This window comes from Symphalangus syndactylus, chromosome 24 (genome assembly GCF_028878055.3).
Source record: "Symphalangus syndactylus isolate Jambi chromosome 24, NHGRI_mSymSyn1-v2.1_pri, whole genome shotgun sequence".
Taxonomy (NCBI): Eukaryota; Metazoa; Chordata; class Mammalia; order Primates; family Hylobatidae; genus Symphalangus; species Symphalangus syndactylus.
This window is the reverse complement of record NC_072446.2, coordinates 21830746-22066276: the sequence shown is the minus strand read 5'-3', so window position 1 is coordinate 22066276 and position 235531 is coordinate 21830746. Positions and strand designations below refer to the sequence as shown.

General features: G+C 47.9%; 2 protein-coding genes, 1 long non-coding RNA gene, 1 other non-coding gene and 1 pseudogene across 6 annotated transcripts; 3 read left to right on the top strand and 2 right to left on the bottom strand.

The window, feature by feature from the left end:
• Positions 1 to 28917: 28917 nt before the first annotated feature.
• Positions 28918 to 102161, top strand: PTPN1 (protein tyrosine phosphatase non-receptor type 1). Of its 3 annotated transcripts, XM_063633403.1 has the most exons (11): positions 28918 to 29017; positions 29310 to 29566; positions 78829 to 78919; positions 82400 to 82500; positions 85800 to 85898; positions 91700 to 91837; positions 95798 to 96007; positions 96547 to 96708; positions 97082 to 97305; positions 98650 to 98845; positions 100078 to 102161. In XM_063633403.1, the coding sequence occupies exons 2-11, from the start codon at positions 29504 to 29506 to the stop codon at positions 100099 to 100101; spliced, it is 1308 nt and encodes a 435-aa protein (XP_063489473.1). In that variant the 5' UTR covers positions 28918 to 29017; positions 29310 to 29503; the 3' UTR covers positions 100102 to 102161. The 3 variants fall into 3 exon arrangements, with proteins under 3 accessions (XP_063489473.1, XP_055122761.2, XP_055122762.2); XM_055266786.2 differs by lacking the exon at positions 28918 to 29017 and having other exon boundaries at positions 29168 to 29566; XM_055266787.2 differs by lacking the exons at positions 28918 to 29017; positions 29310 to 29566 and adding an exon at positions 59628 to 59646.
• A 1342-nt stretch (positions 102162 to 103503) lies between these two features.
• On the bottom strand, positions 103504 to 208354 carry RIPOR3 (RIPOR family member 3). Its single transcript, XM_055266785.2, has 22 exons — positions 207939 to 208354; positions 147993 to 148111; positions 137086 to 137232; positions 133080 to 133158; positions 127952 to 127975; positions 127608 to 127661; positions 126634 to 126783; positions 126354 to 126417; positions 125974 to 126017; positions 125675 to 125800; positions 125451 to 125596; positions 121715 to 121844; positions 119165 to 119737; positions 114697 to 114827; positions 113261 to 113384; positions 112493 to 112628; positions 111676 to 111837; positions 110161 to 110322; positions 109468 to 109670; positions 107056 to 107139; positions 105181 to 105271; positions 103504 to 104712 (listed from the first exon to the last, which is right to left on the bottom strand). The coding sequence occupies exons 1-22, from the start codon at positions 207939 to 207941 to the stop codon at positions 104612 to 104614; spliced, it is 2853 nt and encodes a 950-aa protein (XP_055122760.2). The 5' UTR covers positions 207942 to 208354; the 3' UTR covers positions 103504 to 104611.
• LOC129474914 (large ribosomal subunit protein eL36-like) lies at positions 137792 to 138136 on the top strand (annotated as a pseudogene).
• LOC129474915 (uncharacterized) lies at positions 162669 to 176801 on the top strand. The gene is made up of 3 exons (XR_008654667.2): positions 162669 to 162691; positions 162896 to 163087; positions 176377 to 176801. It is a non-coding gene; the product is annotated as an uncharacterized lncRNA (long non-coding RNA).
• A 27039-nt stretch (positions 208355 to 235393) lies between the features above and the next one.
• LOC129474981 (U6 spliceosomal RNA) lies at positions 235394 to 235500 on the bottom strand. The gene has a single exon (XR_008654720.1). It is a non-coding gene; the product is annotated as a U6 spliceosomal RNA (small nuclear RNA).
• Between the last annotated feature and the right edge of the window lie 31 nt (positions 235501 to 235531).

Sequence of the window (235531 nt, the reverse complement as noted above, 5' to 3'; positions counted from 1 at the left end):
ATCATAGTTATTGTACCTCCGCTGCTCTGGTTGGTTGGTGCTAAGTCCCATGCTCCTTGTTGGGTTACAGGCTCAAGGGAACTTCCTGATGGAGAGAACTTCCAGAAGGGGTGGTTCCCAAATGGAAACTCAGGTTACTTGGCATGGAAGAGAGTGCCGTAGATTCAGCGTGGCCCCAAATCAGCAAACATCCATTATATTCACATAAAATGAAAGAACATTCAGAAAACAGCATAAAGTAGCATGATACCATTGGTAGGCACTGTGGGATTTCCCATCAGCCATCCGCAAAACTTATTTTTGGCAAATGAAAGTGTTGGACTAGGGTAACTCTTCCCTGCCAACATTCAACATGTGTGACTATCCCCAGAAAGTAACTACATAGGAACAAGAACAAAAGATGCTCCCAGCTGGAGCCCCAAGAGACATTTCCAAAGCTACCAACAGAGCGTCCTCTGTGTTTCAGTAAGGGTAACATTCTGCAAAATACAACAAAGATGTTCATGTGAAATAGAGGGGGTGATTTATGTACGAAAAGGTGGGGTATGAGGCTTGTGAATGCCATGGGAAGATGAGGTCCTTCCACTCAGGGAATAGGAGCCCCGTGGTTTGGCCCCAGATGGTAAACAGGAGTGCTGTTTAGTTGAAGAACAGCATGTCCCATTCTGTTCCTTTGGTGAGATTTAAAGCAAGACCGTTTGCAGTTGGATCTAATTGATAAGTGTCTTAGTCTGGAATCCCCTGTTAGCATACTTCATATCTTAGTTTAGATTCTCTAGATACAGACCCTGAGACAAAGGCTCAAGGACACATCACTTCTTTGGAAGGCAAAAGAAATACGAGTGGAGAAGAAAAGAGACCCAGGGAAAGGAGGACAACCAATATTAAGCAAGTTATCAAGACAGTTACTGCCCTAGGCAAGTGAAGCTTAATTCCACCTGTATAGAACACATGTCTCAGAGTTATCTTACCTGAAGGATCAGCGGGGAGGCTAAAGCAACTCCATCTTGGAAGCTAATCCACCATGTTGGCTTCTGATTAACCACTGTTCCAAGAAGGCCTCTAAGATTTCTAGTTTATCTATTATTCCTTGTGTAAGAGCAGGTTCTGACTCTATATCCTGTCCTTAGGTCAAACAATCTTTTTTTTTTTTTTTTTTTTTTTTTTTTTTTTTTTTTTTTTGAGACGGAGTCTCGCTGTGTCCCCTAGGCTGGAGTGCAGTGGCACGATCTCGGCTCACTGCAACCTCCGCCTCCCGGGTTCATGCCATTCTCCTGCCTCAGCCTCTCCGAGTAGCTGGGACTACAGGCGCCCGCCACCACGCCCGGCTAATTTTTTGTATTTTTAGTAGAGATGGGGTTTCACCATGGTCTCGATCTCCTGACCTCGTGATCCGCCCGCCTCGGCCTCCCAAAGTGCTGGGATTACAAGCGTGAGCCACCGCGCCCGGCCAGGTCAAACAATCTTGATGTTATCTTACTTCAACTGTTCTACACATCCCTTCCGAACCACCCCTCTCCTACAGTATAGAAGCCCTGGGTCTGGGAGATAATGGAGTGGGGATCCACCATCTTGTCTGGCCACTGCAAGAGACACAGATGTGGCATCTGTCTCTAAGTTTCTATTAAAAGTTTCTTTCTAAGGAACTGAGTATGTCAGCATCATCTTCAGGCTCTCAGCTTCCTTGGACTTTGGGGTAAGTTTGCATAGACCTGCCCACTGCAAAACAATCAGGAAGCTGGGGTAACCTCTATCCATTCCTTGGTTGAAGGTAGCTGGAAAGAAGAGAAGGAATATTCATTCTCCAACCTCCTTTAGACTGCTTGACTCTGACAACCAGAAGAAAAAACCCAAAAAACTCATAGAAAAAGATGCACATGCTACCAGTTAGAAGTTGGGCAGATGGCCAGGTGCAGTGGCCCACGCCTGTAATCCCAGCACTTTGGGAGGCTGAGGAGGGCGGATCACCTGAAGTCAGGAGTTCCAGACCAGCTTAGTCAACATGGTGAAACAAAATACAAAAATTAGCCGGGCATGATGGTGGGTGCCTGTAATCCCAGGTATTTGGGAGGCTGAGGCAGGAGAATCGCTTGAACCCGGGAGGCAGAGGTTGTAGTGAGCCAAGATTGTGCCACTGCACTGCAGTCTGGGCAACAGGGCAAGACTCTGTCTCAAAAAAAAAAAAAAAATCTAGTGACCTTTATGGGCAACTGGGGTGCAGTCCCAGAGGGGCCCTCAGGGGATGATGTGGAGTATACCACAGGATTGTCTCAGGAAGGGTTGGGGAAGTTGTGCTATTTATCCAAAATGACCACTCTCAGCGGTTGAAGGTGGTGCCTGGGGCCATCGACTCCAGCACACTTCCCTTCCCATACATGTGACCTGCCATGCGCACAGGAAGCACACAGGCTCTGGGCAGAGAGATGCGGGTGCTGGAGGTTGGGTATACGTCACCGGCATTTATAGAACTGTCCATCTAGCTTCAGGCAGCTCTCTTGAGTGGGCTGAGGAGGATGAGTGAGCACCGATGCTGGCCAGGAAACTTAGGAGAAGGAGGGGAAAGGAAGAAAGGAACAAAACTAACATTTATAAGTGCAGGGTAGTTGCCAGCCATTAGCACAGTTACTTTCGTTTTCTGATTCCCATTGTACGGGTGAGAAAAACGAGCTCAGAGAGGGAAAGTGACTTGCTCTTGACTATGTGACAGTTAAGTGCTGGAATTCCAGCTCAGATTGAGTCTACAAAGACAGTGTTCTCTATCTCCCTCTTCCTTTTCTGCTTGTCCTCCTCTTCTCTCCTTTTCTCTCCCTCCTCCCCACCACCTCGTTTATTTTTTTTCCGAATAATATTTAGAGTTACCAAGACAGAAGTCAAGAGGAAAGCTTTCTGGTGTCCTTAAAGATATGCTTTATGAAAGATAGTTTTCATTTGCTCTTTTATTCATTCGACACATTTATTAAGCACCTATGATATGCAATATATAGAAAAAAAGACAGACACAATCCTTGCCCCTTAGGCTTTATACTCTAGCAGGAAAAAGAGTCATTAAACAACTAAATACACATGGTGAGGAGGGGGTAAGGGAAGCCTAGATGGGGAAGTGGGGGAGTGAGATGGGAACAGGAAGGCAGTCATAAAAAGCAATTAGTTGATTACGTTGTGATACAGGTTTCTCAACCTCCGCATTAGTGAAGTTTTGACTGGATCATTCCTGTAGGCTGTTCTGGGCATTGTAGGATATTTAGCAGCATCTCTGGCCTCTACCCACTAGATGCCAGTAGCATTCTTACCCTGGTTGTGACAACCAAACATGTTTCCAGACATTGTCAAATGTCCCCTGGGGGGCAAAATCACTCCCAGTTGAGAACCACTGTGGTAAATAAGAAAGGCAGATATGAAAACATGTAACAAGGAAACAGAATCTAGGCATACCCACAAGGAAGTGCCTTTTGGACGAGATCCATGTGACAATAGGCATTAGCCAGGCAGAAAGCAGGAATGGCATCCTGAGTAGAGTAGACAGCATGTGCAAAGGCCCTGTAGCCAGACCTGAAAGGATACTGGAGAACAGAGAGTGGCCTGGTGAAATGGGCAGGGCTCAGTTCACACAGGGCCTTAGAGTCTGAGTTATAAATTTTAACGTTTATCCATGGTCACTTTTCCTTTTTTTTTTTTTTTTATTTGACAGAGTTTCAGTCTTGTTGCCCAGGCTGGAGTGCAATGGTGCAATCTCAGCTCACTGCAACCTCTGCCTCCCAGGTTCAAGCAATTCTCCTGCCTCAGCCTCCCGAGTAGGCCTGTGCCACCATGCCTGGCTAATTTTGTATTTTTAGTAGAGACAGGTGTTTCTCCGTGTTGGCCAGGCTAGTCTCGAACTCCTGACCTCAGGTGATCTGCCCACCTCGGCCTCCCAAAGTGCTGGGATTACAGGCATGAGCCACCATGCCCAGCCACTTTTACTTTTAAAATTCATTTTAGCGTGGTTAAAATAATAAAAATAAACTAAATGACAACAGACAACATCAAGTGCTGACTAAGATGCAGAGCAACTGGAACTCTCATACACTGGTGGAAATGCACAATGGTACAGCTTCTTTTGTTGTTCTTTCTTTTCTCTTTCTTTTTCTTTCTTTCTTCCTCTTTCTTTCTTTCTTTCTTTCTTTCTTTCTTTCTTTCTTCTTTTCTTTTCTTTTCTTTTCTTTCTTTTTTTAGACAGATTCTTGCTCTGTTGCCCAGGCGGAGGTGCAGTGACACAATCTTAGCTCACTGGAACCTCCACCTCCTGGGTACAAGGGATTCTCATGCCTCAGCCTCCTACAGTAGAGCTTCTTTGGAAACAATTTGGCAGGTATGTTTGTTTGTTTGTTAGTAAAGCTAAACCTACGGTTATCATACAACTCAACAATCCTGGCCAGGCATAGTGGCTTATGCCTATAATCCCAGCACTTTGGGAGGCCAAGATGGGAGGATTGCTTGAGGTCAAGAGTTTGAGACCAGCCTGGTCAACACAGTAAGACCCCGTTTCTATAAAAATAAATAAATAAAGTAAAAATCTCACTTTTAGAAATATACCCAAATGAAATAAAAACTTTTTATTTAATAAAAACACAAAAACCTGTACAAGAACGTTTATAGTGGCTTTATTCATAAAGGCCAAAATATGGGAAACCATCTAAATGCCCCTCTACTGAGGAAAGATTGAACAAACGGCAGTATATCCGTACAATGGAATACTACTCACCAGTAACAAGATGAGAACTCTTTTTTTTTTTTGAAATGGAGTTTCATTCTTATCACCCAGGCTGGAGTGCAACGGCATGATCTTGGCTCACTGCAACCTCTACCTCCCGTTTGCAAGCAATTCTCCTGCCTCAGCCTCCCGAATAGCTGGGATTACAGGTGCCCACCACCATGCCCAGCTGATTTTTCTATTTTTAGTAGAGACAGGGTTTCACCATGTTGACCAGGGTGGTTTTGAGCTCCTGACCTCGGGTGATCCACCTGCCTTGGCCTCCAAAGTGCAGGGATGACAGGTGTGAGCCATGGGGCCCAGCTGAGAACTCTTAATACACACGATGATGTAGATGAACCTCAAAAGCATCATGCTGAATTATAGAAGCCAGATTCAGAGGGCACATGTTACACGATTCCATTTATATGGTCTTTTGAAAAAGGGAAAACTATAGGAACAGAAAATAGTTAAGTGGTTGCCAAAGGCTGGGGGTGGGCACAAGGGTAGACTACAAAGGGTCCCCAGGAAATTGAGAAGACAATTAATAGAATGGTTCTAAACCTTGATTGTGGTGGTGGTTAGGTGACTGTGCATTTGTCAAAAAATACAGAACCCAGCCAGCCAGGTGTGGTGGCTTATACCTGTAATCCTAGCACTTTGGGAGGCTGAACTGGGCAAATCACTTGAGCCGAGACCAGCCTAGGCAACATAATGAGGCCCCATCTCTACAAAAAATAGAAAAAATTAGTTAAGCTTGGTGGCGCCTGCCTGTAGTGTAGTCCCAGTTACTTGGGAGGCTGAGGTGGGAGGATCGCTTGAGCCTAGGTGGTTGAGGCTGCAGTGAGCCAAGACTGCACCACTGCACTCCAGCCTGGGCAACAAAGTGAGACCCTGTCTCAAAAAAAGAAAGAAAAAAAATCACAGAACTGTATACTAGATAGGATAAATTTTACTGCAGGTAAATAATGCCTTTATTTTTTGAAAGTAAAAAGTTATTATAAAGAAGACTCTACAGTAGGTCTATCAATTGCACATTTGAGGGGAAATCAAGCTGGGTTCTTGTTCAAGGAAAAAAATAAGAAAGGAAAGAAGAAAAAGAAAATAAATTTTAAAATCTAAAAAGAAAAAGAAAATAGTCCGCATGTGGTGACTCAGGCCTGTAATCCCAGCACTTTGGGAGGCTGAAGCAGGCAGATCACCTGAGGTCAGGAGTTCGAGACCAGCCTGGCCAACATAGTGAAACCCTGTCTCTACCAAAAATACAAAAATTAGCCGGGTGTGGTGGCCGGCGCCTGTAATCCCAGCTACTCGAGAGGCTTAGGCAGGAGAATTGCTTGAATTCGGAGGCAGAGGTTGCGGTGAGCCGAGATTACGTCACTGCACTCCGGCCTGGGTGACAGAGCAAGACTCTGTCTCAAAAAAAAAAAAAAAAAGATAAAGAAAAAGAAAATAAATCAAGCTTGGTGAGAACTATGAAGTAAATCTTGACTCCCGGGGGGACTCGGGTAACAGGAAGCTAGAAAGTCCAGGACTTGGTCATGCTTACCATTTGAACCACACGTACCTATGAGCAAACGAAAGAAAGATAAGGCAATGCAGACATTTGGTGCTGGTTGAAAGGAATGACTGTTTTCCAGCACATACAAAAAAGATTGTTCCAAACAGGTAAATGCAAAAGCACTCTGGGGAAACAGTGCTGGGTTCCACACTTATCTTTGTGAGCTCAGCTCATGGATAGACCAAACTACAGGAGGAGGAGAAACCTCAACTGAGCAGAAAATAATCCGCAGACTCTTGGCCATCTTCAGAGTAGATATGTATTTAATCTTGACTCCATTTCAGGAGCTTTGCAGATTTTCTATAAATGTATCATGAAAATTCAATCTCAAAAACAGGAGGTTGACATAACAGAGAAAATTCAGCAGATCTTCAAAGCTACATCTGGCCCATCCAAACCCCAGATCAAACTTGGATTTCATCTTTTTAAATGAAACTGTTTGGTGTCAATATCAATAAAGACTGTCTAAGCCTGGCACGGTAGCTCATGCCTGTAATTCCAGCACTTTGGGAGGCCAAGGCAGGTGGATCACTCGCTCAAGGTCAAGAGTTTGAGCCCAGCCTGGCTAACATGGTGAAACCCCATCTCTACTAAAAACACAAAAATTATCATGGTGTGGTGTCGGGTGCCTGTAATCCCAGCTACTGGGGAGGCTGAGGCATGAGAATCTCTTGAACCGGGGAGGCGGAGGTTGCAGTGAGCCGAGATCGTGCCATCGCACTCCAGCCTGGGCAACAGAGCAAGGCTCTGGCTCAAAAAAAAAAAAAAAAACTGTCTGGTGAGTCAATGACCCTTGCAATTTCAAAACTGCGGTTTTCATCTGATGGCTGGTGGGACTTCCACAGAACTCACAATGTTAATTCCAGAAAAAAACAATGAAAAAAATAGCAAATGACAGAGGCATAGACCAATGTCTGTATGTTCACATGAGTCCAGATCAATCCTATATAAGTGGTGTTTTTAAGTACAACCATAAATAGTAAGGCTAGCATGTGTCCCTGGCTCTGCAAGTAGCAGCTGTGAGGCCAGAGGAAGTCCCTTCATCTCTCTGAGTACCAGCTCTCTCATTTCTGAAATGCAGTTGGTAATAGGACCTGTCCCTCAGGGCAGCCATGAAAATTAAATAAGATGGTGTGTGTAAAATGCTCAATAAGGTGATATCTTAGTTTTCTATTGCTGCTGTAAGAAATTACCATAAATTTAGTGGCCGAAAACAACACAAATTTATTATCTTACAGTTCTGGAGTCCAGAAGTCCAAAAATGGGTCTTGTGGAGCTAAACTCAAGGTGTTGGCAGAGCTGCCTTGCTTCTGGGGAGAATCTGTTTCCCTGCCATTTCCAGCTTCTAAAGGCTGCTCGCATTCCTTGACTCGTGGTTGGTCCATCCTTCATCTTTAAAGCCAGTGGCATAGCATCTTCCAGTCTCTCTCTGACCCTGCTACCTTCCTCACATGGCCTTCTCTGACTTTGACCCTCTTGCTCCCCTTTTATAAGGACCCCTGTGATTACACTGGGCCCACTGTGCTAATCCAGAGTAACCCCCCACCACCCATCTCAAGATCCATATTTTAATCACACTTCTAAAGCCCCTTTTGCCATATAAAGTAACATTCACAGGTTCAAGGGATTACGGCACAGACATCTTTGAGGGAGACCATTATTCAGTCTCGGTAGCTCTTATATCTTGCTGGTTATAAAGACTCTATGGCCATGTAGAAGAATAATGATGACATAGAAGTAAAGAAAAAAGAGATGCTCTCAAACTGCTGGATTGAAAGCTTGCATAAGAAAACAATGCTGGGAGAATACACAACTAAATGCTGATTGTGATTAGAGTTAAATCTGTGTAACCAGGGGTGTTTGTTTTTTCCCAATTTTTCATGATGCTTTTTTATTACTTTTATAATAAAAATATTTTTAACTAAAATATTAGTGATATAGTGGATGTTCATCCCCCCCAAATCTCATGTTGAAATGTGATCCCCAGTGTTGGAAGTGGGGCCTGGTGGGAGGTGTTTGGGTTATGGGTGCAGATCCCTCATGGATGGCTTGGGGCCCTCTCCATGGTAATGGCTGAGTTCTCACTCAGTTCGTTCACTCAAGAGCTGGTTGTTTAAAAGAGCCTGGCATCTCTCTTGCTTCTTCTCTCACCATGCGACATGCCTTCTCCAGCTTCACCTCCTGCTGTGAGTAAATGCTGGCACCGTGCTTCCTGTGCAGCCTGCAGAACCATGAGGCAGCCAAGTAAACATTTCCTTTATAAACTACCCAGCCTCAGGTATTCCTTTTTTTTTTTTTTTTTTTTTTTTTTTTTTTTTGAGGCAGGGTTTCACTCTGTCGCCTAGGCTGGAGCAGTTGTGCAATTGTGGCTTATGCAACCTCCACCTCCCAGGCTCAAACAATCCTCCCACCTCAGCCTCCTGAGTAGCTGGGACTTACAGGTGCATGCCAATACACCCAGCTACTTTTTGTATTTTTAGCAGAGAAAGGGTTTCACCATGTTGGCCAGGCTGTTCTCGAACTCCTAACCTCAAGTGATCTGCCCCCTTCAGCCTCCCAAAGTGCTGGGATTGCAGGAGTGAGCTACTGCGCCCAGCTAATTTTTGTATTTTTTGAAGAGATGCGGTTTCACCATGTTGCCCAGGCTAGGTTTTCCTTTATAGCAATGCAAAATGAACTCATACAATTGGTAAATGTGAAAATAGAAATATCTTTATTTTATATGTATATTATATTGATGTATTTTTCTGGTTATCAATTGCTGCATGACAAACTACCTCAAAACCTAGTGGCTTAAGCCAGGCGCAGTGGCTCACGCCTGTAATGCCAGCACTTTGGGAGGCGAGGTGGGCGGATCATGAGGTCAGGAGATCGAGACCATCCTGGTTAACACGGTGAAACCCCGTCTCTACTAAAAATACAAAAAATTAGCTGGGCATGGTGGTGGGCACCTGTAGTCCCAGCTACTCGGGAGGCTGAGGCAGGAGAATGGCGTGAACCCGGGAGGCGGAGCCTGCAGTGAGCCGAGATCATGCCATTACACTCCAGCCTGGGCAACAGAGCAAGACACCGTCTCAAAAAAAAAAAAAAAAAAAAACCTAGTGGCTAGTGGCTTAAAAACAACAATTATTTAGTACCACTCACAGTTCTGTGGGTTGACAGCTTAGCTGAGTGGCTCTCACTTGGGGGTCTCTCACGCAGTTGGCTACTGGGGCAGCAAGTCCAGAACTGACCCAGCATCATTTCCACTATTTTCTATTGGTCAAAACAGTCAGAAGGTCAAGCCCAGGCCAAATTCAAGGGGGTTGAGGGGCAGACCCCCTATCTCAAAGAGGAGTGGCACACACATATGGGGAGGGAAGGAATTGATGACAGTCATCTCCAAAGTCAAGCTACCAGGCTGGCCAACATGGTGAAACCCTGTCTCTACTAAAAATACAAGAATTAGCTGGGTATGGTGGCACATGCCTGTAATCCCACCTACTCGGGAGGCTGAGGCAGGAGAATCACCTGAACCCAGGAGGTGGAGGTTGCAGTGAGCCAAGATCGTGCCACTGCACTCCAGCCTTGGCAACAGAGCAAGACTCCATCTCCAAAAATACACATAAAAATAATAAAGTCAAGCTAATATATATCGTACTCTCCCTCTCCCCACCCCTCCCCCATATCATTCCAGGATGTCTTCCGCTTCTTTGTAAGGAATGTCACTGAGGAAGTTCATCCCAGTTGAGGTGGGCTTTTTTGTTGTTGTTGCTTGTTTAACATCCGTCCCACTTCCCATGCCAGTATCTCAAGCTTCCTGTGGGGGAGCTTCAGGTCAACCACAGTGCCTTGTCCTCTACTATTCTGTAAATGGGCATGTGACCCAGGCCAAGCCAAACAAACCGTCTCTGAAATTTCAATCTCAAACAGAATGACAAAGAAAAGTTCTGAAAGAAAGTTTTCAGTGGAAACTGTGGACGACTCTCACCAGGCTATTATATCCCAGGAGCAAGGATGTGCCTGATTTGTCTAAGCCAAGGTTTCTCAATATCAGGACTGTTGATATTTGGGGAGAGTTCATTCTCTTCTGTGTGTAAGGGATAGGAAGAAGCTGTCCTGTCCATTATAGGATACATAGATGCAGCCCCAGATTCTACCCACAAGATGCCACTAGCACCTCTCCTAGTTATGATAACCAAAAATGTCTTCACACGTTGTCATATGTCCCCTGGGGGCCAAAATCATCTCTTGTGCCTCTTGCTGATGATTGGTTCAGGAGTGAACAGGCCCAAGCCAGTTTTGCCCAATAGGACACCAGGAGAGCTGGCTGCAGTGGTTTACACTTGTATTTCCAGCACTTTGGGAGGCTGAGGTGGGAGGATCACTTGAGGCCAGGAGTTCAAGTCCAGCCTGAACAACATAGTAAGACTCTGTCTCTACAAAAAAAAGAAAAAAAAATTGTTTTAATTACCTGGGTGTGGCGGTGCCCTCCAGTCCCAGCTACTCAGGAGGCTGAGGTGGGAGGATTGCTTGAGCCCAGGAGGTTGATGCTGCAGTGAGCCATGATCACGCCACTACACTCCAGCCTGGGCAACACAGTGAGACCCTGCCTCAAAAAAAAAAAAAAAAAAAAAGACACCAGGATAGATTTCTTGGGGACTTATGGCAGCAACATTTCCTTACTCTCAAGAGAGAGCTATGGGGAGACACTCCCTCTCTTTCGCACTGGATGATTTAGCAAATGATCTTACCGTCATAATCACTACTGGCAGCCTGCCCCGTTTTGCAGCCACAGGGAACCGGCTTTCAGATAAAGCCAACACATGGATAGTAATGGGAAGAAAGAGAGAGAACCCTGGATCTCAATTACATTCTTGAACCTCTGAATCAACCGACCTTGGTGTTGCCCTTCCTACGAATAAACTCCCTTACTGCTTAAGCCAGGTTGAGTTGAGTTTTCTGTCACTTACAGCCAAAGTGTCCTGGGTGCCACACCCTCAGAGCTGAAGAGCACACTCGTGAGTTGATGCCAGCAAGATCCCCCAGCGCATCATGTGGCTGATTCTTTCTAAACTTGGTTTCAGAGCTTTCTTGCTCCATTTCTAAAAAGCACCTTATATCCTTCTAACAAATTCCTTTTCTGTTTCTGTTGGTAAGAACCAGTTTCTTTTTCTTTCTTTCTTTTTTTAGATAGAGTTTCATACTTGTTGCCCAGGCTGGAGTGCAATGGCGCCATCTCGGTTCACTGCAACCTCCACCTCCCAGGTCCAACTGATTCTCCTGTGTCAGCCTCCTGAGTAGCTGGGATTACAGGTGCCTGCCACCAGGCCCAACTAATGTTTTGTGTTTTTAGTAGAGATGGGGTTTCACCATGTTGGCCAGGCTGGTCTTGAACTCCTAACCTCAGGAGATCCGCCTGCCTCGGCCTCCCAAAGTGCTGGGATTATAGGCATGAGCCACCACACCCAGCCTCACCAGAACCAATTTCTGTGATATGCAATGGAAGAATTCTGTTACCTCAGTTGGCTAATTTCAGCAAAAAGCCCCAACATTCTTAGTCATCATAAAACTCGTTTGCTGAGTATGACTGACTCATCTGGTATTTCATAAAGTGCTACTTATGAGACCCACAAGAAAGATTAAGCCTCATGTGAACAGGCTGATGGGAAATCCACACAGAAAATATTTTGATAAGTTCTAAAGCAGCACTGCATGCTTTAGAAGGTTATGCCAAAGGCAGTCCAATGGGGTCATCCCAGTGCATCCTAAGGACCACCAGCTCCAGCAGGAAAATTAGGTAAAAGGGCAAGGAGAACAGCACACAGGGTCGCAGAGACCCTGGCTCCACCACCAGCTCGCTCTGTAACCCTGTGGGAGTGAGTTGAGGGAGTGTGTTGCTTCTCCCTCTGAGCCTCAGTTGCCTCATTTGTCAAACGAGCATTCACTTCTTAGGGTTGATGTGAACTTTAACTGAGATGACACATGTCTAACTGGTTCAGGGATACGTCTCAACTTGCTGAGGTGTAACTACGAAACCACTTTATTTTTACAATAATTGCTACCAAATGGTCTCTGCTGAAATTTCCTTTTTCCCTCTGGGGAATGATCAGAATAACAGAGCAGTGGTAGTAGAGGCAGGAGCAGAGGTGGTGGCAAGCTCCCAGGTGGCCCTGCCTCTGTGCCAGGCACTTGCCTAAGCTCTTGGCATATATTACTCATCGAATCTTCACAATGAGCTTCTGAGGTAGGGACCAATAGTTATCTCCATTTTACAGAAATAGAGAAAAAAGAACCTAAGTGAGTTGCCCAAAGTCATGGAGCTATTGAAGAGTGGGTTTCCTCAACCGACCTCTCAACAATTCCATAGCATGCCCAACTGACTGGTTACCAAAGCTGTCTGTTTCAGGTCTTAAAACCCAAACCTCCTCCAATTAGAATGTCAATCTCAACCAGTGAAGCACAACAAGACCCAGTCTCATGGTAATGATGTCGAACAAACGAAGACAGACACCAAAAAGCATGCACGGCATGATTTCATTTATGTGAAGTTCAAAAACAGGCAAAAGCAATCCAGGGTGTTAGCAGGATAGTGGTCACCCTTGGCAAAGGGTAGTGACTAGGAGGGTTACAAGGTAGCTTTCTGAGGGGCTGAGAGAGTTCTGTATCTTGATCTGAGTGCAGGTTACGTGAGCATGTTTAGTCTGGGGAAATTCATTGAGCTGTGCACTTATGATGTATCTGTGTGTATGTACATACATATACTTTTCTGTGTATGTTTTATAGTTCAATATAAATTTCCTTGGAAAAAACTTCATTCTCAGATTTGATTCAAAGTTCTTCTAGATCCCCTGGCCCCATGTCACCCAGTTCAAGCCAGACTCATGATTCTAGTGGCTTGGAGCTGGGACAGTGGGTAGGGGGAGCAGAAGAAGCAAAACGTGCTCTCTTTCCCCTTCTCCTTGATGCCTGCGGTAGAATGGGCATAAGGATGGGCTGCCGTTCTGCTGAAATGACTCCACAGCGAGCCATGAAGGAAGGTGGCTGACCCCAACTACTGAATGACCTTTGGACTTAGGCCAAGAGACTCAGAGCACCCCTAACATCATCCTGCTGCACATGTAAAATGCCTAGCACGAAGTAGGTGTGTAATGGGGGGGTGCCAGATGGAGATGCAATAGTTTTGATATCTTGAGGACTAAAAGTCGGGATGATCTGCTCTTTTAAATATGCCAGAAATTTTTGGATTCATAATCAGTTGAAGAATTGATTTCTATTTGAAGCCTTTTAGTTAGACAAAAGGAAAAGTGAAAAGTCTGCCATCTTCATCTGAGTTCCTCCAGAAGCCAACTCTGAGATAAGGATTTAAATGCAAGTAATTTATTCCTGGCGAGATCCTTGGAGGCAACAGGTAAGGAGTGGGGAAGTGGGGAGTGACCACGAAGTTTCTTATTTAGGACAGTGGTGAAAAGTTGATGCAGGTAGCTTCTAAAAGATCTTGACTTCCCAGGCAACTAAGGCTCTGGGGAAGGAATATGGCTGAACTTCAGACCCGCAGGGCTAGAGGAAGATAGAGACAGAAGACAAAGACCATGTACCAGTTAGCATGCTCTCAACTGCAAGTAGCAAGCCAATCCAAAGTGGCTTAAACAGTAAAACTGCTCCTGATGTCTTCAAATAATGTCTTCAAATAATGTCTGGGAAGGGACATGAATGAGCAGGTTCCCACTGGGCAAGTGGGGCTCAAACCCACCCATGTGAGGGCCATGCCTCCACATTGCCGTACCTGAGAAGCAAGGAGCTGGGGTATTTATCTCTTTTGCACTTTGGGAGGCTGAGCGGGTGAATCACCTGAGGTCAGGAGTTCAAGACCAGCCTGGCCAACATGGTGAAACCCCGTCTCTACTAAAAATACAAAAAATTGGCCAGGCGTAGTGGCACATGCCTGTAATCCCAGCTACTTGGGAGGCTGAGGCAGGAGAATCACTTGATCCCAGGAAACAGAGGTTGCAATGAGCCAAGATTGTGCCACTCCAGCCTGGGCAACAGAGTGAGACTCTGTCACCAAAAAAAAAAAAAAAAAAATTGATAAAAAGAGAAAGAGAGAGACAGAGACCTGAGAAAGACAGAGTGAAAGCGAGGGGTTAGAATAAAGGGAGGATGAAGATCGAGATGAAATGACAGACAGACCTAAGAACTTGTGAAAATGCGCTTACCAAAATGTGAGCAGTGGCCGGGCGCGGTGGCTCACGCCTGTCATCCCAGCACTTTGGGAGGCCGAGGTGGGCAGATCACAAGGTCAGGAGATCGAGACCGTCCTGGCTAACACGGCGAAACCCTGTCTCTACTAAAAATACAAAAAAAAAATTAGCCTGGCGTGGTGGCAGGAGCCTGTAGTCCCAGCTACTCTGGAGGCTGAGGCAGGAGAATGGCATGAACCCCTGAGGCAGAGCTTGCAGTAAGCTGAGATCGCGCCACTGCACTCCAGCCTGAGGGACAGAGTGAGACTCCGTCTCAAACAAAAACAAAACAAAACAAAAAACACACACACAACACGTGAGCAGTGACCAGCACAGGTAGTAAGAGTTAAAAGTAAGTTGTGGGCCGGGCGTGGTGGTTCACTCCTGTAATCCCAGCACTTTGCGAGGCTGAGACAGGCAGATCATCTGAGGTCGGGATTTCAAGACCAACCTGACCAACATGGAGAAACCCTGTCTCTACTAAAAATACAAAATTAACCGGGCATGGTGGTGCATGCCTGTAATCCCAGCTGCTAGGGAGGCTGAGGCAGGATAATCACTTGAACCTGGGAGGCAGAGGTTGTGGTGAGCCAAGATCGCCCCATTGCACTCCAGCCTGGGTAACAAGAGTGAAACTCCATCTCAAAAAAAAAAAAAGTAAGTAGTGTCTCTTTTATATGCACTTTTCAAGTTTTCTTCATTAAATGAGTATTCCTTTTGTGATAAGAAAAAGAAATAAGAACAACAAAAGTGTCCTACCTCCAATGCTAGAACTTCCGGCTCTGCGTGTGAAAACACCCACTTTAAATCGCTTCTCTCTTTAGTTCATCCATGTTTCTTGAAATGGTTTAAATATAGGCAGAGTTTCCTTCTCTCCTTCCTTCCTTCCTTTTTCCTTTTTTTTAAAGGAAACCAAAGTCAGAGTTGCCTCAGTGCTGACCCAACATTGAGGCTGAAAGCGGGTACATTAAGGATAATTTAAGAAGGCAGGGATTAAAAGCTGCTTTGGAAACGACAATTGGGTTAACCTCTTCTTCATCCTCACTCTCTCTCTCTCTCTCTCTCTACAAGAACCATCTTGCCCTAGAGGAATGCAGGAAGGCAGTGGGGATGGAAACTGACTCTGTTTAGGGAGGTGATAAAATGGGATGTGATGATTAATTCTTCATATATTTAGTTGACAAGCATTCAGGGAGCACCTCTTCTCACCCAGGTCCTGGGCTAGGCCTTGGGGACATAGCAAGATGAATACTACAGGATCCACAACTGTGAGGGCTGAGAGTCTGCTGAGAGAGACACACGTGCAGATTGCTAAGACCAATATGAGAGGATCATTCCATACCCAAACACAGAGTTGCACGAAGGCCGAGGTTCTGCTTTCACCTCACCAGATACCAATTTCGCTCCTGAAATGAAGAAGTAAGGAGTGACCAGAGAGAATCTTATTTAGCAGGCAGTGATGATAAGTTAATACAGGTAGTTTCCAAAAGATCTTGACTTCCAAACAACTGGTGCTCTGGGGAAGGAACGTGTCTAAACATGAGACTCATAGGGCTAAAAGAAGGTAGAGACAGAAGACAAAGACCCTGTATCAGTTAGCATGCTCTCAGCTGCAGGTAACAAAAAAACCAACCCAAAGTGGCTTAAATAGTAAAAATGTTTATGATGTCTTCAAATAAGTCCAGAGCTAGGCAGTCCCAGGGACAATTCGATAACTCAATGATGTCAAGGACCTAAGTGCTTTTTATATTTTTGCTCCTGTATCTTAGCCTGGTTTAAAAAAAAAAAAATTCCTCCCATATGTCTGTCTTTTTTTTTTTTTTTTTTTTTGAGATGGAGCATCGCTGTGTCCCCTAGGCTGGAGTGCAGTGGCACAATCTCGGCTCACTGCAAGCTCCGCCTCCCAGGTTCACGCCATTCTCTTGCCTCAGCCTCCCAAGTAGCTGGGACTACAGGTGCCCGCCACCACACCCGGCTAATTTTTTGTATTTTTAGTAGAGACAGGGTTTCGCCGTGTTAGCCAGGATTGTCTTGATCTCCTGACCTCATGATCCACCCACTTTGGCCTCCCAAAGTGCTGGGATTACAGGTGTGAGCTACCGTTCCTGGCCTTTCTTTCTTTCTTTCTTTCTTTCTTTCTTTCTTTCTTTCTTTCTTTCTCTCTTTCTTTCTTTCTTTATTTTTTTTGAGACAGAGTCTCACTCTGTCACCCAGGCTGGGGTGTAGTAGCACAATCTTGACTCACTGCAACTCTCACCTCCTGGGTTCAAGCAGTTTTCCTGCCTCGGCCTCCTGGGTAGCTGGGATTACAGGTGCCCACCACCACGCCTGGCTAATTTTTTGTATTTTTAGTAGAGACAGGGTTTCACCATGTTGGCCAGGCTAGTCTTGAACTCCTGACCTCAAGTGATCCGCCTGCCTCGGCCTCCCAAAATGCTAGGATTACAGGCGTGAGCCACCATGCCTGACCCCATATGTCTCTTTTACAAGAAGGGAAGATCTTTCCCGGAAGCTCTTGGGCAGATTTTGCAATACTGCCATTGGCCAGGACTGAGTTCCATACCCATGCCCTAATGCAAAAGAGGCTTGGAAGGGGCCTCCCAGTTTTTTCTTCTTGGCACTGTCAGCCAAGAAGAAGGGAGAAGAGAAAGATGAATAGATAGGCAACCAACAGTGTCTGCCTCAGAAGGGAATTAACATTCACTGGGCCCTGTTTATAACCCCAGTCATCCCCCAGATTTCCAGCTTCCTCTTTAATATCTAACAACAGAACCCCATGACCCTAACAAGACCAAACTTTCATCAGGTTCTTTCTGCAGGATATTACTCAGAATCTCTGGGGGATGTTCTCATGTCCCCTGGACCATGCTTATGGTTGCTTGGCAACCACAGTGAGCTGTTTCTCCCAGGGCATCTACTGCCCTTGTCTGCCATCTCCTAACTGTCTGCACCAGAATGCTGCTCCTGTCACTAACACCATCTCAACTTGAAAGTAGTACCCAGCCCTCTTCCTTAACAGCCCCCAAAACATGGCTGGATTGATTAGAATATAGGTTCAATTACTATAACTGAGACCCTCATTAACAGCGGTTTAAACAAAGCAGAAGTTTATTACTTTTTTTTTTTTTTTTTTTTTTTGAGACTGGGTTTCGCGTATCACCCAGGCTGGAGTGCAGTGGGGCGATCTCGGCTCACTGCAACCTCCTGAGCTCAAGCGATTCTCCTGCCTCAGCCCCCCAAGTAATTGGGACTACAGGGATTTGCCACGATACCTGGCTAATTTTTGTAGTTTTAGTAGAGATGGGGTTTCACCATGTTGGTCAGGCTGGTCTCGAACTCCTGATCTCATGATCTGCCCACCTCGCCCTCCCAAAAGTGCTGGGATTACAGGCATGAGCCACCATGCCCAGCCCAGAAATTTATTTCTAACCAGTCAGAATGATACCTACAAGCAATCAGGATGACTGTAGCTGTGCATATCAGCTGAATATCAGCCCTTTTATGTCTTGCTCATGTAACAGTGTGTGATCAGTCTGGGGCTAATGGGGCTGGCCCATGGGGTCAGAGTCTCAGGCTTTTTCTATCTTGTTTTCTTCCATCCCTTCCATGCTGCTCTTGTCCACACAGTTCAAATTGGTGCCACCATGTCACATTCCAGGCAGTAGTATGGAAGAAAAGGTGAAAGAAAGACCCCAAGCCAGCCGGGTGCAGTGGTTCACACCTGTAATCCCAGCACTTTAGGAGGCCAAGGTGGGCAGATCACGAGGTCAAGAGATCAAGACCATCCTGGCCAACATGGTGAAACCCCATCTCTACTAAAAATACAAAAATCAGCTGGGTGTGGTAGTACACGCCTGTAGTCCCAGCTACTCAGGAGGCTGAGGCAGGAGAATTGCTTGAACCCGGGAGGCAGAGGTTGCAGTGGGCCAAGATCGTGCCACTGCACCTCCAGCCTGGCAACAGAGCGAGACTCCGTCTCAAAAAAAAAAAAAAAAGACCCCGACCCCACCTCACATTGTTCCTGAACCAAGCCTTTAAAGCCATGATTTAGAAATAGTGCACATCACTTCCACTCAGATCCTATTGGTCAGCATGTAGTCATATGGCACATCTAGTTGCAAGGGAAGTTGGGAAATGTAGTCTTTAGCCAGGCAGTGCCCAGTTACAATCCTGTTTCTATGAAAGCAGAGAACTGACACTGGGGACAATTAGTATCTGACCCAGCAGCTAAGAGGAGCCCATAGCAGTTAACAAAATTTTACTGAAGCCTTGGGGATAACAAGTGAGAATTACAATGCAGAAGAGGGAAATGCAAAATGAAATTGTAAATAAATCGTGCTTGGAGGCCGTATAGCTGCTTCATGCTTTCCTTCCTTCTGGTCTTCACCCTCCTTTCTCTCTAGCATGCTGCCATGCTGTGAGAACCAGCCTACCTCCCGTGGATGATGGCTGCCTAACTCCTTCTCCCTAGAATTTAGGACCCCCTCTTTCTCCTCTTTGCCCCAGGTAAAGCTAAAGGCCCTCCCCTTCACACAATGAGTCTGGCTTCCTTGCCTACCCCAGGATAAGGGCAGTGGGAATATCCATGTCCTCCTGAAGAAAGTACAATTCCCCAGGTGGTTCCCCTTGCAGCTCACTTGCCTGTGGCCTGGATGAGGCCACCACAAGAGTTGTAAGTGCGATCCCCTGAGCCCGAGTCCCTCCACTTTCAGTTATTCCAAATGAGAGTCCACTCCATGGGCTTCCCACCAGCACAAGGGGAAGGAAAGTTCAGGTCAGCGCCTCTTCTCTGCACAGTCAAGTCTGAAACAGAAGACCAGTTCTATCTTCAAATACAGAAACTACTGGAGCAAATACTTGGTCAAAAAGATACATATCTTCCCCAAGGACTTCAGGAACCCTTCTAACTAAATCAAAGCTTAGAAATTCATTCCTCTTTTCTAAAAGGCTATGGTCCTAGTACAGATCCACCCAACTTACATGCATTATCACAACGCTGGTGTGCAACAGTGGGCAAGTCATGTGTCACTCCAAGCCTCAGTTTCCTCATCTGTGAAATGAGGTTAATGACAGTTTCTCTTACAGGGTTGTTGGGAAGATCTAGAAAGATGATAAAGGTAAAGTGCTAGCTTAGTGCACAGCCTAGTCTTTAGTCAAAGTCCAACACATGTAGCTAACATAACTAGTATTATTAAACAATAAGAAAAACTCTACATGGGGAATCTGCATCTGGATAATATCACTGTCTTAGGATTCTCCCCAAGAGCAGCGATTTCTCCCAGAATAATGGAAGAACATTCTCATCTTCAAAGACAAAAACGGCTCCAAATCCCCTTCAAAAACTTGAAAATCTAGACTTCACCCTCAGAACTGGTTACATAAGCTCAATGCAGAATGAATATGCAGGGCTCCTTGTTCAAACATTATTACAAATTTCGGCCGGGCACAGTCGCTCACGCCTGTAATCCCTGCACTTTCGGAGGCCGAAGCGGGCGGATCTCCTGAGGTCAGGAGTTTGAGATAGGCCTGGCCAACATGGTGAAACCTCATCTCTACTAAAAATACACAAATTAGCCGGGCGTGGTGGTGGGTGCCTGTAATCCCAGCCACTCAGGAGCCTGAGGCAGGAGAATCTCTTGAAACTAGGAGGCAGAGGTTGCAGTGAGCCGAGATCGCACCACTGCATTCCAGCCTGGGCAACAGAGCAAGACTCCATCTCAAAAAAAAAAAAAAATTATGAAGAATTTCAAGGCTGGGTGCGGTGGCTCACACCTGTAATCCTAGCATTTTGGGAGGCCGAGGCGGGCAGATCACTTGAGGTCAGGAGTTCAAAACCAGCCTGGCAAACATGGTGAAACCCCGTCTCTACTAAAAATACAAGAAAAAAAAATTAGCCAGGCATGGTGGCAGGTGCCTGTAATCCCAGCTACTCGAGAGGCTGAGGCAGGAGAATCGCTTTAACCCAGGAGGCAGAAGTTGCAGTGAGCCAAGGTCACGCCACTGCACTCCAGCCTGGACAACAGAGCGAGACTCAGTCTCAAAAACAAACAAACAAACAAAAGAATTTCAAGACAAAGACAGCAGAGCAAAGCAAGTGCAGGCCCCTTCTGAGCACGGGACTCTGCAATCACACAGGTTGCACACACACCCATGAAACCAGCCAAGTTCACCTACAGCAGCAGAGCAAAAAATAGGGATGTAAAATTGCAGGTTGCAATATCTATTATGAAAACTTCTGAAGACAGATGGTAGCCTGCTTTTTTCCACTCAGCAACTTACACAACTGTAGAACAACAGCAAAATGTTTGAGTCCTTGCTGTGAACTAGAGACCAGGCTGAGTGCTTTACACACATACTCTCATTTAATCATCACATCCCTGCCTTCTGTAAAAGATGGAAAACCAAGGACTGGAGAGGGTAAGGAACTTGCCCAAGGGCACAAGAGCCCAAATCAGCCTAATTCCAGAACCCACACCCAGAACCATCATGTGTACAATGAAAGTGCCCCCGCAAGCCTCAGCCCTGCAAACTAGAGTGTGGAGGATGTTGCAGGGGCCTCTGGAAACCCTCCCCAGACTCCTCCTTTGCTGAAAGCATGGGGCTGGGACCGGTTTCCATCTTTGGATCCAACTTCCCTCCTTGAACTTTCCCGCACATCTCTGACCCTCCTTTCTCAGAACACATGTGATTCCCCTAGTTCCCCCTGAATGCCTCCTCCTCCCCCACCGGGGAAGTTGCTCTTACCAGCCAGGCAGCGTGGGATTATTTTTATGCATTTATTTTTGTTTCTTTTTAATGACTTGCTGTAAAGCTTAAAATGTCTTCCGGGTGGTAGAGAGGCAGGGGAGTCTACAGTAAAAATGAAGCCCAGTAGAGACGTGAGTGGGAGATTCTGGGCTGCTAACCTTCCCGTGAGTTCTGAAATAGTGCAGAACTCATATATTTAATGCAGTTTCAGAACTGGAAGCAGCAAATAGAGCTGAACTGGGTTCAAATCCTGACTCCACCATTTCTCATCTGTGTGACCGTGGGCAAGTTGCTTAACCTCTCTGTGCCACGGTTCAAATGGAGATCATAATAGTACAGGCTCCACAGTGGTGGTGTTAATGAATGATTATCATTATTATTATCCTCATTGTTATTACTATTGTTTTTAGGCTCATGGGAGTCCTTGGAGAGACTGTATAGCTTCATGGCTGAGAATACAGATGCTGAAATCAGGCTGCCTGTATTTAAATCCCATTTGACTACCTACTGGCTGTATGACCTTGGTTAAATAACTGGCCTCTCTGAGCCTCAGTTTCCTCATTTGACAAATTCTCCCCTGGGCGGAGGGATTGGATTAGAGATGGCCCGTGAGCTTCAGTTGGATCAATAAGACTCAAGGCCAGGACTCAGGGCCCACCAGGGAAAAGCAGCTCTTCCCACTGGAGCTGCTGAGCTGATCGGCTGTGAGCCTGGGGCTGCTGGGACCATCCTGGTTCCCTCTAGAGGACAGCCTGCTCGAGAGCGAAGCTAGCACAGGGGGAGAAAGACAAAAGAGCTGCGGAGAGACAGAGTCACAGTGACGTTTGAGGCCCTGGATCTGGCAGTGCCTGAAGCAAGGAAGCCTCCTTTGGACTTCCCAATTTCATGAGCCAGTAAATCCCCTGTTTTGCGAAAGCCACTTTTCAGTTGGGTTTTTCTCACTGGAAAGTATCCAGGCTGACACCAGGACTTCCATTTAGCAACTTGACCTAGGCCTGCAAGTTAGTGAGTAGCAGCCTCAGGGGTTAGAAGCTCCTAGCTCTGTACCACGGTGCTCTGTCATCCAGCATGCAAGCCAGCATTCTGTACTGGGTGTTCATTGCTTTCACCTCTTTAGCCTCTCCGAGCAGCTATTTTCCCATCTCTTAAATGCGGATAAACAGCAGGCTTGCAGGGCTGTTGGGAAATACAAAATTCAAAGTAATGCTTTTAGGCCGGGCATGGTGGCTCACGCCTATAATCCCAGCACTTTGGGAGGCTGAGGCGGGCAGATCACTTGAGGTCAGGAGTTTGAGACCAGCCTGGCCAACATGGTGAAACTCCATCTCTACTAAAAATACAAAAAAAAATTAACCAAGCGAGGTGGCAAGCACCTGTAATCCCAGCTCCTTGGGAGGCTGAGGCAGGAGAATCACTTGAATCTGGGAGGCAGAGGTTGCAGTGAGCCGAGATCGTACCAGTGCACTCCAGCCTGGGGCAACAAAGTGAGACTCTGTCTCCAAAAAAAAAAAAAAAAAGCTATTAGCATGGTTTATGGCTGAAGGTTGGAGTTCTGTGCACCCAGTTTCTAGTGCTTTGGGACTTGGCTTTGCCCCATTACTTATTCCATCGCAGGGATGTCTCTGGCTGTCCCTAAGTCAGCCAACCAGTCAAAGTGCCCAAACTTTCTTAGGCGAGCATGGGTGAATCTTGTGGAGGGAAGCCATCTTCCTTCCTGGCTATGTGTACCCAGTGGTGAGTGGAGGAAGCTAGATGACCTTGAGGATTCTTGAGCTCTGAGTCTATGATGTACAAAGAAGTTTTGTTATGTTCATTTCTAGAACCTTCTAAAACTGATAGGCTCTTCTGGGAATGATCTGTAGTACAGGGAAGACAGCAGTGAACCAAATCGACTTAGTCTCTTTCTTTAAGAAGTTTACATTTACTGGCAGATACAGATGATAAACACATAAAACAAATATACAACATCATATCACATGGTAACACTAGGGAAAAAATAAGTCATTAAATGCCTGCTAAGTGCCAAGAAGAAAAAGGAATAGAGTGATAGAGCACTGTTTATTAGAAGTGGTCAGAAGGGGGCTCTCTGAGGAAGTGACATGTCATTAGAGACCCAGTAGGACTCATTCGGGATCACAAGCTCTTAAAACTGTGCCATCTCCCAGGAAGAAGATCAGGACCAATTTTTCCAGGAAACTTGCTGACCTCACTAAGTCGGGAGTCAGTGATCTGTTGGAGGCTTGGTAAACAGCCATCCTTCTCCACTGACGACTCTTAGGACATTTAAAAAAGTTTAATGGGTCATTGATTTGTAGTGCTGATTTCCTCCATTAGCTAAATCCATGAAGGAAAGGCTGGAGAGGCCGCGTGAGACCATTCCTCAGACGTGCCTGCCAGGAAAAGGTTTTAGCCATCATGTCACATGATCATTTGTCTATTTCTAACTAGTCATCACTAAAGATTCCCAGTCACCACCATCACATCACTGGAGCATCCCAGGGCATGGCTGCTTCTAGGCCAGGCCTTGGCAGGGAAGTGCCAGAGCTTTGCAGATCAACACCAAGCCTCAGAGAGTCGAGGTAAACCTTGAGTTCCTCCTCTCAACCAAATATCAAGGAAACAGACAAGAAGTCGAGGTCCCTGCCCTCCTAGTACATGACAATGAGGGGCAAGAGAAGGAAACAAGCCAGCAAATAAATAAGACACAGATGTGTGCTAGGAGCCACCAGAAGCTAGAAAAGGAAAGGGAGGATCCTCCCCTAGAGAGTGACTGGGGACGATTTTAGGGAAGGTGGTCAGGGGAGACCTGTTCGGGGAGGTAACATTTGACCTGAGACCTGAAAGCTGAGAAGACCTGCAAGAAGCATGATCCAGGCAGAAGGAACAGCTGGTGCAAAGGTCCTGGGGTGGGAGCCAGCCCCGTATATTTGGAGATAGACCTGAGACTGCAGAGAAGTATGCGAGGGGACACAGTGACGGGCCAGGTCACGTGGGCCTTGTGGGCCAGGGTTAGACATGATTTGGGTTTTCTTCTAAGTAGGATGGGAAACTGTTGGAGGATTTTGCATAGGAGGGTTTCATGATCCAAATATTAAAAGCTATGTACACAATGAATGGAAGGGCAAATTAGCTGGTACCTGAAATTAGGGGTTTCATTCAGGATCAATATTTGTGGCAAGGTTTCACTCTCTGCACTGTAGTAGATTGAGGGGAGGCCTCCAAAAAGATATGTCCAAGTCCCCATACCTGTAAATGTGACCTATTTGGAAAAAGGGTCTTTGCACATGTAATAAATTTAAGGATCTTGAGATGGGATTGCCAAATCGTTCTGGATAGGATGAGCCCTGAATCCAAAGAGAGGCATCCTTGTAGGAACAAGGCAGAGGGAAATGGGGCAGGCAGAACAGGAGATACAGAGAAGAAAGTCTGCCAAGACAGAGGGCAGGGATCAGAGTGAGGCAGCCACAAGCCAAGGAATGACTGGAGCTACCAGAAGCTGGAGGAGGCAAAGGAGGACCCTCCCCTGGAGACTTTAGAGGGAGCACGGCACTGTCAACACCTTGATTTTGGACTTTGGGCCTCAAGAACTGTGAGAGAATAAATTTCTGTTATTTGAAGCCACCAAATTTGTAATTTGTTACAGCAGCCACTGGAAACAAGTACAGCCTCTAAACAGCCCAAATTTGGACCCTGCTTGAGGCTGCCTCCAACTCTCCTCTCCCCCACCAAGACCCTGTGTATAGCTTTGGCCCCATTCAAAGGCTACTCCAGGCTGGGTGCGGTGGCTCATACCTGTAATCCCAGCACTTTGGGATGCCGAGGCGGGCGGATCACCTGAGGTCAGGAGTTTGAGACCAGCCTGGCCAACATGGCAAAACCCCATCTCTACTAAAAGTACAAAAATCAGCCAGGCATGGTGGCACACACCTGTAACCTCAGCTACTAGGGAGGCTGAGGCAGGAGAATCGCTCGAACCCAGGAGGTGGAGGTTGCAGTGAGCCGAGATCACGCCACTGCACTCCAGCCTGGGTGACAGAACAAGACTCTATCTCAAACAAAACAAAACAAAACAAAACACAAAAAAGGCTACTCCAGTCACTGGGCGGCACCCCCTGCAGGCGTGAGGGCCACTTGGGCTTGGGATGGGCATTTATTTACTTACTTAGCTTGACATACAGGGATAGGAATGGACCAGCCCTATTTTTGTTCCAGGATGCTCTCAGGGTTGTGAGTTCCAGACAAACTAGAACTCAAAAAGTATAAGGGTATAAGGGCGGGAGGAGCACAGGAGTCTGGACAGTCACTTAAAGGAACTAAGACTTCAATTAGGTAGCTTCCAAGTGTGGCAGCTCCCACAGTTTTCACTAGAATGGGCATTTTTGTTAATTTTTCCCCTATGGAATGCTCACTTTCTAAAGACATTTCTGATCAAGCTAATTGCATGTATTCAATAACATTTCATTTATCTCCTTTATTTGCTATTATTTAAAGATATGTAGTAATGACAGTTAATATTTATTGAGCCACTCAGTATACTAACAGCGTGATATGTACTCATCCAATCTTCACATCAGCCCTGTGAGGTGGGCACTTTTGTTATGTCTGTTTTACAAAGGACAGCAGAGATTAATGAAAATTTGCCCAAGCTTGCACCACTAGTATTTACTAAGCTGGAACCTGGACACACGAAGCCTGGCTCTGAAGCAGGCTCTGGAAACCAGGCTAGAATGCAGGTTTCCATACCAATGTGCAGTGCTACTCTGGACAAGTAATTTTGTCTCTCTGTGCCTCAGTTTCCTCATCCATTTTTTTTTTTTAAGACAGAGTCTTGCTCTGTCACCCAGGCCCGAGTGCAGTGGTGCGATCTTGGCTCACTGCAACCTCCGCCTCCCGGGTTCAAGCAATTCTCCTGTCTCAGCCTCCAGAGTAGCTGGGTCTACAATCACACGCCACCATGGCTGGCTAATTTGTTTTGTATTTTTTAGTAGAGATGGGGTTTCACCATATTGATCAGGCTGGTGTCAAACTCCTGACCTCAGGTGATCACCTGCCTTAGCCTCCCAAAGTGCTGGGATTACAGGCATGAGCCACTGCACCCGGTCCCCCCTCATCTAATTTTTTATTTTTATTTTTATTTAATTTATTTAATTAATTTATTTATTTTTTGAGATAGCGTCTTGCTCCCATCGCACAGGCTGGAGTGCAGTGGTTCGATCTCGGCTCACTGCAACCTCCACTTCCCAGGTTCAAGCCATTCTCCTTCCTCAGCCTCCCAATTAGCTGGGATTACAGGTGTGCACCACCACACCCATCTATTTTCTGTATTTTTAGTAGAGATGGGCTTTCACCATGTTGGCCAGGCTGGTCTTGAACTGCTGACCTTAGGTGATCCATCTGCCTCAGCCTCCCAAAGTGCGAGGATTACAGGTGTGAGCCACCAGGCCTGGCCTATTTTTATTTATTTATTTTTGAGACAGGGTCTCACTCTATCGTCCAGGCTGGAGTGCAGTGGCATGATCATGGCTCACTGCAGCCTCAATCTCCCAGGCTCAAGTGATTCTCCCACCTCAGCCTCCTGAGTACCTGGGACTACAGGTGCACGCCACCACATCCGGCTATTTTTTTTTTTTTTTGAGACAGGATCTTGCTCTGTTGCCCAGGCTGGAGTGCAGTGGCACAGTCTCAGCTCACTGCAGCCCCTGCCTCCCAGGTTGAAGTGATTCTTGTGCCTCAGCCTCCTGAGTAGCTGGGATTACAGGCATGCACCACCACACCCTGCTAATTTTTGTATTTTTAGTAAAGATGAGGTTTCACCATGCTTGTCAGGCTGGTCTCGAATTCCCAACCTCAAGTGATGCGCCCACCTCGGCCTCCCAAAGTGGTGGGATTACAGGCGTGAGCCACCACAGCCAGTCAGTTTTCTCATCTATAAAATGGGAATAATAGCAACTGCATTGGAGGGTTGTTGTGGAGATTGAATGGGAATGTGTACTTAGAATTCCCGGCATAGTGCCTGCCACAAGCACTCAAGGGATGAGCTGGAATTCAGCTGATAATACCAGGCAGTGGCTCTGGGCAACAAAGAATGAAGACAATTCTCTCTTCTAGGTTTTCAGACCTCCTGGAATTCACAACGTCCACATGACATGCCAGGCCCAGAGGGGGATGGTTTAAACTAGAGCCTGCAGGAAGGCAACCTGACCAACCTGCTCATGGGTGCTTTAAGGATCACAGAATCAGCTGCAGTTGTTGGTGAAAATGCAGATTCCTGGTCTCATCCCTAGACCAAAGATATCTGAATCATTTGGAGATGGGTCCAGGAACCTGCATTATTCAACACACTTCCCAGGTGACTGTAAATGTCAAAAGACAAAATTACAACAAATTTAGTTTAAACATCTTAATTGGCTTCACTCGTGATTCTAGAATCGGGCAAGACTTCATTCCACAAAATAGCACAAGTGTCCCAATGAGCTGAGCAGAGGAGGTTGGTTTTATAGACAGAAAAGGGCTGAAAAAAGCAGAAACAAAGAACAAAAAGCAGATTGGTCATTTCATAGTTACTTTCCTTGTAAGGCAGGAACAGGGAAACAGAACAAGAGAGAAATAACTGGTTCGCATCGGGTTACTTCAGGTTACTTTTTGTTGTAAGGATTAAAGCAAAGGGAACTTCATTATGTTGATTAAAACGGTCTGTTTGGGAAATCAGGGTGTGTATCTCTCTTCTGATTTCGTGAAAGGTTATCAGTCTGATGATGTAGAACTTTAGCATGAGTGACTCCATTCTGATTTTTAGTCTAGTCTGTTGAGACCCTAATGCCAGAACTTTTTTTGTTTGTTTGTTTTGCTCTTGTTGCCCAGGCTGGAGTGCAGTGGAGCTATCTCGGCTCACTGCAACCTCTGCCTCCAGGGTTCAAGCGATTCTCCTGCCTCAGCCTCCCAAGTAGCTGGGATTACAGGCATGCGCCACCATGCCTGGCTAAATTTTTTTTTTTTTAGTAGAAACCGGGTTTCACCATGTTGGTCAGGCTGGTCTCGGACTCTTGACCTCAGGTGATCCACCTGCCTCGGCCTCCCAAAGTGCTGGGATTACAGGTGTGAGCCACCACACCCAGCCCTTTTTTCTTCTTCTTTTTTTTTTTTTTTCAAGACAGGGTCTCGCTCTGTCACCCAAGGTGGAGTGCAGTGGCGCCAAAACAGCTCACTGCAGCTTCCACCTCCTGGGCTCAGGTGATCTTCCTGCCTCAGCCTCCCCAGCAGCTGGGCCCCACCACACCGGCTAATTTTTTAACTTTTAGTAATGACGAGGTCTGATTATGTTACCCAGGCTGGTCTGGAACTCCTGGCCTCAAGGCATCCGCCTGCCTCTGCCTCCCAAAGTGCTGGGATTACAGACATAAGCCACCGCGCCTGGGCTCCTATGATTTTTATTTAACATAATGCAACGTGGAATTTGTGCTCTGCTTAGTTCAGTCTGAGCGGGAGTTCCTTGATACTCTGGGAAACACTGAAAATCATTCCATCCCCATCCATTCATTCCTGCAGCACTCAAGCGGAAATTCTGCGTTTCAGACAGGGACACTACCCTTAGAAAGTAGTGGGCTTCCCCAGCAGCGTAGTGAAACATGATACTCCTGAGTTTCACGAAAAAAAGGCAGACATCTGGCCAGAGCTGGGAGGTAGGAAATACAGCACGGTGCCCTCCTCCCATACTCCAGCTAGGATTACTGAGGCCAGGCCCCAGGCCCTGCAGGAAAAGAGGTGCGTGACTACTTTAAGGCCTTTCACTCTATGACTCAAAGGGCCGGGTGGGAGCTGGAACTCAAGGCCCTCCCGGGCCTGGAGAGCCCACGCGCCGTGGGCGGGGCTCCCGGGGTCGCCTAGGCAACGTGCTTGCGCCCCGCGCGAGCCAAGTGCCCCGGAGCTGAGGAGGGAACGCGCGCTATTAGATATCTCGCGGTGCTGGGGCCCCTTCCCCTAGCACCTCCCCCGGCTCCTCCCCGCGGAAGTGCTTGTCGAAATTCTCGATCGCTGATTGGTCATTATGCTTCAGGGGCGGAGCCCCTGGCAGGCGCGGTGCGTAGTTCCGGCTGCCGGTTGACATGAAGAAGCAGCGGCGGCTAGGGCGGCGGTAGCTGCAGGGGTCGGGGCTTGCAGCGGGCCTCGGGGCTGAGAGCGCGACGCGGCCTAGAGCGGCAGACGGCGCAGTGGGCCGAGAAGGAGGCGCAGCAGCCGCCCTGGCCCGTCATGGAGATGGAAAAGGAGTTCGAGCAGATCGACAAGTCCGGGAGCTGGGCGGCCATTTACCAGGTGCGGGAGCGCCCCGGAGCGTGGCGGGCCCTTCGCTTAGGCCGCTTGAACATCCCCTCAGACCTCCAGGCCCCAGACTCCCTCTGGGTCTTGCCCTCTGCCTCGCTCCTACTGCTTGAGGATTCGATGGGACAGCGACGCACTGCGTCGCCCCCCCCTTTGTCCCCGGGGTGGGCCTGTTTCTCACCGCAGCCTCGGAGCCCCCTTCGATCCCCCACCTCCCTCCTGTTCTCCAGCCCGGATGATGTCTCAAGCCGGGGGACCGCCGGTCTGTGCTCTCAGCGCGAATCCCTCGCACCCCGACCCCGCCCCCTGCCTGTCCACTCTTTGTCCCCTGGGGTGATTTAGCACCCCCACTATTTCCTTTTCTGGAGTGAACCACCTCAGACTCTCTTCCTTTGTCTCCCTGGGGGAAAAGGTTACTCCCCCCGTCCCTCCTTCACCTTTCCTTTCCCCTAGTCTCAGTGTGCGTCGAGTCCCAGGGATGACAGTCCCCTTCCCCGTTTCTGTTCATTCATTTATTGGATAGGAGTTGGCGAGCTTATTCTGTGCTAGGCACCGCTTAGGCATTGGAGGTGGCGTTTGCTAATCAGGACAGACAAGATCCTAGCCTTAGTGGAGCCTAGAGTCGAATAGGGCAATCAAACACAAAAGCAAATAATTTCAGATAGTGACAGGTGCTGTGAAGAGAACGACTTCCTAACGGAGTACAGGGTGACTGTATAGAAGGCCGGCTATCTTAGAGAAGGGGATCAGGGAAGGCCTGTCAAAGGAAGAGACATTTGCTTTGTGAGCTGAACCAAGAGGAGCAGAAAGCCGTGAGAATATAGGGCTAAAGAACCTTCTAGCCAGGAGGCCTGCGGTACCCACTCCATTGGGGCCATGATATTATCCTTTCAGGCAGGTCTCAGGAAGGTTAACGTTTTAACCCTCTCTAAAATAGCATCTTTCCTCAATGAGCAGCTTAGTCTTTGCTCGTGGCAGAGATGACCTTGTCTTAGGAGTCATCTTGTGTGTTAAAAAGTTAGGAAAGTAGGGTTTCTCATATATCTATAAAACAAATAGCTAAAAACACAAAAGAGCTCTTCCTTTCACAAGCATCTGAATAAAATACATACTCCCAATTAAATGTCATTGCGGGGGTTGTGAAGATTAACTAAAACCACACTTGCACAGTATCTTAAGCGATATACAGAATAGAGAGATTTTGTTACTTGCGTAAAGGGAGACGGCAGGTGATTCTGTTTTCAGCTTATAGGCTCAAAAGGCAAATTGTGAGATCCATCAGCTGTAGTATTAAAGTCTATTTTGAGCTCCGCTTAGAAAGGAAAAAAGATTTAAGCAGTTCTTTGGTATGCTTGACTAACAAAAGCCTTTTTTTTTGGCAGCCTTGATTTTCATGTGGATTTACATCAAGCTTATTTGACAGGATTCTTTTTATTTGGACTGTGGTGTGTATATTAGTTTCTGCTAGACTAATATTTCTAACCACTGTAATCTATATACTAATAAGTATGATTGATCAGTATATAAAATTTGTATGTCATATCTGGTCTCTGAATTAGTTGAATGAATTCCACAAGGGACTTTGAGAATGTGTGGACAAATTTTCTGCATCAGTTTAATGCAGTAGAGTCTAAAGTGGCTTTAAATGAAAATTGTTGGTCTGAAGTGTTGGAGTTGATTATGATACACCCCATCACAGTGGAAGCATTGTGGAGAAGTCTTTTCCACTGAAACTGACTGAGTTGACAACAAGAAATACGTATGGTAACTTAGTTCTTAGTTGAATTTTATTTCTTACAATTTTAAGCCAGAGTGGGCTGACCTGTCACCCAAGCATTGTTAAAACTGTATTCAGCATGCAACTAGCATGGAGTGTGTCAGTCTTCAATTCATTTCCTTCATTGTTCTTAAGTTTTTCTGCCACAATTAAGCCCCACAAGTTAGTCAAGGTGTTGAGATTTTCCCTGCTTCTTAATGGATTGCCACATTCCCGGAGGTAGTTTCTTTTGGTCTTAGAGAATTGTCAGGGCCGGCTTTTCTCACCTCCACTGTATGGATATTTTTCTTTTCGAAAATCTTGAAATCAGAAGCTTTTCTCCTAAGTGTAAAAGTAGCTCTTTGTCATACAACTGTAGCGTTTTCTGAAACAGAGTTCAGATGACCTTGAGTCTAAAGTGGCTAACTTTCCGAGGTGTGTATCGCTTTACCAAAACCATTATTTTTCAAGGATTCAAAGAAATGTGTTTATAATTGATAGAAAATGGAAGTTTAAAAAAATTAGTATTTTATAGCATGTCGAAATGAGGGCAGCCTTATACAAAGTCATACTTTGAGCTTGCCTAGCCTATTGTGATTAGAGAATAATGTAATTTTTGCTTACAACTTGGTAAGCAGGTCAGTTATTCTAACTTATTTTCTGATTAGAACAAAAAGATGTAAAAACTTGAAAAGAACAAAGAGTGAAGAGGACTTTTGAGTGCTGAGGAATGTGGCAGCTTGGAAAACAAATTTTTTAGGCAGAGATTCTTTGCTAGGTCAGTTTGATAAAGTGAGCATAACCGTATTTTTAATCTTTAATGCTAATGAATAGCATAGATGCTAATAAGCATCTAGGTCTATAAAAAGTCAGCTTTGATAGTGTATATAGATGACTTTAAACATTATTTTCTAGCATTTAAACACTTTCAAATCATCTGGTTGCTTGATTGGGCCTAGCTGTCTAAGAGGAGAGAACGAGCTCAGATGAGGAAAAGAGATTGGTTTTACTGATCTAGAATGAGAGGAGAGAGGGTTGAGTGAATGAAAAGAATAGCTCATGTGCTGCCCTCCATCTGTAGTTTCAGAGGGGTTGGGTCCGGTGTTTTGCTTGTTTTCTCGTCTGTAAATTCTTTGATTCTCTGATACCATTCACTATATTTCAGTGTGAATGATTTGATTGTTTCAGATAAAGGGGACTGCAATAGTAGCTAGTGACATGAAGGCAAGATTTATTCATGTTAGAGGCAGGCTTTGTAAAATGGGCCACTCTTCCAATTGACATTTGTTTTTATAGCTGTTTTCATTATGAAATACAATCTAATGCCTGACTAGGTTAAAACCATGTTGTAACAATAGTTCACTAAAATTCCTTACTGATATACAGCTTATGTTGTTATATTCCAAAAAGATGAGTATTAAAATTTGCCAATAACGTTTATTTAAATACCATTTTCTTCAGAGGAAAAAAAAACTATTTTATGCAAAGGAGAAAGATCTATACACTATGACTCACTTCACTTAAAAAAAAGATAAAGACTAACGGAAATGACTGGGAAGTTCTAGTCATCTTGAGTGACCCATTAGATCTAAATGTTCTTGTTTAGCCCTGGTTTGAGTGAACTAAATTTAGGTGTCTGATCAGTACTTTGGAAATGGTGTAAATGCCTTTGTAATTGTCTGGACTGATATTAGATTAACTGGGAGCACAAGTAGAAATAGTGAAGGCAAGAACTTTTTGCTATTGTTATTTGACATCACTGGCATATTTACAGGAATACTTTGGTGTTTTTGGAAGTAAGTAAACCATACCAGTAGTTCCAAAAAGTCAGCTGGGGGATAATGGTAATGCCACTTTTTCTTAGCTGCAAGTTATCTGCTGTTGCTCCTCCTCCATTTTGCATTTTATCATGAATAGCTCCTCAAAACCTATTAAAATACCTGGTATTGAATAATGTAATTGAATGTGTACTGAATTTCACGGTGAAAATGAATAAGAAATTTCCTGTGGAGGTTTTTTGACTTAGCTACTGAAATAATGGCCTTTTGTTTTGTGATTCTTTTCCTTTTCTCTTTGTTAAAGAAAACCGTCTTGTGATCTTGTAGATTACAGAATCCTTTTGGCAATTTTTGTTCCTAGCAGTGCTTTTTCTTTCTTTCTTTCTTTCTTTTAAATAGAGATGGGGTTTTGCTATATTGCCCAGGTTGGTCTTGAACTCCTGGCTTCAAGCAATCCTCCCACCTTGGCCTCCCGAAGTTGGGATTGCAGGCGTGAGCCACCATGCCTGGCTTGCAGGTACTTTTTCTGAGGCCTGCCTGAGCCTATATATATTTTGCACAATTTGGCATTCCTCCCTACAGTGTTTATGCTGATTTGTTTCTGGTAACAACTAATACTGGCAAATCGGCTGGGTGTGTTCCTTTATGCAGCCCATGTTCAGGAAAATTGGAATTCTAGCTGGGTCATTGTTCTCAGATGATGTAGTTTGGCACCAGCCATTCCATGTTCACATTCGGAGTATCCAGGAGGGCTGGGGACTTTGAAGTAGTTGGTGATTCCCTCTGCCACATTTCATTGGTTGGTCACTATGGCATCCCTTCCACCACACTAGTAGTCTAGGTTCTCAGATGTTGCTTATGAGCCTGCAATGGTTTCTAGTTTCACACTGCAGAAATGAGTGAAACCGGTTACCTGTTAATATGGTCCCATTGTCACTAGAGTAATTAATTGTTCTAAAACCAGATCTGAGTCTGTCACTCCTCTGTGTAACTACTTCTGATTCTTTCATAACACTTGTAAAGTCCAAACTCCTCTTTAGCATGGCAGCCAACTTCCAGTCCTTCCCTCCCATGTGGCTTCCATTCTAGCCAGACAAGAAAGGGCAGCATTCTCCAAACTCATCCTCACCCTTCATTCCTCTATACCATTGCTAAGCACTTTGTTGAGGATGCCTCTCCCGTTCAGTCTAGCTTGCATCTTCCAGCTCGAATGTGTGCTTCCTTGCACCAGAGTTTTGTTCCGTCACCTGTGTGTTTTCATACAAGCTGGCACATATCTCTTCTAAAGCCCTGCTGTCATTGTAGCTGCGTCTTTACAAAATTTTTTTTTTAATTTTTATAAAGTCAAGGTCTCACTATATTGCCCAGGCTGGTCTCAAATTCCTGGGCTCAAGTGATCCTCCTGCCTTGGCCTCCCAAAGTGCTGAGATTATAGGTATGAGACACTGTGCCCGGCTGTAGCTGCTACTTTATATCCCAGGTCTATCTCCAGCAGAGCCCAAGCTTCCTGAGGCCACCTGTTGTATCTTTCTCATTCATCTTGAAGTCCTCTGCTCCTGGCACAGAGTAGGTACCTAACAAGAGTTGGGATTGAATTGATGGTCAGTACTTTGCTAGCCTGATGGTATAAAGATGTACAAAACATGGTTCCTGGCTCCCACTCTAGGGGGGCAATGATGGAAACGATAGATTAGCCCACATTAGTACCAATAGCAGAGGGTCACTCTGGGAGAAGGCCCCACCACATTTTGAGTCATGGCCTAATGAGGTAATTTAGTATTGCCTGCTGCAGTGGCTTTGGAAGAAAGGCTGGCATTCTTATCCAGTAGAAGCTGATACCACTGATTTGTTTCACAGAAGCTTTAAATATAACAATAAATTTGTGCTTGGCCTAGGGTGAACTTTACAGGCAACTTGGAGGTAATATGTTTGTCTCTCTAAGAATTGTTGAATTCCTCTGCCCTCATCCCTCCTGACTGGTTCTCACAAGCCTTCTAGCGGGCCTTTGCATGTGGTTGGTTCATAAAATACTTTTTGGTTTTGGGATATAAAATATAGTTCTCCATAAAATAACGACCATTACCAAGTCTTTGATTTTTTTTTTTTTTTAACTATAAATGGTAATGACATTCTTTGGCCTTTGATCAGACCACCCTTAGGGGCAAGAGAGTAGTTTCATGTTTTGCTTTTTCTAGCGTCCCCTGTGTCCGGGTATAGTTGTAGTCTCAGCTGTCATACTAACAGTGCTGAGTGAGTCCCTTACTTTCTTTGGGTTTTGGTTTCTCCCTTGTAAAAATGATCCTGGACTAACTGATCATTAAGTTCAGGTCAAGTAATAAAAATCCTTAATGTACTCACAAATAGAATTTAATGTTCCTGAATAATCCTTGTAAAAACTGCAGCGGTTACTCAGTTTTGTAAGGTGTGGGTGGGTACGATTAGGCTCAAAAGTTTATAGGAGCTTTGTGAGTATAGTTAACAACTCAAAAGAATGGGATGTTTTTTTCCCAAGGGGCATGAAATGTTTTTGATAAATAGAGTTCATTTGACTTAGTAATGTGGAAAATGAGTAGCCCTGACACATATGCTATGCTTTTGCAGTTTTTCTCTCAAGTAGCAATTGGGTGGCTTTTCCTGTAAAAGATAGAGGAACTGATTCTTGAGAATTTACGAAAGCTTCAACCCTAACTAGGTACGCAAAGAATAGCTGCCCTTTATGTTGTAATTTTAGGAAGAAACCTACATCTGGTCTAAGTTTCATTTGAATAATATGATAGTTTACACATCTGCCATATTTGAGAAGAAAGTACCTAAGTCTCCAGTATTTTAGAAATAATGCTTTACTTTGTGTAGAAATGGTCTTCAGAGTTTACTAGCTGCCGCCCTCTCCTTTTTCAAAGCAGCTTGACATAATCATGAGTATCTTGCTGACAGCTTGTAAATTTTGATTGTATGAAAACTGAAAATAAGACCATTTCACACGGAAGATTTCCTCCTGCCCTGAAACAGCCAAAGAAAACTGTAGTCATCAAATCTATTGATCTCTGGGCTTTGGTACAAGTCACACTACAAATAAAATAATACCAAGTACTTATAAATGATTTTCAGTCCTTTTACAGTTTTTTTTTTAATAATTTTTTTTTTTTTGAGATGGGGTCTTGCTCTGTCATCCAGGCTGGAGTGCAGTGGCACAATCTTGGCTCACTGCAACCTCCACCTCCTGGGCTCGAGTGATCTTCCCACCTCAGGCTCCCAAGTAGCTGAGACTACAGGCATGTGCCATCACGCCCAGCTAATTTTTTTTTTTTTTTTTTTTGAGACGGAGTCTCGCTCTGTCACCCAGGCTGGAGTGCAGTGGCGCAGTCTCGGCTCACTGCAAGCTCCGCCTCCCGGGTTCACGCCATTCTCCTGACTCAGCCTCTCCGAGTAGCTGGGACTACAGGCGCCCGCCACCACGCCCGGCTAATTTTTTTTTGTATTTTTAGTAGAGACGGGGTTTCACCGTGGTCTCGATCTCCTGACCTCGTGATCCGCCCGCCTCGGCCTCCCAAAGTGCTGGGATTACAAGCGTGAGCCACCGCGCCCGGCCGTCGCCCAGCTAATTTTTGTATTTTTCTGGAGTAGAGATGGGATTTTGCTGTGTTGCCCAGGCTGGTCTTGAACTCCTGGGCTTAAGCCATCTGTCTGCCTCAGGCTCCCAAAGTGTTGGGATTACAGGTGTGAGCCACTGTGCCCAGCCCAGTCCTTTTTTTAAGAGAAAAACGTGTGACATGGTTCGATTTACTGAGTGCTTATGGTTTTACCAAGGCAGTAAGGTTTTATGGATACCCTATGGTAATTAGATAGAATTACTGCTCTGAAGTCAGCTCTGTAATATGGACTCAGAGTAAACATGGCAAAGGGACACTTAAGGTCTGCATTTTCTCTGGGAAATAAACATATTCTTTACTACTCTGAATCTAGTGCTGGGAAATTCTAAATCCTTCTTGAGGATTAACCACTTGTTGAAGTAAAGTTTTGGGTCCCAAGTAGGCTTGTGTCCCTGTCTCCTTCTCTTTACTTTTCAGATGTTTCTTCCTAGAGACTGAGGTATGTTTTACTTTTACAGATGAAGAAGGAAGCCTCGGCTGTGTTTGTGGCTTTTGTGGGTGAGCAACATCACTTGCAAAGATAAGATGAGCATAGCAAAACTAGGTTTTCAAAATAATTTTTAAAAATTTCTTGGTGATTAGAAAAGGAAAACTCTTCCCTTATCTCTGTTAAGAAACGTTTTTCGACTTTTTTCCTTTCTTAATGGATCTTTTATTGGCACATCTCTTCCTTTTGCAGAATCTTACTTAAAAGTCACCACGTTAAATTACAGCAAACAGCTTAGCTAATTTTTATCCAGATGGGCCCTGGTTACGGGATTGTACACTATTGCGAATTTCTTACAGGAAAGTGAACATCAAGTAGTTATTCCAAATAGAGTTCTCTTAAGAACGTGGGTTACTTAAAAATGTCTAAGGATGAAGTCATTTCTGAACATAACTTCACTCAAGAGAACAAATAAGCAAACTGCATTTAGCATAACATGGTAAATTAGCTTTAACTCTCCTTGATGTTTGAACATTTGTCACTGTTAACTGCTGTTTCACTTTTCAAATAATCAGGGCTTAGTTTGCTTCTGTAAGGATAAAGGAAAATACGCCTTCACTGAGTCATAAATATTTTTGTGGCTAACTTTTGCACAGAGAAAAGAGGCCTCTAAGAAGGTGCCCAGTGAATTTTTTTTTCTGGGGCAGGGAGAGAATATATCATTTTTTGGTTTGTTGTTGTTGTTGTCATTGTTTTGCTTTGTTGTTTCTACTCTGATCTGAACTGTATCTTGACAGCACTTTTGAATTAAGAACATTACTATTATTGTTCTCTACTACCTGGACCCCACCTCCCTGTTGCCAGAGTGTTAAGGATCATCCTCCGAGGTGGGGTGAGGCAGAATGGGGCCAAGATCAGAAAGTTACATTAAGCTACATCAGGTTTATACAAGTACAAAACCAAATTTTTGGAGCAGTCCCCAGCATACAAGCTGGTTTAGCCACACCTGAGGGTTGCTCTTGAATATTCCTTGGGAATCCACATCCCTAGAATGCTGGGTTTCAATGGGCCCTTCAGGCACCTATCATGGTGTCATTTCTGAGCATTTCTAAATATTCCTTCATATCTTACTGACAGTTTTTCTTGAATAAATCTTAGGAATATTAGTGCCATTATCAGTATTTCATTTGGTCTGTTCACACCACAAATAACTACCCAGGTCTGCTACTTGCCCCTATTTCTCTACCTGCTAATGAAAATGCTTTTGAAAGTTTGAGTAACAATATTGGAGTGTGCACAGTGGTATTGGTAGGTTCTGTACTCATCCTTAACCACTTGTTTTCATCTTTTGTGAGCTTGAAGTTTCTCCAAAAAATTTATCACAAAACTTACCAACATAGTTAATACACTCAGAGAATCACTGAAAAAGTAGATGTAGTTTAACAAACCCAGTGCCTTTTTTTCCTCATGAATACATATTTGTCAACTAAGCCTCATTTTGCAACTTGTTCCACTACTCGAATGGTGACAAACTTTGGGTTTCCCAATAGACTTGGAAGATGTTGCTTTTGAAAGTAGGAAATAGATGGCTTTAGAAGATAGAAGAATATTTTGGTTTGAAGTGGGAGCGTGGTATGTCCTTAGCTGTCTGTGAAATGCAGCTGAAGATGGGTGTGGGCCTTCATCTGCATTTCCCATCTTCAGTTTGAGGAGGTAGTTACCCTTCTAACCACTTAAGAACTGCATGGTACATGCTGTTTTATTTCCAGGGCAAAACTGTGCTCCCGTAGTTTCCCTGGTGCTTGCCTTCACGTTAATACAGTTTCATCGTTTGGCAGTGTTTATGTGCCAGGGTCCATGTTAGAAGGAGGAAAGGTATAGTGAAGTTAAAGGGTGCAGTTGGCCTCCCACCTTTAGTTTTGTAAGTGCCTTTAAAGTTTGATTTTTGTAGGTTGATCATAAGGAAGTGATAAGTATGTTAGGTTATTTGTGGTTTGAGCTAATTTTAGTCTCTTTTTACAGCTTGCTTTGTATCCTCTGCCATTAAAACATGCTTTCTAGAAAGACAACTTTTGAATGTAGGACACAGTCTATATTCTATACTTGGCTACATTTCAAAAAATATTTTCTCAGTACTTTGGAAGTTGGACAGTTTGAAGCATAGTGACAGTATTTAAAAATCTTTTATTCCGGCCGGGCATGGTGGCTCACGCCTGTAATCCCAGCACTTTGGGATGCCGAGGTGGGTGGATCCCTTGAGGTCCAGAGTTCAAGACCAGCCTGACCAACATGGTGAAACCCTGTCTGTACTAAAAATACAAAATTAGCCGAGCGTGGTGGTACATGCCTGTTATCCCGGCTACTCAGGAGGCTGAGGCAGGACAATCGCTTGAACCTGGGAGGCGGAGGTTGCAGTGAGCCGAGATCATACCATTGCACTACAGCCTGGGTGACAAGAGTGAAACTCTGTCTCAAAAAAAAAAAAAAATTCAATGATTTCTTTGCTTTGTGACACTTCTACTTTTCCAGCAAGTAAATTATATTCTTTCATACAGGTATGAAATTCTCGTTCCAAGCTAGTGGTTAAAAAGGCACAGTTGATATTAGAGGATTTTTAAAAGATTATGACCACGCCTGCAATGTACTGAAGCAAGGCTTTGCTAGGCTGTGTATAGAAAACCTTCCCCAGCCTGTGCCCTTGGTTGATAGAACATTTTGCTCCTAAGGGTAGGTGCCTGTATCTGTCTCCAGTACTGGTTAGTTTCACACAGAACAGTTGTGTTTCAGAGCTTTAGTCTCAAGCTGCCCTGCTCCCCTGAGTCAGCCACCCTGAACATGTGCACTCACAGGAGGGGACATGTGAGGTCATGGAAGAAGAAGACTCAGGAAACCAGGTTTGGGTTCTGACTCTGCCTTTGACTGTTGTGGGATTTTGAGGAGTTACATACAGGATCTGTAAAATGTAGTCATTAGACTAGACTAGACAGCCATGTAGCATTACCTAGATCTAACTTTCTACAAAGACATGGTCACAGGAGGAAACCAGAGGGTGGGGTGATCTTTCTGGAAAAATTGGGGCTTCGTGCCCTACTCATGCTAGATTTGGTAGCATTATATGGCTGTTCCTGATCCCCCTAATCTAAAAGTGGGACAGAACTTTAAAATTTCATATTAACTCAAAACTTAAAAAAACCCATTATTTCCTTAAAAGTAATAAAGTGCCGTGTGGGGGCATAAGTCACATTATATTTTAAAATTCCTGAATGCCACATGGATGAATGTAGTTCCTTTTGAAATTCTTCTTTTGTCTAAAGAGGAATGTTGGATTTTGTAATTGGACTAAAAAATCTTCCATTTGAGAGAGAAACACAGTCTGCTGCGTGTTCTACCCTTGTTCAGGATAAAACCCACTAATAGCTAACATTTATTGAATTCTGTGTTGTGCCTCAGGCACTGTGCAAAGTCCTTTACATGCAGTGCTATTTATTATATACTGTCAGTTGGTCTATAACAGCAGGAAATGTTTCAAGAGGACAATGAGGTCTCAGGCCCTCAGTCTTCTCCTGTGTCCTGGATTCAGCTTCACAATAGCACTATGGCAATGTGGCCACTGCTTCAGCTTCCACATACATGGCTATGAAGAGAGACAGGGGATTGTGCTAAGCCTTCCCGATTTATTAGGACACAGGAGGAGAGAGTTTGTAATTTTTGACCTTTGCCTAGTTTTCTAACCTCTTTCCTAGATGTCACAAATTGGCCACCCACAGTCATATTTTGCTTGCTTCACACAATGTTTTTTAAAAAAGAGAAGAGTTTAATTTGTGCCATTGTTTATAAATGAATCAGGAGAAATGACATGCAACTCTGGATTCTGGCCTCTCTTGAGAAATCTGAAAATCACACCGTCTGAGCTTACACTGGCAGTGGTCTGCTGGACTGAGGGACACAACTCCTTTTGGATGTACATGTGTGCGTTCCAGAGTTTACCACAGTCCCACAGTGGGTCACGCTGTCCTTGTCGGTGTACATTACCTAGCACTTGAGTTTGCAACCCCCTACCCCAAGCTGAGTTTTCTCAAGCTTGATGTTAACGTTATGTGATGCTTGGCCTTGTAGGTATTTGGTATATTATCATTAGATAAAATTGAAGCAAAGGGCTAAAGGTTTGGTGGCCTGAGGGAGTGCCCTTGACAGTAAAGTCTAGGATAAAATCATTGGCCAGGTACTCCTTCCCTTCCCGCCCTTCCTCTTTACTCTTTATCCTCAGCCGCCTTCTGCTATTTTGAGGAAGTTAGAAGCCACCACCATTTTTTCCCACCTCAGGCAACTGAGTGTGGCTGTATTTCTGTCCCATGTTCAGTTATTTCCAGGAACTATTTTTGATGACCAACTTGAAGTTACATTGGGTGGGCCTAATGGGAGCTGATAAAAGAATGACTTGACCAAATATGCTTGCACTGAGACGGCTACAAAGTAAGGTTTTTAATGACTTGCTTTGTGACTTGGTCAGGAGTGATACCATTTGTCATGTGTCTAACTTCATGACTAAATGGTTGCTCTACCTTAACCTCATAGCTATAATAAAAGAAAATAAATACATAGGTTGCAGGGAGGAATGTATCTTGTTAAAGGTCTCTCCCTTTTAGCAACAAAAGTACATATTATGTTGTAGAACATGCTTTTTCTTTTTTTTTTTTTTTTTTTTTTTGAGACGGAGTCTCGCTCTGTCACCCAGGCTGGAGTGCAGTGGCGCGATCTCGGCTCACTGCAATCTCCGCCTCCCGGGTTCACGCCATTCTCCTGCCTCAGCCTCTCCGAGTAGCTGGGACTACAGGCGCCCGCCACCACGCCCGGCTAATTTTTTTTTGTATTTTTAGTAGAGACGGGGTTTCACCGTGGTCTCGATCTCCTGACCTCGTGATCCGCCTGCCTCGGCCTCCCAAAGTGCTGGGATTACAGGCATGAGCCACCGCACCCGGCCGAACATGCTTTTTCTTTGATCCTTCTTGAACACCTGTTACTCTATAGAGGTATGTTGTGTATGGCAAATTAGAACAAGCAGTAGATAAGGATGATTCTTTACCATTATAACCCAGTCAAGGTCTTTGTCCTAAGTTTTGTACCTTTCTCCAAAGGGAAAGGTATTTGTATTTATTTATTTTTGAGGCAGAGTTTGGCTCTTGTTGCCCAGGCTGGGGTACAATGGCACAATCTCGGCTCACTGTAACATCCGCATCCCAAGTTCAAGTGATTCTCCTGCCTCAGCCTCCCGAGTAGCTGGGATTACAGGCGCCTGCCACCATGCCCAGCTAATTTTTTTTTTTTTTTTTTTTTTTTTTTTTTTGGTATTTTTAGTAGAGATGGGGTTTCATCATGTTGGCCAGGCTGGTCTTGAACTCCTGACCTCAGGTGATCCACCCGCCTCAGCCTCCCAAAGTGTTGGGATTACAGGCATCAGCCACCGCCTCCGGCCAGGTATTTGTATTTTTAATCTCTATGCCTTACTGTCTCAAATCAGGAGGATTTGGTGATTTATTGAATGTGGGGGAAGGGGAAGAAGAGGAAATGGGAGGAATGTTCCAGATTAGGGAAATAGCTAGATGGAAGATGCAGCTCCAGGTGCTGTGGGGATGCTCAGGAAAAGGTATCTAATTGGGATTGGGAGCAGGCAAAACAAATAAAGGATAGTGTATAAAGGTAGTATCTAGTTGAAGTTCTGAAGGGCAAGGAAGAGTGAGCCTGTATGTTCTCTGAGCCTCTCCCTAATCTAGGATTCACTTCTTGTCCGTCTCTGTTCATATTGGGTCACCTAGGCTTGAAAGGGTAAGATCATATTTCACTTCCTTCCTCTTTGGTCTTAACCTTTCTCCACTACCCCCTCACACAATGCATATGCATAATTCTCTTATTGTATATATTTTTTCTCTCTTCCTTTTTATGTTTCCTCTGCCATTACTTTTAACCTTGACTGCCATATGGCCTCTAAACGCTTCCAGAAGGGTAGCCTAGTGGAGGTTATTCCATCATGTTCTTGAGCTCATGTGACCAGATAGTGAAGGCGTCTGGGTAGGTGTCTTCTCCAGGAGGGTGATATTTGTTTCATTGTAAATTTTGTAGCCCTAGAACACCAACAACAGTGCACAGTAATTAGTAGGCAGACAGTACAGGATTCATTGAAGTGAAGTGATAACTTTTATCCAAGTATGTATGCAGATAATCTTTGATTTGTACAAAAAAAAAATTATATTTTAATATGTAAAGATTTTTTAAAAGAATCTTCAAGTTTTAGCCTTCCCACTAGGAATGTATCGAAAACATGTGCCTAGCTCACTGACTTGCAGCCGCCACTATGAGAATAAAGGTCTCATTTAGTTGTTGTGAATTTTTAAGGGATATTTTCAATGTTGGTTGGTTTATCCCATTATGTGTTTTTTTTTTTTTTTTTTTTTTTTTTTTTTTTTGAGACGGAGTCTCACTCTGTCGCCCAGGCTGGAGTGCAGTGGCGCAATCTCGACTCACTGCAACCTCCACCTCCCGGGTTCAAGCGATTCTGCTGTCTCAGCCTCCTAAGTAGCTGGGATTACAGGCGCCTGCCACTACAGCCAGCTAATTTTTGGGATTTTTAGTAGAGACAGGGTTTCACCATGTTAGTCAGGCTGGTCTCGAACTCCTGACCTCATGATCCACCCGCCTTGGCCTCCCAAAGTGCTGGGATTACAGGCGTGAGCAACTGTGCCCAACCTGTGTGGTCTTGTTAGCAATTCTCAGTACACAGATAGCTTTGAGTGATTCTTTCAAGTAAAGTACCTTATTAAAAAACTCAAGTGTACTGATAATTATCTTACTTTTAACTGGCTGAGTGATAAGACTGAATTTTTAGGCACTGTAACACTTATGATTACACATTCTGATATTTTTATGGTTATTTATATTTATTTATTTTTGAGATGGAGTTTCGTTCTTGCTGCCCAGGCTGGAGTGCAATGGCACGATCTCGGCTCACTGCAACCTCCGCCTCCCAGGTTCAAGCGATTCTCCTGCCTCAGCCTCCTGAGTAGCTGGGATTACAGGCACCTGCCACTACACCCGGCTAATTTTTGGTATTTTTAATAGAGACAAGGTTTCACCATGTTGGCCAGGGTGGTCTCGCACTCCTGACCTCTGGCGATCCGCCCGCCTTGGCCTCCCAAAGTGCTGGGATTACAGGCATGAGCCACCGCACCTGGCCTGGTTACTTAAATTTAAATACAAACATTATATTGATTAATTCTGAATGATTTCCTGATTGCTCCCCGTTTACCATTCACACATTTATTAAATTCTTCCCTTGCCATATAGAAGCAGTCTCTCTGCCATATATGCCACATAGATAGCAGAACTAGCTGTCTGCAAACCATTGAAATTGTGAAAACATCTCCCCTTTTTTCCTGTTTCTAATTCTAGCTATGAGGATTATATATAGAAGTAGTCCTGGATTTGATTTTTTTTTAATAGTTGTTGACTACAAATCATTTAAACGTCTGAAAGGGGAAAGGTTTTCCTTAAAAATGAATGACAAAGGAGAATAAAAAGGTATTTTGACTATTTTTTTGAATGGTGAGGAGATTTTTTTTTCTCCTACTAGTTTTCTTTTGGAGTCATTTTTGTGTCACTGAGTGGATACCATGGAACATGTGGCAGAAGTAGATGTATGGGGTAAAAGAACCATAGTTCATAAGCTCCTTGACAGAATCACTGAAGTGTAGCCATTATATGGCCACACTGTTGCAGAGGGAGGCAGCGGTTTTGGAGAAGGGGATGAGGAATAATGAGTGATAAAAAGGCATCCTGGATAGAAGACCAAACTCTGGAGAAGACCCCAGTTTGTTGATTATGCTTTTGTTTTCTGATTTGCTGAGGAGAGTGAAAATGCCTGAGGGGTGCGGGGGAGCACATAGGGTGTGTGTGTGTGTGTGTGTGTGTGTGTGTGCACGTGCAGATTCTCTCTTTCACTGTATGTATTTGTATGCATGTATGTATCTTAGGACTTAAGCTTTCTAGTCAGTAAATTGCCATAGTGGGGAATTGCTTAATTGCTTGCCTTCTGTTATTGTATTTCATTTAATTTTATTTTTAATGATTTTTTTGGTGGGGTACAGGGTCTTACCATGTTGTCCAGGCTGGTCTTGAACTCCTAAACCCAAGTGATCCTCCCACCTCGGGCTCCCAAAATCCTGGGATTACAGGTGTGAGCCACCATGCCCAGCTTAGTTGTATTTTAAATGGGCCCATTTGCAGCACTCCCTACTCCCCTTAGTTTACCTGGCTCACAACCTGTCTTTCCATTTCAAGGCTTCTGTCACCCCTGGCCCATGTCAGTGCATTTGGGCAGCCCACCCAGCATCATCACTTCATGTCCCAGGGAACTTCCTGTTCCTCTCTTCCAGCTATTTCCCTCCCTGGCTGTTGAGATAGTCTCTACCTTTGACCTATTGTTAAGCTCAGACCTTTTGCTCTCTAGTTACAGCCTGTGTGCTGCCAGATTCCCTCGCTCAGTTACTTTCTCTAGTTTGGGTTTTCTCCTTCATTCAGATTTCCAGCTGTTTCTCTCTTCCCACCATGGCAGCCTCCTCACTTCCCTCCTTATGCAGCTGAGACTGTGGTCAGTCACTTCAGATGCTGCCTCTCCACTGTACTTGTGTCCATCTTCTTACCTACCACCTCTAGCCCTGGAGCAGGCTTGTCCCCTGTCTTTGTCTTCCTGGGCCCAGGCTCCTAAGTGCTGCTGGAAAAAAAATCTACCAGTATTGAGCCCCTAGAAATCCAGTCTTTAATCCCAAATCTGTCTCCCCCAGCATCTGGCCATCAGATCTAAAGCTTACTTGCCATCCTTTCCACCTCATTTCTCTCACAGGGGAAAAGGAGCCTTTGCTCCTAGAGTCTGCACTCCTGACCCCTTCCCATCTCGCCTGTTCAAGGCATCTTGCAATAAGGGGTTGGTGACTCTGAGGAATGGATCCCAGGCCCTCCCTGTTATCAGCTTATGTATGCCAGTTCAACATTCTCAGCTTCCTCCAGCCAAGACTGCCCCTCCAGCCACTGCTTTATACTCTCCTTCTCCGGCTGAAATTTTTGAAGTAAATAGGTCACTGTGCCCATCGTTCGTCTTCCAGTCACTCTGTGTGTTTATCTTCCAGGGAAGTGAGGCTCTATGCTACCAAGCCACTGAAATAATTTTTTTTTTTTTTTTCCCAGACAGAGTCTTGCTGTGTCACCCAGGCTGGAGTGCACGTGCCGCAGTCTTGGCTCACTGCAACTTCTGCCTCCCAGCTTCAAGCGATTCTTCTGCCTCAGCCTCCCGAGTAGCTGGGATTACAGGTGCCTGTCATCACGCCAGGCTAATTTTTTGTATTTTTGGTAGAGATGGGGCTTCACCTTGTTGGCCATGTTGGCATGTTGACCATGTTAGCCAGGCTAGCCTCAAGTGATCCGCCCACATCAGCCTCTCAAAGTGCTGGGATTACAGGTGTGAGCCACCGCACCTGGCCTGAAATAATTCTTGACAAGATCTGCTTCCTTGTTACTAATATAGTGGATATTTTGCATCCTAATTTTAATGCAGTTCAGTGTGGTAGACTTGTATTTGCTTATTGAATATTCTCTTCCCTGTTTTAATAACTATTTTTTCCTTTTCTTTTATATCTCCTGCTTCTCTAGCTAGTCCTAAACCTCACTCGTCGGTGTCTTCTCTCTTTATTCCTGAACTTGAGGAGTTCCTACAGGGTTTACCCCATCTGCTGCTTTCATTTAGCCCTTTTGTTCTTTTTGAGCCATCTGATTCACTCACCCAAGAAGTAGCATTGGCCCTTGTATTCAGAGTGTGCACACATACACCGTGCACTATGGGACAGCCTTCAGAGGCACTTTGTTCCTGAAATTGTGGTGGTCTTTGCCTCTCATGGAGCCTTGCATATGCTGTTTCCTCTGCCTGGAATATCCTACCTTCTACTTAACTGATTCTTGTTCTACTTTCCAGTCACATTTTGTACATTTCTTTTGGGATGCTTTCTCTGATTTCCCCTTTCCACAGGTCCAAGTCAGGTGCCTCGTCTAGGTACTCCCATGGCCGTCTGAAGGCCGCCTTTCATAGCACCATGTCTGAGTATACTGTAACAACATGCATTGCTCTGTAATAGACTGTTTACTTACCTATTGCCAAGTAATCTATCAAATCTTATAAAGGGCGAGGCTGCTTTTGTTCTAGTCATTTGTATCTCTTAGTACCCAGTATAGTGTTTGGCATATAGAAAATACCCAACAAGGCCAGTCACGGTGGCTCACACCTGTAATCCCAGCACTTTGGGAGGCTGAGGCGGGCGGATCACTTGAGGTCAGAAGTTTGAGACCAGCCTGGCCAACATGGTGAAACCCTGTCTCTACTAAAAATACAAAAATTAGCCAGGCGTGATGGCGGGTGCCTGTAGTCTCAGCTACTTGGGAGGCTGAGGCAGGAGAATCACTTGAACTGGGGAGGTGGAGGTTGCAGTGAGCTGAGATCACTCCACTGCACTCCAGCCTGGGTGACAGAGCGAGACTCCATCTAAAAAAAAAAAAAAAAGAAAATACCCAATAAGTAGTTCCTGAATGAATAGATGAGAACGCTGTTTAGAAGGTTCATGAATTGGAAACTGTGATTGCTAGGGAGGCTTTGAGTTTATGGTATTGTGTTGAACCATGTGTTACCCAGGATCAATTTAGATTTTACACTTTGTTTTCTCTGTTCCTTTTTATATTAATTTTCTATGTGTGGTGTTTTCCCCCCGTGAGATTGTATACCATTTCTCAGTGAGAACTGTGTGTAATGCTTGGTGGCTCCCTCACGGTGCCTTGCATGGAATTGGACTTCATTTCAGTGGATCTAATCCCAGTTATGTTAATGCTCGATGGAGCTAAGTCTCATCTCAAAGCAGTCCATGTCTTCATCAGCTGGCCCTGCCTCCATGCCCTGCACAGACCATGCCACTCTGGAGAGGTAGTTTCTCTGTGGTTTATTAGTCTTGTGTTCCAGTGTGCTGGCCAAGTATGAGAGACATCAGTGGTATGAGAGAGTCTCTCTCACTCAAACTTCGTAGGTTTTGTAGCTGGGACTGACCAGTGCTGACAGGAAATAGAGGCATTTATTAAAAGCCAGAGATGAAATTTTCAACTTGCAGGAAGCAAAGCTCTTGTTAGCATATGATTTTGTGGTGGGTTTGGTAGTCCAGTATAAAAGTAAAAACTGGATGACCATGGGAGGAGCATGCTTGGGTCTCCAAAGTTAGATCATTTTTCCTAAGTAATTTGTCTTTAGACTTTCACTGGTTTGGAATTTCCTGAGATTTTGATCTTGCCAGAAAGTTTATAGCAAAAGTTCTAAGCAGATGACACTTTTGCATCTGAAACCAAATCATTGTTTTTGTTTTTAACTTTTTTCTTAATGTATTATCCTTAGTTCAGCCCTGAAGATTATTCTATTAGTTGTGGATCTCAACTTTCCCCCCATCTCCTGGATCTTTGTGAAATGAATGGTATTAATTGAATAGAGAAGGAAGATATAAACATAAACTTAGTCAAAAACTTGTTCTTGACTAGGCAAGTTGGGCTTTATAGCTTTGAGTTGATGACATGTCTATTCTTGTGAAAAAGGGATTTTTAGGGTTGGTTTGGCTTCTCGTTATATTTGATTTATTATTATTATCATTATCATTATTTTTGAGACAGAGTCTCGCTCTGTCGCCCAGGCCGGAGTGCAGTGGCTCAATCTCGGCTCAGTGCAACCTCCGCCTCCCAGGTTCGAGCGATTCTCATGCCTCAGCCTCCGGAGTAGCTGGGATTACAGGTGGGTGCCACTACACCTGGCTAATATTTGTATTTTTAGTAGGGACAGGGTTTCACCATGTTGGCTAGGCTGGCCTTGAACTCCTGATCTCAGGTGATCCGCCTGCCTTGGCCTCCCAAAGTGCCGGGATTACAGGCGTGAGCCACTGTGCCTGGCAGGGAGTCTTATAGAAGCTGTTGTGGACAGTGTGGGAAGTAGTGAGCCTTTGTATTCCAGTATGCTGGGCTCCACCGTGCTTGCTCCGGCCCCCCCAGTCACTCTCTGTGTGTTACTGAGTCCCCACCCACAGCCATACTTTTGTCCTGCTTCTCTCCTTACCATCCTTTCCCTGCATGGCCACCACAGCTACCACTAGCAATTACTGACACGTGGGATCTTAGGGCTACTTCCCTATAAGGCTGCAGGGCATGTGGTGTTGGCTACGCACATGGTAACCATGGTAGCCCTGTGGTTCTCCACATGTGCGCCTTGTGACCTGGGATTGGCTGCAGACTAGTAATAAACTGCGTCTCCTGGTATCAAATCTGTCTGTAGTTGTACTTTCTACCTCTGTATTTAAGGGGAGATCTGTAACCTACCAATGCCAGTTGAAGAGGATGGATGATAGAGATGTTAATAAACAGCTGAAAAACTACCTACAATAGCCTGCAAAATAGAACAGCATGTTTTTGTGGCAAAACTTTGTGTCCATGAGTTTGTTTTTTAAATATCCTCATATAATCTGTTTTAAATCGAGAGGCTTTGGGTAAAAGCCATGGCTAGTCTTATGTGTCATGGAGTACCTAGCTTGTGAGGTTCAGGTTTATTATTTACAGAGTGTCCCCTTAAATCTTCTTTGGGTCGGTTCAGAGAATGATGCTCAGATGGACTTTTTTGGCTGACACGGAGTCAAAATGGTAATCAAGCATGAAAGTACAGACAGTCCTTAACGCACAAATGTGTCATGCTTGAAAAGTTGGAAAGTTGGTTTTCTGGAGCTCTGATTGTATTTTCCTGTAGAATCCGTGTTGTGAATGGTGGTTAAATCCCAAATAAGTCCGTAGAACCTATATAATCTGGCACATAACCTGCAGTATTCCAATTAATATGTAATTCCCCCATAGAACTATGATAATGATTTCTATGTATGGTATTTAATATTATACATAATAATGATTGTATGAATAAAAAACATTCTGGGCTCCATGTGGACGATGGGGGGTGTGTGTGTGTGTGTCTGTCTGTGTGTGGGTGGGTATGTATTCATAGATCCCTTTTCCTGCAATCCTGGCACTGGAATTGGTTTTATCATTTCCAATTAAGTTTCATTCCCATGAATTTTGGAGTACAGACTGGGTTCAGGGATGCAGGGCATAGATTAGAGCCCTGAGAAATAGGATTAGGCTGGAATTGCTGGGGTGGAGATCAGTAGCTTCCAGGAACACTTTTTGGGCCTGGCTGTCTTCATTATCCCCTTTTGTTTTCTCCTGGGGTCTGCAGGTGTTGCCATTTTGTTCCTCTAATACCACTTTTTTTTTTTTTTTTTGCTTTTGACCAGGGTTTTTGCCTCTGGTCTACAACCGAATATCCTGTCAGATTCTCCTGATTTTGAAATAAATATATAGTTTTTTTTGAGGTGTTCTAGCGAATTTCTAAATCTAAATGTTGTGGCAGAGTTATTACATACTAATTTTGCTATGAGAGGTTGTAGAATCCCAGATGACTGATCTTGTAAACTGTACACGCATTTCCATCTAATTCTCCGTTGTATATCATGTTGCAGAAAATAACAGCCTCTAGAGTTTACATTGCCTCCCTTGACTATATTTCTTATTTAAGATTAGTTTTCAGATAAGACCTTTTCATGGCAGTACATAACTGTACAGAGGGCTTCCAACTTGTCTTGGGAGCTCTCATCTCTGGGAGACATCACATTACACACTGCCCCCCGCCCCCTGCCCCCAGCCTGGATGCACTCAGCCTGTACCCCATTTCTGTCCTCAGCCAAACGCTGCTGAAATGCAAGAGCATTCGATTGCTAGCCGATGAAGATGGAGACTAAGGGATTTCCATGTAGAAGCCCGTTCTTTTCAACTGGCTCTTTTCAGCTGGCTCGTCGAGAGCTGGAGGCCCCTTGCTTGTTCACATGAGGCTTTTTGTCCCTAACTTGGTGGCTGCTGTTTCACTTCTCAGCAGAAAGGGGCACCCTTGCCCCCCCCCAGAAAGGAAGATTTGATATACCACTTCTGAAAGGTTCAGTCTGGCATCACTCTAACCAAGAAGATAGGTCAGGTGAGGCTGGAGGTGGAACAGGGCTGCTCCCTAGAACTCCAGATTGTTCCACAAGTGCCTTCTGGCAGAGAATGATGGAAGCTTCCGTGATTTTTTTTTCTCCTTAATAGTTATGAGCACAGAAGAGGAGCAGGTTGGCTGTAGAAGCTGTCGTATTTTTTATTTTTGTTTTTGAGATGGAGTCTTGCTCTCTTGCCCAGGCTGAAGTGCAATGGTGTGATCTCAGCTCACTGCAACCTCTGCCTCCCAAGTTCAAGCGATTCTCCTGCCTCAGCCTCCTGAGTAGCTGGGAATTACAGGCATGCACCACCATGCCCAGCTAATTTTTGTATTAGAGACAGGATTTCACCATGTTGGTCAGTCTGGTTTCGAACTCTTGACCTCATGATCTGCCCACCTCAGCCTCCCAAAGTGTTGGGATTACAGATGTTAGCCACTGCACCCGGCCGAAGCTGTCATATTAAATAGCACTTTCTGCTTTTAGCAAATTTAATCCAAATGAGACTTTAGATTTTCTTGCTCTGACTTACCAGCAGTTCCTTGAAACACGTTTAATTATTTTTGCCAGAAAATCACTCAAGCACTTATGCTATTTTTTTACCCTGTGAAAATATGCTACATTATTTTAAAATATATCAGAATTCAGTTACCCATAGGATTTTATGTGTTTTCTAATGTATTCTGTAAGCTTTCTGCTGCTTTTGTTTGGAGGGTGTATTTTGTAATGTAGAGGACTGCTTTATCTGCTTGTAAGCTTGATTTTTGTTTTTACTGTAATGCTTTTTTTCTTTTGCTGTATTGAGAAATACATTGAGTAATTATAAAGTCAATGGCATGTTTATAAGTTAATATTTGTATCTATTCCTTAGTTACTCTAACTCAAAACCTAAAGTAATGTTCAACTCTAGTTTACTCTGACATCCAGTTGACTGCCAAGTCCTCCAACTTAATTCTTATCCTTTTTTTTTAAAGAGACGTGGTCTTGCTTTGTCACCCGGGCTGGAGTGCAGTGGTGCAATCATAGCATACTGTAACCTCAAATTCCTGGGCTCAAATGATCCTCCCACGTCAGCCTCTGGAGTAGCTGGGGCTACAAGCTCATGCTACCATGCCCAGCTAACTTTTTATTTTTATTTTTTGTAGAGACAGAGTCTCACTATGTTGCTCAGGCTGGTCTTGAACTCCTGGCTTCAGGCGGTCCTCATATATTGGCCTCCCAAAGTGCTGGGATTACAGCCCAATTTTATTCTTGGGATGTATGTCTGAAACACTTTCCTTCACTTCCTTCCCATGCCTTAGTTCAGGCCCTTCTCATCTGTGGTCTTCAAAGTCACCTTCAGCTGGTTCAGGTCCTTCCTTTCTGCTGTATCTTTCATGGGAGAACATGTGATGTATCACCGTCCTTCTTGAAAACTTCTATTCCCCATTGATGAGGGTGTTACCTCCAGATTCCTAACACAGGTGCTGAAGGCAAGTCTGGATAAAGGCACTCCCTTGATCTCCTGGCCAGGCCCCCGTACACCTGCAGCACATGCTCCACATTCTGTCTTTACTGATGCTATGTCTTTTGCCTGTGGAGCCACCCACCATTCTGTTCATAGCCCCTGCCTCAGTGGAGCGCGTGCTTCCCTCTTCCTACACTGAGCTGTCCTTTCTATTGAATCCCCCCTTTTTTGTGGTATGGGAAATATTTTATTATGAATACTCTTTCTCTGTTGCCTCTGTGATCACATTAACTTTGCTCTAATTCGCCTTAGGACTCCATCTGCCTAGGGGAAAGTTAGGATTTGGTTACAGAAAGCAAGCTGCTAGAAAGAACACTGTTTAGCTTCTGACAGGCAAAATAGGATTTTGCAGCATGCTCTTCCTTTTTAATGCTTAGACATTTTATATGAATTAATATTTTTATTTGGTTGCTTATACATTACTTTCTTTTTAGCTAGAATGTGAACCCTATAGGAACATGGGATTGCCTTTCACATCTTTGTATCCTCAGTACCTAATGTTCAGTCACCCTATGGGCTTGTGTCATACATACATTTAGCCTTCCTTAATTAAACCATATGTACTGCTCCCCATCCCCCACCCCCAAAAAGAGAGAAAGAAATTCCTTGAATACCACATTGCCAATATCAAACCACACCTTGATATCCTCTGGGGAAAGGGAGGTGTCAGTTGAAAAGAGAAAAGAGGTTAAAATCTAGGCATTAAAGTGTCTAAGGCTTAGATGCTGGCAATTTAAGGTATGTTTTCCTGAGGTTAATTTTGATTGTGTGCAAATTTTACCTCATATCTAACTATAGGATTTAATCACCTCATAAGATGGGATACCTTCATAAATCCTTCAGAAATGTTTGTGAAATTAAATAAAGCCTTACTGAAGACTCAGCTCTTGAGAGTCATCTACCTACCTAACAGTTATTCTTGAACAGAAGAGTCTTACTTTTCCCTATAAAGCAGTGTGATAGCCATCTGTATATTCATATAATTTATGTTGGCGCTTACTTGATTAAAAATGTATTCCGTGACTGCAGTTGCCAGGCGGTGTGCTGATCAGAAACGCGTACCCATGGCCTCTTTTATAGTTATAAGAGGAAGACCAACCTGAAACAGTCACACAAATGATTAATTTTAATTGTGGAGGAGTGCTGGGAAAGAAAAATAAAAGATGCAATGCAAGTGTTTACAAAGGAGCTTTGAGCTTGTTTGAAGTGGTCCTTGGGCACTTAAGCAAGGCCTAAAGAATGATGTGATTAGAAATGGCTTAGCAATTTTAAAGAACACAGGGAAGGCATGTGGCCAGAACATTGGTCCCTAGAGCACATCGCCTCCTGACATACCATTCCCTTAAGTTAATGTTTTACCACTATACATAGGCCCTCCACTTTGTTTACCCAGATTTTTTTAATTTTAAGGATGTTTTTAATAATTTAAAATCCTGTAATTTGTTGAACAGTCCTGTATTCCCTTTACTTATATTTCCTTGAGATTTTATAAAATATTTTTTACATGTCCCAAGTCTTGATTGTATCTTTTTACCTCTTGTTAAGAAATACTTATTTTTCTATTTTTATACTATATTTCATGTTTACTGTAGAAAACAAAAAAAGTAAAATTTTTCTTTATTCCTATCACTGCAACTTATAAGCACTCTAAACATTTTGATCTGTATTTTGCCAATCATATATTTTAGTTAAAATTGTTGTTGGCATAATTGTAGATTCCTGTGCAGTTGTAAGAAATAATACAGAGCCGAGCACAGTGGCTCACGCTTGTAATCCTGACACTTTGGGAGGCCGAGGCAAGCGGATCATGAGGTCAGGAATTTGAGACCAGCCTGGCCAACATGGCGAAACCCCGTCTCTACTAAAAATACAAAAATTAGCTGGGTGTGGTGGCGGGTGCCTGTAATCCCAGCTACTTGGGAGGCTGAGACAGGAGAATGGCGTGAACCCCGGGGGGCCGAGCCTGCAGTGAGCCGAGATGGTGCCATTCCACTCTAGCCTGGGCAACAAGAGCAAGACTCCATCTCAAAAATAATAATAATAATAAATAAATTTAAAAAATAAAACAGATCCCATGTGCACTTTGCCTAGTTCCCCCATCCACTGCCCATAACATTTTGCAGAACTACAGTACAGTATCACAAGCATGATACTGACATTGATACAGTCTGCTCGTCTTATTCATATTTCCCCAGTTTTACTCGTATTCACGTGTGTATGCATTGTGTTTTCAATACTCTTTTACTAGTAAAGCTGTTTTTAATGTGATTCAATTCTAGGTTGTTTTGTTCTGCCCTCAAAAAGCATTCCCTCTCCTAATCACATCTCCCTCATACCCTTGTATGTTTTCTCTAAACTTATTTTAAGAAAGCAGCTACCTATAAGAGAAATAATGAGATTGAAAACAGAATTGCCGATCTGCTTGTACTTTATCAGCCTATTGATTGTTTAGATACGGTTTAGCCAGTTTATAGTTACCCTGGGTGCTGAAAGGTATGCTGGATGATACCTAACCAACAGAGAACCATTGAATGCTGTTCAAAATGGACCGAAGCATCAGCAATGTCTGAAAAAGGCCTGACAGTAATGTACATGTCAAGTGGCCTGTAATTTAAGCAGAGTAGAGTAAGTAGAAGAATAAACCTGGGGAAAGTACCAGCAACAAAGGAGGCTTTGAGCTCTTGCTCTCCATCTTGAGTGGATGTTGTTCTCAGGTGGTAATAGGCCGTCGAACTTTCTCCACTGGCTGCCTCTCTGGGGAACAAATAACCGAAAAGATATTCACCACCCTGGTTGGTACAGAGGTGGTCAGTTGATTTATACTTCCTGGTTTTCAGTGTTGCTTGAATTTTCTAAATGGAAACACGGTACCTTTATAATCAGAAAACAATCCCGAGTTTTGATTTGAGGATGTTGTAAAAAGTAAAAAAAAAATAGACATGTGAAAAGGAAGTTGTGTTAGAATATTTGGAGTTGAGAAAGCATGAAAAGGACAGAAGAGAAGCTGGTTGTCAGGTTGCATGGGGTAGCTACAAGCACACTGACCAGAAAGTCAGCTGGAAAAAAATGTAGAAACAGGAGATAAAACGGCCAAGGGGCTATACAAGCAAACAGCAAGGACCTGAGAAGAAAAACTAGTTAGGTGTGACTGTCAGAGTCATGTGTACAGTGTGATCCTATCTGTGTAAAAACAAGCAGTAAGAATTCGCTATTTACGTTTGCGTGTGTTTGGAGAAGAGTAGGGAAGAGTAGGCACTGCCAGACTGTGAACACTGGTTAGGTTATTGTTATATCTTTGTATTATATACACTGGACATGTTATTTGTATAATATGAGAAGAAATTTTATAAATCATTAAATCTTTTGGTATTTAGGAACATTTGTGTTTTCTAATAGTTGCTTCTATACTATTATCTTTATTATATGCCCTTCATCTTCTCAGTGTTTGGCTGTTGTTGTGATTCCCTTTTGTGAGCAGTGTTGAAGTTAGCTAATATTCATTTCTTCTCCCTTCTTTCACCCTCCTCCAGAGTCTGATTTGAAGTATTCCTAGCTGCTACCTATAAAACCAATAAGCAAGATTGTTTTACTTTTCACAAACTCGTCCTGTTCTGTGCCCCTGCCTCGGACATAGCTGTAGTATAGAGTGTTGTCTCCCTTACATCCTTCTATCTTAGACCTACTAGTAAATATTAATGCTCACTCTAAGTTCTTCTCAATTCTTTTTTTTTTTTTTTTTTGAGGCAGAGTTTCGCTCTCATTGCCCAGACTGGAGTGCAACAGCACGATTTTGGCTCACTGCAACCTCCACCTCCCAGGTTTAAGCCACTCTCCTGCCTCAGCCTCCCGAGTAGCTGGGATTACAGGCACGTGCCACCACGCCTGGCAAATTTTGTATTTTTAGTAGAGACAGGGTTTCTCCATGTTGGCCAGGGTGGTCTCAAACTCCCGACCTCAGGTGATCCACCTGCCTCAGCCTTCCAAAGTGCTGGAATTCCAGGCGTGAGCCACTGCGCCCAGCCTCTTCTCTCAATTCTTCCTGAAGCTCTTTCTGCACTAGATTCCTCAGGAAGGGCTTGTGGAAACAATATTCTGTGAATCAACAGTACACATTCATAATAGTTTGTCAGCAGCCTATTATTTTAAGGCCATTTGGTCTGTATATAAAAATGTTTGGATCACATTTTCTTTCTTTAAGGTAAATATGTTATTCTATTGTCTTCCGGTATAGAGCATTGCTATAAATATTTGACAGTCTAATTATCTTTTGCTTATAAGTGACTTAGGGTTTTTTGCCTATGTGCCCAAAGGATTTTTTCCCTCTTTCTTTTTCTTTTTTTTTTAAACAGACAGGATCTCACCCTGTTGCCCAGGCTTTAGTGCAGTGATGCAGTCATAGCTTACTGCAGTTTTGAACTCCTGGGCTTGAGGAACAAAGGATTTCTTTTAACCTTTTAATTCAAAGTCTAATCGTTTATTCAACCATGTCTTGGTGTTGGCTGTTTTGGGTTGTTCTCCCTGAAAAATCCATGTGCTCTTTCAATATGTAGTTTTAAATCTTTTTTTTTTAATTTCAGGAAAATCGTGAATTAGAGTTTTCCGTTTTTCGTCTGATACATTGCTTGGGTTTCCTTCTTCAGGAATTCAGCCTGTTATGTGTATGTTTGATCTTCTTTGCCTATCGTCTGTTTCTTTCACTTCCTCTCACTTTTTTTAACTTCATTTATTAAAATTTTTTTTTTTTTTTTTTTGAGACGGAGTTTCGCTCTCGTTCCCCAGGCTGGAGTGCAATGGCATGATCTCGGCTCACTGCAACCTCCGCCTCCCAGGTTCAAGTGATTCTCCTGCCTCAGTCTCCCAAGTAGCTGGGATTACAGGCATGCGCCACCACGCCCAGCTAATTTTTTGTATTTTCAGTAGACACAGGGTTTCTCCACGTTGGTCAGGCTGGTCTTGAACTCCTGACCTCGTGATCCACCTGCCTCAGCCTCCCAAAGTGCTGGGATTACAGGCGTGAGCCACCGTTCCCGGCCTTATTAAAAATTTTAAAAACATAAATTTAAACTTAACAGAAAAATTATGAGAGAGAAGGGGGTGGTGCCAGGCTCTTTTAAACAACCAGCTCTTACATGAACTCATAGAGTGAGAACTCATCACCATGAGGACAGCATCAAGTCGTTCATGAAGGATCTGCCCCCATGACCCAGACATCTCCTACTAGGTCCATTTCTAACATTGGGGATCACATTTCAACGTAAGATTTGGAGGGGGCAAAATTACAAACCATGTCACTCAGGGATTGGAGGAGCGAGTACCACCTACACTTTGGACTCAGGTAGAAAGGCAAAATATCCAGGAAATAAGCTGCTACCATCCAGGGTTCAGCAGAGGTGCCCATCAGCCTGCAAGTACTCAAGAGTCCAGCCTCTAGGGAGCTAATCATCATGGTGAGCTCTTCAAGGCACAGGGAGCTGGGAAGACAGTGCTTGCCACCCCTGCCTGAATAGTGTTTGCAGCAGAGAGTTCTGTTGTGTCTTGACTGGGTCCTCCTGCCACTGGGAATGCTGTGGATTATACTAGGTCTCTATCTGGCTTGTTTCAGGGCTCCATGTGAAAACCTTCTTGATATCCTAGCCATCCACCTGCTCAGTCCCTAGTTTGCAAGGAGGCTGTGGGGAGCCTAGATTCTGTGTCAGATAGAATGTACTACATTCCATCTCAGGAATGTACCACATCAGAAAACAGTGCGACCTGCAGGAGAAGTAGAGGTGAAGAGGCACATTCTTCCGAGAAATGTTTCTCTCAACACCCAGCATTCCCTGGATATCAGCAGGAAATTACTCACTGCTGGAAAATGCCCCATGAGCCTTCTGTTAAGGAGGTCAAGGAGAGAACAGAGAAAGTTCTCAAAGTTGACTTGGTCACTGGTACTTTCTTATGCGGTTCTTGTTTTGTTTGCCATCATCATCATCATCATGCTATGTCTATTTTCTCAATCCAAATCCACTGCTTTCACCTTGCTTCTTTCTGACCGGTTTGGCACACTCATTCAGTAAATCCTTACGGAGGGCCCAATGTCTGCATAATTGTGCTGTGCTGATGACCAAGCTAGACCTACGAGTGTCGGCTCCTTTGAGATGTACGGGACGGCTCATCTGTCATCTCTTCTGGGAAGCCTCTCCAGGCTTGATGAAGAGTGGCAAGATGTTTAACAGTTGTACATGTGTTCCATGTTCCTTTCTAAGAGCCTAGGCAAACCAGACCTGGTCGCAGGTCATCATAGTATGGCATGATCTTCCTCTCTCCTTTCTGACCTTTTGTGTGATGGCAAGAACCTACAGAGTGACACAAGCAGCAGGCTTCTGAGGTTGCTCTAGCCTCAGAAAGGCCATCCTTTCTCCACCCTGGCCCTCATTGCTGAGGTTTCCTTTGAAGCAGCAGTGCCGGAACAGACTAGGGGAAGCAGCTTGGACATAGCTATATGATTTATTACCACCCATTGAGGCCAACCAAAGTCAGCAAGGAGAGGTAGCAGGTCAGTGGTGCCTGGAAGCTTCCTCTTTCCTCTGCACCAGATGTGGCTGCTCTGCAGTTACTCCTAAATTTGCTACTCTCGTTTTTACTAGCCAACCTTGATGTTTTTCCCTTCTTCCTGTAGAATAGACTTCCCCTTTGATCAGTACTTTCTACTCAACACTATTTGTGGCCACAGTGGGAACTCATTGAGGACCGGGACCATGACATAACTACCTGACCCATCAACACTTGGCATAACTTGAAATGCAAGGACAAAAATTGGCTGCAAGTACAACGTGGTCTTCACTCTGAAGGTGATCCTTAAAACTTGGCTTTGGCATCATATTGCCTTAATATACGTAGGGGATTGGGTAAAACCAGTTACTTTAAAAGAGTTTTACAGTTCTGGCTTTCTAGCTATCTTGTCCTCTTAAGAGCACAAGATGAACGTATCTTAGTGAAATTGTATGTGGTTTGCTTTGAGTAACCTTGCGAAGATTGATTTTTAGCACAGTAGGAAAGACACGTTCTAATAGTGATTTTTTTTCCCCTGAGTTTATGTACTGCTGTTGCATGAAAATCTGACTAGATTTAACGTTGCTAAAGTTCTTTATTCATCCTGATTTTTGCAGGTCCTAGGGAAAGCTTTGTTTTCCTCTTAACCTAACTTAGATGTCATTTCATGAGCTTTGGAGGAAGAGTGTATAGCCAATTGTGTAATGTCTTTAAAGGATATTATCTCTGCAGTAGCTGTTTATAAGGCCTAAGTTATTCATGTAATAATAGTGACCCCAGATCTGTTTCTAGCAATATGTATATGGATTTTGGTTCCTATATAGTTTTAGTTGTGGCTTTGAGATATTGAGCAAGCCCTCTTAAGAAAGGATTTGGCATCCCTCAGCCTTCAAAAGCTTCTAAAAATTGATCATATATTATTAGCAAAGGTTTACTGCCTGCTTCCATTGTATGGACAATTTATTTTTTATGTGTTCCGTTCTAAGAAGGCAGATGACCAAAAGATCTTGCATCTGTTGCCCAAGGCTTGTGACTAGAGAGGAAAGAGATAAGAACACTTTTTAAAAATCCCATTTTACTAAATATGTTGAGGAAGTGGTAAGATATATTAATTTGTTGAGATTTTGCTATGTTTTGGCTATTATATGAAATAGATACTCTGAACATTGCTTCTTAATTAAATATATTTGATAAAATACAACTTGCTTCTCCTGGAGTTTAGAAGTCAGATAACTGCCATGGAGAGCTATGCTTTCTTTGTTTTAAAGATCTTCTTATGAACATGGTAAACAGAAACAATGTAACGTTTTCAATATTTTCTTGTATTTTACTACAAGTTCATACACAACATAAATATGGGGGAAGGGGGAAATGTTTATACCAGAGCCATCCTGCCCATTCTTTCCTTACAGAAGGACAAAGGAGCAGTATTTATTTTAACTACAAAAATACTGTTGTAGGTTTTTAAAATTCCTTATATTTTGATATCTTGTGTGCCTCTTGACCTTTAATTTGCTAAATAGTTGCAAAGAATGAAGGTAACCTGCATCATCTTCTTAAAAACCAACTCTATCTAATTACAATAGTTTGTCTATCTCTGAAAAAATAGTGATGTGTTCATTCTGAAATCAGAACTACCGGATGCAGCTGCATTTTGTTACTATTTGAATTTCGGGAGAGGGAGGAGGATGCAGCCTTTTGAGCTGCTGAAATACACAGACACAAAGAAGACACCAAGCATAGCAGAACTGTGTTAAGCTGACCAAACCAGAAGAAACACCTATTCTCAGCATAGTATGAGACGTAAAGGCAATATAATGGGCATAGTTGAAAATAGTAGAAGGAAAATAAACTCTGATGGTTTAACATTAAATGCTTTTTTAAAAAAGTGGTATTCCCATATTGAAGAAGAAGACTTTCCACTTCAGAAGCAATAAAGGAAATTGCAGAGGAAAGGGTCAATAGGTTGGAATACATAAAAATTAAAAACTACTTTTAAACTTTTTTTTTTTTTTTTTTTTTGAGACAGAGTCTCACTCTGTCACCCAGGCTGGAGTGCAATGGCGCAATCTCAGCTCACTACAACCTCCTGAATTCAAGCAATTCTCCTGCCTCAGCCTCCCGAGTAGCTGGGATTACAGGCATGGGCCACCACTCCTGGCTAATTTTTGTATTTTTAATAGAGACAGGGTTTCACCATGTTGTCCAGGCTGGTCTCAAACTCCTGACCTCGTGATCCGCCTGCTTCGGCCTCCCAAAGTGCTGGGATTACAGGCATGAGCCACCATGCCTGGACTAAATTGTTTCAGTATTAATTTTTTTTAAAACAAGATCTCACTGTTGCCCAGGCTGAAGTACAGTGGCCTGATCATGGCTAACTGCAGCCTTGACCTCTGGGCCTCAAGGGATCCTCCCACCTCAGCGTCCCGTGTAGCTGGGACCACAGACATGTACCACCACACCCAGCTACTTGTTTTATTTTTATTTTTGTAGAGATGAGGTTTCACCATGTTGCCCAGGCTGGTCTCGAACTCCTGGGCCCAAGCAATCCTCCTCCCTTGGCCTCCCAAAGTGCTGGTATTACAGGCGTAAGCCATTATACCCTGCCTGATTTTTTAAATGTGCAAACAGATAAGTTGGAAAAGTGATTTCCAACAAAGATAAAGAGTTGACGGTTTTAAAATATGTAAAGAGCTTATATGAACAAGAAAAACACTAACATTCCAAAAGATTAGAAGGCAAAGGACAGAAAGAAACAAATCACTATGTCTGGGAAGGGACATGAAGGAGCAGGTTCCCACTGGGCCAGTCGGGCTCAAACCCACTGGGGACGTCTGAGAGACTGCGAGGGCCATGCCTCCACATTGCCATACCTGAGAAGCAAGGAGCTGGGGTATTTATCTCTTTCACACTTTGGGAGGCTGAGGTGGGCGGATCACCTGAGGTCAGGAGTTGGAGACTAACCTGGCCAACACAGTGAAACCCCATCTCTACTAAAACTAGAAATAATTAGCTGGCTGTGGTGGCACACACCTGTAATCCCAGCTACTTGGAAGGCTAAGGCATGAGAATTGCTTGAGCCCAGGAGATAGAGGCTGCAGTGAGCATAAATTGCACCACTGCACTCCAGCCTGGGTGAGACTCTGTCTCAAAAAGTAATTATTTAATAAATAAAATAACATTAGATTGTTAGCAGAAGTAGCCACAGGTTTCTCCCACCTCTCTGCAAGTTGCTGAGTGTGATTCCCATCAAGAGGTACAAAGTCTTCCTTTACTTTTTATTTTATTTATATTGCCTATGTTGTCTAGGCTGGTCCCAAACTCCTGAACTCAAGTGATCCTTCTACCTCAGCCCCCTGAAGTATTGGGATTACAGGCGTCAGCCACTGCACCTGGCCCAGATACATTTTCTTGAGTAGGAATTTCGAGTCACCCTGAATATTGCATGACTTCATAGTGGGGAAGACAATAGGAAACCACAGGCCGTGGACTAAAATGGGTTTTGTTTCTTGTAACGTCATGACAAGGCATAAGCCATCTCGGCATAGTAAATAGTAAGCACTCACTGAACTGATGATTTTAAATCTTTGCTGTTTATTCAGCAACATCCTAAATTAGCGCTATGTTAGTGGAGTTGCATCTTCCTCATGGATTAGTCTGAAAAAGATGAGAAATCTGTGTGTAGACAGAGTTATCCTTAAACTGCTCATAATGTATGAGGCATGTGATTTTATGTGTACAGCCTGGTACCATTGTTCTTGGCACATTTCAGTGCCAGAACTCCTAATCTCCAGGAAGAAGCAAAAAGAAAGATGCAGGTGCAGCTAGAGGTTGTGGCCTTTGAACGATTCATTCTGCCTTAATAAGAGTGGTCTGGCTGAGCTCAGTGGCTCACACCTGTAATCCCAGCACTTTGGGAGGCCAAGGCAGGCAGATCACTTGAGCCTAGGAGTTCAAGACCAGCCCAGGCAACATAGCGAGACCCCCCCGCCCCACCGCCCCCATCTCTACAAAAAAAATAGAAACAATGAGCCAGGCATGATGGAACGTAGTGCGTGGTGCCTATAGTCTCAGCTACTCAGGAGGCTGAGGTGGGAGGATCACCTGAGCTCTGGAAGTCGAGGCTTCAGTGAGCCCTTATAGTGCCACTGCACTCCAGTCTAGGTGACAGAGTGAGACAGGTCCTGTATCGAAAAGAAAGAAGAAGAAGAAAAAAAAGTGATTAGCTCCCTTGTGTTTGGGACACTTGTTGGCAGCGGGGATGGTAGCATTTGTGAGGGTTGCATGTAACAGCGCCTAGCTCAGACATCTGTTTGACTGTCTTCCCCCCTGAAGCGCAGTTTCTGTGAGGGCAGGACTTTTGTCTTTCTTGTTAATCTTCATATGCTTAGTGCCTGCCACATAGTTGATGCTCAGTCGATATTTGGATGAATTGAAGGGATTGATGCATTGAATCTGAACCTTGCTTTCTTAATGCTATGGGGAGTTCTTCGGAAAGCCACACAGAGGAGCTTGGTTGCCTGCTTCCTCTCTTCCCCAGATTGTCTTTTTATTGTTGTGGCTTCACTGAAGCACTCTCACTTCAAAAAATTTTAGGCATTGGTCATATTTTGTTCTTTGTTCCTTCTTCATCCTTACCCCTCAGATGGTATGTAGAAAAGTACACTACATCTAGAAAGTACTTTATAAACTCATTTGGTTGATAATAATACATATGCCTTTTCCTTGGTTCTGGTAGCAGAATCTTGTGCCACTCTTGGAATACAAAAGAAATTCTTAACCAAAGCCAGTTTCATTTTGATGTTCTATTTTCCTCCCATTCACACGCCAAATTGTACACCAAAGTGTCATCCCAGTTTTGTGAGGATGGTTCTCCATACTTCAGGGTAGGAGTATCATGTGGGTTCCTGTGATACCTTTCTCCCTGGGACCATGGAGGGCAGAAGCTGGTGATTGATAGTCTGATTCCCAGTGAGGAAAGCTGTGAGCCTTCCACTTTCAGATGTCTGCCAACTACATATGTCCTTAGTCAACTGTACCACTGTCCTCCGGCAAACAGCCAGAAGCCCAGGGCCTGAAGTTCTTAAGCTGTCATTATGGAAAGCAGAAGGTAAACAAAACAGAAGTGAAAGTAGATTTAATTTTTTAGACTGTTCTCTTACAGGAATGGTTTTGTGGTTCTCAGCATTTAAAAAAAAAAAGTGGTTCCAATATGTTTTATTGACATCAATTACTGTAAGTCTGATTCATTTTCTGCCTATTGATTTCTACCCAAGGTGAAATTCATGACATTTAACAGAAAACATAAGTGATTTTTTAAAAGCAGACACTATTAAGGACTGTAAAAATAAGGTTTAAAGTCAGGGACACTTGAAAAAGCAATTTTTATACCTTTGGTAACCATTCTATTCTAATTCTTTGTATAAATAATACAAACAAAGGCTCCAGAAGCTTACTATAATGAAGTTGGTGTGCTGTTTCTAAATTTTGGTTTAAGGCCCAAATTCATTTTATCTGCATTAACTTTTTTTTTCTTGAGAAAGAGTCTCGCTCTGTCACCCAGGCTAGAGTGCAATGGTGTGATCTCGGCTCACTGCAACCTCCGCTTCCCAGGTTCAAGTGATTCTCCTGCCTCAGCCTCCTGAGTAGCTGGGATTATAGGTGTGCGCCACCACGCCTGGCTAATTTTTGTATTTTTAGTAGAGACAGGGTTTCACTATGTTGGTCAGGCTGGTCTCAAACACCTGACCTTGTGATCCGCCTGCCTTGGCCTCCCAAAGTGCCGGGATTACAGGCATGAGCCACCGCACCCGGCCACATTAAAATTTTTCAGTGGTAGACCACCATGTCAATATGTTGCTTTCACTGACAACAGTATTTTCTTAAAGATAGGATGCCCCGTTTCTAGATGAATCTCATTCTAGCTGGAAAATAATTTTTCAGTTCTGAAACTACATCAGGCCTCAGGGAATCAAAAATAGCTATTAGCCACACATATATAAAGTGGCTTTGCTTTATAAATGATTTAGGGTCACCATCAATGACAATGGTCCCTTTTTATTGTATTTTTAAGAGTTTCTTAAATGGCTGCATAACCATAGAGTTTTAAAAAATTAAGTAAATGACCATGTTAATGCTCTATTAAGCTTCCAAACAGTATTGTAATTTACTTTGAAGATTTTTTTTATTCTGAACATCCTGCGGCTTGACCCTTTGCCTCCGTGTCTCAGTGCTGCTTATTTTGAGGTGTGGACTGGAGTCCGTCTATCCCCCTTGTCTCTAAACTGCTCCGTTTTGTGTTTTGTAATTCTTCATGCTGCATCCTGGGCACATTTCTCTGTAGTAGCTTTCAATTTGCTCATGCTTTGACTGGGCTTAATCTAGCGTTTATCCTATCTCTTAAGGTTTTTAAAAAAATTTTCATGATTATTCATTTTATTTCCAGGATTTCTCATTTCTTCAGTCACATCTCCTTGTTCTGGTTTTACTTTTTCCTGTTTTTATTCATAACATCTTTTTTATACATGATTCCTTCATGTATTTCTAATCTTAAGTATATTTAATTGCTTATTTGATTCTTTTTTTTTTTTTTTTTTTTATTGAGACAGGGTCTTACTCTGCCACCAGGCTGGAGTGCAGTGACATAGTCATAGCTCACTGCAGCCTCAACTACTTGGACTCAAGAGACCTTCCCACCTCAGCCTCCCAGGTAGCTAGGAATATAGGTGTGAGAGCCGCCACACCCAGCTAATTTGTCTTACTGTGTTGCCCAGGCTGGTCTTGAATTCCTGGGCTCATGTGATCTGCCCTTCTTGGCCTCCTGAAGTGCTGAGATTATAGGTGTGAACCACTGCACCTGGCCAAATATGTTTGTTTATTTATTTATTTATTTTAATTTGAGAGGGAGTCTCGCTCTGTCGTGTCCAGGCTGTAGTGCAGTGGCACAATCTCAGCTCACTGCAACCTCTGCCTCCTGGGTTCATGCGATTCTCTTGCCTCAGCCTCCTGAGTACCTGGGGTTACAGGCGCGTGCCACCACGCCTAGCTAATTTTTGTGTTTTTAGTACAGGTGGGGTTTTACCCTGTTGGCCAGGCGGGTCTTGAACTCGTGACCTCAAGTGATCCGCCTGCCTTGGCCTCCCAAAGTGCTGGGATTACAGGCATGAGCCACCACCCCTGGCCCAAGTATGTTTATTTTTAAAGTCCCCAACAAGCTATACAGTAAATTGCATATGGAATGGATTTTTGTTCTAGTTGATTTGTTGGTTATCATTTGTAGAACTAACTAGTTATCTTCTGTGTTTGATACCTTGCTTCTAGGTCATTTTGAGTTGGGAGCCTTTTGTTGTGTTTTTATTCTCATGCTGTTTTTGAGCCTAGCTGTGCCTTTATGGTTTTCTCTAAATTTAATTGACCATTGTTTTATGTTTAGAGCAGTGGGTGTACATTAGAGTGTGAAAGCAGCCCCACCATCTCCACCAGAGGGTCTCCATGCCAGTTTCACCAAGCATTTTTCATACCCCTGTTCCTGCCCTTATCCCTTGATTTGTGGGGAGTTTGTAAAGCAGTTGATTGTTTTTTTCCATGTAGTTTTCCAAGTGCACATAATTGTTCTGTTAGTGACTTGTAGCTCCATTATCTATTAACCTTGCCCCAGACCACTGTACAAGCAGACCCAATGCTTCTCCAGCTGTGGCAGGGACAGTTACTTGGTATCCTGCTGCCTTTTCAATGCTGACCAGTTTTGCCCCTTCCTCCCCTCAACCCCTGTCTCTCATTCAACTATCACATAGGATTCTGGTTTGCTTTTTAGTATGTGTTCTTATTCAGTACATAGTCATTTTAAAATTTAAACCAAAACAGACTTGGCTCTGATTAGCTTAATTTTAAGCTTTTTCTTTATTATTAAACAGTGTAGTTTATCTTAGCATTTAATATTAAGGATATGATTTATTTCACATTGCTTATATGAATATACACATAAATATAAAAATATTTTCCTACGGTTTTTGTAGTAAATTATATTGTTTCATTAACTTTCATATATGAAGGATATAGCATTGCTTTTGACTTGGAAGACATTGAACCTCTGATGATTTGTATATTCCTCAGAGTATACTTTGTTACATAGAAATTTTCTCATTTATAATTAGATTTGTGATTAACAAAATTTGTTCAACATGCATTACTTTGAAGATCTGGTTTCTAAAATTTTATGCTAGCCACCCCACCCCCCTTCTATATATATCTCCCTATTCAGCGACTACTGCAAGAGTTCCAGGAAATGTACACTGTGTTCACTTACTGCATTTTAAATCATTGCCTTTACTATACTTCTGCATTTCCCTTCAATCTAGCTCTGTCTGTACATTTCTGAGAGCCAGTAGCTTCCCTGAAGAACCAGGTAACAACTCGAACAATCAAATTAGACAACCATTTGTAGAATGGAGGTTCCGGGAGAGCTTAGAAGATGTGATGGGTGCTAAGGGACTTTGCAGTTCCCTGAAGTTCCAGTGAGTAAAAGGTACCCTTGGAATTTTTTCTTCCTTCAGACTTTTAAAACAGAGATCACTTTCAAAAATTACTCTTTTGCTTTGAATCCATGTTTTAGTAACTATTTTGGCACTGTTTGGTCAGAAGGCTGTGTGGGTCAACTGCAAATAAATCAATAAATGTGATTTCAGTAACTTCCATTTTGTAACAAGTAATTGAGAAAATAGGATTGGATCAGATATTTGCTTATACACATTCCCTTTCAGGAGCACTTCTATTCTATAAAGAATGTTGCTGTAGTGTTAAGGACACTTCAAGCTTTGGGAACCTTTAGAAGTATCCATTGATTCAGTTAACAAAATTATGTTGAGTGCCTACTCTGGGCCTGGGCCTGTGTTAGGAGGGGACACTAAGATGAGAGTCCAAAGCACTTCTTCTCAGACTCCTGGCTGCTAATGGGTTGCTGCCTCTACTTCTTCACTTAGCAGATAGCTTTAAAATGAGTAATGCATTTTACCATGGAGCCCCGTAAGAGACATTCACCCAGTTGTGGACCGAGGAGAAGAGTGTTAAAGCAGATTGTGATGTTTCACTTGATGAAGTGCTTAATATAAACATGGAAATATTTCCGCAAGGATAAACTGGCTTTTATGCCTGTGTGTTTTCAGGAGAAATAGAAATCTCTAATCAAACATTGTCAGCTTTTCACCCAAGTTTGACTTTTTGCCCAGTTGAATTTGGGAAGTGTCTGAATAATGGATAATGAGCTTTCCTGAATAAATATAAAAATTAACTCCAGGCTCTAATTCATTCTGTTACCAGAGTTTTATAAGTATGTTACCCCTTTGTATTCATTGGGAGATCATCTGTTACCTTCTTAAATGAGTGGGGGAGGATGGGAAATGAGGAAGAGCTATAAAAACTATTCAGGTGTTTCTGCCCCTCCTTGCCCCTTTTAAAATCTCCAGCTCATCAGATGCTTTGTTTAAACTTGATCAAGTGTTTGTGAATCTTCCTAGCCTAGCTAAATCATAACTTTGGAAGGACTTGCTTTTTTCTCTCATGACAATGGTTTACCACAGAAATGATTCAGATCACTTTGGGTGCCTGATGCCTATGTAAAATGATACAGTGAAATGGAAACCGTTTACCTGTAAGCTTTGGGCACACCCAAGCCTGCTTCAGGAGCACGTGATCAGGCGTGCACTCTGGAGAGCCATACACATTTGACATCTATGATGTGTGGCGTTTTATTCTATCACATTTCTGAAATCTACGCTAAGAGCAAGGAGGCTCTTAAAAAACCACTGAGGTGTGGACTAGGGGAAGGAGGGATCTGTAAAGAATCTGTTTATTACCTGTTGATACTATTTCCCATTGGTAAAATTTCTAATTTAGTGTGATCCAGCCCTGAAATGCTGAGGCACACACTGAATGACTCCTGACATCTTTAGTGTTTTTGTTTAGGGGACTCTTCTGGGAATCTGTTTCATGGCAAGTTTATTATTCCCTTTTGGTTTGGCTCATCAGTTTACCCAGCAGTCATCTTGATCGGTTTTAGAGGCTTTTATTTTATTTTGTTTTCTCTGTGGAAATTTTACACATTCAGTAGATTAGAAGTAGTTATTTAATCTTTGGTTAGCATAATAAAAGATCTTCTAGGGACATTTTATGCTTGCAGTGGAAGGCTAGTTAAATGTGTTCATTAGTCATGAATCTGCTTTTTCTATAGCTGTTGGAAAGTTATCTCACCCATGATACAGTTGTAGAATACAGAAATCTTGTTTTGCTGTTATGGTACGGTAGTCTACTTGCTTTCTTCCAAACCACTAATGTTATAGTTACTTTTAATTGTGTAGGTCCTATCACAACTCAATTTTAAGACTCAAAGCCTGACATTTTATCTTACAAAATGAAATATAAAGACTTGTACTCAGAGTATGTGTGTGTTTTCCATATACCATTCTAAAGTAGAGAAAGATGAGGGATTCGCCAGAAACTGTGATTTCTAATAAATTATCCAGAAACTGACCTCTTCTGTTACTGTCACTGTGGTTTCAGCCACAGCATCCTTTGCTGCATTGTTACCTTAGCTTCCTGACTGTATCCTTCCTTACACCGCTGATCCCTGCAATCCCATCTGCTCGTAGCAGCCAGAAGGAATCCACTTACTGCTGTGATCAGAAATCCTCAGCCAGGTACAGTGGCTCATGCCTGTAATCTCAGCACTATGGGAGGCTGAGACTGGGAGAATTATTTGAGCCCAGGAGTTTGAGACCAGCCTCAAACTGGGTAATATAATGAGACCTCATCTCTAAAAAAAAAAAAAAAAATTTTTTTTTTTTAAACTAGCCAGGTATAGTGCTAATATACCTGTTCTGGGATCCAGCATGCTCTCCCTGACCTGCAGCTTCATCTCCACCACTTTGCCCCTCACTCCCACCACAATGGCTTTCTTCTCTTCCTCAGACGTGCCACACATCCTCCTACCTGGAATATTCCCCTCCAAACATTCTCATGGCTCACTCCCTCACCTTCATCAGATCTCTGTTCCAGTGTCACTTTTACTGGAAGGTCTTTTGTGACCATCCTACTTATTATAAAAAAAAATCTGCCCAACCTTCTCCTTTTATTTCCTCTACTTGATTTTTCAATTTAGTACTTATCAACTGACATATATTTTGTCTCTCTGTCTCTCATAGAAGGTAAATTCTATAAAGGAAGGAATTTTTATGTTTGGTTCTTTGCTGTAGCTCCATTATTCAAAACAGTGCCTGACACACAGTAGGCCCTTTATGTTTATTGAATGTTGACACTCTGATATCTAATTTTTGTCTAGTGACTAATACGAAAACTATAGAGTGATAATAAAAGCGTTACCTTAGTAGACTGGAAAGGGATGGGAGCCCTAGGATGAACTTTCTGCCTGGCGATCTTGCTGAGTTTAGGAGGCAGACTGGGGTTCAAAGGAGGCTGAAATGGCTAGGATTTGCAGAGCCAGGGTACTAAGGATGAGCAGGCTGTGACACAGAACTCCAGAAATCTGCAAAGGGATCACCTTGAGTCTGGCTGGATACAGTATACACTTTGTAGGGTGTCTCTTCATGAGTTTGGATAAAGAACAACTATTGGGGAATGGATAATTCCCAGCACTCATTCAAGCTTGCATCGGCCAGAGTGGAGAAAGACAGACCTCTGTAATACGTAGGATATTTGGTAGAAACATTCAACCGAAAACTGTCAGATATGCAAAAAGTAATAATAAGCAAACAATGTGATGCATAGCTAGAAGAAAAATCAGACATTAGAAACAAGCCCAGAAATGACAGATGATAAATTAGCAGATAAGGACATTAAAACAGCTATTATAAATAACTTAGTAGATTTAAAGAAAAACAACATAATGAGGATAATGGAAGAAAAAGAACCAAATACCATTTCTAAAGAAGAAAAATACAATATCTGAAATGAGAATTTAGCTGGATAGGATTAATATTTTAAGCACTACAGAAGAAAAAAACAGTGAGCATCTATATGAGAATATACCCAAGTGAAGTACAGAGAGGAAAAAAATGTGGATTGGGGGGTGCCTCAGTGACATATGGAACAATATTAAACAAGTCTGCCCCCAAAATACTTGAAGGAATAATGTTCAAGTTTTTTTCCAGGTTTAATGAAAACTATAAGCCTACAGATTTAAGCATTTCAACAAACCTTCAGCAAAATAAACAAAACCACAGTAGGCCTGGCACACTGTCTCATGCCTGCAATCCCAGCACTTTGGGAGCCTGAGTCAGGAGGATCGCTTGAGATCTGCTTGGGCAACATAGCCAGACCCTGTCTCTACAAAAAATAAAATGAAGTAAATTAGCTGGATGTGGATGTCCAAACCTGTAATTCTAGCTAGCCTAGAGGCTAAGAAGGGAGGATTGCCTGAGCCCAGTAGTTCAAGGCTGGAGTGAACTGGGACCGCATCACTGCACTCCAGCCTAGGCAACAGCAAGACCACATCTCTCTCTCTCTCAAAAGGCAGTGAAATAAAGACTTACTTGGGGAAAAAATAAAGGCAGAGAATTTGTTGCCAGCAGACTAGCATAAAACAAAAGGAAGTCCTTGAAACAGAAGAGAAATGATAAAAGATGGAAATTTGGATACATACAAAAGAATGAGGACTGCTAAAAGTGACATATATAGATAAATATGAAATATATTTTTATTTTAAAATTTAAAGCAAAAATAAAAATACATTATATTTATAACATATAGAAGTAAAAATGTATGATAATCGCATAAAGGATAAGTGGACAAATGCTGTTGTCATATTTTTGGTAAAATGCACTATTATTTGAAAGTAGACCGTCATGAATTCAATGCATATTGTAAACCAAATAGAACACTAAAAAATGAAAATAAAGAGATATGGCTAATGTGCCAATGGTGGAGATAAGATAGATGCAAAAAAAGAAAAGAAAAACATTCAGAAGAAGGCAGAGATAGAGGAAAAAAGGAACAAAGATCAAATGAGTCAAATAGAAAGCAACTAAACTAGCAATATGGCAGATTTAAATCTAGCTATGTCACTAGTTATATTAAATGTAAATGTTCTAAATACCTGAATTAAAGGATGAAGATTGTCAGATTAGATTGAAAAAGCATGACCCAACTACATGCTGTCTGTAAGAAATTAGAAAAAGAACAAATTAAATCCAAAGTAAGAAGAAGAAAGGAAATAGAGTAGAAGTTAGTGAAGTATAAAATAAAAAGCAAAGAAAATCAATTAAATGAAAAGCTGGTTCTTTGTAAAGATCAATAAAATTGATAAATTTCTAGCTAAACTGGCCAAGAAAAAAGAAAAGACATACAAATTAACAGTATCAGGAAGAAAAACAGAGACTTCAAAGGAGTATTATGCAAACTTTATGCTAGTAAATGCAGTAAGTTAGATGGTATGGAAAAAAATGTGAACAATACAAAGCAGACCGTGGTTGCCCTTGGTGGCAGTAGGGGGATGGGAGTGGAAGGTTGAATTGACTGGAACCAGAAGCACAAGTCAACTTTTTGGGGTGATGGAAATGTTTTGTATCTTGGTTGCATTGATAGTTAAATGGTTGTAGACATTGCTTAAAACTCACTGAACACTTAAGTGGGTATGTTTTATTATTTGTAAAATATACCTCAAAAGCAGTTTTAAAAATGTATTCAAGTACATACTTAAGATCTTTGCATTTTACTCTGAGTATACCTTAATTTTAAAATCTATTTTTTAAAAAGTATTACACAGATACCTTTTATTTTCCCAATGTCTTTATTAAATGATATCTCCACGTTTTCCTTCTTCCCTCTCTTTTTTTTTTTATTTCTCTGTCTCTCAGGCATGCACACACACACCAAAAAAAGTACATATGCATAATCCTTTTGGCTGAATAAAATCAGTTGCAACTGTTATTGACATTTTGGCCCTTATTTGCTCCGGGTAAATATTCGTTAGCTGAGTGGTTTATCTGTAAAAGATATTTCTTACATCTTCATCCAGTCACACCAGCTGGACTGATCAGATTGTTTTTCACTTCAAGGGCAGAATTTGTACTCACTGCTGAATGCTTTCAAATGATAAGTAGAACAACAAATTTAAGACTTAGATTTTTACTCTTTCAGGTTTTTTTTTTTTTTTTCTGTGCTGTATAGCGTTTCCCTGAAAGCTTAATCTCATCCGTAAGTGATGCAGTGGACGTGTTACTATCGGATTAATTTATTTACTCTTAGGTAGGTTTGTAATCTGTCATCATGCTGGTGTTTTTTTGTGTGGGTTTGTTTTTGGTTTTGAGACAGGGTCTCGTTCTGTTGCCCAGGCTGGAGAGGCTAGAGTGCAGTGATGTGTTTATGGGTCACTGTAGCTTCAATCTCCTGGGCTCAAGTGATCTTCCTGCCTAAATCCCTTGTGTAGATGGAAGCACAGGTGCATGCCACCACACCTGGCTAATTTTTTAAATTTATTGTAGAGATGAGGTATCATTTTTTTGCCCAAGGCTGATCTTGAACTCCTGGGCTCAAACAATCCTCCCACCTCGGCTCCCAAAGTGCTGGGATTACGGACGTGAGCCACCACTCGAGCTCCATCATTCTGTTATTAGTTGCTCTCTAGTATGAGTCAAAAACTCTTACCTGCCCTTTTATAGTTTTATAAATAAGCAGAATAGCAGAATGTGGACATTTTTAAAATCCAAATTGAATATGCACATGACTCAAGGAGTCAAATAGTACCATAATCGGTTTATGATAAAATCCAGTGGTTTGGCTGGGTGTGGTGGCTCACACTTGTAATCCCAGCACCTTGGGAGGCTGAGGCAGGTAGATCACCTGAAGTCAGGAGTTTGAGACCAGTCTGACCTACATGTTGAAACTCTGTCTCTACTAAAATACAAAATTAGCCGGGCATGGTTGTACATGCCTATAATCCCAGCTACTTGGGAGGCTGAGGCAGGAGAATCGCTTGAACCCAGGAGGCAGAGGTTGCAGTGAGCTGAGATCGCACTATTTCAGAACAATTATCCCAAGATCAGTGAGTGCTGTCCAGTAGACATATAATACAACCCACATACATGACTTTACATTTTCTTGTAGCCATAGTAAAAAAGGTCAAATGAAGCAGATGAAATTAATAGCCTGGGCAACAAGAGCAAAACCCCATCATTTAAAAAATAAAATAAAATGTGGTGGTTTGCTGTCCCCACCTCAGACCATTTCTCTGGTTTTTCTCATCGACCACCACTCCTAATCTTTGTTCTGCTGATTGATTACAGCTTGTATATATCTCCATATTTCTAAGTAAAATGTTTATCTTTTTTAAATTTATAAATTCTTTTTATTATTTTTCAGAGACAGGGTCTTAACTCTGTCGCCCAGGCTGGAGTACAGTGGCACCATCGTAGCTCATTGTAGCCTCGAACTCCTGGGCTCAAGCAGTCTTCTCGCCTCAGCCTCTCAGGTAGCTGAGACTACTACAGGCACATACCACCATGCCCAGCTCAAAATATTTATCTTTTGATACATTAATCGAAACCATTATTAAGGTGGAGGATTTAGTTTTCTTAAACAGCCATCCCCTTTCTTTTCCTCCCCTCTGCTTCACCGCCCCCATTTTCCCAATGTTTTACCTTTTGGTTAAATCAGTACTCATTGTTTACATTATTTGCCTCTGCACATAGTCACAGATAGTATTGTACTGTACTGTGTTTCTTTTTTAAACATTATTTTTGTTGTTAATAATTGACTTTTTAATTTTTTTCCTATTTTGTTTTTTAAAGAGGTGGGGTCTTACTATATTGCCCAGGCTAGAGTTCAGTGGCTCTTCGCGGGCACGATCCCACTGCTGATCAGTATAGGAATTTCCACCTGCTTCATTTCCAACCTGGACCAGTTCACCCCTTCTTAGGCAACCTGGTGGTCCCCCATTCCCGGGAGGTCAGCATATTGATACCAAACTTAGTGTGGACACCCGATCAGCATAACGCACGCAGCCCAGGACTCCTGGGCTCAAGCAGTCCTCCCACCTAAGCCTCCCGAGTAGCTGAGACTACAGACACTTGCCACCACACCAGGTTAATTTTTGTGTTTTTTGTAGAGGTGGGGTTTTGCCATGTTGTCCAGACTCATCTCAAACTTCTCAGCTCAAGTGAGCCTCCTGCCTCAGCTTCCCAAGTAGCTGGGATTATAGACGCATGCCACCACACCCCATGATAATTGCCTTTTTAAAAAAATTTGCATAGTTTTTCTTTGTAGCTTTTGCTAATCTTCCCACATCTTCTTATAGCCTTACAGAATGATTTTCCACAAGATCAGTGAGTGCTGTCCAGTAGACATATAATACAACCCACGTACATGATTTTACCTTTTTTTGTAGCCATAGTAAAAAAGGTCAAAAGAAGCAGATGAAATTAATAGTATCTTTTACTTAACCCAGTTTGTTCAAAATGTTATTTCAATAAATGATCAATATTTAAAATACTTGAGATATTTTGCTTTTATTTATTTCTTTTGTTACTAAGTCTTCAAAATCCAATGTGTATTTTACACGTACAGAACATCTCTTTTTAGACTGGCCACATGTGGCTCCGGGTTACTGTACTGGACAGAGCGGTTTCAGTTTCAAGTTTTTCCTTGGAGACATCCTACTTGAAATTTCCATTCTCCATCTGGGTGGTTGGTCTATAGACTTGCCACTCACAACTGCATCTTGAGACTTTCTTTGCTTTTCTTCTCTATTGGATATTCAGTTTCCTGGATATTCAGTTTCCTGGATTTCAGGTCTTCTCATTTTCCTCTAGTAGTTTTGTTAGGTCATGGTTGGTATGGCATGTTTGGGATAGCGTGTTCACACAGCTATCTCGTGAGTCATACTCCTCCAATCCAGCCTGCTCACTTCCTGTGTCTGTCATGTAGTTATCACCCTGCTATCTCTCCCTCCAGTTTTTGCAGAAATTTCCTTTGTCTTCACTCTTGGTCTTCCTCTCCCACCCCCCATGTATCCTATATCTTTCTCTTTCTTGGTTTATTTTATCACTCAGGTGGAAAAGATGCTCCAGTGGATCACTGGGAAAAGGGGAGCATGGATGATAAAGGTATTGAGACCTTACATGTCAGGGAATTTTTTTTTTTTTCTTTGAGATGGAATTTTGCACTTGCCCAGGTTGGAGTGCAGTGGCACTGTCTCGGCTCACTGCAACCTCCACCTCCTGGGTTCAAGTGATTCTCCTGCCCCAGCCTCCTGAGTAGCTGGGATTACAGGTACCCGCCACCACGCCCAGCTAATTTTTTCTATTTTTAATACAGACGGGGTTTCACTGTGTTGGCCAGGCTGGTCTTGAACTCCTACTTCAGGCGATCCACCCACCTAGGAATGTTTTTATTGTCCCTTCTCATTTCATGACTGTTGGGCTAGGTATAGAATTCCAGAATCATTGTTCTTAGAATCTCGAAGGCATTGCTTCATTGCTGGCCAGCTTTCAGTGTTCTTGCAAAGTCTGAAGCTGTGCTAATCACCTCATCCTTTGAAAGTGAACTGTTTTTTCTTCCCAGAAACTTACAGAACATTCTCTTTGTCCACAGAATTCTGGGATTGCAATTACTGTGCCTTAGAATGGGTCTGTTTTTATCATGAGGAAGAGTACTGGATGGGTCGGAGAGGTTTTCTTGAATTACTTTTTGATGTTTTCTTTCCTTGTATTTTTTTGTTTGCTAATTTTCTATTTTTTTTTTCTTGGTTTACTTTCTTGGGCAGGGGGATTTCTTCTACTTATATTTGATTCTTCAGTAGAGCTTGTCATTTTTGCTATCTTGTTTTTAAGTTTCATGAGACATCTTTTGTTTTATATAACATTCTGTTCTTAATACATAGATGCAAGATCTTTTCTTTCTGAGTATATTAATATATATTTTAAATCTTTCTATTCTCTGCAGTTTGTTTCCTCCAAGGGTTGTTTTTGTTTTTTTTTTTTTTCCTGTTATTGTTGTTATTGTTGTTTTTATGTTAGAGACTTTCCTGTTACATCTGGTCATCAGTGGTATCTGCACATGGTGGAGAGTAGGGGCTTATTGGAGTATGAGAGCCTTGAGCAGGTGTAAGGAGCCTGTCAACACTGTGCTGGCCTCAGGGCCTCTAGGGAGGCTGCCAGTTGTGCACTCTAAGGATATCTTTTGGTTGTGCCTTTTGTCTGGTCAGATTATCTAGAGATGCTCTGCCTCCTACCTGGAGAAGGATCTAGCTGCCAGCGGTGTGAATGTCTCTTGGGGAAAAGGACTCGAGTTCCTGGTGTTTGGCTTGTGCATGGCCGCTTACCCCATTTTTGGTGGAGCGCTCACACCTTCCACTGTGCCAACAGTCTTGCTGCAGTTCATAGACCTTCTGGTTTACATTTTTCCAGAAAGTATGTCTTTAGATTTCTGCAGAAGTCTGAGGAGCATGGAAGGAGCTTGGGGAATGAGATGGCAATCCAGGTCTTCCCAGATGGCTCTACCTTTATCCCCTGCAGGGAATCCCACTCCTCCTTCCTGACTGGGAGCACAGCCACAGCCTTGGGAGGAATCTGGAGTGGAAATCTCGGGCGGTCTGGCTTTCTTACTGTTCACTTGTAATTTTGCTTTCTCACAACTGCCAACCACTAATCAGCCTGATTTCCAGCTTCCAGAATTCTATTGCTGTTGTCTGCTCTCCTATTCCCACCGTAGGGGACAGGGCTGTCTTTTTTTTTTTTTTTAATTATGGTAAAATATACAAAACATAAAGTGTTCCATTTTAGCCATTTTTAGGTACACAGTTTAGTGGCAGTAAGTACATTCATGTTGTGTGTATTTGTTTTTTTAGTAATAAACAATATAAAATTTTTTTAGTAATAAAACAAATACAAATAAAAGATTGTTTAATGATTATCGTGGAATTTTAGGTGTGATCAGGAGCCATGGTGTAGTCTTCTGTTGAAACGGGGTGATAGGATTTGTTTACCACCTCCTAGGAAAGCAGTTGGATAGTTTGTTGGCATAAAAGTACATTTTATCTATTTTTAATAATCGTAGCTTTATAGAAATTGCAGTTGGAACTCCCAGGCCTGGCATTCAAGGCTCTCTGAGATCTGGGCTACCCACCCATGTCCTCCAGCCGTCTGTCGCACCTCCTACTGCCCACTCACTGTTCCTGGCATGAGATGTGATCTCCAGCCCCCATGCCTTTGCTGTGCGGGGTGTTCCAGAGTGAATTGTCCCTCCTGTCTGTCTCTCTGCCCTCTTCCTTGTCTTTCCGTCTTCCTGCCCCACACACTGCCTCCCACCCAAGGCCTGTGCTCATTCCTCCTTGGTTTTCCCCCATGGCCTGGTACATACCTCTGAATTATCACCTTGCGTTTCCCATATCGCCCAGCTCTCTTTGATGTCTGTTTCTTTGCTGAGTCTTCCTCAGTGCCTGACAGTCAGTTAAATGTCTTTATTCTTTTTTGTAGGATATCCGACACGAAGCCAGTGACTTCCCATGTAGAGTGGCCAAGCTTCCTAAGAACAAAAACCGAAATAGGTACAGAGACGTCAGTCCCTGTAAGTATCCACATGGCCGGTACCAGTCTTGCTCTTCCTTTGTTGCAGGCCCTTTTAGTCAAGACTCCTTTCGCCTTGGGGTTTAGTATAATAATAAATCAATGTAGCAGAGGTTTATGACTCGATTGTTTCCTATAGTAAAGGCATTAGAGACTTATAGTAATGGCTCATTTTTCCACCATTATAGAAGGGCTCAGGTTTCAGTTTCTGGAAAATTCATTGAAGTTCAAAGCACTTTTCTTAAGCTTTGACTGTTTTTGTGATGAATCATTTTCCTACCAGCTGAAGCAGAGTAGAGCAGGCATAATAAAACCTTTTCTGGATGACTCAGCAGCAGCATCATTAAGGCATGAGCACTGTGTTCCGCTGTAATGAAGCCCCGCACAGGCATTCAGGGGTGGGCACTGTTGTCCCCTCTGCTGAATATGAAAGGCAGCTCTGCCTGGAGTCCCCACCGCCTCCACTCCCGCCAACCTCGTCATTTTTCTCCCTCTTTCCTGCTGTTAGTTCTTCCTAGGACTGTCGGTGTGCCTGCTGGCCTGTGGCAGCCCTGTCCGCCTTCTGAGTGATTGGCTGTCAGTCTGCCGGTAGCTGAAAAGTAAATAACATGTTAGAATTTGCATGAAGTAAGGAAAACTGGAGTTGAATGCAGGACTTGAACTGCGCCATCTCCTCTAGGCCACAGAGGCCTTTTTGACCCCCTTCCAGGTCTTTAGACATTGTCAGGCAGTGAGGGGTCCTACCTGCCAATGTCTCCATGGTAGTATGCTCTGCCAGGGATGCAGAAGATTCTCCAGTCATTCCTCCAGTGGGCACTTCCTGCAGGTCCTGTGCCCATGGCTGGGAGTGGTGGCTGTCATTGTTCTCTGCCAGACGGGTTAGCAGTGCATCCTGACCTGACTTATGTGGCGCCCAGATTCCTGGAAGGGGTCTAAAAATGGACCTAGACTTGGTGTGGAACGTGTGCCTCTTGGCCTGCCACCATGGTTCCCTGCCTGGTCTTGTGTGTCAGCTCTGCCACTTAAGAGCTGAGTGGCTTTGGGCAAGTCCTTCTCTCTCATAGGAGTGTGTGAAGATGAAGCAACATAAGCCGCTTAGCCCAGCGCCCAGTACCTCATGCAGACATAAGTGCTCAATAAATGTTGTCTGTGGTGGGGACGGTTGTCACCAACATCTGAAGTGCGCTTATAGGTCATCAGGTGACATGATTGGCGCCAACACATGGTACTCTTGATTTAGCACGTCTCAGCTGAGGCACCTCATTGATATTTATTTAAAAACAAAAACGAAAAACCTTGGTGATTCTGCTGTGAAGTCCTGGCGAGAAACCTCCAGACTGCTGATCAGAACGCAACAGAACCATCACCGTTCACCTCTTTCACATGGTGCCAGGATACCCTGGGTCTCTAGCTTTTGCTGTAGTTGCTCTAATTAGGGAATAGTGTTGTCTTTAATATTCCTTTGCTACATTTTTTAACATTTCTTATCTAAATGGTTTTATGAATCAATTTTACAGAGAAAAAAACCAGTATTTAAAATATTCTTCCAGGGGCTGGTCCAAGTACAGTAGTGTTTACAACCATGTGATCACAACCAGTTACAGATTTCTTTGTTCCTTCTCCATCCCCACTGCTTTACTTTACTAGCCAAAAAAAAAAAAAAAAAATTATTTCTGGGAAACAATTCTGTAACTTTTTCACTCCCAATCTCACTCCTCTTATCCTCCTCCCCTCCTCCCCTACTCCTATCCTCCAGTAGAAACAGTCATTTGCTGTGAAGGTTATGGGGGAGAATGAATCAAGGTAGAAGGTCACCTGCTGCCCAGCTCACAGTGCTGCTGGTGATGACAGCAGTCCACAGTTACAGGCACTTGCTGAACGAGGGGCTCTGTATACACCTCAGCTCATTGACTCTTCCCACAACCCTCTTGTCACCTACCATTTAGCGAGTGAAAAAACCAAGGCTCTGAGGTGAGTTGTTTGCCCAGAGTCACCCAGTGCTGTTTGAACCCACTCACATAACCAACCAATACCATTACATAATTTTTGAGGTCTTTTATCTCTATGATCCACTTAAAAATTACCCAAGTATCTTTATTTGTACTAAGCCTCCATAATGAGAAACAGTGTTCCAGATGGTGGCTAGTTTTCAAAGACATCTCTCTTTGGAATCGTTCTTTAGAACAAAAAGCCCCAGACCACTTATCCCCATTCACTTCTCCTTTCCCCTTTGGACCTAGGGAGGAGGTACTATTTATGGGTGGTCACCTGAGTTTATTGTCCATTGTGCTGTGCCAGAAATAAAGGTCCCCACCTGCTCTTATTAGCTCTGCTAACAGGATAAGGAAAGTGGCCCTCAGCTACTGCTTTTGTGACAGACAAATGATATAAGAAAAAAAAAAGTGGCTTTTTAATTTTAGTGACCTGGGGCAGAACTTCCAAATGAAAGTTTATTTCTAAAAACTAAAGGTACATTTAATATACTTTCAGTGTTAGGGTTTAAATTCTCTTTCAAATGTGTTTGTGATATGCTCTGAATTTTAAAAATTTAGAATCATTGAAGTTCATTATACTTGAACTTAAAAAAAAAGAAAACCTTGTATAAAGGTCAAGGTATGACTTCATGCTGCTGTGTACTTAGGTCATTTAATCTTCAAACCACTGGATAGAGGTCAGGTTGAAGTTCGATCTTAAATCCTACCTACTGTAGCTTATTGTACCAGCAACAGCTGTAGGGACTAGGTGGAATTCATGGTGGGTTTTGTTCCCTTTTAAAGGTTGAAGCCACCATGTTTTCTGCCCTCTAAAAGTTTATGTCAGCCAGGCATGGGTGGCTCACACTTGTAATCCCAGCACTTTGGGAGGCTGAGGTGGGTGGATCACTTGAGGCCAGGAGTTCGAGACCAGCCTGGCCAACATGGTGAAACCCCATCTCTACTAAAAATACAAAAATTAGGCGAGCATGGTGGCCTGCGCCTGTAATCCCAGCTACTCGAGAGGCTGAGGCAGGAGAAACGTTTGAATCCAGGAGATGGAGGCTGCAGTGGGCTGAGAACGTGCCGCTGCACTCCAGCCTGGGTGACAGAGTGAGACTCTTGACTCAAAAAAAAAAAAACGTTATGCATCGGAGAACAGATCCTTTGATGCTCTCCTCTGCCCTGGAAGGTTTTGGGGGAGAGTGATAAGTATCACAACAAGATATGACCTGAGAACAGATTTTCCAGATAGGACATGATCCATGTTTTAATATGGCTTACCGCTGTTGCTTCGTAGTGTGAAGCTTCAGACACTTCTGAAAACCCTTTCAGAAAATCTCAGTCGCCCCATACTGATGACTAATCTCTGCCAAAACAGAGCTTCAGCCAGTGTGAATGCCCCTAATGCCACCAACTCACCTTTGCTTTTCTGTAGGATGTGCACCTATATGTGTACACATTCAGCTTTTCCGGGATTAACCTCTGAGTTCTGGTTTGCCTTTCAGTTGACCATAGTCGGATTAAACTACATCAAGAAGATAACGACTATATCAATGCTAGTTTGATAAAAATGGAAGAAGCCCAAAGGAGTTACATTCTTACCCAGGTAAGCAGATTGTCTGAATTTTTTTTTTAATGTCAATTGAAGAGTTTGAGAGTGCTTGTTATCCACACCCCAAATAAAATCTGCCACATCCTTTAGAAGGTCAGAATTTCAGCATACCAAAAAGCAACAAGGAAGGGGGAAAAATCATCCTTCAAAGATTCAGTTTGGTTGTAACAAACACTAATCTTTTCTGGGAAGTGTAAGATGACGTTGCTGGAAATGAGAGCTTATAGAAAACAACATTAAAATGCCAGAGTTGCCTGTGTGGTCTGTTGGCTGAGACAGCAGAGCCATGGCTGGAGGGAGGGTCTGTACCTGTGTTGCTTCCAGAAGTATTTGTCGTAGAGCACTTGTGATGGCAAATCTAAGAACGTTAGCAGTAGACCAGGAATCTCTGTCCAGAGCCATTCAGAGTAGCTCAGCATGGTTCTCATTCTTTGGCCAGAAGAAAGGCATCATTAGATCATGTGAACAAGCATGAAAAATGACTTAAAATTTCTGTTGGCTTTTGGCATCTTTATGGAAACAAAATCTTGAAAGTGGTTTAATAATTGAGCCTCTTGTAAAACACTCAGTGGCATGTGACCAAAAGGGTATCTGGGAAAGAGGATAAAAAGAGTTTCTTTTTAATTAATCTTCTCAAGTCTTAACTTGTTACCTGTAAGTTGGTCTAAAAAGACTGGGTTTCTCATTTTGTTTTTCATCATAATTTTTGTTTTCTCATTCCATATCAGCTTTCAGTCTTGTATGGCTTTAGGCCATAGGGCGATTTTGAACATTGTAATTTTGCTTAATAATTTGGAAATTAAAATTCTGGGGAAGACAGAATGCTCTATGAAGAAAGGCTGCTTTGAGCAAGGAGCTAGGTCAGGGCATGTTCAACTGAGGCCTTTCTTCACTGCCTTTTTGTCTTGTCCCAGTTCCTCCCCATTTATGACTAAAATCAGCCTAGATGCTTCTCGTCATCTGGGATGTAGAGCACCAGCCCAGCTGTGTTCAGTCCTATGGGGCCATTGAGTAAGTTCTTGGTGCGTGGATACAGGGCAGGCCTTTACCAGGCCTTGAGCCCCTGGTCCTCCCAGCACCTCTGGGGTATTTAGGGGAGGCGGATAGGGGAGGGGGTTGATAAGGCAGGAGATGTCTTGGGATGAGGTTGAGGCAAAAGTGACTTCTTGAGGACTTTGCTTTTTGGAGAAGTCAAATTTCCTACTTCCTGATTTCAGCTATGGAGTCAGGAAACCCTTTAAATACCTGTTGTCGGATGTATCATGTCAAGTGTTGCATTAGCAAATGACCATGTACACTTGTGTTACTGTCCTGCCTACCCCGCATGCTAACGCTTCCTTGGGACATGAGAAGCTCTGTCTGGTTTGTGAGGTGGCACTGGGGATGTCGAGAAACTGTTTACACAGTTTCCCTTTGCCCTGGGAATTTACTAAAGGAGTCTTGGCAGCCTGACCCCAAAGCATCACCCCTGGACACTATGACTGAAACATTTCCCCAGTGCCCAAACCAAGAACACCCTTCCCATTTTTTTCAGTGTTGTTCATTATGTAATAATACAAGTCTCTCTTCTCATTTTTTAAAAGTCAGAAGTACAGAAGAGCAGAGAATAATGTCCAAGGGGCCCTCCTTCACCTCCCCCATACAGTGTCAGCTAAGTGTGGTGTGTGTCCTTGCAGATCTTAGGGGATTGTGATCCTTCAGACCATTCTAAACTGGGGTGGTGCTGGGAGTTAGGGAAGGCATGAAGGGAATAGTGGAGAGCTGCAGTGACTGGGGTCTTCATGCCAGGGTGGAGAATGCAAGGCCCAGGTGGCCAGCCATGTGCCACGGGATTTCTGGCTGCCAAGAGCTGTTTTTCTGTTCACTGGGGAGGGAAGAGTTAAATGTGGTCTGCTTTTCTCCGAGTCCCTTCAGCACAGGGAGTGCTGACTTGTCTTGTTCAGGTAGTAAGTTCAAGATGAGCTCAGGAAAGAAAGTGAGAGGACACTGAGGGCTAGCATGGTTGAGCCAAGTGTGATGGGACTTAAAGGGAGAAGATTTAAAGAATAAGGAGTTTATGGGCTGGGGACAGTGGCTTACGCCTGTAATCCCAGCACTTTGGGAGGCTGAGGCAGGTGGATCACTTGGGTCAGGAGTTCCAGGCCAGCCTGGCCAACATGGTGAAACCCCATCTCTACTAAAAATACAGAAATTAGCCGGGTGTGGTGGTGTACGCCTGTAACCCCAGCTACTTGGGAGGCTGAGACAGGAGAATCGCTTGAACCCGGGAGGTAGAGGTTGCAGTGAGCCAGGATTGCGCCACTGCACTCCAGCCTGGGTAATGGAGCGAGACTCTGTCTCAAAAAAAATAAAAAAAAAATAAAGAGCTTAGGTGAAAATAGATGAGAATGGAAACCATGAGAAGAAGTGATGCTGGCCAAGAACATGACAGGTTCTGATGTGGAGGTGATAGGCAATGTCTCTTCCAGCCACTGCTAATAATTGAGACAAACTCAAGGCATTCGTACCCTGTGTCCAGTAAATATCTGTGCCCATTGCCAAGTGAGCTGGAGTGAAATGGGCCAGCTGCTCAGCAGACATCCTCATGCCCCAGTGACTCTGTTCCCCTTGCACCACCTCAATGACCATTTGTGTTTCTACATCTCCTAAGTTTGTTGGGCCAAGGATGGAGGCTGTCTGCCATCAGGGTCCTCATTGCTGATGGGAGGAATAGTTGCTGACGTTTCATTGGGTGTTTGCTGTATTCTAGGGACTGTGCTAAGTACTTTATGTAAATGAATGTACTTCATTTTCACAGCTCTATGAATAAAGACTATTATTAGTCAAGTAAGCAATGGGGAAACTGGGGCAGGGAGCGATGAAGTGACTTGCCCAAGGTCACAAGATGATGTGATTGGAACCAAGAGAAGTGTTGTGATTGGTCACGCCCCCACACTGCCTCCACCTGCACCAAGGAATTTTGTCCCATAGCCCAAGGGCCTTGGGGACGAATCTCAGTGGAGGCCCTTAGCGGGTCTGCCTGAGCCAGAAAGCAGAATCGGCATTTTTCTGTCCTTGGTTGGCCCAGACCTGAACTGAGATGCGGAAATGGCCTTTCGCTGCCTGGTAGAAAATGGAGCTGCAGTTACTGACCACCAGGCAGAGAGAGGTGGGTCCCTGTCCCAGCCTCAGCCACCACTCTGCCTAAGCTGTGGGGACTGAGGGCGCTGTCGTTAGCTGACTGCAGAAGGTGAGCACACGCTGTAGCATGTTATGTTTCAGATGTCACGTGTTGTGTTATTGTGCCTTTGCAGGGCCCTTTGCCTAACACATGTGGTCACTTTTGGGAGATGGTGTGGGAGCAGAAAAGCAGGGGTGTCGTCATGCTCAACAGAGTGATGGAGAAAGGTTCGGTAAGTCTCGGATTCATTTGCTGTGTATGTGATCATGCATACTACTCCATATAGTTACCATTTTCGTCCAGATTTTTAAATTATTTTTCTTGCTTTTGTATTTCCTTTACATAGTATTTTTATTTAAAAAAATTAAAACAGCAGCATATAAATGCATGTTGGCTGTCAACCAGTTAATGAAGTGAATAAAAGGGAGGAGGTGGAAGAACTGCACGGACCTCTTCACCCACGCCTTCTCCAGTGTGGTGCATGTGGCGCTCCACCCACCTGTGCTGCCTGTACGGCTCTCGTCACAGTGTGGAGTTGTGTGTGGAGTTACGGAGACCTGCTTTTATCTTGAAAAGCAAGTTCTTAGTGCATCTTCCTGGTGTCAGATTTTTTGGCTGGTGAGAGTGTGGCTACCTCTGCGGAGCTGTGGGAGCGGCTGACTAGATGAGATTTGCCTCCATTCAATACCCAGACGCTTGCCCTGCCACACCTCTTCGGAGTGAGCATTGACTTCAGGATGTGTGTCATTGTAAGTTCTTGCAACTTCTCAAACGCCCCTTGGGCTAGTGTGTGGCTGCACAGTGTCCATTTGTGCAGGCCACCACTCCTCTTGCATCTGGGTCTAGCCACCTCTCCTTCTTGACTCGCCACAGTTCATTTTGTACCATGCTTCCATAATGAGCTTTCTCAAATCCAAGTCTCACCACAGTTCTTCCCAGCTGAAAACCCTTGTGCGGTTCCCTTTGCCTCACAGGATAATACGTGGTGTGGCTTACGGAACCCTGCAGGTCTGGCCCTAGGCCCCTGGACACAGACCTCTCACCACTCTTGGAACTTTAGCCAGGACAAACTTTTCTGTTTTTAGTTTCTTACCATGTTCTCTGGGCCGAGGAGTCCCAGTGCCCACGCCCATCCCACTTGCAGGCACCCCTGGATGGCTGCCTCCAGCTCCCCAACTGCCTGTACTCTCCCCTGTCCTCTTCACTCTGTTGGAATAGCTGAGAATAGCCGATTTCTGGGCAGCTGGTCTCCTCTGTAGACTGTCTGTGTAGACTGTCCTGTGTATACTGTCCGTGTAGACTGTCTCTGTAGACCGTATTGTGTATACTGTCCGTGTAGACTGTCTCTGTAGACCGTATTATATAGACTGTCCTGTGTAGACTGTCTCTGTAGACCGTCCTGTGTAGACCATCTGCCTATGCAGGCACAGGCCAGCGTTCAGCAGGGCCACAGGCTCCTCGGCCTCCCTGCCCTCGCTGCTCCTCAACACTGCCAGCCCTGCTGCAGTGTCCAGGAGGAGACGGGCTGAGGATCGTAGAGACCAGTAGGAGCGTGTGGCCCAGGAGCAGGGAACTGGGTGTCCCTGGGCCTTGCCAGGTCCAGGCCCAGCTAGGACACGGCTCTCACGGCTGTCCTGGTTGCCTCCGGCCACAGAAGAACGTGAGGGCTCCAGAGAGGCCACCTTTCCAAAAAAAGCACGGTCACGGCCCTAGAGTGTAAAAAATCCAAGTGTTAAGAAGGAACACATCAAAGGAAACTTCAGCAGTGAAAACTTGAAGCATTAACCACAAAGCCTCTGCCTCCACCACACACAAAGAAACGGCTTTAGTTACTCGCAGAAAGTCTTCCTCTTAGGACAGCACATGTTTAAAATCATAGGGGTTTGTTTTGTTTTGTTTTGGGGTTGGGGTTTTTGAGGGGTTTTTTTTGCCCTTGCCTACTTTTTTAAAAAATGAAAGTATTTATTTGCCCAACAGTAACAGATAGAGAGCTCGCCTAATATATCTTGTCTTAGAAAATAACTTTTTCAGTGAAAGGTGGTTTTTAAATTTTTTCTTCCCTCCTTAGTAGCTTGATTAGTAAAATGTGAAGTTACAAATGTGAAGAAAACCCCCACCCTTCACCACTCGTCAGCAATTTTGAGTAAAGAAAGCATCAGGTTCTCACAGCACACACTGTCTTCGAGGGAAGGGGAAGCCTGGCAGCCTGTGGAAGCCTTCAGCATAGCTCCATCTGCAGGCCTCTGACCCTCAGCACTATTGACATTTGGGCTGGATCGTTCTCTGCTAGGGATCCAGGCGGGGAGTGGCTGTGCTGGGCATTGTAGGATGTTTAGCAGCATCTCTGGCCTCTACCCACCAGATGCCAGTAGCACCCCCTCCCCAGATGTGGCAGTCAGATGTGTTTCTGTCTAGACTCCAGACTTCGTCCAATGTGCCCTGGTAGGCCAAATTGCCCCCGGTTGAGAACCACTGCTCTAGATGGTATTGAAGGTTGGGAATTTTAAATCAAGACATTTATTCAGAAATTACCAGATATAGTAGCATTTGCTTTTTATTTCTTTGTTGCTAAGTGTTTGGTAAAACCTCTTTGTTGTGAGCGCAAGGTTTGCTTTAGCAGTTGTAGTCATATTACAGCAAGGAGAGGTGTCCAGCGCTGTAGTTATGTGTTTGAGCAGTGTCCAGTGCAGTAGTTATGTGTTCCAGCCTCACCAGGCCCTGTGCTTCATTGTTTCCCACTCAAGACTGACCACAAATGGTCCACAGATCCACTGTGACAACCTTTCCCTTTGGGTTACTGTGGTGGCATCGAAAACATGGCTGGTTGGCTTTGCTGTAGTTTACTGTGATAACTGTGCCAGCAGTCCCTGCTTTCCTTTGTTAAGTATCCCATTCCACTTGAGGATTACTTGGACATGCAGATTGGCATGAAAAGCAATGTATGGTTTGAGATTGTTAAAGTTTCTTTGGGATAAACATTTTCAATTCTGTATCAGCATTATCCCTCCCAGAGGGCTGGCTGGGAAAAATCATGAGAAGTTACAGTATCTTATTTGCTCAGCTAATCTAATTATAAATGATCCACACAGCTTGTGGTAAAACCAGCTTTTGGGGAGTTTTCATTTAATGCATACTTGTCTTCTGATTTCCTTCCTTCACCAAATAGTGTAGGATGCTCCCTCTTATTTTTGGCAAACATGCCTGTTATCTTTGGGGACCCTGGGCTTCCTGGAAACCAGTTATGCAGAAGATGATTGTGTGTGTTAGACTGGGGTCATCCAGATGGCTAGAGTTCTCACTGGTTCTGTTTAAGGATTGACTTTAGACACGTCAGTGTAGGCTGCACCATGGCGTAAGGGTTGGGATTGTTGTTTAGAAGGGGGAAGTAAGCAAGGTGAGTTTAATTGGCCGTTGCAGAATCTCACCTGTATCTCCCTCCTGAAATCCTCACTAAAGCTGCCGTTTGCTTTCAGGTGCTTTCATGCACAAGACACTGCATTTTGTATCACAGGGTCCGTATAATTTCATTTTTCTCTCATACTTAGTTCTCTGTGTTAAGAATTACTTAGTTCTCTGTTTTAATAATTTTTGGCGAAACCAAATAACCTGTCACAGGGTTACTGTAGATGTCTTTCATAGGTTTTCTAAACACCACCTGCCCACTTGTTTGGGAAGGCCCCAAGGATTCTTTAATATCTGCCTTCATGGTGGAAACAGCAACTACGAGAGATGCCAGCATGTTGGCACCGCCATGTTCCTCTGGTGCCAACCCAAGATAGGACTCAATTTGAGGCCTGGTGAAGGACTATGTTCTAATAAAAATCCATCTACTTTTCATGGCCGTATATATCGATGTAATAGGGTAACTGGAAATGTGATCTTGTGCCTTTTAAAAATTTTGTGTGTTTAAAACAAAAATTTCTATTGGCAATGACAGAGCATAGCTTGTTGCTGTAGACACCTGAGAGTCCTTAAAAATAAATATTGGGTGATTGACAGTTATATGACAGAATTCCTCACTGGTACAGTTCCAAAGTCTGTCTTTACCCAGATTACAGAGGGTTATTAGGCATTAGGTTTGGTTTTGAAAGTGAGTGCTTGCTGTCTGGAGGTGAGATTTAAGACTCTCTGCCCTGCTTATGAGATGAGGAACAGTGGCCTCTTCCTCCTGCATTTCTGTTCTTTGCTTCCTTCTCTGTCTGCTCACTCTGTCAGATCAGTCTCTTGTTTCTGGGGTCTTGAGGCATTATAAGATCTAGTTGTTAGAAGTGTGGGATTTAATTCATCTTTTCAGAATTCTTCTAAGTTCTTGCTTTTAGCTGCCACACCCACTTTGGCTAAGTGGGGGTCTTGCCATGTAATTAGCGCCTCCATGCTGAGTGGCAGAATTGCTTCAATGGTGACAGATTTTCCCCATTCAAGAGTTCACTTTTGGCAACTCATCATTGATCCAGGAAGGTGACATGGATGAAACTGGCTAAGACTTCAGACAGGCCTGTGTCCAGACTCTTGAGAAAGCTCTGTTGGCTTCTGGTCTGGCACTGTGAAGTTTGTGTGATGCTGGCATCACAACCTGGTGTTTCTTAATTTGTTTCTCCCACATTTTGCTTTGGTTTTGTCTTTTGGGCAGCTTCCAGCTTCAGTAGAGCAGGACCAATAGGCATTTGTGGTTCTATATTCACCCTCCTCACGTGCTTCCTGGCTCCTCACTGCCCCCAGATGATGCCACAGGTCCCTGGGCCTGCTGCCAGTCGGCTGTGATCTGGGCCTCTGCTGGCCCCTTCTCCCGCTGCTCTTTTCAGCCTCTTATTTGCAGTCACTGCCTAGGAAATCCTAGTCATCCTTCAAAACCTGCCTCTTGCTCAGAGCTTTCTCTGATCTCTCTTTCCTGTAACCTTGGCTGACCTGAAACATTTCCCTCTTCTGAATTCCTGCTGCATGTCCGTAGCATTTCCCCCTCAGCCCTCCCTCATAGTCCACCTTGTCACTGCTGGGCACAGCAATGTCTCCTGACAGACAGCTGGCCCTGAAGTGGTTCCCTTCACCCACACCATCCTTTCCCCAGAGGAGGTATTGAGTGGGTCAGTGCACGTGAACTGCAAGTGTCATTTGCCAAAGAGCTGTTGACACACGCTGACATTTCTTTTGCTGAAAATCGTAAGGGCTTTGAGCTTCCCTCTGTCCAGGCACATGGTCAGGCTGACCCGGTAGCTCTGCCCCTGCTGACCTGCCATTTTTGTCCACAACAGTTATCCATGAGCAGAAACATTTGCGTAACTGAGGCAGAAACTTAGTTCAAGTAAAATGTCACTAAATTCGAGTCAGTTTTTGTCTTAGACCCTAAATGAAACCAAATTTTCATAAATTTGCTTGTTTTAAAGAAAAATTTAATGAGCTACATTTAAATCGAGAACATCCGATAGTGTCTGAGATTATCAAAATAGAACATCAAAAGTATTTTTCTGAATGAACTGAACCAAACCAGAATGAAAGGGCAAGCCCTGGGGAGCCCGTCTCCAAGCCTTCTCCGAAAGGGAGTCTGCATTTGGTGACAACTGTTCAGCCTCTCCAAAGGGCCTCACCTGCTGTCTCTCCCAGTTTTATTTTTAATTGCCTGTGAGTTTTCTGTGCAGGGTAAGGCACCTACATTCTATGCCAGCAGCCTGATCAGGTTCTGGGTAATGTTTGAAATGGCTACATAGAGGAGTTTCAAAGCCTTTTGTTCAATCTGGCTTCACTTTGTAGACGGTGAGAAAGCGTCAGAGCCCTGCAGGACCCTGTTGCCGTGTTTGACCGGGGAGCTGATGGGTTTGGAAGTCTGAGCCCTGTCTGCACAACCTGCCCCGGTCAGCAGCTTCGTGCCCCCACCCGCATCTCCCCATGAGGCAGGCATCTGTGCTGACCATGGCTTCCATGTTCAGAAACCCCCAGGCCTTTGGGTTATCATGAAGCTTGTGGGATGTGCTCCAAGCCTCCTGCCATAGAAAAACTGTCATATTGCTCACAATAATTCACTGTTATTTTTTCCCCCAGTTAAAATGCGCACAGTACTGGCCACAAAAAGAAGAAAAAGAGATGATCTTTGAAGACACAAATTTGAAATTAACATTGATCTCTGAAGATATCAAGTCATATTATACAGTGCGACAGCTAGAATTGGAAAACCTTACAGTGAGTATGGCACACACTTCAGCACTTCAGGCGGCTACTGGTTCAGATGCCTCTTCCTTTATCCCTTGGGTGATATTACCAAATGCCAGTGTTTCTGGCTTTTGTGTACCCCCAGCAAGATGTGGTTTTGGCACTGTGGTGAGCGGAGCTTACTTGTGTACCTACCAAGTGCCCAGGGGGAGGGTGGAGGCCACAGTGCTCTCTCTGACCTTTAACAACAGTTAACACTGGTTCTTAGGGAAAGGAGAGTTTCTTACCCAAAAGACTAGTTCCTGCTTGTGCAGCTGCAGAGGGACTGGAGCGGCAGCCTGCAAGTCCCAGTGAAGCATGCTGCCTTCTTTGTGGTCCTCAGTCTTTTGAGTCTGAAGAGAGGGAAGAAGGGGTCTAGGGGCTCACTCCAGTTTCATAGCTAGTGAAAGTTTTCTGGGCCAGGTCTTGGGTTTATTTGTTGTGGGAAGAGTTTATAACACCAGCTACTTGCTTGGTAAAAGTTGATCTTGGAACATGGCAAGGCATTGTGGCAAGCAGCACTGCTGCTGAACGCTCTGCTCCTGGGGCTTCGGAATAATTCTCCTGGATCCGTAACTTGGGGGTGTTCATGTCATTCTGGGGAACAGTGGAGGGAGTGCGCGGCAGCACCTGGGGGCACCAATGAAGAGTGGCCAGCCACCAACCTCTAGAACCTAACTGGGGTCGAATCCTGGCTCCACCTTACCAGCTCGTCACAGTGTCTGTTTCCTCTTCTGTCAAACTCGGGTTTTGCGAGAGTTCTGGGAGGTCCTATATGGGAAGGGTTAGCAGGTACCGTGGGTGTGTAGCACGGGCTTTATCTGAAGGGAAGGTGGAGCCGTAGGGAGACCATGTGGAGTGGGGCTCCAGGGCTGTGGGAGGGGAGGGATCTGCTTCTGGGTGACCCCATGCCTCCCCTTCTCAAGTACTACTTTTTAATCATCATGGCTCCTGCCATTCATTTCATAGTTGATGTAAGCCAGGTGCGGTGGCTCACGTCTTGAATCCCAGCACTTGGGGAGGCTGAGGCCAGGAGGATCACTCGAGGCCAGGAGTTCAAGACCAGCTTGGGCAACATAGCGAGACCCCCGTCTCTACAAAAAAGCAAAAACAATTAGCCAGACATCGTGGTGCTCCCCTATAGTCCAGCTACTTAGGAGGCTGAGGCAGGAGGATTGCTGGTACCCAGGAGTTCAAGGCTGCAGTGAGCTATGCTTGCACCACTGCACTCCAGCCTGGGTGACAGAGCAAGACCCTGTCTCAAAAACAAATAAATAAAAAAAATAGTAGAAGTAAGATCTAGAATGTAGCACAGGTTACCAGGACGTAGGGAAGGGGTTCGGGCTGCCTGGCTCCTGAGGATGGTAGCAGTGCAGCTGCTGCGAGTGCTTTCTGCCCTCTGGTGGTGACCGCACCGGAGTCACCAGCCCTGCTATAGCCCTGATGGGGCAGAGGGGCTCCGAGTACGGTGGATGGAGGTGCTTTCTGGAAGATTCTCAGGAGTAACATGGGCAATGTGTTGGAATGTGCTAGAGGATTTATGCAGTAGCCTTTTAAAAGAATGCTTTTTAGCATTTGCAAGCCTGACATTAAGAGTGACTTCTGGGAAACTCTTTGCATGTTGAGGGAAACTGAATTTCAACAGAGCAGAAGAGCTGTGCGCTTTTTGTTTGGCAGAGTGAATACAGCCAGCTCAGAGGTTTTGATGTTAGGATCTGTTTGCTCCAACAGACTTTGTTTTTAAAAGGCTTTCTCAGCCATGGCTGTCTGTTCTAGCACAAGGCTGGAATGAATTCCTTGTGAAAGAGGTGAGCAGGTGTGAGGGAGGGTGTCAGTGGGCAGTAACCCAAACCTTCAAGGATTAAAAGAAAACTTGCGTTTGGCATGCTTGCTTCTTACTCAGTTTTAAAATACATTTTAACGGCCGGGCACAGTGGCTAACACCTGTAATTCCAGCACTTTGGGAGGCCGAGGCGGGCGGATCACGAGGTCAGGAGATCGAGACCACGGTGAAACCCCGTCTCTACTAAAAATACAAAAAAATTAGCCGGGCGTAGTGGCGGGCGCCTGTAGTCCCAGCTACTCGGAGAGGCTAAGGCAGGAGAATGGCGTGAACTCAGGAGGAGGAGCTTGCAGTGAGCCGAGATTGCGCCACTGCACTCCAGCCTGGGCGACAGAGCAAGACTCCATCTCAAAAAAAAAAAAAAAAAAAAATTAGCCGGGCGTGATGGTGGGCACCTGTAATCCCAGCTACTCCCAGCTATTACAGGTGGCAGGCACCTGTAATCCCAGGCGTGGTGGAGGCTGAGGCAGAGAATTGCTTGAACCCAGGAGGCGGAGTTTGCATTGAGCTAAGATCATGCCACTGCATTCCAGCCTGGGCAACAGAGTGAGACTGTGTCTCAAAATAATAATAATAATTTTTAAAAAATACATTTTAAGTCCTTTTCTTCTCCACCTGCCCCCACCCCCCAAATAGAAGAGGTATTTCTTCTTCTTTAATGTCATTAAGGTTATATGGATACCATTTTCTAGAGAGGAAAGAATGATGGAATTGCCTAGTGTATTCTTGGAATTATCCTAACATACACAAATTTCTCCTTGTTCTGTGCAAGATACTGTATTTAATATTTAATAAACACTGAATATTATTTACTAGTGTATTTAATGGCTGAGGCAGGGTTAAATATGTATTATTTTCATCCCAGCAGAGTCGGGGGAGGTCCTAGTAACTATGCCATGAGCTCTGTGAGGGTGAGGTGGTGTCTTTGCCCCCGCCTCCCTGGCACAGTAACTGGCACATGGTTGGCATAGTGTGGACATTCGTCAAGTGAAGGAAGGCATCGTGAGCAGATCTCTGGCCTGAATCTTTCTGCCATCAGCTGCTCTCTAGGTGGCCCTGGCACTGGGCCACAGGGAAACCCTCCAGGCTGGTATGGTTCCTGTCTGTGGCTGTCTTCCTGGGCCCATGTTAGGAGACTTTCACTTCCAGAGCCCTTTCCTTCTCAGGGCCTTGCTTACCAAGTGGCTGGTTCCCATTTACTAGGAGCTCTTAGGTCATTGAAGATGTTGCGTACTCCCCCCAGCGAGGGCTGCCTTTTGATCACAGCCGCCAGAAGCCTCAAGGAAGGAGCAGAGCTGGAAACAGACCCCCAGGCTATTGCTTCTGTTCTGGGGCAGACCCAGCCAGGGGAAGAGACATTCTGGGACACAAGGGCTGGGGTCCACCTTTCAAAAGTGTCTGCAGCAGGCTCTGAGCATGGACTCTCTGCCTCCAAACGTCCACCTCCTCGTCGGAAAATGGATGGGAGTGCCTGCCTGGAGCACTGGTGGGAGAGCACAGCACCAGCACGCAGGACACACTCGGTTCATGGGCTGGTGCCATTCGCATTGACCACCTCTTCAGCTGGGTGTTAAGCCACACCTTGGAGTCACCAGCCTTTGGAGACCAAGTCTGTTACTTTTTTCTCTAAAGTGACAGTCCTCTGAAACCTCCAGATCATCTTGAAGCCCCGTCTGAAAGTTGCCCAGAGCCAGTGCCTCCCTCACCTGCTGTTCCTTGTTCACTTTTTCACGGGAGGCCTTGCCGGGCTTTATGACAAGATTTTGTGGGTGGCTGCCCAGCATCATTGTGATTCGTGAGACAAAGAGAAACCAGTTGTAACCATGTAGACAGTGGAAGTGATAGGGAGAAAAGAGGTGAGGGGACTCCTCAATCCGAAGCGACATGAAGTCTAAGCAGACACACCCTGCAGGTTCAGTGTCAAGCCCAGGGCCTGGCCCCAGGGCGTGGTATTTGTTGACTGGGTGTGTGGACCCTGGGAGAAAGTCTGAGAATTAATGTTCCTCTTAGAGGTAGATGAGTGGAAGGTGACTCTGTGTGTACTTGCAATTAGTGATTTCTGTACAGATGATTCTTTTAGAATCATCATGAGTATTTTTCTCTTTCAGACCCAAGAAACTCGAGAGATCTTACATTTCCACTATACCACATGGCCCGACTTTGGAGTCCCTGAATCGCCAGCCTCATTCTTGAACTTTCTTTTCAAAGTCCGAGAGTCGGGGTCACTCAGCCCGGAGCACGGGCCCATTGTGGTGCACTGCAGTGCAGGCATCGGCAGGTCTGGAACCTTCTGTCTGGCTGATACCTGCCTCTTGCTGGTAAGGAGGCCCTTGCGGGCACCCCGGGGAGCTCCTCCACCTGCTCTGCTGTGATGTTTTTTCCTAAGTAGAAACTGAAGCACTTCTCTTCCAAAATACAGAGACTCACAGTGTTAGTCTGTGTTTGCGTTACTAATAAAGGCATACCTGAGACTCAGTAATTTATAAAGAAAAGAGGTTTAAGTGGCTCCCGGTTCTGCAGGCTGTACAAGCATGGCACCAGCATCTGCTCGGCTCCTGGGGAGGCCTCAGGGAGCTTCCAGTCATGGTGGAAGGTGAAGGGGAGCAGGAGCAAGAGATGGGGGAGGTCCCAGACTCTTAACAACCAGATCTCTTGTGAATGCATTGCCTCAGGGAGGGCACCAAGCCTTTCATGAGGGACCTGTCCCCCTGACCCAGACACCTCCTACCCAGCCCTACCTCCAACACGGGATCACATTTCAGCATGAGATTGGGAGGGGACAGACATCTAACCGTGTTATTAACGTTGCCCTTGAGAATTGGACCTGGCTGACTTACATCTCCTCTCTGGCTTTCAGATGGACAAGAGGAAAGACCCTTCTTCCGTTGATATCAAGAAAGTGCTGTTAGAAATGAGGAAGTTTCGGATGGGGCTGATCCAGACAGCAGACCAGCTGCGCTTCTCCTACCTGGCTGTGATCGAAGGTGCCAAATTCATCATGGGGGACTCTTCCGTGCAGGTCAGCATTGCCTTTGTTTGAATCCAGGTGTGACCATTTTAACTTTTTTGTCTTTGAAGGAGGCTGTCAGTTGTAAAAGTTCAAACACCATCTGGTGTCAGGGGAAATAGCTACCCTTCATGTTTAAAATAGCCAGAAAGTTGTCAAAATGTTCACCATGTTGCACTTTGTGCCTTTGAAGTGCTCACATAGAGAGCATTGATAGGAAGATGAGACTTTATTTTCAAAAGATTTCATCTTCCAAGTACATGGCTGCAGCCCTGAGAGGCCAAGAGCCCCTCACCAAGCTGTCACCTCTGCTCACGCAAAGGGATTTCCTGACAAACCAGCCAAAGTGAACACTAATAGGACTTCCTCTTGCTGCTCTTTCAAGGATCAGTGGAAGGAGCTTTCCCACGAGGACCTGGAGCCCCCACCCGAGCACATCCCCCCACCTCCCCGGCCACCCAAACGAATCCTGGAGCCACACAATGGGAAATGCAGGGAGTTCTTCCCAAATCACCAGTGGGTGAAGGATGAGACCCAGGAGGATAAAGACTGCCCCATCAAGGAAGAAAAAGGAAGCCCCTTAAATGCCGCACCCTACAGCATGGAAAGGTAATATGATTGGGTCCCAGCTTGTTGGGGTGAGGGGAAATGACCTGTTCTAGAAACACACGCTGGTACTGAAACCCTGTGGACGCAGCTTCCTCTTGGCAAGCAGTGCTTCCGCATCCTTGGGGAACAGGGCGCGTGGACCACAGCCACTCCACTCCTGGCTGTGGGAGGTCCGGTATTGGGCACAGGGTGGCCGCAGGACATGAGCCACTTCTGTGGGCTTCTAGTGCCACCTTGTGGTGCTTGTTGGAATGACGGGCTCGGAGCCACCAAGTAGGGTTTTTCTGCCCCCCCCCTCGACAACAGCGCCCTCCCCCCAGGTTTCCAGACAGTCCTGAAATGTGATGTCCAGGCTTGACCATATGCCCTCAGTCCCCACAGTGGTCCTTTGGGGAATGTAACCTTTTTTATGTGGTCTTGATTAAATCCCGTTTTACTTCCTTGCAGGTTAACAACCATTATTGAGTACCTATTGATATGTGTGGTGTACTGAGTTAACTAGAACATGTCCCTTGGTCTGTGTTCTAGATCATCTTGCTGGGAAAAAGGCAGACCCAAAGCATATTTTGGTGGGAGCCCATGGACAGTGATGTGATAGAGGTGTCCGCTGAGGTGGTCAGGGAAGGCTGCTTGCAGTAGGTGGCCATGCATGGAAAGTTTGCAGAATGAGCAGGTGTTAGTTCCAGCTGGAGATGACTGCCGGCTGTGCCCTTGCTACCTGCTTTCTGGAGGGAAGTTTTAAGACGTGTGCATACTTGACCCAGCAGTTGTATACATGGAGAAATTTACCCTGCAGCGACTCTCAAAACAAGCGTGTAAAGATGTGTATAGGTAGTTGTGTTTGTTGTAGCATTGTTTGTAGTAGTGAAAAATTAGAGATAGGCCAATGATATAACCAGGGACCTGATCAATTATGTTCTCTCCCAGTGTTGGGATATTTTGTAGCTCTTAAAGAATGAGATCTGGGTGTACTGATGTGGCCAGACATTACAATTGCAGTACATGAGAAGGCAAATCATACAATAGTGTGTACACCAGTGGGTCCTCCAGCCAGATAAATCCTCACAGTGACCAGTCGCCTAGGCACCTTGTGAACCCTACCCTGGGTGTGGGTGCTATCTGAAGTACCTGGGGGAGGGGGTAACAAGTGGACTTCAGGCTGATGTGGGCCCTGGCCTGGCCCTCCCTCCAAGCAAAGGGGGCTGGCTTGCTGGAAGGTTAACATCATCCAACTCTGTCTACACGTGGCTTGTTTTTTCCTAGAATTCCTGCCACAATAGCAGCATCCTTGCCATTCATTTTCTCCAAAGTGAGTAACCCATCTCTGCCCCTCTGATTCCTCAGCATGAGTCAAGACACTGAAGTTAGAAGTCGGGTCGTGGGGGGAAGTCTTCGAGGTGCCCAGGCTGCCTCCCCAGCCAAAGGGGAGCCGTCGCTGCCTGAGAAGGACGAGGACCATGCACTGAGTCACTGGAAGCCCTTCCTGGTCAACATGTGCGTGGCTACGGTCCTCACGGCTGGCGCGTACCTCTGCTACAGGGTATGTTTCCACTGACAGACGCGCTGGCGAGATGCTCGTGTGCAGAGAGCACTGGCCGCTAGCCTGATGGTAGGATTCAGTTCTGTGGCGCATCTGAGCCAGTCTCAGAAGAAACAGATCAAAGGTTTTTAAAGTCTGGAACTGTGGAAGGGCTAACAAGAGAGTTAAGGATCGATGCACTGGGGTTTTAAGGAGCCCTCTGGTCCCAAGAATATAAGAGTCTAATCTCAGGGCCTTAACCTATTCAGGAGTAAGTAGAGAAAATGCCAAATACATCTGTTTCTCTCTCTTTTTTTTTTTTATTCCTCTGTTTTTGGAAAAAAAATAGAATTACAACACATTGTTGTTTTTAACCTTTATAAAAAGCAGCTTTTTGTTATTTCTGGAAAAAAAAAAAAACAAAGTAGGCACTTACGAAACTTTCTCATACCCTTAGGTGATGTAATCAGCTATATAATTTATATTTGATTTCCCAGGGAAGGAATCCCAAACTTTTACGAATGTAAACTCCCTTGGAGAAGAGGGTTAGGACGCTATTGCGCTCAAGCCCCCCTCAGCTGTGTGCACACTGAGCCAGGACAGGGTCTTTGAGCTTTCCCATTGTAAGAAGAACAGCAACAAAAGGCCGTCTAGAAAAACAGAACTTGCCTCTGCTTCTGCTCAGGGTGTCCCCACTGGGTTTCCATTGTCCTTTCTCCATTGCTCCCTCCTGTGACAGCCATCTTGCTCATGTACCAGCCCTCATCACCCCATCCCCATAAATGGGTGTCCTCGAGGCCTCTGCCTGGGGGTCAGAAGTCACCACAGGGTGGCCATCGGCATGTCAACCCGCTGTTGATTCAGAGGAGTGGGCTCCACCTCATTGGGAGAAGTGCCATTTCAGCAGAAATCCACACGTTAGACGTGTGTTGCTGTTAAGTAAGGAGAAGAGAGAGGACTAGCCTCAGAGCTCTGGCCATGGAAATGACCTCTAAGACTTTTTCATCGTTTTAAATATTTTACCTCTTTCCAGGTGGCCATCTGAGTACATCAGATGGTTTTGCAAAATGCAGACAATTTTTTCCTTGGGGGTGATTTTTGGGGAGAGGGGGCTACTGTAAAAAATAAAACCAAAACCCCCTTTGCTCCCTTGGAGGTTGAAGTTGCCGGGGGGTGTGGCCGGGGTCATGCATGAGGCGACAGCTCTGCGGGTGCGGGTCTGGGCTCATCTGAACTGTTTGGTTTCATTCCAGTTCCTGTTCAACAGCAACACATAGCCTGACCCTCCTCCACTCCACCTCCACCCACTGTCCGCCTCTGCCCGCAGAGCCCACGCCCGACTAGCAGGCATGCCGTGGTAGGTAAGGGCCGCCGGACCGCGTAGAGAGCCGGGCCCCGGACGGACGTTGGTTCTGCACTAAAACCCATCTTCCCCGGATGTGTGTCTCACCCCTCATCCTTTTACTTTTTGCCCCTTCCACTTTGAGTACCAAATCCACAAGCCATTTTTTGAGGAGAGTGAAAGAGAGTACCATGCTGGTGGCGCAGAGGGAAGGGGCCTGCACCTGTCTTGGGGCTCGCCCCACCCAGGGCTCCCTCCTGGAGCATCCCAGGCAGGTGGCACACCAACAGCCCCCCTTGAATCTGCAGGGAGCAACTCTCCACTCCATATTTATTTAAACAAATTTTTCCCCAAAGGCATCCATAGTGCACTAGCATTTTCTTGAACCAATAATGTATTAAATTTTTTGATGTCAGCCTTGCATCAAGGGCTTTATCAAAAAGTACAATAATAAATCCTCAGGTAGTACTGGGAATGGAAGACTTTGCCATGGGCCTGCTGCGTCAGACCAGTACTGGGAAGGAGGACGGTTGTAAGCAGTCGTTATTTAGTGATATTGTGGGTAACGTGAGAAGATAGAACAATGCTATAATATATAATGAACACGTGGGTATTTAATAAGAAACATGATGTGAGATTACTTTGTCCCGCTTATTCTCCGCCCTGTTATCTGCTAGATCTAGTTCTCAATCACTGCTCCCCCGTGTGTATTAGAATGCATGTAAGGTCTTCTTGTGTCCTGATGAAAAATATGTGCTTGAAATGAGAAACTTTGATCTCTGCTTACTAATGTGCCCCATGTCCAAGTCCAACCTGCCTGTGCATGACCTGATCATTACATGGCTGTGGTTCCTAAGCCTGTTGCTGAAGTCATTGTCGCTCAGCAATAGGGTACAGTTTTCCAGGAATAGGCATTTGCCTAATTCCTGGCATGACACTCTAGTGACTTCCTGGTGAGGCCCGGCCTGTCCTGGTACAGCAGGGTTTCACTGTAACTCAGACATTCCAAGGGTATGGGAAGCCATATTCACACCTCACGCTCTGGACATGATTTAGGCAAGCAGGGACACCCCCCACCCCCCACCTTTGGGATCAGCCTCCGTCATTCCAAGTCAGTACTCTTCTTAAGCAGAGTACTGATTTGGAAGAGAGGCAACTGCTGGAAACCACACTTCTTGAAACAGCCTGGGTGACGGTCCTTTAGGCAGCCTGCCGCCGTCTCCGTCCCGGTTCACCTTGCCGAGAGAGGCGCGTCTGCCCCACCCTCGAATCCTGTGGGGCCTGATGGTGCTCACGACTCTTCCTGCAAAGGGAACTGAAGACCTCCACATTAAGTGGCTTTTTAACAAGAAAAACACGGCAGCTGTAGCTCCCGAGCTACTCTCTTGCCAGCATTTTCACATTTTGCCTTTCTCGTGGTAGAAGCCAGTACAGAGAAATTCTGTGGTGGGAACATTCGAGGTGTCACCCCGCAGAGCTGTGGTGAGGTGTGGATAAGGCTTAGGTGCCAGGCTGTAAGCATTCTGAGCTGGGCTTGTTGTTTTTAAGTCCTGTATATGTATGTAGTAGTTTGGGTGTGTATATATAGTAGCATTTCAAAATGGACGTACTGGTTTAACCTCCTATCCTTGGAGAGCAGCTGGCTCTCCACCTTGTTACATGTATGTTAGAGAGGTAGCGAGCTGCTCTGCTATATGCCTTAAGCCAATATTTACTCATCAGGTCATTATTTTTTACAATGGCCGTGGAATAAACCATTTTTACAAAAATAAAAACAAACAAAAAAAGCAAGGTGTTTTGGTATAATACCTTTTCAGGTGTGTGTGGATACGTGGCTGCATGACCAGGTGGGCGGGGAGGGGGGGGGGGCGGCGTGTCTCAGGGTCTTCTGTGACCTCACAGAACTGTCAGACTGTACAGTTTTCCAACTTGCCATATTCATGATGGGTTTGCATTTTAGCTGCAACAATAAAATTTTTTTCTAAAGAACATGAATTTGGGGTGCTTCCCATTTTTTTTTCTTTGCTTAATAGAGCTAAAGCAGGGTGAGTAACTCCTGTTTCTTTCCATCCCTGCTGATGTGAAACAGATGTTGTCAATCAGCTGGGGTTAGAGTTTTCCACTTCTAAGAATTAACCTCAGCATCCCTGTATTGCCAGCATCCTCAGGCTGGAGCGCTTTCCTTGACTGTGAGCTTATTGAACACCTTAGGCCTCAGCCCATTTCCTTCCCAAATCGATGCTCTGCCTGTGCAGGGCCCTCGGATAACTTATCAGTGTTGTTTGAAGAACAGTGTTTTGAGTGAGTTGTAATCTCAAAACCGTATCCCTTACCCAGTTACCTGTAAGAAACGATGGTTACCGCATCTCAGTACGTAAAGTCCATTTGATATAGAATTGACTTAGAAATAAGATAAACAATTAGTATAGTTTTTCATTTGTGTACAAAATTAAACAATGTAAATTCCCCCCAAAGTAATTTTTTTGACTTTTTGTTTTGAAGTAATTTTGGACTTGCAAAATGTTGCCAAAATAGTACAAAGAGTTTCCTGGTACCCTCGAAGGTTCCTCGACTGTTTCAAAGCTGGCTGCACACCCAGGCTCATGAGACTGGGAAGAGGACAGGCTGTGGTCATGTGGAACCACAGGGGCCTGGGGCTGCAGATGTCAGTGTGGCTTCCACCGTTTCAGGTATAAAAAAGGGCATCTAAGCTTTCAAGAAGAGGGAGGAGGCTCTAGGGCAGCGGTCCCCAACCTTGTTGGCACCAGGAACCGGTTCCATGGAAGACAGTTTTTCCACAGGCCTGGGGGTGGTGAGGGATAGTTTTGGGATAGAAACTTCCACCTCAGATCATCAGGCATCAGATTCTCATAAGGAGCTTGCAACCTGATCTCTCGCACACATGCAGTTCACAATAGGGTTCACGCTCCTATGAGAACCTGATGCTGCAGCTGATCTAACAGGAGGTGGAGCTCAGGCGGTAATGCTCGCTCGCCACTCACCTCCTGCCATGCAGTCCAGTTCCTAACAGGCCTCAGACCAGTACCGGTCTGTGGCCTGAGGGTTGAGGACCCCTGCTCTAGGCTGGTACTGCTGATGCTTAAAAAGAGAGGGTTTGCCAGAAATCAGATGGGACAAAAGGGCAAAGGCTGTGCCACAGAGTGCCCATATAGGGGAAAGCATGCCTGGAGCCTTCGAGAGCATGTAGAGAAGCCCAGAGACTGCATTTACCGGAGCTGCTGCCTGAGGCCACCCTCCAAGTGTCCCCACAGTGCACCACAAGACCACAGGAGTGACCTCACTGGCAGGTATTTGGGGAGACAACCGCTGTCTACTCTTTTGGGTAAAAGGTGAAACACCAATTAAAATAGTTTAATTGAAATTTCAGAAAATTGAACATATGAACAAGGCAAATAAATACTAAGTTAAAAACAATATGTACAGGAAGTATTGATGAGAATGTTCAAGTTAAAGTTCTCCAATGCCATTGCTACAGCAACCTCAAACCCTAGGTTCTCTCTGCACTATTAACACAGACATCTCAGGACATGGTTTGCTTTTTTTTTTTTTTAAGACTTAAATAGGAAACTAATTTTCTTTCTTTAAAGCAATTGCGATCTTCAGTGAACTTTTAGGCCAGTTGATGGCTTCTTAGCGGCTTATTGACGAGACCCTAGGGTAGCTTCCGAAGCTGGATTGATTGCATTTGGGTGTAGATGGTCAAAGTGAGTGGCCCTACTGCCCGTGCTGCTTAGGGCTCCTGGGCTGATGTGGTGGCTTCTTCCCTTTGTGCTGCTGAACATAGGGAAAGTGAGGTTCACAGTCCACCAGCCGCTGTCTGTGAGCTCCACCAGCACACTGGCTGCAGGTCAGGCTGAGAGTGTGGTTGTAGAAACCCTGGCTTTGTGCCTTCCCACCTTCCCCAGCTCACTAAGGTGACACCTGGCTGCTGCTGAAATAGCCTGAGCAGTCTTGCATTAGCAGGGCCAGCCACCTGCCAGCCTGCTGCACCCCAGTGCCTGTGGACGCAGAAGTGCCGAGCAGCTGACCGGCAGCGAGGCCTGGAGTTCTACACACTTGTCTTGGAGCCTTTTATTTAGGGCCTCAACTTGCCTGGCCTTGGCCCTTTTGTAGGTGGCCACCTAGTGCGGCTCGGCTCTGCATCTCGGGGAAGGTCACACAGACCCTCAGCCAGAAGTCGAGTGCTCCGTTGAGGCCGTGCAGCCCCTGGAATGCTGTACCTTTGCCTTGCTTTTTTCTGCTTCTGTACAAAAGATCAACCCATGCCCTGGGGCTGGGTCAGTGGCCGGAGCCTCAGGTAGAGGTCTGGGCAGCTCACACTCCTGGAGGAGTGCACGGCACCATTACCCAGAGTGCAGGCTATGTCCAGGCCAGGCAGCAGCAAAAAAACTGACGTGAGATTTGTGCTCATCAGCCAGGATTTTTTAAAATATTGTGATTTCAACGTCTGCCTCCTGGCAAAAGACTTCTCTTTGTTCTGAGCAGAGCTTGCCCATCTTCTCAAAAGCTAACCGTCCTTTTTCACCTGAAATAGCAAAGGGACCTGTCAGCAGGTTGGATCCTGCCTTGGCACTTCCAACTCTCCTGGGCCAAGGCGGCCCTAGTGCTTAGTGACTGTGGGTCTCGGTGGTCTCTGCAAAGCGGCAGGGGAGGGAGTATGTGCGGGAGCCCCCACCTGATGACTCACATGGCCTCGGGGCCTTGCTTTTACCTCTAGGATATTCTGCTGAATCGGAACCCTGCCTTGCCTCTGGCTTCTATCCCAAAAAATCTAAGAAGATAGCGAACACTCCCTGCCACCCCAGCCATGAAGGAGGCCTGCCTTGGCAGGATGCTACAAAGGGTGGAGGTCGGCTGTGTGCCAGGGCTGCTAACGGTGCCCATCCCGGGTGCCCCAGAGCTGTTCTACCTGCTGGGAGAGCTGGGTGTGGCCTCTCGAAGATTCTAAGGGCCCCAGGAACCCTGCTGCGCTGCACAGATTGTGCCACTTTACCAAACGACAGTGTGGTTTCCCGGGCTGCTGCCCGCACGGCCTCCAGGTCAGACTGGCACAGGCTGGCAATCTGGTCGATGCTTTCAATGCCCTGTTCGAGATTAGGAGAAAAAGAATCCTTTAGGGGGCCTTCTCAACAGCAGGCAGAGTCCACTTAGTGGCCCTGCAGGGCCAGTCCTAGCGTGGTCTCTGGGGCCTCAGCCCCTTCCTCTTCTCCAGGCTTCCAGGTTTTTTAGGTGGCCTCAGGTTCATGAGAGGCACCTCTAGACTCTGGAAGTGTCTCGCCTCTTCAGCCCTGACACCTACTAGGGAGCCAGGCTGTTAGCAGAACTCGTCTTCCTGGACGCCTGCTGAAAGGTTAGAATTGAAAAGGAGACCTGCTGCTTTTTGGACCTTCCTGCCTCCCTCACGCTCTCCTTACCCTACTCTCCAGGGCAGCCTGTGCCAGTACTTCGCCCGACTCAGGCACATGCCCCCGGGGCTGCTCCTTCAGGCCAAGGACCGGCATGCACTGCAGCGCCCGCTACTGGGCACCTGGCCCTCACTGGTTTTCTGATCTTCTCCTCTTAGAATTTCCTATTGATCCATCCCAGAATGAATGGGAGTTCAATCTGTTTGAACTATCTTTCATCTAGCATCTGTGCAATTCCAAATGCAGGTGAGGCTGAGGGAAAGCGGGCATCCCCTCACATCCATGGGATCTATGTGTGGGTTGTATCAAGAGTCTCAAAAATGCTCATATTCTCTAGTCCTAGAATTGGGTCTAGCCTAAGGAGATAATTCAGAACTCCATGTTTTTTTAAAGCTTTATGCACAAACATGATCATAACGACATGATTTATGATAAAAATTGGATGCTATTTCCTATGAAAGCGGCTGAGTAGGTTAAATTAAGGTATACCCTTGATAGCCCCTTCATAAAGAATTCTAAAGTGAAAAAAAAAAAAAAGACAAAAAAACACCACAAATAAGGAATTCTAGGCCGGGCACGGTGGCTCACGCCTGTAATCCCAGCACTTTGGGAGGCCGAGGCGGGCAGATCACAAGGTCAGGAGATCGAGACCATCCTGGCTAACACAGGTAAAACCCCGTCTCTACTAAAAATACAAAAAAATTAGCCGGGCGTGGTGGCGGGTGCCTGTAGTCCCAGCTGCTGGGGAGGCTGAGGCAGGAGAATGGTGTGAACCCAGAAGGCAGAGCTTGCAGTGAGCCGAGATCGCGCCACTGCACTCCAGCCTGGGTGACAGAACGAGACTTCATCTCCAAAGAAAAAAGAACTCTAAAGTGCTGCCAGTCTAACACAAAATGTTCTTATTTTGTTGACTGTTTTTAAACTATGTTTGGATCAACAATTTTAAATGCTCACGCACACCCACAAACTTTTAAAAGAAGCATACCAAAATGTCAGCCATTGTTTCTGCTACATTCTAGGATGATGGATAACTTTCTTTTCTATCTCTATATTTTATAGCTTTTTTTTTGAGATGGAGTCTTCCTCCGTCGCCCAGGCTGAAGTGCAGTGGCATGATCTCGGCTCACTGCAACCTCCGCCTCCCGAGTTCAAGTCCCGAGTAGCTGGGACTACAGGCATGTGCCACCACGCCCAGCTAATTGTGTGTGTGTGTGTGTGTGTGTGTGTGTGTGTGTGTATGTGTGTGTATTATTAGTAGAGATGGGGTTTTGCCGCGTTAGCCAGGCTGGTTTTGAACTCCTGACCTCAGGTGATCTGCCTGCCTTGGCCTCCCGAAGTGCTGGGATTACAGGCATGAGCCACCACGCCCGGCCCCAGTGGAATCATTTTGAAGTTAACTAACCTTAACCCTAACCACAAGCAGGCTTTTCTGTCAGCCACTAATGGGGAAACGTCAGGCTCACCTTGAGGTGTTTGAGTGCTAGGCATGCGGCCTGCTGGAGCCTTGCATCGTTTTCTGCCAGGGCGTTGGTGTAGAAGAGCAAAGCCTGGGGAGAGTAAGGAGGCTGTGAATGGAGGGGTAAGCAGAAGTGGAGTCCATGGTTCTGGGTCCATCAGTCGCCAGGTGCCGACAGTAAGGCACACTGTACCCATCTTTCTCTAAACAATGTTCAGGACATGATCGGTCCGTCTTTGGGCCAGGTGTACACAGTCACAAGATCTATACTGTGGTGTTTAATTTATCCCTAGAAACAGATCCCAGGGCTAATACAATGAAGAAAGCTCTTTTTGTCTAATAATATTCCGGAAGTGCATTCTGAAACTGCTGTCTATAAAATGCTCAATCAGAGAAATCGGATGCCCAGCTCAGAACAACAGAAGAACTGATCATCCCATGTGCGTTGCCCTCTTCAGCTGAAAACAGGCAAGGCTGCCGCCTCGGGCCAGAGGGAAACCTGCCTATTCCCCTCAGCCCTCCTGTCCAGTCACAGCGGTGACCCTGCCCTCTTCGGTCTCATGACCATGGCCACATCAGTTCATGTCTTTGGGCCTAACTTGACTCAGCTGAAAACAAAGCTGGCACTTGCTTCATTGTTATAGAAAGCACACAGGGTTGTGCCCGGCCCGCAGGGGAGTCCAGCGTCTGCGGCTGCAAAGGGAAACCCAGGAGTGGGTTTGCGCTCACTCAGTCGAGTGGCTGCAGCTTCAACTGCACGGGTGGGGTGATAGAGGGGCCCAGGTGTAGAGTTGGCTCCAGGGACCTGGGCCCAGAGCCAAAAGAGAATGGCCACCTTTCCATCTGCAGGTGGCTCTCCAAAGTGTCTGCTGCTTTGGGAAGACAGGGAGACTGGGAGTAGGATCAGGTCCTGCTGCTCCTCCTACACAGGGCGCTGGTGAAGGCTGTCAGGCCACATCAGCGTGGAAATGTCACACTGCCCACTGCCTCTAACCCCAGGGTCCCAGGTCATGGCAGCCCACTCCTTCCTCAGCACCCTCATCTGAGGCCAAGCGATCTGTCACTGGGTTGGCCCCCACCTCAGTGTTTCCTACTCTCTAAAGTCTGTCACATGAAGATGAAGGCCCTTTCTTTTTTTGAGACAGAGTCTCACTTCGTTGCCCAGGCTGGGGTGCAGTAGCACAATCTCGGCTCACTGCAGCCTCTGCTTCCCATGGAGGCCTTATTTATATACCCCCATACCCAAAAAAACAAAATACACCTAACTTCAGTGGATCCTTGAAGCCAACTACTAGTTTTCAGGAACTACAGAAGACAGAGAAATATATTAAACTACCATTAAACTTCCTGCAAGCAGCAAAGTCTAAGTCTAGGACAACCTGGGATCAATGAAATTAATTGCAAGCAGAGAAAGAAATGGAGAAAAAAACCTTTAGATTAAGTGGAAATTGAAAGCCATCAGCCAATCACAATGTGTGTCCTTATGTAGATCCTAGTTTAACAAAAAATAAAGCAGGATGCTTGAGGCTTAGAAATGTGAACGTAACATATATGATATAAAGGAATTGATGGTTAATTTTTTAGATAAGATAATGGTGTAGAGTTGTGATTTTTGAAAGAATTCTTAACATTTTGACACACATAGTTAACTATTTAAGGTCAAATAGGATGTCTCAGGTTGCTTCAGAGTGATACAGGGGAGTGGGGGGGAAGGGGCAGGACTGGCCATGGGTTGATTGATGGTGGTTGGGCTTGGGTTATGGGTGCAGGTAGCTTCATTATATTGCTCTGTCTACTTTTGCAAGTTCAAAAGTCTCCAAATAAAGAGTTAAAAACAACCACAAGGTAGGCGGATGGGCTCCAAGAAGGGCTATTGGCAACGGAACTGGAGATTTCCTCTCCAGTCTGGAGGTGAGACCATCAGTGTAGACTATGCCCTTGATGTCACCCTTCCTGAACCCCTCAGGGTGTGGCGCCTTAAACATACAGTAGTCACAGGCTAAGAGTGAAAAGGCAAGAGAGGTCCATTCTCTTGGTTTTCAAATGGACTGAACACAATGACCCATTACCAGGTAGCCATGAATATTAATTGAAAGTAAATAAGGATGACTATCAAAACACTAAGAAGGGCTGGGCACGGTGGCTCACGCCTGTAATCCCAGCACTTTGGGAAGCCGAGGCGGGCGGATCACAGGGTCAGGAGTTTGAGACCAGCCTGGCCAACATGGTGAAACCCTGTATCTACTAAAAATACAAAAATTAGCCGGGTATGGTGGTGGGCGCCTGTAATCCCAGCTAAATAGCTCACAGCCACTGCAGCCCCTGGCACTCACTTCTTTGTGCTTTTCCACGAGAACACCTGCTTACCTATGCCCACACATCTGTGGCCAGGGGCTGCCACCTCCCCTGGACAACGTACCTTTTCCCGGAAGCTTCTGTTCCTGACTGCACCCGCCAGGCGAGCGCTGGCCGCCCTGCACACCCTCGGAGTGCCATCCAGCTGGAGCAGCGCCCAGGCTCTTAAGGTCTGGGGCAGAGGCTGGAGCTGGCCCAGCCGCTTCCCCTGCAGCTTCCGGACCGCCTTGGCCTGCCCCGCACAGTGAAGCTCCTCGATGAGTGTCACTAGAAGACAGGAAAGAGGTGGGCCCGGGTCCCCTGAATGGGAGTTTGGCAGGACAGCTGCAAGTTTGCTTGGCTGCTGCCAGTAGCCACAGAGGAACAAATCCCAGACCCACTGGGATGATCACGAAGGCCCAGCCTGGACTGGTTTCACAGGGAGCTCCTGGAATCTCCAGGAAGGCCTTTTAAAACAAGGGATCAAATACGCTCCAAAAATTAATAAAACCACAGCCCACACTTCCAGGGACTCTGGCTAGCCAAGATCACCCTCCTACCCAGCTCTGACCTCTGTTCTGTGCTTTTTAAAGCTGACTTCCCCTGGAGCTAATATCAGCCCCCATCGGCTGAATGCAGAGTCTCATTAAATCGGGGTTCCCAAAAGAACAGTTGGCGGGGACAGATATAGTGGTTCTGAATTATAACCTGAGAAACTGCGTGTGACAGGGCTCCGTGGATATTCCTCTGCTATGACAGCCATCCACCACAGTCTTACCTTCCTTGGTGAGCTGTGTGAAGTGCTTCTCCAGGTCAGAGACGCTCTGCCTCTGCAGGTAGCCGTGAAACTGGAACCAGGTAATGATCTGTTCTTCTGGGAGCCCAGCTCCGGGGAGCAGCCCACCACAGCTGACCACCTGCTCCAGAAGCCTGTGGCACACTGGCCAAAGGGGAGAGCACGTCAGGAGAAACTGAGACCTCAACCCTCCACGCTTCTCAGCTGGGAGTAGCCTGGTCAGCTAAAGGGCTTTCTGGGCCGGGCGCAGTGGCTCGCGCCTGTAACCCCAGCACTTTGGGAGGCAGAGGTGGGCGGATCACCTGAGGTCAGGAGTTCGAGACCAGCCTGACCAACATGGTGAAACCTCATCTCTACTAAAAATACAAAATTAGCTGGGTGTGGTGGTGCCTGCCTGTTTCCCAGCTACTCTGGAGACTGAGGCAGGAGAATCGCTTGAACCCGGGAGGTGGAGGTTGTAGTGAGCCAAGATTGCGCTACTGCACTCCAGCCTGGGCAACGTGAGTGAAACCCCATCTCAAAAAAATAAAAGGGTTTCTGATGGCATGAGGGCAGGTGTCCCTCACTGCATTCCCTGTGCCGTGGGGGAGGAGTGGGCCCCGCTGGAGTCAGGACTATGACTCCAACTCACCTTGAGTCAGACCGTGTTGGGTTCATCCCCATGCCCTGGGCCCCACACCACACCTGGATCTAAATCCCGGAGGCAGGGCCTGGGAATATGCATGTCAACAAGCAGTCCAGGTGGTGCTTGGAACATGACTGTCACGTTTCACTTGCTCCACAGAGAAAGGCAAATTCTGGGGAAGGAGCAGTCCAGCCAGCATTTCTAGATGCCCTCGTGGGCCCCTGCCTGCCTCCCTTCCCATAAGGTTCATTCTTTACCCCTGTCAGGCTCTGGTGGGAGGCATGGAATCTGTCCCCAGAAAAATGCACTGGTGGCTGGGCGCAGTGGCTCATGCCTATAATCCCAGCACTTTGGGAGGCCAAGGCGGGTGATTCACAAGGTCAGGAGTTCAAGACCAGCCTGGCCAATATGGTGAAACCGTCTCTACTAAAAATACAAAAAAAAAAAGAAAATTAGCCAAGCGTGGTGGTGCGCACCTGTCATCCCAGCTACTTGGAGGCTGAGGCAGAAGAATTGCTTGAACCCGGGAGGTAGAGTTTGCAGTGAGCCATGATTGTGCCACTGCGCTCCAGCCTGGATGACAGGGTGAGACTCCATCTCAAAAAAAGAAAAGAAAAATACACCAGCCCACCAAGGTTTGCATGCAGCTTCAGGGCTCCACACACTGCTCAGACAGCCCCAGGTGGAGGCCTCTTCTCGCCCAGTGAAAGGGCGGTGACTCGCATTGAAGCCAAGAAACCTCTGTCCAATGGCATGAAGACACAGAAGTGAAGACAGGGCTGAAATTAGGCCAGCTGTGGCCACCCTGAAGGCCCTGGAGACTCAATACAGCCTTTCTGTGGGAGGGGACGACAGGACAGAAGGGAACCCACCTGTTTCCAGCTGTCCTGGGTATTTCCCTCTGACTCTGTGCAGGAAGGTTTTCTTGAGCTGGTTCAGCAGCGTCGTGGCAGGGCAGGACAGGATGCTGCCAGGCCCTGTGCACCCTCTCCACAGCTTCAGGCACCCCTTCCTCCGCGAGGCCTGTGGGATGACTGAAAGCCCCAGTTCAGAAACCTGAATGGTGACTCGGGGAGAGCACGTGACAAGGACCACAAAGGTTTCCCTCCACTAGGACCTGAGGGGGTAGGGAGGAGGGGACGGTGTGGCTTGATGTGAGGTCCCTTCCCTGCATTCCCATGTGACACATGAGCAGCTTTGGCTCTAAGCATCTTACCAGGGCGACCACCTGCAGTCCCCACAACAACCTGGGAGGGGCTGCTGTCACCAGCCTCTCCTTACGGACAAGGAACCTGGCCTTCTGAGAGGGGAGGTCACACGGGGCAGAGGCACAGCTGGGATCACAGCTACTTTTTGAGGGCACATTCTGCACCTTGAATGTGGCCTGGGGTTACCTCACTGAACCCTATGCAGTGCCCTCCTCCTATACAGATAGGAAAGCAGAGGCTCAGAGAGGTGAATCATTTGCCTGGAGTCACACAGCTGACTGAAGAGTATGCTGCAACTCCAAGACTTGCCTCCCTTACCTCCCCGCAAACAGTGTGTATCTCTGAGCCCAGCCCAGCCACAGCCTCCACTCTGGGCCCTGGTTAACTTTGGCTATTAGGAAGGGAGAAGAGGCTCCCCAAGCTTTGATCCCGTCCCCGTGCCGTTCACACAGGCAGCCCCTGGGTGGTAGCAGCTACTTACTCTCTTCAATGGATGTTGCCTTGCCGACTTTCTCAAAGTCAAGGACAGAAAGTGTCTCCAGAACGTGCTTTTGCTGTGCCACTTCTTCCAGGAGGCAATCCTGGACCAGCCTTGATAAATTAGGGGAGGCCAGTTTCTGGGAAGCAGCCCAGATGCTCCAGGTTAGCATGGAACATGCCCGCTGAGGTCAGCCGTTACGGCTGTGGCTCCCACCTGCTTGTGCCCATCTCTTCTGTCCCGGGGGCCTCCCTGACTGTCATCTGGGGATTCCCCTTTCACCAAGGTGGCTGAGCTAATGGGATGCAGGCTGGGCTGCCAGGGACCACCTTTGCCCCCAGAAGGAGGACCAACCTGCCTGAAAGTGAAGCCAACCCACATTGCAAAGCAGAACTGAGAGAGAGCTAGTCCTGATAGCACTTGAACCCGTGCATCCAGCCGGGCCTGAAGCCTACCTCTGAGGCTTTCAATACCATGAGCCGATAAATTTTCCTGTTGGCTGAGCCAGTTTGCATTAGGGTTCTGGCAACTATAGATGAGAGTCACCACCACAGCCTTTAGTTTAGGGCTTGGCCTGCGTAAGAGCCACACGAGTATTCACCCAGACCCTGGTCTGCCTCTTCCACTGGGGAACAGCCTCAGTCTCACAGGCTTCCAGGATGCAGGTCTGTCACCCCTTCATGCTTCCCACCACCTTCAAGATGAGCCCTTTGCAAAGAGGACTCCAAACCCCTGTCTGCCCCTCCCTGACAAGTCCCCTAGCCCAGCCACCTGCAGCAGAGCTTTGCAGACTTGGAGGTGTACCGTCAGCAGCATGTCCAGCTCCGGGGCACCGGCTGTGAGTTCCCTGGATGAAGCTTTCAGTGATGACGGTGGGGGCAAGGGCCGGTCCTTTCTGAGTTGAATTGAAAACTGGGTGACCATTCCGGTTAGCAGTTCAGCTCCCTCTGAGGGTGGGGGAACCCTCCCTTCCCAGCAAGCCCCAGGTCAGGGAGGCCCACTCCAGGTCCCAGGGAGTTCAACTGAAGAGGAAGGGGAAAGGGGGAAAGGGCCGCAGCAACTCGAAACAGAGCTGGGCGGTGTAGCCAAGGGCTTGGGGAAGGCAGGGCGGGCAGTCATCTTCCAGGAGATCTCGTGGAGGTAGAAGACAATTCCAACTCATCCCAGCTCTGTGACGCTGGACAAGTCTGCCTCCCCAAGGCTCAGGTGACTCATCTGTCAAGGGAGGCAGGAACCCCACACTCAAGGCCATGAGGGGTGCATGAAATACGTTGGGCAAGAGTGCCTCACACCAAGTCCGCTCCGTGGTAGAGGCTGGACCTGTTGCCCGACCCACTCACAGCCACTCAGGAAGGGCGGAAGCAAGTGTGGCACGAAATACCGCACTCGTCCATGGGATTGTGAGAGGCGAGGAGAAGGAATTGAGCCTCTGCTCTTCCATGTGGTGAGATGTGGATACAGAAGCCCTCGGGAGCTGGGGCAGGTGAGGCTGCATAGCCTCGAGGGAAGCTGTCATGGGAGGTGTGGGCCCTGCGGTGGGACAGAGGGAACGGCACTGGGTACTGCTGCCCCTTGGTTAGAGGGCAAAGAGCTTTTTATTCATTTTCTTTTTTTTTTGAGACAGAGTCTTACTTTCGCCCAGGCTGGAGTGCAGTGGTGCCATCTTGGCTCACCGCAACCTGCGCCTCCCGGGTCCAAGCAATTCTCCTGCCTCAGCCTCCCGAGTAGCTGAGATTACAGGCTCTCACCACCGTGCCAATTTTTGTATTTTTAGTAGAGACAGGGTTTCACCATGTTGGCCAGGCTGGTCTCGAACTCCTGACCTCAGGCAATCCGCCCGCCTCCACCGCCCAAAATGTTGGGATTACAGGCATGAGCCACTGTGCCTGGCCTCAAAGAACTTCTACTATATACTCGGTGGTTATTTTTTAAGGTTTAAAAAATAATACTAAAATCTGGTTTCTTGGAGCAGAAGGTTCAGGGCCAGGCTGGGGTGATCTCATCTACTTCGTGGTCTCTGAGGACCGGCTCTGAGCCAGGTGGGGGATGTGCGGGGATGGCGTGGGGAAGGGTGCACGATAGAGTGACAAGAGCTGAGCCAAGGACAGTGGGAGAAACAGACTGGGCGGCTGGCGGGAAACGTGGAGCTTGGGTCACCCGGTAGGAGTGCTGGCCACTGGGTCACTGCTGGAAGTAGGTGCACTCACCGGAGACCCTGGGAGCCCCCAAACAGGGACAGCTCATCCGGGGCGAAGTCGGCATTGAGGAAGGCGAAGCTCTCCAGGATGCACTCCATCAGGCTCTCGGCCGAGGCGTGCTCCTGCCGTGCTCTGCAGGGCTGTGGACGAAGTGGCCAGACCTGAGGGCAGCACTGGGCCCTACCCACCCAACCAGGACACTGGCCAGGGGCCTCACGGCAGACCTGGGCAATGTCCCAGTCCCAAGCCCCAATCCCACACACTGTCCCCCAGCACAAGCCCAGCTGCTGGCCCAAGGCGTGGCACTGGGCGTGGCACCCCCCAAAGTCCCTCCTGAATGGCCTGTGACAAGGTAGGGGCAGAATCTTGAGGGGGGCAGATCTGAAAACCCTCCCCTGTATCTCAAACACTCATAGGGACAAGGCCAATGGCAGGAGTGAGTGAGCGGCCCCAGCAGGGACCGGGGAGGCAGGAGCGCAGGTGCCTCCCCTAAGAGGGGGCCGCACTCGTAGATTGCCCAGTTCTAAGAAAACTCTAAAACATAGATTTTTATGGGGAACTGCCCAGTTTTGAAATACCAACAACAAATTTCAAAGTATTTTAAATACATGGTGTAGGTCAGGCGAATGCCTCTTCATGAGGCTCAGAGGCCTGTGGGCTCCGGGTTCCTCCTCCCTGTTGGGTTTCTCTCCCCAACAGATTAAGGGAGAGTGTTGGGGCCACCAACTCGCCACTGGTCAAGTCACCAGAGCCTCCAGTGGCAGCTCCCTCCCTGGAGATTTCTGTCTTGTCCCCAACTCGTGGCTGGCTCCAGGGCTGGTTCCTGCCCCCGTTCCCAGCACACCCCACCCAGGCCTTGTGTCCAACACAAACTGCAGCCAAGGCACAGCCCAAGCAGAAGCCATAAAACCAAACCAGGATCCTAACCGTGGAGCCAAAGAGAAAATCTCGAGGACGAAGGGAATAACAAGGCTGGTTGCAGAGATCACATTTTCCAGTACAAAAATATAGGCATACGTGTGTATGTACGTGTGTATCAATACATGCATATAGACTGCTGATTCTCAATAGTCAAGGTAGTTATGTTCTAGAGGCCCAGGCGGGCAGATCACTTGAGGTCAGGGGTTCAAGACCAGCCTGGCCAACATGATGAAACCCCATCTCTACTAAAAATACAAAAATTAACCGGGTGTGGTGGCACAGACCTGTAGTCTCAGCTACTCAGGAGGCTGAGGCAGGAGAATTGCTTGAACCAGCGAGGCAGAGGTTGCAGTGAGCCAAGATTGTGCCACTGCACTGCAGCCTGAGCAACAGAGCAAGACTCCATCTCAGAAAAAAAAAGGGGGGCAGTTTATGTTCTATAAAATCATAGCAAAAAAACTGAATCAGCAAAAGCTGAACCATTGCTCCTAAGGGAGATACTGGGTTAGGTTCCTGTGAACCTCTGGTCACAGCAGTTTTATCAACTCAGCAATACAGAACCTTGTATGTGTCTTTCAGTTTAAAGACACCTTATTTAATAGCTATTGTTGGCCGGGTGTGGTGGCTCACGCCTGTAATCCCAGCACTCTGGGAGGCTGAGGCAGGTGGATGACCTGATGTCAGGAGTTCAAGACCAGCCTAGCCAACATAGTGAAACTTCGTCTCTACTAAAAATACAAAAATTAGCCAGGCGTGATGGTAGGTGCCTGTAACCCCAGGTACTAGGGAGGCTGAGGCAAGAGAATCACTTGAACCCAGGAAGTGGAGGTTGCAGTGAGCCGTGATCATGCCACTGCACTCCAACCTGGACAACAGAGTGAGACTCTGTCTCCAAAAAAAAGAAAAAAAAAGTTATTTTTGATTCATTAACGTTGAACTCAATAGCGAGCATCGCTACAACTCATGCCTGAAGGAAGCTCATCTAACACGCATTTTCTCCGTAGGGCATTTCACAGGCTTCCTGGACTGAGGAACACCAGCTGGCACTGAAGCTCTGGGCTTGGGAACCATTTAAACAGTGAAACTGTCAACAAGAAGCACAAAAACTTGAAAAACATGGCATTAAATAGACCATGAGGACACTTGTTTACCATTTGGGCGTTGAAATAGGAAGGCAAAGCATTGCCTCGCTTGACCTCAGCTGGGAACGTGCGCTTCAAGCAGCTCAGATTTTCTATCACTCTGCCTGGCCCCAAAACCCATTTTGGAATCACCTCGAGTATTGATTTGGGGGTTAGAAATAAATTTTAGCAAGTAGATGAATTCCAAAATACAGTATCCATAAATAATGAGGATAAATCGTGTATATGTATGTGTGTATGTATGCGCTCACACACACAATTTTTTCTTTTGAGAGAGAGAGTCTCACTCTGTTGCCCAGGCTGGAGTGCATTGATGCGATCTTGGCTCACTGTAACCTCCGCCTCCCGGGTTCAAGTGATTCTCCTGCCTCAGCCTCCCACGTAGCTGGGACTACAGGCGCACGCTACCACGCTCGGCTAATTTTTTTGTCTTTTTAGTAGAAATGGGGTTTTGCCATGTTGGCCAGGCTGCTCTTGAACTCCTAGCCTCAAGCAATCCACCTGCCTTGGCCTCCCAAAGTGCTGGGATTACAGACGTGAGCCACCGCACCCACCATCATATATGTATTCATATACACACAGATTTGCATAAATGTGTGTGTGTGTCATTTCTTTCCAGAAAAACTAAAAACCACGGTCTGTAATCAATTTGCATTGTTCTGACTTCATTTGCCAAAAAAAGAAAAGTTCCTCAAAGGTGTTTAAAATGATTATTGCAGCATTAACATTTTTATGTAAAATGGGTGTAATTTTTCAAAACACAAGTATATGACAAATGCGCATGCTGACTCAAATTGGTCTACAAAAAGAGGCTGTTAAAAAGTACAAAAAAGGTACAGGTGTGGTGGCTCACGCCTGTAATCCCAACACTTCGGGAGGCTGAGGCAGGAGGATTGCGTGAGTCCAGGAGTTTGAGACCAGCCTGGGCAACAAAGTGAGACCCTGTCTCTACAAAAAATAAACAAAATTAGCCAGGCATGGTGATGTGTGCCTGTAGCCTCAGCTACTCAGAAGGCTGAGGGAGGAGGATCGTGTGATCCCAGGAGGCGGAGGTTGCAGTGAGCCAAGATCGCACCACTGTACTCCAACCTGGGCAACAGAGTGAGACCCTGTCTCAAGAAAAATGAAAAACATGAAGTACCAAAAAGTTGACATTATTTCTTAAATTTTTTTCTGGAAATTTTCAGTCCTTTTTAACAACCATAGCAGTGATAAACTGAACATATTTTTAAAGTTATGGATGTAAAATGAGAAATTAAACATTTTTTCCCCTGTGCTGATTTGTCCTGTTGGAGGTGTGGTTGGCGATAAAATGTGTTTGAAGAGAGCTGTTAACTATTTCAGTGCCAAAGTGTATCTTACACAAAAGAGGAAAACAGAAAACAGCAAAATCAGAGAAGTGCACAGCCAGTTTGAGGGCATAAGGACCTCGGGAACACAGAGCAGGAAGGGATGGGCCTGCCGGGGCCAGGTGGAAGTTGCCATTTAAAAGAGGGTGTCCAGGCCGGGTACAGTGGCTCATGCCTGTAATCCTGGCACTTTGGGAGGCTGAGGCAGGCGGATTACCTGAGGTCAGGAGTTTGAGACCAGCCTGGCCAACATGGCAAAACCCCATCTCTACTAAAAATACAAAAATTAGCCAGGCGTGGTGGTGTGCACCTGTAGTCCCAGCTACTCGAGAGGCTGAGGCAGGAGAATTGCTTGAACTTGGGAGGAGGAGGTTGCAGTGAGCCGAGATTGCACCACTACACTCCAGCCTGGGCAACAGAGTGAGACTCCATCTCAAAAAATAAATACATAAAAAATAAAAGAGGGTGTTCAGGGAAGGACACCCTTAAGTTAACTGATGTATTAGTAGGTACTAGTGGTATACATTTTTTTGATGTACATTCAAATTTGTGTAAACACAAAAGGAGAATGTAAATAATTTGCCTAGGTCAGTGCCCCTGAAAGCCACTTGCCACCTAAGCCCTCCTGTGAACTGAGAACGGCCCGGGGTATGAGCCCTGTGGAGGAGAAGGTTCAGTGCAGGGTGCGTGGATGAGGCAAACAGGAAACTGCGTGGGGCCTTCCACGGAGCCAGCTCCGACCCTGGCAACACTCTAAGTTTGGGTTTGTAGCCACGAGCCACAGCCCCACCCACCCAGGTCAGAAGGTGCGAGATGGGGCCAGGTTCTGGCTGGACGTGCATGAGCTATCGACTGTGAACTCTTAGAATCTTCCTGAGCCCCATGAGGGCTGCTGTTATCTCCATTTGCCAGATGAGGAAACCAAGGCCCAGAGAGACACGGCCCACCCAGGTCACACAGAGGTGAGGCCAGGATGCCGGCCCAGGCTGCGTGGCCCCAGAGCCCACTCCTGGTCATCATGCCATCAGCAAAGCAGGGCTGCCGCCCAGGGCGGGGTGCACATACCTTCAGCCTGTCCCGGAAGCCGAGGACCTGGTACTCCAGCTCCCGGAGCTGGGGCTGGGTGGAGTCTGTGGGCCTCAGCAACTCCAGGACCTCCTGCAGAGGCCCCTCGAGGGCCACGCCAGGCCCATCCTCTCTGTCCCCGGTTGCCCCTTCCTCGTGGCCATTCTGGCTACTCGAGGCTGTGCCGTTGTGGAACAGGGAGCCCTGTGGCAGGCTGGGGCTCTCCACTCCTAAGTTCCTCCAGCCAGGCTGCTCTGCAAATGGGCCTCCCGAGAGGTGGGCCATCTCTGGCAGGAGACCTGGGGGCAGGGGGTCCTCCCGAGCCTCCTCTTCAATGGAGGCGTGGGGGCCGATGGCCAAGGGCAGGAAGCCCACATCTGAGGTGGACGCCGACGTGCTCGTCTCCGTGTCTCGGGGGTCCTCAGAGCTGAAGGAGTCCATCTCAGGCAGCTCTTGACTCTGGCTTCTTAGGCTGGGACCCCGGAGGTCGCTGTCAGACAGGTAGCTGAGGATGGAGGTGGCCCTTGGGCCACCCAGCAGCAAGGCCTGCTGTGTTGGCTGCTGTAGGACAGACTGGAGAGGGGACACGGGAACGGCCTCACCAGCCACCCCAGGGACCACAGCAAGTCCCCCAGAGGGGCTTCCCCTGACAGACACCTGCTCTGCATGCCCATGTTCTCAGGATGACTGAGGCCTGCCGAGGTGACCAGCATCCCAGAGGTGCAGACAAGACCCTGTCCCCTCTCTGCACTTATCCCCCATCCCGCCTCCAACTCACTCCCCCCAGCCTCGGCAGCCTCCTGGTTGTTGCTCATGCCCTGTGGGCTGGGCCCCACGTTCCTGCCTCAGGGCCTTTGCACTGACTGTGCTCTCGCCAGAACGCTCTTCCCCATGTGCCTTCACGGCTTGTGCCCTCGCCTCCTCAGGACCTTACTTAGGTGTCACCTCTCCTGAGAACCCTGCCCTGGACGGCCTTTTTTAAGTGGCAACTTCCACCTGGCCCCAGTGGGCCCCTTCCCTTCCTGCTGTCTCCCACAGTCCTTATGCCCCTGGGGCTGGCTGTGCACTTTTCGGATTTTGATATCATCTGTTTCCCCTGTAGAATTTCAGCTCCTTGAGGGCACAGTCTTTGCCTGGCCTGGAGCAGAGCCTGGCATATAGTTTCGTTTGTTTTGTTTTGTTTTGAAATAGTCTCGCTCTGTTGCCCAGGCTGGAGTGCATTGGTACTGTCTCGGCTCACAGCAACCTTCACCTCCAGGGCTCAAGCAATTCTCCTGCCTCAGCCTCCTGAGTAGCTGGGATTACAGTGGCACTCCCCCATGCCTGGCTAATTTTCGTATTTTTAATAGAGACGGGGTTTCGCCATGTTGGCCAGGCTGGTCTCAAACTCCTGACCTCAGGTGACCCACCTGCCTCGGCCTCTCAAAGTACTAGGATTACAGGCATGAGCCACCGCGCCCAGCCTAGTTTTGAATGAGTGAAGCGAATGAATGAAAGAAGGGCATGACATACACACCATAGAAACAGCAGCAGCTGTCATTAAGCATTCTGAGGTTGCCGGCCCTATTCCAGGGCCTTCACATTACCCTCACCACACCCCATGGGGGTGGCACTGCCCTAACCTCGGAGAGATCCTCAGGCCACACGGGTGGCGAGTACAGTGCCACAGTGTGAATCTGAGTACACGGACATGAACCCTTACCTCTCATCACCTGAACCAATGATAGTGGTTGATGTCCATTAACTCAGTTAACTCTCACAACAATCCCATAAGGGCAGTGCTGTTATTCTCACTTCTCTGATACAGATATTGAAGTCCAGAGAGAGCTGGGCACGGTGACTCATGCCTGTAATCCCAGCACTTTGGGAGGCCGAGGTGAGTGGATCACCTGACATCAGGAGTTCAAGACCAGCCTGGCTAACATGGTGACACCCCGTCTCTACTAAAAATACAAAAATTAGCCAGATGTGGTGGCGTGTGCCTGTAATCCCAGCTACTCAGGAGGCTGAGGCAGGAGAATCGCTTGAACCTGGGAGGAGGTGGAGGTTGCAGTGAGCTGAGATTGCGCGACTGCACTCCAGCCTGGGCGACAAGCGCGAAACTCTGTCTCAAAAAAAAAAAAAAAGGTGCATACACTTGCTGGTAGATGGATTGCTGTCTCTGGAAGAATATGGAAGAAATTGATGACAGCATTAAGGAGGGAACCCTGATCCATGGAGATCACGGGAAGGAGATGTTTTACTGGGCACTCTGTCAATACTACTAGAAACATATATATTAAGGCCAAGGCCATGGTTGGGGTGCTAGAACCATCCAGAGAGCCCGTTGCAGATGTCCTGAAGGACCAGCCAAGCCCAGAACCCAGGCTAGGATGGAGGCTGGCAGCAGAGGAAGAAAGCACACAGGAAAACACCCAGGATCGCCCCAAACAGAAGCTGAGCCCGAGGCTTGCCAGGTCTAGGGGGGCCAGACTGCTCCGCCCAGCTCCCACGTGCTGCCCCCATCCCAGGGTGACCACAGCGGCCCTGCGCTGGGGAAGTCTCACTCACCAGGTAGTATTTCTCCCGGAAGCTGGGGGTGCTCGGGGGTGTCCAGTTGTACAAGGAGCCCTTCCTGCTGCCCACAGAAAACTTGCCTGTGGGGCTGGGTGACACCAGGAAGCTCTCAGTATCAAACGGGCTGGAGGAGAGAACAGAAGGCCAGGATGCCATCGGCGCCCAGAGGCCATTTCAGGCGCAGACGGCCCAGCGGGCTCTTAGGTTATACAGGTCGATGGTCTTCATCTTACAATACAATAGCGTGGATGGTGTGCGAGGAGCTCTGCTCTAAACTGTTGCTTGTTTTTGAGACAGGTTCTTGCTCTGATGCCCAGGTTGGAATGCAGTGGTGCCATCACAGCTCACTGCATCCTTGAATTCCTGGGTTCAAGTGATCCTCCTGCCTCAGCCTCCTGTGTAGCTATGACCACAGGCATGTACCACCATGCCGGACTAATTTTTAAATTTATTTGTATTTTTTGTAAAGACAGGGTCTTGCCATGTTGCCCAGGCTGGTCTCGAATTCCTGGGCTCAAGCAATCCTCCTGCCTCAGCCTCCCAAAGTGCTGGGATTACAGGCCATGAGCCACTGAGCCCAGCCTCTACCAAACTCTTTACACGAATCCTTATTTCCACCCCCAAGACAACCCTCTGTGGACTGGAGAATTATTTACAGGGGAGGAAAGGAAGGCTCTGAGAGATGAGTGACTTGCTTAGGGCAGTGTCACAACCAACCACGCGAGACGGAACTGAATTCACACACACATTTCTCTGACCCCAAAGCCTTAAAGATCACTAAGAGTGATGCTTACTCTTCAGATGTCACTGTACTTAACGGATTTAAGAGGAAATGGGCTGGGTGCGGTGGCTCACACCTGTAATCCCAACACTTCGGGCAGCCAAGGCAGGCAGATCACTTGAGCTCAGGAGTTCGAGACCAGCCTGGATAACCTAGCGAAACCCCCGTCTCTACAAAAAAATGAATACATTAGCTGGGCTAATGTGGTGACCGACAGACACTTCTAGTCCCAGCTACTCAGGAGGCAGAGGTGGAAGGAGCACTTGAGTCTGGGAGGTGGAGGCTGCAGTGAGCCGAGATCATGCCACTGCTCTCCAGTCTGGGCAACAGAGCAAGACTCTACCTCAAAAAAAAAAAAAAAAAAAAAAGCAAAATAAAACAGGAAATGGAGGCTTGGGCCTCCAAGGCCAGGGCCTCGCCCATGGTCACAGGTGCGGCCTAGGAACTCCAGGTTACAAGGCCTTGACCCCTTTAGAAATCTTTCTCAAGGCCGGGCGCAGTGGCTCATGCCTGTAATCCCAGCACTTTGGGAGGCCAAGGCGGGTGGATCGCCTGAGGTCAGGACTTCAAGACCAGCCTGGCCAACACGGTGAAACCCCATCTCTCCTAAAAATATAAAAAAATTAGCTGGGCATGGTGGTGGGCACCTGTGATCCCAGCTACTTGAGAGGCTGAGGCTGGGGAATCGCTTGAATCTGGGAGGCAGATGTTGTAGTGAGCCGAGATTGCGCCATTGCACTCCAGCCTGGGCAACAGAGCCAGACTCTGTCTCAAAAAGAAAAAAAGAAACATTTCTTAGACTCTGACCGCCCTGAGGGCCCTTAGCCAGATGGTTAGGGACAGTGACTGAGCAGGAGAACAGGATCTGGAGGCAGGAAACCAGGCCAATTCATGCTAAATCAAGGAAAGACACCAAGGTCTGAAGGGACAGGGAATCTAAGGCCAATTAACGCAATCTTCCTAAAGCTAACCCAAAAGGAAAAAGCCCGTCTCTCCACACTCAGTAGTAAAGGATCAAAGGGCAACGCTCCCTACAGCCCTCCCGCCTCCAACCACGGCTCAGATGGAAAGGGAGGGTGTGGATGGGCCGCTGGCGAAACAGGGACCATCCCTCTATCTGCATAGGGCACCATCCACCTCAGCCTCTAACCACAGACCAAATCCTTTATCCAGAAAAGGGGCAGGCCATAGGAACCTCAAACAGGGTACTTAAAGCCCAGAAACTTTGTAACCAGACCCTTGAGCCGCATGCTCGGGCCCACTCCCACCCTGCGGAGTGCTTTCTTGCCTTTTTTTTTTTTTTCTTTTTCTCTGAGACTGTCTTGCTCTGTCATCCAGGCTGGAGTGCAGCGGCACCATCTTGGCTCACTGCAGCCTCTGCCTCCCAGGTTCAAGCAATTCTCCTGCCTTAGCCTCCCAAGTAGCTGAAACTATAAGCCGGCGCCACCACGCCTGGCTAATTTTTGTGTTTTTAGTAGAGACGGGGTTTCGCCTTTTTGGCCAGGCTGGTCTCGAACTCCTGACCTCAGGTGATCTGCCCACTTAGGCCTCCCAAAGTGCTGGGATTATAGGTGTGAGCTACTGCGCCCAACCTGCTTTCTTGCTTTAATAAAGCCCTGCTGCTTCATTCCTGCGTTTCATTCCCCTGCTCCTTTTCTGCGTTTTGTTCAAGTCTTTGTTCAAAACGCCAAGGACTTGAACAACTCATTATCCAGACCCTCCACCAGTAACAACTGGACACCCCCAGTTAGAGGCCCCTTTGAGAAGCTCAGCCGATGAACAGGGAACACTCGGTTCAGACCCCTCGTCTGTAAAAGGGGTGCCCTTACGGAAGAACCCGTGTGGAACATGCACAGGGAAGGATGGGAATCCAGGCGAGCGCATGGGAGCAGCGAGGCGAGTGATGCTCAGCCTGGCCCGTGATGCTCAGCCTGGCCTGTGTCCAGCCTTGCACTCGGAGCAGGTAGGTCCCCATAGACCCTCCTGCCTCGAAGAAACTTGCTTACAATTATTTGCACAAATGCCTGGCTCATGGCACCTGGGCCTGGCCTGACCAGAAGGCCTACAGCTCAGAGGCTCTGCAAGTGCCTGCTTCTCTGCCCAGGGTGTCTGCAGACCCGCAGGCACCCTAGGTCCTAGGCTTGGATGGCACTGAGGTGCCCACCACCCTGTACGCTTCAGGGGCCCCTGGGCAAGAGGTATTCTCAGCCCTACCAGACAGGTGAGGACCCTGAAGGTGCAGGTGGCCGCTCACCAGAATTCACCCAGCTCACGAGGGAGAGGGCAGCAGCTCTGTGACCCCCAGCTCAGACACCCACCCTAGGGGGAGAAGAGAGAGACCAGCCCCGACTGGCCAGAGCAAGCACAGAGCAGAAGAGGGTCCTCAGCTCTCCCTTCTGCTGCCCCTGCGCTGAGGAGGAGGAAGGGAATGCCCTGCAAATGCAAGGCTTCCTTAGAACAGAGAGCTCTGGAGCCCTCCACGCTCAGGGTATACAGTCTAGGGGGTGATCGCATGGACATGGGCTTCATGGCTCTGCAGCCAAGAGGGGGATGCAGGTGACCGCTCAGCCCTGGGCCTGGGGGCTAGCCAGGGTCGGCCAGGAATGAGTGGGTGGGAGCAGCAAGGAGGGCCTTCGTGGAGAGGTGAGCCTCCTCCAAGAAGCCAAGCCCAGGAGGCCCCGGAAAGTGTCCCCCCAACCTTCCCTGGGGCTTTAATAGCCAGGGGTTCAGAAGCAAGAAGGGACGCAAAACCTGAAAGGCAGGCAGGGGCTGCAGAGAAGGTCTAGGCCTCGACCTGACTGAGGGGCAGGAGTGAGGGACAGATGAGGACCCATGAGGGCAAGGACACTCTCGGCAGAGGCTGGTGCAGGAACCTAGGGCCAGAGTGTGGCCAGGCCACCAGGGGCAGCCCGCCAGGCCTCCGCTCTCCCCAGGCTGGGCGGGACTCACTTCCACTGCACCTCCAGCTGCAACTTGATGGTACCCAACTCCGTGATGTCCACCACGATGACCTGCGGCCGCGTCGTGAAGAAGTCGGCAATGTCACACGTCACTGCGCCCACAGCCAGCGAGCCCAGGCCCCGCAATTCCGTCACCTGGGGGTGGGGGCTGGAGGGTGGTGTCTGAGCCGAGCACCCAGGCACCCCAGCCCTGCCCCTGGGCCCCACCCTCACCTTGATGTCCAGGTTCTCGTGCAGCGTGGGCATGAAGGCCTTCTCCTCTTCGTCCCAGGTCTGGCTGTCATCTGACTCGATCCGACCCTTGAGCTTCCAACGCTGGCGGCCCAGACGCATGAGCACCTGTGAACCAGCCCAAGAGGGGCCGTGTCAGCCCAGGTGGGTGTCCCTTTGCTGCCCGCCCAGGGCCCTCCCTGCCAGACAGAGCCCCAGCTGCAACCCTGGTTCCCAGCAGCTCCCATCCCCCAAAGACCTGGCAGGGAGCCCTGAGGATTGACCCCGGAGGGTGGCCGTACCTCATAGTGGTCTCCGGGACAGAGGCGTGCGTAGCCCACCAAGCCTGGAACACAGACATGGCCAGTCTCCCCTCCGCCTTCCACTCTCCCTGACCTGGAACCACAGGTCCTCTCTGGGGTTCCCCAAGTATAGGTTTTCAGTTTCAGCGGGGTGAGGATTGGGGGGAGGTACACCATCATGATGGAAAATGGACAGAGGGTGCTGGGCCCTCACACCAGGCTCAGAGAGGGGTGGGACTTGCCAGAGGTCACATGTCACATGGATGCAAAAGCCAGGACTCGGCTCAGACCCCTGGGATTCTGGCCAATTCCCACGCCCCTCAGCACAAGTCTCAGGGCCTCCAGGAAGGCCTCTGCCCACCCCCTCTCAGCCCTGTTACCTTTCATCCTGATGTGGAACTCGCCCAGGTGAACCTCCAGGGCCCCCTCGATGAGCCACATGTCCTGCAAAGCCCCGGAGGTGGCTCAGCTGGCTGCCTGGGGCTAGGCCACGGGGGCCTCTAACTGTCCCTGCAGCCAGACAGAGGCCACAGGCAGAGCGACGCCTCCTTGGGGCCCAGAACACCTCCTCCAGCCCCCGCTGGCCCAGCTGTCAATGTCCCCACTGCCCGGCCCAGCTCTCGCTGCCCCTGCTGCCCAGCCCAGCTTGGCCCGGCCCACCTCGGCGCACTCGTGCAGGCTGCGGCCCAGCTCCTGCAGGCTCTCTCGGGCTGCGCGGCTCGGGGGGCACCCGGCAAAGGCCCGCTGCATGCTGGAGGCGCCATCGCGCAGGCGGCACTGGATGCAGTAGTCCTCGTACAGCTCGTCCACCTGTGGTGGGCACACGAGCTGGTGGCGCTGCCCACGCGGAGGGGCGGCCCCACACCTGCCTGTTGACTTCTCCCCTCTGGGAGAGGCCCTCCCTGAGCTAAGCACCCCGCTAGCGCAGCCCATGGTGACAGTCACTACCTGTCCAGTCCCATTCAAAGCAGTCACCCCTGGCCCTAGTAGAACAGGAACCCCCACAGGCAGGGACCACCTCTGCCTCACCTGCCACCCCTGCTTCACCTGCCACCCCTGCCTCACCTGCTGCATACCCAGCTCCTGGCAGCGACTGGCACACAGTGTGCACAGCAAAAATGAGTGAAAGGGACAAGGGAATCTGTCCCTTCACCTCCTCTGCCTGGTTTTTCAACAATGAAACGGGAGGTGAGTTTGTGATAACCTGCCACCCACTGGGCAGTGCGGGGAATAAAGCAAGATCGTGAAACCGTTTGCAGACTCTAAAGCTTAAGGATCTGCTATGTGACCTTGGGCGAACCCATGTTCATCTCTGGACCTCTGCTTCTCCATCTGTACAATGGGCTGGGAGGGCTCAACCTTCCCAGCCATCTAAGACTGACCATGAGGTCTTTCTGCATAAACTGAAGAAAGAGCCCACACGGTCCTCAGTGAGTCCCACCTCGGGGCTGAGCCCCTGCTGTCCTTCAACTGGCCCGAGGCCCCTGCTCATCCATAGCCTCCTGCAGCTGCCCCATACCCAGAGGCCCTGACCCCTGCTGCGAGGGCACCTCCCTGGCTCCTGCTAACCTAGCTGAGGCCCAGCAAGCTGGCACTGCCCCGCCCCACCCTGCAACATCCACGAGCCGGCTGACCTTGCTGATGTGAAACTCCATCTTCCGAATGTGCCTTTCCACACAGCGCGTTTGCTTCTCCCGGAAAAAGGGAAGATGTTTGCAAAGTCGCCTGGGCCACCCACCAGTCCCGCTTGCCCCTGCCACCCTCCTGCAGGTCCTAACTCAGAGAATGGGGCTTAGTGCTGGGCCGGCCCCTCACCATCCCAGATGAAGGCTCATCGCAGAGCCTCAGCCTTCCCATTCCTAAAATGGGGAGGAAATCCAGGTATTCTGCCCATCGTTCAGCCAGAAGGATGCAGTGAGGCACAGTCATTCTCATCCAGCCGGGCCCAGCCCACCTCACTCACCGTATGCAGACTCACCTTGTCCAGGTCGTAATAGAAAGCCTGTGGGGGAGGAAAGGAGGGCGGAAGAAGCTGTCAGAGTCCCACATGTTCCTCCAAGGCCTATGAGGCTCTATGCTGGAGGCGCCTGAGCTCAGAGTCAGAGGACAGAAAGCCATGTCTACAGCCACCCCCACTCCTTCCTCTGCCAACGGCAGACTGCTGTCCACGCCAAGGACAGCACTGATTAAACACATGCACGTTGGATGAGGCAGTTCTAGGTCTGGCTCTTCTATTTCCCAGCTGTGTGTCCCAGGCAAGTCATTCAACCTCTCCAGGCCTCCATTTCCTCCTATGTAAAGTAGGGTAGGAGAAGCGCCTACCTCATAGGGAGAAAAAAGGACACAGTAGGCACTTGACAAAATGGGAACCATTGGGATTGAAGGAATGGCCTCAGCCATGACCAAAAGAACGTGGGGGATGGAGGCGGGAGGGGCACATGGCACAGAAGTTCAAGCCTTTTTTTTTTTTTTTTTTTTTTTGAGACAGAGTCTCGCTGTCGCCCAGGCTGGAGTGCAGTGGCGCGATCTCAGCTCACTGCAGGCTCCGCCCCCCGGGGTTCATGCCATTCTCCTGCCTCAGCCTCCCGAGTAGCTGGGACTACAGGCGCCCGCCACCACGTCCGGCTAATTTTTTTGTATTTTTAGTAGAGACGGGGTTTCACTGTGTTAGCCAGGATGGTCTCAATCTCCTGACCTCGTGATCCACCCGCCTCGGCCTCCCAAAGTGCTGGGATTACAGGCGTGAGCCACCGCGCCCGGCCCAGAAGTTCAAGCCTTAATGGTGAATTCCTAAGTCTATCCATTCCAGGGGCCAGGGTGCGACCAAGACAAATAATATACCGTCAGGGCAGGCAAACCTTTCTACAGGTTTATAAAGGGTCAGAAAGTAAATATTTCAGGCTTGAAAGGCCAGGGCGCCCCATGCCAAGATCTATAAAGTAGGACCATCCTGGCCAGGCGCAGTGGCTCACGCCTGTAATCCCAGCACTTTGGGAGGCTGAGGTGGTCAGATCACTTGAGATCAGGAGTTTAAGTCCAGCCTGGCCAATGTGGCGAAACCCCATCTCTACTAAAAATATAAAAACTAGCTGGGCGTGGTGGTGCATGCCTGTAATCCCAGCCACTTGCCAGACTTGAGGCAGGAGAATCACTTGAACCTCAGAGGTGGAGGTTGCAGTGATCCAAGACCGTGCCACTGTACTCCAGCCTGGGTGACAGAGCAAGACTCCATCTCAAAGAAAAAAAAAAAAAAGGTAGGACCATCTAAAACATACACACCTTTGCCTATGTTAGAGTTACTTCTAGAACCAAGAAAGAGAGTGTGAAGTGGGCCTAAGACATGAGAAGTGCTGTACCTGCCTGTGGGGTTAAATTCGTCAGGGTCAAAGTTTTGTCCTAACTAAGCAACTCTGCCATCATAGTGGGAAAGCAGCCACAGACAATGTGTACATGAACAAGTGTGGCCAAGAAACATTTATTTAAACAAATGTTTAAAAAACTCTTGTTTTTTAAGTGACTCTAATTTTAAAATATAGTGACTCTAATTTTCACTGGCTGTTAATTTCCAGTGGAGATTAGAGTCACTATGTCTGAGTCTGGAGGGGTTACCATGAGGCTGGAGATCCACCCGGGAGGAAAAGTAAGCTATAGGAGAGTATGTAAATTGACATTTCATTTTCGTAAGACAATTTTAACTCACAACTGCTAAACACAGTTACATGATTATGTGACCAGAGAGAAAAATATGGAAAGATCAATACAAGATTGTTCTTAAGGGTTAAACAGGGTGGGACACAGAAGACGAATAGAGGAGGGTGTCAATCGAGAGAAAGAAGGATTCAACCCCAAAAAGTCCCATGTATGTATTTATGTGGAATTGTACATATGCGATAATGAAATAAAAATTCCATTTAAGCCAGGTGAAGTGGCTCGCACCTGTAATCCTAGCACTTTGGGAGGCCAAGGCAGGAGGATCACTTGAGCCCAGGCATTCAAGACCAGTCTGGGCGACATAGCAAGACCCTATCTCTACAAAAAATTTAAAAATTAGCTGGCCATGGTGGCACACACCTGTAGTCCCAGCTACTTGAGAGGCTGAAGTAGGAGAATTGCTTGAGCCCAGGAGTTCAAGGTTACGGAGAGCTATGATCGTACCACTGCACTTCACCCTGGGTGACAGAGTAAGACCTTGTTGCTTTAAGAATAAATAAATAAAATCTTTTTAAAATTAAGAAACAATTAAAACTCCATTTAAGAAATAAAGAACTAGGATGGGCACGGTGGCTCATGCATATAATCCTAGCATTTTGGGAGGCTGAGGTGAGTGGATCACCTGAGTTCAGGAGTTCGAGACCAGCCTGGCCAACATGGTGAAACCCCCTCTCTACTAAATAAAAAATACAAAAATTATCCTGGCATGATTGTGTGCGCCTGTAATCCTAGCTACTCAGGAGGCTGAGGCAGGAGAATCACTTGAACCTGGGAGGCAGAGGTTGCAGTGAATGGAGATCGTGACACTGCACTCCAGCCTGGGTGACAGAGCAAGACTCCATCCTGAAAAAAAGAAAAGAAAAAGAGAAGAAAAAGAAAAGAAAAAAAGAAATAAAGAGGAAAGATCTCAAGCCTTTGAAAAGAAGAGTGACTACCCAGCAACGTCTCGAAAACCAACATCTTGTTTCAATGAGAACCAGCAGTGTCATGGGAGCAGGACTCGACATGGGCATCTTGCTGTGTGGCTCCAGTGCGGTCACTGTGCCCTGGCCTCAGTGTGCCCATCTATGACATGGGAGCAGCTAAAACATACAAGTATTTATACTCTTGCCTACTTTAGAGTTACTTCTAGAACGGAAAGAATGGGAAACGAAGTCCACGGGGTGAGACTCACTGCACCCGTGTGAGAAGAGGGGCGGATGCTGGAGCTGGGTGAGATCTTGGCAGCACCTCCTCCCACCATCTGCTGCTGGTCACCCGCCCAACCGCCCACCAAGGGTGAGGCATGCTGAGCTTGGCAGGCTTTTGCCTCCCCAAGTCCCTGGCACACGCATGAGGCTGGGCCCTTGCCTCTCCCACCCTGCCCACCCCGAGGCCCTCTCTGCTGGAGCCAGAATACAGAGACGGCCGTTTGCTTGCTTGCTTATTCCACTCATTCATTCATTCATTCATTCATTGAAACAGAGTCTGGCTCTATCGTCCAGGCTGGTGTGCAGTGGTATGATCTCACCTCACTGCATCCTCAGCCTCCTGGGTTCAAGCTATTCTCCTGCCTCAGCCTCCCGAGTAGCTGGGACTACAGGCACCCACCACCATGCGTGGCTAATTTTTGTATTTTTAGTACAGATGGGGTTTCACCATGTTGGCCAGGCTGGTCTCAAACTCCTGATCTCAAGTGATCCACCCGCCTCAGCCTCCCAAAGTGCTAAGATTACAGGCGTGAGCCACTGTGCTGAGCCACTGGATGCTATTTTAGTAGAAAAACTCATCTCCCCTTCTCGCTTTCCCAGTCCCTCAGTCAAGCTGGTGGCCTGCTCTGCAGGTTGGTGCTTTGGAGGAGGGATTCTGGGAAACACTGGCTGGGAGGAGAATCCCACAGCAGCAAGGCCTCCTTGCTTTTGTTTCCAAATCTAATTCATTAAGGATATGTGGGGTTTTCGCAAGGCAGCAGCGGAGAGACTTCCCAGATGAAAGGAAGATCCTCCTGCTGAAAGGATGAAGTCCCTGAGCAATGGGATCCTAGCAGTGTCACCAGATAAAATACAGGACACCTAATTAAAATTTCCAATAAACAGGGAACAATTATTTTAGCATAAGTATGTCCCAAAGATTACATGGGATATACTTATACCTAAACATATTTGTGATTTGTCTGAAAAACCAATTTAATGGAAGGCCGGGCACAGTGGCTCATGCCTGTAATCCCAGCACTTTGGGAGGCCGAGGCAGGCGAATCACTTGAGGTCAGGTAGTTTGAGACCAGCCTGGCCAACGTGGTGAAACCTTGTCTCTACTAAAAATGCGAAAAACAACTGGGCGTGGTGGCGAGTGCCTGTAATCCCAGCTACTCAGGAGGCTGAGGCAGGAGAATTGCTTGAATCTAGGAGGCAGAGGTTGCAGCGAGCCGATATCATGCCACTGCACTCCAGCCTGGGCAACAGAGTGAGACTTCATCTCAAAACAAAACAAAACAAATTTAATGGGGCATGCTATTTGTGAGTGTGTGTGTGTGTGTGTGTGTGTGTGTGTGTGTGTGTGTGTGTTTTGCTAAGTCTGTCTCCGCTAAAGGAAAGGCAAAAAACCAGAGCAGGTGAGCCTTGGGCAACACAGGGCCCAGGGCCAGCCTTAAAGACACTGCCTTGGCTGGCACAGTGCCTCACACCTATAATCCCAGCACTTTGGGAGGCCGACACAGGAGGATTACTGGAGCCCAGGAGTTCAAGACCAGCCTAGGCAACATGATGAGACCCTGTATCTACAAAAAATTTAAAAAATTAGCTGGACATGGTGGTGCACACCTGTAGTCTCAGTTACTTGGGAGGCTGAGGTAAAAGGATCACTTGAGCCCAGGAGGTGAAGGTTGCAGTGAGCCGGGATTGTGCCACTGCACTCCATCCTGGACAACAAAGGGAAATCCTGTCTCAAAAAAAAAAAAAAAAGATGCTGCCCTGATGATAGCAGGAAATGCTGCCTGTCAGCTGGGCATTGAAGGAACACGCAGGCTTCATCAAGGACAGCAGCAGGAGCCACTGTGACATACCCAAGATGTGAAAACTGACCCACTTTCCTGGCATTACAGAAGCCATCCCAAGTCCAGGTCACCTGATGGCCAAGGTCTATAAAATAGGACCACCTAAAAGAAATGCACCTCTACACACTGCCCACCTTAGCATTACTTCTAGAACCGAGAGAGAGTGTGACATGGGCCTAAAACGTGTGAACTGCTGTAAGTGCCAAAGTGAAGTTAACTCAGCGCAACATGAAGAGGCTATTCCATAAACCTCTAGTTTTGAGAAAGAGTCACACCGTGACATAGGCTAGGGGGAACGCAGGGTTCATTCTTTTACTCCTGGCCAAGGCTATCTGGGTGGGAAGCAGGCAGGGAGGGGTCTCACCAGCCTGGAATTCCTCCTGGTGTCCTTGTGGCGTCCAGACAGGTGGTCCAGCTCAGCCTGCTGCACACACAGATACTCCCTGCAAGGAAAGCGAGGAAGAGTTTCAAATGGAAGAGGAACAAGAAAGGGAAAGGAAACAGGCCAAATGGACAATGTCCCCAACAATGTCCCCACGTGGAGAGCAGACACGGGACTCAGCGGGGCTCAGAGGCAGGTAGGAAGCCCGGCCCCTTCACACTGGGGGCTGTGTGCCCAGCACCACGCCAAACTGGTTACCGGGAAGTTCCTAGTTAATTCCCCCACCAGGCCCACAAGTAGGTTCTACTGTTATTATATGCATTTTTTCTTTCTTTCTTCCTTTACTTATTGTTTGAGACAAGGTCCCCCTCTCTCACCCAGGCTGGAGTGCAGTGGTGTGATCACAGCTCACTGCAACCTCTACCTCCTGGGTTCAAGTGATTCTTATATCTCAGCCTCTTGAGCAGCTGGGACTACAGGTGTGTGCCACCACACCTGGCTGATTTTTGAATTTTTAGTAGAGACGGGGTTTCACCACATTGGCCAGGCTGGTCTTGAACTCCTTGACCTCAGGTGATCCGTCTGCCTTGGCCTCCGAAAGTGCTGGGATTTCAGGCGTGAGCTACCACGCCCAACCTAGTATATGTATTTTAAAGATAGACAAACCAACCCTTGAAGGCAGCAAGTACCCCAGCCCTGGTCACACAGCAGAGAAGAGGCTGAACCCAGGTCTGAAACCACACAGTGGCCTTCTGAGCCCAAAATCTTCATCCCCATGTTATACCGCTTCCCAAGCTGGGGCCCAGCTCATGGGGAGGTCATCATGGCACACCTCCCTCAAGGTCAAGGGTCTAGGCCAGGCATGGTGGCTCACGCCTGTAATCCTAGCACTTTGGGAGGCCGAGGTGGGCGGATCACAAGGTCAGGTGATCGAGACCATCCTGGCTAACACAGTGAAACCCCATCTCTCCTAAAAATACAAAAACTTAGCCGGGCGTGGTCCCGGACCTGTAGTCCCAGCTACTTGGGAGGCTGAAGCAGGAGAATGGATTGAGCCCGGGAGGCAGAGTTTGCAGTGAGCCAAGATTGCGCCACTGCACCCCACCTGGGCAACAGAGCGAGACTCCATTCCAAAAAGAAAAGGTGGGGGGAATCTAGATTTGGGGGCCAAGGCAGGGAGTCCCATCTTGCTGGATTTGCTGAGTCACCCCAGGAAAGTCACTCACCCTCTCTGGGCTCTACTGACACCACCTCAAATGTGGAAAAGACAGCTTCTGCCAGACTGCTACTCACTGAGGTGTTGAGCTCTCTGGGAAGGGGCTGCCTTGGCCCCAGACAAGTCTCAAACATGTGGTCCTTAAAGGACACAGAATCTGTCCTTCAGAAACGTGCTCTACCCTCCATGCACATCCCAGCTCCCATTCTGCACAATCCCAGCTCGCTGCAGCCTCCACCTCTACCGAGTTTTGCCACATTGCTATGCTGGTCTTGAACTCCTAGCCTCAAGGAATCTGCCTGCCTCGGCCTCCCAAAGTGCTGGGATTACAGGGTGGCCACCACTGTGCACAGCCAAGGATGTCTATTTTGAAAACCATTTCATTCTACGGTGGTAAGGTGGTTTCACGTTTTTGTTTTTTTGACTCTTGCTACGTCTCCTAGGCTGGAGTGCAATGACACGATCTTGGCTCACCACAACCCCCACCTCCCGGGTTCAAGTGATTCTCCTGCCTCAGCCTCCCGAGTAGCTGGGATTACAGGCATGCCCACCACACTCGGCTAATTTTGTATTTTTAGTAGAGACGGGGTTTCACCATGTTGGCCATACTGGTCTCAAACTCCTGAATTCATGATCTGCCTGCCTCCACCTCCCAAAGTGCTAAGATTACAGGCCCACCGCGCCCGGCCTGGTTTCAACTTTTACTTGACTCTGGTTCCTCTTTGGGGTGCCCCGTCTATAAATAAGAGATTTAGGGGCCGGGCGTGGTGGCTCACACCTGTAATCCCAGCACTTTGGGAAGCCGAGGCAGGTGGATCACAAGGTCAGGAGTTCAAGACCATCCTGAACAATATGGTGAAACCCCGTTCTACTAAAAATACAAAAAAAAAATTAGCCGGGCGTGGTGGCAGATGCCTGTAGTCCCAGCTCCTCGGAAGGCTGAGGCAGGAGAATAGCTTGAACCCAGGAGGCAGAGGTTGCGGTGAGCTGAGATCGTGCCACTGCACTCCAGCCTGGGTGACAGAGTGAGACTGAGTCTCAAAAAAAAAAAAAAAAAAAAAAAGGCATAAGTAGGAGAGAATTTAGGGTCTAAGTACCACTATATCTGGGGAAAATCACTCCAGAAACCACTCTTTGGCCCACAAGGACCCCTGTCATCTGGTCCCCATTGCCCTGTGACCTCATCCTCTTTCCTTTGGCTCTAGCCATGCTGGCCTCCTTGCTGCACCCCAGGGCCTTTGTGTATGTGGCTACCCTGGCCTGGAATGTTCCTTTCCCATTATCTGCATGGCTCACTCCACCCCTTCAGGCGTGTGCTCCAATGTCATCTCCTTAGCAAGACCTTCCTTCCAATTGCCCAATTTAAAATAAACCCTCCCTGCCTCCACCTTCTTACCCTGGCCTATTTTCCTCTGTGGCCCTTACCACTATCTGATATTCTCTGTACTTTTCTTTTCTGTATTGTGTATTGTCTGTCTCTCCCCCACTAGGAGTCAGCTCCATGGGGGCTAGGGATTTTGTGTGTTTAGTTTACTTCTGTCCCCTGGCCTGGCACTCTGTAAGCCTCAATAAATATTTGTGGGCTGGGCACAGTGGCTTATGTCTGTAATCCCAGCACTTTGGGAGGCCAAGGCAGGCAGATCACTTGAGTCAGGAGTTCAAGACCAGCCTGGCCAACATGGCGAAACCCTGTCTTTGCTAAAAATACAAAATATTGGCTGGGCGCGGTGGCTCACACCTGTAATCTCAGCACTCTGGGAGGCCGAGATGGACGGATCACCTGAGGTCAGGAGTTCAAGACCAGCCTGGCCAACATGGTGAAACCCTATCTCTACTAAAAATACAAAAAATTAGCCAGGCGTGGTGGCAGGCGCCTGTAATCCCAGCTACTCAGTAGGCTGAGGCAGGAGCTACTCTCAGCCTCTGCTTTCTCATCTGTAAAATAAGGAGGCTATGCCAGGTGGGGTGGCTCACGCTTGAACCCAGGAGGCGGAGGTTGCAGTGAGCTGAGATCACACCATTGCACTCCAGCCTGGGCAACAAGAGCAAAACTCCGTCTCAAAAAAAAAAAAAAAGTATTAGCCAGGTGTGGTGGTGCGTACCTGTAGTCCCAGCTAGTTGGGAGGCTGAGGCAGGAGAATTGCTTGAACCCCAGAGGCAGAGGTTGCAGTGAGCCGAGATTGCGCCACTGCACTTGAGCCTGGGCAACAGAGCAAGACTCCATCTCAAAAAAAAAAAAAAAAAAAATTTGTGGAGTGACTCATTCTTCTTGTGCAGGCCTCGGCCCAGCTCATCAGTTGGTTTCTGAGCAAGTCTGTCCTTCACTCAAACACCCACCGCCCTGACCTCTTGCGTGTGTGAGCTCACAGTGCAGGCTCCTACTGTGGGGCCTTTGCCCACACTGTTACCTGTCTGCCAAGGCCCTCGACGCACCGTCTCTCTGTTACCTTTCTTCATTGCACTCAGCACAGGTGGAAGTTCCATGATTGATTGCATTGCTTCTTGATTGATTGCGTTGAATCTGCTCCTCTGCACTGCGTGCTCCACAAGATCAGAGTCCTCCTGCCTTAGTCACTGCCAGGTTCCCAGTGCCCAAGAACTGGGCTGAGCATGCGACTGCACCCTGACATACTTGCTGACTAAACGAATGACCAGGAACTTAACCTGTCACCTCTTGTAGACAAGACCCACCCATGCTTCCCCAGGAAGAGACAGAGAGGAGGCGAGGTAGAAGAATGCACTTCTTAAAGGCAGCACACAGCCCAGCCTTACTTGAGGCCTCTTTTCAATGCTTCGAAGATCTTCTTCACCTGCTGGGGCTTGGGGTCTGCACAGACCGATCCCTTCCGCAGCGTGCCGTACATCTTGGAGGATTTTGCAGGCATTCGCGATCTCACGGAGTTCCTGTTGATGGACTTTCTGTGAGAAGGGTTGGAGGGGAAGAGAAGTCAGAGAAGGGCCCTGACAAAGCCCTCCCCAGGGGCAGGCACTTTGGAAATAGTGACCAGAGCCACAGGGAGTCAGGAGACCCAGCTCAGTCCCACCCCCATCACCATCAAGCAGTGTTGTCTCCAGAAAGTTATGGAGCCTCTCTGGGTCTCTGCTTTCTCATCTGTAAAATAAGGATCCTGGGCCAGGTGCGATGGCTCACGCTTGCAATCCCAGCACTTTGGGAAGCTGAGGTGGGTGGATCACCTGAGATCAGGGTTTCAAGACCAGTCTGGCCAACATGGCGAAACCCTGTCTCTACTAAAAATACAAAAATTAGCCGGATGTGGTGGTACATGCCTGTAATCCCACTTACTCCGGAGGCTGAGGCACAAGAATCGCTTGAACCCGGGAGGTGGAGGTTTCAGTGAGCTGAGATTGCACCACTGCACGCCAATCTGGGTGACAGAGTGAGACTCTGTCTTAAAAAATAAATAAAAATAAGGAGCCTGGATTTGGGGATTAAAAGAAGAGTAATAAAGCTCTTCCACCACAGCTGCCACTGGAGAGCAGCAGCCATGGCTCTGCGCTACCCTATGGCCGTGGGCCCCACAAGGGCCACAAGGTGACCAAGAACGTGAGCAAGCCCAGGCACAGCCGCTGCAGTGGGCGTCTGACCAAATACACTGAGTTTGTGCAGGACACGATCCGGGAGGTGTGTGGCTGCACCCTATACAAGCAGCACGCTATGGAGTTACTGAAGGTCTCCAAGGACAAACAGGCCCTCAAGTTCATCAAGGAAAGCCTGGGGACACACATCTGCGCCAAGAGGAAGCAGGAGGAGCCAAGCAATGTCCTGGCTGCCATGAGGAAAGCCACTGTCAGGAAAGACTGAGCCCCCTCCCTTGCCCTCTCCCAGAAATAAAGAACAGCTTGACAAAAAAAAAAAAAAAAAAAAAGAACGGGAATAAAAATCTGGTATCAGAAATGAACTTACAGCAAGAAATACAGTCAAGCAGCCCAAATGCCAATGCTCTCTGATCAGCACGCTCTGCCTGTGCAGGCAAAGCCATGTGGGAGGCCAAGTCATAGTCCTGTGCTTTACCCTTGGGGTGGCATCTGTTGGCTTTACCTGCCCAGCATCCATCCCCTCCCCCTAGTAGTAGCACCTCAATTTTCCTCTGGGGCGCCTCCCCAGCTCTGTTTTTTATACTTGTGGTTTGGGGGAAAGGTAGCCTGACCAATCAACATGCACACACACATTTGCACATGCACACGTGCACACGGGATTCTTTGGCAAATCCACATTCCAGGCCTGAGTTAGTCAACATATTCTGCTCCCCTGGGCCAAGAAGTATGGGGATCAAGCCTGGCCAGTAGCCAGCCAGGAGTTCAGAATTCACAGAAGGGAAAAGTGTTTTTTCCCCTGGCATTGCTAACCTGGGGAACATATATATACCTGGGACTTCCTGCCTCCTCCTTTTGCTACCATGTAGGGAAACTGGGGCCAATACAGAGAGGAACAAACAGACCAAATCTCCATGACAGTGAGTTCCTGGATCCAGCTATATCTAAAGCTGAACCTACCCGTGGAATTTGCAGTTACATGAGCCAACTGGCTCTCTTTTTTAGCCTAAGCCAGCTGGAGTTGGGAGTGTGGACTGGATGATCCTAAAAACTGCCTTTCAGTGGTGACAGCTGGGTCCCTCAACCTTTACAGATGTAGCAGCATCTCAAGACTGATTACAGGAGTATGAGGCCAGGGCACCCTCACCACAGCACAGAGTTGGTTTCCCTGGCATCTAAGCCTCTTCTCAGGATCCCATAACTTATCCATGAGGCTTGAGGACCAGGCGGGCTGATGCAGCCTTTCCTCACCAACAGATGTGTTGAATTCCATTCTTAGCCCTCTAAAGCCATCGGCCAGGTGCCTGGCACCAGGTATCACTTAATGACAACATTCTCACAAAAGAGACATGGTGGAAATGACTCTTAGAACTAACTTTGGCATCAGTTCTTTTTTTTTTTTTTTTTTTTTTGAAATGGAGTCTCACTGTCACCCAGCCTGGAGTGCAATGGCACAATCTCGGCTCACTGCAACCTCCACCTCCTAGGTTCAAGCGATTCTCCTGCCTCAGCTTCCCAAGTAGCTGAGATTACAGGCACACACCACCATACCTGGATAATTTTTGTATTTTTAGTAGAGACAGGGTTTCACCATGTTGTCCAGGCTGGTCTCAAACTCCTGACCTCAAATGATCCACCTGCCTCAGCCTCCCAAAGTACTGGGATTACAGGTGTGAGCCACCGTGCCTGGCTCGGCATCAGTTCTTACAGGGGACTACTGGCCCTTCTCTTCCAACTCCTCCTCTTCCCAGGGGCGGGAATAAGTGTATGCTGGAAGCAGCTTCAACCCACCCCCAAAAGCTGGCTTAGCAACAAGAGAGAAGGAACAGGCCCTGAATAGCCTTGTGAAGCAGACCTCCCAGCACACACATGCCCTCATCCACCCATTGGCTCTGGACTGCAGAGAGAGAGAGAGGAATAACCAATCTTAAGCACCTGCATTTTGGGGGTCCTTTTATCAAAGCAACTTCACCTCTACACTAACACACTACCCAAACCTCTGTCTTTTCATCGGTAAAATGGGACCACATAATACATCAGAGGTGGTGCTGAGAATTCTATTAGATGCAAGGCCCAAAATGTGGCACAAAGGAGACCTTTTACATGAAAGCTATTGTTAGAATCATCACACCCTATCTATATCTTTCCCCTGGCTCACAGCTTAGAAAACGTTAGGTGCAGGCTGGGCACTGTGGCTCATGCCTGTAATCCTAGCACTTTGGGAGGCCAAGGCGGGTGGATCAACTGAGGTTAGGAGTTCGAGACCAGCCTGGCCAACCTGGTGAAACCCCGTCTCTACTAAACAAAGAATTAGCCGGACGTGGTGGTGGACACCTGTAATCCCAGCTATCAGGAGGCTGAGGCAGGAGAATCACTTGAACCTGGGAGGCAGAGGTTGCAGTGAGCCGAGATTGTGCCACTGCACTCCAGCCTGGGCAGCAAGAGCGAAACTCCGCCTAAAAAATAAAAATAAAAACAGAGAGAGAGAAAGAAAATATTAGGTGCTTGGTAAATATTAAGCTCAGCTGAATGGGGGAAAATACAGCATCCCAAGGGGATTAGAGAACAGAGATCCTGGCCCCTGCAGGCAGAGCGGGACAGTGAGTGCACCCCTGGGTGTTCCTAGCTGGGGACAGAGGGAGCAAGGATGGAGAGTGGGACCTGGTATGCTCTGGGAGTGAACAGCAAGGAGCAAGGTTTGACCCAGGCAGAAGTGGGAGTCTGCAGAGGGGCCTGGACCCAGGGCCTGTCTAGCTTTGGGGACCCAGGATGTGTGAGAGGAGGAGAAGGGCAGCTCCCAGAGAAAGTCCAGCTTCCAACACATTTACAATGACAAGTAATGTCTCCGTAGAGCAGAGAGACTAAGCTCAGGCCAGGGCTACTGGGCTGCTGAATAGCTGACACCACAAGCCCAAGGGCCTCAGGAGCCTAATGAGAACACATGAGCCTAAGTAACTGCGGGCACCTGCTGCCGCCAGGAGCTGGCTAAGGGCTTTATAGAAATATCTCGACTTTCACAACCACCACTAGGAGACAGGTATTATATTATTATTATTTTGGATTTTTTTGAGATGAAATTTCACTCTGTCGACAGGCTGGAGTGCAGCAGCACGATCTCTGCTCACTGCAGCCTCCACCTCCCAGGTTCAAGTGATTCTCCTGCCTCAGCCTACCCAGTAGCCAGGATTACAGGCATCTGCTATCACGTCCAGTAATTTTTATTTTTTTAGTAGAGACAGGGCTTCACCGTGTTGGCCAGGCTGGTCTTGAACTCCTGACCTCAGGTGATCTGCCTGCCTTGGCCTCCCAAAGTACTGGGATTGCAGGCATGAGCCACCACACCCGGCCATTTGTATATATTTAATGTTAAGTGATGCTTTCCAAAGCCCACAGGGGCTGTGCTCCCTCTTCCCCTTGCCCTCCCTGAGGCCCCATCACCCACCTCTTGAACCGGGCCCTCCGCAAGTTTGCCATCTCGAGGCTAGCAGAGACGGTCAGGGCTGCAGCCTCGGGGAAAGGCAGGTTTCTGAGAGGTTAGGGACCCTGGCAGGTGGGCAGCAGGCAGTGGAGCAGGAGCTTGGAGGTGGGGCTGCAGGAGTCGGCTCACTCCCAGCTCCCGCCTCCAGCCCCCAACAGGTGTGCACCCTTGGCCCAGCCCCGCTTCCATCCACCTGGGGACCTTATACCCTCGCTGCTGCAGCCGTACCTGGATGCACCTGCTCCCGGGAAAGCTCTGAGCCCAGTGCTCCTTGTCTGAGGTTCAACAGGACAGGCTCAGTGGCCACTCTGAGAGCCCGCCCACCCGGAGAGGGTGATGCGTGTGCAGCCTCCAGATGGCCAAATCAGGCTGCATGTCTGGCCCAGGTGTCACAGAAGCCGGGGCAGGGAGAGCCTCTGGGGCCGGATGTTTCACCAGGTCTGGGAGGACTCAGTAAATATTAAACAGCCCCTGGCATGCCAGACAAGCTTCCAGACGGGCACGTGCAACCCGCCGGCCCCAGCCCTCACGTGAGGTTGCTACAGCAGTCCTTCTGCCTGATGTGGTTGGCAGAGGCCTTGGTACTCGGCTGTTGCAAGTGCAGGCTCTGGAGGCAGACACAGCTGGGCTCAAGTCCTGCACCTGCCCCCAGCCTCCAGGCAGGACAATTATAGGACTGACTGCACAGGCTTCAGGTGAAGACTCCATGCAACAAGGACGTGAGCCAACCATTTACCCAGGTGCCTGGCGGTACTGGCCACTCGGTAATGATGACAGGCATGCACTCGGCACTTGCCAAGTTCAAGCTCTGCTCTCAGCACTTTTGTTTTTTTTTTTTTTAATTGAGACAAGGTCTTGCTCTGTCTCCCAGGCTGGAATGCAGTAGCGTGATCTCAGCTCACTGCAGCCTCCGCCTCCTGGGCTCACGTGATCCTCCCACCTCAGCCTCCTGAGTAGCTGGGACCACAGGAGTGCACAATTACACTCGGCTAATTTTTTTTAGTTTTGGTGGAGACAGGGTTTCACCATGTTGCCCAGGCTGGTCTTGAATTCCTGAGCTCCAGTGATCCGCCTGCCTTGGCCTCCCAAAGTGCTGGGATTGCAGGCATGAGCCACCACGCCCACCTGGCCTGCTCTTTGTGCTTTACATGTATGGACTCATTCCTCCTGACACAGTCTTTGAGGTCAGCCCCCCTGGTACAGTCCAGGAAACTGAACTTGCATCACTCGCCTCTGGCTCCAGAGTCTGTGTGCTTGACAGCATCATAGGCAGGGCTGGATATGAGCCGCCTCTTTCTCCGGCCTCCTCTCCTTCAAACTTAATGGCTGCTATTTCGTTTTCCCAGCCACACTTCTTAGCCATTCCAACAGAGGAATTCCCAACCTGAGGAGGATGTCCCAGTGGCTTCTGGCTCAGAGAATACCTGCCTGACTGCCTGGGGGAGGGAGACCTGGCTGAGGAGGGGCAGGAAAGGGGGAAGGGCAACCATGCCTGTCAACTGGGGCAGAATAGGACAGTATCAGGGCCTGGCCCTCTCCTCCTTCATCCTCTCTGTTTATCCTCTCATCTATCCTCCCACCCCCCAGGTCCAGCTCTTGGGAAATGGCCTTATTATGTCAATCATTCACACCTTAGTATAAAATTTCCCCACTAGGTTACTTCCCCAAGTGAGCCAGCCGACTGTGGAGTAAAAAGCCCTGTCTACAGCGAAAGGGGTTTCAAGGTGCCAGAGTAGGGGTCAAGGTGGGGATGGGAACAGAGGGGGCATCAGCCCACCCTCTCCATGCAGAGCCCTGCCCTCCTGCCAGGTTGTTTGCCTTGACAGTGCGGCTGCGCTTCGGCCTGCTCGGGTTACCAGGGAACAAGGCCAGAAGGTGGGGCCTGAAACCCAATCAGGCTCCAGCCCTGGCTCCAAGGGTTCAGACCCCAGGGAGCTCGACGGAGACAGGAAGTTAAAAATAGATGCACCACTTCCTCATCGGTGTGGGCAGCTTCTTCCTTGCCCTCACACGAGGGGGCCACAGAGGCCGAGGCCAGGTGGGGGCTGCCCAGGGACCTCTGAACCAGCCCAGGGACCCTCTGAACCAGCACAGGGACCCTCTGAACCAGCCCAGGCCCAGCATCCTCTGGAATCCCTGACAATCAGGTCGGGGACAGGAGGGGTCCGAGATACTTAGAGCCATCAGGGCTGTCTTTCCTAGACTAGGGCTTGGACACTGTGGGACCCTTGCTGATGGCCAGCGAGCCCTGGTGTCAAGGGGATGGATCACCTCTGTCCTCCTTCCTCCCAAAGAGCTGATCCCAGGAATCCAGGAAGGGGCCAACGAGAGGCAGGGGCCTACCATGGGGGCACTCTCCGGGCAGAGCTCCCCTCGAGGGCCTGAGGGGACATGTCCCATGGATGCGGGACATTCAGAGGCCCCCACAGGCCTGGCAGGAGGAGAGCTGCAGGCGGGGCCGGTTGTGAAATTTGTGGGGTCTAGTGCGAAATAAAAATGCAAGGCTCTTTGTTCAAAATTTCTGAAGAATTTTGGGCCGGGCGTGGTGGCTCACGTCTGTAATCCCAGCACTTTGGGAGGCTGAGGTGGGTGGATCACCTGAAGTCAGGAGTTCTAGACCAGCCTGGCCAACATGGTGAAACCCTGTCTCTACTAAAAATACAAAATTAGCTGGGCATGGTGGCACATGCCTGTGATCCCAGCTACTCGGGAGGCTGAGGCAGGAGAATCACTTGAACCCAGGAAGTGGAGGTTGCAGTGAGCTGAGATTGCGCCATTGCACTCCAGCCTGGGCAACAAGAGCAAAAGTCCGTCTCAAAAAAAAAAAAAAAATTATCCAGTGTGGTGGCCCATGCCTGTAGTCCCAGCTACTCAGGAGGCTGAGGCAGGAGAATTGCTTGAACCTGGAAGGTGGTGGTTGCAGTGAGCCTAGATTGCACCACTGCACACCTGGATGACACAGCAAGACTGTCTCAAAAAACAACAACAAAAAAATTCTATTAAGAATTTATATTTGGTGCCGGGCACAGTGGCTCACACCTGTAATCCCAGCACTTTGAGAGGCCGAGGTGGGCAGATCACCTGAGGTCAGGAGTTCGAGACCAGCCTGGCCAACATGGTGAAACGTAGTCTCTGCTAAAAATACAAAAATTAGGCCAGGCGTGGTGGCTCACGCCTGTAATCCCAGCATTTTGGAAGGCCGAGGCAGGTGGATCACCTGAGGTCAGGAGTTCAAGACCAGCCTGACCAATATGGTGAAACCCTGTCTCTACTAAAAATAAAAAATAAAAAATAAAAATTAACTGGCATGGTGGTTCGCACCTGTAATCCCAGCTACTCAGGAGGCTGAGACAGGAGAATTGCTTGAACCCAGGAGGCGGAGGTTGCAGTGAGCCGAGATCATGCCACTGCACTCCAGCCTGGACAACAGAGCAAGACTCTGTCTCAAAAGAAAACAAACAAACAAACAAAAATTAGCCGGGTGTAGTGGCACGTGCCTGTAATCCCAGCTACTCAGGAGGCTGAGGCAGGAGAATCACTTGAACCTGGGAGGCGGAGGTTGCAGTGAGCCAAGATCGTGCCATTGCACTCCAGCCTGGGCGACAGAGAGAAACTGTCTCAAAAAAAAAAAAAAAAATGGGGGAGGCTGGGGTGGGAGGATCACTTGAACCAAGGAGGTCAACGCTGCAATGAATCAAGATTGCACCACTGCACTACAACCTGGGCGACAGAATGATACCCACAAAAATTTCTAGAGCACAACAGCAGAGCGTTCAAAGTACAGAGCACAGGCTGCACGCTCATGAAGCCACCCTTGGGTACAGGGTCTGCAGACCCTACCCCTCCTTCCAGACCACACACGGGTCCCTACAGTGCTTCAATGGACCAGCCCCACTCCAGGGCACACAGCTTGGAGAGGGTCACCTGGGCTGGATGGCCCCCTGGCCAGGTAACCCGCACAGCTGACCTTCCCAGCCTTGATTACAGACCCCAACAAGAAAGTGGGGGTCTCCGATAAAACCCAGGAAGAGGCAGCTCAGAAATGGTTAAGTCGAGAAACAGCATCATTTCCTGGCCGGTTTATACTTAACCCCCTCTTTGCAGCACTTATGGAGTGCCTGCTGTGTGCCTTTCTCTGGCTGCACCCACACTTTCTGCTCTCTGAGGCTTGGATTGGGGCACTGAGCACTAACTGCTCTGGAGGCTTGGTCAAATTCCTTCTCGTCTTAGGGCTTTAGCTTAAACCCTTCCCAGGCTCCCCTCCACTGAGAATGTGTCTCAAGGCCTCACTGCAGCCCATGAGGACCCACAGGGTCCTCCTCCCTCCCTGACTGCTGTCACGCATGCCAGCCGCACACCTGCTTTCTGTCCCTTAAAGCTCATTCCCACCCAGGACATCTGCACTCGCTGCTGCCTCCCACCGCCGAAGGCTTCCCGGCCCACCCCCATCTGCACATGCACAGATCCACTTCTTCTGTCCCTTCCTGCCTCCACTCCCCATGCCCCTGTCTCGTCAGGCTCTCCCAGGAGACCCTGGCTGCCCTCCCCCACCCCCGGTTCGGTTCCCTCCCAGCGCTGCCACCGGCTGGATCTGTCTCAATTATCATTGGCTTGTTGTTTGCTGCCATCAACTCGCAGGACAGTGGGACCTGGGTCTGTCCCCAGAGCCCAGGACAGGGCCAGAGTAGGTGCTCCATGAATATCTGCTGCGTGAACAGGGATTCCTAAGGTGCTTCCAGCTGGGACACTCCAGGATCTTAACCCTGGGGTCCTGGCACCCGCACCCACGGGAAGGGAGCCCCCAGGGAAAGGTTAGTGAGCTGGGAGGGCTGACCTCAGGGGGGTGGAGGTGGGGTCCTATCCCAGCAGCAAATGCCCCTGGGAAAGAGCACACACAGGAGGGACCTGGGCTGGTCTGGAGCTCGGGGGTCCTCCCCCAGGACCTAGCGGGAAGCCAATGCCTGCAGGTGATTCAGCAGGAACTGGAGGTGGAGGAGTGGGGTAGGAGCTGCAGGGGGAGGGCAAGCATGTGCTGAGGCCCTGAGGCTGGGAGGGGAGGGAGGCAGGCTGCTGGGGCCAGGTCCCAGGGGCCTCTAGCCAGGAGGGCACTGGGTTTATTCTAAGTAGGATGGGAATCTTTGCAGGGTTTCAAGTCGGGGAAGAGCATGGTGGGATTTGGTTGTTGATTGACTCACTGACCTACTGGGTTCTGCACTCTGCTCTGGCTGGGGACCCCCACTTGTCCACCCCATTGGCTCAGACAGACAGAGGTCTGGCCCCCTCAGGATGTCGGAAAACTGCCCCAGTCCCCAGGCCTGCCCGATCGTAAATGGTTCCCTGGGGGCTTGCACAGTGCCTGGCATGAGGCCCTGGAGCTAGTGGGCAGCAGGCCTGAGCTCATCGGGCTGTGGCCTCTGGGAGCAGAAACAACTTTCCTCCCAGGGACTTAGTACCTAAAGCCGGCGGAGACACAGGATGGGGCAGCAGGCAGGGCCTGGCCCGGCCAGCACCCCCCGGGAACTCGGCCACAGGGTCAATGCTGCCCCCCAGGCCCATCTGTGCCAAGCCTGCTCCCTCATCTGATAACCCCCCACAGCACCAGCTGCACTGGCTGCTGGCCCTGCCTCCCTCGTGGTTCCTTCCCGACAGCCCCGTGAGCAGGGCGCACCCACAATTCCCATTGTTCAGATGAAGACAGGCTGGAGAGGTGAGGTCACTTGCCCCAGGTCACAGAGCCAGAAGAGGTGGCCCCATTGCCTAGTCTTTCAGACAGGAAGACCATTCCTTCCCAACCCCGCCCTTAGGAGATCCAACCCTAGGCCAGTTTTGCTGTGTGACCTTGGGCCAGTGGCTCCACCTGTCTGAGCCTCTGGTTTTTTGGTTTTTCTTTTTTGGTGTTTTTGGGGGTTTTTTCAAGATGGCATCTTGCTCTGTCACCCAGGCTGGATTGTGATCTCGGTTCACTGCAACCTCCGCCTCCCAGGTTCAAGTAATCCTCCCACCTCAGCTTTCCAAGTAGCTGGGATTACAGGCATGTGCCACCACATCCAACTAATTTTTGCATTTTTAGTAGAAATGGGGCTTCACCATGTTGGCCAGGGTGGTATCAAACTTCTGACCTCAAGTGATCCACCCGCCTCGGACTCCCAAAGTGCTGGGATTACTGGCATGAGCCACCACGTCCAGCCCCACTTTTTGGTTTTTCAAAAAAATTTTTGTAGAGATTGGGTTGTGCTATGTTGCCCAGGCTGGTCTTGAGTTCCTGGGCTCAAGTGATCCTCCTGCCTCGGCCTCCCAAAATGCTGGGATTATAGGCGTGAGTCACTGTGCCCAGCCAGAGCCTCAGATTTTTTATCTGCCAAGTGGACCTGCTAAGCTCAGGCAGATCAACTTCTGGAGATTTTGAAATGATAAGTATTCAGGTCTCAAGGAAATGATAGGTTTATCCCAACACCAAGAAACTCTCTCTCTCTCTCAATCTCAATCTCTCTCTCTCTTTCTGTCTCTCTCTCTCTCTCTCTCTGCAAGCCAGCCTGAGAGAGAGACTTTGGGTCTCTGGCAACAGGAGGAGGATGTCCCTGCCCTTCCCCAGCCCATCAACAAGCCCCGCCCCTGCACCCCAACACAGGACACGGGCGGAACTTACGCGATCCTCCGGCTCTGGGCACTGCTGAAGCCCGCGAAGGAGGCGCTCCGGCCCACGATCCCCACGGCCCCTGTGTCCCCGGGGGACAGAAACCGCAACCTCACTGACATGGCGGTCACCTGCAAGGAGAGGACAGGAGAGTCAGCCTGGCACCACCATCCAGCAAGTGCTGTCCGCAGGCCAGCCACCTTCCACCACCACCTACAGACCTCACAATGGCCCAGAGTTGTGGGGGCTGGTACTGTGCCCAGCTCACAGGCCAGCAAGCTGAGGTCCCATGAGGTTAGGGGACCTAATGGGGGACAGTGATGGGAACGGAATTCGAACCCAGGTGTCTGTACTCTGCACTCTGTGCTCAGGTCCTTAGTGCCGGGCAATGCTGCCTCCCAGAGCAAGGGGACGGCACCTCCTGAACACAGCCCTCTCACCCCCCAGCTACTCCTCTCCCCTCCTCCAGCCCTCCCTGAGCACCTAACACAGGTGAACTCTGCAAGGCAGGCCAAGTCCCCCCATCCTCAAGGGCTCCGGCCCAGCAGGGAGGCCCACCTACCGCCAAACAGTTACGATACAGAGTCCGTGCTGGAGTGATGGGGGTCCCCAGGGGGAATCTGACCCAGCCATGAAGAGGCGCCCAAGAGCTGAGGAGGAAGGCTGAGGTGGGGTGAAGGGGAAGGGGGTCTGAGGCTGAGGGAACAGCCTGGGCAAAGGCCAGGATGCATGAGGGGACTTGGTGTCATCCAGAAACAGCAAGGAGCTCAGTGGGCTAAACATGAGGTCAGAGAGGCCAGCAGGGCTCAGGTCCCAAGGGGCATTGGTAGCCCCAAGGAGGGGCTTGGCCTTACAATGGGGCGAGGGTGACTGGGAGCCATGGGAGGGCTTTGAGCAGGGGGCGGAAAAGCCCAATTCACATGAAGCCAGACTGCTGGCGTCAAGGGCTGCTTCCGCCCCGATCCATTGCCCCGTCTCCGACCCGCCCTGCAATGGGGCCAACCCCGAGCCCTGGCCATCTTCTCTTTTTTCCAAACCATCTCTAGATTGGGAAAATGCCACCCTATCCCTTGGGAATATAGGTCAGCATCTTCCAGCACGGGCAGCTGGAAAGTTCTCCTTCATATCTAACCTAAATCTCTGCTGCTACAGTTTCATACTTTGCTCCTTTGCCAGGGTGGTGTCAATCCAAGGATTCCAGGGACCCCATTGCCCAGACAAAACCTACGGAAAAGCTCCAGTCCACCCAGGCCCTCATCTTCCTGCACGATGGGACCCCCACGTTCCAACATCTCTTTCCCCCAGGGGCCAAGTCCACCTCGCTACACCTCTGCTCACTTGGGGGCCTCTGCCTGGAAAAACTTCCTCTACCGAGCCACATCTGCGCAGCATCTACTACTGCACCTCCTGGCAGAGCTATGCAGCCTCCACAAGCCTCCTCCTCCCATATATCCCCCACCCCACAGCCCCACATGTGCTGTACATAGGAAAGCTTGGCAACAAAGAAGGTGGACCTGGGCTCAAATCCCAGCTGTGCCACTCAGGCTCTGGGCCTCAGTGATCACAAGAGTAAAAGGGGAATTCGGAAAGAACCTCCCGCGGAGACTGCTGGAAGGACCAAGAAAAGCAGGTCCCGAGAGCCCACAGTGTGCAAGAGACACGTCGGAAGAGCTGGCTGTCTCTGTGTGATTGGCTAAGACCCCAGCCCTGCAGGTGAGCCAGGTGACCCAGATAAGCCAGGTGACCCAGGGTGAGCCAGGTGAGAAGTGAGCGGCTTCTAGCCCTGATGCAGGAAGGTGGCAAGCATTTGCTGACCACTCGCTGTGTGGCAAGCCTAGTGCCCCATGAGTGGCTACGAATCCATGGACAGCTATGAACCCATGCTCAGCAGTGTTGTGTACAGATGGGGAAGCTGAGGCATCATTCATCAAGCGCTCATTACTAAGCTGGCCCTGCACTAAATGCTTTATGTAAATTATGAAATCCACACAACCCTCTTAAGAGCAGGAGCTTTTGATGACCTAATTCCACAGATGAAGAAACTGAGGCTCAGAGAGGTGATGAGACTAGCCCAGGGGCCCCAGCAGGGCACCTGAGCACTGGGTTTAGAACCTGAGGATGCCCGATGTCAGAGTTTGTCTTACCTGCGGTCAGGAGTGCCTTGCACTGGGGCCTTGCCCCCGCCCCCATAAAGTGGTCCCCTACAGTCCCCTCCTGTGCTGTGCTGAGCCAGATTGTACCAGCTCCCAAGAGTCAACTGGGCCAGGCACAGTGGTTCACACCTGTAATCCTAGCACTTTGGGAGGCCGAAGCAGGCAGATTGCCTGAGCTCAGGAGTTCAAGACCAGCCTGGGCTACGTGGTGAAACCCTGTCTACTAAAATACAAAAAATTAGCCAAGCTTGGTGGCAAGCGCCTGTAATCCCAGCTACCCGGGAGGCTGAGGCAGGAGAATCGCTTGAACCCGGGAGGTGGAGGTTGCAGTGAGCTGAGATCATGCCACTGCACTCCAGCCTGGGCAACAGAGCAAGACTCTGACTCAAAAAAAAAAAAAAACAAAAAAGAGTCAATTGTTAAATGTTCAGGAATTTTGTGAGCCTGTTGACATCACGTTGGTGGTTTGAAATCAGCCACAGTAAGCGTATTTACACAAGTTCTACAAGTTAGGGTTTCTGTCTGCTGGTTGTTAAACATTCATGAGCTCCTCACTGCTGTTACCCCTATCAGAACCTATGCAGGGCCTGAGAAGCTACTGAAACTGCTTGATCCCCCCAGCCAAGCCAGGCAAGAGAATAAGGACAGAGTAGGAAGGGATTCCCAAAAGTGAGTAGTTGAGACGTATCCTGGAGCCAGCCTGGGCACTGGAGCTGGAAGGGGCCTCCCCGGCCCCTCGCTCTGCACCTTCCCATCAGAAGCCTTCTGGGCCGTTCCTGGAGCTTCACCCCAGTCACTCTACTTCAAGGTCAGAGAGAAGGACAATTGCTAAGCAGTTCCTCCCCATGCAACGCTCAAAACAAGCCCCAGGTCCTCCTGCTCAGTGTGAGAGAGAGGAGGACGAAGGAGGGGAACTAAGGCTCGGAGCAGACCTGCAGAACCTGACAGCGAATTCATCACTCATAGCACTATGAGGTTCAACGGCCCCATTTTTCATACAAGGAAAGAAAGGCTCTGAAAGGTGAGAGGCGACTCAGGGACACACATATTTCTTTCTTTATTTCCTTTTCTTTCTTTCTTTTTTTTTTTTTTTTTGATAGGGTCTTACTCTGTTGCCCAGGCTGGCGTGCAGTGACACGATCTCAGCTCACTGCAACCTCCACCTGCTGGGCTCAAGCCATCCTCCCACGTCAGCCTTTCAAGTGGCTGGGACTACAGGCACACACCACCACTCCCAGCTAATTTTTGTATTTATTGTAGAGATACGGTTTCGCCATGTTGTCCAGGCTGTTCTCGAACTCCTGAGCTCAAGCGATCCACCCACCTCAGCTTCCCAAAGTGCTAGGATTATAGCCGTGAGCCACCGCACCTGACCAGGACACGCATTTTTCAAACTGAAGTCTGGCTCTTCCTTCTTCCACGTGCCATTGCCACATGGATTGGCTTCCTGGCTAAACCCTCCTCATCTTTCAGCCCAGATGTCCCCCCACCAGGAAGCCTTCCTGGACACCTCCCCACTCCTAGCTGTGTCTGGTGTTTTCTCTGGACGCCCCTGACCTCCTCTGTTATAGTGGACTGTGAATGGTGACTTGTCTATCTCTCCATCCTAGACAGGGAGCTCCCTGCAGGCAGGGACCAGGTGCATGGAAGATTCATAACACCTTTATTGAACCAGAAAACAATGAAGGAAAGGTTGACGCTGCTTCCCCTACTTCACCAGGCTGTGCAGCCCAAGAGGAAGGTGCTGGAATAATAACAGTAATAATAATACTAATAACCACTATGTGCTAGACTCTAAGGCAAAGATGGACAAATGCTTTCTGTAAAAAGCCAGATAGAAAGGCTGGGCGCAGTGGCTCACACCTGTAATCCCAGTACTTTGGGAGGCCGAGGTGGGTGGATCACCTGAGGTCAAGAATTCGAGATCAGCCTGGACAACATGGTGAAACCCCGTCTCTACTAAAAACACAAAAATTAGCTGGGCATGGTGGCGCATGCCTGTAGTCCCAGCTACTCTGGAGGCTGAGGCAAGACAATCACTTGAATCCGGAAGGCAGAGGTTGCAGTGAGCCGAGATCGAGCCACTGCACTCCAGCCTGGACAACAAAGCTAGACTCCATCTCAAAAATAAACAAACAAAAAGCCAGATAGTACATATTTTTGGTTTTTCAGGCCATACAGTTTTTGTCACAACTACTCAAGTTGTAGCATTTTAGAGCAAAACCAGCTGCAGACATTATGTAAATGAATTATGCCATGGCTGTGTTTCAGTAAAACTTTCTTTACAAAAGCTGCAGCAGCTGTTGAGGATGATGGGTGGCCCTGCCTCTGACCCTTGGGTAGCCAGCACTGCCTGCTACCTGCTCTAAGGACTTAAAATTATCATCTCATTCTCCCAACACCATATGAGACAAGTACTATTATTATCCCCATTTTGCAGATAAGGAAACTGAGGCTCATGCCAGGCATGGCAACTCACGCCTGTAATTCCAGCACTTTGAGAGGCTGAGATGGGCGGATCACTTGAGCCCAGGAGTTCGAGACCAGCCTGGGTCTCATAGTGAGACCCGTTCCCTACAAAAATTACAAAAATTACCCAGGTGTGGTGGCGTGCACCTGTCGTCGAGCTACCCAGCAAGTCGAGGCTGCAGTGAGCTGAGACTGCACCACTGCACTCCAGCCTGGCTGACAGAGACCCTGTCTCAAAAGAAAGAAAGGAAGGAAAGAAGGAAAGGAAGAAAAGAAGGAAACCAAGGCTCAGAGAGGACGGAAATGAGTCCTCCGAGGTCACACAGGTAGGAAATGCCAGAGCTGGAACTGGACCTGGGCGCGTTGGACTCCAAAGCATGGCCTCGGGACTAGGCTGTGCTTGCTCCCGCAGCTCTGCTGAGGACGCACCCCCCTCCCAGGAGCCCGACCTCCTCCAGGAGGGAAGAGGCCCCAGAATGGAAATAGGATTGGGAGGGGGACCTGCCAAGCTAGAAAGGTAGCCCTGGGTGGTGGCCGAGAAAAATCAAGCCCAACCTCTTTTGGCTTCAGGGTGTTGCAGCCCCAGCCCCTGTGGGCCCCTTGGGGCCGGCGGAAAGCGACAGTTCCCAGGCAGCTCAGCTGCGCCCCCTCCCGGCTGGGCCTGGTGGAGCTGATCCAAGACGTTGACTTGGAGTCCAGCCAAGCAGTGTTTCTTGTGGTAAAAGAAACAGACCTCCCCCTGGATGATTGGGGATGGGATGGCCAGGCTGAGACCCAGAATCTCAGGAGCCTTCAGCGGACAGCTCCTGACAAGTCCAGTTTGTCACCTGCGACCAAGGGTGACATTCCTGATGTTTAAGCAATGGCACAGCAGCAAGTGGAGGCTGGGTGCTGGAGCAGGGTCTTGAAGACCCTGTCCCCTCCCACCATGTGTCACCACCCCTGCTGGGGCTGGCATTAACCCTTCAGCTACTGGATTGTGGGCAGGTCTAGGAGGTCCCTGGGGAGGCATCAGAAAGAGAGGAGGGACGCTCGGGTGGCTTAGGGCAGCCCTGGGTAACCAGCACTCTGCAGGCATGAGAGACAGGACAGAGACCCTGCTGGGACCCAGGGCAGAGGAGGGAGGCACAGAGTCATGCAGTTCCCAAACCTTTGGTGGCAGACAGGACAGCCTCTTCCACTCCGTGTCCCTCGCAGCCTCTCTCTGGCCTGGCACTTAGAACTGATGCCGTTCAGACCTGGCTGGTGCGTGCGGGGAGAGGAAGCCAGATGCTCCCAGACACTGGGGACTGTCCTGGGCCTCTGTCCCCAAGGTGTGGCTGGAGGAAGCAGAGCCTACTCCCGCTAAGTCTGTCTGATCACTGCTGGCCAAAGCTGCCCTGCGACTCCTCCCCACCACCAGCCAGAGGGAACCTGCAATTTCACCTCATTTAGAGGTAAAACATCTAAATTTAACGTTATGGGCTTTCGGGGCTGGGTGGCTTTTATGCCTGAGTCCCTCACTTAGGCCTCCTTTTTATCCACTCAAATGCCAGCCAGGGCTTAGTTTGCTTATAGGAGTTTCCAAAATAGCTCCTTTGGTTTCGCATGAAAGGAAATGGCAAAATAACCCAGGAAGAGGAATGTGAGTTTACACAGAAGACAGACGGGCGCCCGAGGAGGCTTCTCTGGGAACCAGTTTGCCTGTACCAGAGGGGGCCCGAGAAAGTGTGGAGTCCAAGAGTCCAACTCGCTCATTTTACCGATGGCAAGACTAAGCCCAGGATGGTCACACAACTTGCCTGGACCACCCAAAGGTGACTGGAAGAGCCAGAAGGACCCAAACCCCTCCTCCCTGCCAAAGCACAGGCCTCAGCCGGAGCCCCCCTCCAGCCTTTGCCCTGGCTGTGCCCTCTGCCTGGCACACCCCTCCCTTCCCCCAGGTCTTCCGTATCACTCTCTCCCAGCCTGCAGGCCTCACAATCAAGGCCCCCTCCTCAGAGAGGTCCTCCCTGACCCCCTTGGCTAACGTGGACTTGCCCCTCACCCATATCCTTCAAATAACTCATGGTTCTGACTGTCTTATTCATCAGTTAATCAAGTATCCTTCTCAAGAATCTTAGCTCCAGGGGGCAGGGGGTTTTTCTGTCTTTTTAAAAAAATTTTTGGGGCCAGGCACACACCTATAATTACGGGCTTACGCCTGTAATCCCAGCACTTTGGGAGGCTGAGGCTGGTGGATCACCCGAGGTCAGAAGTTCAAGATCAGCCTGGCCAACATAGTGAAACCCCGTCTGTACTAAAAATACAAAAATTAGCCAGGCATGGTGGCGGGCTCCTGTAATCCCAGCTACTCAGGAGGCTGAAGTAGGAGAATTGCTTGAACCCCGGAAACGGAGGTTGCAGTGAGCTGAGATCACACCATTGCACTCCAGCCTGGGCGACAAAGCAAGACTTCGTCTCAAAAAAAATTTTTTTTAATAAATAAATACATAAATTATTATTTTTTTTAATAGAGATGGATCTTGCTATGTGGCCCAGGCTGGTCTCAAACTCCTGGCCTCAAGTGATCCACATGGTGTGAGCTGCCATGCCCAGCCTGCTGGTTTTGAAAGAGCATCTTTCAATGAAAAGAGAGACAAATTTAAAGGACTCTTGGTTTAAATAGAGCAGGTTGGAACCACCTTCAGGGCAGCCCATGGTCCTGGCTCTGCCATCCTCCAGAACTACCTGGAGCCAGGAGGGGACACCCAAGGTGTCTCTCTGCAGAGGACAGTGGCCTGATGGACGGACAGACAATGAGCGCCCTGATTTCTGATTTAAGAGAAGAACAGCAGCTCCTTGGGAAGCCCCAGTGTCCCCTGCGGTCCACTGTCCCAGAACTGCAGGCAAAGGGACGCCTCCTGACCGCAGATCGGTCAACAGCAGGCACGGGAGTGAGGACTGGGATCCAGGGAGGCCACTTCCCTCTGTCTATCAGTCTGCAGCCCTGGGTCCCAGCTCACTCCACTGGGGTTTTCCCAGATAAAGATGACTCATGAATTTCTGTGAATTATCCAGAGGGCATTTTAATTCAAATGGCCCCATCACTGCTCCGTCACCACTCCTACCAGCCATGCCAGGGGTCAGCCAGGGGTCACCTTGAAGACAAAGTCCCTCTTTGGGAAAGAAGCCTCTTGAGGCCACTGTGCGGTGGCTGTGTATCAGGGTGCCAGGTGGGAAGGCAGCTGGGGCTTGCCCAGGCTAGGGAAGAGAGTGCGGGGGCGTGGGGGGTGAAGGAAGATAAAGATGGGGTAGCGGGAGGGAGCGGGGGAAGCTGGGCCTCCAAGAAACACAGGCTGACTTGGGAATCCCATCTCAAACGCGCCCCACCCTGGTCTCCAGCTGCGGGAGCAGTGATAAGGATGAGGACAGGCAGGAGGGACTGAGATGAGATGAGAGCAATTGGAGCCTGGAGAGAGACCCCTGACACTGAGGAAGGGAGGTGACCTGGTGGTGGCTGTTCCAGGCCGAGCACCTTTGTTTCACTGTCAAAAACTGGAAACAGGCCGAGCGCAGTGGCTCATGCCTGTAATCCCAGCACTTTGGGAGGCCGAGGTGGGTGGATAACTTGAGGTCAGGAGTTCGAGACCAGCCTGGTCAATATGGTGAAACCCCATCTCTACTAAAAACACAGAAATTAGCCAGGTGTCGTGGCGCATGCCTGTAATCCCAGCTACTCGGGAGGCTGAGGCAGGAGAATTGTTTGAACCCAGGAGGCGGAGGTTGCAGTGAGCCAAGATCGTGCCACTGCACTCCAGCCTGGGTGACAGAGCAAGGCTCTGACTGAAAAAAAAAAACAAAAAAACCTGAAAACAGCAATAATGCCAGTGGTACCTAACACGGCTACAGGACTTGTGCAGTGCCAGGCATTGCTCAAAGAATTTACTCACAGAATTCCTGGTACCCAGGAAGTCTGGCCTCGAGCCTGTGCTCTGCCCCCGCTGAGCAAACCCCCTCTTTTAAACCCTGGACACTGGGCTGGACACACAGCCTCTCATTCACCCCCACAGCACCCCGGGGGGAGGGCACTGTTACCACTGTATAGACCAGGAGACTGAGGCTCATCGAGATGGAGCCACCTGAAGTGGCAAGTTGGTAGCATTGTACCTCCAATGACTCACTAAAACGCCTGCATAAAAATCCAGGTGCAGTGGCACTCACCTGTAGTCCCAGCTAGCTGGGAGGCTGAGGCAAGAGGAGCACCTGAGCCCAGGAATTTGAGGCCAGCTTGGGCAACACAATGAGCCAAAAATAAATAAATACAATACCGGTAAAGTGCTTGTGTATAGGCAGTGTGGTGCAGGTGTGTGTACGCCTGACCTAGGTCCCAGGAGTGACTAAGGGACACGCAGAGTGGGGCTCTCCAATCAGAAGCCCTCACTCTGGAATTGGTTATGGGAGGGTCCCTCGACCTCAGCATGTAATGCTTTGCTGTGGAGGCTGTCCTGTGTGTTCAGCAGTGTCCCCACACCAGGAGCACAACCTGTGACAGCCTGGCACGTCTCCAGACACTGGCACATGTCCCTGTGCCAAAGGCATCTCTTCGGACCTGGGCTGGAGCCTTCATTAACCCGAATGGTGGCTTAGGCATAATTTTCCATGGGTGAAATGAGTAGTATCGAAGACTCTATGGTATTTGGTTGGCTACAGTATTGCTCAGGCACCTTCCCCTCACATGAACAGGTGTGGGACTCTGGCAGACCACATAGCCTGACACCTACGGAGGGGCCCTGGGTCTGCGGCTCCCACAGCAAGTGTGTGTGCCACGTGCCACTCCAGCTGTGACACACACACATGCTGTCACCAGCCTAGGATGTGGACAAAGCCTGTAGGTCTGAGACCAAGGACATGAGCTTGGAGGAGCTGGCTGGATTCCTCAGACCTCTGGGGCCCCTTTGCCAGAGCAGAGCCGAGACCTGCCTGAGACCTGCCTTCATTGCAACCCTGGCCTTGCAGCACGGCTGCAAGGGAGGAGAGACCGGGTGAAGGGCTATCTCCCCTTTCCATCCAAAAACAAACAAACAAAAAACGCCTGAGCTTGATAAACACATGCACCGGTCAGGCTCAGCTCCACACAGGGAGGATGTAGATTCAAACCCAGGTGGGCTAAACTCCGAAGCACACTTTGGCCAACCACTGGTCACTGGCGTGAACTGTCCCCAACCCTCTGTCATCTCAGGGACACAGACCCTGCCCCCCTCCACAGGGCTGGACAGCAGAGCAGCTTCCCTCTACAAAACGGTCAAAAAGACAAAGAAAGACTTCCACGCCCTGCCACTGCCTGGGAGAACCCTGTGGTTCCTTTCTGGAGTGATCTCTCCATTAGACGCACAGGCTCACGCATGCGCCCATGAACATGTGTGAATTACTTCTAGGACCAGAAGACAAAAAATGTTCTTTAGGTCAAAGAAAATGTGTTATTATATAATAGTAATGTATTCATTGTTATACCAAGTTGTAATATGCACTTTTTTTTTTTTTTTGAGACGGAGCTTTGCTCTTTTTGCCCAGGCTGGAGTGCAATGGCGCAATCTGGGCTCACCGCAACATCTGCCTCCTGGGTTCAAGCAATTCTCCTGCCTCAGCCTCCTGAGTAGCTGGGATTACAGGCATGCACCACCATGCCTGGCTAATTTTTTGTATTTTTAGTAGAGACAGATTTTCTCCATGTTGGTCAGGCTGGTCTCGAACTCCTGACCTCAGGTGATCCACCTGCCTCAGCCTCCCAAAGTGCTGGGATTACAGGCGTGAGCCACCACGTCCGGCTCACTTCTCCTTTTTTTTTTTTTTTTTTTCTGAGAGAGAGACAGGGTCTCACTCTATCACCCAGGCTGGAGTGCGGTGGTGGGATCACAGCTCACTGCAGCCTTGACCTCCTGGGATCAAGCGATCCTCCCATCTCAGCCTCCTCAGTAGCTGGGACTACAGGTATGTGCCACTGCACCTGGCTAATTTTTAAAGAATTTCTTTAGAGACAGGGTCTGTCTATGTGGCCCAGGCCAGGGTGCAGTGGTGTGATCATAGCTCACTGCAGCCTCCAACTCCTGGACTGAAGCAGTCCTCCCACCTCAGCCTTGTGAGTAGCTGGGACTACAGGTGTGAGCCACCACACCGGGTCCTATTTCTTATTGGAAGGGCCCCTGCAGGCCAAGATGCTGGGTGCCCAGGGTAGTCATAGCCTGGCCCTGCCCTTGACCCCTTCCAGCCCTCCTGGGAATCTGTCCCCAGCCACCTCCAGGCCACAGGCTCCTTCCCGATCTCTTCCCCACCCAGGAGCTGTGTTACACAGATCACTTTAGCGTTTCCCACGCTAAACCACTGAAACTGAGGGTATTATCTCCCACTTTCCTTGCTCCCAGTTCCGTATGGCCACTGGCCTGGCCGAGACAGAGCCTCTGGAAGTGCCTGGCAGGACCTCGAACTTGACCTTCAGCATCTTACTTAACCCTCGCAGTGCAGGACGGTAGCCTCCACTGGGTCCTGTTCAGCTGCTACTCCTAGAAATGGTCCCGCGGGGGGTGAGGGTGGGGACACCTGCAGAGCTCTCGGACATGTGTTTGTGCCATCGCAGCAGTACACCCACCCCCTTCTGCTTCCACAGAACCTGGCCAGCTCCTCCCCATCCCAGGGGGAGAGGCTCCTCCTGCTCCCACTTCCCTCCTTTACATTCTGCTACTACTCTTAGGGGTGGGCCTTTGTTTACTTTGCATTTTCCTGATTCCTAATGAGATTAACTATATTGCCTTAGCTTTACCGGCTTCCCAGTCTCCTCTTCTGGGAATTATCAGTTCCTATTCCTTTGTCCAGTTATCTGCCTTCTTCTTCCTGATTGCTGGGAGCGGCTGATAAATCCTAGACGACCATCCTTTCTCAGTTTTCTCCCAGCCCCTCACTTTTTAATATTAAATTGTTCTCTCTCTCTGTGTGTGTGTGTGGTGTGTGTGTGCGTGTGTGTGTGTGTGTGTGTGTGTGTGGAGAGAGAGAGAGAGAGAGAGATACAAGCTTCAAATACTTATGTGGCCAAATCTGTCACAGGTTTTCCTTCTGTGTTTGGAAACTGCTGTCTCGTCTCTAAAATTAAGTTGCTAATCTGTTAACCACTGGTGTCTAATTCCCTGGGGGAGAAGCTTGTCTTCCCAGCCAGGCTGCAAAGTCCCCCAGGGTATGGCTCCATCTCCCCCCGCCATGAGGCCTTAGTCAAGAGATTCCACTGCTCCTCAGAAATACCCTGAATTTGTCCCCTCCTTCCCGCCTCCACCCCTGCTCGCCAGGACCAATCCCTGCCTCCCCCTCACCCGCTGCCCCACATGAATACCACAAGTGACTTTTTAAAAAATATCCATCAGAGGCCAGGCGTTGTGGCTCACACCTGTAACCCCAGCACTTTGGGAGGTCGAAGTGGGCAGATCACCTGAGGTCAGGAGTTCGAGACCAGCCTGACCAACATGGAGAAACCCTGTCTCTACTAACAATACAAAATTAGCCAGGTGTGGTGGCTCATGCCTGTAATCTCAGCTACTCAGGAGGCTGAGGCAAGAGAATCGCTTGAACCTGTGAGGTGGAAGTTGCGGTGAGCCGAGATTGTGCCATTGCACTCCAGCTTGGGCAACAAGAGTGAAACTCCATCTCAAAAAAAACCCAAAAAGAATAGAAAAATGTCCATCAGGGCTGGATGCAGTGGCTCAAGCCTGTAATCTCAGCACTTTTTTTTTTTTTTTTTTGAGATGGAGTCTCGCTCTGTCGCCCAGGCAGAAATATAGTGGCTGGATCTTGGCTCGCTGCAACCTTTGCCTCCAGGCTCCAGTGATTCTCCCGCCTCAGCCTCCCAAGTAGCTGGAACTACAAGTGCGCACCACTAGGCCCGGCTAATTTTTTTTTTTTTTTTTTTTTTTTTAGTAGAGTTGGGGTTTCACCATCTTGGCCAGGCTGGTCTCAAACTCCTGACCTCAAGTGATCCTCCCGCCTTGGCCTCCCAAAGTGCAGGGATTATAGCCGTGAGCCACCACGTCTGGCCAAATCCCACCACTTTGGGAGGCCGAGGTGGGAAGACCGCTTAAAGCCAGGAGTTTGAAACCAGCCTGGGCAACATAGAGAGACCCATCTCTACAAGAAGTAAAAAAAAAAGTTGGGCACATGTTCTCAGGACCCCCTGAGGCTATGTCCTGGGTCATGATCACTCACAAATAAATTTTTTTAATTAAAAATAAATGTTGAAAAATTAGCTGAGCATGGTGGTACATACTTGTAGTCCCAGCTACTTGGGAGGCTAAGGCAGGAGGATTTCTTTTTTTTTTTTTTTTTTTTTTTTGAGATGGAGTCTCGCTCTGTCGCCCAGGTTGGAGTTCCGTGGAGCGATCTCAGCTCACTGCAAGCTCCGCCTCCCGGGTTCACGCCATTCTCCTGTCTCAGCCTCCTGAGTGGCTGGGACTACAGGCACCCACCACTATGCTCGGCTAATTTGTTGTATTTTTAGTAAAGACAGGGTTTCACCTTGTTAGCCAGGATGGTCTCGATCTCCTGACCTCGTGATCCGCCCACCTCGGCCTCCCAAGGTTCTGGGATTACAGGCGTGAGCCACCGCGCCCAGCTGGGAGGCTAAGGCAGGAGGATTTCTTGAGCCCAGAAGTTCAAGGCTGCAGTGAGCTAGGATCGTGCCACTGCACTCCAGTCTGGGCAACAGAATGAGACCGCATCTCTAAAAAAATTTAAAAATAAATAAAAATTAAAATGTCCCTTAGTTTATCTCTATATTGCCCAGGCTGGTTTGGAACTCCTGGCCTCATGTAATCCTCCCAGCTCAGCCTCCCAAAGCGCTGGGATTACAGGTGTGATCCACTGCACCTGACCCCAACCGAAAATTCTTAAGGCACATTTTCGACACTAAAAACATAGTGTTTTATAACTGCTAAAACAGATATGTTAATTCTAGTCTTTTCTTGTGCACAGAAACAAATTACCACTTTAGTTTCTCAAGGAGGACATGTATACATGTTATATGCATTAATTTGTTTAATATAAACATGTAATACTTTTTATAACCTGGATTGCTACATCTTTCTTTTCTTTTCTTTCTTTTTTTTTTTTCTTTGAGGCAAGATCTGGCTCTATCACCAGGCTGGAGTGCAGTGGTGCAATCTTGGCTCACTGCTACATCTGCCTCCCGGTCTCAAGCAATCCTCCCATCTCAGTCTCCTGAGTAGCTGGGACTACAGGCATGTGCCACCATGCCCGGCTAATTTCTGTTTTGGTTTTTTTGTTTGCTTTTTTTTTTTTGTAGAGATGGGGTTTCACCATGTTGCCCAGACTATTCTCAAACTCCTGGGCTTAAGCGATCCTCAACCTGAACCTCCCGAAGTGTTGGGATTCCAGGTGTGAGCCACTGCACCCAGACCTTTTATTTTTTTTTTTTATTTTTTATTTTTTTTGAGACGGAGTTTCACTCTTGTCACCCAGGCTGGAGTGCAGGGGCGCAATCTCAGCTCATTGCAACCTCCACCTCCCTGGTTCAAGCAGTTCCCCGGCCTCAGCCTCCCGAGTAGCTGGGATTACAAGCACATGCCACCAAGCCCAGCTAATTTTTTTGTATTTTTAGTACAGACAGGGTTTCATCATGTTGACCAGCCTGGTCTTGAACTCCTGACCTCAGGCAATCCACCTACCTCAGCCTTCCAAAGTGCTGGGATTACAGGCATGAGCCACTGCGCCTGGCCTCCATTTCTTATTATAAAGTAGTTTACAAAAAAATTCCAGCAGCCAGCTCCAGAGAGGCCTTGTCCTGTGGTGTCTAAGGATGGATCCCAGGCAGGGATGGCCAAAAGCTCGCTACCCACTGCCCAGGAAGGCAAGAGCACCGTTGTGTCCCGTTCCTATCCCTCAAAAATAAATCACAGCCAGCTAATGTCATAGTCAGGACAAAGCCTGTTCACAATCCATCCTGTGTCTGCGGATCCTCCCTAGGTCTGTAAGGCAGCAGGGAGATGCGGCCTCTCCCACTCCACCCAACACGTAGCCAGGGCGAGATGGGGCCGGGGGAGAGGCTGACATTCAAAGGCATCTGAGTGGTAAAAGGTGAGCGAGTGAGGTGAATGGGGACTACGTTAGAAGGACCCTACGTTAGAACGGTGAGGTGCTAGGGCCATAGCCTAAGGGCACTGGGAACCCTGTGGGCATGCGCAGTTCAAGCCCGTCCCTGCCCCCTCCAGCTGCTGTCCATCCCTGCCACACCTGACCATTTGCCTAACCTAGATCCTTCCTGTCTTGCATTTCCTCAAGCATCCGGAGCCCAGGACTGCTGAATCAACCCTCTGGAATGACCACAACTCCCCACGGGCCAGCCGGCCTTGGGACTCCCGCACAGCTACGTGAGCCGGTGGAGCCGGGTCTGTTTGCTAGCGGAGGCTGTTAACAACAGCACGGGAAGTGGTCAAGGGTTCAACAAGAGATGAGCCATCTGGTCCTCCAGAGGTAAACAATTTACAAGAGACACATCAAGCCAGCCTGCTGTTCTGGTTTTTCTTTTGACAGTGAAATATGCAGTTTCTTTTTCATCCTAGTGCCTATTGGAGAGGGAGACTGTTCCAGGCACTCTGACCCCAGCTAAAGTGACTCCCTGGGGCAGGATCTATGTAGGGAGGCAGGAAAAGTCAGATTTTTTTTCACATCTTCTTTGTTCCATTCCCAGGACTGAGCAACTTTATGTATTTATGTATTTATTTATAGACAGGTTCTCAGTATGTCGCCCAGGCTGGAGTGCAGTGGTGCGGTCACAGCTCACTGCAACCTCAATGTCCTAGGCTCCAGTGATCCTTCTGCCTCAGCCTCCTGAGTAGCTGGGACCATAGGTGTGCACCACCATGCCAGGGGAATTTTTGTATTTTTGGTTAGAGAAAGGGTTTTGCTGTGATGTTGCCCAGTCTGGTCTCAAACTCCTGAACTCAAGCGATTCACCCTCCTGGGCCTCCCAAAGTGCTGGGATTACAGGTGGGAGCCACTGTGCCTGGCCCAGGACTGAGCGACTTTAAGTCAGATGGTTAACCTACATCATGAGGAGAGTGGATTTCCTCCCAAAGGAACAGACTTATTTTCTAGAACCCAAAGCCTTGAATTTCAAGAATCTTCAGCCTTAAATCCATTTTCTGTTGGAAGCAGACCCCCTCCTGGTCTCCCCAGGTATTGCAACCCTGCTCTACCAGCCACTATAAATGCCCACACAAAAGGAACAGGGGCTCCATTCCTGATGCTCAGAGTGGAGTCAGTAGATTCTCAAGCATGTGAGATATGTATGTGGCCTAACAGCCTGAAATAAACAGCTTGTGCTGGGATTGTAATTCTAGAGTTTCCAAAAGTGTTGCAAAACATTCCAGGCAGACACTAGAGTTTGTGTACTACAAGCTGTTTATTAATTAATTTCTTATTTGCCAAACATTCTTGCTTGGGTCTACTGGGAGATGATTTTGTTGGGAATGCATCTCCAATTTTGTAATGAAGATCACCAGGGAAAGAAGGCTTGCTTCATAGGGGCTCATATTACAGGAAATGTGGCTAGCATAGGTAGTTCCCATAAGAAAAAGGATAGTACTAAGTTTTGAGCTCATGTGAAAAAGAAAAGGGGGCTGGGCGTGGTGGCTCACACCTGTAATCAGCACTTTCAGAGGCCGAGGTGGGCAGATCACTTGAGGTCAGGAGTTCAAGACCAGCTTGGCCAACGTGGCAAAACTTTGTCTGTACTAAAAATACAAAAATTAGCCGGGCATGGTGGTGGGCACCTGTAATCCCAGCTACTTGGGAGGCTGAGGCAGGAGAATTGCTTGAACCTGGGAGGTGGAGGTTGTAGTGAGCCAAGATTGCACCACTGTACTCCAGCCTGGGCGACAAGAGCGAAACTCTGTCTCAAAAGAAAAAAAACAAAAGTGACATCTGGGACCAGGATTTTGGGACTCTTTGCAGACATGCCAATAACCTGTGAGATACACACCCACAGACTGACACAGAGGTGAGCAGAGGCCTTGACACAGAGGTGAGCAGAGGCCTTGGAGTCAACACAAGTTCAAGTCTAGCCTTTGCCTCATTCTCACTATGTGGCCTTGGACAAGTCACTTATCCTCTTTGAGCCTCCAGTTCCTCATCTATACATTGGAAGCCACTGAAATTATCTTACAGTTACTTTCAGTTGTGAGGACTTGCTCTTTTTCTCTTCATTAAAAGGAAAACACAAAATATAATTTATAGCTTATCCTACCACTTTGTGCTGCTAAGGTTAAAATCCAGGGTAGTTGCCGGGCGCGGTGGCTCACACCTGTAATCCCAGCACTTTGGGAGGCCAAGGCAGGCAGATCACGAGGTCAGGAGATTCAGACCATCCTGGCTAACACAGTGAAACCCTGTCCCTACTAAAAATACAAAAAAATTAGCCGGGCGTGGTGGCAGGCGCCTGTAGTCCCAGCTATTCGAGAGGCTGAGGCAGGAGAATGGCGTGAACCCGGGAGGCGGAGCTTGCAGTAAGCCGAGATCGCGCCACTGCACTCCAGCCTGGGTGACAGAGCGAGACTCTGTCTCAAAAAAAAAAAAAAAAAAAAAAAGAATCCTTCCTTGCCTCTTCCTAGCTTCTGGTGATGGCCACCGATCCTTGGCATTTCTGGTCTTGTAGCTGCATGACGCCAATCTCTGCTTCTGTTGTCCCATGGTGCTTCCCAGTGTCTCTGTCTTCACAGATCTTCCTCTTCTTATAAGGATATGACGGTATTGAATTAGGAGCAGGGCACGATGGCTCACGCCTGTAATCCCAGCACTTTGGGAGGCTGAGATGGGCGGATCACCTGAGGTTAGGAGTTGGAGACCAGCCTGCCCAACATGGCGAAACCCCGTCTCTACTAAAAATACAAACATTAGCCAGGTGTGGTGGTGGGTGCCTGTAATCCCAGCTACTCGGGAGGCTGAGGCAGCAGAATCGCTCGAACCCAGGAGGCAGAGTTTGCAGTGGGCTGAGATCATGCCATTGAACTCCAACCTGGCTACAGAGTGAGCCGTCTCAAAAAAAAAGAAAAGATGTAGGCCCCTGGGAAGGACGCCTGGCATACTCAGAGGTGGGACAATAGTGACAGTCCTGACACTTTCCCTCTGGAGAGCATGGACCCCTGGTCTTGGCCATGCAGCCAGGCCTGGCCCAGCCTGCCTGTCCCCCACCCCCACCCCCAGGGACTGGGCCCTTCCTGCCCAGGAGTTATTCTGATTCTGCAGCCCTCAGGCTTTATTGCTTTTCCTGCTTAATGAGGTGAGGTTCGCTCAGCCCAGTGGCAATTCCTGTAAAAGCCATTTGGATGACCCAATGGGGTGAGTTTACAGGGAAGCACTCCCTGAGGGCTAGGCTGGCTGGAAGCAGATACTTGCCCCCTTCCAAGGACGGTAATGAGGTTTGAGGCTTCCAATGGGGGCAGGGGATGCTCTGGGCGCCAAAAGCCCTGGCCTGGGGTCAAAAGATCTGGGCTCCAGCCCCAGGCGGGCTAGCTAGGCAGTCTCCTGTCTGAGCTGTACTCCCCTCATGGGTGAAATGGGGATACAGGCACATACTTTATAGCCTGCAGTCTGTATGTAACAGAGAACCATAAGCCGGCGGGGGGTGGGGAGTGGGGCTGGGGGTTATTTCTCATGGTTCTGGAAGCGAGGAGTTGGAGATCAGGGTGACTGCATGGTAAGGTTCTGGTGAGGGCCCTCTTCCAGGTTGCAGACTATGGTCCTCTCATTTCATCCCCATGTGGAGGGAAGAGGCAAGAGAACACTCTGGAAACTCTGTTATAAGAGCATTAATCCCATTAATCCCATTCACCAGGCCTCCACCCTCAAGATCTATTCACCTCCTAAAGGCCCCACCTCCTAATCACAGCACATGGGGGTTTGGGTTCAACATAGGAATTTTTTTTGAGATGGCGTCTCACACAGTGTTGCCAGGCTGGAGTGCAGTGTCACAATCTCTGCTCACTGCAACCTCCACCTCCCGGGCTCAAACAATCCTCCCACTTCAGCCTCCTGAGTAGCTGGGACCACAGGTGTGCACCACTACACCCGGCTAACTTTTTGTACTTTTAGTAGAGACGAGATTTCACCATGTTGCTCAGGTTGGTCTCGAACTCCTGAGCTTAAGTGATTTGCCCACTTTGGCCTCCCAAAGTGTTGGGATTACAGATGTGAGACACCACATCCAACCTCAACATATGAATTTTAGAGTGACCCAAACATTCAGTCCATCACAGTCTCCTGCAGGATTACAGATGTAGAATCAGTCTGTAATCCACAAAGTTCTAAGCAAAGGAAAAGAAGTACTAATATCACTATTGCTATTGTTATTATCAGCACCCAAGACCTTCCCCAGTCCCAGTGAGTGGAATATTAAGATGATCCCAAAGATGCTCGACTTCGCTAACCCATAATACTAACAGGTTCCACCCCTTTGATTGTGGGCAGAACCTGTGAATATTATGATCTGACTGCCATGTTTACCTTATATGACAAAAGGGAGATTAGCCTGGGTGGGCCTGACCTAATCAGAGAGCCCTCAAACAGGACTAGCTTTTTGTTTTTTTTTTTGAGACCGAGTCTCGCTCTCTCGCCTAGACTGGAGTGCAATGGCATGATCTCGGCTCACTGCAACCTCTGCCTCCCGGGTTCAAGCAATTCTCCTGCCTCAGCCTCCTGTTGGCTCTTACGGGCCAAGGAGGTTCAAAGTATGAGAGGGATTCAGCGTGAGAGAGATTTTTCATTGCAGGCTTTGGAGACGAAGGTGGCCACATGGTAGGGAATACAGGAGGCCTCTAGAAGCTGAAAGCAGCCCCCCAGTGACAGCTAGCAAGGAAATGGGGTCCTCAGTCCTATGGCCACATGGAACTGAATGACCTTGGAAGTGGATTTGTCCCCAGATCCTCCAGACAAGAGCTCAGCCTGACCGACATCTTGCATTTCAGCCTTGTGATAAGCAGAGAACTCAGCCATGACAGACTCAGGACCAACACAGCTGTGAGCTCATACATGGATATTGTTTTAAGCTGCTAGGTCTGGGATCATTTGTTACACAGCAATAGAAAACCAATACATCCTCTGTCAAGGAAGCCTGAGAATGGAAGGCTCCTACTCAATCTACCCTCCCAGTATTAGTCTGGTGGTTAGAGACAAGGGCTCTGGAGTCAGATGGAACGGTGTTCGAATCTTGGCAATTCCATCCACTGGCTGTGGAACGTTGTCCACACTCCCTTCCTTACCTCTTATATCCTCGGTTTCCTCATCTGTGAAATAGCAGTGGAAATAAAATGCACGGAAATCATCAGAGCAGGGTATGCGTCAGAAGGACACATAGTAATAGCTCAAGAAACACTGTATATGTTAAATATTAGAAACCAGCTGAGAACTAACACCAGTGCCCCTGTGTTCTTCAATGCACTGCCCACACACCAGAGAAGATGAGGAGGAGCCCAGATCTGCTGCTCTGGGAGCTACAGGCCAATTAGGGAATCAGGAACCTGAACAGAAAACCACAGCTTTGGGGAAAGTAGATGGTACATGTGTTATGTTCTTGTGGACACGGCGGAGCAAAGACAAGACCTTAGGGCTTTGAACTCCCCTTCGGAGTCTGGCATAGGCCTGAGTGGGGCTCCCTCCTCAAGACTTCCTTTGCACTGGCTTCCCTGAGGAAGGATTTGTATTTAGGGTTCTGCTGTGAAACCTCTTTCTCTTCGTCTAAATGAAGCCTGAAGCCAAGGCCTTACACCTGTAAGAGAGGAGGTGGCCCTGGGCCCAGGAAGAGGGTGAGTCCAGTCTCCCAGTTCCGTCCCTGGCATGTACTCTCCCCAGGCCTATCCCACCCCCAAGTCCTCCCAACCCTGAGGCCCCACCGACTGTCCCTCAAGAAATCACCGAGGCTGGGCACGGTGGCTCATGCCTATAATCCCAGCACTTTGGGAGGCTGGGGCAGGTGAATCACTTGAGGTCAGGAATTCAAGACCAGCCTGGCCAACATGGTGAAACCCCATCTCTACTGAAAATACACAAATTAGCCAGGCGTGGTGGCAGGCGCCTGTAATCCCAGCTACTTGGGAGGCTGAGACAGTAGAATTGCTTGAGCCTGGGAGGTGGAGGTTGCAGTGAGCCGAGATTGCACCACGGCACTCCAGCCTGGGCGACAGAGAGAGATTCTGTCTAAAAAAAAAAAAAAAAAAAAAAGAAAAGAAAAGAAGGAAAGCAAAGAAAGGAAAAGAAAAAAGAAATCGCCGAGCCCTCTCTATACCCATAAGCACAGCCTTGACCGAAGTCCTGACGGCTGAGCCTGCAGCTCAAACCCCGGGGAGATACCACTGCACATGCACTAGGGCGGTCATCATCCAAAAGACAGACCACAGCAAGCGCTGGAGAGGATGTGGGGCAACTGAAACCCTGGTACGCTGCTGGTGACAGGTAAGAGGGCACAGCTGCTTTGGAAAACAGCTTGGCCGTTCCTCAAATGGTTAAGTATGAAATTAAGCAAATGGTTAAATGTAAATACTACCCAGCAGTTCCACTCCTAAGTATACATCCAAGAGGAATGTTAACATATGTCCACGCAAAACCCATACACAGATATTCAGAGCAGCATTATTCTTAGTAGCCAAGAAGTAAAAACAGCTCAAATGTTTATCAGCTGATGAGTGGGTAAACAAAATGTGGGACAGCCATACAAAGGGAAACTATAGGACCATATAAAAGGGACCGAGCCCTGATGCATGCTGTGAGACAGATGAACCTTGAAAACGTATGCTAAGTGAAAGAAGCCAGACACAGCAGGCCACAGAAGATATGGCTCCACTGACAAGCAAGTCCAGAGCAGGCAAATCCGGAGAGACAGAAAGTGGATCAGTCATTGCCAGAAGTTGGGGGAGGGGAGAATGGGAGTCATTACTAATAGGTACGGGGTTTCTTTCTGGGGTAAAACTGCTCTGGATTTAGATAGTGGTAATGGTTGCACAGCTTTGTGAATATGCCAAAAAAAAGAAAAAAATACTAAATTGTATACTTTTTTTTTTTTTTGAGACAGTCTCCTCTATTACCCAGGCTGGAGTGCAGTGGCATGATCTTGGCTCACTGCAACCTCTGCCTCCTGGGTTCAAGCGATTTTCCTGCCTCAGCCTCCTGAGATTACAGGCATATGCCACTACACTTGGCTAATTTTTTTTTTTTTTTTTTGAGACAGGGTCTCCCTCTGTTGTCCAGGCTAGAGTGCAGTGGTGCCATCTTGCCTCACTGAAACCTCTGCCTCCCGGGTTTAAGCAATTCTCCCACCTCAGCCTCCCAAGTAGGTGGGACTACAGGCATACAGCACCACACTTGGCTACTTTTTGAATTTTTTTGTAGAGACAGGGTTTTGCCATGTTGCCCAGGCTGGTCTCAAACTCCTGGAGTCAAACAATCCACTCGACTCGGATATTTCTCACTGACAGAATCAGTGCTGAAAGATCATTGAAAAGGAACTTGCGTGATCCAGAGGTCACTGTTATTTAATGCGCTCTCCTCATCTCTTGCAGGTTGTGACTTCAATATACCCTCTCGTGAGACCTTTCCTGGCCCCTTATCTGTAAGTGTGACCACTGGGACCCCGTCTCCCAATTCCCTCTTCCTGCTTTATTTTTCTCTTTAGCATTTAATACCATCTGACATTCCATACATTACCTTGTCCTTGTCTGGTGTCTGTCACCCCAACTAGAAGCGCTAGGGGGCAAGTACTAGGAAGCGGGGTTTTTTCTTTCCTTTTTTTTTTTTTTTTTTGAGATGAAATTTCGCTCTTGTCTCCCAGGCTGGAGTACAGTGGCGCACTATCAGTTCACTGCAACCTCCACCTCCTGGGTTCAAGTGATTCTCCTGCCTCAGCCTCCCAAGTAGCTGGGACTACAGGTGCCTGCCATCACGCCTGGCTAATTTTTGTATTTTTAGTAGAGATGGGGTTTCACTCTGTTGGCCAGGCTGGTCTCGAACTCCTGACCTCATGACTCACCCAGGAGGCAGAGTTTTTTTTTTTTTTTTTGAGACGGAGTCTCACTGTGTCGCCCAGGCTGGAGTGCAGTGGCACAATCTCGGCTCACTGAAAGCTCCCAGGAGGCAGAGTTTTTGTCTGCGTGGTTCACTGCTAAGTCCCCAGCACTAGGAGGACAGGACCTAACACATAGGAGGCACTCAGCAAACATCCATGAACGAATGAATGGAGGGATAAATGAATGAATGAATCTGTATCTCCAGTGGCTTTGTCCTCTCTTATGTCAGCTTTGTTCTACATCTTACACTTAGGAGGTGATTCAATTAAACTTTGCTTTTTTTGTGTGTTTGGTGGGGTGTTTTTTTTTGTTTTTGTTTTTGTTTTTCTTTTGAGACAGCAACTCAATCTTTTGCCTAGGTTGGTGTACAGTGGTGCCAACACCACTCACTGCAGCCTCAACTTCCCAAACTCAGGTGATTCTCCCACCTCAACTCCCTGAGTAGCTGGGACTACAGGCACGTACCACCACACCAGCTACTTTTTGTATTTTTAGTAGAGATGGAGTTTTGCCATGTTGCCGAGGCTGGTCTCAAACTCCTGGCCTCAAGCCATCCATTCGCCCAACTCGGCCCCCCAAAGTGCTGGGATTATGGGCATGAGCCACTGCACCCAGCCAACCATTGTTGAGTGAGCAAGTAAATGAACGAATCAGTGAATTTCTCCCTGGGCAGTGAAGCTCCCGCTTTTTGAGGTAACTCAGACTTTTCATTTGTATGTTTCCTGAGTCCCTGACTGTACATTCTTCCTGCATATTGTCTCCAGGACTAAGAGAATGGAGCCTTTTGCCAAGAGGAGGTTGCGTTCTCAGGCCTCCAGTTTAGATTAAATAGTGGTTTTACAAGGGGGAAAAAGTGAGAAACCCCCAGAAGTTGTGGGGAGCTGAGAGGGAGTGGGAAGAGGGTTCCCCAGGGACAAACTCCTCCTTGCTCCCCTGCCCAGCGCCCCAGGGCACACTGCCCAGTGGGTGAAAGCAGCCAGACACATGGGCTCACTGCAGTTACCAAGCAATCCTAAGTGTATCAAGATGGGCGCGCTGACGCCAGCCGCTCCAAGTGGATCTGGAATGAATTGGGGGGTTGTTAAGATCACCGACTTAAGCCTCTTCTCACAGGAAAAATATTTATTTCACTGAAGCTCTGCTTTTTGGAAAGCTGCGCCTGTAACAGTCTGCATCGATCTAGCAGAGTTTTGGCTACTGCTGGGTTTTGTCTCCCTCCTGTCTCGGTTGGCGTGGGCTCTGTGTGTGTGTGTGTGTGTGTGTGTGTGTCCACAGCACACCCTCCCATTATTAAGCAATCAGCCAAAAGACTCAGCCAGGACACTGCTCTTCTTTAACCAGAAAAAAGATGAACACGAACTGAGTTCGTGGCATGAGGCACGAGACCTTCATGTTTTATCTTCAAAGATGCCTGCTTGAAACTAGCAATTGTTTCTTTCTTTCTCTTTTTATCTAGTAAATTGCTCCCTCTACCTCCTCCCAGTTTGGGAAAAAAATACAAGTATGAAGAAGAAAGTAAAAATCACTGGTATGGTTAGGTTAGGCTTGACTGCAGAATTGTTCTTTCCTTTCCTTTTTTTTTTTTTTCTTTTTTTTTGAGACAGAGTCTCATTGTCACCCAGGCTGGAGTGCAGTAGCATGCGATCTTGGCACACTGCAAACTCCGCCTCCTGGGTTCAAGCGATTCTCCTGCCTCAGCCTCCTGAGCAGCTGGGACTACAGGCCCGCATCACCACGCCCGGCTAATTTTTGTATTTTTAGTAGAGACAGGGTTTCACCACGTTGGCCAGACTGTCCTTTCCTTTTCTACTCTTTGGAGTCAAGGGGCCTGGGTTTGAATCCTAGCTCTGCCACTTGCTGGCTCTGTAACCCTGAGAATCATGTCACCACTTGGAACCTCTGTTTCCTCATCTGTAAAATGGTGTAATAACAGTGCCTACCTCTTTGATTGTTGGGAGGAGTAAACAAGAGAAAGGATATAGAGAGCTTAGTGAAGGTTCAGCAACAGTAAATGCAAATGATACCTATTTTATAGGAGAAATATATACAATTTTTATCTTCTTTTTCATAAAACAGTATAGCGTATACAGTTTCCTGTTTCACTGCCTCATTTTAGAGGCAGAGTCTTGCTGTGTTGCCCAGGCTGGCCTCAAACTCCTATCTGTGCTCAAATGATCCTCCTGCCTCAGCCTCTTGAGTAGCTGGGATTGCAGGCACCCACCACCACGCCCAGCTAATTTTTGTACTTTTAGTAGAGATGGGGTTTCACCATGTTGGTCAGGCTGGTCTCGAACTCCTGACCTCATGATCCACCCACCTCGGCCTCCCAAAGTGCTGGGATTACAGGCGTGAGCCACTGCGCCCAGCCAACTCACAAGCATTTCTAATGACTGCAAAATAGTCCATTGGGGACCCATCACTACATTAGTTTTTAAACTGTTTCCTATGGATGGAAATAGAAGTTGCTTCCACAATATGATAAAGATTGCTGTGATAAACACCTCTAGACTCAAATTTTGGTGTATGCTTGAGGCTTTGTCTTTAGGATGAATTCTCAGAAGTTAAATTATTGGTCAAATAGTATGATCACTTCCAAGAGCCTTGATATACCATACTTAGCACTGCAAGTTGCTTTCTAGAAAGATTACCTACAGATGTGTATGAGAGAACCCTATGGCCAAGCAAGGTGGCTCATGCCTATAGTCCCAACACTTTAGGAGGCCAAGGTGGGAGGATCACTTGAGCCCAGGAGTTCAAGATCAGCCCTGGCAACATAGTGAGACCCCATCTCTCCACACACACAAAGAAAGAGAGAGGCTGGGCATGGTGCTTCACGCCTATAATCCTAGCATTTTAGGAGGCCTAGGCAGGCGGATCACTTGAGGTCAGTAGTTCGAGACCAGCCTGGCCAACATGGCAAAACCTTATCTCTACTACAGATACAAAAATTAGCCAGGCCTGGTTGCACATGCCTGTAATCCCGACTACTCGGGAGGCTGAGGCAGGAGAATTGCTTGAACCTGGGAGTGGAGGTTGCAGTGAGCTGAGATCACACCACTGCACTCTAGTCTGGGCAACACAGTGAGACTCTGTCCCAGAAAAAAAAAAAAGAAAGAAAGAGAGAGAGAACCCATCTTACCACATCCCAGTTGCATTGAGGATTATTACCTTTTAGTTGTTAATTTGACAGGCAAAATGACATCTCATTCTTAAATCTGCATTAAAAAATTTCACCCAGTATTTTTCTGGTTTTATTGGCTACAATGTTTTGAGTGTTTACTATATGCCAAGCATAGGGTAAATATCTTTTTTTTTTTAGAGAGACAGGGTCCTGCCTGTTGCCCAGGCTGGAGTGCAGTGGTGCGATCATACCTCACTACATCCTGGGCTCAAGGGATCCTTCTGCATCAGCCTCTCTCTTAAGTAGCTAGGACTACAGGTGCACCACCATGTCTGGCTAATTTTTTTTTTATTTTTTATTTTTTTGTAGTAACAGGGCCTCGGTATGTTGCCCAGGCTGGTCTCAAACTTCTGGGCTCAAGTGCTCCTCCTACCTTGGCCTCCCAAAGTACTGGGATTACGGGTGTGAGACACCATACCCAGCCTCCATAAAATGTCTTAATCAAACTTCTGGGTATATACCCAAAAGAAGCAAAAGCAGGGACTCTAACAAATATTTGTACATCTATATTCATAGCCATATTATTCATCATAGCCAAAAGGTGCAAGAGACCCAAATGTCCATTGACAGATGAATAGATAAACAAAATGTGGTGTGTATATATGCAATGAGATATTATTCAGCCTTAAAAAGGAAGAAAATGTTGACCCATATGACAACATGGATGAACCATGAAGACATTATGCTAAGAAAATATGCCCATCACACAAGGACAAGTATGATTCCTTTTATATGAGGTTCCTAGAATACTCAAATTCAGAGACAGAAATCAGAATGGTTGGACTGGGCAAGGTGGCTCACACCTGTAATCCCAGCACTTTGGGAGACCAAGGTGGGAGGATCGCTTGAGCCCAGGAGTTCGAGATCAGCCTGGACAACAGAGTGAGATCCTATCTCTACAAAATAAAACTTTTTAAAAATTAGCCAGGTATGGTGGTACATGCCTACTACTTAGGCGGCTGAGGTGGGAGGATTGATTAGACTCAGGAGATGAAGGTTACAGTGAGCTGTAATTGCCCCACTGCACTGCAGCCTGGGAAACAGAGCGAGATTCTGTCTCAAAAAAAAAATTATAATCCATCTTTACATGTTATTTTATAAGATGTTATTATTACCCTCTATCCTTCTTTAAAAGATGATGAGCCGGGCGCGGTGGCTCATGCTTGTAATCCCAGCACTTTGGGAGGCCGAGGCGGGCGGATCACGAGGTCAGGAGATCGAGACTATCCTGGCTAACACGGTGAAACCCCGTCTCTACTAAAAACACAAAAAATTAGCCGGGCGTGTTGGCGGGCGCCTGTAGTCCCAGCTACTCGGGAGGCTGAGGCAGGAGAATGGCGTGAACCCGGGAGGCGGAGCTTGCAGTGAGCTGAGATCGCGCCACTGCACTCCAGCCTGGGCAACAGAAGCGAGACTCCGTCTCAAAAAAAAAAAAAAAAGATGATGAAACTAAGGCTCAGAGAGGTGAAACACGTTCCTAGAGTCACACAGCTTATAAATGGTGAAGACAGGTTTAGATGCCAGGTCTTACTCTCCAAGGCTATGTTATCCTGCAAATTCTGGTGGACCTGGGGAGGTAAAGCGGAAATACAATCAAGCTCAAGGTGGCAGATGGAGTTAGCAAGTACACAGTGCCAAACGGAACTGTTGGCCCTGAAAGCTCAGAGTTCAGTTCTAAATTTATTCTCTCTGACCTTATTGTGGGTTCTAAATTTGGCCAAACAAGTTCTTCCAGACCGATTAGTGACGTGGATACATTGTTTTGAAGATAAAACCCTTTTCCTGGTATGAAAGAAAAAAAATAATATGCAGCGTTTGCTTGCAGAAGCCATCCTGCCGCTGGTTAACAGCCATCTGAAAATGATTCTGGGTTTTCCACCTGATGGTGGACACATGTGCTTGTTGGCCGATTTCTTGGGGACAGCGATTAAAACCATTTCCTGAACCGAAGTCTGAATTTCTCCTTCTGAATGAACCAGAAACAAAACATCAGGAAATATCCAAGCATAAAAATTCTAACCAGGGCCAGGTGTGGTGGCTCATGACTGTAATCCCAGCACTTTGGGAGGCTGAGGGGGGTGGATCACCTGAGGTCAGGAGTTTGAGACCAGCCTGGCTAACATGGCAAAACCCCGTCTCTACTAAAAATACAAAAATTAGCCAGGCGTGGTGGCGGGCCCCTGTAGTCCCAGCTACTCGGGAGGCCGAGGCAGAAGAATCACTTGAACCCTGGAAGCAGAGGTTGCAGTGAGCCAAGATCACACCATTGCACTCCAGCCTAGGTGACTAGAGCGAAACTCCGTCTCAAAAAAAAAAAAAAAAAAAAAAAAATTCTAACCAGAACCAAACTTAAAATTCTCCCAAAATTACAAATTAAGACCAAAATAGGCCTCTTTGGGTGGTTTCCAGGCCAGGGAGGAGTTATGGGGTCCTTGGATAATCACCAGCTGAGTCCTGACTTCTCTGGGAAGGTATTTGGGTGACTGACCTGTTTGTGACCCCTTCTCAGACAACCTATTTCCAAGGAGGTGGAGGAGGCACGTGACCCACATGGTCTGGCCACTGATGACTGAACAAGCTATGGATACTGGACCCAGGAGAGACCATTCACTCACTGGCCACGAACATGACTTCAGATACACACCCCAAAAGGATGAGCCTGGGTACTGGATTCCCTCCCTCAGAAACGTGAATCAGGAGACACAGGATGTTCCTGTTGGTCCAGACACTTGAGCTAAAAGGTCATGGAGACATGGATGTGGGGTGGTCATTCTGGGAGTACATCCATATAGAAAGAGGAGCAGGTGCTGTGGGATTCTGGATCTCAGTGATAGAGCTAAGTGGCTGGATCAAGCTTCACTTGAAACCCACTCTACTTGTCTTAGTCCATTTTGTGTTGCTATAAAAGAATACCTGTGACTGGGTGATGTATAAAAAAAAGAGGCTTATTTCATTTTATAGTTCTGCAGTCTGAGACATTTAAAGGGATGGCCCTGACTTCTGGCAAAGGCTTGAACGTTGCATCACCACATGCAGGAAAAGGGAAAACAGAAGGGAGACTGCAAAAAAGGGGAAACCTGAAGGTCATCATGGCTTTATAATAACCCACTCTCACAGCAATGGGTTAGATGGAGAACCAATTCAGTCTCATGAGAGTGACAGCAAGAACTCACTAGTGAGAGGGTGGCACTTCCAAGCCATTCATGAGGGATTCACCTCCATAGCCCAAACACCTCCCACTAGGCCCCGCCTCCCAACACTGCCACAATGGAGATCAAATTGCAACATGAGTTTTGGTGGAGACAAACACCCCCTATCCAAATCATAGCACTACCCCTGAACTTTACGTTACACAAACCAACAAATCTTCCTTTAAATTAGTGTCATTGGGTTTTCTGGGATTTAACTTTTTTTTTTCCTTTTTTTTTTTTTGAGACAGGGTCTTGCTCTGTCACCCAGGCTGGAGGGTAGTGGCACAAACAGCTCACTGTAGGCTCAACCTCCTGGGCTCAAGGGATCTTCCCGCCTCAGCACCCCCGACCTATGCCCTCTTAGTAGCTGGAACCACCACACCTGGCTAATTAAAAAAAAAAAAAATTTGTAGAGGCCGGGTGCGGTGTCTCATGCCTGTAATCCCACGACTTTGGAAGGCCGAGGTGAGTGGATCACCTGGGGTCAGGAGTACGAGACCAACCTGACCAACATGGTGAAAACCTGTCTCTATTAAAAATATAAAAATGGTCGGGCGTGGTGGCTCACGCCTGTAATCCCAGCACTTGGGAGGCCAAGGCAGGCGGATCACCTGAGGTCAGGGGTTCGGGACTAGCCTGACCGACGTGGAGAAACCCTGTCTCTACTAAAAAAAATACAAAATTAGCCGGGTGTGGTGGTGCATGACTGTAATCCCAGCTACTTGGGAGGCTGAGGCAGGAATCACTTGAACCCAGAGGGCGGAGGTTGCAGTGAGCCGAGATCGTGCCGTTGCACTCCAGCCTGGGCGGCAGAACTAGACTGTCTTAAAAAAGAAAAAAAAAATTGCAGGGACACAGTTTCACTATGTTGCCCAGGCCAGTCCAACTCCTGGGCTCAAGCATTCCCCCCGTCTTTACCTCCCAAAGTGCTGGGATTACAGGCATGAGCCACCGCGCCCAGCCTAACGTGTTTTTAATAACCAAATGAAACATCTCCATAGCCTTGTGACACATCCTTTTTTAACCTGAAATTGGTAGAGTAGGTTTCTGATTCATAGAACCCAAACAAACATTCCTCCCTAAAGCAGGCAGAAGCTCTTTGGGAGAGTTTACTTTCAAAACAGTGTCCCTGCAAGTCCCAAGTGACAAGTTCCCCTTTCCTGGTCTGAAGCATTCTAAGGAGAAGCAAAGAGGTTAAGGCTTAGCTGCAGGAACACGCTGTCCCCACGACAACCTCTTCTCAGCCTCGGAACTGCTGTTATCAGAGTTGTGTTGTCCCTTGAAGGTCCGGACAAAGGGTGAAGCCAGGACTCCTGAGTCTAAAGGGCAGTTTGGGGCCTGGGAGAGAAGGGGAAGCTGGCCTGGGGCAGAGATATGTTTTCCATTTCCCCTGGGCTCCCGCGCGGGACAGCTGCTGTCCATAGCCAGTTCAGCCAACCATGGGAGGAAGCACATTCACTCGACAGGCAGGCAGTGGCGGCGCTGGGATTTGAACATGGGGCTGATGGGCTCCAGGCGTGGCACTCGTGCCACTACAGTGCGGGGAAGCTCTGACTGCTGCAACCTCCGTTGTCACCACATCTGCCCTCGAATTTCCCTTCCAGCTGGTTCTGCAATCAGCAGCCCCTCCAGACATCCCTGGGAGGCTCCAAGGAGCTGACTCCTGATGAGGAAAAGGATCAGCCGCAGACTCACTCTTCCTGCAGCCACTTCCAGACCCACGGGAAGCGTGGGTGTGTCCCAGACTACCTGGGAGCATCTGCTTTTGTCTTCATTCAGGGCAGGACCCTCTAAAGGAGGAGCCCTTAGAGAAGAAGGGAAAAGCCAAAAGGAATTAAAAGTCAATTTCCAAATGGAAATATATAAGCAGTCATAATTGGCCACATTGGTGAAATTGGGCACTAAGGGCCAGGCAATGGGCTGTGGGATAATGTCACTAGAGGCTTATGGCCACACTCAGAGGAAGGTGCTGAGGTCCAGGGAGGTTCAGGCAGGTGACATGACTCACCCAGAGCCACTGGCTGGAGAGTGGCAGGGCTAGGTTGGAGCCCAGGTGGTGGACTTCATAGGTGCAGCCGTGACCGCTGTCATCCCTGCCCTGGGGAGTTGTTGCAGAGAGCGAGACACAGCACCCTAAGCTATTTCTCCATCTGGTGTGCCTGGATGCCTCTGCCCACCCAGGACCCTCCTCTCAGGTGGCCCACCACTGCCCTTCCATCACAGTTCATACCCTCTCTCGTGGACCCACAGGGGCGTCCACTGGACCAGGACCCTAGGGAGGATCCCAGTCCTGGCCCCACCACTCTCTGGCCGTGGTGACATGGGGGAAGTCAATTCTTTCCGAACCTCAGCTTTCTCACCTGTACAATGGGAGTTTGTGCTAGACAAGAAGTTTTCAGGCCGGACACAGTGGCTCACGCCCGTAATCCCAACACTTGGGGAGGCCGAGGTGGGTGGATCACTTGAGGTCAGGAGTTCGAGACCAGGCTGGCCAACATGGTGAAACCTCATCTCTACTAAAAATATAAAAATTAGCCAGATTGTCGTAGCGCATGCCTGTAGTCCCAGTTACTCGGGAGACTGAGGCCAGGAGAATCACTTGAACCGGGGAGGTGGAGGTTGCAGTGGGCCAAGATCTCACCACTGCACTCCAGCCCAGGTGACAGAGAGAGACTGTCTCAAAAAAAAAAAAAAAAAAAAAAAAGAAGTTTTCAAATTGCTGACTGCACCTGTTTGTAGGCCCTGAGCTCAACTGAGTGAGTCACACAGGTATTCACTGACGTGATTCTGCCTTCGAGGCCACATTTTCTCCAGTGCACCTCTGTCCTTCAGCAAGTGACCTGAGGCTGGGACTCCCACATGCTGCCTCCCAGAACCTTACGCAGACCTACTGCTGGCTACAACGTGCTTAATGATTGTCAGGTGGCTCTCATACCCTGTTCTGTTCAGCTTCACAGTGTCTGCCAGCCCGTGGAGTATGGCGCAGTGGCTAAGAGCCAGGGTCAGGCAGCGCGACTCCACCCCTCCAAGCCCCCAGTGCAGCATCTGGTCATAGGGAATAACTCCACCTGCTTCACAGGACTATTCTGTGAATACTAATTAGGATAACGCATGTGAAGTTCTTGGAGTTGTGAGCACATGAGCCCAAGGTCAGCTCCCTAAAATGATGAAGTTCATATCACAAGAGGCCCCTAGAGGTCAGGACAGCCTTTCGGTACCTTTCTATGGCAAACAAGCGGCTGGTTCTCTGCCACCTATTTTCTCCCCTTCACTGGGCAAGACTGAGCTGGCAGAATAATGGCCACATCAGGATTTACTCTCCACTTTCTGGCTTCCCTAGATTGGTGCCAGCCATTTGTCCCCCCATCCAAGACAACCCTGATCTCCATCCCCAGAAGGAAAACACCTCACCTCTCTCACCATTTGAGAATGGCCGTCAACTTGAGCACACTATTAGATTTAATTGTATATAATACTTGAATACCTAATATATTACCTTCTCTCTCTCTCTTTTTTTTTTTTTTTTTGAGACAGAGTTTCATTCTTATTCCCCAGGCCGGAGTGCAATGGTGTGGTCTCAGCTCACTGCAAACTCTGCCCCCCGGGTTCAAGCGATTCTCTTGCCTCAGCCTCCTGACTTGCTGGGATTACAGGCGCTCGCCACTACACCTGGCTAATTTCTGTATTTTTAGTAGAGACGGGGTTTCACCATCTTGGTCAGGCTGGTCTTGAACTCCTGACCTCAGGTGATCCACCTGCCTCGACCTCCCAAAGTGCTGGGACTACAGGCGTGAGCCACCGCACCTGGCCCCAATATATTACTTTCAAGGACAAAAACTGCAATTACTTTTGCACCAACCTAATATTTAAGGTAGGACACCATGAAGCCCGGTGAGATCTCTGTGGTGGACAAACAGCGTGGCTGCTAGGCTGTGAGCCCTCCTGCCTGTCTGCGTTCCATGATGTGCGCCACTCCTGAGAGCTGGGTCAGCAGTCGCACTGTTGGCTTTGCTCTGACCTCGAGTCAATTTCTTTTCCATGTGCGTGTGCAGCCGCTGCCTGGAGTGGAAATCTCCACTGAGGGACAGACCGTCTTTCAGTGCTCACATCAGGCAGGATCCCACGGGAAAGGGGGCTGGCTGAGTCAGGAGGGTTCTCTGCCTGAGTTCCCCTGTGACATTGGGCAAATCACTCAACGCTCAGAGCTGCGCTTTTTTATCTCCATCTGCCTGGAGCAGGAATTGCGAAGAGTTTCAGCTCAGGTTCCAACGCCAAGGTGGGAGATAATTGGTTGCTTTGGGTATAGTGTTGAGATAGATTCTGAGGCTGTGTATGGGCTCACTAGGAAAGGGTGCTGTGTCTGCCATGAAGTGAGAAAGGGGAAAAAAAAAAGAAACCGGGCCGGGCACGGTGGCTCACACCTGTAATCCCAACACTTTGGGAGGCCGGGGCAGGAGGATCACCTGAGGTTAGGAGTTTGAGACCAGCCTGGCCAACGTGGCAAAAACTTGTCTCTACTAAAAATACAAAATTAGCCGGGCATGGTGGTGCATGCCTGTAATCCCAGCTACCTGGGAGGCTGAGACAGGAGAATCACTTGAAACTGGGAAGCAGAGATTGCAGTGAGCCAAGATCATGCCACTGCATTCCAGCCTGGGTGACAGAGCGAGACCCTGTCTCAAAAATAAAACCCAAAAAACAAAACCAAACAAAAAAACCCCATGGTGCTGGCCGGGTGCAGTGGCTCACACCTGTAATCCCAGCCCTTTGGAAGGCCAAGGCAGGATGATCACTTGAGCCCTAGAGTTCAAGACCAGCTTGAGCAACACGGCAAAACCCTGACTTTACTAAAAATACCAAAAAAAAAAAAAAAAAGCTGGACGTGGTGACATGTGACTGTGGTCCCAGCTACTCAGGAGGCTGAGGCAAGAAGATTGCTGGAGCCTAGGCCTGCCTGGCTGACTTGGCTCTACCTTGGCTCAGAGCCCCCTCTAATTTTTTTTTTTTTTTTTTTTGAGATGGAGTCTCGCCCTGTCACCCAGGCTGGAGTGCAATGGCGTGATCTCGGCTCTCCGCAACCTCCGCCTCCTGGGTTCAAGCAATTCTCCTGCCTCAGTCTCCTGAGTAGCTGGGATTACAGATGCGCACCACCACACCGGGCTAATTTTTTGTATCTTTAGTAGAGATGGGGTTTCCGCATGTTGGCCAGGCTGGTCTTGAACTCCTGACCTCGTGATCCACCCGCCTCAGCCTCCCAAAGTGCTGGGATTACAGGCGTGAGCCACTGCGCCTGCTGGGCAGGCTTCCTATGGTGAATGATCCCACACCACTTTTCAGTGCACATAGTTACATGGAGTAGAACACAGACAGTCACACCTCCACATTCTTTTGGCCACCATGACTGGTTCAGCCAAGAAATCTCCTCCAAGCCAGGTGAAGGAAAATCAGGCCTAAGTCCCCCTCATCGCCATGCACCTCACTATATCTGGCTATACCTAAAGCCACAACGAATCCCAGACATCTAAATTTTATGAGCCAGTAAATTCCCTTCTTTGCTTAAGCCAGTATAAATCAGGGTCTCGTCCCTTATAATGCTGAGTCCCAAGGCCCAGATTCTGGGCCTTTCATTTTTCCATTCAGGCCCCAGAATGAAGACCAAGGAAGGGTTTATTAACATGACAGTGAACATCTAGGGCCTTATATACATTTTTCTTCAATTCAGCCAAGACAAGAGGCCTAGAATACAGAGAAAGGACACCTATTTCTTTTCTTTTCTTTTCTTTTTTGAGACAGAGTCACGCTCTGTTGCCCAGGCTGGAGTGCAGTGGTGCAATCTCGGCTCACCACAATCTCCGTCTCCCGGGTTCAAGCAATTCTCCTGCCTCAGCCTCCCAAATAGCTGGGACTACAGGCGCCCGCCACCACACCCTGCTAAATTTTGTGTTTTTAGTAGAGACGGGGTTTCACCTGTTGGTCAGTCTGGTCTCGAATTCCTGAACTCAGGTGATCCACTCACCTCGACCTCTGAAAGTGCTGAGATTACAGGCGTGAGCCACCGCACCCGGCCAAGACACCCATTGTTTTGTTTTGTTGTTGTTGTTGTTGTTTGTTGTTGTTTTGAGATGGCGTCTCACTCTGTTGCCTAGGCTGGAGTGCAGTGGTGCCATCTCAGCTCACGGCAACCTCTGCTGGTTTCAAGCGATTCTCCCTCCTCAGCCTCCCAAGTAGGTGGGACTACAGGCGCATGCCACCACGCCCGGCTAATTTTTGTATTTTTTTTAGCAATTGGGTTTCGCCATGTTGGCCAGCTGGTCTCGAACTCCTGGCTTCAAGTGATCCACCCGCCTCAGCCTCCCGAAGTGCTGGGATTACAGGCGTGAGTCACCGCGCCCAGCCTAGGACACCCTTTTCTTCGAACTAGGAAGAAGCATCTTATCTGCGTGATCCCTCCTGGGGAGCTATCTTAGGGTCTTATGTGATAAGGTGACCTCTCCTTTGGGTGAGTGGAGTAAAAAAGCAAGCGAGGTATCTGGAATATTCTTCTATCCCTCGTAACCTCCCCTCCAAACAAAGCTTTCCTGAATGCCTTGTCCTTAGCTTCCTGGACTCTGAACCTAGCTTGGCTAAATTTTCTTTTTAAAGCATCAGCATAAATCATGAATGCCTTGGGAAGGGAACATTAACCATCAGGAGCAAAGTTAAAATTCCCCTCCAGCCCACTTAAATGGACTGAAACCTCCACCCCATCCCCAAAGGAGCCTTCCTGGCCTTGTCCTTGAACATTTCAAAATAAGGTTTCTGCTTTAAGTTCTTTAAACTACTTTTTTTTTTAGATGGAGTCTCACTCTGTTACCCAGGCTGGAGTGCAATGGCACGATCTTGGATCACTGCAACCTCCGCCTCCTGGGTTCAAGTGATTCTCCTGCCTCAACCTCCTGAGTAGCTGAGATTACAGGCGCCCGCCACAACGCCCAGCTAATTTTTGTATTTTTGGTAGAGACGGGGTTTCACCATGTTGGTCAGGATGGTCTCAAACTCCTGACCTCGTGATCCACCCACCTTGGCCTCTGAAAGTGCTGGGATTACAGGCGTGAGCCACCGCACCCGGCCACTGCTTTAAGTTCTTAACACACCCTCACCGCGGCTCAGCTCACTGCACGGCCTGGACAGAGAGGGGAGGGCAGGGACCGTGATACTGAACTCACAGCTCTGGGCATTTCTGAAGTCTGGCCCTTGAAGCTTTTTCTAGAGCAAATTGTTTTCTTCTCCCCTTCAGGAAACTGAAAATTCACACAGCAGCCGTGGGAGTCAGAGTAGCAAAGGCTTTGGGATCACATAGACCTGGGACACATGCTTGCTTTGTGATTGCGGGTAAGTTCCGTTTCCCTTTCTGTGGAAAGGGGATACTAATACTGCCCACTGTGAGGGCTGTTTCTGAGATTCCATGCTGCTGTGACTAGCATCTGCCTGACTAGCAGAGGGTAGTTACAGTGTCAGCATCCATGGCCCTCTCATGAGACTGGGGCAGGGGATGGGAAGGGTGTTTGGGACACCCTGGGAACCTTAGCATCATTCTGCCATGAGAACATGACCTGCTGTCCCCTGGCTGCCCTCAGTCTGAGGCTTGCTCTGCCAGCCCCGGGAGAACTGTCCACTCATCATCCCAGCAGAGACAGATCTCTTTCTCCCCTGTGCACAGGTGGGGAAACTGACTCTGCCCAGTCCTGAGTCTGTTGACGGAGGCACATAGTCATCTGTATCCTGGTCCTCAGCTCTGAGCCCAGCAGGAAGGAGAGGAGGACATTCCTAATGGGGGACACAGTGCCCTTCCTCCTCCTGCCCCTCATGTTCCCACCACCGTTGTCCCCTGGTGGTGCCAACCACTCAGGCTCCAGAAGCTGAGTCCACTCTCGGGCCCATGAACAGCCAAAGCTGCTTCCTGCAAAGGCCCCAGCCTTTGTGCTTCCTCCTCAGAGAATCTGATTCCCCCTTCTCAGTGCGGTTCCTCTCCCACACACACCCACACAACAATCCAGACTTAGAGAATGGAGTGCCTCAAATTAGGGGAAATGGCCAGGCACAGTGGCTCACGCCTGTAATCCCAGCACTTTGGGAGGCCGAGGCGGGCGGATCACTTGAGGTCAGGAGTTCAAGGCCAGCCTGGCCAACATGGCAAAACCCCATCTCCCCTAAAAATACAAAAATTAGCTAGGCGTGGTGGCGGCAGCCTGTAATCCCAGCTACTTGGGAGGCTGAGGCACAAGAATCACTTGAACCTGGATGGCAGAGGTTGCAGTGAGCCAAGATCAAGCCACTGCCCTCCAGCCTGGGTGACAGAGCAAAACTCCATCTCAAAAAAAAAAAAGAAAACTAATTTTGGAAATGATGAGGCTGCACACACACATGCACACACCACACACGGCTCACGCATGCACATGACATGCATTCACATGCACACATTCACATGCCCATGCATGTATGTGTTCACATATGCACACACAGCACCTGCTCACATGCACACACAGGACAGTCACACACATGCACACAGACACACGCACATGCACGCTCACATATACATAATACACATATGCACACATAGCACGCACACACCCATACATGCATCTCACACATGTGCACTCATGGTGCATACTCACACACCCACACATGCATGCTCACACATGCACACACACACTCCCCTCTTCACCCAGCCACCCCCTCTTCCTTCTGGATCCCCTTACCCGACCCTGGTTCAGGACCACCTCTCCTGGCCCCTGGGCTAGGTCAGGCCACTCTCCTTATACCCTCATTACTCTTAGGCTTTTTCTTCAGCACTTTTACCATGATTGTGACTAATTACATGTGTGACCATTTTGGTACCAGGTAATATTAATAGCTCGAGAAATATTACTGGGCTTTCCTCTTTGGCCTCTCTGGGTAAGTAGCCCTTCCCCTGTCAGGCCTGAGGTACCTGGCTATCTGGAAAATATTTGAATTTGTACAGAAGGAATAAAGAGGACCATGGCAGATCCGGTTCCTGATCATCAACACAGACTTTGCTATGAGACAGTAGGTTTAGAAACCACCGCTGCGCACTGACCCTCTGGGGGCTTGGGAGGGAAGTGCTCTGAGGCCACCCTCCAGCAGCTTGGGGGGTGGCCCTGGAGATGCAGCAAGTCGAGAGGAAGGAAGCCCTGGTGTTTCGCTTTCCTTGGCTACACTGGTCCTCTCCGGGCCAGGATGGACTCAATGTATTCTTGCTCAGGTAGGTGACAACTCATTAAGACGAGGGGTAGAGGGACCTGCAGAAGGGTCTGGGAGTAGATGGCTCAGGTAGGAGTCAGATGCAGTAGAGAAAAGGGGGCTCTGAAAAAAAAAAAAAAAAAAAAAAAAGGCTGGGTGCGGTGACTCACGCCTGTAGTCCCAGTACTTTGGGAAGCCGAGGCGGGTGGATCACCTGAGGTCAGGAGTTCGAGACCAGCCTGGCCAACATGGCGAAACCCCATCTCTACTAAAAATACAAAAATTAGCCGGGCGTGGTGGTGGGCGCCTGTAATCCCAGCTACTCAGGAGGCTGAAGCAAGAGAATCACTTGAACCCGGGAGGCAGAGGTTGCAGTGAGCCGAGATCGCACCATTGCACTCCAGCCTGGGCAACAAGAGCAGAAACTCCGTCTCAGAAAAAAAAAAAAAAGAAAAGGGGGCTCTGAGCCAAGGTAGAGCCAAGTCAGCTAGGCAGGCCGAGGCCCAGAGCATGAGTTTTACCAGCTGCCGGTTTCGGCCAAAATGCCAGAAAGTCAAGCAGCAATCCTGGGCATCAGACGTGGCTAGAAACCCCAATCCCTCCCCTCCTGGGAAGTCTCGTCATCAACACCCAGACACCCCCACCCCCGCCCACCCACCCAGTGCCAGCTTAGAGAAAAGCTGGGAGGAGCAGAAGGAAATTTGAGACGAAGCATTACCTAAAAGCCTAAAGTACTGGATCAGATTAAATTAAATCTAGTTGTTTTTCCTTGTTGCCCTATGAGTAGCCTTTGTGAGAAATATCAGATCCGTTGCAGGAAATAAAGAAAAGACATGTTCTCTGCAGACCCACATGGCAGGTGGGTAAATGTACAGCGTGGATATCCGTCACCAGCAGTGCATTCCCCTGGGCAGACACCACACCGTCCTGTGGAGCATTGTGTCTGGCACATAGTAGGAGCTCAGTAAACACGCATGAAGTGAGCCAATGTGTGATTAAATTCCAACCCTGCGTGGCAGCAGATAGGTGGCTGGTCTCTGGGACTGGGGAAGAACAAGGCTCTGTATGTAGTTGGCTTCCTCCGGGAGGACAGGTTTTAAGTCTGATCCGACTGGGTTCAAACCTTGGCTTGGCCAGGGCAGCTTCTAGCATGGCCTGTAGTGATCCCACCTCCTGGCCTGAGTGTGGGTGGACACTTCTGTTATTTATTTATTTATTTGATTTATTTTGAGACAGAGTCTTGCTCTGACACCCAGGCTGGAGTGCAGTGGTGTGATCTCTGCTCACTGCAACCTCCACCTCCCGGCTTCAAGTGATTCTCCTGCCTCAGCCTCCTGAGTAGCTGGAACTAAAGGCGCGCACCACCATGCCTGGCTAATTTTTGTATTTGTAGTTTTTTAGGATTTATTTTAGTTGTTTAGGGTTATGTTTAGTTGTATTTTAGTTGTTTAGGGTTTCACCATGTTGGCCAGGCTGATCTCAAACTCCTGACCTCAAGTGATCCACCTGCCTCAGCTTCCCATAGTGTTGGGATTATAGGCATGAGCCACCGTGCCCAGCCATGGGTGGACACTTCTAATGAGCAGAATATGGCAAAAGGGACAGGATGTCACCTCCAAGATTAGGTTATAAAAGACAGTGACTTCCACCTTTCTCTCTCCCTCTCTCACACGCGAGCGCGCGCGCACACACACACACACACACACACAAAACTTCTTGGCTTTCTTGCTTTGACACAGCAAGCTGCCATGCTGGAGATACCCACATAGAAAAGAACTGAAATCAGCCTCCAGCCACTAATAGATAGATAACTAATAGCAATAGATAACTAATACAGCCACTCATTAGCTCTGCCCCCAGACCAGTTCTTAACCTGTATGTGTGTACCCTCATCTGAAAATGGGAATAATAGCACATCCCCACCATACAGGCTAATTGTGAGGACCACGAAAATGAATGGATGGGTGGACAGGTAGATGGGTAGATGGATGGAAGGATGGTTGGGTGGGTGAATAGATGAATGGGTGGGTGAATGAATGGGTGGATGGATGGATGGATGGATGGATGGATGAGTGGATGGATGAGTGGGTGGATGGGTGGATGAGTGAGTGGGTGGGTATGGGTAAACTGGTGGATGGATAGATGGATCGGTTGAAGGAAGAAAGGACGGATGGACAGGTGGATGAGTAGATGGTTAGGTGGATGGGTGGGTGGATGGATGGATGGGTAGGTGGGTGGGTGGGTGGATGGATGGATGGATGGATGGATGGATGGATGGATGGATGGGTGGATGGGTAGATAGGTGGATGAGTAGATGGTTAGGTGGATGGGTGGATGGGTGGGTGGATGGATGGATGGATGGATGGGTAGGTGGGTGGGTAGGTGATTGGATGGATGGATGGATGGATGGATGGATGGATGGATGGATGGATAGGTGGATGAGTAGATGGTTAGGCGGATGGGTGGATGGGTGGGTGGATGGATGGATGGATGGGTAGGTGGGTGGGTAGGTGATTGGATGGATGGATGGATGGATGGATGGATGGATGGGTAGGTGGGTGGGTGGGTGATTGGATGGATGGAAGGATAGATGGATGGATAGATGGAACCACTGGCTGGAGCCATGTGAATATCACAGAATCAGGAAGTGAAGCCCAATCAGTAAGTCCCGATGGGGCTGTGAATAACCCTCACTGAGCAGCTGTCACAAGGCCAAGCACCTGGCTGTCCCCCTAGGAAAGCCCCTCACCAAGGTGAAGCTCTACCTCCATCCTCACTTTACCCCAGCCAGTTCCTCCTGGGGCTTCAAAGGACCAGTGCTTAGAGCTACCTCTGGTCAGAAGCCAGCAGAGTCCTGCAGTAAAAGGGGTTGGGGCCCCCTGCTGAGCTCGGTACTGAAGAAGAGGCATGGCCAGGCAGCCCAGCACCCTCTGCCCTCCACCCAGCAACCCCCGGGCCAGATTCTGCCATCCTTTTCTCGTTGATTATGTTCCCCACGAGGCTGCTCTTGCCCAAAAGCTGGCCCAACTTGGCACCACAGAGACAAACAAACCAACAGCCACAGCATCTGACAGCCCCAGTAACTGACTCTTTTGGGAAGGCCACGGCCAGCTGGCCTGAGTCCCACAGCCTGACCACAGCTCTGTCAGTGGCCAGTCCTGGGGGCAACAAGGACACAGGGGAAGGGTCAGGCCCCAGCTCTCATGCTGTAACAGACGTCAGGAGAATGGACTTTCCACCTGGATGCACGTCACAGGGCCCAGAACCCTAACAGACATGCATCAGACTTGACACCTCACCCACCACCCCAGGTTTGGCTGCCCATAGAGGTGCACACCTGTCCTCCCATTTCCTTCTGGGCTGGAGCCATGTGAGCAGAAAGGGATGTGAAGACAGATCCTCGATGTCCACAGGTGCGGGGACTGCTTGCCAGCCCATGGCAACTCACCTGTAGCGCATAGAGATTTGGGGGTAAATCCAGTGATGCTGAGTATGTGGGCTGCCCAAGCTGGGTGGCAACCAACCCCAGCATTGAATGTGCTGAGAGCTGGACCGGTGGATGTCCCCACTGCCCTGAGAAGGCTCCTACCTGCTGTGCAGAGGGCAAGGTAAGTCTTGTCCTTGATCTACAGCCAGAAGACAGTGGGGCTGCTTCTCTCTGCGTCCCAGCCTCCACTCTTCCCTAGATACCATCACCACCGTGACAACCACAGTTAACACTTAGTGAAGACCCCAGGTGCCACGCGCCCATGCAATGCCCACAGACCCCTCTGAGGTAGGCCCTGTAATGGTCCCTGTGTTAGGGAGGGGCTGTCCCAGGACCAGCTGGTCAGTGAGGGAGGCAGGATTTGAACCCAGGCAGCCTGGCTTTGGGGCACTGCTCTCTGCCATGTGGCCGGTTCCTACACCCTTGCCAGCTACCCCCTGCAAAGGTGGGCAGCCTGGCTTTGCCCTTCAGGAGCTCCTGATCTCTCTCAGGGGCCTCCAACCCACCCACTGGCTCTCCTTGCTGACAAAGCAACTATTTCCTGGCCCCAAAGCCCCAGTCTCTGGAAATGACCTTCCTTCCTTCTCCAGCTCATGGCTGTGAGCAGCTCCTAACTGCACCCACCCCCAGTCAGCCAAAGCCAGTTACTCCACGTCCAAGATGCAGGCGTGTTAAAATGTAAACGGCCATGCATCATCTGGCAGCATGACCGTTTGCCCCTATCGGGCCCCAGTCAGGCCTCACCACGCCTCCACGCTCTCCTCAGTGTCAAAGAAACAGCCTTGTCCTGCCAGGGCCTTCGCCAGGCCTGGCCTGGGAAGTCAGGGCTCCCTGACCCAATGGAGCGAATCGTTGCCAGCATTTATTTAATAGCATTATCTTGATGATGAATAAATCACACCTTCATGAACCATTTTTCCATTTGTGGCCCCAAGTCAAGACTCCCAAAATGTTACCAGATGTCAGGCATGAAATATACACCCCTGGCAAGCTCTGCCATGCACAGGAGTCACGCTGCTTTCAACCCATGGGAGAGCCGGACATGAGCGTTCCAAGGCAGGAGCAGAACTCCATGTTGGCCATTATAAAGACAAGATTCCTTTTCCCCCGCTTTTTATAGCCTCTCTGGGTAAGATGTGTCTGGAAGGAGGTGTGGGCCAGGAAAGAGCATATGTCCGATGCCTGGGATTCCAGGACAGAAAGTACAGCCGACTCCAAGCTCTTGGGATGGGATTGGAGGGTCTCAAAACCTTGCCAGCTTTGGAGTCAGAGAGAAAAGAGTCCCAATCCCAGATTTACCATTTGCTAACAAATGTGACTTGGGCAAATCAGCTCACCCCTCTGGCCCTCAACAGAGATAATCCTGGGACCTACTTCACAGAGTCACAGAGAGGATTAAATGGGAAGAGGAACAAAAGGAGTTTGGAGAAGTGCCCAGCATATAGTATGCACTGAGCAAATTCTGTAGTAAGAGGAGTATTAGTAATAGCTAATATTGATTAGGTGGTGTTGTGAGTTGAACAGTGTTCCCCCAAAATTCATGTCCACCCAGAGACACAGAATGTGACCATTTGTGGAAATAGGGTCTTTGCAAATGTAATTAGTTAAGACGAGGTCATACTAGATTAGGGTAGGCCCTAAGTCTAATGACTGGTGTCCTTATTAGAAGAGGATAGGGGCTGGGCACAGTGGTTCACACTTGTAATCCCAGTGCTTTAGGAGGCTGAGACAGGAGGATGGCTTGAGCCCAGAAGTTCAAGACCAGCCTGGACAACATACTGAGACCCATCCAGTCTCTAAAAAAGAAACTAAAAGCCAGGTGCAGTGGCTTGCACCTGTAATCCTAGAACTTTGGGAGGCTGAGGCAGGAGGATCACTTGAGGCCAGGAGTTCAAGACCGGCCTGGGCAAAATAGCAAGACCCCATCTCTATTAAAAAATGAATAATAAGTAAAATTAAACTCAAAAAATTTTAAAATTAGCCAGCCATGGTGGGAGGATTGCTTGAGCCCAGGAGTTTGAGGCTGCAGTGAGTTATGATTAGGCCACTGCACTCCAGCTTGAGCAACAGAGTGAGATCCTGTCTAAAAAAAGATGGGACACACAGAAAGTGGTGATGCAAAGATGGTGCAGCTACAAGCTGAGGAACAACAAGGATCCCTGACCACCAGCAGAAACTAAGAGGCAAGAAAGATTCTTCCTTAGAGTCTTCAGAGGGAAAGTGGCCCTGCTGACACCCTGATTTCAAACTTCTAGCATCCGGAACTGTGAAAGAACAAGTTTCTGTTGTTTGAAGCCACCCAGTTGGAGGTGCTTCATTACAGCAGTCCTAGGAAGCTAATACAGGTGGTTACTATGCACTAGGTTCTCCGCATTACAAATGCATCATATGTGTGAATTCACCTAAATCCTCACAACAACCGTAAGAGGTTACTATATCATTTTACAGAGGGAGTGATCAAGACTCAGAGAAGTTAAGGGACTCATAGCTGGATCTAGATTTGAATTTGGTCTACCTGGTCTAAAGCCCACTTTTAAGGACCAACTCTGTGTGCCAAATGCTAGAGCCACTTCCTTGCTCAGTCCTCACCGAACCACACTGTGCTATCTTTATTCACATTTTGCAGTTGAGGAAACAGGTTCAGGCAGGTCTGTCCAAGGCCACCCTATTTAGGGACTGACAAAGCCAGGTTCATCTGACTCCAATGCCAACGCCCATGCTGTTGACCAGACCATCCCTGCCAACTTCCCAATACGAATGCTTTGAGTGGCTCTCGGCCCCCGGGCTGTGGAACACCAGCACACCAGTGCCTGGAGGGCAGCAGCTGTCCAGCAAATGTCTGCTCATTCATTTGTTCACTCATTCAGGGCAAGTCCAACAGCAGACGGGGCAGGAGATCCAGGGCCAGCATCGATGGTGCAGGGAGCCCTCTGGCCCCTTAAATATCCTCAGACAATCCCAGAAATCATTCCTGGGTCTACCCTATATGGGTTTTCTAGAATATACTGCTGAACTGTAGGGTAGTGAGGGAGAGACACAAATACAGGCAAAGCCACACAACAGCGAAGATTCCATCAGGGCAGGAATGTTTTTCCACCAGGAAACAAGAACCAGTTCATCTGAGTTTCTTTGCCTTTTGTCCCAAGACACAAAAATGTCAAAAATGTGCAACGGCTCTGGCCACAGATGGACACTGTATCTCACCCCCATGGGCTGCTTCCTGCATGGGGCTGAAGGTCAGGGTGAAGGTTGCTGCCCTGAGAGCCAGGGGAAGTGGGCCTGCCTCCTGCTGTGTCACGTACTTGCCATGGTGTGTGGGATGAGGCCCATCCTCTCCCAGAATTAAGCTGTAGCTGACTATAAAACCACAGGTGAGGGCTGGGTGTGGGGGCCCATGCCTGTAATCCCAGAACTTTGGGAGGCTAAGGCAGGAGGTTCGCTTGAGCCCAAGAGTTCAAGACCATCCTGGGCAACATAGCGAGACCTCATCTCTACTAAAAATACAAAAATTAGCCAGACATGGTGGTGCATGCCTGTGGTCCCAGCTACTCTGGAGGCTGAGGTAGGAGGATCACTTGAGCCCAGGAGGTCAAGGCTGCAGTGAGCCGTGATCATGCCACTGTACTCCAGCCTGGGCCACAGAGCAATACTCTGTCTCAAAACAAAATAAAAAACCCACAGGTGAGGTCACATCAGGCTTTTCCCCTTTATTCTCCCTAAGGGCTCCACAACATCAGAAATGAGTTCCTCTATCAGTGCCTCCTCCAGATTCTACTATTTTTTATTTTTTTTAGTAGAGGTCTTGCTTATACCCAGGCTGGTTTCAAACTCCTGGGCTCAAGCAATCCTCCTGCCTCAGCCTCCCAAAGTGCTAGGATTACAAGTGTGAGCCACCCACACCCAGCCCAGATACTGCGCCCTGTCCGTCAATCCATTTGCAGTCACTAAGCACCAGCTGCATGCACCGCATTGTGCCAAAGTCTGGAAGGATGCTCACAACTATCAACACAGATAACTAATAATATCAACAATACCACAGTGTAAATGCAAAGCAATATGTGCCTGGTCTCATTTAATTCTCACATCAAACCCGTGGGATACATATCATTAGCACGCTCATTTGCTAGAGAAAACTCAGTTCTGAGGGTGGATGATTTGCCGAGGCCCTGGGAATTTGGCCTAACTCCCTTCATAGGTGGTTGCAAGCGCCTGCGGCCCAGATATACCCATAGATGGGTCATTTTCTCACACCAGCTTATATTTCTTGTGCCAGACACAGGGTCCAAACCCATTTGCATTACGTCTCTGAGACCTCACAAGACCTTCCTGTGAATTTGTTACCATTCTTCTTCTTATTATTGTTTTTTTTTTTTTTTGAGACAGAGTCTCGCTCTTTTGCCCAGGCTGGAGTCCAGTGGCGGGATCGCGGCTCACTGCAAGCTCCGCCTCCCGGGTTCATGCCATTCTCCTGTCTCAGCCTCCCGAGTAGGACTACAGGCACCCGCCACCGCGCCCGGCTAATTTTTGTATTTTTTTTTTAGTAGAGACGGGGTTTCACCGTGTTAGCCAGGATGGTCTCGATCTCCTGACCTCGTGATCCACCCGCCTCGGCCTCCCAAAGTGCTAGGATTACAGGCGTGAGCCACCGCGCCCAGCACTTATTATTATTATTTTCTTGTTTTACTTTTTTTTTTTTTTAGACCGAGTTCTGTTTTTGTTGCCCAGGACTGGGTGCAATGGCACAATCTCGGCTCAGTGCAACCTCCGCCTCCTGGGTTCAAGCGATTCTCCTGCCTCAGCCTCCCGAGTAGCTGGGATTACAGACGCACACCACCACACCTGGCTAATTTTTGTATTTTTAGTAAAAACGGGTTTTCACCATGTTAGTCAGGCTGGTCTCAAACGCCTGACCTCAGGTGATCCACCTACCTTGGCCTCCCAAAGTGCTGGGATTACAGGCGTGAGCCACGACGCCTGGCATTTTTTTTTTTTTTTTTTTTTTTTTTTTTGAGACAGGGTCTCGCTCTGTCACCCAGGCTGGAGTAAAGTGGGGTGTTCTTGGCTCACTGCAACCTCTGCCTGCCTGGTTCGAGCAATTCTCCTGCCTCAGCCTCTCGAGTACCTGGAATTACAGGCACGTGCCAGCACGCCCAGCTAATTTTTGTGTTTTTAGTAGAGACAGGGTTTCACCATGTTGGCCAGGCTCGTCTTGAACTCTCGAACTCCTAACCTCAAGTGATGCACCCGTCCCGACCTCCCAAAGTGCTGGGATTACAGGCGTGAGCCACCGTACCTGGCCTTATTATTCGTCTTCTTAGTCTGCTTTCAGATGAGGACACAGAGCCACAGGAGTTACAAGGGTGGAGGTGCCGGGAAGTCGGAACCAAAATCAGCCTCCTGACTCCCCATCTCATTTTCTCAATCATCATGGGTTTTGCCCCCCAAGAAGAGAACCAGCCACCACGGGTGATAACCGGTGGCCGATATAGCAAAGTGTGTTGGAGCAGAGATCCCAGCGGGCTTCCTAGAGGAAGATCACAAAAAATGGGCACAGCCCACATGGCACAGTACAGGTTGCCTCTCTCCAGTCCACATAAGGGCATTCGCCAGGAACCTGGGGGCTGGGTGGCCTTGGCCCAACCCTCTGAAACTCACCCTGTGGCTCCTCACTCACCAGATGGACACAGCAGGAATCTGTCCCACCTGGCTCAGGGAGGGCCTGCCGCCACCTCCCACCCCACCCCACAGGCCTGTCTGCATGCCAGGCCAGAGCTGGCCGCATGCCCACACATCTCTCCTCGTTCTGCAGGCTCCGGGAAGGAAAGTCTAAGGCCAAGGTTATCATGGGGTTCACGTACCTTAAGGGGTGGGTGGAGGGGTTGGCACACAAGCCACAGATTATTCAATGCAGTGCTATTCGTGATCACAAAAGATCGGAACTGATCTCACGTCCATCATCAGGGGACTGGACTAACATATTTTGGCACAACCACACACGACTCAAGTGTCAAGGGAGGAAGAGTGGGGGAGTCTTGAATAAATAACAAAAGCTGGCGTTGACGGAGGACTTTGCACATGGTGGAGGCTCCTTGCAAGTGCTTTGCATGTTATTAACTCATTTAATCCTTACATCACCCCAGGAGGAGGAACCATTATTATCTCTTTAAAATGACGCCTGTAATCCCAGCACTTTGGGAGGCCCAGGTGGGAAGATCACTTGAGTTCAGGAGTTCAAGACCAGCCTGGGCAACAAAGTGAGATCTCATCTCTATAAAAAATTCAAAAAATTAGCCAAGCCTGGTTGTCCACACCTGTAGTACTAGCTATTCAGGAAGCCAAGGTGGGAGGATTGCTTGAGCCCAGGAATTCGAGGCTGCAGTGAGCCAGGATTGCACCACTACACTCTAGCCTGGGTGACAAAGCAAGATCCTGTCTCAAAAAAAAAAAAAAAAAAAAAAAAAAAATATATATATATATATATATATATACACACACACACACAGAGAGAGACATATATATATATACACATATAATATTTTAAAATATTATATATCTCAAAAAATTATATATATAATATTTAAAAATATATAAAATGAGGGTGCCACTTGGTTGAGTTTATGGTTAAAAAAAAGAATAAAATTAAAAAAAAAAAAAAACAAAAAAACAGAGGCACCAAGAAGTGAAGTTTCTTGCCCCAGGTTCATGGCCAACAAACAGTGGACTGGGCCCGGCACGGTGGCCCACACCTGTAATCCCAGCAATTTGGGATGCTGAGGCGGGAGGATTGCTTGAGTTCAGGAGTTCAAGACCAGCCTGGGCAACATGGCAAAACCCCGTCTCCACTGGTGTGGTGGCTCACGCCTGTAATCCCAGCACTTTGGGAGGCTGAGGCAGGCAGATCACAAGGTTGGGAGATCGAGACCATCCTGGCAAACATGGTGAAACCCTGTCTCTACTAAAAATACAAAAAAAAAAAAAAAAAATTAGCCGGGCGTGGTGGCGCTCACCTGTAGTCCTAGCTACTCGGGAGGCTGAGGCAGGAGAATCACTTGAACCTGCGAGGTGGAGGTTGCAGTGAGCCGAGATCGCGCCACTGCTCTCGGGCCTGGGCAACAGAGTGAGACTCTGTCTCAAAAAAAAAAAAAAAAAAGTCTCTACTAAAAAACTGCAAAAAAGTAGCCAGGCGTGGTGGCATACACCTGTAGTCCCAGCTACCCGGAGGCTGAAGTGGGAGGATCACCTGAGCTCAAGAGGTTGAGGCTGCAGCAAGCCGAGATCTCACCACTGCACTCCAGCCTGGCAACCAGAGTGAGATCCTGTCTCAAAACAAACAGACAAATAAACAGTAGACCTGGAATTCGGTGCAAGCAGCAGGGCCAGATCCATGCTTGGTCCTATCCTCACAGCATCTCTGTTTTGTCCTGGGTCCCTTTGCCAGGAGCTCCCTGGAACGTGGAAAGGAAGAGAAGCGTGCAGACAAGCGTCAGCACCCCCACCCTCCGCTGGCCTTGGGGAGCAGGTGTCATTAGATGAGGCTCAACTGAAGCCTGCATCTGAAACAGATTCTCATAACTCAGGCGCTGTGGTAGCCAACTTCTCTCTACAGTCAATTACGGCCAGTGGGGCCCACTGATTATTTTTATAGCCTTTCCTGGAGTCATGACAAGGAAAACTAAATGATCCACAGGACCCCTTTCATCACTAACAGCCGGGTTTCACGGTTGGGGGTGGAGGAAGGAAAGAAAAATCACTTTTTTCCCCACTTTGAGTTAATCAACAGAACTCAAGTCTGGGCAGCCAATATGTTGGTGTTGAGAAAAGCTGTTCTCAAGCAGAACTAATTGGCAACAGAAATGGAATTTTCTTCCCCACCTCTCTAAAAAATATAAACATGCTTTATCCCAGAGAATTACCCTTCAGAATAGGTATTGCAGAAGTGTTGTGTGCAGCCGCCTGTGCGTGGCTGGTAATCTCACGCCGACCTGGCCAAAGGCTGCCTGTGCTGGTTACAGCTAAACCAGAGCAGCCTCTTTCGCAATATAATGGTCACGAAGGTCAGTGGCCCAAACCAGCCCAGCCAGCCCAGAGTGGACACTTGCTTTCCTGATGCCCAGCACCTATCTCCTACTCCTATGAAGAGCCTTTGGCTTTTGTTGGGTCAGGGAGTGGGAGGGCACCCTGATTTGCAGGTACAAGTGTGAGTGGCATGATACCCCCTCAACTCCAGAGATGAGCTCTGACAGGCGTAAACCAAAGAACATATCCCAGGGAAATTTCAAGAAGGGGCATACAACCTAACAAGAAACAATAGCTGGCACAGTGGCTCACACCTTAATCCAGGACTTTGGGAGGCTAAGGCGGGTGAATCTATTTCAGCTCAGGAGTTTGAGACCAGCCTGATCAACAAAGTGAGACCCCAGTCTCTGCAAAAAATAAAAACTGGCTGGGCGTGGTGGTGCATGCCTGTAGTCCCAGCTACTTGGGAGGCTGAGATGGGAGGATCTGCTTGAGCCCGGGAGGTAGAGGCTGCAGTGAGCCAAGATTGCACCACTGCACTCCAGCCTGGGCGACAAAGCCAAACCCTGTCTCAAAAAAAAAAAAAAAAAGAAAAGAAACAATAAGGCACGAGAAAAAAAAAAAAAAAAACATATAATGAGGCTTCTGGAAAAGATAGCTTTTTTTATTTTAGAGAAATTGAGGTTCAAAGATGTGATGTAACTGCTCAGAGGTACACAGTGAGGTGGTAGGGGATCCAGGGTTTGAATCCAAGTCTGTAGGACAGAGGAGTTTGCAACCCTTAACTGCAGGCGCTACTGAAAGGCAGCAGAAACCTTGGAGGAAGCCAGAAGAGCTGGATTCAAACCCAGTTCTGCCATTTACTCCCTGTGTAATTGCAGGCAAGTCACTTAACCTCTCTGTTCCTCAGTTTCCATATCTGTAAAGTGGGGCTTCTAAGGGCACCTCCATTTGCAAGATCTGAGAGGTAAATAATTAATAGCAATATCTGTAAAGTGCATGCAACAGTGCCTGTCACGGACCAAGGATTCGCCCCTTCCCCACCACACCGTTTCCCACACGCGGTGATAACCAGACCAAATAAAAGAAAGTGGAGTGGAGGAAGGAATAGTTGACGTTATCAGATCTGTAATCCCTACCCCATGTATTCCTTTCTGTAGCACAGCTGCCAGGCTTGGTTCTCCTGCAGGAGAAGCTGTGCCACAAAGATGTGGGACGTCACAAACACGCAGCCCATTCAAGGCTTTTGGACATTCCAGCCCCGTCGTTGGTGTCAGTCAAGATGTAGGGGAAATTCCACTCATTCAGGTGGCAAAAAGTAAGACATCTGACAAATGCCATGTGTAGAGGGTGGCTTGTGAATTGGTACAACCATTAGAAGATAATTCAGCATACGATTTCATATTCCAGCCATTCTACTTCCAGGTACATACTTGAGACACACTCCTGTATGTGTGCAATAGGACAGTACAAGAACCCTCAAAGCAGAACCGTGCATATAGCAAACAAAACTGACAAATGGAAACAACCCACGTGGTCATAGACAGGAAAAATAAATGCTGGTAGGCCATGGAATAGTACACAGCAAAGTGAATGAACAACAAGTGACATGCAATTATATCAATGAATTTTAGCAATAAAATGATTTATAAAAATGTAAGTGCCAGGAGCTGGGCACCATGGCTCACACCCATAATCCCCACCTCCCGGGCATCCCACTTTGGGATGCTAAGGCAGGCTGATTGCTTGAGGCCAGGAATTCAAGGCCAGCCTGGGCAATATGCAACATGGCAAAGCCCCATCTCTACAAAAAAGTAGCCGGGTGTGGTGGTGCACGCCTGTAGTCCCAGCTACCAGGGAGGCTGAGGTGGGAGGGTCACCTGAACCCAAGAAGTCGAGGCTACAGTGAGCTGAGATTGCACCACTGCACTCCAGCCTGGGTGACAGAGTGAGACCCTACCTCAAAATATGTGTGTGTGTGTGTGTGTGTGTGTGTGTGTCTGCGTGTATGTGCCAGAAGACAAGATATATCTTTATGTAAAGTTCAAACAGCAGTAAAAGTAAATGATATATTATTTTGGCATACATGTAAGTGATAAAACTTTTTTTTTTTTGAGACAGAGTTTCACACTTGTCACCCAGGCTGGAGTGCAGTGGTGCGATCTTGGCTCACTGCAACCTCCACCTGCCAGGTTCAAGTAATTCTCCGGCCTCAGCCTCCCTAGTAGCTGGGTTTACAGGCATGCGCCACCACACCCAGCTAATTTTGTATTTTTAGTAGAGACGGGGTTTCTCCATGTTGGTCAGGCTGGTCTCGAACTCCTGACCTCAGGTGATCCTCCCGCCTTGGCCTCCCAAAGTACTGGGATTACAGGCGTGAGCCACTGTGCCTGATGATAAAACTATTTTTTTAAGCAAGGGAAATTGAGAAGATGAAAATGTTCTGGAAATGGATGGCGCTGATAATTGCACAACATTGTGAATGTATGTAATGCCGCTGAATCGTACCCTTAAAATGGCTAAAGTGATAAATTCTATGTTTTTTACCACAATTTTTAGAAAGGCAAGGGAAAGCTAAACACAGAATTCAAGATAGCAGCTACTACCACAGTGAGAGAGGGAGGGAGGCAAGATGGGAAAAGAGTTCGGAAGTTGATATAAAATGGTTGTCTGAGTTTCAGCACGCAGGCGGGGCCATGGGTTCACAGGCGTTTATCATTTTATAAATAGCTATAAAGAGATTGTTAGATGGAAGGGTAGGTGGAGCTGTTCAGGTGCCCTTTCAGTATGTCATTATGGAATTATGAATCATTCAATCCTACTTACTTTTTCTTTTTTTTTTTTTTCTTTGAGACGGAGTCTCACTCCATTGGCCAGGTTGGAGTGCAGTGGCGAGATCTCAGTTGCTGCAACCTCCAGCTCCTGGGTTCAAGTGATTCTTGTGCCTCAGCCTCCCGAGTAGCTGGGATTACATGTTCGTGTCACCACACCTGACTTATTTTTGTGTTTTTAGTAGAGACGGGCTGTCTCTACTCCTGTTGGCCAGACTGGTATCAAACTCCTGACCTCAGGTGATCCACCCGCCTCGGCCTCCCAAAGTACTGGGATTACAGGTGTGAGCCACCACACCTGGTCAATTCTACTTACTTGAGGTCCATTTTTAAAATTCTAGAGGAGGCCGGGTGCAGCGTCTCACACCTGTAATCTCAGAACTTTGGGAGGCCAAGGCAAGTGGATCACCTGAAGTCACTAGTTCAAGACCAACCTGGCCAACATAGCAAAACCCTGTCTCTACTAAAAATACAAAAATTAGTCAAGCGTGGTAGTGTGCACCTATAATCCCAGCTACTCGGGAGGCTGAGGCAGGAGAATCACTTGAACCCGGGAGGCAGAGGTTGCAGTGAGCCGAGATTGCACCATTGTACTTCATCCTGGGCAACAGAGTGAGGCTCCATCTCAAAAAAAAATAAATCCCTACCTTCAGGAAATTCACATTCCAGCAGGGGACACTTAAGAAAATAAGAATATATATGTATGTTAGATGATGAGACGTGTGTGGTAAGGAGAAAAATAAACCAGAAAAGGGATGAAGAAGACCAGGGAGTGAAGGAAGGCTGTAATTTTAAATGGAGAGTCAGGATGGCCTCACTGCGAAGATGATGTTTGTGTAAAGACCTGGGTGATATGAATAAGTGGGCCACGTGGATATCTGAAGAATGAGCACCCAGGCAGAGAGAAAAGTGATTGCAAAGGTCCTGGGGCAGGACTGTACCCCACCTCAAGAACAGCAAGTGTGGGGAGTGGGAAGGAGGAGAGATAAGGTTAGAGAGGCCCGGGCCCTGCAGGCCTTGTGGGCCGTGGTGAGGACTTTGCCTCTGCTCTGGGCAAGGTGGGACCAGGGCTGTAGATAGGAGGTGTCCTGAACACAGAAGGAACTGGATCTAATTTCATTTTAACAGGACACTGCTGGCTGCACACAGAGAGTAGACCAGGAGGGAGGCAAGAGGAGAAGCAGAGACACCGGTGAGGAGGCAACTGCAATAGTCCAGAGAGAGACACCGTGGCTGCTGGGGCTAGGGTGGAGGGAGCGGAGGTGACACAGAGCTGTCAGCTTCTGGGTGCAGGTTGACAGGGGAGACAACGGAATTTCTTTTTTGTTCCTCTTTGTTTGTTTTTGAGACAGTGTCTCATTCTGTCACTCAGGCTGGATTGCAGTGGCACAAACATAGCTCATTGCAGCTTCAACTTCCTGGGCTCAAGTGAGCCTCCTGCCTCAGTTTCCCGAGTATCTGGGACCACAGGTGCATGCAACCACACCCAGCTAATTTTTTAAAATATGTTTGTAGAGACAAAGGTCTTGCTATGTTGACCAGGCTGGTCTTGAACTCCTGGTCTCAAGCGATCCTCCTGCCTTGGCCTCCCAAAGTGCTGAGATTGTAGGTGTGAGCCACCACGTCCAGTGTAGAATTTCTTTTTTGCTGGAAAGTGGGAGAGGCTGGGCTCTATTTGAGTGTTTAAGGGTCAAGAAAGTTTGAGACCTGGTTATAAAGTAGAGACACGGCCATCCAAACTGAGCCCTTCTTGAGAGCTAATGATGGAATAGAATTTTTTTTTTTTTGAGACGGAGTCTTGCTCTGTCACCCAGTGCAGCAGCGCGATCTCAGCTCACTGCAACCTCCGCCTCCCAAGTTCAAGCGATTCTCCTGCCTCAGCCTCCCGAGTAGCTGGGATTACAGGAGCCCGCCACTGCGCCTGGCTAATTTTTGTATTTTTAGTAGAGACAGGGTTTCACCATCTTGGTCAGGCTTGTCTTGAACTCCTGACCTCGTGATCCACCTGCCTCGGCTTCCCAAAGTGCTGGGAATTCAGGCATGAGCCACTGCGCCTGGCCTGATGGGATAGAATTTTTTTAAAAATAGGCTGGGCACAGTGGCCCACACCTGTAATCTTAGCACTTTGGGAGGCCAAGGTGGGCGGATCACCTGAGGTCAGGAGTTTGAGACCAGCCTGGCCAACATGGCGAAACCCCCGTCTCTACTAAAAATACAAAAATCAGGCATGGTGGCATGTGCCTGTAATTCCAGCTACTCGGGAGGCTGAGGCAGGAGAATCTCTTAAACCTGGGAGGCAGAGGTTGAAGTGAGCCGAGATCGCGCCGCTGCACTCTAGCCTGGGTGACAGAACGAGATTCTATCTCAAAAAAAAAACAAACCCTGCTCTTCTAGGACTTCTGTGATGTGGGCATTAAAATGAATGTTTTAGGTCTTCATGGGCTCACATAGAAAAATGTCCAGGATACCTGTTGGTTGAAAGAAGGAAGATGCAGAATAAAATGTATAGAATGGTCCCATTTTTGAAAATTAAAATTACATGAAAAAGAAAAAAATAGGAATGAGGTGAGTGAATGGCCTGAAAGCATAGACGCCTGGCTCTTAACAGAGGTGGCCCAGGGTGAGTACAGGAGACACTGAGGTTTAAACTCAGGCTCGCCCTTCCTACCTCGCAAAACAATAAAACATGCATGCTTGGGGCCGGGCACAGTGGCTCAAGCCTGTAATTCCAGCACACTTCGGAGGCCTACGTGGGTAGATCACCTGAGGTCAGGAGTTCGAGACGAGCCTGACCAATATGGTGAAACCCCGTCTCTACTAAAAATACAACAATTAGCCAGGTGTGTTGGCGGGCACCTGTAGTCCCAGCTACTCGGGAGTTCCTGAGACAGAAGAATCACTTGAACCCAGGAGGCGGAGGTTGCAGTGAGCTGAGATCGCACCACTGCACTCCAGCCTGGGCGACAGAGCGAGACTCTGTTAAAAAAAAAAAAAAAAGAAAAGAAAAAAAGTGCACGTTTTTTAGTTCTCTTTTAAACTGCTGTGGGCATGGTTCGCCTCTTGTACTGCAGTTGTGCTTCTCTTAGCTAATGTCCCAGCTGGGCCTCCTTGGCCTGGACTATAAGATAGCGGAACTTGGGAATGAGAAATATTTTCCTCTCGTGCTTGCTGGCTTAGGCTCTTAGAATTGGATAGGGCCCACCTGGCTCCTAGAGTTTCTAAAAATAGCAAACTGTCTGAACTTTCCTATAGGTTTGGCTTAGCCGTTCCTCTGACTTGTTCCAAGATGCCATTTCTGTTAGGGCATCATTCGCTGTGCATGAAAACAAAGAACGGTAGGAGAGAGACGTGAAACGGAACAGGACTAATCGGGAGCTGCTGCGGAAGGGCTCAAAACGCCCTGCGAAGGCAGACACAGTGGACGCAATGGAGAGTGCGTCCCAGGGCCTTTGTCGCTGGTGGAGCTGGGGCCCGGATGCTGCTAGTGTAGACAGGATCTCTACCCCACCAGATCGCTCTGCATCCACTCCAATGCTTCGGGCAAGAGAGAGGAGTTTGGCTGCTGGTTTAAGTGAGAGGAGGAAGTTGAAAGATTTGCATCCAAGGCCTGTGCCTGGGGTCTGAATTCCTTTGGAAGAGGACTGAGGAGTGTTCAGGAGACGATTTTTGACAACCCAGATACAACCATAGATGCTGTGGAACCAGTGGTGTCTGGCAAAGGTTTAGCAACCAGCTCTCCAAGGGAAAGTGAGTGTGTGGTGCACAGGTGTGCATGGGCGACTACATATATTTGCATATCCACACACACATATACTTCGGTTTATTACAAATTGTGATGATGTAGGCTGGGCGCAGTGGCTCATGCCTGTAATCCCAACACTTTGGGAGGCTGAGGTGGGTGGATCACTTGAGGTTAGGAGTTCGAGACCAGCCTGGCGAAACCCCGTGTCTACCAAAAATATAAAAAACTAGCCAGGCGTGGTAGCAGGCGTCTGTACTCTCACCTACTCGGGAAGCTGAGACAGGAGAATTGCTTGAACCTGGGAGTCGGAAGTTGCAGTGAGCCATGATTGCGCCACTGTCCTCCAGCCTAGGTGACAGAGTGTGACTCCATCTCAAAAAAAAAAAAAAAATTGTATTGATGTAAAGGATGTGCAGCACACAATTTACAAATAAAAATAAAACTTGCAATACCGTTTTTTTTTGTAAATGTAATATAATCATTTCACTCACAGGTAGCAGTTTTGTTGATTTTTGCCCCCAGCAAAATCTGTAATCAACCTGTGGCTACAATTGATAAAAGAGTGTAAATCTTCAGAAATGCCAGTTAATACTTTCCTTTCTAAAAAATTTCTAATTATTTGTTTATTTATTTTATTTTTTTGAGACAGTGTCTTGCTCTGTGGCCCAGGCTGGAGTGCAATGGTGAGATCACAGCTCATGGCAGCCTCGACCTCTTGGGCTCAAGCAATCCTCCCACCTCAGCCTCCTGAGTAGCTGGGACTACAGGCATGCACCACCACACTCGGCTAGTTTTTTCTCAAATTATTTGTAGAAATGGGGTCTTGTTATGTTGCCCAGGCTGGTCTCAAACTCTTGGGCTCAAATGATCCTCCTGTCTCGGCCTCCCAAAATGCTGGGATTACATGCGTGAGTCACCACACTCAGCCTTGACTACCTTTGTTTTTCATAGAATTTATTTAATTGTAAGATCATATAATTTAATTTTTAACAATGGCTGTGTTTAACAACCCGTTCACCTAATTCCTGAAAATCTGACAATCAGCTTTCACAAGCTGGTACAAGCTGGCTCCAGCACACCTCTGTGTGGGGAAAACATGGCAAAGAATATCACCCAACTGAGGAGGAAGCCACTCTCTTCACATCTGCCCAGAACCCAGGGTATCTCAAGCACTAAACAGTGGGAAGCTTTGGGAGTTTACAGAGATGGCACCATGGACGCTGCTGTGCTGGGCAGGGAAGTATCTCCAAATGGCCTCAGAGGAAAGAGGAAGCAGGAAGGATGAATAAAACAAGAGACTGGTTCACAAAGGCACGTGAAAACCCCTTTGGAGCTCCCCAGGAAGAACTGGGGGACCCTGGGGGAGCACTGAGGTTCTAATGGGGAAAACCTCAGCAACCAGTAGGCATCTGGGTCAAATCACTTAGCACAAACGCTGAGCCACAAAATCATGATACGCTTTCAACAACCCATTAGGCACCTCAGAAGCTGCAGGGCCATAGGGTTGTTACAACTGACACCCGTGCAGATGGTACCACAGGCCATCAGCCCTTTTCCCCAAGTCCACCTTCATTCCCGCCTCCTCCAGCGCCATCCTGGACTTCTCTAGGGAAGTGGTGGGGAGATTTTCCTCCTCTCCAAACTTCTTTTTTTTGTTTTGTTTTGTTTGAGATGAAGTCTCGTTCTGTTGCCCAGGCTGGAGTGCAGTGGCACGATCTTAGCTCACTGCACCTCTGCCTCCCCAGTTCAAGCAATTCTCCTGCCTCAGCCTCCCGAGTAGCTGGGACTATAGGCACGCAACACCACAGCCAGCTAATTTTTGTATTTTTAGTAGAGATGAGGTTTCACCATGTTGGCCAGGCTAGTCTGAAACACCTGACTTCACGTGATACGCCTGCCTTGGCCTCTCAAAGTGCTGAGATTACAGGCGTGAGCCACCGCGCCCAACCTCACTCCAAACTTCATCTTACTCTCAGACACCCTCACCCAGTTCAGAGCTTAAGCGCTTTTCAACCAGACTCATGGAATCTCAGGGTTGCAGAGAGATTTTAGAGGTTTCCTAAAATAATCCCTTTGTTTTAAAGATGAGGAAGCTGAGAGAAGGGAAGTGACTTGCTCAAGGTCACAAAGAAAATCCAGGGTTGAACTGGGTAGGGTGACCAATTGTCCCGGTTTACCTGGGACTGGGGGGGCTTCTGGACAAGTTGCTCCCAGAGCTGAGACCACAACTCAGGGCTGACTTGTCCCCAAGGTGGGTGGTGGGGGGTTCACAGCCAGTCCCTGAAAGGAAAGGAGGCCTGGATCAGTACAGAGCTGCTTCGGGATGGAATTTTCCAAGGGAAGAAAAAAGAAAAGGCCACATCTGGGTGCTGGGACCTTTCACTCTGGCCTGATGCCTGGAACCCCAGGGATTCCCCACCTGCTGTGTGTTTCCTGGCCCTTAAGTGTAACCTGCACCCTCCCTTTCCGTGCCAGGGAGACACGAGCTGACTTTATCTGTCTCTTATCTCTTGGCTGCTGCCAGCCACAGCTGCAGGGATATATATGCAAATAGCTTACGATAATATTAATATGTGATTCCCCCCAGGGGAGGCATGTGGAAAGCGCTGTATGCGTTTCACAATTCTGTTTCATCCAAAAACGCTGCACGGGCCCAGAGTGATTCGAAACAGATTTTCTGCAAAGGCAAAATAAAATTGGAACAAAACCTAGTTGAGGCATATGCCAGTTTCCCTGCCCCCAGCTCTCTCCACCTCTGACATATTAACCCTCTTCTCTCATGCCCCCAGGAGCCTCCTACCACAAGGCAGCAAATCTAGGAAATTGCACTGGGCACTCGTCATTCAAGCCTGGAGCCCCTGCCCCATCCCAGGGCAGCCAGCCTCCACCCTGGGCTGACACATCCTTTAGAGAGTAAAAGGCTGCTTGCCGGTGTCAGCCTGTCACTCCTTCTGTCCCACCTCTGCCTCCCTCCTGCAGGTAATGCTCCATCCATACCTCCTTCTCCTTCACCCCTGCTGCTTGGGGTAATTGCAGAACCATGGAGCACAGAATACAGAATACTGGGGGTGTGCAGGAGAGTTTAGCCAAAGCAAAATCGGAAAAACCTAGGTCTTTTCTCATTTCTGCCACTGACGGGCTGTGTGACCTCAGCAAGTCACTTCGCTTCTCCCAGCTGCTGTTTCCTCAGTGTACAATGAGGACACCAATAATACTTACCCCACAGGGGGCTTACTGGGATTTCCCGAGCCAACGCTTCAAAAATGCCTACACAGTGCCTGGCATATAGAAGATGCACAAGGAATAGCTGTCATCATGAGAATCTCTTAAAGATCACCTAGTTCAATCACTGTTTTAGAAATGGACAAATGGAGGCCTGGAGAGGGCAAATAACTTGCCTAAGGCCACACAGCACGATACCACCATCCCATCTCAGCCTCAACCCAGGTTCCCTCTTCCGGCCCTGGGAGCTCCAGGTGGCCTGTGAGGAAGGGCTGCCTCCTCCCGTCACCCCCAGCTCCATAGGTCTGTCCACACAAGGCGGCGTCACGGCACACATGGGGAGCAGTCACTTCACACTCACCATCGAGCAGGTCTGGACACTCAAGTGCAGTCCCGCCGCCCTCCTTGCAGCTGCCTCACTTTCTCTATCGCCGCCAGCAAGCGTCTGCTCCCATCTGGCCTGGGACTCCCGGACTTGAGCTAGGGCTCTGCAAAGTCCATCCACACTGGCCACCAGCCTCTGGTCCCGCTCTCTGGGAAGATCGCCTTGAGGACCTGCTGCACCCCTAGTCTTCCTTCTGGTGCAGGGAGGCCGGTGTCCTGCCGGGCTCTGATAATGCAGCCGGGACTCTTATCTGGCCTGTGTCAGGGTGCAGGCGGCCATGGAGCTGGGGTTCCAGGAAGCCCTCCTGGGGCCCCCCAGCCGGCCCGCTCCCCCCGGATGCCTCCTGCTGCTCTGGACGCGGCCGATTGCTTGTCAGTGTCACTCCCAGCTCTGCCGGGGGGAATTCCATGCTGGCCCCCAGCAGGCGGGGCCCCCACCCCTTCACGTCCCACCCCCCACTCCCATTTTGGCAAGGGGACTGGGAAAAGGCAGCTAATTTCAAGTCCGCACAGCTTTTGTGGTCGTGTCCTGAATCCTCCACGATTAATCACAGACCATCTGATTTCTGCTTTGCCTCAGAGAGGGGCGGAGGGGACGCCTGCAAGTTTCTGTTTACTCCATTCTGCACCAGGCTGCGTGCTAATCACAAACAGACTGGGACGCAGCCTACCCCTCCTAAACTGCTCTTGGCCACCCCCTCCCTCCTCCAGCCCTCTCCTTCCTCTTCTTACCTTGTCACTTTCCTCCAGCCCCTTCCTCTTTCTCCTTTCCCTCCTTTCTTTCCCCCTTCCCATCTGTCCCCCTCCAGTCCAGATCTGATCCATTGCATACCCCTTCCTTCCGTCCTGGGTTTCCCCGAAGCCCCTTTCCCCCTTTGCGCCTCCCACTTCTCCTAGAATGAGAGTCAGCTTGGTTCTTTCCTTTACATCCGTTAGTGAGGGTCAGGCTCTTTTGTTATGTTTTTTTTTTCTTTTTTTATAACTTAATTATTTCAGGGTTCAGGGTGGGTGCTCGCCCCATGCTCCGTCACACTGGTGTGTGTGTGACTCCTACAAAGTTAACAGTTTCTCCAGGTCAAGGGGTGGGATCCAGGCTTGGTGATGTGCACAATTTCTTTTGTCCGCTTGACACATCTCTGCGTCCTGATTCTGCTCAGGGACAGACCCAAGAACAAAGCAGCCATTTACCGCCTCCGGAGGGGAGGCCGGCCCGTGGCACATCCAGGGCCTTGGAACACCTAGAGACGGACTTCTCTCTCCCTCCCCTTGGCTCCTTTCCACCCTGCAGCTAGTGTGGAAGAGAAACCAGAAATAAACAGCACCAAAGAACAGGAACGGACACCCCTCCCCATTAAAACACACACACAGACTCTGAAGGGTAATTTGGCAAAGACCTCTGAAAACTAGAGATGAGAGTCTCCTACCAGCCAGTACATGGCTTATGCCTGTGCACAAGGAGACAGGCACAGAGATGCTTGCTGAGAGCTGCTTATCATAGGAAATGATGGGAAATAACTGAAATACTCGTCCAATAATGACTGCTTGAACAAGATGTGAAAGATATGGTACATCAGGCAGCAGTTTTTTGTTTTTTGTTTCCTGACAATGGGTCTTGCTGTCACCCAGGCTGAAGTACGGTGGTGTGATCTCAGCTCACTGCAACCTCCATCTGCTGGGCTCAAGTGATCCTCCTGCCTCAGCCTCTCAAGCAGCTGGGACCACAGATGTGACCCACCACGCCTGGCTAATTTTTAAAAAACATTTTTTGTAGAGTCAGGGTCTTGCCATGTTTCCCAGGCTGGGATGAGGCAGCAAGGTTTTTTGTTTTTTTTCTTTTTAAAAACAAAGATGGTGTCTCACTATGTTGACCAGGCTGGACTCAAACTCCTGGCCTCAAGTGATCCTCTCATCTTGGCCTCCTAAAGTGCTAGGATTACAGGCATGAGCCACTGTGCCAGCTGAGCCAGCAGTTTTAAAAGAGCTATGTCTGTATTGAAGAGCAGAGGTGGGTCTCCAAGACATATTACTGAGTGAAAAGGGGGTCAGTGTGATACATTTGGTAGAATGCTGATTGTGTAACATTCCCCCTTTACACACATAAAATGAAACACTGTGGAAACACTTAGCAAGACAGGCGGGAAGGATGTAAACCAAACTGAGTTGCTACCTCTGGGAATAGAGTTTGGGAGTGACAATTTTACCTGTAATCCTTTCATTTCTAAAAGTGAAAATAGATTGGTCTGTTACTTTTGTCCCAACCATCTTCCTTCTTTTTAAAACATTTGTTTTATTTTTTATTTAAACGGAGTCTCGCTCTGTTTTCCAGGCTGGAGTGCAGTGGCACAATCTTGGCTCAGTGCAACCTCCACCTCCCAGGTTCCAGCGATTATCCTGCCTCAGCTTCCCAAGTAGCGGGGATTACAGGTGCCCGCCAACATGCCTGGCTAATTTTTGTATTTTTAGTTGAGATGGGGTTTCACCATGTTGGCCAGGCTGGTCTCTAACCCCTGACCTAAAGTGATCCACCTGCCTTGGCCTCCCAAAGTGCTGGGATTACAGGCATAAGCCACCGCACCCGACCCATTTGGGGACATTGCACCCCATATGGAGAAAATTTCATCCCAACCGTTTGCTTCCTTGGACTCACTAAAATAATTCTACAATAGGTCAGGTCAGAAATAAACAGCATTCTGCAGGAAGCAGTGGCTCATGCTCCCGTAATCTCAGCACTTTGGGAGCCTGAGGTGAGAGGACTGCTTGAGGGCAGGAGTTTGAAACCAGCCTGGGCAACATAGTGAGACCCTGTCTCTATTTTTTAAATTAATAAAATAAAATAATAATAATTAAAAGAAAGAAAGAAACAGGCTGAGCACGGTGGCTCACACCTGTAATCCTAGCAGTTTGGGAGGCCAAGGCGGACGGATTGCTTAACCTCAAGAGTTCAAGACCAGCCTGGGCAACATGGTGAAACCCCATCTTTAACAAAAGAACAAAAAAAAGGCTGGGTGCGAGGGCTCACGCCTGTAATGCCAGCACTTTGGGAGGCCGAGGAGGGCAGATCACCTGAGGTCAGGAGTTCTAGATCAGCCTAGCTAACATGGAGAAACGCTGTCTCTACTAAAAATACAAAATTAGCCAAGAGTGGTGGCACATGCCTGTAATCCCAGCTACTCAGCAGGCTGAGGCAGGAGAATCTCTTGAACCCAGGAGGTGGAGGTTGCAGTAGGCTGAGATTGCACCATTGCACTCCAGCCTGGGCAACAGAAGCAAAACTCCATCTCCAAAAAAAAAAAAAAAGAGTACAAAAAAATAATTAGCTGGGCGTGGTGGCTCTCACCTGTAGCCCCAGCTACTTGAGGGGGCTGAGGTGGGAGGATTGCTTGAGCTCAGGAGGCAGAGTACAGTGGTTCAATCTCAGCTCACTGCAACCTCTGCCTCCCGGGTTCAAGCGACTCTCCCCCCTCAGCCTCCTGAGCAGCTGGGATTACAGGCACAGTGAGATCGCACCACCATACTCCAGCCTTGGTGACAGAGTGAGACCCTGTCCCAAAAAAAAAAAAGAACACCCCCCGCCCCCACCAAAAAGAAAGAAAGAAAGAGAAAAGAAAGGAAGGAAGGAAGGAAGGAAGGAAAGAAAGAAAGAGAGAGAGAGAGAGAAGAAGGAAGGAAGGAAGGAAGGAAGGAAGGAAGGAAGGAAGGAAGGAAGGAAGGAAGGAAGGAAAGAGAGAGAGAAAAAAAGAAAAGAAAAGAAAGGAAGGAAATAAGAAAGAGCAATCCTTAGGGGTGAACCCAGAAATTCTGCAAACATTCTAGTTTGAATCACCTCTGGTTAGATGTCCAGACCCATGAGCCAACAGTGACTTATTCCAGAGTGAAATTCCTTCAGGGCAGGAGAGCCGTCGAATTAGTTTGTAGTGGGCTGAAGTTTCCTGGAAATGAGGATGGCAGATAAATATTGGAAAGCAAAGACCTGGTTTCAGGAAGCAATATCACCTACTCTAACTAATAAAACACAAAAACCACTTTGAAGCATTTTCAAGGAATGAATATGGACAAAAAGTTCAGACATTATGCAAAGGGCAGTTGAGAAAGCCATTTCATTTCAGCCACTTCCCACCCCCTCACTGACTAAATGTATGGCCACATGCATCTCACCGACAGGATGAGCAAATAAATGGCTCTTGTGTTCGTGACAAGGAGCTGTGGACAGAATTCTGCAGTGTGCTTTTTCTGTCCATCACTTGTTAAACGCCTGCCAGCTTTGGGAAAACAGCTGGGGGAGTTACTAGAGAAGACAAATGACATTCCCCACAGCCCCCCATCCCCCACAACCACCACCAATCAGGGCACGCAGCCCTGACCCCATCTTCCAGGGCAGAAGGAAGCTCCAGGTTTGGAGCTCAGCAGCCTCAGGTTCAGGTTTCCAGCCCTCTTCGGATGTGGCACAGCCAGACCTTTCAGTGTTTCTCAAAGTGGGGCTCCCGAAGGGGTGCCACCCAAGCTGACTTTAGATGACACACAGACTGGGCACTAAACACTGAATCTCATAGTGAGAAAGCCATTTCGCTCCTATGACCATGCTGGTTCAATGCCATTTGAGCAGGAGAAAGTCTCAGCTTGACCTAGCCTGTCTTTAACACCTAACATTGGCCAATCTCCCTTTTTAACAAAGAGAAAGCAGGCCCCACGCTTAGGTCATTCTGCTGCTAACAGCATCTAGCTAGAATTGTGTTTGGCAATTGATCATGGTTTTCCATGAACATTCTATTTTGGGGGTTTTTTTTTTTTTCTTTTTTTTCAGTTTAAAAATGAATCCACCAGATAAGGGAAAAGCTAACAAAATCCTAATAAAGTATAAAGTTAAATTAACAATAATGTATCCATAATGGTTCATTGGTCTTAACAAATGTACCATAGTAATGTACAATGAACAGTTAAAAACAATAAGAAATCCATAGAGGGTGGATAGAGCCCTCTGTACTATCTTTGCAAATTTTTTGTAAATCTAAAACTATTCTGAAGTAGAAAGCTTATTTAAGCCTGGTTGCAGTGGCCCACCCCTGTAATCCCAGCACTTTGGGAGACCGAGGCAAGCGGATCACCTAAGGTCAGGAGTTCGAGACCAACCAGGCCAACATGGTGAAACCCCCATCTCTACTTAAAATACAAAACTTAGTCGGGTGTGGTGGTGCGGGCCCAGCTACTTTGGAGGTTGAGGCAGAATTGCTTGAGCCTGAGAGGCAGAGGTTGCAGTGAGCCAATATCATGCCACTGCATTCCAGCCTGGGTGACAGAGCAAGACTCCCTCTCAAAAAAAAAAAAAAAAAAAAAAAAAAAAAATGAAAGAAAGAAAGCTTATTTAAGTACCTTTAATGCCCCTCACCATAAATCTACATTTTTTTAAGTGTATATACGGAGAGAAATAAATAGAAAGCAAATTGTAAGCTAGGCAAGGTGGCTCACGCTTGTAATATCAGCACTTTGGGAGACCAAGGGAGGATCTCTTGAATCCCCAGAGTTTGAGACCAGCCTGGGCAAAATGGAAAAACCCTGCCTCTATAAAAAAAATAAAATAAATACAAAAACTTAGGCATAGTCCCAGCTACTTAGGAGGCTGAGGTGGGAGGATCGGTTAAGCCTGGGAGGTTGAGGCTGCAGTGAGCCATGACTGCGCCACTGCATTTCAGCTTGGGCAGTGTCTGGGCAGGGTCTGCTGGGCAATAGAGCAAGACCCTGTCTCAAAAAAAAAAAAAAAAGAAGAAAGAAAAGAAAAAGCAAATTGTGGCAAAAATGTTAACAATTGGTGAATCTAGCTAAGGGGGTTATATGGATGTTTTTCGCACTATTCTTTTAACTTTCCTGTAGTTTGAAATTTGTCAAAATGAAAAGTTGTGGGGGGAGGACGTGAGTCAATTTAAATACAAATATTAAGTACATAAGAGCCCAGGTGGCAAATGAATATGGCCAAAGTTGTCAAGGTGGGACCTGAGTTGGTGGCATTTGGTGGACCCTGGGCTACAAGATAGCCTGGCAAATAGCAGGGACATCTGAAATGATTTTTTTTTTTTTTTTAAAGAGACAGGGTCCTTGAACTCCTGGCTCAAGTAATTCTCTCATCTCAGCCTCCTGAATAGCTGTGACTACAGGCTGAAACCACCATGCCTGGCTAATTTTAAATATATATATATATATATATATATATATATAGAGAGAGAGAGAGAGAGAGAGAAAGAGAGAGACGGAGTCTCCCTGTTGTCGGCCTGGGCTGGGGTGCAATGGTGTGATCTTGGCTCACTGCAACCTCTGCCTCCCGGGTTCCAGCAATTCTCCTGCCTCAGTCTCCCAAGTAGCTGAGATTACAAGGCGTCTGCCACCACGCCCGGCCAATTTTTGTATTTTTAGTAGAGACGGGGTTTCACCATGTTGGCCAAGCTGGCTTCAAACTCCTGACCTCAGGTGATCCACCTGCCTTGGCCTCCCAAAGTGCTGGGATTACAGGTGTGAGCCACCGTGCCTGGCCTGGGATGATTCTAAATGACCTCGCAAGTCCCAGAGCACCCACGCCCACTCTCCATTGCCCCAGAAGCTTCACCATCCATGAGGGTTCCCCCATGGAGGTGTCCTTGGAGAGTGCAGAGGGCACTTCAAGAGCTCAAAGCATCTGTAAGCCTTGCAGTGAGTCAAGGGGCCAGCTTTCATCTCCCACCCCTCAGCAACCAGAGGGTCCCTCTCCCTCTCCCAAGCCTCCACATGCACACACTCTCCAAATGCTGAGGCATTTCTCACACTGTCAAATGATTTCTGCACCTCTATCCATGCTAGAGCGTCCTCACCATGTAAAGAGGGCAGGAATATTCATCCCAGAGGCTAGAACAAGGAAGAAATACTCAAGGGTGGCCAACACCTGTAATCCCAGCACTTTGGGAAGCCGAGGCGGGCAGATCATGTGAGGTCAGGAGTTCAAGGCCAGCCTGGTTAACATGGTGAAACCCCGTTTCTACTAAAAACACAAAAACAGCTGGGCGTGGTGGTGTGCGCCTGTAATCCCAGCTACTCGGGAGGCTGAGGCAGGAGAATTGCTTGAACCCGGGAGGCAGAGGTCACAGTGAGCCGAGATCGCACCACTGCACTCCGGTTTGGGCAACAAGAGGGAAACTCCATCTCAAAAAAAAATAAAAATTAGCCAGGCATGGTGGCGAGTGCCTATGGTCCCAGCTACTCATGAGGCTGAAGTGAGAGAATCTTGAGCCTAAGCAGTGGAGCCTGCAGTGAGCTGTGATGGAACAATGCACTCTAGCCTGGGTGACAGCAAAACCCCATCTCAAAAAAAATTTTTTTAAAGGAAGAAATACTCCAGTGGGAGACAGACATATAAATAAGGACCCACGGCCAGGCGTAGTGTCTCACACCTGTAATCCCAGCACTTTGGGAGGCCGAGGCTGGTGGATCATTTGAGGTCAGGGGTTCAAGACCAGCCTGGCCAACATGGTGAAACCCCATCTCTACTTAAAAAAATACAAAAATTAACCGGGCGGTCGTGGTGTGCACCTGTAATCCCAGCTACTGGGAGGCTGGGGCGGGAGAATCTCTTGAACCCAGGAGGCGAAGATTGTGGTGAGCCGAGATCACGCCACTGCACTCCAGCCTGGACAACAAAGTGAGACCCTTTCTCAAAAAAAAGAAAAAAAATAGGGACCCACAAAACCACATGCTTAGTGCAGGGGCAGAGCAGTAGAGGCAGGAGGATGGGCCTCTGCCTTTGGGGACCAAGGGAGTATCCCAGGAAAGTATGTCAACAGGGTCTTGAAGGATGAGAGAACAGAAAGGTTCCCTGGTCTTTCTAGACTAAGCCTCTGATCTGGCCCTCAGGGGAGGGTCATGCCCGGCAGCCTAAGGGTCTTGCAGAGCCTTTTGGTCTCTGACCCTAAATCCACTGGAACAACCTCAGTCCGTTTAAGGTGCCAGCCTCTCTCCTGTGTCCTGCAGTTCCCCCAGCCTGGATCTCTCCAGGTCCCATCCACCTTGCCTTTCACCTGGTTAATACCTTAACTCTTAACCTGCTGGAATCCAGCTAAGAAGTCTCAATCTCCCAAAGCCTTCTCCAAGCCCCCATTCTGGGCACAGTGCTCCGCTACCAAGCATCCTGGCTGCCCCATCAGGGAAGAACTGGGTGAGCACATGGACCCTGGAGTTCCATCCTGGCTTCTCTGCTTCCGAGCTACATGACTTTGGGCAAGTAACTTGGCCTCTCTGGGCCTCCATTTCCTCATCTGTAAAATGGGGATGACAACAGTGCCGCATTGCGCTGCTGTGAGCATTAGGTGAAATAATACTTGGCTGCTCGATGTGTATATAGACCAGCAGATTGGGCATCCCGTGGGAGGTTGCTCGTGCAGTATCCCAGGCCCCACCCTGGAACAACAGAACCAGATTCTACATTTTTTTTTTTTGAGACGGAGTCTCACCCTGTTGCCCAGGCTGAAATGCAATGGTGCGATCTCAGCTTACTGCAACCCTCTGCCTCCCAGGTTCAAGCAATTCTCCTATCTCAGCTCCCGAGGAGTAGCTGGGATTATAGGCACACACCACCACACCTGGCTAATTTTTTTGTATTTTTAGTAGAGACAGGGTTTCACCATGTTAGTTAGGGTGGTCTCAAACTCCTGACCTCAGGTGACCTGCCCACCTTGGCCTCCCAAAGTGCTGGGATTAAAGGCATGAGCCACTGTGCCCAGCGTCTGCATTTTCTCAGGATCTCTAAGTGATTCACGTACGTGTTAAATGTGAGAAGCACTGAAACATTATATGTAAAATACTGAGACTGCCTGACACATACTTGGCTCCTATTAAATGTGTGTTGTTATCATCATCATCATCATCCCACAATATTGCCTGTTTTCTCATCCTCCTCCACCTGAGAGGAAGACCACAGAGGGAGCATTTAAGCCAGCCCTAGTGAGAGGAGAATCACCAATCCCAGTGGTCTGAACATGAATGCCTGCAAACCTTGTCACCAAGGGCTACAGTACTCTGTGTCACGACTGCCATGGGCACCACGGCATCCTTGTGCCTAGAGCGGAGGGGGTGCTTGATAAACACTGCGTGATTTTAAGTCATTTGTCTAGTTCACATGGAAAAGCCAGACTGGAACCAGGCAACGTCACTCTTGGCTGAGCCCTTTTGGACTCATTACTTTCCAATGCCCAAGCATCCTTTGGATGAACAGCAGAGACAGGGCCTGAGTTCGGGGAGAGGATTAGGGGACGGTGCTTAACAAAAGGAAGAGTCTCCAAACCTATTCTACTTGGTAAAATCCATCATTTGCCTAAGGATAATGGCACAAAAATTCTCCCCCATGAGCAACCCCATCTACCATCTGCCCTGATGAGAATGGTCAGATTGTTGGAGTCTTTCTGGAGATAAATATTCTAATCTATCACTACTAGGCGTCTCCGCTACTCTGATCTTCACCCATCCTGAGCCTCATTTCAGGACCCTTTGATCCCATGGGACTAATCTATCGATAGAAGTCGGCTCTGTGGAGCTGGCAAGGCCTTTGGAATGACAAGATCTCCCTCTGGCCTCAACCAGGACCGTAAACCTTGGTTCAGCAGAGGAATGAATCTGCCCTGAAATCTGGGGGCCTTATCAGTTTTAGAGATTAGCAAAGGCCAAGTCCTGACCCGAAAGAAAATCCCAGACACTCGCCACACTCCCTTTGGGACTCTGCAAAGTCAAATTTTTTCAGAAACCAATTCCAGTTAAGTAAATAGTTTCTGCACATGAGTGCCCACAGGGTTCCTCAGAGGACCTGACATTCTCCACTTGGTGACTGTCATTTCCTTACAAACACAACATTGAAAGCGATCTTTGCATTCCCTAAATGATTCCGCCAGCTGAGGAATTCTACAATTCTTCTTGAGTTCAAGGCTGCCACTTTATTTATTGTGTGCTTTTATGACAACAGCCCCTAAATGCATCCTGTACGATTTGATAAGGGCCTCTTGGCCCCACTGCCCCCACCCCATGCGTGTCTTTCTTTGCCACAAATTTCCAGCACACTGTTCAAATATGTACCACCTAAATTGAACCCTCATGCTGGGAGCACTAATGGGACGCCGCTTCAAAGCGACTTTCTGCAACCCAACAGTTTACATGTTGCTGGAAACAATGGACTTAAGCACACAATTTATTTATGTTGGCTGGTTTCATGCTGGTTGGAATCTGCTTTGGGGGGAAAACAAACTCGGCATCTGTTTAGATTTATAATTTATATTGAAAGCACAAATACCTCGTAATAGGGCTAGAATGAGACCCAATTATGGGCAGGAGTCACCATATATGCTGGCTTTGTTCTTTCATGAATGCACTAAGAGACTACAAACTGCCTTTTTTTTTGAGACAGAGTCTCACTCTGTCACCCAGGCTGGAGTGCAGTGGCACAATCTCAGCTCACTGCAACATCTGCCTCCTGGGTTCAAACAATTCTCCTGTCTCAGCCTCCCGAGTAGCTGGGATTACAGAGGTGCATACCACCACGCCCGCCTAATCTTTTTTTTTGTGTGTGTATTTTTTTAGTAGAGATGTTTCGCCATGTTGGTCAGGGTGGTCTGGAACTCCTGACCTCAAGTGATCTGCCCAACTTGACCTCCCAAAGTGCTGGGATTACAGGCATGAGCCACCGCGCCCAGCCGACAAACTGCTTTTTATAATATTTAAACCATCCTCTTTATTCCCCCACGCAACCCGCCGCCTCCATCCCTGAGAAACATCTGCAGCAGGGGCCGTGCCCTGCCTGCCTGCCCTCTACGCAAGCACTCTGATCTGGCTGTTTTCCCCGCTGCCCTGTGGAGGTGCCTACTTTGTGCATAGTCCTGGTACCCAACATTCGGGGGCTTCCCGGGGGGGCCAGCCACTGCTCTTAGTGGCTTGTATCAACTGCCTCACTCTATCCTCACCACCCTCCCAAGCAATGGCATCCCCATGATCAGGGATTCCTCCAGGATCAGGAGGAAAACTGAGGCACTTTCCCAAGATCCCACAGCTTGTAAGTGACAGAGCCGGGATTCTAACTCAAAGGGTCTTGCTCTAGAATCCATGTTCTCACCTCTTAGGTGCTTTTGCAGCAAAATCTACAGAATAAGTAGCTGGATTGCTCCATTGCCTTGACTTTTCATTGCAGTTGAGTTGGAAGAGAAATAAGGCAAGTGGCAAGAAAATAAAATATCACAACCACCGAAGCAAAATGAGATCACGCTTCCCAAACGAAACCAAACAAGACCAAAACAAAATCTGGAACAGAACATATTCACCTGAGTGCAGTGGCTCACACACCCGTAATCCTAGCACTTGGGGAGGCCAAGGCAGGAGATTGCTTGAGGCCAGGAGTTTGAGACCAGCCCAGGTAACATAACAAGACCCCCATCTCTACATAAAATTTAAAAATTAGCCAGGCATGGTGGCACATGCCTGTAGTCCCAGCTATTTGAGAGGCTAAGGCAGGAGGGTTGCTTGAGCCCAGAAGGTCGAGGCTGCAGTGAGCCGCCATTGCATCACTGCACTGCAGCCTGGCCAACAGAGAGAGACTCTGTCTCAAAAAAACCCGAAAGGGCCGGGCGCGGTGACTCACACCCGTAATCCCAGCACTTTGGGAGGCCGAGGCAGGTGGATCGCCTGAGCTCAGTTCAACATCAGCCTGGGCAACATGGTGAAACCCCATCTCTGCTACAAATACAAAAAATTAGCTGGGCATGGTGACGTGCACCTACAGTCCCAACTACTCAGAGGCTGAGGGAGGAGAATCACTTGAACCCAGGAGACAGAGGCTGCAGTGAGTCAGGATCGAGCCACTGCACTCCAGCCTGGGCAACAGAGCAAGACTCCAGCCCAAACAAACAAACAACAACAACAACAACAAAAAACCCTAATCTTCTTCACCTTCTTCACCTCCATCTTCAGGCCCAGACAAAGAGATGCCAAGACCAGAGGGGAGGCTCAGGCTCCCAGAGGATCCCCCATCAGTAAGAAAGAGCCACAGGTCCCCTTCAGGTTTCAGGACAAGGGGCAGAAGAGCGCATTCCAGGGAGCTTGCTGCCTGAATCACTACAAGCAGCGTCCCAGTAAACAGGCCTCCTGGAACCCGTGCCTGTGCCAGTGCTACCTCTCTCATCAAAGGTGAGCCTATCTCTCCAACCACCTGCAGCAGGTTAGCACTGTGACATGCTTTGACGCACAGATGAGGTGGAAATGACCGTGCACTACTTTGGAATCAGGCCTCCACTTTGCACCTTCCACCTTTGTTTTTACTTTTTTTGGAATTTCTTCTTTTCTTTTTCTTTCTTTCTTTTTTTTTTTTTTTTCCAGATGGGGTATTGCTCTGTTGCCCAGGCTGGAGTGCAGTGGCGTGACCATGGCTCACTACAGCCTCAAACTCATGGCCTCAAGCAATCCACCTGCCTCTGCCTCCCAAAGTGCATTAGCTACCATGCCTGGCCTGTTTATTGGAACTTCAAGACCACAAATGGGAAAGAAGCTGGGCTAGCCTACTAGAAGGTGGAAGCCCGGCGGGGCATAGTGGCTCACACCTGTAATCCCAGCACTTTGGGAGGCCGAGGCAGGCGGATCACCTGAGGCCAGGGGTTCAAGACCAGCCTGGCCAACATGGTGAAACCCTATCTCTACTAAAAATACAAAAATTAGCCGGGCATGGTGGTGCATGCCTGTGGTCCAAGCTACTTGGGAGGCTGAGGCAGGAGAATCACTTGAACTCGGGAGGTGGAGGTTGCAGTGAGCTGAGATTGAGCCACTGCACTCCAGCCTGGGCAACAGAGCGAGACTCTGTCTAAAAAAAAAAAAAAGATGTGAGCTGAAAGAGCCGGTGAAGTGACCCATTGCAAGAGGAAGGAAGAATGTTTGAGGCTGAGGGGAAGAACCTGCACAGGTGGTTCTTACCAGGAGGGGTTAGGTGAATCTAGAACCTGGCTCCATTTTACATATAAATACAGAGCACTTTTTTGCATAGTTTTAACAAACACTAAATTTTCCTGGAATGCAGTAACCATGTAAATTGAGAGAGGCCTGTGCTTAACCTCGCTCAGGAATTTACCAAGCACTGTTCACTGCTCTGGAGTAACAGCCCTGGCAGCAACGCCACTCAGCCGCAATGCCCTGCACCTGGATCTTTCTGCAATGGTCGCTGTCACCTGCAAAGTGTTTCCACCTGTGAGTTCAAGCACCTGGATACTTCATTAGAACTTCCAGCATTAAAGTACATATGATTTGATTATAAGTGACTTTCCATTTATTCTCGATTTTATAGTTTGAGAATTACACATAGATGTTTTCATGATCTGGGTAGGTAGGTTATATTATTTATGAATTTCATTTCAGGGTAGACAAGGAGGCACTAGGTCTGGTAAGGCTGAAACCACAGGCATCTTCAAGCACCTCCTTTGGCTGTGTGAGAAGATGAACCAGGCTGACATTAAGAACTAACAAGAGGTATAGAGTTAGAGCTCAGAGGGCCAGGAGATGATGTCAGAGGAGGATATGGGGAAATCAGAGACCTCATGCACTGCTGGTGGGGATGCAAAACCATGCAGCCACCATGAAAAATAGCCTCCAGATTTTCAAAAGTTTAAACATAGAATACAATCTTTTTTTCTGAGATGGAGTCTTGCTGTGTCGCCCAGGCTGGAGTGCAGTGACAATCTCCACTCATTACAACCTCTGCCTCCTGGGTTCAAGTGATTCTCCTGCCTCAGCCTCCTGAGTAGCAGGATTACAGGCATCTGCCACCACGTCCAGCTAATTTTTGTATTTTGTTTTAATAGAGATGGGGTTTTGCCATGTTGGCCAGGCTGGTCTCAAACTCCTGACTTCAGGTGATCCACCCCCCTCAGTCTCCCAAAGTGCTGGGATTACAGGCATAAACCACTGCGCCCGGCCCATAGAATACAATTTGAATCAGCAATTCCACTCCTAGGTATATACCCCAGAGAAATGAAAATATATGTTCACATAAAAACTTGAACACAAATGTTCATAGCAGCATATTCATAATAGCCAAAAAGTGGAAACAACCAAAATCTTCATCAATTAGGGAATGAATAAACAAAATATGGTCCATCCGTACAATGGAATATGATTCAGCTATCAAAGTATGAACTACTGGCTGGGCATGGTGGCTCATACCTATAATCTCCGTACTTTGGGAGGCTGAGGTGGGTGGATCACCTGAGGTCAGGAGTTTGAGACCAGCCTGGCCAACACGGTGAAACCCTGTCTCTACAAAAGTACAAAAATGAGCTGGGCATGATGGCAGGTGCCTGTAATTCCAGCTACTCGGAAGGCTGAGGCAGAAGAATCACTTGAACCTGGGAGGCGGAGGTTGCAGCGAGCCGAGATCATGCCATTGCACTCCAGGCTGGGTGAGGGAACGAGACTCTGTCTCAAACGAACAACAAAAAAAAAAAAAGTATGAACTACTAATACATGCTACAATGAATGGGGATTAATCTTGAAAACATTTTGGTAAGAACAGAAGCCAGACACAAAAGGTCACCTCTTGTAAGACTTCAATTATATGAAATGTCCAGAATAGGCAAATCTAGAGAGGCAGAATGTAGATGGATGGCTGCCGGGGACGAGGGCTGGGGGTAGCGGGGAATGACAGCCAGTGGGTCTGGGGCATCTTTTGTAGGTTATGAAAATGTTCTGGAATTAAATAGTGATGATAGTTGTAGGACTCTGTGAATCTAAAAACCACATCCGAAGCTGGGCATGGTGGTTCATGCATTTAATCCCAGCACTTTGGGAGGCTGAGGTGGGAGGATCCCTTGAAACCAGGAATTCGAAACCAGCCTGGGCAACAGAGTAAGACCCCATCTCTACAAAAAAAATTTAAAAATTAGCTGAGTGTGGTGGCATGCACCTGTAATCCCACCTACTCGGGAGGCTGAGGTGGGAGGATCACTTGAGTCTAGGAGGTTAAGGCTGCAGTGAGCCATTATTAAGCCACTATACCCCAGCCTAGGCAATAAAGCAAAATCCTCTCTTAAAACAAACAGCTCACGCCTGTAATCCCAGCACTTTGGGAGGCTGAGGCAGGCGGATCACGAGGTCAGGAGATCGAGACCATCCTGGCTAACACTGTGAAACCCCGTCTCTACTAAAAATACAAGAAAATTAGCCAGGCAAGGTGGCAGGTGCCTGTAGTCCCAGCTACTCGGGAAGCTGAGGCAGGAAATGGCATGAACCTGGGAGGCAGAGCTTGCAGTGAGTGGAGATGGTGCCACTGCCCTCCAGCCTGGGCGACAGAGCGAGACTCCATCTCAAAAAAAAAAACAAAACCACATACGAAACCAAAAAGTGCATCTGTAAATTTAAAAATTTAAAAAAAGAAAAAAAGAAAACAAAAAAGAGGTATCACTGAACTGTACAATTTAAAGGGGTGAATTTTATTGCACATGAATATGTCAAAAAACAAAGATGAAGCTGCAGAGATAAGGAGGGCACACCTAGGCTAATCTAGAGCCATCGAGGGCTTTAGGCATCATAGTGGCAATACAGGTTTGCGTTTTAGAAGGATCACTGTGGAGGATGAACTGGAGATGTGCAAAAACAGACAGCTTTAAAAGGTGATGAAGGGGGCCGGGCGCAGTGGCTCACGCCTATAATCCCAGCACTTTGGGAGGCCGAGGAGGGCGGATCACGAGGTCAGGAGATCGAGACCATCCTGGCTAACACAGTGAAACCCCGTCTCTACTAAAAATACAAAAATTAGCCAGACATGGTGGCACATGCCTGTAACCTCAGCTAACTCGGGAGGCTGAGGCAGGAGAATGGTGTGAACCTGGGAGGCGGAGCTTGCAGTGAGCCGAGATCGTGCCACTGCACTCCAGCCTGGGCGACAGAGCAAGACTCCACCTCAGAAAAAAAAAAAAAAGATGATGAAGGGTGAGGCATTTGGAACAAGCCCAGCCTGGGGCTTGAGCAGCTGGTGGAGGTGGTGCCATTCGCAGGAATGTTGGCAGCATCGCGTTGGGAGCAGTTTGCACTAACTCCTGTAACAGAGGCACAATCACATAGAGGGTTGATAAGATAAGAGCTGGGAGAAATTACTTCTGACTTTTGGCATCCAAGAAGGCATTTGGAAGAGGTGGCATTTAAGCAGAACTTTGCAGGTCAGCATAGGGCGTACAAAAATTCGAAGGGCAGCCTAGGAAGAATGAGTTGCACCAGCAAACATATGGGGGCTAGGAAGTGCCCAGGTTTGCTGGGATTGTTTGGCCAGGTAAGATGAGAAACAACAATTATGGTAACAAAACTAACCAAAAAGCATATCCTTCCATTTTTCACAACCTCTCTGTGAGACAGTAGCATCTCTTAATAGGAGCCACGATTCAAAGGAGTCCAGGTGACATATCTAAGGTTACACAACTATGAAGGGGCTCGCCAGTTTTGTTTATTTGTTCATTTTAAGAGACAGGGTTGGCTGAGCACAGTGGCTCATGCCTGTAATCCCAGCACTTTCCATTTATTCTCCTCGAGGCGGGTGGATCACTCGAGGTCAGGAGTTCGAGACCAGCCTGGCCAACATGGCGAGACCCTGTCTCTACAAAAATACAAAAATTTCCCGGATGTGGTGGTGAATGCCTGTAATACCAGCTACTCAGGAGGCTGAGACAAGAGAATCGCTTGAACCCAGGAGGCAGAGGTTGCAGTGAGCCGAGATTGCACCACTGCACTCTAGGCTGGGCAACAGAGCAAGGCTCTGTCTCAAAAACAAAAGAGACACAGTTTTGCTCTTTTGGCCATGCTGGAGTACAGTGGTGTAATCATAACTCACTGCAGCCTCAACCCCCCAGGCTCACGTGATCTTCTCACGTCAGCCTCACGGAGAGGGATTACAGGCGTGCGCCACCACACCAGCTAATGTTTAAAAACTTTTTTTTGTAAAGATGGGCTGGGCACGGTGGCTCATGGCTGTAATCTCCCCACTTTAGGAGGCCTACACAGGTGGATCACCTGAGGTCAGGAGTTTGAGACCAGCCTGGACAACATGGTGAAACCCTGTCTCTACCAAAAATACAAAAATTAGCCAGGCCTGATGGCATGCGCCTGTAGTCCCAGCTACTCAGGAGGCTGAGGCAGGAGAATCGCTTCAACCCAGGAGGCAGATGGAGATTCCACCACTGTACTCCAACCTGGGTGACAGAGCGAGATTCCATCTCTATAAAAAAAAAATTTTTTCTTTTTTTTTTTTTTTTTTGAGATGAAGTCTCGCTCTGTCACCCAGGATGGTCTCAAACTCCTGGGATCAAGAGATCCTCCAGCCTTAGCCTCCTGAACTGCTGAGATTACAAACATGAGCCACCGTACCTGGCTGCTGGCCAGTTTTTAATCCCAGGTCTGTTTGAAAAATAGGTACATAGGTGAGTTCAGGCCAACTTATGGCATGCAGACCTTATTTTTACAGTCAATGAAGTCATTCTTCCTCTTGAACTAGAAAACACTCTTCTCTGCATCTCTGTTTTGTATTACATATTCCAATCTCTCTCATCTTTCAATACGTTTTCTTGAGGGAGAAATTGTGTTCATTGTTTGGGAAATGTAATCTGCTCTACACAGGAGATGATTAAGGACTCTTGACACTTATATGTAGGGATGGAGAGTGTGTATATTTTAGGTGCCAGAGAAACCATAATCTGTGAACAATATATCAATTGGGGTGATGACAGCTGCTTAATATTAAATACGAGATGTGGGTTCTTTCTGCTGCTTAACCTCCCTTACTTTGCTCTGAGCAATAAGCATCAAAAACAAATACATATTCGTTGAATTTTTGTTTCATTCTGTTTGGATTCCAGCTGTTGAGATATAATCCTTTTTATATAATACATTTTTAAAAAATATTTGAATCTTTACCTTGTGATTTTAACAGCCATGGAAAAAGTCCTGGCCGGGTGCAGTTGGCTTACGCCTGCAATCCTAACATGTTGGGAGGCCGAGGCAGGTGGATCACTTGAGCTCAGGAGTTCAAGACCTGCCTGGGCAACATGGTGAGACCCCCTGCCCCACGTGTCTACAAAATATTTAAAAATTAGCTGGGCGTGGTGGCACACACTTGTGGTCCTAGCTACTTAAGAGGCTGAGGCGACAGGATTGCTTGAGCCCAGGAGGTGGAGGCTGCAGTAAGCCATGTTTGCATCACTGCACTCTAGTAGGAATAGAGTGAGACCTTTGTCTCAAAAAATAAAAATAAATAATAGGCCAGGGGTGGCGGTTCACACCTGTAATCCCAGCACTTTGGGAGGCTGAGGCAGGCAGATCACTTGAGGTCAGGAGTTCGAGACCAGCCTGGCCAACATGGTGAAACCCTGTCTTTACTAAAGATACAAAAGTAAAAAATTAGCCAGGTATGGTGGCGCTCGCATGTGATCCCCTCCCTCTTGGGAGGCTAAGGCAGGGAATTGCTTGAACCGGGGAGGTGGAGGTTGCAGTGAGCCAAGAACTAGCCACTGCCCTCCAGCCTGGGTGACAGAGTGAGACTGTGTCTCAAAAATAGACCAATAAATAAATAAATAAGTTTAAAAAATAATAAATAAAAAGGCTGATTTAAGGGCCCCATCCCAGACCCAGTGAATCCAAATGTCCAGGAGAGATTGTTGTTTTTTTTTTTGTTGTTGTTATTTTGTTTTTGTTTTTGTTTTTTTGAGACAGGGTCTTGTTCTGTTGCCCAGGCTGAATGAAGTGGCTCAAATATGGCTTGCTGCAGCCTGGACCTCCTGGGCTGAAGTGATCCTCTCGTCTCAGCCTCCCAAAGTGCTGGGATTAGAGCCATGAACCACGGTGCCCAGCCTACTCTGCATCCTGATCAAACCTTAACATGGAATCTGTGTTATTTTTGTGGCTGACACCACCAGTGCCATTTGTTGGTTCCCTCTTCGCCAGATAAAGGTAAAGTTGTGTGGTGCTGCCTTGGGTCTGGGCCAAGGTAGTCTCGGCCTCTTAGAACCATATGGATTTTGACTGATCACTCCATTCACTCATAAGTGTAGACTACATGCCAGAACTATTTTGTTTTTGTTTTGAAACGGGCTCGCCGTGTCACCCAGGCTGAAGAGCAGTGACACAACGTTGGCTCACTGCAGTCTCAACCTCCTGGGCTTAAGCAATCCTCCTGCCTCAGCTTCCAGGGTAGCTGGGACTACAGATGCATGCCACCATGCGTGGTTAATTTTTATATTTTTTTGCAGAGACTGAGTCCCTCTAAGTTGTTCAGGCTGGTCTTGAAATCCTGGGCTCAAGCAATGCTCCCACCTCAGCGTCCCAAAGTGCTGGGATTATAGGAGTGAGCCACTGAGCCCAACCAAAACTGTTTTAGATACTGGAAATAAAGCAGGAAAAAAACTAAGTGTATGTCTTTCACGGAGGCCTTCAGGGAACTCAGGTTCTAGCGGGGAAGACAGACAAAGCAAGTAAATATGTCCAGAATCTGACCTGAAGCAGAGAGCTGGGGGCTTGAGGGAGTGGCAGAGGCAACTTCGAAGGACCTGAAGGAGGGAAAGGGTGTGGGAGCTAGATTGCAAAAAGGAGGAAAGATCACAGGAGATGGAAGGCTATTGTAAATTTAGCATTGACTCTGAATGCGATAAGAAGCTTTCAAAAAGCTTTGACCAGATGAGGGACACCATCCGACAGGTTTTACCAGAATCCTTTCTGGCTTGTTGTGCAGAATCAACTGGAGAGGGGAGGGTAGATGCAGAGAGACCAGAGAAGAGGCTACTACAATAGTCCAAGCAAGAGATGTGGTGGCTTGGAACAGGGTAGAAGATGTGGACGTGCTGAGAAATAGTTGGATTCTGGATACATTTTGGAGGTCAAGCCAACAGGACTGGATGTTGGGGGGTGAGAGAAGTGAAGGAGTCAGGGATAATTCCTTTATTATTTTTATGATTTATTTACTTATTTTTATTTATTTTATTTATTTATTTATTTATTTATTTATTTATTTATTTATTTATTTTTTAGACGGAGTTTCGCTCTTATTGCCCAAGCTGGAGTGCAATGGCGTGACCTCGGCTCACTGCAACCTCTGCTTCCCAGGTTCAAGCAATTATCCTGCCTGGGTAGCTGGGATTACAGGCACCCGCCACCATGCCCGGCTAATTTTTTATATTTTCAGTAGAGACGGGGTTTCACCATGTTGGCTAGGCCGGTTTCGAACTCCTGACCTCAAGTGATCCGCCTGCCTCGGCCTCCCAAAGTGCTAGGATTATAGGCATGAGCCGCCACGCCAGGCCTGATTGGTTGATTGATTGATTGATTTTGAGATAGGGCCTCCACATGCTACCCAAGCTGTTCTCGAACTCTTGAGCTCAAGTGATCCTCCTTCCAAAGTGTTGGGATTACGGGTATGAGCCACCACACCTAGCCTGGGGATAATTCTAATGGTAGTCATCTGCAAGATACAACTGCAAAGATGGAGCTGTGATCTGCTTCTTGATGAAGAGGGAGGTGGGGAGTTCAGTGTGGACCATGTTAAGTGTGAGATGCCTACTAGATAGAAATAATGGAAGGGCCGAGTAGGCAACTATATATGCATGAATGGAGTTCAGGGGAGAGGTTGGGGACAGAAATATCAGTGTGAAGGCCACCAGCACATAGGTGGTATTGAAAGCCATGACCTGGATGAGATCACCTGGGAAAGAAGTCAAAGAAGAGAAGAGGTGCTTGGACCAGGAGGTCCTCAGCATTTAGAAGTGGGGGCCAATCACAACTTCACTCCTTGGCTGGGCACTATGGCTCATGCTTGTAATCCCAGCACTTTGGGAGGCTGATATGGGAGGATCGTTTGAATCCAAGAGTTGAAGACCAGCCTGGGCAACATAGCAAGATACTATCTCTACAAAAAAATTTAAAAATTAGCCAGGCATGGTGGCATGTGCCTGTAGTCCAAACTATCTTGCAAGTTGAGGTGGGAGGATCGCTTAAGCCTGGGAAGTTGAGGTTGCAGTGAGCCATGATCATGCCACTGCACTCCAGCCAGGGCAACTAGTGAGACCCCCGTCTCTAAAAAAAAAAAAACAAAACTTCACTCCACAGATGGGGCATCTGAACTTGATCAGTTTAGTCACCAATCTCTGGACCTCCTTTGTTGTGTTGAGAGTGGAGGAGAGCGGAAAGAGAACTGGATTTAGGTACAAAAGACCTGCCCTCTGTCATTTACTGTGGGACCCTAAGCAGAGCATTTCACCTCTCTGAACCTCCCTATAAAGAGGGAACACCACTTCACCCAGCCATAGCACAGGATGATTATAAGGATTATATGAAATAATTAGGAGAGAGTGTGCCACCAATTATAAAAGGCAGAAAATCTTGGTCATCGGCCGGGCACGGTGGCTCACACTTGTGATCTCAACACTTTGGGAGGCCGAGGTGGGTGGATCGTTTGAGGTCAGGAGTTTGAGAATAGCCTGACCAACATGGTGAAACCCTGTCTCTACTAAAAATACAAAATTAGCCGGGCATGGTGGCGCATGCCTGTAGTCCCAGCTACTTGGGAAGCTGAGGCAGGAGAATCACTTGAACTCGGGAGGTGGAGGTTGCAGTGAGCCAAGATCGTGCCATTGCACTCCAGCCTGGACAAGAGTGAAACTCCATCTCAAAAAAACAAAATAAAATAAAATATTGGGGCCGGGCGCGGTGGCTCACGCTTGTAATCCCAGCACTCTGGGAGGCCGAGGCGGGCGAATCACGAGGTCAGGAGATCGAGACCACGGTGAAACCCCGTCTCTACTAAAAATACAAAAAATTAGCCGGGTGTGGTGGCGGGCGCCTGTAGTCCCAGCTACTCGGAGAGGCTGAGGCAGGAGAATGGCGTGAACCCGGGAGGCGGAGCTTACAGTGAGCCGAGATGGCTCCACTGCACTCCAGCCTGGGCGACAGAGTGAGACTCCGTCTCAAAAAATAAAAAAAAAAAAAATTTTGGTCATCACTTAGTTTCTCCTAAAGAGAAGTGTGCAGGAAACACCTTCCACCTAAAGTTTCTGCCTCTAAACAGAAATTTACATCTTGCATCTCATCCTTGGGAAAACTATATTATCAACATTCATTCATTCAGTAAATAATTCCTGAGTCTCCTATGTGCCAGGAACACATTTTACCCAGCAGTAAAAGTAGACACAGTCCCTACCTTCATGGAGCATATTTTCTGGTGAAAGGACCATCCTCCTAACAGCCACCTTTTATTGAAGTCTACTACAATTTGAACCCTGCATATTGTGTTTTAAAATGTGTGTGTGTGTGTGTGTGTGTGTGTGTGTGTGTGTGTGTGTGTGTTTTGAGACGGAGTCTCACTCTGTTGTCCAGGCTGGAGTGCAGTGGCGCGATCTTGGCTCACTGCAACCTCTGCCTCATGGGTTGGAGCAATTCTCTTGCCTCAGCCTCCTGAGTAGCTGGGATTACAGGTGGGAGTCACCACGCCCAGCTAATTTTTTGTATTTTTAGTAGAGATGGGGTTTCGCCATGTTGGCCAGGCTGGTCTTGAACTCTTGACCTCAGGTGAGCCACTACCACACCCAGCCAATTTTTTGTATTTTTGGTAGAGTTGGGGTTTCACCATGTTGCCCAGGCTGGTGTCGAACTCTTGGGCTCAAGGGATCCACCCACCTCGATCTCCCAAAGTGCTGGGATTACAGGTGTGAGCCACCGCAACTGGCCTCCACATTTTTTTTTTTTTCTGGGGTGGGGAGTCGGGAGTTCCGTTTTTTTTCTAATGCTGATTTTTCGGCCTCTCAAGCTCCTCATTACTTGTCAGATTGCAGCAATAGTGTTCTACTATGGTATAAATTAAGCAACATAAGTCTGAGAAGGAAAGTCATTTGATTCTTAAAACACTGTATCACCCACATGGTGCTGAAGGTGTTTCACAGAAACCAGGTAGGTGGCTGTGTGATGTTCATGCTCACCTGATCTGCTTTCCCTGGGCATGCGGGAGCTCCCATGCCACCAGGTTTTTAAAGGAAAATTTTAAAATAATAACTCTATTGATCTTTTGAAAGTAGAAATTGATGGCTGGGCATGGTGGCTCACACCTGTAGTCCCAGCCCTTTGGGAGGCCGAGGCGGTGGATCACTTGAGGTCAGGAGCTCTAGAGCAGCCTGGCCAATATGACGAAACCCCGTCTCTACTAAAAATACAAAAATTAGCCGGGCATGGTGGTGCATGCCTGTATCCCAGCTACTCAGAAGGCTGAGGCAGGAGAATCACTTTAATCTGGTAGGCGGAGGTTGCAGTGAGCTGAGATGGTGCCAATGCACTGCAGCTGGGGTGACAGAGCCAGACTCTGTTTAAAAAAAAAAATTAGCTGGGTGTGGTGGCACACAACCTGTAGTCCAGCCAGTCTGGAGGCTGAGGCATGAGAGGAGGAGGTCAAGGCTGCAGTGAGCCATGATCACAGAACTGCACTCTACCCTGGGCAGCAGAGTGAGACCCTGTCTAAAAAAATAAAATAAAGTAAACATTGAGACAGAAGCCACTGCTATTTTTGACATTTCATGGGACCCTCTTAACACACCCTTGGGGGATGCTGGGACCACTGTTTGGGAAACCCAGGTAAAACCCACAGGGCTCTAAATCCTAATGTCATCACTTCCTGGCTGTGTGACCTTAAGTTGCTACACCCTGTTGGCTCTCAGTTTCCTCATCCATAATAGAGGATAATAATAGTTCCTATCTCCTAGGGCGGTTGTGAGAATTAAATGGCATCCTGCCTACAAAGGCCTTAACTTTGCACAGTCAACTCTCCACAAGTGGCAGTCATTATTATGGAAACCAAAGGTGGGGGGTTGGAGCCAGAGCCTAGAGACCTTGGAGAGAACTGAGTATTATGCTAAGGGAGGGGGAAGGGAGGGGGCAGAGCAGGTTGCTGCCCCTGCAGCCCTCAGCAGAGGCCTCCTGCAACCTCTCTGGATGTGGCTTTTAGTTCTGGCGGGAGGTGATGAGTATCTGACCTGGGGATGCTGTTACATGCTAACAGGGGAAGACCAGCATGTTAGAGGTTGTTTTTTTGTTTTGTTTTGTTTTGTTTTGTTGTTTTGAGACAGGGTCTCACTCTATCGCCCAGGCTGGTGTGCAGTGGCATGATCATAGCTCATTGCAGCCTCAACCCCCCAGGCTCAAGAGATCCTCCTGCCTCAGCCTCCCAAGTAGCTGGGACTACAGGCATCCACCACCATGCCGGTTAATTTTTGTATTTTTTGTAGAGACAGGGTTTCACCATGTTGCCCAGGCTGGTCTTAAACTATCCTCCTGCCTCAGCCTCTCAAAGTGCCAGGATTACAGGCATGTGCCACTGCGCCTGCCTGTGTTAGAGGTTTAGAATCAGGCAGCTACATGGATATGGAGAGTGATGGAGAAAGAGGGTTCAAAATAAAGTTTGGGTCCTGGATGACTGGAGGGATAGTGGTGCCGTTAACAGAGATGGATTACATGGGAGATAGGGCAGTGGAAGACAAATGATAATACTTAGGACACAAAGAGTTCAGAGAGGGATTAAAGCGTAGGGAGTGTCCATGGAATTTTGGTACATGGCCACTTCTTGACCTTAAATAACCTCCAAACCCACAGAAACATTATCTTTCCATATCACCCTAAAGTCTGTGCAGCAGTGATGAGTAAAATGACTCTGACCTCAATTAATTCGAAATTCTAGGAACACACCAGCTCCTTCGGAGTTTCTTACTAACGCTCCTTTCTCTGTCTCTGATTCCCCACTTGCAGCGCAGACAGTGCCCTCTGTTGGAAACCTCAACCACAAATCCCCGTCCTCGACTCCATGGCGAGAAGGACCTAGAAGGAAACAAACACCTCCCAGGAGCCTTTCACACACATTGTTCTCATTTTATCCTTGCAGTTGCTTGGTGAGGTTACTGTGTCCAACCTGGGGAAGCTGAGGCAGCTGCCCCAATCACAGCCAGAGCACAGCTGAGATCGGAACTCAAGGCAGCTGCCTTCAAAGCTTGTGCTTCACTCCCTCTACCTAGCTGTAGCTGTAGGATGATTTGACAAGGGACTTGAAGATACAATCTCAAGGACAGAGGTTTTTGTTTTTGTTTTTGTTTTGTTTTGTTTTGTTTTTGAGACGGAGTCTCACTCAGTCACCCAGGCTGGAGTGCAGTGGTGCGATCTCAGCTCACTGCAAGCTCTGCCTCCCGGGTTCACGCCATTCTCCTGCCTCAGCCTCCCGAGTAGCTGGGACTACAGGTGCCTGCCATCACGCTCGGCTAAGTTTTTTTTGTATTTTTAGTAGAGACGGGGTTTCACTGTGTTAGCCAGGATGGTCTTCATCTCCTGACCTTGTGATCCGCCCATCTCGGCCTCCCGAAGTGCTGGGATTACAGGTGTGAGCCACCACGCCCGGCAGAGGTTTGTATTTGACATGAATTGAAAGCCTTCCCACCTGATTCTGTGCAGGGCATCATACCAGGCAAGGTAAGTAGCCAGGGGGCTTTTAAGAGGTTGACAGGAACATCAGAACCTTGCTGGATAGAGTCCAGAGGCTGTGTTCTTGGCTGGCCCTCCCACCACGTGACCTTGATCAAGCTCTTCCCCTGTTCAGTCTCTTGACCTGCAGAAGTGGGGGCAGGTTCAATATCGAACTTTCCAACATTAACAACTGATCACAATTGGTACTATCTTTCAGGAGGATGATTTTGGCAGTGCATACAAAATTTTAAAAAGGGCACAACCAGTTAGCCAGGCATGGTGGCACATACCTGTAGTCCTATCCCAGCTACTTGGGATGCTGAGGTGGGAGGATCACTTGAGCCCAGGAAGTAGAGGCTGCAGTGAGCCATGACCACTCCAGCCTGGATGACAGAGTGAGACCCTGTCTCAGAAAAAAAAAAAAAAAAAAAGACACACCCACTCACTTCTTGGAATCTATCCTAAATAAATACACACATAATTGCATAGGATATACCACAGGATGTTCACTGCAACACTTATGAGTAATAATGACCTAAATGTTCACCCTCATAAGACTGCCTTGTGATACACCTATACCTTGGGAAACTACACAGCCACTAAAAAGAATGAGGAAGGCACATAGGTGGCAAAATGAAAGCATCACCAGTGATGTATGATTGAGTGTAACAAGACAGGTTCATTAACAAAAAACAAATTATACATGGCATAAGCCCATTGCTATATTTATATGTGCATAATAAAAGAAAATGTAAGGAGAGACTTTCCTTTTCCCCCTACGAAATGCTCTACTTTTATAATAAAACATTATTATTATTATTTTGTTGGGTTGTTGTTGTTTTTCTTTGTTTGTTTTTTGAGATGGAGTCTCACTCTGTTGCCCAGGCTGGAGTGCAGTGGTGCAATGTCAGCTCACTGCAACCTCTGCCTCCTGGGTTCAAGCAATTCTCCTGCCTCAGCCTCCCCAGTAGCTGGGATTACAGGCGTGTGCCACCACACCCAGCTAATTTTTGTACTTTTAGTAGAGATGGGATTTCACCATGTTGGCCAGGCTAGTCTTGAACTCCTGATCTCAGGTGATCCTCCCACTCTGGCCTCCCAAAGTGTTGGGTATGATTTTGTTTTTGAGACAAGGTCTTGCTCTGTCATAAGTCATGGCACGATCACGGCTCATGACTGACTGCAGTCTCTACCTCCCAGGCTCAAGCGATCCTCCCACCTCAGCCTCCTGAGTGGCTGGGACTACAGGTACACGCTACCAAACCAGCTAATTTTTGTATTTTTTGTAGAGACTGGGTTTCACCATGCTGCTCAGCCTCCCAAAGTGCTGGGATTACAAGTATGAGCCACTACACCCAGACGATAAAAATTATTTTAAAATATTTTCATCTGTAGTATGCTCTACAAGGCAAGTCTATCTGGGTCAGTTTGAGGAAGCAGTTTGAGTTCTTTACATAATTTTTTTTTTTTTTTGAGACAGGGCTTGCTCTGTTGCCCAGGCTGGACTGCAGTGATGCAATCACAGCTTATTGCAGCCTCAACCTCCCAGACTCAAGCAATCCTCCCACCCCAGCCTCTCTAGTAGTTGGGACTACAGGCGTTCATCACACCTGGTTAATTTTTTATTTTTTGTAGAAACAGAGTCTCCCTATGTCACCCAGGTTGGTCTTGAATTCCTGGGCTCATGCGATCCTCCTGACTCAGCCTCCCAAAGTGCTAGGGTTACAGGCATGAGCCACCGCACCCAGCAAGTTTGAATTATTAAACTACCAATGAATGGAACTTGATGAGAGATTTGCTTAAAATTCCTCAGATTCAGGTATATCTAGTGCTTGATGCTTCAGCTTCACCCAATAACTTTATGAAGTAGACTATCTGACAAATAAATACATTGAGGCCCCTGGACTCTAATTTTTAATTTTAAAAATTTTTATTTATTTATTTTTTATGGAACACTTCACAGATTTGTGTGTCATCCCTGTGCAGGGGCCACGCTAATCTTCTCTGTATCATTCCAATTTGAGTAGCTGTGCTGCTGAGCCAAGCACCAGAATCTAATCTTTAAGGCTTTTTCTACTA

Bases quoted from the DNA above. Each gene is read 5' to 3' on its own strand.
- PTPN1 (XM_063633403.1), top strand. From the start codon at position 29,504: ATGGAGATGGAAAAGGAGTTCGAGCAGATCGACAAGTCCGGGAGCTGG. The intron at 78,920-82,399 runs GTAAGTATCCAC...TTTGCCTTTCAG, and splicing joins GTACAGAGACGTCAGTCCCT to TTGACCATAGTCGGATTAAA. The intron at 82,501-85,799 runs GTAAGCAGATTG...GTGCCTTTGCAG, and splicing joins GGAGTTACATTCTTACCCAG to GGCCCTTTGCCTAACACATG.
- RIPOR3 (XM_055266785.2), bottom strand. The intron at 137,233-147,992 runs GTAAGTTCCGCC...CCCTTCTCACAG, and splicing joins GCCCAGAGCCGGAGGATCGC to AAAGTCCATCAACAGGAACT. The intron at 114,828-119,164 runs GTATGTGCACCC...CTTCGTCCACAG, and splicing joins GCTTCCGGGACAGGCTGAAG to CCCTGCAGAGCACGGCAGGA.